Source organism: Xiphophorus hellerii, chromosome 22 (assembly GCF_003331165.1).
Source record: "Xiphophorus hellerii strain 12219 chromosome 22, Xiphophorus_hellerii-4.1, whole genome shotgun sequence".
Lineage (NCBI taxonomy): Eukaryota > Metazoa > Chordata > Actinopteri > Cyprinodontiformes > Poeciliidae > Xiphophorus > Xiphophorus hellerii.
The window spans coordinates 4,266,344-4,493,808 of NC_045693.1; the positions used below are offsets into that span (position 1 = coordinate 4,266,344).

Below are 227,465 nucleotides of genomic sequence, written 5' to 3' on the forward strand. Positions count from 1 at the left end.
TTTATTCTCACCTTCCCATACAAACCTAATACATAAGCAAAATCATTCATATAACAAAGTGCGTGAGTCCATTTGATACAAATCATTTTAAAATTATATCACTTAAAGGGGAACTAAGTTGCTAAATTCACATTTTGTACCTTTTTGCATTTTTATTTGGGTTTCCATTGTTTCTAAAACCAACTCAAACACTTAAAAGCACACATGTCCTTTTTTTAACATAGAAGGTTAGTGTTTTTTGGAGTCTGGAAAGTGAGCCCCTCTTGATTGCGCCGTTACCTAGCAACCCCAGCTGAGCCTAGCCTGTTACCTAGCAACCAAAGCTGAGCTCCAGGGCGTTTCTATTTCGATTTAAAGTGACAAGTGTCCCAAAAATATCTCATAGGCAGAATTTGAGCAGACTAAATTCTCATTGTCTAAGAATGATTTTGTAATAAACATGTTTTGTAAAACTTATAGTCTGAACCTGGTCAAGGAAGCTTGACAGGTCACATTTAAAAACACACAAAGTACAAAATGCTCCAAAGTTAAGAAAGCAAGCACTTGATTCACACTGGAAACTATCTGAAACTAATATCTCCACCAATCACGAATGGCTCCAGTAGCACAAAAAAGTCTCTTAAGTGCCTAAAAACATCTGTGATGAATTACTGCTAGAGGAATTTAATGAGTTTCACTTTTGTTTGGTGAGAAAATGTCTCGCAGCGAGAATCAGCTTGAACATTCAAGTCACAATAAACTGCCTGAGAACAAAATCTACAGCGTGGGCAATTATTCACAGGTTTAAAGATGAAAATAAATTAGAGTGAATCAAAGCCTTTCATATATCAAAGAATGAGAAATAATAAATTTAACACTATAGATATAATGAACCAGAGGCAAAGCTTTGAGGCAAATACCTTTAAAAAATACATTCATACACTGCAAAAACACAAAATCTTACCAAGTATTTAAGGTCTAGTTCAGAGGTGTCCAAAGTGCGGCCTGAGGGCCTTTTGCGGCCCCTAGACTGATTGTGTGGCCCTTGATTTCAGTACAAGAAAGATACAAATTTGGCCCCCAGTTCAAGTATTTAATGTAGATGAACACTTTCTATCTTTAATTAGAACAAAATTAAGAAAAACAAGTATTGTCTATAACTCCAAGGATTTGCTTTTTGCAATCTCCTCAAGAATTTTTACTCGAAAGCAAAAGTTGCTTCACCCAAATCTGCTTATATTAAATTGAATAAACTTTACAAAATAAAAGAATGACCTAAATCCTGATTTTATTTATCAGAATTGATTGGGTTCTATTTTTTTTCAATTGATACCTAGAAAGTTAGCAACATTATTTTAATAAGGCAAACCTGCAGAACACGTTTTAAGTTTTAGCTCCTTTTCCAGCAACAAATCACTTTGTAAGAAACATGTTTTGTATAACCTATAAATCTACTTCATTTGTTTAATTTAAGTATTGTGTGTTAGTTTCTTATTGACTTGGTACAAATATTTTATTTTTGGCCTTTGAGTCCCTTTGACTTGGCAATTTTAGCCAATTTAACAGTTTGGACACCCCAGGTCTTGTTTCTAGTATAAATATATTAGTACACTAGAAGTAAAACAGAACTAACTTACATGTAACTTCATGGAAAGACACAGGAGCTCGTTTTAATTAAATAATTCCTTATTATTGGTGAAAAAGTACAAGTTCCACTGGGAGATTATTTCATTTTGTGGGAAAAATGTTTTGTTTTGAGCGAAACAATCTGCCAGTAAAACTAGAACTCGGTTGCTAGGTAACGGGCTTGGCTTGGCTGGTGTTGCTAGGTAACGACTGTGAAATAACTGAAATAATCTGCCAGTGGATGTAATACTTTTTCATCAATATTAAGGAATTATTTTCTTAAACTAAACTAATTTATCTTTCTGAAAAGTTACTGGTAAGTTATTTTTGTCTTAAATTAGACAATTAGACCAAAACTACTCGGTAAGGTTTTATGTTTTTGCAGTGTATGTATTGTGTGCCACATTTATTCCAGGAAAATTGTTAAAAATAGAAAAAAAAACTAGAGGGCATTTTTCCAATTCACCTGGAAATAATACAACACATTTAACGATCTCTCATCAGCCTGCTGTGCGATAAGCTCGTTCAGACAAAAGCGCTCTGATGTCTTTCTTCGGGGGTTTCAGATTAACAGAGGTGCCACGAGTTCAGCGGAGCAGGTCAAACATTAACACAGCGGCGCACAGCAGCCTGCTGGACTAATTGACAGTTCAGGGAGGGAGCAGCGTTTTAAAGTGTCAAAGCTCCCGGCGTTAGCAGGTTGAAGGGAAAAACACCCGAGTGTGAAGAGAAGTATTTCTGAACTCTCCCAATTATCAGCTCTTGTGTTAATGTAGTCGCCTTGGCAGCGAGTCGACGCTGCAGCTGTTTAAAAAGGACTTTATGGATGTTACACAGGCAGCTGGTGAATGTAAATCAGAACAGAACAGCTTATTATAACTGAGGAGATAAATTGGGTGGAATGAATCAGACGGGTTTACAGTATAAAACATAATCTGAGTTATTTTCACATTGTCAAGAATAAAATAACACTGGTGATGTTAGAAAGTCCTTCCAACTTCAAATGATGAACCCAGATTATGTTGGAGCTTCAGGACCATACTAAGAAAAAATTTAAAAAATTTAATTAGGAGACTAAAGTCATTAGGAAAATAAAGTTACACAAGAATAACGTCAAAATATTAGTATAAAGTCATAATTTTACAACTTTATTCTGGTAATATTATGACTTTATTCTCATATAATTTTGACCTTATTCTTCTAATATTTTGAATTTATTCTTATATTATTATGACTTTATTCTTGTATAATTATGACTTTATTCTCCTTTTTTGATGTTATTTTTTTAATATATTTATTTTTGTATTATTTCGACTTTTTTTTCCAAAATATTTTGATTTTATTCTTTTTTCTTTATTCTCTTTATGAGATTATTTTTGTAATATTACAACTTTATTCTTATTTTTTTGTACTTTATTCTTGTAATTTTCTGACTTTATTCTCCTCCTTGTAATTTAATTTATTTTTATTTTGGCCCTGCTACTCCGTCGTGTTCAGATGGACAACCCTGTGCTTCATTTTTAAAGCACAAATCCTGCAGCTGTACTAGCGTGAAATTATCCTCGCTCCTCAGCAGTGATAGTGATTTTACTCAGAGTCCTTTCCAACTATTAAAATTCATTGACCTGCCGTTGAGCTTAGCCACAGGGCTCTTGAAAAATTCACTGAGCCGTTGATTACCTTTACATTGTGCAGGATATATACTGTGAGCCGAAATCCTCCTTTCATAAAACATAAGTATACACTCACTTTATGAGCTGGTGTTGTGAGGATAAAGTATGTCAGGTTATTATAAATTAGATCTTTTTTGACTTATTATGTATCCAACAACACAAAATGTCTCCAAATATCAACAAATTGTGTTAAATCAAAAATCTCTTCATCCAAATGTTCTTCCTGTATGTTTGTGTTCCTGAACCAAAACATAAGAAGAACAGTATTTGATTATATTCACTGTCTGACTGTATATAAATGATTTAACTTTCATCCACCCACTGCAACGTTCACTGCAAAAACCCAAAATCTTACCAACTATTTTTGGTCTAACTTCTAGTGAAAATATTTTAGTAAACTTGAAATAAGAGGAAACTGATTTAAAAGTAACTTTTCAGATTATTTCATTTATAACGAGATGATTTTCCCATGTTATAAGTTAATTTATTTGCCAATGGAACAAGTACTTTTTCATCAATATTAAGGAATTAGTTACTTAAACTGAAAAGTTACACTGTAAAACATTTGAGCCACATTTAGTTGTGCCTACTGTCTTCTACTCTTTAAGTCAAATAAATTCAACGAGTTTTAGACTTTGAACCTAAATGTGTGAAAGATAAACTTACGGTAGTAAGTTGTGTTAATTTTTAATTAGATGTATCAAACCTCCAAGAGTTTTTAGGATAGCACTTAAAAAAGAGTGGGAACTATTTCCCAGAATGCTTAGCGACGTGTTTTGTATCCTGAGTGCGTTACATTGTTCTACACACTTTTGAGTGTTATTAAGGCAAATGTTTATTTTAATGTCCTGTTCTCACTAAACGTTTTTGGGTAGAATTCATTGTGATGTTTAATAAAATTCATTATTAGATCAGACATCTTGTTCATGCAGTTTGGAACAAAAATTTTAATTATTCAGAAGTAAAATAAGTAATTATTTTATCTTGATATTGTGAGTGGAAATAATAGAGAAATGTGTGGATTTTCTTGAATGCAGCATTAAGTTAAAACTCAATTCAAGATTAATGAACTTAAAAAACCAAACAGTGTTTGGACAACTTATTTCTTGTTGTTAAATCAACTTCATGAACTTTAATTTCTGAGTTAAAACCAAAACAATTTCCTTGTTGACTTAAATAGCATTTTCAAGGCGGCAGGTGGACTTTCTTTTTCCAAGTTAAACCACCTTCAAATATTTTACAGTGTACTTTCTCTTCAAAGCAAATCATCACCTAAACCGTTACTAATTGGAGTTGGAGTCTTTATTTAATGTTTGATTTTTCTTCCTGAGGTTCCCATTGTTTTATCCATTGAATGCAGTGTTATAGTTGTAACATTGTCACTGTTTTGGATGTGTAGTTGGATAAATAACAGATTTAACTATTTCTAACGTGGAAAAAAGTCATGAACTAGAAGGTAAACCACAACAGATCCTCTTTTAAATAAATAAGCCGCCACATCAAGCTGCCCCAGTTAGCATTGAAACATGACACAATCCTGTCTGACTTGCTTGCAAATTTATAATTGCACCTATTAAATACTGCATTGTAAGCCTACATGGTGTTCTGGTTAATATTACAAGGTCATCAGTGTATCAGGTGACCCAGGAGGGTAAAGGTGTTTTTTCTTTACCTTATCAAACACTGAGCCCTGCAGTTCAGCTGAGTGGCTTTCATGAGGATCTTTAGACAGATTTAAAACATCCTGTCTGTCTTCTTTCCCATTTACCAAACAGATTTAAAATTGGATCTGTTTACTCCACACAACCTGCTCAGTTTTATCCTGTTGAGAAAGTCAAGCTTGGTTCGCCCATTTCATCAATCCAGACCAGTTTTCAACACCATTTAGACATCAGGAGACGAATTTATCTCTATTCAACCACTTTTAAAATTTAACAGAAAAGAAATAACCTTTATTGCCCCTCAGTGCACACTGAAAAAATGATTCTGTGGTGAAGTAAATTTAACATAACTGACTCTGTGAAATCAACAATAAAAATTCAAGTTAATATCTTTACGCAAATATATGAAGCATTGAGGTCAAAAGTATTTGTTCAAGATACAAAATATATTTTTCAGAAGATAAATTGTTTAAGTACCAAGAGCCTATGTTGTTAAGTTTATCCACAGAACAAAAAACAATCTTGTTATCTTTACTGTATTTAAAAACACCAAATATTACCCATAAGCCATCAGGGTTTCCAAGCAGCAATGGACCAGCCATGATTTTGAGATAGCTATTTAATTTATGACAGCCAAACAAAGGTTATCAAGTTATTTTAGGTTTGCAATACTTAAATCACACAACGTAACTTCAGTTGTTTTTATATGTTGTAATAATTGATTTTGTTTAGGACATTGGTTTACATGTGACAGTAGGGATTGGCCAGCAAGGTATCCCACAATGCATTGTGCCTCTAGCAGCAGCAGCAGCTAATTAAACCACTTTTTTATTTGTCCGAATAATTTTAAGATGCTTAAGGCGAAAACATCAGTTCATCAGGAATGAAGCAACATTCAGAGCAGTAGAGCAGTTTTTAGCATTTACATTTACACACATTTTAATGAAATGATTGTTTTACTGAAAAAAGTAAACAAACTATCACTGCTTTCCATATTTTTTGGAAAGCAGAAAATATGGCTCAAATGTTGACAAACTTTCTGTCAAAGTTTGAGCAAATAAACAAATAAAAACCAGGAGCCAGCAAATGTTTCAATCAAATATTTTCTTTTTAAGTAGTTTCTAGTTTAAAAGAAATTAGGCTTTGATTGTTAAACATACTAATGTTGATAAATTTGAGTATCAACATACTCAGATTTATTAAGCTAAATCAGACGTTTTACAGTGTACTTGCAAACTGAATTTAAAGCTGAATAATGTATATTATTGAGCTTGTTTTAATTTAGGCCTGACTGTACGGCTGAATCCTTTTTGTTATATAAAACTCTTATATTCCTTGGGGTGAAACGTGTTTTGCTCTTGTCACTTCATCTCAACAGGCTGACAGTGAAGAAGCATCTGTATCGATTTGACGGCGCCCTCGCCTGACACGCGAACAAATCCAAACACGCAGCATCAATTTCTTCTGATTCCCGACTCCTTCCACCTCAGCTTTAATTTGTAGGTCAGGGGTGTACAAACTTTTTGTCAGATGGGCCGAAATCATAGTCAAAAGGACTCAAGGGCCAAAAAAATACATTTTTACCCACTCAACAATAAACCAAACATGCAACACTTTAATTAAACAAATAAAGTAGTAAGGTTGTTGCTGGAAAAGGATGTGTAAATTATTCTAGATTAAAAACTTAAAATGTGTTCTGCAGATTTGCCTGATTAAAAATAATGTTACTAATTTTCTAGGTTTCAATTGGGAAAAAAAAGAACACAATTTAACCGATTCTGATGAATAAAATCCAGATTTATGTCACTCTTATGTATTTAGCCAAATTTCTTAAATTAATTAAAAGCAGATTTGGGTGTAAAAGTCTCTGTAAAAAGTTAATCTGTTGTGTTAAAGACAATATTTTACTTGTTTATGTTAATTAAAGATAAAAAGTATTGAACTGGAGTCCAAATGTGTATTGTTATTGAACTGAATTCGGACCGCACACAATTAGTTTAAGGACCGCAAATGGCCCCCGTGCCACACTTTGAGCACCCCTGTAGACAATTACAGCTGAATTGTAGCTTCCATTTCTGATGTAAACTGATTTGTTTTTAAAAACTATCTGACTTTCTGCTTCCAAATTTTTAATTCTGTTAAAAATGAAACATTCTGTTTCATGGATATTAAAATTTACTCATGTTGAACTTTTCATGTGCAGAAACCTGCGATAAGCAAACATAGAACAAACAAATCACTTTAGATAAGTACAAAATGAGCATGTGTGTGTGTGTGTGTGTGTGTGTGTGTGGGTGTGTGTGTGTGTGTACCAGGTTTTCATATCCTTATGGGAACCTATTTCTGTCTACAATGTCGGTTTATGGGGACCATTGCTCCTTGTGGGGACATTTTCTTGGTCCCCATGAGGAAATTTGTTGTTTTTGGGTTAGTAGTTAGGTATGTGATGGATAGGGTCAGGGTTAGGATTATGGTAAGTATTAGGCTGTAGAAATTAATGGAAGTCAATGTGAAGTCCCCACAAGTGATGAAAACACGATTGTGTGTGTGTGTGTGTGTCACAGCTCATTAGAAGTGTGAAGATGGCAGCTGCAGCAGGGAGCTGACTTTTATTCATCTCCTTTTCTTCCTCCAATGGAGGAGGAGGAGGATCTGAGGAGGAAGGGAAACCGAAACGCAGCGACAGGAACGGAGCAGGGAAACTACTGGATGCAGAATAATTTTAAGATTTATCGTGATGCCTCTGCTGTGAATGGAGATAAGTTATCAACATATTCAAGACTGGGGTTGTTTTCCACGTCCTCAGAGTGGGTTAGCAGTAAACTTGGAAACATTTGTTGACATTATTTAAATCTGCAGTGTGTAACTTTTATAAAAAAAATATTTTCCTACATATTTGTTAAAGTATTTTTACTGCACTGTAATTTTTACTTTTACTTGAGTAATTTTATTATGAAGTATTTCTACTCCTATTTGAGTTTCTGGATTTTCTACCTACTGAATGAAAAACAAACATATTTTAGCCAAAAATTCACCAGATGCAAACACACACCTACAGTTTTTGTTAAAGTTTATTAGTTTTATATTGAAAGAAACTGATTTGGAAACATTTTCTTTGTGTGTGATTTTGTTATTTTTTGTTATTTCTATGAATTATTGTCATTTTTGTCCTTAAAATGCCAAAATTTCCACTGACCTTTATGTTCTGTGTGATCATGTACTTTTAAATATTAAATGATTGATAATTTGATTAGTTACTCTGTACTTGAGTAGACTTTTTAACTGTTATATGAGTAATTTCTTGGATGACTACTTTTTACTTTTACTTCAGTAAAAATATGTTGAAGTAATGCTACTCTTATTTGAGTAATATTTTGGGGTATTTTACCCACCTCTGGGTAGATAATCTGTAAAAAAAAAAATCAAGCCCCTCCACCATCTCCCAGTGCTAGCTAGAAGCAACCAATCAAAGCCAGGAGGCGGGTCTTAGCGCTGACAATCACCCTCCGCGTAGCTCTCTGCTTCACTGAAGCTAGCAGAGCCTGTCATGAATGCTAAGGCTAGTTAGCATGGTGGTGGATAAATGATTTTCTTCATCTGCACATACATGAGTATGATTGACAGCTCTAAGCCCCGCCTCCTGGCTCTGATTGGTTGTTTTCAGTGCATTTCTTCAAACAGCAAGAGTAGCTCAGAGAGGACAGATTATCTGACATGGTGACAGTTTTAACAAATAAGTAAAAAACATATTTTTTGTTAAAGTTACTGCAGCTTTAATGCAGATACTGATTTTTAAAAACAGTGATTATCTCTTCTGTATGTTTGTTCTGCTCCGCCTCCCTTTGCTTCGTCTTCCTTTCTGACCTTGTCTCCAGGAAAGTATATTATCATCATTATAATCACCAGTTTCACACAGTTTATGGACAGCCTGCTGTTAAAGCCTGGGTGTGTGGATATGGAAAAAACGCTGCAGCGGTGACACACAGTTTCCAATTATCTCAGATCAACACTCTTTTTAAAACACAAACCTGTGATTTTTTTCCTACAGAGGCAGTGTGTGTGCACATAACTGACCCGCAGCATCTATTCAGAGATGATAGTGGATACCAACAGATGCTGCCTGCATTTTAAAGCTTTCAATAAGTAAATTGCTATTTACAGCTTCTGTAACGTGGTGCAGCATTTACACTACCAGCCACATTCACCCATTCATTGTTCGTCTTCTATAGATTATGTGACTGGAAATAGTAAAACCAGGAACAAGCAGATGACTATGTGAAGGAGCCATTCGCTGCATTTAGATTACAAATTTGAGCAAAACTTTGATTACTCACTAATGTTGAAAAAAAAGACACAATTTCACATTTACGGTGTTTCAATTGAATAAGAAACACAATTAAAATCACTTTTGAATAAGTGTATTCATGTGATAAGTTGTTAAAAAAAACATCCTGCGCCATCATCATAAAACTACTTCCTATCATCTTCTTTGTCGTTTCTGCCAGTAGTAACATCCTGATGTTGATCAGACCCATCCATTTCTTTGGCACAAAGAAAGTGTTTCCATCAGTTTTGTGATAAACACAAATTTTGGCACAGCTGAAAAATCACCTAATTCTAGCGCAAAAGCTCTTTATCAAAATTTCTTTCAAAATTGGCATGTTTCTGTTAAAGCTGCAGAAACTAGCAGTTTCTGCAATTTTATAAAAATTAATTTTTCTACATATTTGTTGAAACTGTCATTGTGTTGTAACAGTATGGCATGAGACTTCTCCCATTGAAAACTAGAAACAACCAATCAGAGCCAGGAGGCGGGTCTTAGCGCTGTCAATCACCTCTCCCTGTGGTTACACTGCAGTAGCCTCGCATTTTGTGAATGCTCAGTGTACTTAGCATAGCCACTGATGACGGCAGCCAAACAGCTTTCCTATAACGGTAAGTTGCTTCTCTGCAGTGAGTACATGAGGATGTTTGACAGCGCTAAGCCCCTCCTCCTGGCTCTGATTGGTGCATTTCTTCAGACGAGCTTTTCACAGATTATCTGTCCCACAGCCAACTGTCACAACATGGCGACAAGTTTAACAAATATGTAAAATAACATGCTCTTCATATCATTTACATACTGCAGCTTTACAAGAATTTATTTTATCTCATTTGTACAATAATGAGGTAAATGGAAACATAGCTGTAGTTCACAGTGAAACTGATATAGATGTGGGCTGAAAAGTCACCCAGAGAAGAAGAAGAAGCTATTTCCTCAACAGCAACTCTAAAACCAGATTACAGTTTGCAAACGCTTTCAGGGACACAAACTCTCACTTTTAGTTTCTGAGAAACATGTTGATGAAACTAAAATCAAGGCATAACACGAGGGAGCATGCAAGCCCCTTTTCAACTTCACTTCCTGGAAATCTTGATTGTCACTTCTCTCTATGGTTCATCTGCTTCTGCTCTGCCTGCGTAGTTTCTCCCCACTAATAAACCTGAGCGGTTCCTCTTCACCGTTGATTGCATTTCCATGTAAACCTCCCAGTGGATTTGACTCAAGCGCCTCACATTTGTTTAGTGTGAAGCAGCTGTGAGCGCAGGGAATTTCAGATTTGAAGACGTTTCTTCATAGAAGAATCTTTCAGGAATCAGCGAGTTTAACTGCAATGCTAAACGAGAGCAGAAAATAAAAACCCAGACATATTTAACCCGAAGCCGAACAGCCGATGTGGTTTCCTGGTGGTTTTTGTGAATGACATTACAAATTTCCATCCAGGATTTAGTAAATGTTTTTTAGTTTTATTATTATAGTAGTTATTTATCAAAGAACTGAACAAATGCGTCAGATAAATGTTCCTCACAACCGCACAATGGAAGTGAAATATCAACATTGCTGTTTCCGAGCACACTTTTAAGATATAAAAATAAAAATAAAAAAAGTGAATCTCCTCCCAAAAAACCCTAAAATTTTGAGATTAAGCTCCAACAGGCCCGTCGTTTGTAAAAGACTTTAAACGTTATTAAAACTTAAAGAAACCACCCTGATAATCTCTCCTATAATTATTTAATACGACACTGCAAAAGCACAAAATCTTCTCAAGTAAGACCAGTCTCTTGTGCTAATATCTTAATTCACTTGAATTAAGACAAAACTAATTTATAAGTAACTTTTGAGTAAGACATACGAGCTTGCTTTGAGTAAATAATTCTTTAACATTGGTGAAAAAGTTCAAGTTAAACTGGCAGATTATTTCAGTTACATAACCTCTAAAAATGTCTTGCCATAAGTGAAATAATCCGCCAATGGAACTAGAACTGGGTTGCTAGGTAATGAGCTGCTGGCGTTGCTAGGTAACAGCGCAGAGTTACATGATTGTGAAATAAGCTAGTTTTGTCTTATTAGAAGTGAACTAAGATATTTGCACAAGAAACTAGACCAAGGATACTTGGTAAGATTTTGTTAATTATTTTATTAAATTGTTAATTTGTTTTTATTTTTATCTGTATGACTGTATTCCTAAATTTATGATCAATTGATTTTATGCTTGGAATGTATTTTTTCTACACTATTTGTAAGTTGTTTCTTTTATATCTTTGATCTGTTTTGTAATTGTGGAAACTAAACAACATTTTGTGAGCTTCAAAGGTCAAAAAATTGCAAAAAAAAAAAAACCCTAAGAAATTGTAAGTTTTATCTCAGAAATTTTCAGGAAAAATCTTGGATGTTTCGGAGTTTTAAAAGTCGGCACTAATAAGACATCATACACTTCCTCATAAGGCACAGCAACAAACTTCTGACCAATCAGACGACACTTCACACAGACCGCTGCCGAAATAGTTCGACTCAGATTTTTTTGTGTGTCAGCTGTTATTTCCACAAAATTATAACCAAGCAGTTTGAATATCTTTAAATAAAAATACCGGAGTAAAAGCAACAGCTGAGTTTTGTTTAAACAAGGCCTGAAGCCCCAGATCCAGTCGGAGCGCATCATTATCACAGACTGCAGGGAAATGTTTTGGTGTTGTTGTGCAGAGATTCAGATGTAGGTGGAACATCACACATGGGCTTAATTTCATATTGAAAGTGTCACCTATTCTGCAGCCTACACATAAACTCATCAGATGGAAATGCATTTAACCTCCCACACAGGCCAAGGAGACATGATGGGAATGACAAGCACTGCAGTCACATGTAGGGAGCCAAACGCAGCGTTAGCATCAAAATGCTCATTTTTCTGAGCTGGAAAATCTCCAAATCTTGGTAATACCAACCTAAATAAATCACAGCTGCTCATTTTCATCTATGAAAAGGAGATGAGAAAAAAAAATTTCTGACGCAGAGAGCTTGATGTTGTGATTATGAGGGGAGTGCTAGAGAGAGATTATTGATCTAAGTGTTGAAATAAAGAAAAACAATTATTTAGTAGCTAATAAACCTTTTTCAGTTTTTCAGTAAATGTTGGTTCAGTCTTAGTGTTTCTTAAATTAACTCAATCTTTAATTTACTGCCCTAAACTCAAGACAAGTGTAAGCAGGGCATTCTGGGTAAATACAGCCAGAACAAACGCATTAGCCTAGCGCTAGCAGGCTAAATGGCTCGTGGTTTTTTACAAAATAGAACAGCTAAAATCTGACGCTAATCCATTTTTGTTTACATTTCATGATGAAGAAAGTTGAGCTCAGTGTCTTCTTAGGAGGTTTTGTGTTGTTTCCTTCAGTGGTTCTTGGTGCAGCGCCCCCACAGGCCAGGAGGGGAACAGGTTTTTAAATTAGTTTGAGAAAAAAAAAAATTGCAACATAACAAATGTTGCAATTTTGATCCCCAATCAAATTGAGTCTACCAGATTATCAGGTGTGAAAACAACCTTAGAAACGCTCTCCGATGAACATAACTGAACAAGTTAATGATCAAAAAACCTGAGAATTACAGCAATATCAGCAGTCTAACTAAAAACCACATAAATATCACACTTCTGAGGAAATCTTTAGTTTTTTCTTCATGTTTCTTGTTTAATTTTCAGACAGTTTTCTACTTTGTTAGGCGCCTGAATCTCCTGATGCAGTGAAGCGTTTGTCACTTTACGCCTGCTGACAGAACGTGACAGCAGGCAGCTGTCATGTGCTGAGGGTAATCAGCAGCATCCACCTCTAAGCTTTATGTTCTGCTAAAAGATTACTATCTCGCTCAACATTTATCTTTAACATGGACCTGTGTTACTCAGACAGGCAATTTCCTGCACAAAGCAGCTTCCCTTTTGCTTGAGCACATTATTCCTGCAAAGACTTTGCTTTGTTTGACTCAGAAGCTAAGCTGAAGTAAAAATTTTACCTTGCATGAACACACACCTGCTGTTAGAGAGAATGACTTCACTGGAAAGTGAATGATACCAACTATATAAGACCATTACCGAAAAGTTTCCATCTTTCCACCTTCCAGTTTTTCTGTATTGGTCACAAAGATCTACATCAGTATAAAAGCCAATAAAAGTTTATCTAACTCACCAAATGTATTGTAAAGTAACTTTTGAGTGCACAGCACCTGAAATCTAACAGCCTATGAAGTGTTGCAATTGTGATAATGTACACTTTGAAATTTCTATGATGATTGCACGTCTATATATAGTGCAGCTGTGATGAAAACGGTGCTTACAAAAGGGTTTTTACTTTGGCTGTGAATGTTCAGTTGGTAGCATTGCTTCCATTTTGTCATAATTAGTTTTGTTTTTAATTGGAATCTGTTGTTGATTAATTTCATTTATGGTGTTCCATACAAATTTATTCCTTGTTATTTTTGTACTTCTAGGTTTCAAATGTGACCAATGACCGGCTTTTTCATGGCAGTCTGAAAAACACAAAATCTGAATAAGATCGTTCTTCTTCTTCGCATGCAGGTCGCTTTCTGGGCATAAAGCGTTCACATAAGTCAGATTACTTCTTTGTTTAATTAATATGATAATTATAGCATCAAGACCTGCTGTGTGAACATTGCCGTAGATTCTTACTCTTCGGTTTTGTTTTCACTGGTAATGTCTGCTATTCATCTCCCATGTGTTTTATCATCAGAGTTGTATACAGGAGTGCATGTGCATGCGTGCGTGGACGTGCACACGCGCGGGTGTGCGTGTGTGTTTCTACCTTTCTTCTCTGCAGGTTGTGACTGGCAGGTGGGATCTTCACCATTACCATCTGCAGAGCTCACCTTGTCCCTAACAAACCAACGTGTGAGATTTTGATGAATTTGTTCTCACTGGTGACAGCTGGCAAAGTGAAGAAACAATGAAGAACTGTTTGAACATTGTTTTTTTTAAAGTAGCAGCAGGAGTTTGACATAACATACAGTCTGTGTTTTACACCTTTTTGTGTCAAAGTTTTCAAAAAGTTACACGCAAGAACGTTCACAGGTTTTCTGTTACAATTAAAAGTTGTATTTCTGACAGTTTTTGGCTGCCAACAATAGTACTTCCAGTTATTTAACTTTTTTGTAGTTCAAGTCCAACCAAGTACCACAAATTAGTTGTATTTTCCTTTTGACCTTGTGTATTTGAGAGCAATTCCCCCAAAATGTGAAAGCCATTTGCTAACAGCTGCGTTTCCATTACAAATTTGTGCAAAACTTTGTCAATATTCTGCTAATGTAAAACAAAAACAGTTTTGCAATTGTGGTGTTTTCATTAAAGAAGAAACACAATTAAAATCTCATGTGAATAACACTGTTCACATGATTAAGTCATTAAAAAACAAGCTTTGCCATCATTCTTCAAGTACTTCCTGTTGTCGTCTTCTTTGCAATTTCCGCCAGTAGCAACATCTGGTTGTTGATCATGTGATTCCATTGAAAATAAACCGATTTTGATACGGTCATAAAATAATAATAATAAACACCTCATCTTAGCATCAAAACTTATTTTTTTCTTTTCAAAACTGTTGTGTTTCCATTAAGCAGATTTATTTTCGGAATGTCAAATTGCTAATTAAACAGTCAACGGTTAACTAAAGTTTCTAACTGTTGGATCCATGTGATTTTTTTTGTCTTTTGGGCTTAAAAAACTTTTGACATAACACTTGTGTGCTTGTATATGTTGGTTAAAACACATTTTTCTGCGTGTTTAATGGAAGAACTCTTGCTTTATGCTGCTCTGTCTTGTGTTTCTGATGATGAAATTCCAGGAATAATGGATTTTCCTGCTGCCAAGCAGCTCATGTTCCCCAGAGAAAATGAGAAAACATCAAAAGATCATCCAAAGTTGCTGCTTTTGCATCTTGTTCTCCACGCAGACACTCCCAACTCAAGCTTTGATTCTCCATCATCTAACAAGTTCCTAACAAAGTTATGAGCTTCAAACGAGACTCTGACTCAGCGCTGCGTCCAGGAAGTCGAGGCATAATGCATTAAAGATGAGCCAATTGTCTCCAACCTGGCTTTCTGCTGCTTTGGCACTGAAACAAGTTCAGCTTTCCATTTTCTGACATTTGACTTGGATTTTTATTTGATTAAGCCTCCCTCTTACTTTGGTTAATATACAGATGAAGAGTAGGGGTCAAATGTCATCCATGCTAAAATGCTTCTGCAATGCCACCTGAATTAATCACACATGGTGAATCTTTGACCCTCTGCTCATACCATCATCACAGCTGCAAAACTTAAAGGTGACCTATTATGCTTCCTTGAACAAGTTATGATTCATGACATTTTTTGCACGTTTTAGCTGATTTAAGGCATCTTGTCACTTTAAATCCAAATAAGCTGCTGCTGGCCACGCCCCTCAACTCATCATTTACGCTCGCATGTGAAAATGGCTGCCAACAGATGCGCAATTATACAATTGCACACCTTTAAAAAGCAGAAGTGGAGGCTCTTGCACAACCGATAAGAATGCAACAAGGGGTTTCTGGATGGTGAGTCAACAACGAAACATTTGTCTTTTCCAGCAGCCATTGTACAGCAGACCAAATGTGCTGAAGTTGCACTAGGGTTGCTAGATAACGGCTGAGCTCGGCAGGAGTTGCTAGGTAACGGGCAGAACTCTGCTGGGGTTGCTAGGTAACGGGCAGTGCCTCCTGATTTGTGATGTTACATTCTGTAGGTTTTTGAAACAGCAAATTTTCCAGAAACCCTTAATTTATTGCTAAAAAATCGGCTGGGTGTTTTTTTAAATGCGTGGATTGTTTGTAGAAGCTGAAAAAACCCAACAGCACAAAAATGTGCAAAGTGTAACTTTTTTTCAGAATTTAGGAGCTAACGCAACTTAAAGTACATAATCCCTGAGGACCAGAATGGAAATAGTTTGGTTTTTTATTATAGTTCAGTTTTATTTCATTGTCACTTCTTGTTGGTCTAATTCAGTTGGTTTTAATTAATTTTTAGAGTGTGGTTGCTAGTTTGTATTAGTTAGCATTCATTAAATATTGTTTAGTTTTTAGTAGCTTTAGTTTTTTCATACATTAGTTAATTTTTAGGTGCAGAATTGAAAAAGGTGAAAGTGATTATGATTATATTTACATCAGTTGGGTCATGAATACTCAACAGAAAATAAAATTTTCAAAAATTGGATTAAATTATTGTTGAACAACCGATTGATTCTAAGCTAGCCCGCCATTTTTGTGGGCTAGCTTACGCATGAGGAGGAAGATGGGGCGCCATAATTTGCAGACAGCTGCCGATAACTGCTTGTGTTGGAGGAAAAAATCAATTTCACATCAGTTTGAAAGGCTATTAAAAAGATTCATAAAGCGGAAAACTTAGGATGTTAAATCTATAATTTCAGTGTAGTGTTGCAAACGCCCAATATAGGTCCAGTTAGCTAAAGGTTTTCCCCATTAATGACCAGTATTATTTATTTTAGCTAAGGAAAATGCTTTCTCAGTTCCAGTTTTTGTTGTTTTGTTAGTTTTATTATACTGTATTTTTCTATAATAACCATTCTGTGAACTACACTGAGGTTGGGTATGAATACTTTTGGAAAGGATTTCCCTTTGGTTACCTTTTTCTTCCAGAGTTTTCTAAAGGATAACCGGTTCTGTAGCAACAAACGGAGCGGATATAAGCGGTAGACGGACAGAAGAAGCAGCTGTAATTGTTTTTGGTTGCCACACCTCAAGGTCTGTATTTCCGTTCTGCCGACTGCAAATCAGTGACAGACATTTTCTCTGGCTTCAGAAGGTTGCTGATTCTGCTGAGGGATGCCCAGAGCGATTGATTGGTTTTGGACAGAATCGACAGCCATCTATCCACTCTCAGAGGGTGATGGAGCGGAGGTGACACTACAGGGGGACATGCAGGACGTCCATCTGGTGGCTCAGCAGCTAAAGAGGCTAAAAGCTAACAGTCAGACATCATATCTGAATTTAAACTCACCCTCTTGTCCAGGTTCTTAGCTGTTTTTGTGAATTAAAATATATCTTCAGAAAGTCCAAAAATGTTCAGCTTCCGACTCTGTTTGGAAAAGTTTTTATACCTCTTGAATTTTTTTGAATTTTAATGTGAAACAATAAAACAAAGTGAAGTAGAATGAGGATTAAAGATGATTCAAAAATGTTTTTATAAATAATCACACACAGTTGGACTGTAATTAGCTGTTAGCAGTCATCAGGCTACTCAGAGAAATGAATACTTTGCACACCACACTTTTCAATTTTTTATATATAAAAATATGGTTGTAAAGTGACAAAATATGGAAAAGTTCAGGAGGTCTTAGCGCTGTCAATCACCCTCCGTTCGATGCTGCTCATGCTGGAGCTAGCATTGCCTGCTGTGAATGCTAAGGCTAGTTATAGCGATTGATGACAGCAGATAAATGGTTGTCCTGTAATGGTAAGTTGCTTCACTAGCATTAGCACATTTAGTAGAAAGTACCTAAGGTTGATTGACAGCACTAAGACCCTCCTCCTGGCTCTGATTTGTTGTTTTTGGTCCATTTCTTCAAATTTCTTCCTCCACCTTCTTCAGCTAGAAGGTGGAGGAGTTTGATCTTTTCAACAATTATCTGTCTCATTAAAATGTCATGACAAAGTGACAGTTTTAATAAATATGTAAAATATAGGTATATATATTTTATAAAAGTTACAAAATGCAGCTTTACCAACAGTTTTTCTTTGACTGATCTAGAACTCTAGATCTCCAGAAAATTCCCACACAGAATTTGCTGATGCTCACATTGCATTGTGAAGCCAGTCAACATGACAGAACCACAAAAAGCATCTAAAATGGTTTCTGTTTGCCGATATCTGAGTAACTCGCTCCCACAGGTGAGCTGAAACACAATATTGATGGAAAAAAAAGAGGTGTAAGATTTTCCACTTGAAAACATTCCTCGACTCAGAAGACTTTTGAGTGGGAAGGTTTCACTCTGAAGCCAAGTCTGCAGCTGCTCTGCCTACATCCTGGTTCTGCTGTTAGGTAACACCTGCAAATGTTCAGCTAGGCAGAAATTAAAGTAAGAATAGCAATCAACATGTTTTTACTCAAATAAAGGTAAAATGTAGCCATCAAAGAAATTACTCAGGTAAAAAAGTACTGATCAAATGATCAATCATTTAATATTTAAAAATTACATCATCAGATGGACCAAAATGTAAAGTTAAGTGGAAATTTTGCTATTTAAACAATTAAAATGGTAATCATTCATATAGGTAATAAAAATTAAAAAATTCAGGCAAAATAAATGTTTAAAATAAAAAACTTCAGAAACTTTAACAGAAACTGCAGGTGTGTTTCTGTGTCTGGTGAATGTTTGGTTAAAACATGTTAGTTTTTCATTCAGTGGGTAGAAAATCCAGAGATTTTATTCAAGTAAGAGTAAAAATACTTCAAAATAATATTACTCAAGTAATAAGAACTAAAAAAAAATAAGTAAATATACTTTGTTCAAAGAAGTAACTCTAGTAAATGTAAGTTGTGTTAATTTGCAGTTAGGGGAGCTTGTTTAAAAAATGTCCGTCATTCTAATATCCAATAACACAGAGCTGTCTATTTTCACATATATTCAATCTTACCTTTTTTCATTTTCTGTATTTTTAGCCTGCTTGGGTTTCCATCAATATAAAAACTTTAATAAATGGAATTTTGCTCGTGCAGAATCTAAATTAGAGATTATCAAACCCAAGAAGGAATGATTTTGTTGTGTACAGCCTGCGGGTCTTTCTGTTGACACGTCACATGAAAACACCCAATTTTCATTCAAGAGATTAGATTCATCTTTGTCCCTCAGCTCTGTCTGCCGTACTATAAAGTAAAGGGAGCTTTTGAATAATTCAGCAGCAGCTGTTGTTAGAGTAGTATCTTATTTTTGTAGGTCAACACCCTTACAAAGAGAATGGGATATTTCTAAAGAAAAGCAAGAATCACACGCAATAATAAAACACAAGAAGACGTCTAAGTATCGCTATGTCAGCAATCTGTCCAGGTTCTGAGTGGAACAATCAAAATATCTTCTTCAAAACATGTTTCCAGATTAAATCACCTTTACTGCTGCACCATTATTATCCATGATTTGTCAGAGCAACTTAATTAAAAGTCATTGGTTGAAGACCACAAGCCGTTTCTCCTGCTAACACTGGACTCTCTTGTTTGTTTTGGTTGTATTTACCCAGAATGCCCTGCACTTATAATCCACTTCCTGCTTTTGGAGCTTTTCAGTCCGCTTGGCGTTCACATATGCCTCACCAGAGTTCATTTCAACCGAACCGAGACCAAAGTTTGTTGGCGGACTAAAGTTTGCTGTTTTGGTTTACCATATTTTTCTTCAGTGGTTCTTGATTCAGCGCCCCCAGAGGCGAGGAGTGGAACAGGTTTATCAAAGGGTTTGTTCACTTGACACAGTGCAGTGTGAAAGCCAATCGCAGCAGCTGAAAATGTAACAAATGTTGCAAATTTGGCCCCCAATCAAAACGAATCTACCAAACTATCAGCTGTCACCTTTGTACTTACTACTACTAGCTACCATAAAAAATGTTTTTAGAGAAAGAAATGCAGCATCTTCTTCCCCTGGGATTTCTAAAGTGGATAAAACGTTCAACTCCTGCAGCCAGCAAACCAAGCTATATGAATGCTTGACTAAAAACTGAGCCACGTAGCTTCCTGAAAGTGATTACAGCTCTATGCGATCCAACCACATTTGCACAGCAATCGGAGGCTGCTTATCAGGCTTCCACTCCCAGGAAGGCTGCAAGCCTGAATGGCATGCTCACTGGCACGCTCGCTAATCTGTCCAGAGAGGAAATTAACGAGGAGAAAGTCTTTCTTGCTGTTTTGTGTGTATACAGACACAAAGGGAGCTTGTCATTATGTTAAAAACCAGAGATAAATTAGACCCTCCCACCCTTGTGTCTCTTTAACCCTGCAGATTTATTATCGTCTGATTAATTGATTTATTGCAACAGCCCTGCCAGTGAGTAATTAGAGATAGAAATCACATATTTTTAGGCTGCATTCCTACTTAATCAAACTCTAGTTTGTTTGTCTAGAAAGTCCGGTTCATTTGAAGAGGTGTGAATGCTTAATCAACCAAAAAAGCAAACTCTGTAGCGTAAAGCTAGCAGGAGAAATGGCTCAAAATAAATCCTACAACCACTAACATCTGACACTACTCCATTTTTGTTTACAATTCGTGAAGACTGAAGTTGCACCCAGTGTCTTCTTCAGAGGTTTTTGTATTGTTTCCTTCAGTGGTTCTTAGTGCAGCGCCCCCACAGATGAGGAGGGAAATAGGTTTCTCAAAGGAGTTGGTTCATTTGATGGAGTGCAGTGTGAGAGAGAAGGAGAGCAGCTGAAAATGTAACAAATATTACAATTTTGATCCCAATTTAAACCAAATCTACCAGACTATCAGGTGTGAAAACAACCTTAGTGCTCATTCACACTAACCATCTTTATTTCTTTTTATCTCATAGATCAACATACAGTACGTTATATATTAATGGGAAAAGTCTCCAGATGTGCAAAGCTAATAGAGAGCACATAACTATGATTGTAGCAGTTGATGGATCTACAAATAAATATATATGCCTCAGTTTTCACATTTAAAACCGAAAACATGCACTGAGGTTTATGGATGCAACGTGACAAAATGGAAACAAGTTGAAGGTGTGTTAGTACTGCTGCAGTGTACTATAAACATGTTTTAGCTTAGCTGCAGGTCAGTTCTCACCCTGAGAAAACAGAGAATGACTCTGGGAGGATTGGATGGCCTATAAAACGGTCAGACCCCTCTGACTGCTCCAGTTTCACCCCCACCTGTCGACAGGTCTGCAGGGGGCAGAACGGCTGGAACTGGAAGTCTGAACCCTGAAGCCTTTTCATCATCTGTCCACAGCTTCGCCATGAAGCCGACGCTGCCAGATCAAATGACTGACTGGTTTCCATTTAGAGGTAACAGATCAGTGGCAACAGTTACCACACTGCAAAAAACACAAAATCTTTAATATTTTTAGTCTACTTTCTTGAGCAAATATTGTAATATTGAAATAAGAAAAAACTAACTTACAAGTAACGTCTCAGCAACAGAAAAGGAGCTTCTTTTAAGTCAATAACTCCTTAATATTGATGAAAAAACTTCTAGTTTTGCTACGAACTGTCGCTGTGCTGTTACCTAGCAACGCAGGCCCAGCCCAGCCCGTTACCTAGCAACCCAGTTCTCGATCCACTGGCAGGTTATTTCACTTATAACATGGGAAAATGTCTTGCTATAAGTGAAATAACCTGCCAAAGTAACAAATACGTTTTCATCAATATTAAAACATTATTGACTGTAGTGTTGGCATTTAAAATAAATTCAAGCAAATAGAGTTATCAGAATTTATTTTTCAAAATGGACACTTGTTGCAGATCCAGAACTTGAAAAGAGTAGTAGTGCCATTAAAAAATAAAAGATAAAGTACTAAATTTTCAGAAATTCAGATATATTCTGAGAAATTTCTGAGTTTGAAAATTTTAAGATTAGCTTGAAAATAATTCTGAAAAAAATGTCAAATTTCCATTTTTGGAATTTTTCTGCATTTCAAAAGTTGAAAGTTTCCATTTTTTGTAGAAAATTTCTGAGATTAATATAAAAAATTCTGATTTTTTGTGGGGAAAACATGCTCCTCCTTTTTTCCTTTTTTCTAAAATGCCATCGTAGATTTAACACATTTGCTATATTTGAAGAAAATCATTTCATTTTCAGTTTCTTTTGGGCTTGATTAAAAAATATATATTTTTAGTAACAAGAACAGGATTTGGGTCACTTTCTTTCAAAACATTTGCAGTATTTAATCAAGTTTAACAATTTAAATCAAAGCTGATTTGGGTGCGTTAAAGTCGCCTTTTCAGTAAAAATCTCTGGATAAATGTGTTTTTATCTTTTGTTAAAGCTTAGTTATAGAAACACAAACACTATGTGTTGTACTTTACATTTTGAATTGTGGCAAAATTATATCTGTAATCATTTTACTACTTTGAGTGAATACTGATTTATTTTCCTTGCATATGACACATCAAACATATTAAAATGAAAAATAGACTGTTTTGATACTAACAAAAGTAATGAAATATTTCCATTTGCAGTCGGTGAGTGAAATTTGTTTGGCTTTTTAAAACCTGGCTGCATCACTTTCTTTTTGATTTCCAATCCTCTGCCTCCTTCTCTCAGCAGCTCTGGTTGAAAATAAAGTCTATTATCTGGTAATGACGTATAATCCTGGATTTTGCAGTCTTGGTGCAGTGCTGTTCCTCTGCTGCTTATGACTCCTCAGTGCAGAGAAAATATGTACTGAAACATTTTTAACAGAAGCTAAATCATTTATATCAACGTTTCTCAGAAACTGCAGAATTCATTTATTAATTTTCATCCTAAAGATCATAAGTGTCAAGGTAAAGATGAGATTATTAAGATCTGCAGGTTGATTCACGTTGCAGAAAATAAAGATTATCTGGTGAAATGTGTCCATGAGTTACATATAAAACCATAAAATAGGCAAGAACATAAAATACTTCAAATACTCAAACATCAAGGCTCACATTGCTAAAGAAATAAAATGCGTAAAAACATTAAAAACATCCAGCATCTAAAAGAAAATTTAAATAGCGTCGCTATAAGATTTAGAAACTAGTGAGAATAAAAAAGGCATCTAAGAATAAAGCTGAAACAACATTTTGGTTTTGAAACTCAGGATTATTAATTTCATCCCAACTGAAGGAGTAAGAACTCACAAAACAAAGGATGTTCGTCGTTACAGCAGACATTAGGCCAACAGGTGCAAACACAAAACGACCAAACAAGCTGCAAACACATGAATGATACAAACTCCAAAAAACAAAAAACAAATGCAACAGGGAATGCTGCAAAAGAAAGATGCTGCGACCACAAAAAAAAGCCACAAAGAGCAAAAACAAAATGAAGTATGAAACGCTGAAACTCGCTCACCAGAACGGAAGTCCTCCACACCACTAGGGGGAGTCTAGAGTAAATTATATTACAACTTTTCTCTGGACATCCCATCTTTACTGAGAGTCTGGTACCATAAGATTTGTTGTTAGACTCCCCCTGGTGGTTTGGAGGACTTCCATTTTGGGATGTGAGTTCTTGGCAGAAATGCATTCAGTTCTTTTAAACTATAATGACACCAATATGCCATCCATCCATCCGTCCATCCATTTTCTTACACCCTTGTCCCTAGTGGGGTCGGGAGGTGCTGGTGCCTATCTCCAGCTAATGTACCAATATGCCATCTAGTCTTAAATATTGGCAACATTCCTAGCAAATTTTTGACTTTCCAAACTCAGAAATTTCCTTGTTTTTCTAGAAAATTTCTACAATTAGTCTCAAAATTATACAACTTTTGGTGGAAATGTACTAATTTGTTATCTACAATGGCCCTAATACACCGTTTAGTTTTAAGTATTTGCAACTTTTCCAGTTTTGCTGCTGTTTTCTGCGGTTGCTTCTGTTATGTTAGTTGTAGGTTTTTGGTTCTAAATTTTTGTTTTTGCAAAAACAAAAATCTGTTGCATTTCCTCTGGAGTTTACCTCATTCGTGTGTTTCGCCGTTTGCTGGCCACCTTAAGACGGAGACATTAAGTCGCTGCAACTCTTTGACGCAAAGCCTCATCTGCAACTCCCGTATCAGCCCGTTTGGGCAAAAGACAAGTAGGACTTACTTGAAGGAAAAGCTAGGATCTCCTCTATAAATAAAACTGAATGCATGAATTCAGTTTTTAATGTTATATCTAAAAAAATTCTGACTTCTGAACAGAAGAACCCAAAGGGATGATGTCTGAACTAAATACATGGCAATATCTTGGATGAAAACACAAACTATAAATACAAATAACTAACAGTGAGCACAGTTATGGTTTCAGCCATTTTTAAAATGAATCTTCCTCTGATTATAAAGTATCTTTGAGGTGAATAAAAACGACTCAAATCTGATGTTTGAGCTTCATTACCCTGAAAAATGTTTTCATACAGGAGGCTGATCAAAAGCAAATAGTACATGAAGATATTTAAATATATACAACTTTGAAAATAATCTGTCATGAACTTTGGGACTTTGGCTTTTATTTTAAGATTGATCATTCTTTTTGCTTTTAATGTTAAGTTAATTCCTAAGGTTTAAGATTCCTTGTAGCACCCTAAAGTTTAATTTAGTTCAGCTTTAAACAAACTCGTTTGTTTGTCTAGAAACTCACATGCTTTATATTTTATAGCAAATCTGTGAGCAGTGAGGATAAATATATATCTGAGAAAAAAGTGTGAGAATAAGTTAAACCACTGGACCTGTTAGGAGAGTCCAGGCGTAGAGGAGGAGATGAGGAAGGTGCAGACCTCCCCGGTCTTCTCTGGTTTGTCACACAGCCAACAACATTGGCAAAAGCTTGATCGGGCGGTGAAGCACAGGGAGAGGCTGCAGGGAACAGAACAGAACCAGTTGGAGAAAATTATTTTCACAAAACTCCTAAAACACCAGAATCAATAGACGGTCTGAGAAGCAGAACTAATTCTGACATTTGAAAATGTGACATTTGGCATCACAAAAACTACAAACCAAAAGTTGTGAAGATGATTTATCAAGGATTTATTGTTTGGTGTTTATTTTTTTAGGTTGACCTTTGTTAATAGAGCAGATTTTTAACTCCAAAAGGTATTCCTTGTTTTTATTTTTAAGGCTAGTTAATAGTTGCTAACTAATACAAACTTCTTGAAAAGGCATTTGCAGTTCAGTATTTGCAAATTCAGGATGATTGAACAGGCAATTCACCTAATAAGGAAGTAAGTCGAGTAAATCGGAGATAGGGAATTTTTACTCTATTTTTTTCTATCTACAAATGCCCTGACACTCTGTCGTAAAAATCCCCTTCAAGTTTTGGATTTACAATAAATATCGGGTTGCTGTATTTGCTTGTTTTTATTTATTTGAGTCTACAGTTTTGGTCAACGCGACAAAAAGTTTGTCCCCTGCTGACCTGGTGGGACCTGTCACTGTCAGTAATCTGTTTTCTGCTCATCCCTCTCAGCCGACGTCATCGTATTTAATGTCCTGCCAGTCAGACTCTGAGCTGCTCTGTTGCATCTCTGACTAACGTCTTTGCGCTACATGGACATCTACTGCACATCTCTACAAATGAAGCTGCATCATCATCTCACTTCGAAATGTGTAAAGCAAGCAACCCAAAGTGTCATCTTCAATGTCCTTCACCGTCAATTTGAGAAATAAGTCATCTGCAACCAGTGGATTCATGAAATTAACTGGAATCAGGCTCACGGCTCGCTCACATTACAGTGATAAGTATCCCATCAGCATCAGATTTATAAAAATGCACTGGAAAAGTCAAAAGAAGTGTTTGAGTGTGAAATGTGCTGGTTTAGACTGATTGGCAGCGATTATACCGCTCACACCCATTATTTATGCTCATCTGAAAAACACTCAAGCCTGAATATTAGGAAATCAAATTATGTGAAAGGTGTGTGCAATATTTCTTCAGCCAAGATTCATTTTGCATAAGGTGAAGCAATGAGCAGGAGTTATCAGCAGATAAAAACAAATTAAGATGAATCAGGAGGAGATATTACAAAGAAAGTAATTTTCTTTAAACCGCTGTACTGAGTAATTGCTTTAATTTGCTTCTAATCACAGAGGGACTCATTAAATAGCTGGTTTAGTGCTTTAATAACATCTTTGTTAAGGTGAAGGCACCAGCATTTAACAGGTTAATCCAATCTGTCTGTCTGGCTAGCTATAGAGCAATCTTATGAGGTCCTTATCTAGCTAGCTAGTAAGCCGTCCGTCCGTCCGTCCGGAATTTATGAGATTTTTTGGCAGAAATTTGCTTTTTCCTTTTTCTTCTACAATACGCCGTAGCAAATTTAGCATGTTTGCTGTATTTAGAGAAATACATCTAGTTTCAGTTTCTTTTGGGCCTGATTAAATAAATCTATCTTCAGTAATAAGAGCAGGATTTGGGTCATTTTGTTTCTAAATGTTTCTGAAGCTGATTTGGGTGGAACAAAGTTGACTTTTCAGTAAAAGTCTATGAATAAACTCGGTTTTAACTTTTATTAAAACTTGGTCACATAGTATTTTTAATGATCTGTACTTTTTACTTTTACTTGAGTAATTTTATTGTGAAGTATTTCTACTCTTACTTGAGTAAAATTTCTGGATTTTCTACACACTGAATGAAAAATAAACATGTTTTAACCAAAATTCACCTGACACAGACACACACCTGCAGTTTTTGTTAAAGTTTCTGAAGTTTTATATTGAAAGAAACTTTTTGATTTGCAGTCGGGGGCTGCACAAAATCAATCCAGGTGCTACAAATGGCCCCCGGTCCTCACTTTGGGCACCCCTGCACTAGATGACTGTGTGGTGAATTATTTTAATATCCATGTGAAAATAGGATATTAAAATAAAGATCGTCTTCAAAAACTCCTGAGAATTCAGTCACACAAAAAGGCAAAATGGAGAAATATACTGGAGAGGAAAAGGGCAGCATGAACAGCCGTCCAAAACAGAGACGAGAAAGCATCTCAGCGCAGTGAGGCGAATGTGGAAGCACAGCAGCTTTAAATAGATCCTTTTATCGAGCGGGGGAAGAAAAATGAGCAGAATATCTATTCTGGCATTGGGGAACACGGATGCGTTTCTGGGAAAGATGTAGCTGAGGTAATATTTACAGATACTGTGTCAACAACCTGAACATTTGTGATCAAACAAGTCTGGCATGCAGAACTGTGCAGAAATACAAAATGAGTATTACATGTGTGTTGTATCACATTTAAACATTGAACTGAATATAAAGAAAGGGCAAAATATTTAATTCCGCATGTTTGGTTTTTTTTGCATATTTTCTCAATGGTTGGCTTGAAGTTCAAGCAGAGTACAGAGCATTATCTCTCCTTACCAGAGGCACAACGCACAGAAAATTTACAAGAACAATAAAGTATGCCTGACAGAAAATGTAAATGTTCTGCAGATATAAATTACAGCAGTGAGCGAAGTATTTATGCTGTGGTTTGAGCAGATAACATCCAACATTCAGAGAGGTGAAACATTATATAAACATCCCCACTGCAAACTAACAGAAGCAGGAAGATTATTAAAACAAAACGCTTCCTTGAACTTAAAGAAAAGCAACTTCTATTTCTAAAGAAAAAACAAGTTTAATTAACATCTTTACAACATTTTAATATGTGACTTAATGTCAGTTTCTATACCAAGGTCAACTCTGACCCTATCTGCACTGAGAGAGAACAAGTCGACTAAAAGATGTTTTATTATAATTATTATTATAAAAACTAGTGGGCTGTCCTTAAAATATCAAAATGTCCACTTAACTTTATAATTTGGTCCATCTGATGATGTAATTTTTAAATATTAAATGACTGATAATTTGATTAGTTATTCTATACTTGAGTAGACTTTTTACTAAATACTTTTTTACTCTTACTTGAGTAACTTCTTGAATGGATACTTTTTACTTTTACTTGAGTAAAATTATGTTGAAGTAGTGCCACTCTTACTTGAGTATAATTTTTATGTACTTTATCCATCTGTGACGTTGAGCTATCTTTGTAGATATGCTGCAGTTTTTCAGCGACAAGTGGTTCTACACTGCAAAATCACAAAATCTTAAGTATTTTTGGTGTAGCTTCTAGTGCATATATCTTAAAAGATTATTAAACTCATAATGAGACATTTTTTGCCATGTCATAAATTAATTTATCTGCTAGTGGAACTAGTACTTTTTCATCAATTTTAAGGAATTATTTACTGAAAACAAGCCTCTGTATTTTGCTGAAAAGTTACCTTTACGTTAATTTGTCTTATTTCAAATGGACTAAGATATGTTCACTAGAAAATAGTTGGTAAAATGTTGTATTTTTGCAGTGTACTTCTACTTATTTCACCAGGATACCCAGGATTATTTTGCTCAATCAGGCACATGATCTGCGTCTGACAGCGAAACCATTTTTTTTACCCGCCCCGCCCAGGAGGTCGACCTCCCGGGTGAGAGGAACATTTCTCTGGGACTCGGACTCAGTGATATCCTTCGCCACGGTGCGCTCCGTGTTCGGTTTGAACCCCTCCAACGTTACGCTTCTTCACACACACACACACACACACACACACACACACACACAATCAACTGAATCTCATCCAATTACTGGGAGAACAAGACACGGTTTAGCATAATGAATTATTCATAACCCGACGGAGACACACCACAAAGGTTAGAGTGTAAATCCGGAGGCCTCTCGTCTGAATCCATTTGAAAGATTATTGCTCAACTTCAGCCGACATGCCATAATTAAGTTGCCTTTTTGCACGTGTGGAAGTGGGACTCCAATCTGCCTCTCAGTGATTAGTGTTTTAATTCTGGACGTCCTTGGTGCTAACTCCAACCCCGAGTTAAATTAAAGGAGTTTAACCAGTTTCAAGAGGATTTTCTGGCACAAAGCAAAGTTATTATAGTTAACTAAAACTAACAAAATAACAAAAACTAAACAGAGAAGACATCCGTTAACTGAAATAAATAAAAACGTAATTGATGGGGAAAAACTATAACTAACTTGAACTGTATCATGTGTTTATAATATTAACTAAAACATACTGAAATTATACACAATATCTTTTGTTTTTGTGTTTATAAATGTATTTATTAGCCTTTTGAACTGATGTGAAATTTATTTTATATTCCACTCACAAGCAGTTTACATCGGTTTATGTCAGTCCACAAAATTTGGGAGAAAACACCAGTCAGTTGGTTTTTCAACAATTGAATTCATTGTTTGAAAATGGTATCTTGTGATGAGTATTCATTACCCAATCGGTGCATACATAATCAAAATACTTTTACTTTTTGAATTTTGCACCTAAAAAAAGAATTAAAGTATGAAAAAACTAAAACTACTAATAGGCTACTATAAGTAATAAAAAAAACTACACTACACTAAACAATTTTAAACAAATAATAGCTAATAAAAACTGGCAAACACACTCAAACAAAAAAAATCACAATGAACTAAAACAAAACTAAATTGAAAAACCAAAAACTATTAAACCCTGGTGATGCTACATTAAGTATTCGTTTAACATTTTGTCACATATTGGGATTGTTTCTGACAGATCAATAAAAATAGGGCATAATTGCGAATTGGAAGGTAAAGACCAGACGGACCTAAGCTTTCTAGTCAAATGAACTAATTTGATTATAGCGTCATGTCCGCATGCGCAGTGGAAGGCGCAGTTACGTCACATATAGAGAGGGAGCTCGACCTTTTGCCAACCGCCATAAAAAAGAAGAAGAAGAAGAAGAAGTGCTCAGTGTTTACGGAAGTAAACATAGATGCTAATGGTGGAGCAAAGCTTACGGTTTTAAAGTTGTTGTCCGTCCGCAGCCAGCACATTAACAACTTAATCCTCTTTATCGTCCGCCATGGTTGTTGTTTTCCTTCCCGCTATCAGGACGCAGAATAGTGACGTCTGTCGAGTATCAATGACGTTCAGGTCGGATGGACGCGACCTGGCCGCACAGACTCCGATTACTTTTGAAAAGATCAGATAGTATCGGATTTAGAACCACATATCTAATAAACACAAATACGATTTGTTTTTTTCAGACTATCATGAAAAGATAAGATACAGGTACTCAAGTAAGAGTACTTCAACATATTTTTACTCAAGTAGTAGTAAAAAGTAGCCATCCAAGAAATGACTCAAGTAAAAAAGTCTACTCAAGTACTGAGTAACTGATCAAATTATTAAACATTTAAAAACAACATCAATAGATGGACCAAAATATTAAGTTAAGTGGAAATTTTAAGTACGAAAATGACAGCAATTCAGATAAATAACAAAGAATAAAAAAAAGAAATCAGGCAAAATAAATATTTTACCAAATCAGTTCCTTTCAATGAAATTTTAACAAAAACTGCAGGTGTGTGTCTGGTGGACTTTTGGTTAAAACGTGTTAGAGAATAGAGAATTCAGAAGTTTTACTCACGAGTAGAGATACTTAAAAATAAAATTACTCAAGTAAAAAGTACAGCGGAGTAAAAATACTCATAAAAGTAAATTTTTTCAAAAGGGTTACTCAAGTAAATGTAACTAGTTACTACCCAACTCAGGCATTACGGCAAAAAAAGGGATTTGAGTCACTTTGAGCTCTGCATGGATGAATGGAGAAAACTTCTCCAGCAGACACAGCAACTTGCTGAATCTTTTGCTCACATCTGGAATAACCTTGGCTGCAACTTTCACACGTCAACGACAGATGCAGCACAGATCAGGCACTGGGAAAGTTTTAATTCAGACTGACAGCTGAGCTCCTTCGGCTAATTCTCAAAGACACTCTGCAGTGACAGTGAAGAGGAGTGACAGTCTCATCGCAGCTAGAATCAGGATCAAATGTTTCCACAACAAACGCAGAACAAATTTACATTCTGCTCTCAATTAAAAAGGGATTAAAAAAATATTAGCTGCAATAAAATGGGGGAAATTTATGTATAAATCTGTATGTTTCAGCTTCATCCACTTCCAAAGTTTACATCATCTGCTCTGTTAATCCCATGCAGAGTGGCGCCGATGTGGCAGGCAGCCATTTAGAGGAGCTGGCACAATGTTTGTTTTTGTCATTTGGAGAACGGAGCAGCCGCCGGTTGTGACGGCCATGAATGTGGTCCAAATGTAATTCAAGAGGCTTTTACGCTAAGCTCTCACTGGGAAATCAGTTCACATGTTTGCTGTTGACGAGGGCCAGAATCATTACACGGATGATTTAAAGATGGACCTGGAAGAAAAAGAAACTTATTTCAAGACTGTTTAATCTTTTTAGAAATGTAGAAATTCATCTTTAAGAGAGTAAAATGAATTTGGAAGTATTTGGGGTCTAGTTCTATTAGATCACTTAAAATAAAACAAAATTAGCATGAAAGTAACCTTTTAGTAAGATATAGGAGCTTGTTTTAAGTAAATTATTCCTTAAAACTGAGAAAGAAGTTCCGGTTCCATTGGCAGATTATTTCACTTAAAATACGTTTTGCCTTCTTATAAGTGAAATAATAAGCCAATAGAATAAAATTTGTAAAAATCAATAATAAGAATTTTATACTTAAAACAAGATCATATCTGTAAAGTTACTTGTTAGTTAGTTTTGTTTTATAAGTGAACTAATAGAACTAGATGAAAAATACTTTGGTTAGATTTTACAAAGTGAAATAAGCACACAAACACACACACACGTGCGAGCGCACACTTGCGCCCACCCACCCACACACACACCCACAAACACACACCCACACACACACTCCTGTTTCCACTGTAAAGATCCTCATTAGTTATCTGTGAGTATGACGATATGCTGAGTTTTTGTCTTAAAAATGACATTTTAAGTGCCAACAGAGGGTTTTTTTTCTTTAGACCTTTTCTGCATTCAGAAATAAATAAATGTGAATGTATTCTGATTTAACCAGTCACGTTTAAAGTCCCACTCACACAGCTCACATTTCACTGCAAAGGAATGTTTCTCCTTCCAGCCTGTTTTTACTTGAGGAAACCTCTGTGGTTCGTTTTCTTTTGTTTCACATATCCCAGGTTGCCTGAACAGAATGGATGACCCGCTGCTTGAAAATGCTTGGCTCAGGGTTATAAAATGATAGCCAAATGAAATGTTTTTCACATGCCTGCACAATGTCCTGTCTGCCGAGCCACGGAGAAACGGGGTTGCTGGTTTGCTCTGGGCTGACGTAAACAAAAGTAACGTAACTGAATCATTACACGAATGATTTAAAGATGGACCTGGAATGTCAGCAGTTGTCAGCCTGCATGTTGTTGTTACTGATTCACTTCAGCCTTGGAAAATGAGAAACATTTCACTTTTTATTGTGAGAATGAATAAATCCACGTTTCTAATGTGTTAGCAGCACATTTAATACGGGTACCACAAAAAGGGAAATGTTCTCAGTGAAAAACTAAGGACACCCCGTTATTTAGTAGCTGGTAGAAAAGTTACACAATAAAAAAATTAAAAGAAATAATTTGGGTGTTCATTTTTCAAAGTCATAGTTTCATCATGTTATTCCTACATTTATAAACATCGCAGTTTCTAACAAAATATTTAATATATATTAATATATATAGCTTGTGAATATTTAATTCACAAGCTAAATATTTAGTTTACAAACAAAATATTTAGCTTGAAAATTAAATATTTAGTTAGGAAGCTAAATATTTTATTTGCAAACTATAAATCTGGTTTATAATCTAAATATTTAGCTACAAATTATATATTTAGTTTCCAAATGAAATAATTTTAAAACTAAATAGTTACCTTGCTAATATGTAGCTAGTAAGCTACATATCTAGTTAGCAACAAGCTAAATGTAAGTTGCTAGCCATATATTTTGCTTGCTAAACAAATATTTAGGTAGAAGCTAAATATTTAGCTACTATCCAAATTAGATTGCTGATAAGCGGAAGTGGACTATCAAAATAAAAGCGGTGTTTTGCACGCTTCTCTATAAACTCTTGGTGCTGTCGAGACAAGTAGCGTTTTGCCCTCTAAATGTTGCTGTTGATCCATGAGTAACTGTTAAAACAGGATGTCTTATGTTTTCAGCTTGCTAGATGAAAATAATCGAGAATTAAATTTTTTTGTTAATATTAATGTTGTTAGCATAATATTCTGTTAAAAGAAAATGGGTTTTATGACCTACTGCATGTTTTCTGTACTAAGAAATTAGTTAAGATACAAAAGCATCTAAATGTGATAACATTTGTTTTACTTCATTTGTAAAAAACAAAATAATTTAAATCACTCTGTTGGTCTCAAACTCCCTCACCCACATCTTTAACTGCTTGTTTATATTCACTCTGCCACAAACGCTTTTGACTTAAATTGCCTTCCAATTAGTATTTAAAAGCCATCTAGTCCATCTTATTTTGCCTGCAGCTGTGACACTATGTGTTTAACTAAGTGAGCTTTAATTTCACAGCCTGTTTGGAGCCCCACACCATTCATCTTACAAAGAGACAGGATGGTGTTTAACTGTGAATCCTCAGCAGAGAACCAGGAAACACATATCAGTGATGATAATTAGATGTCTGATGGCAGGGCTGGCTTATTAGAGGGCTGTCATGGCGGCGGTGCGGAGGTTTGTGACAGTGAAAAGCTACTTAAATATTCATTACACGGGCAACTCCCAGTACAGTGACTTTAATATAACAATAATTGCATCTCAGGGGGAGCCGGGTGCAGCAGCGGTGGGTTATTTGCATGCATGCTGAAGGGCTGTACGATACCAGGAAGTGACATTTGATTAGAAATTACAGGAAACAACAAGTGACCAACATTTAAAACTCAGAGGCTCAGAAAAAGCAACCATTTGAAAACTGAGCTGAAGAAGAAAAGCTCAGAGAGAAATCTGTCGATCAGATGGACTAGTTAAAAAAGAAAATGTTTGTTTTTAACACCAGTAATCACTTTGCTTTTTTCATATTATATGGAAAACTTTGTTCCAACTACCACAGGAGAAATATCTAAAGATAATCAGAATGTGACGCAGAGAAAGAGGATGGACGGAAAACAGAGAATAAAATTTATTAAAAGACGGACGGACGAACGGATGGCTAGTTGGTTGGTGGAATATATGGTTGGAGGAATGGTTGGTTGGATGTTTGGTTGGTTGGTTAGTTGGATGGTTGGTTGGATGTTTTTTTGGTTGGTTGGATGAACGGTTGGATGGTTGGTTAGTTGGATGTTTCTTTGGATGTTTGGTTGGATGTTTGGTTAGTTGGATGTTTGGTTGGATGTTTCTTTGGTTGGTTGGATGAACGTTGGATGCCTGCTCTAACTGCTGGTCTCCTGTCAGCTCCTCTCTGTGCTGCAGTGGCTCAGTTAAAGCCCGGTCCGTGTCAGAGCAGCGTAGTGCGGCGGCGGCGAATCGTTCTGAGCGCCCTTGGTGGAAAACGACGCGTCAGCAGAACGTAAATCTGTGCGGCGCCTCGTCTGAACCGTCAGCGAAAAGCCTTCAACGGAGAATGAGCCGCGCCAGAGTGAGTCAGAGCAGCATAATTAAAACATTTCCCACCTGCTCTTTATCTGCTGCCTCTGTGTGTGTGTGTGTGAGTGTGTGTGTGTGTGCGTGAGGAAGATTTGCTATTTCTAACCCACCTGTAGGCACAGAGAAATGGGGTCACACACCAACAATGTCGCTGTGACACGTTTCTCTCTGAACAACATGAGGCGACGGACGAACGGGGAAATGTCAGAAAATCAGGAGGGTTAAGTTGTTGTCAGCCCATGTAGAATATCAGAAAATGCAATATTTCAGCAAAATCTTTCACACAGACAGATGATCTCAGAGGCATTCTTCTTTGAAAAATTCAAGATGGCCGCCATTGTCATCAAGGAAAATGTTGTTTTGCACTAAAACTGCCAATATTTATTGTAGTTCACTGTAACATGTCCTGAACGTCACCATTAGTCGTAAGTATTTTACAGATAATCAAATATCACATAATTGGATCCATAGAAATCATATTTACTGATAATTATTTGGTTTTCCATCATGGCCACAATATACATCATGAAAAATTAATTTTTGCACTAAAGTCACCATTTAGATTAACATGTTTGGAGTCAAATCATAGTCTATGTACTTTGAACCATGTAGAACCGTGTTTTTAACGGGATCAAAAGTTTATACAAGTCATAAAAATAGGAAACATTTTATTGGTTTAAAAGGCTGAAGTTGGGCGTCCATTTTGAAATTCAAGTGACTAATGGAAAAAATGACAAACAACATGAGGGGTGAGAATGGATATTTTTATGCTTGTATCCATACTTGAAATATTTTTACAGTAAAGTAACTAATGTCATCACAGAGACACAGTTTCAACAGCCTCTTCCAGCTCTGAGTCCCCCATTATTCTTCCATAAGTTAATTACAGTAATTAAACTCCACGGCTAAACTCTTCCATGTAAGGTGAAGAAGCTCCAGGGAGATGATGAGTATGAAAAAAACACACATTGCACCTGGACTGGCTGTAAAACACAAGTCCAAACATCTGTGAAATGCGCTGAATGTTAATGAATTAACTTTTAATTGGATCTGAAGTGTCCCAGACGGTCCTGCAGTTAAAGTGGTACATGTAATTAAACGCTTAAAGCCCATTATGTGGGCTGTGATTACGTCTTTATTGGGAACAAAAGTAGAAAATGGAGCTACGGCCTGGAAAATGAAGACGCTTGAGTTGTCATCAGTTTCACGGTTTCAAGTCAGAAACGGAAGACGACCGATGCTGCCTGAATTTAAAGTAAAAATAAAAAATACTGAGGTGTAAACAGCATTTTATGCTAACTAATAAAATACATCGAGAGATTCATGAAACTGACACAACCAGTTAAATCTTGTCCACTGATTTGATTTGTCTGTTTGCAAATCAAATCAAATCAGAAATGCTTTGTTCATCCAAAAAGCTGTGGACTGTGATGGATCTCTGGTAGCAGTCAGTCTTACAACGACTCAGAAGACGCCTCTGACTGAAGACTGTTACTCCACGACAGTCACATGACTGTCCTGACATGCTAACGGTTCCATTTCCAGGTAGGAGAGGAAATATCTCCCAGCAACATGTCCTGAATGACACCATCATCAAACAATGCTAATCCACCTCATTTGCTTTTGCTGCTCCTTTCTAGGTCACTTCCTGGTCCAGTGGTTAGAAAGATGAGCAGAGAAACAGATTCTGGGACCCGATGATCCATGAAACCGGCTTTCACGCTCCTCTGGGATTTAGGGTTTGTAGTTAGACGTACTAGTCAGCTGCCCTGTTGTAAAAAAAAAAAAAAAAAAGCTATAATAAGTTGTTGCCATGCTTACACAACCTAACAATTATCCGAAAGTTAAAAAGTAGGAGCAAAACTTTTCCCTGGTGCACAGCATCCAAAACCGGAGGGAACAACGCTCCGACCAAAACAAATATGAAAAAAGGTACAAAACAAACAAATCAGAAGGTAACAGAGTCACTCCAGCATGATGCTGCCGCTCTTCATCTCTTAAATGGTTTATATAATTTCTGTAATAAAAAAAACTTTCTTCATATGTTCTCTAGTTTTCTCTGAAATATTTAGTTTAGAATTTAAAATTTAGTTTGCAAAATAAATATTTTGTTCATAAACTAAATATTTAGTTTGAAAGCTAAATATTTAGCTAGTTAGGAAACTAGAAAACTAAATATATGATTTCCTAACTAGATGTTTAGCTTCCTAACTAAATATGTAATTTGAAAGCTAAATATTTATTTTGTAAACTAAATATTTAGCCTTCAAATTAATCAATAGTTAAGAATCTAAATGTTTAGTGACTAAACTAAATATTTATTTAAGAACTACAGATTAATTTAAAAGCTAAAAATTTAGTTTACAAACTAAATACTTAGCTTACTAACTAAATATTTAACTTGAAAGCGAAATATTTATTTTGTAAACTAAATATTTAGCCTTCAAATTAATCATTATGAAGAATCTAAATGTTTAGTGACTAAACTAAATATTTATTTAAGAACTACAGATTAATTTAAAAGCTAAAAATTTAGTTTACAAACTAAATACTTAGCTTACTAATTAAATATTTAATTTGAAAGCTAAATCTTTAGTTTGTGAATTAAACATTTGTAAATGTTTGAATAACATGATAACTTTGAAAAATGAACACCAACAGTTTTTTCCCTTTATAACGGGCTAAAAAACCCAAAAATATTAGTTAACTTTTTATTGTGTAACTTCACAAACACTGATTTCTGCATCTTTGCAGGAAGATTTGAAACATTTAAGTTAAACTGTCAACACTGTAACACCTTTGTGACGTCACACAGCATGTGGGTCAAACGCTGCGCTTTAATTTGAAAGGTATCGCGGAAAGGAAACACTCACGCCTGGTCCACCTTGACTTCGTCACATTGACCCAGTTTCATTCAAGAGCGCTCGCGCTGCTTGTCCGTTTGAATGCGCGGCGCGCGCGCGGCTGCTCAGCGAGCGCACCTTGCCACTTGCCTCTCGTGCGCCTCACAATGCTGGAAACCAAGTTTGCGTCCCCGCGATGAATCCGGCCAACGAGACCGAGAGAAGCGCGGACAGATACCTGTTCGCGGCTGGAACCTACAAACTTCTGGCGGTCGCCATCGGAACCATCGGAGTGTTCGGGTTCTGCAACAACGTGGCGGTGATTTTGCTCTACTGCAGGTTCAAGAGGCTCCGCACGCCCACCAATCTGCTGCTGGTCAACATAAGTTTGAGTGATTTTCTGGTGTCGGTCATCGGGATAAACTTCACGTTTGCGTCGTGCGTCAAAGGCAGGTGGATCTGGAGCCAGGCGACATGCGTCTGGGACGGATTCAGCAACAGCCTGTTCGGTGAGAAAATACACCCCATCTGTGAAGAAATGTTTTCTTAAAAGAGGTTTTTATCATTTTTATTTTTCATTTATTTTTGCTTTAAAATGTCATTAAAACACAATTAATACCTTATAAACCATCGACCAGATATTGATTATACTCCTAATCGATAGATACTTTATTTAAGAGTCAACCACTAGATATACATACATCCACAACCATCCAAAATAGTACGAAATGCATAATATATTAAAGTTAATTTACTAAAATGTATTACAAGATATCGTCTTATATACAAAAGAATTTATTTGTTTGCAATTTTTTATGGATTTCTAATATTCTATAAAAAGGTCTGTAGAGCAATTTTTAAATTAAAACAGCTACATTTTATTATCACTATAGGGATCACTGCGTCATGCAGATGTAACCTTATTTAACAAGACATTGAATTGTTTGTTAGCATTTTTAATGTATTTCTACATAAAAGAGGCTGTGAATGCTTTTTAATTAAAACTGAGCATAGCATCATGTTAGTTGTTTTATTTAACAAAAAGTAGTTGAATTATTTGTTTATTTGTACTATAGAGGTCATTGCATCGTGCAGATGTAATGCTTACTGTCTTGACAAAAATGAATTGATTTATTTATTTATACTTTTTAATGTCTAATAATGTATAAAAAGGCTCAATAAAAGACCCTGAAAGCTTTTTTGATTAGAACTGAGCATCCAGCAACCTAAATGTTACCTTATCAGGAAGAGTTGCCTTTTTTGTGCATCTGACATCTCGTTGGGATGACACACGTTCCCACTCATTACCATAAGCAGAGCCGTATTTAATAATGAAGTGTGAACAGGCACTTTTTGGCTCCCACCACCGTTCGACCTCCAGCCCCAGAGGAAGGCTGAGTGATAACGAGCTCATTAGAAAAACCCTTCTAGCCTTTTTTTTTTGTTTTTTGTTGCATTTTCATTTTGGGAGTGCTGGACAGTTGCCCTCCACTCCTGTCATCCTGCCGTCCTTTAGCTGACATTGCATTGTGAGCCTGCAGGATGTGAGGAACACGTCTGCCTGCCTCTGTCAGCGCGCAGTACTGCAGCGACGTGTTTGTTTTTTGGTTTTTTTATCTTTCATGTTTGCATTTCAAACATGTCACAGGAGACATTGCGGATCAAACAGATGCAAAGTTGACGGTCACGTCGATTCTCGTACTGTACATCTTAATTCACCAGCAGGATATGGCAACCTGCTCTGGCCTACATTCACAAAATGAAGCAAACCTGGAAGATAATGAAAGTTTAAGCTAAATAAATGAGTGTTCACTCATAAATTAGCTGATAATCATCTATTCTTTTGTGTTACGATCCAAGGTCACACAGATTAAAGAGCTCCAAGAAAAGATGAGGTAGTGATGCTACATCTTAAAAAACTACGTTTGTAAAACTACAAAAGCTCTGAGAAATCTGATTTATTTATTTCTTGATGTTTTTCTGAATTCCTTGTCTTGTAATCTATATTTTTTCTTGACTTAAAGGTGTTGAATGATGTTTTTATAAAAAAAAGGAACTTGTATACTTTACAGAAGGACTGAAGTGATTAATCATGATTAATCGATTAGTGAAATAACCGTCAATGATGCTCGGAATGTATCACTCTGTGTGTAATGGGTTTCATTTGTTAAGTGTATTGGGATCCAGTAGATTTTTACTAAATCTGAGATATTTTAGTTAAAAAGCACAAAGATAAAAATAATCCAAGAGTTTTTCAGTCAGTTTTGAAACACTAACAGATAAACGACTATCTACAAGATGAAAATCTATTTTCAATTAGGGCTGAAACCATTAATTGTGAATAGTCACGATTAACCATTCCATAATCGTCAATTAGTTGACGATTATGTCAAAACTGTACAAAAAATTTACACATTTTTCATTTAAGATGAAGTTTTAGCTTCATCTCGTTCAGTTTCTGTTAAAAAAATCAGTTCCAGTTATTAATAGTTTCAGCCAAAATATGAATCAAAAGATTAGCTCTACACGCTATTGATGTTGAATTAAGCAGAAAGGGCTGAACTTGCCACATCCTAGAAGCTTTAATCAAGCGTTAACTAAAGCAATGTTGTCGTATTTTAGACAACGAAATGTTTATTTTCTTATTTAAAAATTATTTTTTATTTGCATCTTTCTAATATTCTACAAAAAATGCTGAAAAGCAAAATCTGCAGAATTGACCAATTCTTTTATCCGATTAATCATCAGTATATACGATTGATCGATTACTGAAATAATCGTTAGTTGCAGCCCTATTTTAAAGTTGCCCCACGGCTTGCAGATGTGCTTCTTTTAAAAGTTGGAACAATCTGATGACAATCAAATCCGCTGCACTGACAGAAACAAGCCCTCCGCTAACTGTTGCTCTATGTTACGCTTCAGCTAGCTCAGCCTGTGGTGAATGCTAATGCTAGTTAGCATTACCACAGATAACGTCAGACAAACAGTTTTACCTTTAACAGTAAGTTGTTTCTCTGCCATTAGCACATTGAGCAGTGAGTACATGAGGATGATTGACAGCATTAAGACCCACATGGACTCCTTTTGTCGCACAACCAGGTAATTGTTAACTTCAGTTGTTATAAAAATGCTATATAGATCAAATACGACTTAAAAGAAATTTGACTTTGATATTTAACACCTTGAAATTGGGCTTCTCTCTTTAAAACGCAGCCTTCTGGAAGTAATCACAACATGGCTCCTCTGTTAACCCTTTAACAACGTTTTTTATCAGAGTTTTTTGAGAAGTAGCTCCTATAATGAACTCAGCAGATGCACAGTTCTACCAGGTGTTTGCTAATCGCTGCTGGCTAGTCTGAAGGAGCTGAGTGGAGAAGTTGCAGAAGCTAATGAGCTTGGAAACTGCAGTTCAGAGGTGGAGCTGCACCCCAAGGCGGGGCTTCGTCCACCCGGCCGTTTTGGACAGCTGAGTGGTTTCTATGGAGATGAAAAGATTAATCAAACGTTCATGAAAAAAATCAAAGCAACACTCCAGGTATGTTTCTGATGAGAGAATGAAAAAGTAGATTTTACATCATGCTGCCCCTTTAAAAAAGCTTTAAGAGTTGCCCTGAAATGACTGCTCGGTATTCGGTTTACATCAGAAGTGTCAAAGTCATTTTCATTTTGGGCCAAATCAAAATCATGAATCCTCTTAAAGGGCCGGTTGTGCCAGATTGTGTTGTTAAAACCAGATTTGGCCCCCGGACCTTGAGTTTGATGACGACTGTGATGAAAGTCTGACCAAAGAGACGCTGAGTCGCCGCTCTTTCTCCTCCCAGGCATCGTCTCCATCATGACTCTGGCGGCTCTGGCTTATGAGCGCTACATCCGGGTGGTGCACGCCCAGGTGGTGAACTTTCCCTGGGCATGGCGGGCCATCGCCCACATCTGGCTGTACTCGCTGGCCTGGACGGGGGCGCCTCTGCTGGGCTGGAACCGCTACACGTTAGAGATCCACCAGCTGGGCTGCTCCCTGGACTGGGCGTCCAAAGACCCGAACGACGCCTCCTTCATCCTCTTCTTCCTCTTTGCGTGTTTCTTCGTGCCCGTTGGCATCATGGTCTACTGCTATGGCAACATCCTTTATACAGTGAGAATGGTAAGGCTGCGGACGATGTTTTTATTGTTTTACAAGAACGCACACCTTCTGCTCTGCTGGAATAAATTCTCCCTGCAGGTGACATTTCAACCATATTAAATTCCTAATTTTGATCCACCGTTGGTTCTCTAAAGCTGACATTTCAGAGCTTTTCTGGTTTTATGCTCTAATCCCAACAAATTGACAATAACGTCTGGCTCCTCAATACTCATTCTAGCACATAAAACACACTAAAAAAATAAAAAGCCTAAAGTTAGCCTAAATAAATAAATAAATCTATAATTCTGAGTAGCAAAGACCATTAAATACTTGAAATAGTTACATCCTCATTAATATAGAAACGGAAATAAATTTGTTTTTAATTAAATTTTAGAAACAGTGTTTTTGAAAAATATCTAAATTTTTCAAAAAAATTCAATCTTCAAAAACCAAAAAATTTGATTAATTGATGAAGTTAATCATTGCTCACTGCCAGTTTAAACGTTGTGATAAGGATTTCATCGTTATAGCAATGCTGGATGCAGTTTTGCATTAAAGCACAGGTTTCCTCCTGCCACTGTAACAACAATAACGGACCGAACTGGCAGAGCAGACAGCAGGAGAGATCCAAACTGAAATGGTCATTAAGCTCACAGTGAGCAGAAGCAGAAAGAAAAGAATCCCAAACAGGCAAAAATTGAAAATGATCCAAATTACATCCAGACAAAAAGCAGGTGTGAAGCTTTAAAATGTAACAGGAGGGAAATAATGTGAATGAACAGTTGCAAAATGGCAGGAAGGAACCAGAATGAAGCTTTGACCAAACAAAGTAATTACATAAAAACTCATCATTCATCTTTATATAAGTACAATTATACAGCAAAGTCTGCTCTTTCAAAACCAAACAAGAATCACTAAAAGCAGGGAGAAAATTTACCTTGGTAACAAGAACTCTTCTGTAAAAATAGCTTATTATTATGTAACTAAAATTATAGATTGATATTAAAATAAACATAAAACATGTGTATGTAACAAGTGTATGTTTTGCGCTTTGCATGCTTGCTTTAATCTAAAGCAGTACAAGAAAGCTTTGAAATTGTTCTCTATTTGTGTTTTCACAAATACATTAAAGGTTCATAAATTATTTGACAGAATCTCTGTTTGGCATAGAGTAATTCAGATGTGGTCTGAACAGTCTAAATATGTAAGTTTTGATTTATAAATGTGGTTGAAACTCCCTTAAAAAAATACTGAAATAGCTATTTAATTAATCACAGCAATAAGTAATCACAACATTTCCACTGGGCACACCACAGGGGAGTGCCAATTATGCAAAATTTAATTTTTTCTTGTTTTTGTACTTCCATTTGGGTCTCAACTACTTCTAAAAACAAACCAAGCATTTAAAAAAATACACGTCTGGAAAATGAGCCGTTTCAAAAACCTCCAGATCGCCAAGTCACAAATCAGCAGGCACCTCATTGTTACCTAGCAACCCTAGCAGAGTTCCGTCCGTTACCTAGCAATCCCAGCAGAGTTCCGTCTGTTATCTAGCAACCCAAACGGAACTCCAGCATGTTTGGTCAGCTGGTTTTACCTCTGTTTGCGCTGTACAATGGCTATCGGAAAAAGACAAGTGTTTTGTTGTTGACTTAAAATCCAGAAACCATTTACTGCATTCTTGTTGGTTGTACAGGAGGCTCCACTTCTGCTTTTCAAAGATGTATGGTTGTACAGCTGCGCATCTATTTGCAGCCATTTTCAGGTGCGAGTGTAAACGTTGAGTTGGGGGCTCGTGGCCGGCAGCAGCTTTCTAGGATTTAAAGTGACAAGAGACCCTAAAACGGCTCATTCTGACGAAAATCTTAGTATCTAAGAATGATTTTGTGGAAAAAAATATAATGAACATGTTTTGTTTAGGCCATTGAATTATCCTAACCTGTTCAAGGAAGCATAATAGGTCCCACTTACAATAAGCAACAGAAAAATCAAATTGGGGTGATATTTTCTGCCTTTTGCTGCCCTTCATGTCGTGCCGCCCAGGGCAGAGAGCCATTTCACCCAAAGATAAAATATACCCATCACCAGACATTTCACTTCCAGATCAGTTTGACTCAAACGTAAAGCTAAAAAACATAAATAACAAACCTTTAGTGCTCATAAGCTGTGGTCAGTTTCTAGACTCCTGAAGCACAAATACCACATCACTTCCTATCGCCCTGGTTTGTTTAACGATTTTAAATGTCACGTCTTCTAGGTCAGCTGCTCTAATTGTTTGCGCTCGGATAACATTTCCACTTCGTTGTGTTCATTTCATCACTTCTGCTTTAGTATCTCCCACAGTGAGCTCAGATTGAAAACGTTACCTGAAATAACCTCAAGTTTAGTTATTCCTTTGAAAACATGGACTCAGTTATGGATTTTCTTTATGCTGACTCTTTCTAACTCTTGTGGAGATTTTTTTCATTACATTAAATCTGCATGTAAAATATAAAGAAAACCAGTCTTAATTCAGTTCAAGTGACCCACATGTCTTTGTGAATCAGTTTCCTCCCTGAAATATTCACCATTTTGCTGGAAGTGTGAGCAGCTCCCTCCTCTGAGACCCCCGAATTCGAGCTGCAGAAAATTCCCAGAACGGCGCCGAAGCCTGAGAGGACTTCACGGCGATCCGGAAAAATCTTCAAAGAAGAAAAAAACCCAAAAAACACTCTGAACGCTGCAGAGATTTCACTCCAGAGCAGCTGGCCTGCTTTTCCTGACACAGAAAAATCCATCAGGCGTCTGAAGACCTGGAGAGAGCAGCAGATCACTAACATGGAACTGGAGAAAAGATTAAAAAATCTATGAATTAAACCACTAAAAATGATTATTAAATGATTGCAGAAGCTCACTTTTTAATTAAAATTGAAATAAAAAAGATTTAAATGTTGAACTCATGGAAAATTCTTCAAAGATCTCCTGTAGCAGTCTGTAATGCAGCAAATTTGAAGAAACCTCTGACTAAAGACAGTCTGTTTTTCTAAGACAGTCTTATTAATACACCTGTTACAATAATTAATAACAAAAAATAGTCTCAGAAGTTATTGCAATAAACAATAATATTGCTTTGAGACCATTTTCAAGTAATATGATGGTCTTGGGATTCTGGTAGTGGCAGAATCATGATGTGGAGTCGACAAGGAAACTGGTCATAGTTGATGCAAAGATGGAAGAAAACACATTGGAGGTGAAACCTTCCACCAGGACAGTGGTACAAACGACATAAACAGACTGAAACCGTGTTAGAAAAGCCCAGATGTTCAAAGGGGTGTCCAAACTTTTTGCCACTTTGGCCAAAAAAATAAAGTATATAAATAAAGGTATTTATTCTAGGTCTAAAACAAGTACATTTTTCCCAAGAACTCAAACATTTTCTGATTAAAATCAGAAATTTTCTAGAATAGCATTTGCATTTTAGAAATGTTTAAGTTTCTTTTAGAAAGTTTAATTAATGTCAAAACTTTTTTTAAAAAAATTTACTTGTACATCTTTTGAGCTCAGAAATGTCCTTTTTTCTAGAAAATTTCAGAGATTATGCTCAGAATTTCTGAGGTTTTTTTTTACTACTTCTTTAATTTTGCTGTATAAAAGAAATATCTAGTTTTCAGTTTCTTTGGGGTTTGATACATTTATTTTGAGTAATAAGAACGGGATTTGGGTCAACTTGTTTCAAAACATTTTCTATAGTTAGCCAAGTTAAAGAAAGAATAAAAGCTGATTTGTTTTTTTTCTGCCAAAAACTTAAATTTTGTGATTAATCTTAGAAATTTTCTAGAAAATTTTTCAAAATAAAATTTTTGACATTTGAATTCAGAAATGTTCATGTTTTTTTGTGGAAAATTTCTGAGATTAGTCAATTTTTTTTTCTAGCAAATTTCCTTCTGAGGCTACTCTCAAAATTGAATTTATTTTTTGTTATAAGAACAGGATTTGGGTGACTTTCTCTCCAAACATTTGTTGTATTTAGCCAAGTTTAAGAAAGAATAAAAGCTGATTTGGTTTCAGCAAAGTCGGCTGTTCAGTTAAAGTCCCTGGATAAACTCAGTTTTAACTTTTGTCAATGTTTTAACTTTTAAAACTTGTACTTTACATGTTTCTGTGTAAGAAAATTATGTTGGTAACATTTTTTTACTGTGATTGCAAATTAAAAGTCTACATCTACATCCACAGGCCGAAATTTGTGTCACGTTTGAATTGTAATTGGGTGCAGCACAAAATTAGTACAAGGGCCACAAATGGCCCCTGAACCACACTTTGATGTAAGTGATGATTTCCGTTGTCTGCAAACAAAAATAAATTAGATTTCCAAACTAGAGTTGAATTCAACACCTCATATTTCTGAAATGAAACATTCAGATTTGCAGCTGAAGATTTTAAAGTCTTAATTTTCTCTTTCTTTCCATTCCTGCAGCTGCGTTCCCTCCAAGACCTGCAGACGGTCCAGATCATAAAGATCCTGCGCTATGAGAAGAAGGTGGCGGCCATGTTCCTACTGATGATTTCCTGTTTCCTGGTGTGCTGGACGCCGTACGCCGTGGTTTCCATGATGGAGGCGTTCGGCAGGAAGGCCATGGTCTCTCCCACCGTGGCCATCATCCCGTCTTTCTTCGCCAAGTCCAGCACGGCGTACAACCCCCTCATCTACGTGTTCATGAGTAGAAAGGTTTGTAATCCTCTAAATCAGTCTCTTTCAAACCTCTGGCGGTCCGCGAGCGCCCCTAGTGGTTCGCAAGGTACTGCACGTAACAACCGTTAATGTACTGTGACGTCAGCTCAAAGTGCGACGCGTACAGCTAGCTGCAGCTAGCTTGAAATAATAATGGATAAATGGCTTAAAACTGGGTCACTCAAAAGAAAAACTGAAGATACCGATGGAAAGAAAACAGCAGGATTATTTATGTGATCAGAGGAAAATGTGTTGTTCAAGAACGATTCAATTCTTTTGAACGGCTCTCTACTGTAGGACTCAAGTTTCAGTTAATGAGAACTGTTCTGTCTTTGCTGTCACACGTTATGAACTATTGATATTTTTAACTACGGTAATTAAAAATGATTAAATTAGCTTAGTTAAATATAATAGATAAATACGACATAAAAATTGGTGAAAGATTTTGTATTTAAGAAGAGGATTTTACCATACCAATTTAGTTTTGTCTTATTTCAAGTGTACTAAGATATTTACACAAGAAATTAGACCAAACATACCTTGTAAGACTTTGTATTTTGTTAATTTTATTATGAAATGTTACTAATCTAATTGGAGTAAAATTTCTGGATTATCAGCTCACTGAATGAAAAATAAACATGTTTTTAACCAAAAATTCACCCAACACAGTAAACACACCTGCAGGTTTTGTTAATTTCATAATTTTTTTTATTGAAAGAAATTGATTTGGGAAAATTATTATTACTTTTTGTTACTTGTATGAATTATTGTCATTTTGAGCCGTAGAATGCTAACATTTCCACTCAACTTTATATTTTAATCTATCCGATGATGCAATTTTTAAATATGAAGTGATTGATAATTTGATGAGTCACTCAGTACATGAGTAGACTTTCTACCAAATACTCAAATACTTTTTTACCCCTACTTGAGTAATTTCTTGCAACTTTTTACTTGAGTAAAACTATGATGAAGTATTGCTATTCTTACTTGAGTGTAATTTTTGGATTCTCTACTCACCTCTGATCATCATCATCATCATCTGTTTTCCTCATCCTCTTCCTCCAGTTCCGGCGTTACTTCCTGCAGCTGCTCTGCTCCCGGCTCTTCCATAAGATCTCCTGGCTGCAGCAGAACCTCAAAGAGCGGCCGCTGACGCCCGCCGAGCGCCCCGTCCGCCCCATCGTCGTCTCCAGCGCCTGCGACTCCAAGGACCGCCCCAAGAAGAGGGTCACCTTCAACTCCTCCTCCATCGTCTTCATCATCACCAGCGACAACTTCCAGCAGTTCGATGTCACCTCCAAGGCCGGAGATTCCTCGCAGGTGAACGTCGTCCAAGTGAGGCCGCTGTGATCTTTGACCTCTGGATAATGCCTTATGATCAAACATGCCGTTCCAAGCCAAACTAATCCCGCCTGACCTCCACGGCTGTTTCTGTGTCTGAACGCAGCTCCAGACTTTTTACAACTGACCGTAAATACCCAGCAACACCTAAACGAGTCGTAAAGAGGGGGACATCCTCATTAGACATGGGCTTGGTGATATTAAGTAGGTAATTGCATAGTTGATTAACTAGTTTTATGTGATGCAGTGTGTGGCAGAGAAGCTGGGTTTCCGTTACAAATGAGCTCAAAACTTTGTCAACATTCAACACTAATGCCGGAAAAACACAATTTTAGTTAAACGGCATTAAAATCACACCTGAGTAAGTTTGTTCATGAGAAAAGTCACTAAAAAACATGCTGCATAGGCCTGTCGCAGTAAGTAATAATCAATTAATCCTTGATCATTTAAAACATCAAAAATTTCCATTTGCATGATTTATTGTTTTTTTATTTTCTCTCTCTTTTTTTTTTTTTTTTTACCAAAAACTGGATGATAAAAAATCTTCAGTTTGGTGTTTTGGTCTCAATTAGCCCTTCTTTTGAGGGATAATTTTGTTTTCAAAATTCTTTTTATTTGTTGTTTCTGGATATTTAAAATGTCTTCCAGTTCCAGTGTTAAATGTTCATTACAATTTAAAGCTTAATAATCTTTGATTACCATTGTATTACTTGAAAATGGTATCAAAACAACAATATTATCGTTTATCGCAATGACTTCTGGGATTATTTATCGTCCTCCAACCACTTCCTGTTGTCTCCTTAATTTCCTCCAGTAGTAACATCCGGTTGTTGAACACATGCGACAAAAGTTTTTCCATTACAGTTTTGTGAAATACACTAATTTCTAAACAGCCGAAAAAAATCCACTTCATCCTAAGCAAATTTATTTCCGTAATTCCAATTTGGGCAAATATTACCAACGGAAACACAGCTACTATGTTCAGTATTTACTCTGCCATAACACAAAATCTTACCAAGTATGTTTGGTCTAATTTCCACTGCAAATATCTTAGTACACTTGAAATAAGACAAAACTAAATTACAAGTAACTTTTGAGCAAAACATAGGAGCTTGTTTTAAGTAAATAATTCCTAAATTTTGACAAAAAAGTGCTAGTTCCATTGGCAGATTATTTCAAGTCAACTGTCCCTGCGCCGTTACCTAGCAACGCCAGCCAAGCTCAGCCAGTTACCTAGCAACCCAGTTCTAGTTCCACTGGCAGATTATTTCACGTATGACAAAACATTTTTCCAAGTACTGGTGGGCATTTATTATATTGTTTTATTTATTTATTGTGATAAATTTCTTATAATAATTTAGTTTCATAAATAAAATTAAATTTGAAAATATTATTAAATGGAGTTTAACTGTACTGTGTAAAAGTTTAGTGTATTACAAATGGAAATTTTTGAATGTTTTCAGGAGCATTATTTGTGTTTGCGAGGCTTTGATGCCGGGCTATGCAGTCATAGTTACCTAAAAAAATAAGTAACAAATAGTTCTTATTGTCACTTTTATTGGTGTAGCAATAGTATCACAAATATTCACTGCAAAAACAAAATTTTACCAAGTATTTTTGTCTAGTTTGTAGTGCAAATATCTTAGCACACTTGAAATAAGACGAAATTAACTTAAAAATAACTTTTCAGCAAGATTATTTACTTGCGTAAGGTAAATAATTCCTTAATACTGGTGAAAAAGTACCAGTTCCTTTGGCAGATAAATTAACGTATAACACGGGAAAAATGTTTGCCAACAGAACTAGCACTTTTTCATCAATATTAATGAATTATTTACTTAAAAAAAGCTCATACGTCCTGCTAAAAAGTTACTTTTAAGTTAGTTTTGTTTTATTTCAAGTGAACTGAGATATCTGCACTAGAAACTATACCAAAATACTTCGGAAGATATTCTGTTTTTCCAGTGTTGCGATAAAACTTTAAATCCGTGTTAGGTATCTCTAGTTATAAGTGAAATAATCTGCCAGTGAACCTAGTACTCTTTCATCAATATTAAGGATGGATTGAGTTAAAACAAGCCCCTTTATTTTGCTGAAAAGTTACTAGTAAGTTAGTTTTATCTTATTTAAAGTGTATTCAGATATTGGTAATACTTGGTAATATGTTGTGTTTTTGCAGGTTAAGAGGACAGTGAAGTTCGGGTCAGCTTGTGATTTATGGTGATACATTTTGGTTGGTACCCAACTACAAGTGTGTAAGGAAGATAAAAAATAAAGCTTATTTTTTTAACCATAAATACATATTACTGTATGGATTCAGGAAAGAGACTCTATTTTAAACTAGCAGGTTTGTGTACTTCATCTCATTATCCAGTGTGACGAGATCCGACACTGTGAAGTGGCATTTGGTGAGAATATGTGAGGATTGCAGGAGTGTAATTAGGCAAAAGGAGATGAGATCAGGGTGGGACGTCCTGGGTGTCAGCTATGAATAGACATAATTAATGGATCTCCATGTCTAATAAAATCCCTTTTCACTGTGGACCTGAATGACTGAGTGGCCTCTTTGTTTTTTAATGTTTGGGGGAAAAGGCACATGTGTGAAGTTTACTACAATAAAGTAGTAGTTTATCTACTTTATTGTATTTTATTTAATGTACAGGAGCAGAAGCTGCTGAACTGATGTTAACCACCAACTTTTGAGAAAAATTGTAATGTTACAAGAATAAAGTTGTCACAAAATCAAAATGCGGGAAAAAAGTTGGAATGACGTGAAAAAACAGTAATTATATTACTTGAATAAAGTAATAATAAGGGAAAAGGTTGCCATAATATAAGAAAAAATTCAAAATATTACAAGAATAAAGTAAAAATAATACAAGAAAACATTGTAATAAAGAATAAAATCATATCTTTATTCCTGAAACGACTTTTTTACATCTTTATTCAGGTTATGTAACTTACCTGATCAAAGGTGTAGTAATAGAAGAAAAAGCTGTGATAAAAGAAGAAAGTCGCAATAATATGAAAATAAAATTCGTATTACAATAATAAACTTGAAATAACACAATAAAGTTGTAATTATGTGAGAAAGATTCACAATAATACAAAAGTAAAGCCATAATAAAACAGGAACAGTCATAATATTCTAACCTAAATATGTTTGAGAAAAAAATTATAATGTGAGAAAAAAGTAACAATGTGACAATAAAGCCATAAAACTACTAGAATAAGGTCGTATTTTAATAAGGCAGTAGTTTTATGAGACTAGCTCAGTGAAAAATAAATAATTAAAACGAGGAATGTTCAGCATCTTTTGAAGTTATACATTGGCATCAGTTTTACAATTAAGGAATTGTTTCCATGGTTACTAATTAATTTATGCATATTATATGGCTGTTAGATCTACAAATAATTTAAAAGAAACATAAATCCACATCAATGTACAGGAATTTTATTGTGACAAATAAAAATAAGGACTTATTTTAATGTGAAAATGTTATATAAAGATGAAATCTGTTCATTTGCTTTAATTGAAACATCCTAATTAATCAAATCTGAAGTCCACTGCTGCTCCATTATAAGATTTAATAATTGGATTTGTTCGTTCCCATGTTCTGAGGCTCCTGTCTGTCAGATCTGACAGGCGGCGCCGACACGAGGCGGCGTCTTCAGGGCGGCCATCTTGTTCCAGATCTTCTCAGCTGTGATAACGAGCTTGTTGATCTCTGGAGGATTTTTAATGAGCAGATAGGAGCCGCCAACAGCAGCTCCCACAGCTCCTAGCAGCAGGCCACGGTTTATCACCTGCAGGGAAACAAACATGTTAATAATAATAATAAAAGCACCTAATTGGCTTTGATTTAGTCCTTAATATACTGGAAGTTTCTGCAAATATATAACATTTCCAGAGTGAGCTGTGTTTGATTTTCAACTGGACCGCTTTGTTCAACAAATACGCAGCAAAAACACAAAATCTTGCCAAGTATTTTTGTCTAGTGTCCAGTGCGAATATTTTAGTACACTTAAAATGAGACAAAATTTACTTAAAAGTAACTTTTCAGCAAGATGTAGGAGCTTGTTGTAAGAAAATTATTTATGAATATTTCTAAAAAGAACTAGTTCCACTGGCAGATTACTTTACTTATAACATGGAGGGAAAAAATCTTAGTGAAATAAACTATGAATAAAATTCAAACTTTTTAAATCAATATAAGGAATCATTGACTTAAAACCAGATATTGAGATATTTTTGTCTTATTTCATGCATGCAAAGATATTTGCACTAAAAACAAGACCAACATTACTAGGTAAGATTTTATGTTTTTGCAGTGCATCAACGTTTGTCTATTAATAATCCAGTTACTCTCACTGTAGAACATCAGCTGTGGAGAGACATTTCATTCAAAATTAAACAAATAAATGTAATAATCACATAGTTATTTGAAGAATTATGATAGCTATTCTGTCAAATAAATATTAAATAATTAAATGTTCCCATTAAATAAAACATTGTGTATTTTCCTCTCTCCAAATATTTCATATATATTTATTTCAAGATATCTTTACTTATTTTAATATTTCTTGATATTTATTTCATTTTGAATTAAATGGTTCTCCATAATCAGCATGCTGCCCTATTACTCACCAAATTTCTTTATTTTGTTTTCCTTACTAACACAAAAGGGATTTTAGATGTTAACCATGTAAAATCAACATATAATGACAAAAAATATATATATAAATTTTTGATGAGAGAAAAGTGCAACAGCAAAATTTCCAAGAGTAAAAATGCATCTTTTGTGCCAAATGGGGTATAAAATTATTTGGCAAATGGTGAACTAATAACTTTTCCTCATAATTTCTTTAATCTAAATAACTTTTTGAAATAATAAAATATTACTATATGTACTTAGGTTTTAATGATCATTGCATGTTGTTATACTTTAAAGGAAATATGCACTTAGAGACAAAAGATTTGCTCTTTTTGTGGAGCAACATTAAAATATTCAGAAAATTTTTTATTCTTTTCCAAAAATTGCTTCATTTAGCCGCTTTCATTGCTATACAGGTTAAGCTAATTCACCAGTAACACAGCATGATGTTGCCACCACTGTGTTTTCATAGTGGTTAATGTGTCATTAATCAGCAAAGATTAATGAGATTAATGAGAAAACTGAGATTAAATTATACACAGTTGAACTCTTTTCAAATTTTAAAAATTGATGGTTTGTTTTACAGATTTCAGAGTCAATGGTGTGGAATAGATGCACATTTTCATTCATATTAACAAAACTGACTACTTTTATTTTGTCCGTCACATAAAATCCCAATAACATTTTGGTTTTTGCAAAATGGGAAAAAAAATTCAAGCAGTATAAATCGATTTGCAAGGCAAGTATCCATGATTCATAGATTAACATTACTGAGACCTGGCCTTTAAACATAATGGACTTTACATTACAGTATTTCCAGGATGCTCTGTTTGAGCTCCATCTTCTTTCACGTGTCTGGCGGCTTCGTGAGGTCGTTTTAGTATTCCCCTTCATCACATCCATTTTAACCTTTGCCAACTCATTCACTTTGGGGTGGAAACGATTTATGAGGTTGGCTGTGGAATCCCTGATGTCTCTTTGACTACCAGCAGAGAAACCATTAGCACGAGTCAGACACTTCCTGGTTCAAATCAGAAACATTTCTGCTCCACACAGCAACATATTCCAGCTGGAGAATCGCATTTTGAATGCTGCGACTTCACAACAGTGATGGATTAGAGAGGAAAATTAAACAGAAGGAGGAAGAAACTCACTCTGTCCTGCCAATGCCAGCGCTCCACAGCGACATGGTATCTGGTCCTGGTGAAAGTCACCTGAAAAACCAGAAAGAAACTAAAACCTGTAAGTTAAAATGCATAAAAAGTCTCAACACACATCTACACCGCAAAAACACAAAATCTTACCAAGTATTTTTGGTCTAGTTTATTGTGTAAATATTCTAGTACACTTTAAGTAAGACAAAACTAACTTATAGATAACTTTTCAGCAAGATATAGGAGCTTGTTTTAAGTAAATAACTCCTTAAAGTTGATGAAAAAGTACTATTTCCATTGGCGATTTATTTCACAGTCAACTGTCCCTGCGCCGTCTACCTAGCAACGCCAGCCAAGCCCAGCCCGTCACCTAGCAACACACTTCTAGTTCCGCCATGTTATTAAAAAAAAAAGTACTTTATTGATCCCAAAGGAAGTTTAATGTTGTTGTAACTCATTAATTCAGATTGTAAGTACGGCATTTACTGTATAATTTATCATGATTAATTTCTTATGGTAAGAATTTTCATTTATCATTGTCATGATAAATTCCAACTAATGACTTTTTTAAATAATTTTTTTTTCAGTTTGTTGAATGAGAGTATTGATAAGTACAAATAAATGTGAAAATATTAAATACATTTACTGTACTGTGTGGAGTTTAGTATATTACAAATGGGAGTGTTTTTCAGAGGCAGTACTTGGTAAAATTTTACAACGTATGTCCACTAATAATCCAGTTGTTCTCACTGTAGGACATCAGCTATGGAGAGACATTTCATTCAAAATTAAATAAATAATGTTATTAAGCATGTTAGAAAGTATTCCATTAGATAAATAAACTAGAACTTTTTCATCAATATTAAGGAATTCTGCCAAACTGGTAGCTTTCCAAAGTTTCTCATTTTCTCCTTTTGTCATGAAATGGTGTGGTGAAGGTGGTGAGGCAGACGCAGCAGACCCAGGTAAGATGAGTAATGGAGGTTTTAATGTAAAACACACAGTCCAACCAACGGGCAGCACGGCCGAGCAGAAGCCAGGGCTCGACGCCGGTAGCAACCGTTAAACCAACGGACAACACGAAGGACTCGGAACACATTAGACGAGGACCCGACGAAGACACAGACACACAGGTGACACTAAATACACAGGAGGTAATTAGGGAACGAGAAACACCTGGGAGTAATCGAGGGGAGAACAGGACAACACGGAGACACAGAAAACTCGAAATAAACACACAGAAAAACACGGAACATGACACCTTTCACTCCAACCTAATCTTATTTTTTATGCTAAAGCAGTTTTAAGGCAGAGTGGCAAAACATGAAACTGCTACTTATTAGTTACTCTGCAGGTTGTTGCTAGGTAGCCAAAGAATGAGTGAGTTGCTAGGTAACCAGAGAGAGTAAGTGAGTTAGTTGATTCGACCAACCTTGCTAGCTAGCGGAGAAATTGAATTGCCCAGCCCTAACAGTAGCTACTATGCTGCAGTGACACATTGCGTGGCTTGGATAATTCATATTTTTTCAGGTCAACTGGTTGTTTCTTTCTGTTTATTGATTTAGATATGCTGGAGAGACGGAGTTAAAAAGAGACAATTTTGCACCATAAATCGAGTTTCTGTTCTTTTTCCTTACATCATCTGTTTGTTCTGTGTTCACGCTAATAAAACGAACAACTCTGCCTGAGGCAGCAGCTGCAACAAAAACCAATATGAAGGGTGCTTAATAATTTGTGTAAGATTTTTACGTGATTTTAAAAAATAAGAAATCACGTTATTGTTCTGTAAGTGTTGACAGCAGTGATCGAAGACACACTTACCATTGTGTAAAGAGGAATAATCGTCTTCGGCATGAGGAGGTGAAGTAGATTGTCTACATGTTTTCTGAAAATAAACCATTTGGAGTTGACGTGCGCCCGCATCTGGAAAGTTAAACAGCAAATGTGTTTGTGAGGTGAATCAATGATGCTGAACTCCATTTTCATGTAAAAAATTTAAATACATTTATTTCAAACTATCAAGCCAGTTTCTGCTTCAGATGATGAAATGGATCATTTTCATGTTTTGACTACTGATTATCTGATGCATTTAGAGCTGCAACTAACTATTACTTAACATATTTTTCAGCAATTATTCTTACAATCAATCGATTAATATTCCCTTCAATAAATAAACCGGAACTTTTTCATCAATATTAAGGAATAAATATAGCCAAAGTGGTGATTTTTCCGAAGTTTCTCATTTTCTCTTTTCACTGCACCTCGATCTCTCAATTTTAAAGCAATTTTGAGGCAAAACATGAAACTGCTACTTATTAGTTACTCCTCTGGTTGTTGCTACGTAACGAAAGAGTGAGTGAGTTGCTAGGTAACCAAAGAGTGAGTGAGTTTTGGCAGTTGGCTGATTTTCAAAAACGTGAGAGCCCACACAGGAGTTGATAAAAAAATCTTAGGTATAACGGTTGGATCGCACCGTGTGTGGTGTCCAGCCCCACGGAAGGAGCAACACGAACCGATTTCACTCATCGACATTCAGATTCCAGTCAGACAATCCCATAAAAATCCCTCTTTATCATACCCGAATTTAAAGTAAACAAAGACGACTGACAATGTAGAAGTAGTAGTGATAGTTTGTGAGCTTACTCTGAGCGATACGCCAAAAAGCGATACGCCAAAAAGAAAAGGCGATACGCCAAAAAGCGATACGCCAAAAAGAAAAGGCGTAAGATAAAAGAATGGAGATGGCGCGAGCAGCGGCTTTACTACATAAGGAGGTGAGTGGTTACGATTAGCAAGCGACAATCTTAAAACGAAGAATGTCCTAGAACTATCGTAAGGGGGAAATCGGGGCAAAAAATCATGACATGTGAAATGGGCTCGAATGTGATAAGAAAGATATCAAATATCGCACTAATGAGAAGGTACGCGTCCCATTAGTAACCATGGAGATAATGCCGTACCGTCATGTAGCCTAGCATGCATAGAAAAAACTGGTTAGCAGCTCGTCTTTGGTATGTTTTAAGGCTGCTCCGGTGAATGGGGAAACGCTCTTTATGACATAGTGATGTAAATGATGTGGTGTGAATTCAGGCAAAGTCGTAATTTGATCAACACAGGAGGGAGGAGGTGTGCGTCAGTTTAAAAACCCACGCACAGCTAAGCTAGCTATTTCCAACTTGCGTAAATATGGCTATGAACCCCAACCAGGCCTGCTACACTGACAGACGAATTAGCTTGATTTGAACAAGTAAAAGCCACGAATAAACTGGCAAAAACAACTTTGGAAAACAATTTCAGTCGCTCTGTTCAGTACTCCCGTCCCTCACTTCCAACGTTCGTCACGACGCCTCAAATGATTAAGTGACGTAGTTGCAAAGGGTTAATAGTATGCTGAGAACATGCTAGCTAATGTTAAAACAGCAAGATAAATGTGGGTAACCATGGCAACAAGGGAGCCTTTAACGGCTGGTCTGTCTGTAGTCAAGTTGCGCGCGCATCCACTGTGTTTGCAAATAATCCTCTATATATTATAATACATGTTATTATATACAAATGATGGTATACCACATATATTATTATATATAAAGTAATATAATAATAATACAATAACAGTATCATTATCTTATTGATATTAAATGTAGTAATAATAATAATGTAATATAATAATATTATAAAGAAATTTATAATTCATTTGTTTATTATTATAAACAAGTTTAAATTTTATTCCACCATCCATCCATTATCTAACACAAACAAAATCTTTTTGGACTGTGGGAGGAAGCCGGAGCGCCCGGAGAGAACCCATGCGTGACATTTTCAAGATTTTTATTAATTCTTGAAAATTGAAGAATTATAGTATTGGAATTATAGTGTCCAATACAAAACATATGCAACAAAAATTAAAATTTTACCTTATTACCATTGTACATAAAAAAAAATAGAATACTGCACAGAAATAACCGCTGAAAAAAGCGACAAGTATGGAAGTATCAGAAAAGGAAGTAAGCAAAGGAAAGCAAATACAAAAGAAAATAAGGACACTAACGGTTAGAATCAAACATTTACACCATAAATGTTCTGCATTTTGGTTGTGAATGTCTTCCTCCGTGAGAACTTTCCCGTCCGGGTCAGTTTTTACTTTGCCCACAGTGACAAAACTGTTCCCACGGATTGTGGCGTCATCCTGAGCACCATTCTGCGATGTTCTGTCTGTTAAATCAGTTGCTGTGCAAACTTTCAGGTCCAGGTCCATTTTTTCTTTGGCACCAGTGGATGATTGGTACCCAGGGACTGGGGTCGCATCTTGAGCTTCGTTTGGCAGTGTCTCGTTTTTCAAACTAATCGCTTCGACTGTAGAGAAAACCTTGTCTGTCTCTGGGCAAATTCTCAGTTTCAGGTAAAATTTTTGTTTGGCACCAGTGGGAGATTGGTACCCAAGGACTGGGGTTGGATCTTGAGCTCCGTTGTGCAATGTCTCTTTTTTCAAACTAAGGACAGTTTTTTCTTTGACTGGAGAGAAAACTGTCTCTTCCTCCGTGTGAACGTTCCCATCCGGGTCGGTTTTTACTTTAGGAACAAATTTTCCCGTGTTCCTAAAGGCTCTGGCCACATTTCGAGCACGGTTTTGAGACGTCGTGTTTCTCCAATCAATCGCATTGCAAACTTTCCCGTCCGGGTCAGTTTTTTCCTTGGGAACATCTTTCCCACTGTTGTCAGAGACCTGTCTCTTCTCCTGATCGCTGCCTTTTGACGTCGTGTTTGTCAAGCTGATCTCTGTGACTTCTGAGAAATCTTTCTCTCTTCTCTTGGGAAGAGTCGACTTATCCATCCCCTGGTCTTTGCTCTCAGGCTGAGAGCTGCCTTCATCCTGATCAGTCCCAGGAAAGTAATTGTCGTAGAGCTTCTTCATTCCTACTATCGCCAAGTATCCGAGTCCAAAAAGTACAGGAACTGGCACCTTTCCGAAAATATTCATGGTGAAATGCTGTGTTTACAATCAACCAACTGCTGGGATCCTAACTGCTGTTCTGAGAAACAAGCCTTCAGAGCCTCATAGATCTTCTTTGGTCTATGATGTCATCTGTGACCTCATCAATGAACTCACTGTTGTTCTGGGGCAAGGTCTTGCTTCTGGTCGTTGCTATGGAAACGATCAGATCAGTTCTGCATGAATTAAACTATTGACCCATTGCACGTGACGTCACGGTTTCCAGAGCTCCGCCCACTCCGCCTTGACGGACGTCAAAGCAACCAATGCGCTCCTTTAAAGCTGGTCTAAAAGCAGGACGTCTGGAGCTTCATATCGCTTCCATTTAGTTGATTCACCAACCTTGCTAGCTAGCAGAGAGGTTTAGCGACACTTGAAACGTTTTTGTAGAACATATTCACAGATAAAGGGCTTTCTCACATCTTAAATGGGAGATTTTCTGTTTTTTGCACAGTTTTGACTTAACTATTGCTCTGATTGTGTTGTTCTTTCAGCAATTGGCTTTTTTGAGTCTGTATGTTCAAGTTTGGAGTTTGGTAGTAACTAGCAGTGATGTCAATAACGCGTTACTTAGTAACGCGTTGCCATTTCATATCCAGTAGTCAGACTACAGTTACTTATCAAAATTATTTTGCGTTACTGTGCATTACTATTTTCATTTGGAATTTAATTTTATTTCCTCTACGCGTCTTGTTGAGGGATCGCCGTTTCCATGCGACAGTATCAGCAGCGACAGAAACGTAAACAATGGAGGGAAGCGGGAGATGCGCATTTTGTTGGTAGAAAAACAGGAACTATTTTGAGTTTTTGTCGCCAAGTCCAATTATTATAAGCGGCTGTGGACTTCTTTTTTTTTTAAAGTCGCTAGCAAATTTAATGAGTCGCGGGTTGCGCTTTTTGGGCTCGTTTTTGAACGTGAAGTTGCTCATTTGGGTTTTTAAATAAGCAGAGATAAACCCCAGAAAATGTCTGACCTCCAATTAGTTTTAGTCAGGTTCTCCCTGTCCATCATTTCCCGGATGATCCGTCCCGCTGTGTCTTTGTTAATGTCAAGTTAATATATTACCTGTCAATTACGTCGTTCTATCCAGAACATTGGAAACATCGAGACTAATTTGAACAGCGCAATAAACGTGAAAACAGCTACGAATGAACAAGTCCGTAAAGTTGTTCAACTAAACGGCATTATAATTATTAATATTAAGATAAGTGCCACAAATCTGTGCAGCAGCCATCTGGACTGTGGAGCCGCAGGAGGAGCGTTGCGCTCTGACACCAAACGCAGGGCCGTAACTCACAACCTGGAGGCTGGGGGGCACAGGGGGGTTTAAATCCTTAAAGTTTTCTAGACAATAGTGGACCACACAAAAACATGCACAAATTACTAACTTTTTTTTTGTACTGTAACCATTAAAAAATCTCCCCTTCAGTTCAACCTTATAAATGGAGACACATTGTTGATGTTACTATTATAAAATAGCTTACAATTAAGTTTTGGCAAAGCTCAATGTAATTTTCACAGCGTTGTTGTTAGCAGCTGCTGAAAGTAACTTTAAAAAAGTTACTTTTAATGTAACTGAGTTACTTTTTCAAGGAGTAATCAGTAATCCGATTAAAGTTACTTTGTCAAAGTAACTATGCCATCACTGGTAACTAGTTACTTTTACTTGAGTAACTTTTTTGAAAAAATTTACTTTTCTGAGTACCTTTTACTTTTACTCGAGTAAATTTTATTATGAAGTATTTCTGCTCTTACTTGAGTAAAATTTCTGGAGTCTCTGAATGAAAAACAAACATGTTTTAACCAAACATCCACCAGACACACACCTGCAGTTTATGTTTGTTATTGAAAGAAACTGATTTGGAAAATTTTTATTGTTAGTTTTTGTTACTTATATGAATTATTGTCATTTTTTATTGTCACTTTATATTTTGTTCCATCTGATTATGTAACTTTTAAATATTAAATGATTGATAAATTGATCAGTTACTCGGTACTTGAGTAGACTTTTTACCAAACACTTTTTTACTCCTATTTGAGTAATTTCCTGGATGAAAACGTTTTACTTTTACTTGATTAAAATTATGTGGAAGTAGCGCTACTCTTACTTGAGTATAATTTTTTTTATACTCTACCACCTCTGCTCAAGTTAACGATTAATCGGTTACTAAATTAGTTGATGATTATTTCAACAATCAATTAATCGTTTGCTCAATGTTTAGTTTTTGCTGGACACTTTGCACCTGTTTCCAGGTCGTCTCTCTGCTGGATGCCTTTTATAAATCCCTGCGTTTGATTTTAAAGCAGCTTGTTTTCCTGCAGAGGAACAAACTGCTTTTTTCTTTCCTGCTTCCAGCGACTGAATCACTAGCAGCCCTGAGCTCCAGAGCGCTGGACTGAAAACCGGCAGTCAGGGGCTTTTAGCTTTCATGTTCCGAGTCAGTGGAGCAACGGGAGGAAATCTTTAAACAGAAGTCTCTTTAGCTGGGTTGATGATTAGAACCGGTTCAGAGCAATGCTCGGTTTTGGATTTGTTTGAGCAAACCCAGAACAATGATGTAATATAAACTGCATTCTCTAAAGTAAGCAGAGATGCTCAGATCTGATATTAATATCTGCATCGGTACCTTCATTGTTCCCCATCCATAAGGGCAGATCTATTCGGTCTAGTTCTATGTTTTGTTTTTTATATTTGCATTTCCTAATTCCACTTTCCGAACCATTTGAAAGAAGGTTTATTGGAGTTTATTATTTATATGTTTGACCAATGTAGTCAACACATTGTTTTTGTCAGTTTCTTTATTATTTGTTCTACATTAGAATTTTACTGACGGAACAAATTAAATTGGTTTTCCACATTTAACCAAGATTGTGAAGTTATTGTTGTATTTAAATGTGCTGTGCTGGCGCAGAGTTATCAAATAGTTTTTCAACTAAATACATTTATGTCTGTATTTAAAAAAAACAACTACATTTTAAGTCAATTCAGCATCATTTTTCTGAATTAAATCGGTAATCGGCCGATAGGTGAGAAGAGTTGATCAGTGCAACCAATAAATGATAAAAGATCATTATCATCTTTTATAATGATCTTTTATAAAAGATCATTATAAAATCTGAAACTTTAGATTTCCTGAAACTAAAGTTTTACTGATTTTTTAAAAATCTGATTTTAGTTAGTTGCTCAAATCTACAGTACTTAAAAAATTATCATGTTTTGTACTTTGTTTTAGGAAAAAATGCACAAATTAATTTTATTTTTCTGTTTATCACATTAATATTTTATTAAAGTATTTTATAAACACATTTAAACTTTGTCCAGATTCTATTAAACTAATTGAAAGAAAAATTCACAAAAACTTCAAAAGATCAGAAGTTTGATAAACTTAAATCATAAATAGTATCGATATTGTATTGGTATTGACATCAATATCCATATGAATATCAGTGATTCTGGCCTTGTATTTACTTTTGTTTTGGATCAATAAAAATATCTCGAATAGTTCAGCTTGGGAATCAAATATCTACAAAAACATAATGTAAAAAAAGCTTTTTTAAAAAAATAAAATATCTGAAATAGTGTGGCTGGGGAACTAAATTTCTACAAAAACTCAGGGAAAATAAATATTTTTAAAAATATCTGGTGAAATTGTGTAGTTTGGAAAAAACAGAGGGGGAAAAAAGACATTTTCTGAAAAATATCTGAAATAGTGTGGATGGAGAATCAAATATTTGTATTGGAAAAGAACATCTGGAGTGAAAATTTCTAACTAAAACTAATGTAACTAAAAGTGCATGTGAAGTAGAAATTGAACTGAATTACTTCGACATAGTTGTACATGGCCAGATCTGCGATGGCGTGGTCGTCAGGAACCCGGACCCTGGAGTACTCTGGCAGCACGACACCTGTGCAGGTAAAACCCAGAATGACTCTGTTACCGACTCCGGACTCTTTCTGCACCAGTAGTTTTTATTTAAAAAACATGGCACTTACTGAAATCCTCATTGAACTGATTCATTATTTCATCAAAGACAATGCAGTCTTCAAAACCCTGAAAGCATAAAAGAAAGAAAGAATATGAGTGATTCTTTAGTACAGTTTTGAACAGATCTAAAGTGATTCTTTTCCAGAGTTAAGAACTAATCTGAAGTGATTCTTTGAGCTGAAAAGATCAAAGTGATTCTTTGGGGAGTTATGAACAGATCTAAAGTGATTCTTTAGGGCATTTTGAACAGACCTAAAATAATTCTTTGAATTGTCATGAACAGATCAAACCAATTCTTTTGGGCGTTATGAACAGATCTAAGTGATTCTTTAGGGCGTTTTGAACGGACCTAAAGTGATTCTTTGGATTGTTATGTACAGATCTAAAGTGATTCTTTGTTCACATTTTGAACAGATCTAAAGTGATTCTTTGTTCACGTTTTGATCGGATCTAAAGTGATTCTTTAGATTATTATGATTGGATCTAAAGTGATTCTTTGTTCACATTTTGAACAGATCTAAGTGATTCTTTAGGGCGTTTTGAACGGACCTAAAGTGATTCTTTGGATTGTTATGTACAGATCTAAAGTGATTCTTTGTTCACGTTTTGATCGGATCTAAAGTGATTCTCTGTCAGCCCGCCTCCCGTACTCGGCGGTACTCACGGCGTTCATCCCCTGGCCATAGAAAGGAACCACAGCGTGGGCCGCGTCCCCCATGAGGACACATTTGTCCCCGATGTGATACGGGGAGCACTTCACGGAGACCATGGCCTGAGCAGGCAGGCGGAAATAATCCCTCCTGAGGGCAGCACTGCAAAGGACAAAAGCAAACAAAACCATTACAAACTTGCTCAGGGTAGCTGATCTAATCTGATGTTTTCTTCCTAAACAACGGAGTCGCCCTGCTTGCAGTGAAAGCGTCTGTCACAGCTGGGTACTGCAGAGCGGCGCGATCTGTCCGCTGTGGTTTAATGAAAACGGGAGGAAAGCCCGCGCTGGGCTGCTCATGCCTGACCGCTCCGAATAAAAGTCTCAGACTTTATTAAGGCTACTTGCATCCTGCCGTCTATCCGTCACCCGCCGAAAATTAAAAGCCTTGCGGCGGCAGGAATCTGTGTGAGCGTTCAATTTCACAGTCCGCTGCTGATGCGCCCGCTTTGGGTGGGGTGACGGCGGCTGAAGGTGTTTCTGACGACAACCCAACAGGTCGGGATGAAGAGGCAGGAAGGAGGAAGAGGAGACGTTGCGTCAGACAGACGGAGAAAGGTCACTTACGCTCCAATTAGCGGGATGGCATCAGGGAAGTATTTTTGGAAAAACTCAATGACTTCGTCTCCTGTGGTGATTTTCTCAAACTCCTCAAAGGGCATGAAGAGGGTGCAGGTAAACGTCTTGTCCTAAATTAGAAAATAAACAAAAGATGCTTTAATATTATCCTTAAAACACATTAAATTTATGTGGGCCTGTAGACCAGAGGTGTCCAAACTTTTTGCCACATGGGACAGAAGAGGATTAGGCCACTGAAAAAAAAAATGCTGACTTTGATCTCAGAAAAAAATTAACTGATTAAAATTAAGAAATTAATTACAGACCAAAAAACCAAACAAACAAAACAACCTAAAACCAAGGGTCATTTTAAATCACTACTTAAAACTTATTTTATTTGTTAGCATTTAATTAAGTCTTGATACTGTAACTTTTCTGTTGTGATGTTTTATTTTTATTTTATTTATTTACTTTCTTAATTTTCATAAATTTATTCTCGTGTTATTGTTTTTGTACTAAACTTGGTGCAGTTTAAACCTGCTTCTAAAAGTCATACATCAATAAATTTGATATTGAAAGTAGACCGATATTTATTGTGGATCCAAAACCTGAATTTTTTTTTTTCATTAATCTCAACATTGTCAACATTTGAAATTCAGAATTTGTTTTTTGTAGAAATCTAAGAATTAAGTTGTTTTTTTTAGCAAATTTCCTTGTTTTTCTAGAAAGATTCTGAGATTACTCTCAAAATTTCTGAGATTTCCGGCAGAAATTCACAACATATTATTACTTTATTTTTGCAAGTTTTTTGTATTAAAAGAAATGCATCTAGTTTAACCTTTTATTTGCAAATTTTCCGCAAAAATTGTCAAAAACATTAGTTTAAGTGATGTTAACTCCCACCTGCAGATGGCAGTATTTCTTACTTTTACAACACTGCTGCCTGAAACTGATGAAATCTGTTCAATCGAGCGAATAAACTGTTCTTTGTTGCGTTTTTTCTCCTGTACACGTTCAAAAAAGTAAAAAAAAATGATAAAGAAATGCATTTCCCACTCACCAGGTTGGGGAGAGCGATCATCATGAAGGTGTTTCTGGGCCAGATGTGCAGGTAGTTTGGCTTCATAGCAAACTGCAGATGATGATGAAGGTGGAAATAAGCCAAGATGTGAAAAAGTAAAGTCTGATTGTGAATCTGAGCCTCAAGCCGAAGTAAAACCCGTCTGACCTCCCCGTTTCTCGGCGGCATGGTGAGCTCCATGTATCCGTGCGGGATGTACGTCTGGCTGTAGTTGAAGCGGCTGCGGCGCAGGAACTGCTTCCGGACGGCGGAGAACGCGCCGTCGCAACCGACGATCAGGTCCGCTTGAGTCTGCGTCTTGGATCCGTCCGGCCTGAGAATCAGATACTTACACTTAAATGTGATCAAAGTATGGCTGAGACATACGATTATTTTAATAATCAATTATTCTGTCGATTAATCGGATGAAAAGTTTCAACATTCTGTAACCACTGAAGCCTTGCTTTAAAGATGATTCTGACTTTAATATCAGAATTCAGACTTTTTTCCCTCAGAATCAGAATTATTTAAATTGTTTATGCAGAATCAGGCAAATCTATTCATAAGACGCAAATCACGGGTCCACTGGATCAATCATAGAACAAAGAAGAAATATTTATGTGATTATTTTTATATGCTAACAAAATAATTGACACAATACACCTAAGAATGTTTGGTTATTTATTTGAATTTTGACATAAAATTTAAATTTTGAGAAAAAAGTCAAAATTCTGAAAAAAAATTCAATTTCTTTTTGTTCAGTGTCCCTAATCCTCTCCCATAAAAAGCATATTTACTGACAAAGGTAGTTTTTTTTGTCATAAGTTGAAAATGCATATATTTTTGTACAGTTTGTCTTTATTGCTGCTCTGACTGTTATTTGAGTAAATGGCCTTTTTTGAGTCCAGTTAACGATTAATCGATTATCTCAATAATTAATCTGATTAATCGTTTCAGCCCTGAATTAAAGCAACTCTTCCACCTGAATTTAATCTAAATGTTTTAACAATCTGTTGTTTTTAGCCTGGGAGCTCATTAATCTACATTCTTATTCTTATTTCATTGTAATATTTTAAAATATTTATTGAGTTTTCACATGATTGACAAACACAATGTAGCTCATGTTCATGAGCAACACTTTACAGATTTTGTCTCTACCAGCTTTAAAGACTAAATTATTTCCAGTTTTTTCTTAGTAAAAAACCTCAGATTGAATGAGATGTGTTTTGGGTCACATTCTGTCTGTCTGTACTTTGACTGAGCCATTCTAACACACAGCTATTCTTTGACCTAAACCATAGATGTAGGACAGTTTACCGCTCACATTTGTGGCTGCAGTTTGAGGAAATGTAAAACTGTAAAGCACCACACTGTAAAAAGTCACCTTTAAAAAAAAAAAAGAAAAAGTATAAAAAATATGGTATATTTTACTTAAAATAAGAAAATATTTCTGGAAACAGAACAATAAAATGAGACTTGTAAAAACTTTCCAAAATAAGTAAAAATACCTTAAAATTAATGTAGTTTCACTTATAACATGACCACTTTTATTTATGCAAATAAGATTATTTTCAAAATATGTAAATATTCTTGAATTATGAAAATGGTACTTGACATTTAAGCATTATATTTCTTGAAACTGATACAAAGGATTAAATTGTTGTTTTTTTATTAGATATTTTACTTTCTTTCTTTGGTCATTTATTTATATTTAGACAATTTCTTTCTTTTACACCTTTTTCAGCTACATCAAGCCTCACAGTCACTTCAGGTGTGAAAATAAAAATAAAATGACTTTTATAGGTGGTAAATAGCAAGACAGATAGGAAATTGTATATAATAAATATTCTATTTCACAAAGTTTGCTACCTTCAGTACAGCAAAAAACATCACCTCTGTATCTGTCAGATGCTACAATACAGCAGAAACACAAAAAATCTGTCAAAATTGACTTTGCAAAACACAGAGGGTGTTCATACATCTGCCTACTTCTGCAGAAAACTCATTTCATTCCTACAGGGTTGAATAAAAGAGTAATTACAACGGTCAGTAGACATAACCCACAGTAGTAAATTTTTTTTTTAATGAGAAATCTTTTAAACAAATTAAACCTTTTCTGTGTTTTTCTCTAATTGCGCAGCCATTAGATTTAACCTCTCTGTTAGCTGGAGTCTGTCGAGTTTGAAATGAATTACTGGGCTTTGTTTCCTGAGGGCTGCATGCTCTCACCACAGGAGGAAGGAACTTTGGAAATCGTCTTGAACGGTTGTCACTGTTGCATTGTCGACTGGAGTTTGTTTTAAATCATCATTTTGACACCTTTTAGCACCAGTAAACAGGGATTTTTATTGCTAAAGCTGATCTTGAACATGTTATGATAGGTTTATGGACAATAAAAAACATGTTCATTTAATTTAAATAATGAGATACTATCTCATTATTTAGAATTACTTATTTTAGGGCGTCTGGTCACTTTAAATAAAAATAAATTGCTGCTGGCCACGCACCCCAACTCTAAATTTATGCAGCAAGTGAATTCTGGATGGCAGGTCAACAACAAAACACCAAGATCTCAGCTCGGGTTGCTAGGTAACGGGCTGAGCTTGGCTGGAGTTGCTAGGTAACGGGCAGTGCCTGCTGATTTGTGACGTTACATTCCGAAGGTTTTTAACGGGGCTCATTTTTCAGACTCCAAAAACCATAAACTTATTGCTAAAAAATGGCCGGTTGATTTTTTTTTTTTTTAAGTGCTTGAGCTGCTTTTAGGAGCAGCAGACACCCAAACGGAAGTACAAAAATTTTTAAAATATGAATTTGGCAAAAAAAGGTAACATTACAGCCCAACAGATAAAAAGTATACTTTAACCCACAACTTAATTTTTTTTTGCTCCCCTAATAAATAAAAATAAGTACACTCTGTACACGTTTTGTTGATGCAGACAACAATTTCCACTCAGTTAACAGTGTTGCCTATTACTAACTAAACACAACAAGAAATTTGGTTTAGAAAACCCAACGCGACTTACTTCACCTCCCAAACCAAAAGTAAGTTGAATAAATCTAATATTAATTCAGAATTTCTGGTAATATTAAAAATTATGTTAACCAAGTTACTCTATTTTTTTTTACATGTGCTCAAGAGTACAGATGTAATTTGGTTCCAAAGTTATTAAACTACCTTTTCAGACCACATAAAACCACGTTTTCCAACTGATTAAACAGTTTATTGGAAATGTTTTGTAATTTTCACAAGCATTGCTAATTATAGCAGGTATGTAACACAAGGAACGACAAAGCATCTGGTGTTGACTTGTTTGTATGGGGGGACGGGGTTCCAAATGAAAATCTGCTTAGGGCCCCTAAAAGGCTTTGGCCGGCCCTGTCAATGTAAATCAATGCCAAATATTTCAAGATATTCTAAGCTAGATTTTCCCTCCACTTTATATTGGTCTGTCTCAGAAAATCCCAGTAAAAAACAACAATGAAAAAAGTTAAAGGAGCGGGAAAACTTCTGCATGGAGCTGTGGGCGTTAAAATAAATGGATATTTTTTAATTTCCAGATAAGACTGCATTTAATTTGAGAATTTGTGTACAACAGTTTGTGCTTCCGCCTGGTGCTTTAATCATGAGATGAAGCGTGAATCCTCCCACCCGAAAAGAGCTGGAGGTGTTTCAGGGTTAATTGGATTGTAAATTGTGCGTCACATTTTCCTCGGGACACTCAGTTATGAAAAAAACTAATTAATTACTTACAGCCGTTAAAAACACAAGTCCATTACATTTCTAAACCCTCGTCAGCTAACACAGTGTTTTTCAAAGCGGTGCCTTTAGGGGGCGCTCAGAAAGTTGAAGGGAAGATGAGAAAAAAAACAACATAATTATCTGTCAGAGTTGGTTTACGGATCAACATTTTTATTTATTTTTTTTTTTGCTGAACCCAAACACACCAAATTCTGCAGCACATCTACATTTAAGGTTGTCAAAGTCAAGCTAGCATAACTGACCTACTTCACTCTCCCTCGCTGTTTATTTTATTTATTAATTTAACATTTTTCTGACATGGTTATCTAGTTGTTGAAGTGTTGACAATTAGTAGCAAAGTACTGTGATCCTTTTTCTTTTATATATCAGGCGGACATTTAAGATTTAGCGCATTATCTTGACAACCTGACAGCTCAAGCCAATGCTAGTCATCATAGGCAGCAGCAGTTTGTCGGGATCTGATACCCCTGATATCAGGGTGCAAATTATCAAGAGGGGATTGTAATGACAATTTGTACTGTCTGGTAATGAAGGAATAATGTATTATGTAATAATGAAAATTTCTGCCACAGAACTCATAGCCATTTAAAATCAGAAAGTATGAGATTAGCATTTATGCTAACTTAATGTAATAATTATTGAATAAAAAAACTCTGAAACTTTTTGTTTCTCTACATATTTTATAATTTTGTACGTTTGCAAAAAGAATCTTCTTTGGGGGGTGATGACCAGAATTGGGAAGTAACTAGTTACATTTACTCAATTACATTTAGTTGAGTAACTTTCTTTGAAAAATATATTTTCAGTGCGTTTTTGTATACTTTTAGTACATGTCTTCAAAAAACGTTACTCAAATAAATGTGTAACTTTCTCTGAAAGTTTACCTGGCAAACTCAAGCACAGTGTATTTTTAGTACGCTGTACTTTTTTACTCTTATTTGAGTAATTTTATTAAAAAGTATTTCTACTTTAACTCGAGTAAAATTTCTGGATTTTCTACCCACTGAATGAAAAACAAACATGTTTGAACCTAAAATTCACCAGACACAGACCTGCAGTTTTGGTTAAAGTTTTATACTGAAAGAAACTGATTTGGAAAAAAAATATGTTGCATGATTTTGTTATTTTTTGTAACTTATATGAATTATTGTCATTTTTATCCTTAAAATATTAAAATTTCCACTTAATTTTAGAGTTTGGTCCATCTGATATAATTTTTAAATATTAAATGATTGATAATTTGATCAGTTTCTCACTATTTGAGTAGACTTTTTACCAAATACTTTTTTACTCTTGAGTAATTTCTTAGATGGCTGCTTTTTACTTTTACATGAGTTAAATTTTTAGCTACTCTACCACCTCCTGCCATGGAAAGTGAACCTATAGGTCTCTGCATGTGGTCACTAACTGTTTACCTGGCGAAGGTCATTAGTCCGGTTTCAGCACGCCAGTCCTGCAGTTTGTGGTCGAAGTTCAGCTTTGTGTTTGGATACGTCTCTGCCTCTGTGAGAGTTACAAAAACAGCCTGTGATGCAACACCAGCTGCCATGTCTTCTTACAATATACCCAAAACTTTTACTCCGCTAACCAGAGGGTCAGCAAAAACTGAACGATCATCAGTGGAACCGCGGAGCTGCAGCTGGGATCTGTGCAAACTGATGGTTTTGGGTTTTCACACTGCGAAATCTCTTTATCTTCAGAGTTCAGAGCGGCAGCCGCCTGAATCAACCACGATAAGAGCAGCGACAATCTCTCCAGCGCATCCAGGCAATCTAATTAAAAACAGAGCCAAGCTGCCACACTTTATCTCTCAGAGGCTCCTCATTAAATATTAGGAAAAATCCTTACAGCTACAAAAAGAAAGGAAAACACATCCCCTTATGTCGCCTATTTAAGGAATGCCAGGAAACGTAAATGGAGAGAAAAGTGCCAAAATCTGGACAAACAATAAAAGAGCAAATACTTTATAAAGAGGTGTGATAATAAGTAATAAAAATATTGAACTTAAATGATGAACCAGGTTTTTCATTACTTTACTTTACAATTTTGATATTAGGTAACGTGAAGTTGTTCAGTTCAGCTCATTACAGTTCAGTTTGAATAAATTCAGTTTAAAATAATCGCTTCAGCTCAGCTTATCCAGTTCAGTTCAAATTCATTTTAGTTCAGTTTTCTTCACTTTATTTTAGTTCTGTTAAAAAATATATTTAGCTCAGATTAATTAAATTCAGTTCAGTTTGCATCAGTTCAATTCAGTGAGTTCAAGTGAATTAAATTCAGTTTAGTTTAACGAATTTCAGTAAAATACAGACAGATTTAGATGCAGCAGTTCAATCCCATCTAGTTATAAAACAATACATTCAGATGCAGTTAATCTAAAAGAAAAACAAATATGAACATTAAATATAATTCCTAACTGAGCAGCAATGTTACTTATAATTTTAAAAAATAATAAAATACACATTATTAAGTTGAAAGAATGAAAAGAAAAAACATTTGGCCTTTTAATGCAGAAAACTAGCATGTTTAACTAGTAGAAATGTGTCCAATATGACAATTTTATCAATATTCACCAATAATTTAACCTCTAGCCACATTCCCAGAGGGGTGATGCATCTGTAAACCGCTTTTACTCCGACTTCTTTCTGCAGCTGATGTAACAAAAAATACGTCACAACTCGATGTGTCTAATTCAGGCGTGATTCATCTATTTTCCATTCTTACCTGTTAGCAGCTCTTTGTTCAGATTGGCTCTGTCAACGGACAGGATGTACTGAAAAGAGAGCAATATTTAATGTAGTCCAATCAAACAGAACTGTGAACATGTCCCTTTAAAATGGGAACAGGAAGGCTCCAGGGTTTGTTTGCTTCCTGGTGTTCTGGAATATTTTTGTTTTATTTAACCATGAAGGTCCCTTAATGGGATTATGAGCCTCTGCCAAACTGGCAGCAGGAAAATCATTTCTATTTTCAGACGAGGCTCACATTTATAATTAGTAAAAATATGTGTTAAAAAACAACAACGCTAGGGCGTGCCGTGGCGGCGTAGGGGACAGCGTGACCCATGTTTGGAGGCCTTGAGTCCTCGACGCGGGTTCGACTCCCGGACCTGGCGACATTTGCCGCATGTCTTCCCCCTTTCCTGTTGGCCTACTTTCAAAAAATAAGGGACACTAGAGCCCACAATAAAAAACACAAAAACGCCTTTTTAGTTTTAATTTATCATACACTGCAAAAACACAAAATCTTACCGAGTAATTTTGGTCGAGTATCTGGTACGAATATCTTCTTACAGTTCAAATAAGACAAAACTAAATTACAAATAACTTCAGCAAGAGGTAGGAGCTTGTTTTAAATCAACAATTCCAATAACAAAATATTTTCCCATGCTAAGTTAAACAATCTGCCAGTGGAACTACAACTGGGTTGCTAAGCGACGAGTTGGCTTGGCTGATGTTGCTAGGCAACAATTGTGAAATACTCTGCCAGTGGAACTAGAACTTTTTTAAAATCAATATTAAGGAATTACCGACTTAAGCAGAAAGACATCAGCAATAACCTTTAAAAAGCTTCTGTGGTTTGTGAAAATTTTATCTAAGACGTCTGGAAGGCGTTCACTCCTGAATTAATTAAGTGAATCTAATTTGACTTTTACATTCACTTAAAGGTCAAACTGGGCAGTACTAAAAGAAATCCAACTCTAATAAGAACCTCTCCCCCCAAAAAAACAAAAGATCTTCTATAAGAATGGTATTTGGGGATGTAAAACCAATGTTACCTCTCAGATACAGTGGTGGTGGAGTGGTGATATGGGCTTGCGAACAGCAGCAAAATAACAAAGGTGTTACAACTGCCGAGTGTGATTGAACATCACTGATGGGACTTTAAGATGGCGTTGCAGAAACTAATATATCTCCTCCCCACAGCCTGATGCTGCCACCACCATGCCTGGGTGTTGGGTTGGTGTTTCCAGGGTGACTTATAGTGTTAGTTTTCCACCAAAAATCGGGTTTTTCCTTCTTTTTTTGCTTCATTTTTGTTGAGTGAAGAGTTACATCTTGTCTCATGTTTATGACATCCTGATTGATTAAACTTAATTTAAAAGACGCTGCAGGTTTTTTTTTCTTACCACAATATGCTCAATACTGACCTCAATGTTAGTCCAAACTCTGGAACGATTAATATTTTATCTGAAGGTAAATTTGTACTTCTGATGCAATTCTTACAAACCTTTTCCTAACAAGATGTTTGTTGCAAAGTAGAGAAATCGTCTTTCATTATGGGAAGCGCTCGCTAAAAATGTGAAGGTTTATTTTTTTGCATTTATTATTTACATGAATAACAGATTTCATTGCAACAGAAACATTTCTAAATCCTAAACTAAAAATCTACCAAAGCTTGGAAACGGCGGCTGTTCTGTAGATTTACCTGTCCTTTCTTCCCATACGGGATCGGAGATTGTTTCCCACTTAGCGAATGAATCATCCTGGCATTCATCGGGATTCCCTTAGAAACAATCTGGGGAAAGAAAATGGAATAATTAATAATAAAACTGAGGCGAAACTATTCAGGAAGGACATTATGCACCACTTTGTGCTGGACTGTTACCCAAAGAAAGTACTTTTAGAAGTAGCTTTACTGCACTTTTTACTTACTTGAGTGATTTTATTATAAAGTATTGCTGTGTTTACTTCAGTAAAATTTCTGGGTACTCTACCCCAGCTTAAGCTAAAGTAAGACCTCTTGTTTGTGCACAAAGTTTGTTTTCTAATGTATTTTTCTACCTGCTATCAGCTGATACAGAACAAAGATGGCGGCCGTAACAGAACGGGAAAGAGAAACGGTACAAACAGATTCAAAATGCATTTTATATGGTTCTTTTAAATATATATATATATATATATATATATATATATATATATATATATATATATATATATATATATATATATATATATAAACACTCAATAAGCTCCTTACGTTTATCTACGGCTACGTTCACAATGCAGCCTGAAGTGACCCAAATCCGATTTATTTTTTTATGCGACCTATAGCTGACATTTTCATCACAGTCTGAACAACACAGATCGGATTATCTCGGATCGGATGTGACCCAGGTCACCTGGATACTGTATGTGGTCCTAAACCCGATAGCATCATCCGACCTGAACGTTACTGATACTCGACAAACTCTGCGTCCTGATACGCGCAAACGGGAAGAAAAACAGCAACCATGGCGGACAATAATGAAGATTAAGTTGTTAATGTGCTGACTCCGGTTGGACAACAACTTTAAAATCGTAAGATGCTAGCTCCACCGCTAGCATCCACGTTTACTTCCGCAAACACAGAGCACGCTCTCTGTGTGACGTTGCGCCCTCTACTGCGCATGCGGGACACTTTCAGGTTGTTTCGGTTCACACTGGAGATCACAAACAAGTCGCATTTGGAAGTGTGAATGACCACGGCAAAAATAAATTTTAAAAAATCAGATTTGACAAAATACCGGGTCACTTCAGGCTGCAGTGTGAACGTAGCCCAGGTTTTTCTTTAAAACCCGGCATATGAAAAATGTTGCTGTTATGGAAAGGCGGTGGACCCTCTTCATACAAGAGAAAACTCAGGTTTTTAAGAAAATGGTTGCTTGTCAGTTAATTGTTAGTTGATTGATAAGATCGATCGTTAGATTAAGTCATTAATCGATAACTTGCATCTGTAAACATTTGTCATGTTTCGTAAAAGTGCTGCCTGAATTTGTAGTCTTGTAATCGAGTTATTTGTATTAATTTATGTTCATTTAGTCTTTCAAACACCAGAATTTGGACATAATTTTACATTTTAATCTGCTAACAGCTTATTTGAATATTAAGATGTTCTGATCGGTTATTCAGTACCACATACTTTTTCATTCTTGAGTACGTTCTTGGACAGTAACTTTTAGCTTTACTTGAGTAAATCTACATTGAAGTAGTTTAAGTTTTACTTGAGTACAATCTTTGGGTACTTTACCACCTCCTATCAAGCCTATGCTAATCTCTACAGCTGACCTTTTCTCCACTTGTGCATGAGTACCTTCCATCAGCATACCTTATCCTCCATTCCAACATGTTTCAGGGCTTGCCGGCCTCTGTGGGACAAAGCCAGGTTGATGCTTCTGCCTTTCACTACTTTGGCTTTCCGAATATCTGACCGAAAACACACAGAATAATTTGGTCATCAGTTGAGTTTTTTCTTTTTTCTTTTGTTTTGATTTGTAAATAAAAGCTACCTTCTCTTGTTTCAAAGACTTCCACCTCAAAGCCTCTTTTGGCGAAGAAGCAGGCGTTGAGTGCCCCCACCTCAAAGACGAAAAGAAGTGCTTTGATAATAATGTCAGCACAGTTCAAAATGCCTTTTCTGTACTTTCTGTTCATAGTTTCACACGATGAAAGAGTAATGCTTTGTAAAACCAAACAGATGTTTGCACCCAGATAGTGTAAAATAAATACTACATACACATTGAATTGGTATTTTCACTTTCATTTTCCCTTCTTACCAACCCACCGCCCACCACTGCCACCACTTTCTTGTCTCCTCGTCTGTGCGCTGATTCCTCCATGTCGCTCAGCAGAGTTCCCCGATGGTCTGACCCGGCTCTCTGTCTGGTTCAAAGAGCTTTGCAGAACTGCTGAGTTTTGATTTAAAAGAGGAGGGGCGTTGCATGTGCCACTACACTCTGATGAACTTCCCTGTAACTATCAGTTCCTGTTTCAATGCAAATAGAAACAGGAGATAGCAGGGCGCTCGCTGCAGTCAGGCGACAGATTTTAAGGGTAAAAGTCTCAACTTGTTAGCAAATAGGATTTAAATTACTTCTCAGAGTTTTGCTGGATGCTACTCTTATGGTTTCAAGAAATGTCTCACTTACACTGGAACAAATGAGAATCCAAATGAGACTGGAGTTTGATACCCTGCCTTAAATGAAAGGTGAAATGATGTAAAAAGGTTGAACAAATATAGGATTCTGACGCCATCTAGTGGAGAAGATTGGATCCTGCAGCCGCGAAAAGTTTCTCAGCTCATCTGAAAAACATTCAGTAACTTTGACCTAAAATAACAACAAAATCAGTCACCATTAAAGATTGATTCACTTGTTTTTTAATTCAACAGAAGGAAAACGTTTCTACAGTCACAAAAAATTGAGAATACAGAAGCATTAGCGCTTTGTGAAAATATTCTTTTATTGAGTGTTTGTATAATTGACACTGATACCCTAAATAAAATTTATTTCCTTCAGATGTAACGGGAATAGTAAATGGAGACCAGGTGGAAATTATTTAATCACAAAATAAATCCAGCAGTTCAAAAATTAGGAACTAAACAGCATCACAAAGACTTTTCCTTTCACTCAACTTTAAATCAAAATGCTAGGATGGATCGCTCTGTAAAGAGCCAGCTTTATTTATTTATTTATTTTTATCCTTGTAAATGTTTCACAAGCTATCTGTCAGGCTGCTGTCATATAAAATATGTATGAAAAATTATTTTTCATTGGTTTTGTGTTATATTTAAATCTTCTGATAGACTAAAACGTGTTTGATTATTAATAGTTGTTCCACATAGAAAGGAACTGAAATAAATGTTTAAAACTCTGTGTAACGACTAAATATATCAGGTCCACTTTTTAAAAATGTAATTAATTAAATAAAACAGCATTTCTATGATATTCTAACTGTCCTCAAAAAAATCTCTATAGAAAGAAACATAATAAACACAACACAAGTCATTAATAAACATTTACAGGAATGAACAGAAGCAAAGAGGCTTATTCACGTAAATACATTAAATGAGGTGTTTAAATACAGTGTTTTTGTTTAGAGAATAAATTAACATCACTAAACTTACATCTGTGTTTCTGTATTTCCAATAGAATATTATTAGAGACTAACAATATAGTTCTGTTTATTGCTTTTGGCTCCAAACAGCAGAGTCTAAATTATTTAGGAGCACCCAGCGCTGGATGCGCCAATAAAAGTCTAGCATGACGTTGCTTGCGACTTGACGTTAAAAGGAAATCTCCATGCAGACTGTTTAATCAATTTCCGAATCAATGACACAACACAATATTTAGATAAACTGCAGATTGCTTGCTTCTTGACAAATGTTTTAACTTAGCTATTTATGGCTGTTTGATCTCTGCTGTTGTGTCCGAGTGGACGATTTAAATAATTTACCGCTTAACCAGCGAGTTACGACACGAAATATCCGCTAGTTCTGCGCTCGACTAGTCGAGTCTGTTTAAAGATGGCGCTGTAAAGCCCATGATTTGTTTTCTATGGGTGCAAAGTGTGTTTAAGTGCATTAACCGAACGGCCCAGTTCACCAGATATCTCAAGTCAACAGGAAACAGCGTCTGTGTTAACCAAGGTTTTAGGTAAGACTCGCCGGATCATTTTTTAGGCTTGAAATAAAAATAAAAGTAACGCCGGCTTAAGCGCGACAAGACGGTGAGGCTACCGGAACAACGTTAGCTGGCTGACTCGCTCAATTTGGTTAGGTGATTCAGCTAACGGCTATTAGCCTCGTTGCTATATTAAGATGCAGCTTTAACAATTATCTAACATGATTGAATACGAAACTTTTTCCAATTTATTCAACAATCCCTCTAAACCCAGCGGCTGAAGTCGGCGGTGTCTCGGCGCGTGGTAACTTTTCTGGCATATACTAAACAGAACAAGCTAATGCTAGCCTTCCTATTGTGAGTCAGAGGGATTAAACATGTTCTCCCGATGTTTCATATCAGATAAATAAATAAAACAAAACCTCTGCTTTTAGCTATTTTAATCTGCTCCATTTGTTTGTTTTTAACCACACTAATATTTTTTATGTCAGTTCGATACATGTTGATATTTATACCCGTTCAGCGGATGACAAGTATGGCAAGCGGTTAGTATTTAAAAAAAATAATCCGTACGTTAAAGCCTTATTGTAATCCTTAAATCCATGTTTCCCAACGCACATTGCCCTGTATGTTTTAGGCGTTTCCCAGTTTCAGCACACCTGATTTAAACTGATGGTTGATTAACAGGTTTTTACTGAACTGCAGTCATCTGCATCAGGTGTTTAAGCTGTGAATCATCATGTTTTGAGAGCGAGATAATTTTCTGAACTGTAAACTTGTTGAAATAAGCAATTAATCGCAAGATAAATTAAAATGAGCTCGGTAAATTCAATTTTGGTCATTTTTGGTAGGTCAATTTTGTTTACAGAAATGTCATAATCCACATTATTTATAGTTTTTGTTGTAAGTGGAGCTTTTTTCAGGATTTATTTGTTGCGTTTTTTATGCGTTTTATTTTACTAACAGTGTTTAGTGTTCTTTATACAATTAAAGTTTATCAATCTTTGAGAAGGAGCAAACTTGCATTATGCCAATATCAATATATTACTTGAAAATGGTCTAAAAATTACAATATTATCAATATTATAAACTTGACCTCTTATGGTTTTATTTGTATTATTAATATTTAACTTCTTAGATGGAGTAGTTTATCAATGAATAAGCAAATTCTCCTGGGGGATCAATAAAGTATATTCTATTCTATTATAAATATTGCCAAACTAGTAATGTGACCTTTCCTCTGTTATCCAGTTTCGTTTCGAGTTCTTTTTAATTTTTATGCAATTATGATGCATAGTGGCAAAACCTGAAACTGCTGCTCGGCAAGTAACTCAACAGGTTGTTGCTTGGCAACCGAAGGATGAGTGAGTTGCTAGGTAACCAAAGTGTGACTGAGTTGATTCCACCAACTGTGCAGGTTGAGCAGCTGCAGCCGTTCCTCAAACTACATCCCCCAGAATGCAGTGCTGTTCTGAATCTCTGTTTTGTGAAATTATTGAAAATTATATCAGACATATTTTCTATTGTTATTGATCACATGTCTATTACGATATTTGGTTTGTTTAAAAAAAGTAAACAAACTATTTGGTTTGTTTAAAAATGAGGGAAAAAAGCTACAGTTTTTCAGGTAGATCGAACGTGGTTTTATCAGTTTTGCAGTTGATGCTAATGTTTCACTTAAATGAATAAAACGATTAAGGTGTAGATAATGGGTGTTGTTGTAACTCCACTGCACTGTAACAATAGAAAGGTCTTTGGAGTCGATGGTGCCGACTTATTGATTCCAACATCCACTTAAATGCGTCCTTCAAGCTGCTGCTATACTTAGCTCACCCCGCTGGGATTTATTACAACTTGAAATTGAACTGGAAGGATAATAACTCATTATAATCTAATGGCTGGTTAAGAGTTTCTGGATTGTACGGTTATTTTTGGGACACTCGCACACTAAAATGGATGCAAACATGCTCTAAATCAGGGCTGTCCAAAGTTTTTGCATCAAGGACCAGGATCCCATAGCTGAAAATATTCAGGGACAGTGGAATATTTATGGAGCTAAATTGTGGCCATAAAATTGTTCAAAAGAAAAAATAATTGAAACCAAAAATTTTGAAGCTGAAAAAAATGTTACAAGCTACTTTTCATATTCAGGTTTTCTTTTCAGAGACTAATTTATGTAGCAATCAAGTTTATTTGTATGGCACATTTCAAAGTGCTTTACATCATAAAAACACAAAAATACAAAGGCATAAAAGAAATACAGTCAACAATTGTTTCATTTATTATGGCTGAAAAGTAACTCTAAATAAGTAAACAATTTAATTCGTTTTTTACTGGGAAGTGTCGGGCACAGATAATTTTTCCTTTACTGGCCATGTTTTCTTTTAGTTTTAACTTAATAAACAGTAACTGTAAATATGTAGCAACTTTTTATTTAAAATAAGAAGACTTGAGCACATTCATTCTATTAATAACAAAAGTTTTTGGGTTTTTTTTTTTGAATAAAATTGCATTTTTGTTGCTTAGAATAGACTAAACAATTTTCTAGACCAAATAATCTGAAAAAAATACCCTAAAAGTTTGGAAACCTTTTATTGTGTCTTAACCTTTTATTAAGACAAAAGTTTCTGCTTTGTTTCATTAAAATATTGCATGTTTAATTTATTGATGACAAAATTCTTTTGCTTTTGAAGTCAGAAAAACAGTATGTATGGAGCAAAATTCAGGCCGTAAAGTTTGCTAAAAAAAAGAAACAAAAAAAAGTTTGAAACTGAAATTCTTGCTCTAAAGAAGTAAGTTCCCACTGTAGGACCAAATTTAGAGGATTCTTGAACTGCAGTCAGGGGGCCACACGACATCATTCCAATGGCCACAAATGGCGCATGGGCCACATGTTGAACAACCCCATGCTACATTTTTATTTGTCTCTCTTCCCTGCAGGCCGGTGTCATCCTTACCTCTCAGAATGACGGAACCGGCTGTGAGGAGGGTGGTCACCGATATAATTCGGTCTCCTGAAGACAGACGGGACTACCGGGGCCTGGAGTTCAAAAACGGACTCAAAGCGATGCTCATCAGCGACCCGACGACCGACAAATCATCAGCCGCACTGGACGTGCACATAGGTAAAGTCTTCACTCTTCCCGCTTCTTCACTGCAAAAACACAACATCTTACCAAGTATTTTTGCTCTAGTTTCTGGTGCAAATATCTTAGTACACTTGAAATAAGAAAAACAAACTTGCATGTAACTTTTCAGCAAGACATAGGGCTTGTTTTAACTCCATAATGTATTAATATAGATGAAAAATTACTAGCAGTGTTGGCAGATTACTTCACTTATAACATGTGGGAAAATCTTGTGTTATAAGTTTAGGTCTGTTATGATGGCACATATTACTGGATGATAAATTGTCCTAGAAATTATTGTAATAATTGATAATATTGTTGTTTTGAGACAATATATTTATAGTCATTGCAAAAACACAAATTCTTACCAAGTGTTTTTGGTCTAGTTTCTAGTGCAAATATCTTAGTTCACTTGAAATAAGACAAAACTAACTAAACTAACCTTCCAGCACAAAAATTAGCTTTTACTAATTACTGTTTTAAGACAGTAATTCATAACATTATGATTTATAACATAGGAAAAATGTCTTGTTATAAGTCAAATAATTTGCCAGTGTAACTAGAACTTGGTTGCCAGGTAACGGGCTGGGCTTGGCTGGCGTTGCTAGGTAACAATTATGAAATAACTGAAATAGTCTGCCAGTGGAACTCAAACATTTTCATCCATATTAAGGAATTATTTACTTGCACAAGTTTCTTTATCTTAATGAAAAGTTATTTCTAAGTTAGTTTGTCTTACTTGAGGTTTACTAAGATCTTCGCACTAGAAACTAGACCAAAAATACTCGGTAATATTCAGTGTTTTGCAGCGTTCATAATCCAACGTCCTGATTAATTTGGTGAATTAATAATTGTTTGTGGTTCTTTCCCAGGTTCCCTGTCTGACCCAGAGAACATCTCAGGCCTGGCCCATTTCTGTGAGCACATGCTGTTTCTGGGAACAGAAAAATACCCCAAGGAGAACGAATACAGCCAGTTCCTCAGCGAGCACGCAGGAAGCTCCAACGCCTTCACCAGCGGCGAGCACACCAACTATTACTTCGACGTTTCCCATGAGCACTTGCAAGGAGCGTTAGACAGGTAGCTGCCCTGTTTGCTCTGATCAGCCGGTTAGCATCCATGTTCAGCAGCCGGTTAGCATCCGTGTTCAGCAGCCGGTTAGCATCCGTGTTCAGCAGCCGGTTAGCATCCGTGTTCAGCAGCCGGTTAGCATCCGTGTTCAGCAGCCGGTTAGCAGCATCGTTTACAAGGGTTTTTTGTGCTGTATGGAGTTTTGACGCATCATGATGATGATGGTATCTGTTTGCATAAGTGTCGGCATTGATATCAAGTGTTTCACTTTTCATCTCATGAGATGGAATCCCAGTTCATTCTGGGAAAGTTTGATTTCAGTGTTTTTCATCTGATCAAGAGAAGTTTATGTCCTTCCTTCCTTGCTGGAAAATGACATAAACATGTACAAGGAAAAAAGTGCTTTAGTCTAAGTTTTATTAAAAGTTTAGATCTTTATACGTAAAGTTTTGTATTTTTATGCTTTCCGATTACCAACAAGCTGCGTTTCTCTGAGGCTTTCCATGACCTTAATCCGTAACTCTCACAGATTATTCAGAACATTAATCAGCAGATTAATCAGAAGGAAATATATTTTTAAAGTTCAAAGATTACTTCAAATCTCTGACAGCATTTTAGGGCCATTGTGGATAAAAAAGAAAAAAGGAGTAAAACAGTCAATGAAATTTTCCAGAAAAAACAAGAACATTTCTGAGTTTGAAAAGTTGAAAATCAGCTTGAAAAAACTCAAAAAATTTTAATTGATCTCAGAAGTTTCTAGAAAAAACAAGAAAACTGAGTTTGAATAATTGAAAATATTTGACTTTTGAAACTCAGAAATTTCGGAGTCATTTTTACTTATTTTTTCAAAAATGTCTGAGATTAATCTCAGAATTAATTTGTGAAAAATTCAGAAATTTTCTAGAAAAAAATATTTTTTCATCTCTTGAAACTCCAAAAAATGTGTTTTTTTCCCCACATATTTCTGACATAAATCTCAAAATTTCAGATTTTTTTTCTAGCAAATTTTCAACTACTCATTCTCAGAAATGCATTTGTTTCGTATAAAAATATTTCTGACTTTTTGGTGGAAATGTACTCCTTTTCTTCCTATGACGGCCTTATAGGCCTTCAAGTCTGCAGTAGTGGTGAACCATTTTTAGATAAGTACACTTTAAAACTGTTTTGGTTGTGAACACAGTAGAATAATCCTGTCTGAGTGAAGAGGATCACTTGTTGTATTTTCTGTTTCCTCATTTGCATGGCAGTTGCTCTGAGCTTGTCTTCATGGAAATGATTTATTATCACTTTGTTTAAATGCAGATGGCTCTGCTTTACACACTAATGATGCTGCTATGTATCTCCACTGCTTTGTTTACAAACTCTTAACAATGTGGAAAATGGAACGCAGGATCTGCTGCTTTATGCTCGGTCTGAATAGTGAATGATTTTTTCAGGTTTGCCCAGTTCTTCCTGTGCCCTTTGTTCGATGAGAGCTGTAAGGACCGGGAAGTGAATGCCGTCGACTCTGAACACGAGAAGAACCTGATGAATGACGCCTGGAGGCTGTTTCAGCTGGAGAAAGCCACCGGAAACCCAAACCACCCATTCAGTAAATTTGGAACAGGTAGAAAGCTGCGCCAAGCCCTTCCTGAAATGTTTTAACCATCAGTAGATTATCCATTTGGATTTGTTTTGTCACCATTACATTTACGGTAAATTAAACTACGATGGGTCCAGCTCAATAGAAGTTATTTTATTAGTTTGAAAAGTGAAACTCTTAAAACTGTGCAAATTGGAATTCTGAAAATAAATTAACTTAATGGAAACACGGCAATTTAGGAAAAAGTTAAGTTTTTGATAAATAGTTTTTGCGCTAGGATTAGGTGGTTCTTTAGCTATATTAAAATTAGTATATTTAACAGCAATGGAAACTTTTTTTTTTTTTTGCATCACATGAGTCACATGATCAATAACCAGATGTTACTACTGGCAGAAATGATGAAGACGACAGGAAGTGGTTGGAGGGTAACGGCGTATCACATTTTGTTTTTTTTTAACTTATGATTTTTATTTTTCTTTTGTTGCATATTACTTTATATAAGAAAAAAAGAAACATATTCTATTACAATTTTAGGTGAGCACGGCATGTTTTTTTTAATTGTGTGAACAAACTTATTTACGTGTGATTTTTAATTGTTTCCTTTTTAATGGAAACGGTAATTGCGGAATTATGTTTTTTAATTTTTAGCGGAATACCAACAAAGTTTTGCACACATTTGTAATGGAAACACAGCTAGCATAAAGAGCAGCTGGGGGTACAATTGTAGTTAAATATCATCACAAAGCTGCAATATATCATTTAGTGGTAAAGATAATTAGATAGTGGATTTCTTTTAATCTTTAGTTGAGATTAATTTATTCTTGTGGTGTTTTTATTGTTTTGCAGGCAACAAACTAACACTTGAAACCAGACCCTCTAAAGAAGGGGTCGATATTCGTCAGGAACTGCTGAAGTTTCACTCTACGTATTATTCTGCTAATCTGATGGGACTCTGCGTATTGGGAAGAGGTAAGGACTAACCAGGGAATAATTTTATTCAACCCATTCAATAAACCAATGGATTCAGCCATTTAATCCAGTCTGAGTTGATAAGTATTGTGTGCTCTATTCTATAATACAATAAAAAGGATTTTCTCCCATAAAGAAGCATAAAAATATTTTCTAAAAGGATTTATTTGAAGGGGATTAAGAGTTTTCCAATACAACCTGGAGTTATGGCAAAAAGCAATTCAGAAACAGGAAGACATTGACGGATATCGGTCTTAAAAGGGTTACAATTACATTTACCTTTTGGAAAAAAAATATTTTTAGGAGTATTTTTACTATGCTGTACTTTTTGCTTGAGTATTTTTATTATGAAGTATTTCTACTTTTACTTGAATGAAATTTCTGGATTTTCTACCCACCGGATGAAAAACAAACATGTTTTAACCAAACATTTTCCAGACACAGACACACACCTGCAGTTTTTCTAAAAGTTTCATAAAGTTTTTTATTGAAAGAAACTGATTTGGAAACATTTTCTTTTTGTTACTTATGTGAATTATTGTCATTTTCATTCTTAAAATACCAAAATTTTCACGTAACTTTATGTTTTGGTCAGTCTGATGTAACTTTTAAATATTAAGTGATTGATAATTTGATCAGTTAGTACTTGTGTAAACTTTTTATCAAATACTTTGTTTTACTCTTGAATAATTCTCTAGATGGCTCCTTTTACTCTTATTTAAGTAAAAATATGTCGCTACTTTTACTAGAGTAATATTTTTGTGTACTCTATTCACTGTAAATATCTAAATCTCTGCAAACCTTCATGGTTGAACAATAAGGAAGAAACTGGGGGAAATGTCTGACATGAGCAGTTTCCAAGGTAAAACCACACAATGGCCTGTCTCACCTTGTCATATGTGATGAAACTTTATCGTGATGAAACCATGAATGCTGCTGTTCCAGAAAATCCTGAAGGAGGAAAAATGTCCAGCTGAGGCAAAGTGCACATTGACTTTACAGCAATTAAATTACCTACAAAAAGATGGCTCAAAAAAGCTAAATTAGTTTTTTAATAGCCTAGTCAAAGTCTGGACTGAAATTTCAATTTAGGTCCAGAAATTCTTCAAATATTTGTAGAATAGGGCAGTTGGTGGAACAACCAGTTATTTGGGGTAAATACTTTCCACAGGTTGCCAGGTTGGTTTGAATCGTTGTTTCTCCTCTTAATAGATAAAATCAACCGAAGGCTGAGCTCCGTATTTACTCAGGTTCAATTCGTCTGGCATTAACATTTATTTGGGTGACACAAAAAGCAAAGCAGACAGTGAGAAATGTCCGTTAGGATAAGTTTTAGGGCCATACTAAGAAAAAAAATAAAAGAATAAAGTTCCGATTCTACGAGAATAAAGTCATGATATTTACTTTTCATACTTTGATTTTATTTATCTATCTATTACAGTAGATAGTCAATCGTAGTTTATAAAGCAAATAAGACAAAAATAAAGTCTGTTGAAATAATAATTATTTTACATGTGTTTTGATCTTTCCAGAGTCTCTTGATGAATTAACCACCATGATGGAAAACCTGTTTGGAGAAGTGGAAAACAAGAACGTTCCGGTTCCAGAATTCCCTGAGCATCCGTTTCAGGAAGAGCACCTTAAAGTGGGTCATTACATCTTTTAGAATATTTCCTGCAAATTTAAAACAGTTAAACTAATCTTCCCTTTTCCCCTGGTTTTTTGTGTTAAAGCAATTCTACAAAGTGGTTCCCATCAAAGACATTAGGAACCTGTATGTGACCTTCCCCATCCCAGACCTGCAGAAGTACTACAAGTCGAACCCAGGCCATTATCTGGGACACCTGATCGGCCACGAAGGACCCGGCAGTTTGTTATCCGAGCTCAAGACTAAAGGTACTGCGTCAAATTTTATCTTCTGTTAAAGTTTTAGATTTAAGTTAGCACTTTTATGCAATCCTATTCAGATGTTAATTTGATTTTTGGGCACCAGAAAGTTGGTTTGTCACATCTGGGAGCAGCAGATGGAAAAATCAGAATTATTTTCCAGTTCTTAATGAAGGAAGCTGAGAAGTTAAAACCTCTGACAGGGGTTGTTTCTAGTTCATCCCAAACAGGAAGTAGTTATCGACTCAAGTCAGTCAGGTTCAGATTAACTGAATCATGTTCATAGTTCACTTCTTAAAAGTTCTTTGTTCACAGCTTCTAGATGAACTAGTTCTCATTTATTTATCATTAATCTGAGATGAAGTTTGAAAACATTTTTTTTTTACTCCTATTCCTTTCATTCCTTCTTTTTGCTCTTTCCTTCCTTTATTATTCTTTTTACTCCTTCCTTTTTGCTCTTTCTTTCAATCTTTTTGCTCTTTCTTTTGCCCTCTTTCACTCCTGACATAAACTTTATTCTATAACTGTTGAATTTCCATAAAAGTTGCTCTCATTCATATATTTAATAATTAAAACTTTGAAAATCTATTTGTCACTTCAGTCACTTGTAGTTTTCTTATTACCATCAAATCCGTTCTCTCTCTTCTCCTCTTCCTCTGTTTCTGCAGCTCAAACACTGAGTAACTACCAAATAATGTAATCTGAAGTTGTGTTGGACTCAAGAAGACACTGATTTCACTTTTAAATATATTCCTACAACCATAAAATCTAAATGAATGCAGATCATCTTTATAAACAGCAACGTTCCTCTTTCATCCTGATTCAGTTTAAACACATTTAACTGATTAAAATCTTCAGTTTCTTACCTGCAGGATGGTTGGAGAGACGAATTCAAAGCTGCTGCTTCTCTGTGTCAATAAATAAAACTAAAAGTGATAAAACTCTCGGTGCAATCTGATAGGTTTAAGTGTTGGATCGTTTGGCTAATATCTTTATGTAGAAAGTGAAATCAAAAGCAGGAGCCCAGACATTCAGCTGACACAGAACCAAGTTTAAATCCAGAATAAATCTTTGGTTCGTCCCCAAACAGAAGGACGGTGAATGAGTTTCCTGTTTGACTCGAATGAAACGCATTTCCTGTTCCTGTCCAGGCTGGGTGAACACGCTGGTTGGAGGGCAGAAGGAAGGAGCCAAAGGATTCATGTTCTTCATCATCAACGTCGACCTGACGGAGGAGGGGCTCTGTGAGTTTTCCTTATAATACAAAATATTTTATTTAAAAAATATATTTTTATTTTATTTAAAAATACTAAAAATATTTGTAAAATAAAATCTAAAATTGTATTTAATTAAAAAAAAAAACAACAAAACTTTAGTTTTAATTTTAAAAATAAAATGTTGTATTTTTAGATAAATATTTTAAAATACAATATTTTATCATTTTTTATTGTACTTTTAAATATTCATTTAAATATAATTATTTAAAAATAAAGTATTATATTTTAAAAATAAAATTAAAATTTCTTTTTTCATTTTCAAATAAGCATTTTTTATATAACTTTTACATAAAATACTTTATTTATATATATATATATATATATATATATATATATATATTTAAAAGTAAAATAAAACCAAAGTGTTTTTTATTTTAGAATAAAATAAAACTTTGGTTCTTATGGCAGCAGTTCAAAATGTTTGCAGAGATTGTGTGAAGACTTGCTTACTAGACAATTAATTAATTTATTGAAATAATTGTCAACTAATTTAACAACCGGAGTAATCAGACTCTAAATCCTGCTGTTTGCTAAAATAACACACTGATAGAACTAATTAAGCCAAAACTGTGCAAGAAATATAAATATTTTTAATTTAAGATGAAAAAACTGTAAATATGTTTACCCAGAACTCCTGAAGTAGCAGTTTTATTTCCACCTAAAAAATAAACTATTTAAAAGTCTCCTATTAAACACCTGTTGCCGGTTTATGCACATCGACTCGTGAAAAAACCCCCGTAGATGTTTGCAGCGTGTCTGAAAGGAAGTGGGCTTGTTGACTGACTGTAGGGTGATTTGTCGCTGCAGTGCATGTTGAGGACATCATCTTCCACATGTTCCAGTACATCCAGAAGCTTCGCACCGAAGGTCCTCAGGAATGGGTGTTTGACGAATGCAAGGTCGGTTCTGATTCACTTCATTCATGGAGCAACAGTTCACAACAAACGACGCTTTGAGGCCGTTTGCAAAGAAATAGATATCATTCTACTGCTCTATATATCTAGCTCTATCTGTGTCTATAGCTCTCTAGGTCTAAAGCTCTCTAGCTCTAGGGCTCTAGCTCTGTGTCTGTAGCTCTATATCTATAGCTCTATTTAAACTATAGATAGCTTTCCAGATCTCTAGCTTTGGATCTATATCTATAGCTCCATATCTACAGATCTAGGTCTATAGCTCTATAGCCTTACACCTCTAGTTCTTTAGCTCTAGCTCTCTCCGTCTTCCTAATCTGCACATTTTTACCTTCCAGTTAACTTTCCATTCATATGCTTTGAGTTATTAGAGTCCTCTGTGAAGAGCAATGTTAGTTTGTAACGACCCTTTGAACTGGATAACTGTCAGCAGTTTTACACTTAAATTATTTTTACAATAACATTTATTAGTTAAAAATACAGTTCATGTAAAATTGTACTTTTTTAAAATTATGTCCACTGACATCTCTCTGTCTCTCTGTCTCTCTCTCTCGATCTCTCCCTCTCTCTGTCTCTCTCCTTCTCTCTCTGCCTCTCTCTCTGTCTCTCTCTCTCGTTCTCTCCCTCTCTCTGTCTTTCGCTCTCTCTGTCTCTCTCTCGTTCTCTCCCTCTCTCTGTCTCTCTCCTTCTCTCTCTGCCTCTCTCTCTGTCTCTCTCTCTCGTTCTCTCCCTCTCTCTGTCTTTCGCTCTCTCTGTCTCTCTCTCGTTCTCTCCCTCTCTCTCTGTCTCTCTCTCTGTTTCCCTCTCTGTCTCTCTCTCGTTCTCTCCCTCTCTCTCCCTCTCTCTGTTTCCCTCCCTCTCTGTCTCTCTCCCTCTCTCTCTCTCTCCCTCTCTCTCTCTGTCTCTCTCTCGTTCTCTCCCTCTCTCTGTTTCCCTCCCTCTCTGTCTCTCTCCCTCTCTGTCTCTCTGTCTCTCTCTCTCTCTCCCTCTCTCTCTCTGTCTCTCTCTCGTTCTCTCCCTCTCTCTCTCTCTCTCTGTCTCTCTCTCTCCCTCTCTCTCTCTGCCTGCAGGATCTCAGTAAAGTCGCCTTCAGGTTTAAGGACAAGGAGCGACCTCGCGGCTACACCTCCAAAGTGGCCGGTTTGCTGCATGTAGGTTCTCCTCCTCGTCTTGTTTCCATGGAAACTTCAGGTTGTTTTAAAAGATTAGTGTAAAGTCTGCAATGTGTATTTCTATGTAGCAATAGCTAGAAATGCTAAAGAATTGATTGATCCAACCACTGACCTACGATTACCTGGGATCGGGGAAATTATATTGATCGTTATTGGAAAAAGCAATAAAAGATATGAAAACTACTTTTTACAGGCATTGTATTCATAACATTTACACAAAAAATTATACTAATCATGCATAATGTTTTTCTTTTAATTTAAACGTTAGTTATTTGCTTATAAGTTGCAATCTTTGCCTTTCTTTGATGTCATTTTTATAAAAATGTAAATGACTCATTATGGAAAATGTATTGCATCTAAAAACTGATTTTTATTTTTAAAATCCAAACTTATTTTGTTTAATATGTATTATAAAATGAAGGTATTTTATTTCGAACAGCCATTTTGCATTTGTGGTTCTGAACAGATTTAGCTGGACTAAAGGTAAAAATGGATCTTGGCACAGTCAGAACGAGAAATGATTTTATGAACTTTATATCCTTTACATTTAAGCAAACCAGCATGTTGAAGTTATAAATCCTCCTTTAGTTTTCTGGTATTTTTCTGGTGTTTTTAGCTGAAAATGATGTCTTGGTGTTGCAGTATTATCCTCTGGAGGAAGTTCTTGCAGCTGAGTATCTTCTGGAGGATTTCAGGCCGGATCTGATTGAGATGGTTCTTGATAAACTGCGGCCGGAAAACGTCAGGTTAGTGTGACAAACCGGTTTTCTAACAAGACTTTATATTAAAGTATATTTATTTTATATTAATAAACATTAAAGAATTAATTACTTAAAACAAGTGTCTACGTCTTGCTGAAAAGTCACTTGTAAGTTAGTTTTGTGTTATTTCAAGTGTGCTAAGATATTCAAAGTTATTTAGTAAAATTTTGTGTTTTTGCAGTGTAAGCTCACAACTTTTATCTTATAGTTCAATGGATGTGGCCCTCATAAACGGTCATGACGGGCTGGATTTGGCCCGCGGGCCTTAAGTTTGACACCTGTGTTGAGTTGGTTACCATTTACAGCTTCAACACCAGGAGATGTTTTCCTACAGTGAAAGAAATTTTTCTTTTTTATAAAACCACTCAATCTCAGTCAGGTCACATGGAGAATTTATTTATTTATTTTTTGAATTTGGGACTTTGACTAGGCCATTCTAACACTTAAACCAGCTTTGATCCAATGCTGTAAGTTTAGGATCTTTTGTCCTGCTGATTTTTGAGTTTGATTATTTAAGTTGATCTCTGTCTCTGCTGAAGAAATGCACAGCCACAGCATGATGCTGCCACCTAGAGGCAATAGGTAGTAGGTGCAGTTAATTTTCCTCCAGTTGTGGTTGACTGGAACACATTCCTCCATATATTTATTGTTTCGTCATCCTGGTTTGTAGCAAACGGTGAGCAGAGCTTCTTATGGTTTTCTTTCTGCTTGCGTCAAAGAATATTTGTCAACAAATTTTGGACACCAGTCACATAAAAAAGTGTGATTTGTATCAGTAAACTGCTCACAGTAACTGCATTTAATTATATTTTCATATTTATCGATATTCTGAATAACTGCGGACAGTTTCAGGGGATTTTTAACATCATTATGGTAACAACGATAAATCAAAATTATCTTATAAGTTTCCATCTTTAGCGACTTTTCAGACAATAAAATTGGACTCCACACATCAGGCTTTTTAAAGATCAGTGATGGACCAGAAAACTACAATCAGTACAACGCTAATTAATTAATATTTTAAATTACTACAATCCTATAGGAGTGATTGGATGTTCTGTGTGTTGGGATAAAATATTTCATTTTATTTATAAATGTGGTCAATTGGATGGACTTCTCACATCTTTTATGCTCAGAAGATGAAGAAAAGCAGTGAGGAAAATGTGTCATTGCGATACTGGACATCATCACAGCAAGTTTTCCTAATGTTTTGCTGTTACTCTATTCTAACCTGATCTTTTTAATATATCTTAACTCTTTCCAGAGTTGCAGTGGTGTCGAAGTCCTTCGAAGGGCAGACGGACCGAACTGAGGAGTGGTACGGCACGCAGTACAAGCAGGAAGCCATCTCTGAAGAAAGCATCAAGGTGCACAGAGTCGGTCGAACTGAATCGGTTCCGGTTCTTCTGCCGGTTCAGGAATATCAGTATTATGTTTAAAGGATCCTGGTGGTCAATGTGTCGTCTATTTTTAAATTTTTTTAATTTGTAGAACTGGGCAAATGCAGACCTGAACGGCAAGTTCAAGTTGCCGATGAGAAACGAGTTCATCCCGACCAACTTTGAGATTTACCCGCTGGAGAAAGACTCTCCGTCGGTTCCGACTTTAATCAAGGTGAGGCACCGTCATCCAGGTGTTTTCAATATGCAAATTATTGATTAGTGAGTTAATCTAATGTTGATTGATGTAAGAATGAATTGGTAAGTGGCCATTTTCTTAAAAAAACCCGAGTTTGTTCTTGAATCAAGAAGGCCGACCGTCTTTGCTAAATTTTTTATACTATCTTGAATTTTTAAAAAGTAATTAAATGTTCACATTATTTTGTATCAGCTGTGTTAAATACTGACTGAATAAAAAGATAAAATGTGGTTTTATAAAACATATTTCTAAAGTATAACAAAACAGGAAACTCTTAGGTTTCTGAATTAAAAAAAATAATAAAATATGAAGATAATAAAATATGTGAAACACTTGATTCCCCCATAACAGAGATGTTCGTACAGTATCGATACTCTGGCAGAAAAGTTAAAACTCCACTTCAGGAAAGTCATCAATCAACCTTCCAGACTGGCATTAAACGTTTTCCATCATGTCACAATTTCTGTCGTTGTTAAATGCATAATTATTTATGTACCTTTGTAGCACATGAATAATTTTTAAATGGAAAATTGACGCCACCATTAGGGTGAAACTTATCAAAACAGAACAGAAAAAAGTGATTTTTTCATCCCACTCTGGACTCTCTTTTTCGTTCTGGTAAGGCCGCCATCTTTATTTCTGTATCAACTGGCTGCATTTTAAGATCGCCAGGGGCGCCCTCTGCTGGATGGAGGTCAAACTACAACACTAAAAGACGGGTCTTTTAGTCAATCGTCAAAACGTTTTGCCCTGAGCTCCAAAATCATTGAGTTGGATGCACTTTGGGACCAAAAAAAAGTATATTAAAACAAACATTTTGTGCCTTTTTTATTTTATCTGATAAAAAATAAAGATGCAAAACATAAATATTAGTATGATTGCTAATATTAAACTTTTTGGGGTTGATTATTTTCTTATTTGGTCTGAATGTTTGAGTATAAGTAGGCCGATGTTTGTGATTCTAGTACCTCCACAACTAAGTTTTTTTTTTTTTTTTTTTGTACTTTATTCTTTTTAAAAAGATGTCATTTATCTGTAAAATAAAAATAAAAACATCTTGCTCTACAGAATAAAAAAGTGTCCATCTGCATCAAACACATTAAGGTTGGGGGCCGCACAGAATTATTCAGAGGACCGCAAATGGCCCCTGGGCCACACTTTGGGCACCCCTAGTCTAAGTGGACGTATCAGTTAATCAATTTTAATCTTATAAATCTTTAATCGACAATTAATCATAAGTTAATTGTTTGCATCCATTCACAACCTGCATTGGATTAACTTTGATCATTTTGATGTTAAAAGTTTGCCTTTCATTGCAGATTTCTTTTATTTTTCTTTTAAAAAATCATCAGTTTGAGCTTTGAAGGTTTTATTTAGTTTAACAAAATGATAATTGAGTAAAAATAAAACTAATAATCATGTGTTTTGTGTGTGTGTGTTTTTTTTCAGGACACTGCAATGAGCAAGGTGTGGTTTAAACAAGATGACAAATTCTTCCTCCCAAAGGCCTGCCTGAACTTTGAGTTCTTCAGGTGTGTTTTTAATATTTTACAAGGATTTCAACTTTTAGAGCTGCTTTGGCTTCTTATTCTGTTTATAAAATCCAACTTTATGGTAATCTTAGCATCCTACAATGAAGATGTGACTAAATGAAACTACTTTATGTTAAAATTTCACTCAGTAACTAAGAAACTGAAGAAAAATGAACAGAGACATTATGGATTTAGAAGGTGTATACATCTGACCTTTGTGACATCATCCCAGCTTTAACTGGCATAAATCCTGTACAGTTCAACTGAAAACAAACTAATCTTCAGGGAGAAAATGTAGAACTAAAAACAGCTGAAATAACCTGAATACAGGAGAGTTTAACCAACACTTCGCTGGTTTAAAAGAGAAGAAAAATGTTCAAATCATCTCTTCCATCAGTTATAAAGGGAAAGGATAATGTCCCCTACTACAGCATCTCCATCCTCTCAGCTTTAAAACCAAATGGAGAATTAAAGAGAAGTGGCAAAAGCAAATGAGGTGGATTAGCAGAGCTTGCTAACGATTGATATCATCCAAGACATGTTGGTGTAAAATATCTAATTTGCTTGGATGTTGAGCTGTTGGCATGTCATCAGACACTTAAACAGGAATAGTCTTGAGTCAGAGGCCTCTTCACAGTTGATGGAAGACTGACTGCTACTGGAAAATCTTCCTGCCCACAACTTTTTAAAGATACTTGAATGATATGAGTTACAACATTTTGTTTCTCTTTGAGATAAATGAAGGATTTTTAAAAAAAATTGAATTGACTCTAAATTAAGTCCTTTTGAATCTAGACCAATAGGTCAGTATTGAATCTACTGATCTAGATTCAATACATCTGAGTCTGTTGAATCTATAGGATTTTTTTCCTTCTCCTGACTGATGCCTTTGAGATCTTTTGATCCCTTTAGCCAAACTATTGCCAAAGGATGCGAGTTATCACAGCACAGTTGTGTTTTATTTCAGTTTAATCAGATTCAGTATAACTGAGGGCAAATGTGAACTCAAGAACACTAAATATTTAAATACATTTTTATTTATTTTTATTTTCTGCATTTAAAGGAGTGCTCACATTTCTACTCTGTTTTTGCAGCTTCTTTATTTTATTTTTTTAAAATATATTTTTCTCCTTTTCAATCATTTTCTCAGTTGAATTGTACAGGAAATTAAAAGGTTACATTTTTTAACACCACAAAAGGACAAAATGTTCAGTTTTTTTAATTAGTTGGTTTTTGTAGCTGCTTTTTTTTTTTTTAAAGTTCTCAAGTTAAATAATTCCAGATTATTAGCTAAAACGCAGCATCCTAATGTTGGGGGGGAAAAGTAGGAATATCTTCCACCGGATTCAGGTTAGAAGAATCTGCTGACAGCCGTGATAATGGAGACAACAAACTGTCGCTTTACAGCAGGGGTGTCCAAAGTGTGGCCCGGGAGCCATTTGTGGCACTTTAACTGATTTTCTGCAATTAAAAAATTATACAAATTTGGCCTGTAGATACAGATGGAGACTTTTAATTTATAATCAAGTGAAAAAAAATGTAATTTCTTACACAGAAAAATGTAAAGTACAACACAAAGTATTTCTCTTTTTATAATTAATGTTATAATACTGAGTTGATCCTTTTAGTGAAAAGTCAACTTTGCTTCACCTAAATCAGTTTCTTTTCTTTTTTTAAGACTTGGATAAATATAGTAAACCTTTGAGATAGTGACCCAAATCCTGTTCTTATTACTGAAAATAAATTTATTCAATCAAGGCCAAAAGAAACAGAAACTAAATGTCTTTCTTTTAATACAGCAAACATGCATAATTAAAGTAGTTGTAAGCAGTAAATTTATGTCAGAAATACTTGAGAAAACTTGGACGTTTCTGAAATTAGAATGTCTCTTGTTGTCTTTTGAAAAATCTTTTAAGTAATGAAATTTTTTCAGAAAATTCCTGAGATTTCTAAAATCTCAGAAATCTAATAAATTTCTGAGATTAATCACAAAATTTTGGAGTTTATGGCAGAAATGTACTCCTTTTTTATTATTATTTAAAGAGGCCCTAACGTAAAAATCCCTTTCAGGTTTTGGATCTGCAGTAGATATCCGGCTACTTTATTTGCTTGACTTTAGGTTGTGTTTTTGAGTCTGTAACACACGTGGCAAAAAGTTTGGACACCCCTGCTGTAGTGAAATTGTCTGCATGTAATGTTTGATCGCTGTAATTTTTTCTGCAGCCCGTTTGCATACGTGGACCCATTGCATTGTAACATGGCGTATTTGTACCTGGAGCTCCTCAAGGACTCCCTCAACGAGTATGCATATGCAGCCGAGCTAGCAGGCTTGAACTATGACCTCCAAAATACCATCTATGGGATGTATGTAAGTATGCAGACCCCCCCCCTCCAACCTCCCGTCGCATCCTAGACTCCATGTTCCCGCCGCCACTCCCTTATTCACCGTTAGACTGGCTCAACCTGTCCTGGGTTCACAGGTGATGATGATGATGATTTGACCTTTTTTTTGTTCCTGTGAGGAAAAACGACGCAGCACCAGGACGACCCCCTGGTGTCATCATTTGAAACATTTTGTCTTCTTTAGCATAAAATTTAAGACTTTCACTGCAAGAAAAAAAAAAAATCTTGCCAAGCTTTTGGTGTCGTTTCTTCTGAAAATATCTTACTACACTTAAAATGAGACAAAACTAACTTACAAGTAACTTTTCAGCAACATATACTGTAAGAGTTGGTTTTAAGTCAATAATTCCTTAATATTGGTGAAAAAGTTCCAGTTCCTTTCAGTCAACTGTCACTGCGCCGTTGCCTAGCAACGCCCGCCAAGCCCAGCCCGTCGCCTAGCAACCCAGTTCTAGTTCCACTGGCAGGTCATTTCACTTATAATATGAGAAAAAATGTTTGGTACAAGAGAAATAATCTGCAAATGGACCTAGTGTTTTTTCTGCTATTTTAAGGAATTATTGACTTAAGACAAGCTGTTATTTCTTGCTGAAAAGTTATTTGTAAGTTAGTTTAGTCTTATTTTAAAGTGTACTAGAAACATGGACCAGAATTACTTGGTAAGATTTTGTGTTTTCGCAGCGTTCGTTTAGGATTCCTGACGCCTGAAAGCGATTTATTCACAATTCCAACCTTCCAACCCAGGCTTGGTCCGTCTCGCCTCTGTTTTCCTTCATCTGTGCTTTTGCATTGCTTCTCAACCACATCATTTTAAACACAATCTGATGAGACGAGTTTTCCGTTTTGCGACACAAAGCTGGTCATCCGGCTGCATATACATACTCAGTTCCTTTGTTTAAATCATTCTTCCCTTTTTTGTTTGTTTTGTTTGTTATATTTTTCGGTCCAATCTCTCTACCCCCCATTCCTCCCTAAACAAAAAAACTTCATTTTTTTACGTTTTCCCTTTTTGTTTTTTTCTCCTCTTCCATTAGTCGCTACCTTTATACAGATCCTGTGCACTGCAACATGACCTACTTGTTTCTGAGGTTACTGAAGGATAATTTAAGAGAGTATGCATATCCAGCCCGCCTGGCCGGGCTTGTCTATGACACATCCTCAGTGATGAATGCCCTCACAGTAAGTAAGATGTTTGGAGTGTATGGGCTGGTTCAAAGGTCGCCTCTGAGGGGTTTAACAAAACGCAAATGCCTTGGTTTTCTACGCAGGTTTTGATTGACATGTTCCTCGGCCTGCACATGATTTACAGCTGAACCTGGTACTTACAGACATCAGAGGTTTCTGCCGTTTTGGGGTCAGTTGGGATTACCCGGAATATAATTGGTCCAGAATAATTAACAAATTCAGAAGTTTACACTCATTCATGTTACTTTTTGGGAGGGCTGAGCTGATGTCATAGCTTCAAAAGAATCTAATTTGAGTTAAATGAAAGCAACATTTGTTTTTTTGTGTTTTAAGTTGACCAAATATAAATCCATGGATGAGTTTCTCTAGATTTTCGTGGGAAATGAGAAAATAAGAATAGGGGACGGGTTCCCTACTAGCAGCCACGGTAATGCCGCTCAGAGAGGAAGAAGCCATTGCTGCAAAAGCAACATCAGGGTTTCTGCGCATCCTTAAATTCCAGTTTCTAAAATCGAGGCCTTAAAATGTCTTAAATTCATTAGAAAATATCAAGATGGCCTTAAATACATTAAATAAGGTCTTGAATACGAATATATATTGTTGATTGTGGTATCATGATGTGGTGGCATTTCGCTACAGGAGGGACTGGTGCACTTCACAAGATGGGAAATCTAGAGATATCAGCTAGGCAATGCTACTAAATATGAACATAATGTCGGTAAACGAGTGAATTTGTTGAAAATAAGAAATTCTCTAAATTTTTAGGTAAATCTTTCTGACCCAGAACAGTGGAAATGATGGAGGGGAAAAACCAAAAATTTCTTTTAATACGGTGTTTGTAAATATCTGGTTTCAACTGTAAATGATTTGTTTTTCAATAACTAGTCTTTGATTTAAAATGCAGACAAGCATGGGGTGACAGTGGAGAGGAAACATCTGAGCTGCTGAGATCCGAAAACGACAAAATAATTCAGAAACAAACAAGAAAACCAAATAAACTGACGAGGGGGATGACTTTATGACGCAGCGAAACAGAACCATGGAAGCAAGATTATATTTAACAAACTGAGAATGTAAAATAATTAGTTCCTGCAGAGAAAAAAAAGAGAATGGATAAAGAAGAAAATTAAAGTCAATAACAAACATTTCTTCCTGTTGAGACTTTTAGAAACAGATTGAAACTATTTGAACTTAATGATTAGTCTAAGTTAAAATTTTAGCCTTCTTCTGATCGGAAATGTTTTTGCAAAAACATAAAACTTTAAAATTATAGAGAAATGTAATCAAAGCAGAGCTATTTTTATCTGTTAAAAGGACTTAAAGTCTTAACTTCCTCTAACATGCCAACATCTTGACTTACAAGAAATATTTTTTACTTATTTGAGAAACGTATGTGATGTAAAAACATAAGGAACTGTCACAATAAGAGGTGGACTGTCTTGGTAAAAATTAACTTTCTTTCAACTGGTTCAGAAAGTGCGATTATTAATTTTAAATCCATATTCACCCAGGGCGTCTTGGGATAAATCTCCGTTCTCCTGGGATTGGTATTGGGTTTCTTGGTGATGGATTATTGCTAAAACTTTGACTCTATTTTCTGGGCATTTTGCATGCGTGTTTGTGTGTTTTTATTTTTCTGCTCTCCACTTCCCTGCTTTCCTCACTAACATTCTGCTCCATCTTAACGAGTGTCCATCGGCTTCCTGTGAATTTATGACCGCTAATAAACGGGCTGAAAGCTTCAAGCTTTCCTGCTCTTGAGAACTGACAGATTGTCTTTCTGGACTTCCTGTTTCCTGCTGCCGTTCGCTGCAGCTTTCGGTCAAAGGTTACAACGACAAGCAGCACATCCTGCTGAAGAAGATCGTCGAGAAGATGGCGACCTTCGAGATCGACGAGAAGCGCTTTGACATCATCAAAGAGGCGGTAAGTCCAGACTTCCTGCCACGTTTTAGTACTCTGTTTATGAGACGTTTTGTTGGGGGTTTTTTGTTGTTTTTTTTTCTGTTTTGCCTCCATTTTGTGATTATTGTTTTTTTCCTCTCTTTCCAGTACATGAGATCTTTGAACAACTTCAGAGCCGAGCAGCCTCACCAGCACGCCATGTACTACCTCCGCCTGCTGATGACCGAGGTCGGCTGGACCAAAGATGAGCTCAGAGAGTCGCTCGATGGTGGGTCACTTCCTGTATTTCTGTTTAATCTCCTTTAAAGGGACAGTGTCACGTAAAATCGACTTTAGGAGCTTACCATCGTAACGTTATCCAATCATCAAAAACATACCTGGAGTGTTGCTTTGATTCTTTCACACATGTTTGAGAAATCATTTAATCTCCATGGCAACCATTAAGCTGAGCAAAACACTTGGGTGGATGTAGCTCCGCCTCCTGAGTGGGGTAAACTCCTCCCCCACAGAGCTCCTTCAGACTAGCCAGCAGCAATTAGCAAACACCTGGTGGAGCTGCTGAGCTCATTATAGGAGCTACTACTTTCTGTTTTTTTGTTTGTCTGTTTCTAGTAAAAACGTTGTTAAAGGGTTAATAGAGGAGCCATGTTATGATGACTTCCTGAAGGCGGAGTTTCAGAAAGAGCAGGTGCTTCTTAAAGAGACAGAGACCCAATTTCAAGCCGTTAAATTACTTGATTGTTATATAAAATATAATACTGCTCCTTTAAAAAATCTCAACCCTCGTTTTTTTTTAAATTTCAGGATTTGTATGGATGCCTAAAATTCTTAAACTCTTGAATTTCGTTTAGGTGTTTTCAAGGTTTGGAAAGTGCTTGTTTTCTGTATAAAGTCTTTGAAAGTGTTGGATTTTCAAACTGCGCAGTTTTGTAATAAAGTTCAATCTAACTTTTGTTTAAAAGCCTAAACTTGGAAAACATTATTTACAGTTGAAACCTGATATTTACATACACCTAATAAAAGAAACAAATTTTTTCTTGCTGTCTGAAGTTAAATTAGACAAAACTTCTATTTTTTTAGGTCAGAATATGCAAAGTTATTTCTCATTTTTTAAAATTAGTGAGAGATTTTTGTGACTTATTGGTTTATTGTGTTAAAGTATTTAAGAAGGTTTTTTAGCTTAACATATAATAAATATTTATTATTCCTAATGGATCAATGACTTATCGATCTGTGTAACTGTTGGTTAATATTTTAAACAAAGTTATTGAAATTGTTGTATTTTTTTTTTGTTAGTGCTTTGTTCTCAGATCAAAACATAAAATTTTGTTTTATTTTAATAGTGAAGTGAATTTGTTATTTATAGTTTATCATTTTTATTTCCTAAGTTTGGCTGGAAAAGTTTGAAAACTTACCTTGAAGATGGTTGAATTTAAATGTTTGATGGAGTTGCTCTGTGATCGATTACTAATGTCTGTGATCTGTGTTCCAGACGTAACTCTCCCCCGCCTCAGGGCGTTCATACCTCAGCTGTTGTCACGGTTACACATCGAGGCTCTGCTCCATGGCAACATCACCAAGGAGGTTTGTTCAGTTTTACTTTGGGAAAATTTATTTTGTTTCCTTAAAACTAGTTCTTGTTTCCTGACACACAGTTGATTAAGCAATGATAATTCTGTCAGTAATAATAGTGTGTACTTTTTATAGTATTATTGTATTATAGTAGTATTTGGTTTTATATCTTAAACAATAAAAAGGAAAATCAAAAAAAACTTTTGTTATTGTTAATCGGATCTAGATATTAATGATAAAAGTACAAAAATCAAGAAAATACTAAGTAATAATAATAACAATAATAATAATGAAATAAAATACTACTACTAATAAAAATAATAAACAAAATAAAATAATGGAAATCTGAAAATAAATGGAAATAAAAAACTACTACGACACACTACTACTAATAATAACAAAAAAATTAGAATAGAAGTACTTTATTCATCCCAGCAGGGAAATTACTTCGCAGTTACAGCATAGAGACAAGACACAATAACAACTACCACTGAGTAGTAGCTGTAGATAAAATAAAGAATAAAAATAAAGTATAAAATGCTGTTAATATAAAAGCAACTATATAGAAGTTAATATAATAACTTCTATTCTAAAAAGTAAAATATGAAAAATAAAATAATAATAATGGAAACAAAATACTACTACTAATAGTAATAATAATAATAGAAATATAATAATGAGGAAATAAAATAATAAATACAATTGAAAAATGATGATAAATAATGGGATAATGATAAAATAAAATAATAATGAAAATAATGATCAAAATAATAATAATTAAAATTATGAGGATCATCATGAAAATATTATTACTCTCAGTAGTAAATAGTTTTAATTGTATTTTTATTTCTTTTTTTTTTTTTTTTTTGCACTTTCCCATAAACCTTTTTAACTGTGACATTTTCCCAACTTTAAGCTTTTTACCTGAGAAAGCCATAAACAGTTATAAATAATCTAGAACAGTCACAAATCAAAAATAATGCCATGAAAGGACGGATAAATAACCGGGACTTAACATTAACAGAATATTTTTCCTCTGTTTATTTTTTTCCCAGTCTGCTCTCGGCATGATGCAGATGGTGGAGGACACGCTCATTGAGCACGCTCACACCAAGCCCCTCCTCCCGAGCCAGCTGATTCGCTACAGGGAGGTGCAGGTCCCGGACGGTAGGTCGACCTCCGCTCACCGTCGCCGTGGTGACCCAGCAAGACCCCGGCGCTGATGACGCCGTGGCGTGTTTAAAGATCTGATTAAACTCAGCGTTCGGCCCAGAGGAACATGAGAGGAAGTGAACCAGAAATTAGAGAAACATCACAGCCACAAACCTCCGTGAATTTTATCAGTTCAGTCTTTTAGTTAAGTAGAACTGAAACAATTAACCGGATTAATCAAGATCAATCAATTATCAAAATCCTTGTTATTTGGGGTACAAATTTGAAAAAGTTCAATGTTAAGTATTTTTGAAGTACATTGAATTATGCGCTAGTAACCAAGTAAGTTTTTGAGGAAATGTTTGGATCTCATATCCAATGAAAAGTGAGCAGAACTGTAAATATTAGCTTTATAAGTCCGCTTGTTACGTGTTTATAATATTTGTCTCAAAGTGAAACGTGTTTTCTCTCAGGTGGCTGGTATGTTTACCAGCAGAGAAACGAAGTTCACAACCACTGCGGCATCGAGATTTACTACCAGACGGACATGCAGACCACCAACGACAACATGCTGCTGGAGCTGTTCTGCCAGATCATCTCTGAGCCCTGCTTCAACACGCTGAGAACCAAAGAGCAGCTGGGTCAGTTCCCGTCACGTCAGTGGACACCAGAAAATTCACTTATTTACCACCTAATTCTAGATAAATACTCTGTTTTCATTCATGTGAGATTTATGCAACACTTTGGGAATAATAAAAAATATATTTTCTGTAATAATAGTGGGGCTGGAACGATTAATCGAATTAATCGTGATTAATCAATTATCAAAATAATGGTCAACTAATTTAGTAATCAATTAATCATGAACTGGAGCATACAAGCTTGAAAAATGCAGTTTGCTGAAAGAACAACTCACTCAGCACCATGATAATTAAGCCAAAACTGTAGAAATACATATATTTTACATTTAAGCTAAAAAAAAAACAACTCCTTTGTGAAAATATTCTACCTCAAGTGATAGTTTTAGCTTAAATCCTAATGAACATTTAATACTAAAACTGAAAAACTTTTTAAATATCCAAAATAAAGCAGAAACGACAAATAAAAGGAATTACGAAGTTTCTGTAAACAAAATTGTTGTAGCTGAGACTAAAACACTGCAAAAACACAACATCTTACAGAGTTAGTGTCTTAGTAAACTTGAAATAAGACAAATCTGATTTTTAAGTAACTTTTTGGCAACAAGCAGGAGCTTTTTATAAGTAAATAATTCCTTAATATTGATTTAAAAAGTATTGGTTCCATTGGCAGATTAGTTCACTTATCACAAGACATTTTTCTTTTTTTAAAGTGAAATAATTTGCCAATGGAACTAAAACTCGGTTGCTAAGCGATGGCCTGGTGTTGCTAGGTAACAGCGCAGGGACAGTTGACTGAACTTTTTCCTCAATATTAGTGGCATTATTGATTTGAAACAAGCTAATATTTCTTCCTATAAAGTTACTTATAAGTTAGTTTTGTCTTATTTCAAGATATTTTCTTTAGAAACTAGACCAAAAGTATTTCACAAATTAATGGCACAAGTGGAAATTATTGATCTTATTTTAAATCATAATCCAATTTATTAATTGATTTGTTGCTTGTACTCATAACTAATCCATGCAACTCCCAAAATAACCCACAAACTCCGGCTCCCCTTCCCCCTTTAAGGCTACATCGTGTTCAGTGGGCCCCGCCGAGCCAACGGGGTGCAGGGCCTGCGCTTCATCATCCAGTCGGAGAAGGCCCCCCACTACCTGGAGAGCCGGGTGGAGGCGTTCCTGCGCACCATGGAGAAGGCGCTGGAGGACATGAGCGAGGAGGCCTTCCAGAAGCACATCCAGGCCCTGGCCATCCGCCGCCTGGACAAACCCAAGAAGCTGTCCGCCGAGTGCGCCAAGTACTGGGGGGAGATCATCTCCCAGCAGTACAACTTCGACAGAGGTAACGCCGTTTACGCAGCAGGCCGACGCGGTCTGGTTCAGGGCTGTCCAAAGTGCGGCTCGGGGGCCATTTGTGGCCCAACGACTAATTTTCTGCAGTTAAAAAATTATACAAATTTGGCTAGTAGATGCAGATGGGGACTTTTAATTTGTAATCAGGGTAAAAATGGTTACCAACATAATTTGTGCAACACAAAGTAGTCATCTTTTTATAACGAAGTTTTCACAAAAGTAAAAACCGAGTTTCTCCAGAGACTTTTACTGACAAGCTGAACCCAATTCAGCTTTTATTCCTTCTGAAACTTGGCTAATTACAGCAAATGTTTTGAATCAAAGTGACCCAAATCCTGTTGTTACTGGAAATGAATTTATTCAGTCGAGCCCAAAGGAAATCCAAACTAGATGCAAAATTAAAGTAGTAGTAGGAAAAAACAATATAATTTTCTAGAAAATTTTATTTTTAGATTAATATTAATATTCTCTACAAAAAATGTGGAAATTTCTGAATTTCAAATGTATAAAATTTCTTTTGAAAATGTATCTTGAAAATTTTAGTTTTCTAGGAAACGGTGAGAATAGTTGCTAGAAAAAAATGTAAATTTTAGACTAATAAATTTTCCAGAAAAATCAGTGGAAAATTTCAAATGTCAAATTTTCTTCTGAATTTTTTCTCTACAAAATTTCAGAATTTTTGGTGGAAATTTTACTAGTTTTGTTTTCTATCTACAAAGTCCAGAATCAGGCTGAATGCAAATGAACGGCGCGCATCTCAGGTTCTTACTTTAGTTTAAAAATAAAAAAACATTTTGTGCTGTTTTTTCACTTGGACTGCAGTAGTTGTGTATCTATCACATAAAACCAAAAAACATCAAAGTTTTTGTTTTTAATGTGTTTTAACTCTGAGTTTTTATAACTTCCTGACTCGGATAAACGGCTTTTCTGCAGGTTTGTTGCTTTATGCAGTTTCTAAATGCTTCAAGCTAATTATGTTTAAACTTCTGTTTGCCTTTCAGATAACATTGAAGTTGCACATCTGAAGACGTTGACTAAAGAAAACATAATGCAGTTTTACAGAGTGAGTAGCATAATTGGTTAGAATTAAAACTTTTTAAATCGGAGAGTAAAATAAATTCTTCAAGCATTTTTTACACTTCTGTATTTACTCTAGTTTAGGTCTTTATTTACTGTTAGTAATTTGTTGATTTAAGGTGTTTTTTAAATATATCTATATTCATTTAAATGCTTAATTTATGTAAAAACTACTATTGTTGATCTACAACTTGTTCAGCAGAAATATCTGTCGCTTGAAAAACATTCAAAATAAATTATTTCTAAATGGTTAAACCTCACGCAGTGACAGCTCCGGAAAATTTAAATTACACCAATAAAGCATTAATCATTTTCTAATCAACAACTAAAACAGAGTAAAATCAGTAAAGATAATTTTAAAAAGAAAAAAATGAACTAAAACGAAATATTAGAAAAATATTGGATCCAACAGTTGAGCTGTAACAGAAAATTATTTGACAGTGGTTTCATTTTATGTTGACTTCATGCAGATGCAATCAGTTCAAACTGAATTTTCTGTAATCTTTTACATGCATTTAATGTTTTTTGTAATTAAAAAAAATATTTAAAAAATGTTTTATTTAAAAAAATAAAATAAAAAAAAAGTTCTGAATATTATAAATAGATCGGAGCCAGCAGTTATTTTAGTGGTTTCACTCTTTGGTAAATTTTCCACAAACTTGGTGCAAAAGTTCAAACTGAATTTTCTGTATTTCTTAAACTAATTTTTTAATTACATTTTTTATTTCATATGTATTTTAAATATTTGTTTATTTTTTAATAACTAATAAGCTGAGTTTTCAGAAAACAGACACTTAAAATATTCCACATTTAACCACAAATGTGGCAGAGAACACTGAATTAATTTTTAGAGGTTACACTGCAAAACAAAATTAAAATTTACCCAAATTCATCTAGTTTCCTTCAAATCTAAAATCTGTTAAATCTGCATTCAGCCTGGAGTTTGTTTTTAATTTTACGTTGGAGCATAAATCCTGGAAAACGAAACGTCAGTTTAGATATTTTTCTGACACTCAGTCATGAAAATACCTGAAATAAAACCAATTTCTGCCCCAAAGGCTGTATTGTATTAATATATTACTATTTTATATTATTTTGACCGTATTGCTTCAAGGTTGATGCTGACGGTGTTTCTGTTTGCAGGAGCGGCTCACAGTGGAAGCTGCAAAGAGACACAAAGTGTCCGTTCACGTTCTGTCCAGAGAGATGGACTCCTGTGAGTCTCTGAAGGATTTTCTGGTTTTCTTTTCGATCCCTGTCGGCTTCGGTCGTCTTGACGTTTCGTTTCTGTGCAACAGGTCCGATAGTCGGAGAGTTTCCTGCCCAGAACGACGTCAACCTGGCCCCCGCTCCGTCCCTGCCACAGGTAACAACACCTCTGGTTCTCAGAGAACGACTTTTATTTTTCCACTGAAAATAAAACAAACTAATCTTTTCTGGATCCAGGCTAATTAGAATTGCCAAAATTATTTCCATTTGCTAAATACCATAAAACTCTGACAACATTTTTAATTGTTTTTACGTGTAACTTTCTATATTAATCAAACTTCAGTCCGTTTGTCTGGAAAGTCTTTCGTTTGGGGCGGTATGAAAGCAGAAAGTGGACTACGACGCAGGGCATTCTGGGTAAATGCAACCAAAACAAACGCAAAAGTTAACAATGAATCGTTATATTTTACGGACGGCAAGAGAAATCCTACAACCGCTAAAATCTGACGCCGGTATATTTTTGTTCGCATTTTGTAAAGAATAAAGTTGCGCTCGGTGTCTTATTCAGAGGTTTTTATGTTGTTTCCTTCAGTGGTTTTTGATGTAGCGCCACCACAGGTGAGGAGGGGAACAGGTTTTTTCTAAAAATGCAACAAATGTTGCAACTTTCATCCCCAGTTGAATAAAATCTACCGGACTATCAGCTGTGAAAACAACCTTAAACTTTTTTTTTTTTATGTTCCCACATCAAACTTTATTTTTATTGTTGTTTTTCTTTTCAGCCGGCATTGATTCAGGACATGACGGAGTTCAAGAGGAGCCTGCCGCTGTTCCCGCTGGTGAAGCCTCACATCAACTTCATGGCCGCCAAACTGTGAGCGAGGCCGGAGAAGCTTCGCCTTCCTGAGGTTCCCCTGACCGTGTGTGTGTGGAATGTGTGTGCAGGCGACACGCCAATGCACCAGAAGAAGGAGAAGAAGAGATGCTCAGTAAGCGAAGAACCCCCAAAGTTAGCTGTGGTCATTTTTTAAACTAGCTGTGACAACCATAGCGGTCTCACCTCACTCTCACGCTGCAGCGCTGCGTAGGCGAAGTAGAACCACGTTAACCAGAAAACGTTATGCAGGAGCTTCACTTCACCAGTAGGGGGCGCCTCCCAGTCCAAGTCAGTAGCTCTACCAAGGCACTCCGACGTTTTATTCAAATGTACGCATTTTACGAAGCCTTATTCTGTAGTTTTTAAAGCTTGCTTGGTGAGGGGGTTTTATCTGTTGGCGCCCTCTGAGGAGACCTGAGTGAAGTCGGCACCGCGACTCAAATCAGACTAAATTGGCCTCAAACCTTTGTGCTGCTGTTGTTTTACAGATATTAGTAAATATTTACAGGCCAACGAGCCCCGACACACATTTACAAAATCTCTTCAACTGTAAGTTATAAAATTTGGACATCAGAGATCAGCTTGCTCCTCCCTACAGTTTAACAAAAATTATGTAAAATCTAATTTTTATGTTTCTGCTGCTAGACTTTTTTGTGCTGCTTTCATTTTAAAGATATTAATAAATGTTTCCAGAGGTCAAAGGTTAGTTAACACCACATTTACAGAAAACAAAATCTCTTTTCAGCTGTAATTTGTAAACATTTTTTAAGTCTCCAGACTCAACTGGCTCCTCTCTTCACATTAAAATTAAACAAAAATTTAAATAATTGTGCTTTTGTGCTTCTTTCATTTTGAAGATATTGTTTCTAGAGGTCAAGGGTCAATCCATATTTACAAAATTAAATGAAATGTGTGAATCGACTGTGCTACATTTATGCAGCAAAAGTTTTCAGAGATTTGTGGAGGTGTAATTTTTTAAAAAGTTTCCTGATGGCAGATCAACTTGCTCTTTCTCCCATTTTTACAACTCAAACAAAATTTATGTAATTTTAATGTTTGTGCCGTTATAATTTTTAAAATTTTAAATATCAAAAAAGTTTCCAGAGTAAATACTTTGCTCTCACCCCCCAAAACTGATGCATTTTTAAAAACATTTCATTGCTGGTTTGTGCAGCAATGTTTTTAAAGCTATTAATGACTCAGAGGTCAAAGGTTAGCCACAAAATTGTAGTTATTTTTTGCATTTGTGCTGCAGAAATTCTGCTGCTATAATTAAGATTTTTAAAAACGTTTCCAGAGAATGTGCGCCACTCCCCACATTTACAAAATATCAATTAATTGTGCTGCAAAATGTTTAATTTGTGCCGCTATAATTAAGATTGTGAAATAGGTTTCCAGAGACCAACCTGCCCTCCACTCCACATTAACAAAAAACAAAATTGATAATTTTTTTGTTTGTTTGTTTGATAGCAGCACGAACGTTTGGCACAAACTTCATTTGATTTTGTAAATGTGAGGAAAGGTGAGTTGGTTGACCTTTAACCTCTGGAAATTTCGTCTTTTAAAATGATAGCAGCACAAATTTTGTGCTGCCGAAACGTTTGACTCGAGCTTCATCTGATTTTATTTTCTTCTATTTATTTTTTTCTTTTATTTCCGTCGGCCGACTTTTCTCAGGTTTTGCGGAGACGTTTTTAGGGTTTTATGATAGAAACAGCTCAGGGGTAAATCCATGCTGTCTCTCTTTTTTTTTTTTTTTTTTTTTTTTAAACCCGTTCAGTCGCAAACCCCCGAGACGTTTCCATGGCGATCCCTACACTGTGCATCCGCTTGTGTGTGTGTGTGTGTGTGCCTTTACGTCGGTCAACTCGCGCATTTTTCTTTCCAAACGCGTCACTTTGATGTCAAACGGAGCTGAAAGTAACCGGCTCCGGTTTTAAGAAGTATTTCCTGAAAAATATGCACTTCTCTCACCAAGCAATAAACGTGATTGTTGAAGGTGAGAGCGGAGTCTCTCTCTCTCTCTCTCTCTCTCTTTCTCTCAGGTGCTTGCTGCACTTTGTCCCGACTTTTTTTTATTTTATTGGTTTCAGTCGGCGCCTCGTCCAGGATTAAATGAGCTTTGAATGTGTTTGACGGTTCTGCATCCAATCTTCTTCGACATTTCGCTTCGTCTCGGATTATTTTGTTCCTTCGTGGTCGAACCCAAAGATGGCGGCGGCAGCAGATTTTAGCGCAGCAGAGGAAAATATTAATGACATTACATATCAGGCTTGGGCAGCAGGGGCACATACGTTGTGAAGTACTTAGAGAGTGGTTTCTATTTAGATGTTTTTGAATGTCAACGCTCGGCTCTGATTGGCTGGTTGGGTTTCCGGGCGGATAATTTTAGGTTTGAAGTTTTTATGTTTTTTTTTTTTCTGTGTGTTTCTAAATAATTAATAAACAAGTGAATGGCAAAACCGCTGCACTCGATTTCCTCATTTGCAAAAATACATTTATTCACAGATATGATAGGTACAGTTCCACAGGTCAAAGTTCACAACGTTTTTTTGTTTTTGGCAGAGACTTCATGATAAATGTAGAGAAGCTGTAGTTCGCAGGCGGAGTTTGAGCTTTTTCCAGACATAATTATTTCAAAACCAGAAACTAATGGACGTGAAATATTTCAAGTTTCTGTGGAGTAAATGTTTTCCAGGTTGTGATAAAAGCTGGTGACTTTTGGGTGTAGCATCTGACCTTTTCCTTCCACTTAACTTTCCACTAATGTTTGGGTATCAGAATAGAAACAGCCAACTGCTTTAGCAATTACTTTCTTTTTTTATTGTTTGTATGCTGGATAAGTAAGTTTTCTTTATTAAAATCCACTTTTTCCAAACTTTAGAATGTAGGTTTAGAAGTAATTACTGAAAATGTAACAATTTTCATTTCAGATACACATGAAACTTTAGCAAAAAAATTCTTAGTTTTTCCTGAAGACGCATTAAAAACAGGTTTAAGATAATTCGTCTGTTTTTATTTAAATAAAAAAGCTTGCTTAATGGTTATTTTTACTACTACAGGGATTAAACAGTCCAGCTTTCACCCTCAGTTAATTTGCATTTATAACACTTGAAATTTTTCACATTTTATCACATTTCAACCACAAACTTTAATGTATTTTATTGCGACAGATTGTGGAAGGAAAATGATGTGAAGTTTTTAGGGAAGTGAATAAAAAACGAGACCCAAAATGAAACTTTTGTAATCTTTTACTCTTATTCTAAACTCCATAATTCTCACATTGAAACACAGTGGTGACAGAATAATACTGTGGGAATGGTAGAGTTGAATATGGAAAATGGATGAAGCCAGAGCTACAGTAGATTTAGATCAGGGGTGTCCAAAGTGTGGGGCATGGGCCATTTGTGGCCCTTGAAATGATTTTTAATTGGCCACAATTCAAGAATAGTAAAAATTTGGCCAATAAAATATAAAACATTTGACCCAAAACATTTTGATTATTATTTTTTTAACTAATGGCAATCTGAAGGTTCTTTATGTTTCGGATCTTTAATGTTTTAGAGATTTCATTAAAAACACTTCTGCAGATAAAACTAGAAAAACTGAAATTTGTGGCACACAATTTGGCAAAGTTTATATCAAAGCACGGCCTAGCCAAAGTCCAGAACTAAACCAGATTTTTTTTTTTTTTAATGCATCATTTTCAGCTTTCATCGGTTTGTCAAATAAAACGTATTGAAGTTTGTGGGAAAAGCTAAGAGTTTGTGAAGACTTCTGCCAACCCATCCCGACCTGAACCAGAACAGAACCGCCCCATGTCCCACTGGGTTCATCCCCTCTGGACCGGACCGGACCGGACCGGAGCGCCATGACGGGTGCCAACACTTTTACAGAGTTCAGAAGTAATCAAAGCTGCAGGCTGAATAAATAAACACTGGAACATCTCAAGCTAGAATATAGATTTCTATGTTACGCCTCTGGTAGCTTCTGCTTTGTGCTTCCAAACGTGATAAATTATTGATTAATTGATCATCTGATTGGACCCCGGCGAGGGCCGAAGGGATGTTAAACCAAAACAATCGTTTTATTTAAAAAAAAAAAAAAAGTTCTTCTTCACGCATGCCCTGCGTCTTTATTTCGGATAGCAGTGGGTGTGTTAGCCGTGTGGAGTTAGCGTAGCCACACACTGACTGCAAGCAGGCTCCAGTTCGCTTCCCGTACCGTCGCTCCCGGGGCGGGAAGCGGCAACGCAGTCAGTCTCCGTAGCAACCGCTGGGAGGGGGCGGGGCTTGTTGCAGTAAGGGTGAAGCTGAGTGTTGGGGGGGGGTTCATCCTCACCGACAGCAGAGTGCCGCCTCAGGCCTCTTCCGGCTCGGGGAAGTTGAGGATCTTGCGGTGGGCTTGGCGCAGGTATTGCTGCTGCTTGAAGTAGACCTTGAACGCCCCTTTGATGGCCACGAAGGCGATGCCGCCCTGGGGGGAGAGTCAGAAAGAAAGGAGGATTTAAAGGCAGCACTCAGCACGTCTTCAGTCAGAGGCTTCTTCAAAGCCGCTGTGACACGGACTGTTACAGGAGGACCTTCCTGCCCACAGCATCAACAACTCTGAAGAATCCTGAATAATTTGAGTTACAAAAAGAGATTTAACTTTCCAGGAGGAAGTCAAAAATATTTTTGAATTTGGAAAACTTAAAAGTTAATAAAAGTTAGCGTTACGACTGCAGCTAAGGAGACAAGAAAGAAAGGAATGAACATAGCATCAGACTTAGCATTAGTACTCTAGTTAGTATCGTGTCTGCTGTTAGCAATAGTAGCCCAATTTGCATCATAACGGGGCCCGTTAGCATCTGTGGCCCGGTTAGCACCAGCAGCCCCGTTAGCATCAGCGGCCTGGTTAGCATCAGTAGCAGCATTGGCATCAGTAGCAGCATTAGCATCAGCGGCCCCGTTAGCACCAGCGGCCCCGTTAGCATCAGTAGCAGCATTAGCACCAGTGGCCCCGTTAGCATCAGCGGCCCCGTTAGCATCAGTGGCCCCGTTAGCACCAGCGGCCCCGTTAGCACCCACCAGGATGGTTCTCTGCAGGTTGGAGTTGACGCTGCTGAACATGAGTTTCCCCACGATGGTGGCGATGGTGGGGAAAACCAGAGCGCCGCACAGGATCCGCGTGGCAGAGACGTGGTCGGCCAGAGGGCTGGCCTCGGCCGGGATCCGCGGCACCGGGCAGCCGATACCTGCGGTTCCGACATTCGGGCCGTCAGCAGATGAAAAACAACAACATGGATGATTTCTGACATCAGAAACCGAACGGCCGACCTGGGAAGATGCTGTTGAAGATCTGCAGCTTGTTGGAGTATTTCCTCCACAGCCGCAGGACGTAGTCCTCCCAGCGGATCATCTTCCCCAGGATCAGCATGACGGGGATGGTGGGCAGGCCGATGAGCAGGAAGAGCGGGTCGGCCCGCTCCATCACGTCCAGGCCCTCCTTGTGGCCCACCACCTGCACATCAAAAAGACATTAAAATCATCAAAGCAATACAGATTTTCTGAGAAATACCTTGTTTTAAAAGCCACGGATGGGCAGTAGCCCAGGGTGCCCAGCTTTGGGGGCCCCAAAAAATAAAACAGCTTTTCTTTTTTTGTTGCTTTTTACAATATGATCTAAAATCTATGCACTGCAAAAACAAAATCTCACCAAGTCTTTTTCTAGTTCTACTAAACCTCAGATATCGGAAGTGAAAAACAAATGGATATGATTTATATAACTAAACTACACATAGTAACTGAATTTAATATTTTATAGTGTATTGATATTTATTGATGCTTTTGTGAAACAAACTGCAGTGAAAATAACATTTTCCATCATACCGAGTTGTTTTTTTCTTCTTAATTTAACATCAATAATTTAAAGTTATCATAATAAATTAAACCAAAAATAATTTTTCCATGATAAATGAAGTTCAGCGATATTAGCTGGACTTGCTGGCGCACGGCGAACATCAGAGGACGTACCTGCATGACGGTGACAGCGCCGTATGTGACGGCGGTCCAGTAGATGGAGCCCACCATGATACCGGCTGCAGCGAAGGGGCCGGCTTTGGAGATGAGCCGGTCAGCCAGATCCAGAACATAAACGATCGGACCTGACGGAGACAGGAAACGGTTGCCTGGTTACAGGAAGTTGTTTTTTATTTCCACCCAGAATCATCTGAAACAACGAGAACCTCCAATTTTTATCTTTTCACTGCATTGTCATAGATTTGAAGAATCTTCAGTCAGAGGATTCTCCAAATGCACTGTGATACAGACAGCTACAGGATATCTGAAAAGATGGATCTTCTCCACCTCCTCCCACACAAATCAGCTTTTATTTAATGTATTAAACTTGACTAAATATACCAAACGTTTTGAAAGAAAGTGACATAAATCCTGTTCTTATCACTGAAAATAAATTTGTTCGACGGAGATGAAAACTGAAAACCACAGAAAACATGCAAATCTTACAAAGGAGTATTTTGATAGATAGAATAAAATAGTAAATTTCCATAATCAAACTCAGAAATTTTGAGAGTAATAATAGAGATTTTAATAAACTTGGAAATTTCTGTTTCAAGTGTTGAACATTTTGACTTCTCAAACTCAGAAAATTAAAAAAGTTTGACATTTTTTCTAGAACATTTCTGAGATGAGACTCAATTTCTGAATTTTTTTAGTGGAAATTTATTTTTATAATTTTTTCTTATCTACAAAGGCCCCAATAGCCCTGAAAATACAATAAATATTCTTTTTTTAAAAAAAAATAAAATCAGGCTACTTTATTTGCCTGATTTTGTTTTTATTTTGACTGTGACAAAAAGTTTAGACACCCTGTTGATGTTTCATTGCTTCTCTGATTAAAAACAACAGACATGAAACAAGGATCAACTTAAAGTCCAAACCTTTGCGACAATTAAAAAAAAAGAAGAAGTTTCTCTGCTGCTGCATCTTCCTCCCATCTGGCATTTCAAGCCGACTCTGGGGAAATCATGCAATATTTACAGGAAGCCAACCTGATTTCCTCACTCAGAGACTCGTCCACTTGCTATTAATAACCGGCCAGCTGCAGAGGCAACGCACCGCAGGGGACGACTGCGCACTTTCTGAGGTCTGCAGATACATTACAGCTCAAGACTAACTCAACATATTGTCACTGAAGTAAAAGTAAACAGCAGCCGTCCAGGAAATTACTCAAGAGTAAAAAATATTGCAGTTTTCTGGCTGATTGCCGAATTTTAAAAATGCAGATTTTGGCCGATACTGAAATGCAGATGTGGGCAGAGTATCCAAAAATTTTACTCAAGTAAGAGTAGCAGTACTCTAACATATTTTTACTCAAGTAAAAGAAATGTAGTCGTCCAGGAAATGACTCAAAAGTAAAAGAGTATTTGGAAAAAAGTCTACTCAAGTACTGAGTAACTGATCAAATTAATAGTTTAATATTTTAAAGTTACATCATCGAAAGGACCAAAATATAAAGTGGAAATTTTGGATAAAAATGATAATTACAGATAAAGAAGGTTTTATTTTAATCTAAAATGGAAAATGTATCTATAGTTTTTGGCTTGATTACTGCTCTGAATATGTTGCTCTGAATAAATTGACCTTTTATGACTGTATACTCTAGTTAATGTTTACTTCAGTTAACAATTAATCATTTACTAATTGATTAATCATTTCAGGCCCAATTGTTTTTGCCTATAAGACTTTTGTTGGTGAATATGTTGTTCTTCTAGGAAATGGCCTTTTTTGCATGTGTATGCTCCAGCTAATGTTTACTTCAGTTAATGATTAATCGTTTACTGATCGATTAATCGTTCTAGCCATTATTGTTTTTTTGCCTTTTTAGAGACTATTGGTGGTGGATGTGTTGCTCCTTCAGCAACTCACCGGTGCTACTGTGCTGCGTATCTAAATCCCAAACTCCCCCAACGTACCATGAGTCCTCCTAAACTTCAGAACGCTTCAGTGAAAGAAACTTTTATGACGCCAGCTAATTCGTCCCTGAAGCACGGGCTTTAACTGGGACAAAACTGACCAATGGTTGGAGCCAAACTGAACTTAACACACACACAACGTGTGCAGTCAGGTAAAAACTGGTCAAATTCCTCAAAGAAATAAAACAAAAAGTGTTTACATTGAACACTGATGTAAAAATGACAGCTCGCATCGTCATTTCCATCTTAAATCACCTGCCTGCCTGCTTCAGGACATGCAGAATATTTGTACAGGTGTTGTCCCAATAAAGCCACTTTCCATCAGTTGTTTGCACAATTTAGTCACAGCAGCTTTCACTTTGTCAAGCTGCGGCTTTTTAGGCAGGCCTCATTAAAGTTTATCACTTTGCGGCTTCTTAAACTCAGCTTTATAGTAATTATTGATGAAACTGCCGCCTGGATCGGCGCCAGGCTTTTGATCCCCTGCAGACTGCACCTGTGTTTGCTGACCGGACTCACCTCCCAGAGCCTGACTCCTTCACTTTGTTCCTGCCAAAGCGCTGCACCGTCACGGCTAGAGGGAACTGGGTCACCGCTAATGACCGCTGACAGGATGGAGAAAGGAGCAATTCATTTTAGCCACTGGCAGCAGATTCTATAATTAAGATAATTAAGCATGAGGGAGGGAGGGAGGAAGGAGTGCAGCTACAGTCTAAAGGTGGACCAAAGCGTTGGCAGCCTCTCTTCCCGAAGGTTTGTTTACTCTCTGAGTGTGAGCAAAGACGGAGCAGCAAGGACACACCGTCCTCAGAGCTGGACCTGTGTGAAAGGATGGAAGTGGCTCTGCAGCAGGTGCTGGTGGGAGGAGAGACCCAACAGAACACAGCGACCCGCTTGGAGGTTTTCTACCTGCTTCGTTTGGGGAGGAGTGAACGTGTAAACGAACTCTGATGCTAACTCTGCTTGGCCTAAAAGCTTTGGTCTCGGTTTGGTTGAAGTGAACGCTGGCGCAGTTTGAATGAGTGTGTGAACGCAAACAGGTAAAAATGCAGGAAGTGACCTGCAGCACAGGGCATGATGGGTAAATACAATAAGTTCTGTTTTACTGTATTGGATTGGTATTGGCCGATAATGAACCTCAAATATTAGGATCAGAAATGAAAAGAAGTGGATCGGTTCATCCCTACATATCCACTATTTCTGAACTTCAACAACCTTCATTTGACTTGTTAATAAACTAAAAGTGTATAAATTCAACTGACGATTATAAACTGAGTGTTTTCACTCCAGACGGTTTTAATGTGTTTAAAATAAACTCCGGTTTGTTTACCTTGGAGGTAAATCGCACTAAACTGGGACCAAACCAGAAAAACCAAAGTTTGAGTTTAATGGGCACCAACTTATTTTCCTGAATCACTGTTTGCTGTGAGTAGTGATGGATTTGTAATGACATGAACAGCCTCTTTCAGTTTAATGGCTGTGTGCTAAGGCTGAAAACCTTATTATAAGAGTTTATCAGTCAATATCAATAATTATTGATTAGGGTTTTTTTTGTTTGTTTTTCATATCTGAAGTATTGCCACACTATTGGCAGTATTACTCTTATTCACAGTTTTTATTTTTAAGCATTTATGAGGTGAAACCTTAAAGTGCTGCTGCGCCAGCAGGTTGTTGCTAAGTAACCAAAGAATGAGTGAGTTGCTAGGTAACCAAAGAATGAGTGAGTGAGTGAGTTAGTTGATTCCATCAACCTTAGATACCTTGAAAAAACTGTTGCGCGACTAAAGTCGTTGCTTTGTCTACATCTCCCTGGATCTTCTGGATCGGAGTTCAGTGAATATCAGATGTTTGCTCGATTGATATCGATCAGATTTTTTCGCCCCACATTTCTTCTTTTTGCATTTTGAAGCTCTACTTAGAACCTTCTCAAAGTAAAAATTTTAATTCTTGCCATTTTTCAATTTACCTTTTTTAGTCCATAATCTAAAAAAGAGGAACCATGATTAAACACTTTAACTGAAACATTTATCTCTGCATTGAGTGGCAGCAACGCCCTGGTTGCTATAAATATAGATGAACCTGTTTACCAGCTGGGCCCAACACTCCCCTGGCTTAACATTGTTTTTAGTCTGGCTTCAGTTTCAGATTGCAGCGTCCACTACCAATGTGCTGCTCCAAAGGCGTTGCCAACCCTACAACCAGCTGGAACGGGTTCTTAAGCCAACAAAAACCACCCAAAAACCAGGTGAGTGTTGGACCTGTTTGCTGTTCTGCTCTTTAGGGAGTTACACCAGTTTAACAAGCTGGGATTAGCTGGTTAAGTTGGTCAGAACATTTGACAAGTAGGCCGAGAGGTTGGGCGATTGGACGAATTTAATAGACCTCCAAACATAGACTGCGCCATTCGCTGGTTTCATTTTATGAGTTACTCTCTTAAGTACGGTAATAACAATGATTTATTGAAACCAAACGACGCAGTTCATGGAAAAAACAACTAATGCCATTCCTAATGGCGAACACAAAGTCCTTCCAGCTGCAAGCAAAGCTTTTATTTTTCCCAGAGCCTCAAAGTGCAGCAGCGGTTTATTTACTCAAACTTAAAACAGTGTCTTATGTTCAGAAAACATTTATTTAAATAATAACCGCAATGTTTGGGTGGGTAAACAAACCTCACCAAGTCTAATTGTGGCATTTATCTGTTTCAGTATGAAACAACAAATTCGAAATTAAACACAAACTAAAATAATAACGGTGTGCGCTTCTATAACAAAAATCTCAATCGCAGTTTTAGGTCGTAGATCTGTCATAAGAACAAATTTTAGACAATATGTGAATATAATGGCATAATAATGCAAATCCACCCTCTAGAACAGGGGTGGGCAATCCTGGTCCTCGAGGGCCGGTGTCCTGCAACTCTTAGATGTCTCCCTGGTCCAACACACCTGAATCCAACAGCTGAATCACCTCCTAAGTGCAGTCAAGTTCTCCAGAGTCCTGCTAACGACCTCATTATTTGACTCAGGTGTGTTGAAGTAGAGATGCATCTAAAAGTTGCAGGACACCGGCCCTCGAGGACCAGGAGTGCCCACCCCTGCTCTAGAAGATCAATACACTTTAATTTCTAATGAACATTTAGCACTGGAACTGGAAGACATTTTAAATATTCAAAACAAATAAATAAACACCGGAAACGACAAATAAAATGGACACTGAAGTCTTTGTAAGCAAAATTATTCTTTAAAAAAAAGTGTTAAATTGAGACCAAAACACCAGACTGTCTTTGGTAGAAAAACAAAAAACAATAAATTTACCAATTGATTGATTTATTGCAACAGATTTAGGAGTCAGTTGAGGAGGATCAGGCATCTGATAGGGCACCCCTGGATATTTTCTGAAGACCCAGAACTTGTTGGAGGTACTACATATCCCATCTGTTTTCGACAAGCTTTAAATATTTCAAACGAATAATTTTCCTTTATTTTAAAGGGGCAGAATTATATATTTCCCAGCCAAATAGTGTCATTTTATAATCAGTGGTTATAAAAATGCTGCATATGTCAAATATGACTTAAAAGAACTTTGACTTCACAATTTGCCACCTTAAAAATGGACCTCTGTCTCTTTAAGAAGCTCCTGCTCATCACAGCAACATTTACCAACGTTAAATAGGCAGATGTTGCTAAATCAATTAATTGTATGATGAATTAAAACAAGCTAAAAAATTTCTGTTTGCAGGATTTTATGTTTCTATTTCTATAAAAAACTGGATGATAAAAGTTTTTAGTCTGGTGTTTTGGTCTCAACTGTCTTTTTAATGGACGGTTGTGTTAATTATAGAGAGTTTACCATTCAATTTCTTTGTTGTTTTGTTTATTTATTTTGGATATTTAAAATGTCTTCCTGTTCCAGTGAATCAGCAGAATTTAAAGTTTATTTCTTGCATTATTATTGTGCTATAATCATTATAATAACTGAAAATGGTGACAGTTTCAACAAATATGTAAAAATATATATTTTTTTTTAAATAAAAGTTGCATACTGCAGCTTTAAGATACTTTAACCAGCTTTTACTGTAGGAATTGAACACAGATTCTCAAAGTGTTCAATTTATTTTCACACCTTCTTTTTCCATCTATACACGCTTCGGTGATGGTTTATTAATTGGACCGATTAGATAATTTATCATATTAATCTTTCTAATTTTGTGAATTAGGGTTGCATCTACGATTATTGATTATTCTAAAAGTTAATTTACCACTTAAATCATTTTATATATTAGAAATACCTTCAAGAAATAAAAACAAATTATTAAATTTTTTAAACAAGAAAATAAACATTTTATTGCCTAAAGTGCAACAACATAGCACTCCTTTAGTGAATGCTTAATGATGTGTAGCAGAAGATGCATCTGCAGCTAAAGAAATCCTTCTAAAATCAACAGATTTGCCTAAATTTGCCAGATTAGATAATTTATCGTCCAGTAAAATTTGGCCTAGTTTCACCCAGATGTTTTAAAAACCCAAATGGTTACCAGGGAAGATTTAAGGATTTCTTTAAAAATAAAACAGCAACGCATCACTCCATGTTTGCTTTTGAGGGAATAACATTATAATATTTTGTAAAAGCTCAAAAAAGTAGATTTTACATAAATAATATTTCTGTAAAATCCTCAGGAAGTAGAATGGGTGTGTGTATTTTTGCGTTGAATCATGCAGCCTCGACATTCCCGCCCATTAAAGTAGACAAAGCTTCACACCAGGTGTGTCCAACTCCTGTCCTTAGTGATCTGTTTGCAGCAAGTTTCACTCCTGCTTCAACATTTCTGACTCAAACAGTTGGATAACGTCCTCAGCATGTCGTCTAGTTCTGCACGGGCCTATTGATGAATCATTCTCCGCTTCAGGTGTGTCGAACCTAAACAGTCAAATGTTTTGGATCGTTTTTCTCATCTGCTCACCCAGTTTTGGGAAGACGATGAGATATTCTGCGTTGCACTGCGGACAGGCGACCCTCGCCGTGCTGTTGCCTCGCTGTTTCTCGTCCACCCAGCGCTGCAGGCAGGCCTGGTGGACCCACTTCGTTGAGCCCCGGCACCGGCACGGCCGCACCCACTCCGCCGTGCGGTCATCCTCATCTGTGGCGAAGCACACCCAGCAGCTCCTGAGGCGACAAGCGCACGTTTACAGTACGGCTGAATCGATTAGTTGCGAATAATCGATTTATTTGAATAATTGTCAACTAATCAACCAGTAATTGAGTCAAAATTTCACATAAAATATGTACATTTTTTACTTAAAATGAGAAAAAAAACCATTTGTCTGTAAAAATGTCCTAACCAGAACTCATCAAGTAGCAGCTTCAGCTTTACTTAGTTCAAATTATGCTATAAAAGTACACAATTAATCGATTTGTTTGAATATCGTCAACTCATTTAGTAATCAATTAATCATTAACTGGAGTGTAAAGACTCAAAAAAGGCATTTTGTTGAAAGAACAACACAGTCAGAGCAGAAACTAAACCAGAATTGTACAAAAATACATACATGTACCTCCATATGCATTTATAAGATATGAGCTAACATTTTGTCAAGACATCCTGTACTAATATAAGTATTTAAAACATACCGTGATATAAACGATACAGAACAGACAGTATTATCAATAAATAAATATAAACACACCATGCTGTGCTGATTTAATCTGACTCAGGCAGGGAATAAGACAGTTTGTGCTACACTGTGTTTCATAACTGATTATGCATTTTCAAATGTAAAATTATTATTATTAAGAGAAAAGTTAAGTTCATCGTCTTTGATTTAATAATTTTGTTGTATTTTAACAAAAACCTGTTATATTCTGTTTCAGAAGCTCTTGCTAAATGTATTTATTGCCCCACATATATGAACTTTACAGAACAAAATGGGTTCATTCACATTCAGTTACATGAAATCTAATCAAACAGTCCGATTTAGATTGAGACCTAACTAACAAGCAGTCCAAGTAATAAAGATAGATTCAGCTGGTAATAAGACGACACTTTGTCAAAAACCGTCCAAGAAAATCAGTCGATTGGTTTTCCTTCAACAGCCAAACTGAGAGGCATAAATTAGATGATTATTGTCCAACATGTCGATGGGATGAGCTCAGATTACTGCACAGAGACGAAAACTGATGAAGGTTGAAGAAAGGAGGTTAAAAACAGTTTTGGACAAATGTCCTGACAACAGAACCAAACCAACTACTATTGATTCAAAAGCATTCTTCCTGTAACCCAGTCGCAGAGAACGACATTAAAAACAGTGTTGAAATGCAATCCTGTATGGGAGAACTAAAACAGGTCGTTGATATAAATCTTATAAAATCTAAAAATTAAAACGGGTTTGCTCTTCAAACACGACAGCCAAACGACGTGTTTTTATAACACCAATCCAGCAAACCAGAACCAATTTATTGAGTTTTATTAAATGTTCAAAATTAAGGACGCAAACAATTATTTGACCAACGATTGTCGATTAATGGTTTATTAGATTAACATGAGTTCCAGTCAGTAACATCCGCTTAGACCTTCCTTTGGTGTTGCCATTTGGCCGCCATCCAACAGAGGGCGCCACTGCTCATCCTGAAGTGGAGCCAGTTGATTCGGAAATAAAGATGGCGGAGAAATCCCAGAACAGGAGACACAAATGGTACGGTCTGGGATGCAAAACGCTTTCTATGTGATTTTGTTTTGAAATATAAACACTCAACAAGCTCATTAAAGTTTCACCAATTTTTTTTTTATTTTTTAAATCCAGCATATTATGAAAAACTTTTCCCTATATGTAATGGAAAGACAATAAATCAACTGACTGTTTTTTTTTCCTTTTCTAAAATAATAATGGTTTTCTAATTGGAATAATAAACTGAACTTGATGCAATTTCTGATAACTAAGATTAATTGGACTGTAGACGTGATCGAATTTAATTTTTTTTGTTTTGTTTTGTAAAGTGAGACGATGTGTCGCAAGTTACCCAATTATGTGAATTTTAAAGAGGACCCATTAAGCAAAATTCGCATTTTGCATTTTTGTACTTTCATCTAAAAACAGCCCAAACACTTTAAAAAAAATTTAAAAATAAAAATCACTCAACCATTTTTTGGCAATAAGTTGATGTTTTCTGGTGTTTGCAAAATGGCCCATTTCAAAAATCTCTCACAAATCAGCAGACAGTGGCCCGTCGCCTAGCGACCCCAGCAAAGCACGGCCCGTTACCTAGCAACCCCAGCTAAGCCCAGCACATCTGGCCATTTGGTTTTACTGCTGCAAGTGCTGTAAAATGGCTGCTGGAAATTCAGATGTGTTGGGACATTGCTTCTTTAAGCAGATATTAAATATAGTTTCCATTAAGGATACATTTCTGTGCTAAAAATGCCTTCTTTTTATTGGCTTGATGTAATATTTTAATCTAAAATGTCATGTTTTCATTTGTTGCCAACAAAAAAAAAAACATTTAACAGAAATAAAGGCTTCAAACATCAGTCTGTGTGTCGTTAATCTACATTGTTTTTTTTTAGTGAATTGAGTTACTCAAATAAATGAGCATTTCAATAACATTCTAATTTATTGAGTGGGTGTGTATTGTGTCTGTTAAAAGCCATTATCTCTGGTGTTGAGGCACACATTTCTCCATCTAGAGCTCAGTTTGTGGTTTTAGGAAAGTCAAATCTGCTTGTTAAAGCACCTTGCATAAGAAGAGTAATTTGGCTTGAAGCTTTCCTTCAAGTTAATTCCAAACATTCCCAGTTATTTTTGCAAACTGGAGATTACAGAGGCCATTTGTGGACCAGCAACTGGTCTCAGTTTGCTAAACTGTGTTCCTAAATGTGCATGCATCTGAAATACTCTAGACAAAATATAAGTAAAAAAGATACAGAAAAACATGGACTGAGCCTGCCAAAAGTAATTAATGTCTCAAATATGGGATTCAAAAATTTTAAATTGACCTTACCTTACCTTTTTGATTTCTTTATATTACCTACAGTGTAACATCAATAAGAAAAATAATGACAGAAAAAAAGGAAACAAGTTTTGAAATAAAATGGAAAAAGTAAATAACATCGATAATGTTAAATGAATACCGTCAAAATGATAAATATTCATTAATGTTACACTGTACAATCAAATAAACTGGAAATATTTAATTATTGGATGCAACATTTGGCATATTAAATACTTTATCAAGTCATTTATTTATTTCTATATTTATTCACTATTTTTGACAGGGTTTACTCTCCATACAAAAATACTTGGCTATAGTTACATAAGCTATTTGGTGAAAATTATAAACTAATTGAGTAGATTATATGAGCTTGTTTTCCTTAAAACTACTCCTTTTCACTCAAAACTTGTTAAACTATAAAATAAAATAAACAAATAAATAAATATCATTACATTGAAAGTCCTAAAAATAAAGAAACTAAATGTGGAGGACAAAAAGTAACAAGTTTGGGTTTAAATCTGATATAAGAAAAGAAAAGATGGTGGATTGAAACATTTTCCTCACACCTATTTGTGAAACGCTGCACTGCGAAGGCAGCTGGCTGCTTGTGGTTGGTTCTGATAAGAACCTTTGGGCCTTATGTTTGTCAGCGATAGAGGCTTGGTACATAACCGTAGCAGCAACCGGACCTGGCATACATCTCACAGCTATCTGCTCCACAAACATCGTCAGGGTTACCGCCTCCGCCATACACAGCAGCACGTAGCTGGGGCACCTTTCACAAAACCCGCATGCCCGGCCTTTCTTTGGGAAATGGTTTCAAAGTTCAAAGATCAATATTGACAGAAAATGCAGTGTCAAACGCTTCCTTGTACACACACACACACACACACGCACACACACCCCCCCACACAGCAGATGTTATCAGCTGCTGGTCTTTGTTTAGGATGAAGCAGCACTGAAATGTTGCAGCATCTCCTCACTTCCATGTAAACTCTATTCACCTGATTAGCTGTAATCTGGAGCCAGTGTGGAGAATATAAAACAGAGAAAAAAAAACACTTCATAGATTGTGCAAGTAGTCACAGTGTGATCTGGAAAGCTTTGGGGTGTGAAAAATGTGATTTGTCTACTGTAGGTTTGTAAATAGAGAGGAAATTACATTAATTTTCTCCAATTCAGTACACCAGCGCTAAAAATGCTACATACTTTTAGCGCGTACATAAATGCTACGTTTTTCCAAGACAATGTTTCAATTCTACTGCCAGGAACCCATTATTAACAATTTACAAGAAAGTACAGCTCCTTTAAGATAGTTTGGTAATACAATAAATCCAAAAAAGGATTATGGTTCTCAAAATATAAAACTTTCTTTCAGTAAAGGATATTACCATTCTCTTCTAAAATTAAAAAATAAAGTTAAGGTCATAACGTTGGACAGGTGTAACTGCTGAATGTGAGAAATTGGATGCAGTTATGAGACAGTTTTACTTTCTAAATGCAGAGTTTCTCTTCTGCTCCACCTTCATGTTTGTTGTTTTTTGGTGAGAGATATGTACGGACTTAGCCTCAAGGTCTCTTCCTGTTTAAAAGAAAATGCTTTAAGGAAGTCCATACTTCAAATAAATTCCCAAGTACATTTTGACTAAATTTCAGAAATCTTGCAGCCTGATTTCCTGCTATGTTGCTATAAATGAATTTGACTCTGCAGGCTTTCAATCAGTCATAACATTTACTACTGTGTGCAATAACCTTAAAAACTAGCCATTTATTTACTAGCTTGGATTGCAGTTTTGATAATTATTAATATTGTAAGCATACCTGTAGTGTAATTTATTCTGCATTTTACTTTGGCAGCATAATAAGAGCTGGACCTGGAAATTCTTTAAGTGCTGGACCAACAAAAACATGTTTGATTTACCTGAAGATTGGATAAATTAATCTTCTGGTTAAAGTTTCCACGCCTATATGTTTGAAAAATCAACAACTTTAGTACATGAGTACATCCTTAATTACCCCAGAAATACAGAGATTCTATGAAAAATACAGTTAATTTCAAGATATAAAAATTAATTATGTTTATAAGGCAGAAAAAAAATCTCTATGATGAAAATATCACATTTTGTAATGAATGTGACCTTTCAGGTGAATAAGGAGCCTAATAAGAGTAAATTAACTGACATTTATTCTTCCAATTAAAAAGGCAGTACAGTCATTAAACAGTGTTTGGCGATTTAAAGTGTTGGAAGTTCAGAGAATGCTAAACTGCTAAAATTATCACATTTTTGTGATAATTGGGATCATAGCTTTTAGCACATTGCAAGCCTAGCATCTAATAATGCTATAGCGGTCTTCATTTTTAACCCAAACACATTTTATTTGTAACATTTAAAAGTTAATTCAATGTTTTTGTTAGATGAAACACATTAATACACAACCTTTAAACAGTTTACTAACATGTCTAGAGTAGGAGTGATATATTTTGTAGTATCATAATACCACAAATTGGGATTATAGCCCCACAAAAACAAATACTACCATTGAAAAACATTCATATGACTCTTTAGGATGCCAGTTACACAACGTGTGATTTGTACAACTAGAATGCACATAGTAACTACATTTAATGATATTAAATTATATTATTCAAATTTATTGAAACACGTTTATTTAACAAATAGTGAAGAAAAGATTTAAAAAAAATACAGACTGCTTTAGAGGTTTTTAAGCATCACTAATTGGAATTTATTGTGACAACGATAATCAAAATCTTATTACATGTATCGCATAAATGATGAGCCATACGATAAATGACCTAGAGTACAAGCTGCAGTTTACTGTTTTGAAAAGGTTTTAGTTCGTGTTTATAAATGTAACTTTTAAACTAGAGCGGCCCGTTTTAAACCAACATACACACGTAACAATGAATTAGAGGTTCAGATTAAGCCATCCATACTGGATGCCTCTGTATAACGTCAGGTGTTACCGGGTCATCGACCGCAGGTGGCATCAATCAGAGATCATTGTCAGAAGCAGATAGCTAAGGACGTCCCTTACCAGAGATACTCCAAAAACATGTTAAAAATACATCAAGAGGCGATGCAAAATCCACATTTCTGACTTAAGTGAACAAATTCTCAAATATTTAATGAATACACCCTGTATTTTTGACAAAAACGCTTTAATGTAAGTGAGCTACGTAGCTGCCATTAGCTTATCTGCTAAAACTTCAACTCACCTGTCCAAATTCTGCTGTGCCACCACCGGACCTGGATCCGCCATTGTTGTGGAGCGATACTGTCTTATTGAAAGCGAAGAATGAGAGGCGAAACGAAAATGAAATAAATAAATAAAAAAGTCCCACACCTGATAATCTGCTGAAGGAGGATTTAAAAAAAAAAATCACTAGCTAACAAATTAGCTAACTAGCCCCACATAGGCCGCTTTGTTGACACGGCCCGTCGGCTGCAGACGTGCCACGTATTTGGAGTAAAACTACGCCCTGACGGCCATGATTATCAAAATAGCATTTATCTCCTCCCGGTGGTTATTTAAAGAGAAAATACACTTTAAATCTGCTATGGCCTCGTTTCCTCTGACCGTTTGACTCCATTGACTGGCCGTGGCTACGTCATCAAAACAAGGACCACACAGTCAGCGCAACTTCCGGTAAAGATGGGAAATGTAGTTTTAAAACTTCTACATTTCAACTCTATTATATTATATTATATTATATTATATTATATTATATTATATTATATTATATTATATTATATTATATTATATTATATTATATTATATTATATTATATTATGTTATATTATGTTATATTATATTATATTATGTTATGTTATGTTATGTTATGTTATGTTATATTATATTATATTATATTATGTTATGTTATGTTATATTATATTATATTATATTATATTATATAGATAAAATAAGAAAATGTTGCAGCCATGTAAATTCAGTTCAATTCAAAAATAAGATTTTTTTTTGTTTGTTTGTTTTGTTTTTCTTTTATCCCCAAAGATAAATCTAATGCTGTCGCAACTCATAATGTCCAAATATTTTCAAATATTGTGGCAGTAAAGCTCTCCAGCAGTCAGTGTTGTGGTGACTCTGAAGAGGCTTCTGACTGAAGACTGTCCTGGTTGACATCATCAGTTGTTGGTAAGAAATGCTAACCTATCTCCTTTGTTTTTGCTGCTCCTCTTTAAATCTTTTTAAAGTATTCATTTAATTTCTGTTTCAGTCAAGGGTTTTCAGAAAATATAGAAGCAAATTGTCATATGCTTATAAGTTAGGTACAATTTATAACTAAAAACTTATTAGTTATTTTTAGGTAACTGTACAACTATGACTGTGTCACACCAATCATAGTCTCACAATCACAATTATTGGTCTTGAAAAAGATTCTTATTTGTAACAGGCTTCTTTAGGACACCAGTCACCAACTTCATTTTCTAATTTATTGGTATTTATTGATGTTTTTATTAAGCAAACAGTGGATAAAATATTAAAACAATCAATCCCACCTTTAAGGGCAGTTTTAATCATTGTTAATTAGAATTTATCATAGCAACAATAAATCAAAAATTCTCATCATGATAAGAAATGTATCATATAATAAACGATACGATAAATAAATAGTGAATCTTAAACCGTTAGTAAGTTTCCCTGTGTAAATTATTTCACTTCATTTCCATTTATTTATTTATTTATGACAGATTTTTAAAAACAAAAATAGTAATAATGGCAATTGTATTTAACAAACGGACATACAGCATCAGAATAACTACTAATAACTGCCAACGTACAAATTATAAATTCTTCTTAATTTGTGTTATATAACAACAAATAAAATAAAATAAAGCATATGCTTTTATTCGTGCAATAAAGCTTTATCTCAGACAACAGAAATTAAGGCTGCTTGGTAGAGTTGGGTAGTAACAAGTTAAATTTCTCAATTACATTAACTTGAGTAACTTTTTTATTTAAATGTACTTTTAGGTGTAATTTTACTACACTGTACTTTTTACGATTACCCTAAGTAATTTTATTATGAAGTATCTCTACTCTTGCTTTAGCAAAATGTCTATATTTTTCACCCACTGAATGAAAAACAAACATGTTTTCACCAACACAGAGACAAACCTACAGTTTTTGTTAAAGTTTCATAAGATTTTTGTTTTGAAAGAAAAGTCTTTTGCCTAATTTTATTTTTTGTTACTTATATAAATTATTGTCAATTTCCACTTAACATTTTATTTTGCTTCGTCTCATGATGTAATTTTTAATTGATCATTTGATCAATTATTCAGTACTTGAGTAGACATTTTACCAAATACTTTTTTACTCTTATTTGAGTACTGCAGTTACGTCTTACTTTTATTTAAGTAAGGATATGTTGAAGTAATGTAATGTAAACTTAATGTAAACCGTTTCCAATAGTTTATTTGGTAGTTTGGAAGCAGCTTTGGGTGACCAGCTACCGCACCGAGATAAAACTCCAACTCCCACAAGCCCTTTCGGCCATCACCCATGCGCCGCAGTCAATCAGCTGTTGAGGCAACTGCTGACCACCTCGGCACAAGCGTAGCTCGTTTGTCATATCCCTACCCAGGCGAGGCAAACAGAAATATCTATTCACAGTCTGAAAAAGGTGAACGATAAAAGGTAATAATTCCCGCTTCACTTCGAGCAGAGGCGCAAAGTGGGTGCATGTTGTTCTGCCGTGTGCAGTGGGACACATATGGATCTACAGAACCGATTTTCGTGGGGAAGTGAGCTTCATGACATGTATATATATATATATGTATATATATATTAACACCGGGATATCTCGGCCAACGCGACAGAAACCAAGGGTCGGGTTAGTGGTCAGTGTTTTTATGGGGTCCGTGGACTGAACCACTGCTGATTGTGGTCCTTTCATGACCTTGGAAGCGGTTCTGTTGGAGGAAAAAACACGGATTATAATCGGTGGGGCGTGCGGATCTCATACTACTGCGATTATATTTAAAGTCCGACTCATATCAGTGGTTATTATGCTGAGTGACGGGTCTGTGTCACGCCAGCTTTATAGTGTTATTATTATTATTATTATTATTATTCAGAGGCCACAGCTTGGCTTGTCAGCGTCACTATCGGTATGTATAAATGTAAATATTCAACCTCTGATGGTTTTATGCCATAAAACCATCGGCATTTACCTCGGTGTTTTAATGTTTAGCAATAACCAAACGCTTTCTATTTATTTTTCAGTTAATTTCTAAAGAACATTTGTTTTATGCAATGTGTTGCCAAGACAACCAAACAATTTCTAATATTTGTGCATTGTTCGCTTTAAAATGCGACGTATTCGTGTCAATGCGGAATTCTCCTTTTTTTTCTCTTTTCTTAAATGTCCCTCTTGTAAGTTGTGGGACCCAATTTAATATTTAGATATTTAATTTAAACATATAGATTAAATACATTAGCTTGTAACTGAAATATTTGTCTTTTTAATTAAATAATTGATTAAAAATGCAATTCTTTTTTTGCTTGTGTGACTTAATTTATTCGTGTAAAAGATGCTGGAAGTGTAGCTTGAAAAAAATGAAAGAAAGAAAGAGCTGACAAATGTTTTTTGGGTTTTTTTTTTTAGGGAGTCGTTAACAATAAACCAGAACTGTCAAGGTGTCTTTTCACCTTGCTGAAGGACAGCTGTATTTACTGACGTATGCAAATGAGTGTCAGGGGAGGTCCTTATGCGAGAAAAGGCACAGAATCAGTTTCACATTGCAGCTCTGGAGTTCCTGCGTGGAAGAAAAAAACGAGACGTGGCGAAATCTAGTGATTATCTACTGCCATATTCTTCGTGGAGATTTAAGAGTCATTTTGTTCTCCCTGGAAGGAAGGAAGTGTTTGTGTTTTATCTTTTGAGGGCGATCCAGTTTAATGTTTTATTCCCTTTCGGTTGCCGTAGGAGTTCTCTCTATGATCTCCCTAGAAATAGAAATCTTAATTTTGACTCAAAGTGTTTGTTTCCCCCCGTCGCAGCTCAGCAAACCATGCAGGATGATTTACTGATGGACAAAAACAAAGCCCAGCCTCAGCAGCAGCAGCAAGATCCGACACAAGTAGACCCTCCTCCCTCCACGCCGACCCCGTCATCGGAACCCACTTCATCTTCATCCGAGTCGGAGAGCCCGTCGACCGGCAGCAGCCAAGCGGCTTCCGCGCTGAGCAACAGCGGCAGTGGCGGCGGCAAGGACCGAGTCCCGATGGAGTCGCCGATCCTGCCCGGGCTGGGCTTCCACCAGCACCCGCTTCAGGAGCCCGGCGGACCCCTTGGTTCCCCTCCGTCGTCGTTCGGGAGCACTTGGTCCACGGGGACCACGAACGCCGTGGAGGACAGCTTTTTCCAGAGAGTACCGTCGGTGAATGGGACGATGCTTTTCCAGAACTTCCCGCACGTCAACCCGGTGTTTGGGGGGAATTTCTCCCCGCAGATCGGGCTTTCTCAGCAGCAGCAGCAGCAGCAGCAGCGGAGATCCCCGGTCAGTCCCAGCCAAGGCCCCTTTCCCCAGAGAAACGCTTACCAGACCATCATGAACAACAGCAAGGGGACCTCGTCGTCTTCCCCCGCTTCCTCCTCCGCCTGGAATAACCACCAGAACGCCGGGTGGAGCACCGCGTCCAACCCGTGGAGCGGGCTGCAGCCGGGCAGAGACCCGCGCCGAGCCGTGGGCGTCGGGGTCGGGGTCGGGGTCGGAGTGCCGTCTCCGCTCAACCCCATCTCCCCGATGAAGAAGCCTTACACCAGCAATGTCATAGCGCCCCCCAAATTCCCGAGACCCGGCGGTCCTCTGGCTCAAAAGCCCTGGATGGAGGACAGCGCGTTCAGGGCCGACAACAGCAACAACATACTGCCTTTCCAGGTAATAATATTTAAAATCAACCTCTAAATTAGGCTGTTTATTCTGTACAATGATCCCAAAAGGTGTTTAAAACCTTGTAGATTTCTTGTTTTTGTTCCCAATTCTCAAACAATTAGAGTTGGGTAGTAACTACTAACTTTGTTTTGAAAAAAGTTACTTTTAGGAGTATTCTTGCTTCGCTGTAGCTCTTGCTTTTCCTTGAGTAATTTTATTATGAAGTATCGCTGCTCTTACTTGAGTAAAATTTCTGGATTCTCTATTCTCTTAACATGTTTTAACCAAAAATTAAACACAGACACACATCTGCAGTTCTTGTTAAAGTTTCATATTTTTTTATTGAAAGAAACTGATTTAGAAGAAAAATCTTTATTTTTTGTTATTTAAATGAATTATTGTCATTTTGGTCCTGTTTAGGACCAAAATTTACATTTAACATTTTATTTTGATCCATCTGATTTTGTAGTTTTTAAATATTAATTGATAATTTGATCAGTTATCAGTACTTGAGTTGACTTTTTACCAAATACTTTTTTACTCTTAGTTGAATAATTTCCTGAATGGCTACGTCTTATTTTTACTTCAGTAAAAATATGTTAAAGTAGCTCTACTCTTACTTAAGTAAAATTTTTCAGCTCTGGTATTTTCACGCCTTTTCATACCGTCTGGTAGACTCGGTTTGTTTGGGAATCAAAGTTGCAACATTTGTTGTATGTCTTGCTGCTACCAAACTAGTTGAAAAACCTGTTCCCCTCCTCGCCTATGGGGGCACTGCACCAGAAAATACACAAGGAAAGGACACAAAAACCTCTGAAGAAGACACTGAGCGCAACTTCCTTCTTAAACAAAAATGGAGTAGCGCCAGATTTTAGTGGTTGTAGAATTTCTCTTTTGTTTGTTGGGCGTTTGTGTGGCTTGTATTTACCCAGAATGCCCTGCGCTGTAGTCCACTTCCTGCTTTTGGAGCCGTCTCTGGTCCGCCTGCCATTCGCATATGTATTCGAACTGCTCCAGCGTTCACTTCAACCAAATCGAAACTGAGGTTCATACGCGGACCAGAGTTTGCTTTTTTTTATCCGCATCAGAGTTTAATTACGGGTTCACACCTCCCCAAACGAACCGGACTTTCTAGACAAACAAACTCGTTTGATTAAAGCGGACTAAACACGGCTGGTTTCAATTCAATTAATGTCGGTGAAAGAATACCTGAGCAAATACAAAAAGCACTTTCCAAATTTCTTTGGTGGGAAATCTGTCCTAAGTAGATAATACATTTTGCTGTATGATAAATTGTCGCTGTGATTATTGCTATAAATGATAATATTGTCTTTTTGAGAACACTTTGAACAAATGTCACGGTTCCTCCCAGAAAACTTTCTATACCAGCTAGTAGGGGCGTTAGGGCAGTTTTTGAGTTAAAAATGTTTAATGTTAACAGAGAATTTGAAAATATCAGCAGGTAATCATGTGTTATTAGAAAACATGGTTAACAACATCTTAACACCAACTATAAAGTCTTAACATGAATTAATAGTGTGGACCAGGGCCGGATTTAAAAAAAATAAGGGCCTCTGAGCTGGAGGCAGTTTTGGTGCCCCATCCCAGAAAAAAAAAAAGCAAAATTTTACTCATTACTTGTTTTAATTTATCAATTAATTTATCTATAGCTTATTGTGACAGGGCTAGTTGCTATTGATAGAGTGCGTTGCAATTGTGATGTAGTTCACAATAAATCAATTAAACCCATGGTAAATTAAAATGAGCTCAATAGTTTCCATTTGCATTTTTTAAAATAAATTTTCTCTTTTTTTTATCAAAAGCTGGATAACAAAAGTCTTCAGTCTGGTGCTTTGGTCTCAACTGGCCCCTTTTTGAAGTATAATTTTGCTGTATAACTGATTTTATTTGTTGTTTTGTTTACTTATTTTGAATATTTAAAATGTCTTCCACTTCCAGTGTTAAACGTTCTGTAGAATTTAAAGTTTATTGATCCTTGTTTTGGCATCAGCATGTCGCTACAGTCACTAAGTGTCAGAGTAAAGACAAACATGTCATGCATGGAAAACTGTCTATTTTTCTTTAATTTCACAGATAATATAATACTGAACATTCGAAGATGTTCAGTATTATATTGGGAGGAACACAGAAGCCTTTGAGAACAATCTTATTTTCCTGGTGTGAGAAGTTTTTTTTTTCTGAGCGAATAAAAGGCGTTTTTATTCCGAGGTAAAACGTGTTGCTAGCTTATAAATTGTTTAAGGAAATAAACTGCCGGCTAACAAGGAAATTGGCATTTGAATTTGAATTGGTTCACTGGGACAGTACAAACATTGTGAAGTGCAACTGCATTTATAATGTAATTTCCTCAATATCCCGCACTGATATGCAAATAGTTCTTTAGACCTACGCTGTTTATTCATAGCAGGGACTCAGAGAAATGCCTTATAGCTGCCGGGATTCACTTTAGGAAGCCTTTCCAGCTCGACGGCGTGAACAAACATGAGCCCTCACAGCGTCTGGTCAGTCACGTGTGTGATCTATGTTTAGCTGACTGACAAACAGGCGTAAAGTAAACCAACAGAATACCCTCCCACCCCTTACAATGTCACCGACTTCTACAAAAACCAAGTCGCTGCTCCGTTGACAGGAGAGCACGAAGGTTGAGCCGAAATGTTGCAAAAACGCAGCTTTGCTCTGGTTGGGATTACAGCCGGAGTGAAACGTACCCGGCTGCTGGTTTGAGTCCATGTCAGTCGGTCTCTGTGACACATTTTCCTCTGTCTGTCTGTCGGTGCAGCCTCAGCCGGATTACAGCTCCAGTTATCTCTTGGAGACGAGGTCAGGAGGTCACATGTCACGCTTTATGAAGCGGAGAGGAACTGCAACGCTCTCCCACTCTCATCCAGTCCAGCTTTGCTAGATGAAACTCTAGGATTAAGAGGGACATGCAGTATCAAAGCAGATAAAACCAATTATTAAATTTAAAATATCTTCTGAGGACTAATTGGTGTTCATGCAATGTAGGGTTGTAACTTGACCCCTCCTGATTTATGTAAACGGGACATATTATGCAAAATTTCATATTTTGTTACATTGCTATACTTCAGTTTGTTTCTCAATTGCTTCTAAAAGCAACCATAAGTGCTTAAAAAATTGTCGTTTTTTGGTGTCTGGAAAATGAGTCGTTTCAAAAACATCTCGGCTGGGGTCACCGTTACCTACCAACCCAAGCGGAGCCCAGTCCGTCGCCTAGCAACCAAAGTTATGTCAGCTGGTTTTACCACTGAAGTGTTTTTTTCTTGTTGACTTACAATCCAGAAACCACTTCTTGCGTTCTTGTTGGTTGTGCAGGAGGCTTCACTTCTGCTTTTCAAAGATGTGCTGTTGTATAATTGTGGATCTGCAGCCATTTTCACGTGCGAGTGTAAATGTTGAGTTGGCCGGTGTGCCCAGCAGCAGTTTATTTGCTAAAACAGCTTACCATACAGGAAACAAGATGTTTTTCTCATGCTGGAAATGAAAATATAAATGGAACTAGTACTTTTTAATCAATATTCAAGAGTTAATAATTAAAACAATTAACTTTCTGAAAAGTTACTTGTAAGTTAGTTTTGTCTTATTTCAAGTGTAGAAAGATATTTCCACTTCAAACTAGAAGAAAATACTTGATACATTTTTTACAGTGTACAGCTTAAAATACACATGGAAAAATAAAATCTGACCTGGTATTTTTTGTCTAGTTTCTAGTGCAAATATCGTAGTTAGTTCAACGAAATAAAACAAAACTAACTTATTCAGCAAGATATAGAGGCTTGTTCAGAGTCAATAAATGCTTTATGTTGGTGAAAAAGTCCTAGTTCATGTCAGATTATTTCACTTTAATCATGGCAAAGTTTCTTGTAAAGGTGAAATAGTCTGCCAATGAAAAAAGCTCTTTTCCATCAAAATTAAGGAATCATTTACTTAAAACAAGCTCCTATATTTTACTGAAATGCTACTTGTAAGTTAGTTTTGCTTTATTTCAAGTGAACTAAGATATTTTCTCTAGAAATTATGCCAAAAATACTTGGTGAGATTTTGTGTTTTTGCAGTGCATGAATTTTCCACTTCTGAAATGGGTTTATTCACTTTAAAAATTGGACCATTTTTGGCAAATAACCAACTTCTAAGCTTATGTTCTGTTATTATTTGCTCAAATTGTACTTATAAACTCACATAGGCTATTCCAGTCGCATAGAGTTGTTTGTTTTTAAAGTTTACCTTTAAGAGATAAGTGGCACTCATATGCAAAGTCAGGGTTCTGGATGTCAGCTGTTGTTTATGTAAACAAAGCTCAGGCGCGTCACTGCCTGGCCTAAAAAACGCTGGTAGCTCCTTCTTTAAATCCGCCTGGGTTCGAATATCAACTTGTTATGTGCTTGTACCTGCCTGCTGCCTCCTCAGAGCCGGAGGAATGCGAGGAATTCAACCCAACGTGGCGGCGTCTCAGGAGATCTGATGATGCTGATGGAAATTATCGCGCGCGTCTTCTGATTGCAAGCGAGATGGCTGGCGAACAGGAATAGCCTCCTGCTTAAATTCTGCTTCACGGTCGTGCCGCCGCTTGACATCAGAAATCTCTTTTAGAAGAGAGACCTGGTCAAGAAAACACTCGGAAAGAGCTAAACTGTCTAAAACAAGTCGATAAAACTCAATAAATAAAGCAAATGTAGCGATTTGACCTCTTGGAGAAGGCAGTAACATTCCTTTTTTACTGCTTTTTTTAATGAAACTCATAAAATCTGAGTGTGTTTTGATTTTAAGAACTTTTTGTATATTATTCCAAAACCGGAACATGGCAGGAAAATGGTGTTTTGCTTGACTTTGGATATTTAAGAGCAGCCAGGAATGTAAGTTAGCAGTGTCCAAACTTTTTACTCAAAAGTAATCGCAGGCCAAACCCCCCCCCCCCCAAAAAGGGTTAGGGTTAAAAAAAAGTATTGTAGAAGATATCTGATATTAATTTAAAAGTTTTTTTTTAAAAATCCCTGTTTTTTCTAGAAAATTTCCGAGATTACTCAAAATTTCTGAGTTTGTTTGGGCAGAAATTTAGTACTTACTACTACTTTAGTTTAGCATGTTTCAGTTTCTTTAAGGCTCAATTGAATAAATTTATTTTCAGTAATAAGAACAGGATTTAGGTCACTTTCTGTCAAACGTCTGCTACATTTATCCAAGATTAATAAAAAATGAAAGCTGACTTGGGTATGGCAAAGTTGACTTTTCAGTAAGTCTCTTGTATAAACTCATTTTTACCTTTTGTTAAAACTTAGGTATAAAAGGATGAATGTTTTATGTTGTACTTTACATTTTCCTGTGTAAGAAAATTATGTTAGTAACAATTTTAATCTAATCAGAACTCTGCCCGCTTCGCCATGACGGACGTTAAAACAACCTACACGCTCCTTTAAAGCCTGTCAAAAAACATAGATCTGGTTACCTAATATTGCTTTTATTTAGTTGATTTTGCGTTAAAATGCTCAGAGGGTGCTGTGCAGAAAAAGACCAGGATGAAAACCAAACTTAATGAGGAAAAGATACAGGATGGCGGTCAGTACGCATCCGTACTTAATGCATGTTTGCTGCATTAAGTACTGTCTGTCATGCTGAACTGACAGATTTTATCCTCATAATTAACAGAATGTTAAATTATATCACTGTGTAATAAATTTGCAAGACTTTAATTATTTTTGATTAAGTTGCTGAATTTTTTTTACTTATTTTTTGGTCCATATGTAAACCATTTTCATCTGCTGTAAAGCATTTAATGAACTAATGTTTAAGTAATTTACCTACTAACCTGGGAAAGTAGCTAAATAGGTGCGTTAGAAATGAGCACACCAATCCATTAATTAAATTTTTACACAATTTACACATAATTAAAATGTGGTTTATTTAGAGCTACTTATTCCAATCTGAACAGAAATATCACACCGTTACCCGTTCCAGAACCATTTTTTTGTTTTTGCCTTTTTCTTTTTTGCCTTATTTTTTCTCATCTTGTTTTATTTATTTTTGTCTGAATTAAATTCTCCTTTGCTTGTTATAATGGGGAAAGTTGAGCTATTAAATTAGGTCAACTTTTGTTCCTCCAATAATGTGATGTGTTCAAACGCAGAGTCTAAACTCGTAAACGCCACCTCCAGCTGGGGCCCATCAGGGAAAAGAAAAACTGAACAGCTCAGCGGTTTAAGTGTTTACCATTTGCACCAAGTGGGCAGATTTTTATCTGTGTGGTGCTGTCGGGTCCTGAGTGGCAATGGGTGGGCAACACTTTTGAATGCTCAGCCGAACGGGGCAACAACAATAGCTGCGGTGTCCAAACAATGCGGCTTCCCGGCTCGCGTAGCGAACACAGGACACAGCTGCCAAGACCGCAGCCTTCCAGCTCTGGCTGGAGGTTTTTTCTCTCATGTTTCTCAGATGAAAGCGTCAACAAACGAGGGAAATTCAGTCAATCCTCCCCCAACGACAGACTCGGCGTTAACACTGTTGGAGTTCCCGTTATCAACTGGTGGAACTTGAACATTATTTTCACAGAATCCTCCTTTAAGGTGAACATTTTTAGAGGTTTTCTAAAATGCAGTGAATCCTGGGTACTGAATTGACTTAAAATGTTTCTTTCTTTTAAAAACACAGACATCAATATACTGAATTACAAATTTATTTGATAAGTCTAGTCTTGTCAAGTATCACATCCAATCTGTTGTGATATTGATTTATTGTATAGTGTCTTTGTTCATTTTCATGACTAACTTTGATAACTAATTCCAGACATCTGCATGTTTTTGCTGTTTTCCAGGACCGGAATCGGCCCTTTGATCCTTTTAACTTGAACTCTTTGGAGAATCCCTTAATGGATATGATAAAGACTGACCATGACAAAGGTAAACCACACCCGGCCGGCGGTCCACCAGTGACTATTGCCGATATTATATGGAGGAATCATTTTGCAGGTTAGGAATATTCACTCATCTATTGCTATCACATGTTTGTATCTGTTTGTTTGTTTGCTTCATGAGCTAAAATAACTTTTTAATCAGTTGAGACATGGAGCCTTCCCTGCAAAATTTAATAACATTTTTTTGGGACCTGTGTTGGCATGCTGTAGAACATTTTCAAGCCTTTTTGTCTTTCTACTGCAGGAGATAATTTAATATTTCTGCAAAGTCTTTCAAATGTGGATACAAAAACCTAACTTGGCACAGATGTTCCCAAAGGCTTGCTTTGAAAAATTTAAGATGGCCGCCATCATAGACTTCATATTTAGAACTATATGAATCAGATATACATTTCTTGTTCTTGTGTTTCCTGTTTCTGGTGGACATTTTCCAAGATGGCAGCCATGGTTGTCATTGAAAATAAACATTTGCACTAAAATTGATAGTAGTTATTATTGCCAGTGGTGGGCACAGCTAACCAAAAGTTAGGTTCACTAACCACTAATTCACTAAACAAGAATCTTGGCTCACATATAAATAAAAATTAGCAGCAGCTAATGCTAAACCGCTAAACACAAAAAAATAGCAGAAGCTACTGAATGCTAGACAAAAAGTAGAAAAAGCTCATGCTAAACTGCTAAACCCAAAATAGCAGTAGCTACTGAATGCTAGACAAAAAGTAGCAGAAGCTAATGCTAAACTGCTAAACACAAAAAAATAGCAGAAGCTACTGAATGCTAGACAAAAAGTAGCAGAAGCTAATGCTAAACTGCTAAACACAAAATAGCAGTAGCTACTGAATGCTAGACAAAAATTAGCAGCAGCTAATGCTAAACTGCTAACCACGAAACATGTTGTGTGAAGAAACAGCAAAGTCCTCAGTTTCTGATTTTGCTATATGTTATTGATTTGAAGTTGCATGAACATGATTAGCAAAGTAGAAAGTGACATAAAGTTCATACAAGTCATGGAAATGGGTCACATTTGTTTCAATAATTGTTTTAAACAACTCAAAAATGGCGGCCATCTTGAAATTTAAGTGGCTAATGTGAAAAACACAGGTCTGAACAGGCTGATTTTTATGATAGTTTCCACACTTGAACAATTTGTACAGTGATCTTCTGCACTCTTTTTGATTGTTCATAGAAATATATTGCTTATTTACAGCTTCAAAAATAATATTTGAACTGATTCATCATAAAAACAAGAATCCGTCTTCGGTCTTCTTCTTAGGGCGAACTCATTGTTTTTCCAGCTCTGTCGTCCATTGTACGAACCAGGATGAGGCCTTGTGAGGTTAGCTTTTTGCTCTCATCCTAACAATGGAAAAGTAAAGGTGGGAGGGGTGTGCCCGTGTTTTTCCCGTTTACAGACTGCGTTATTTCCAGTCCTGTACTGAGTGAACATTGTTGGGACAGAGTGATCTTCAGGGCCCCCGCTATCTGCTTCACGGGAACTGTGTCGTAACGTCCCGCAGGGCCGTGTTTGTCGTGTTTGTCGAAGCACGACAAACACAGAGGGAGATATGAGGAAAGCCAGGCAGGCTTGGCGTTTTACCATAAGCTGAGCGTTTCCCTGCATGCTTCGCTGTGTTGTCATAATGCAGAATGCAAGGTGCTGCAGAACGCTCCTCCACCCTGCTGGCAGAACCGCTCGCCTTTTGAGTCGGGCCCGGCTTCCACGCAGGAAACATCGTGGTTAATATGGAGAATTTAAACTGTTAAAGTAAAGCTGGTCGATTTTATAGAATAGGATTTAAGAAAATAATCACTTCACTGCCATTTGTTCCAAAAAGCAGCTGGATTTTTAGTGAGAAATAATCAGTAAACTAGTTACATTTACTTCAGTAACTTTTTTGAAAATATTTTTAGTTTTACTTGAGTAATTTTATTATGAAGTATTGCTACTCTTGAGTAAAATTTCTGGTTTCTGCCGTTTTTGTTAAAGTTTCATAAGTTTTTTTTATTGAAAGAAACAGATTTGGAAACCTTTTTTTGCCTGATTTTGAAACTGATAATCATCAATGTTGATTGGTATGAAACACTCATATCATGACAAAAGCATATCGTCCAGCCCCAATTTCAACAAATATTAGCGTTCTCTGTGAATCTTTTGACCATAAACCATAGAAAACAAATAATTTCAAACTTCAAACAGTGTTTGTGTAATCACACTACTCTGCAATTACGTAAATCCTTTCGTAAAGTTACCTTTGTTTATTGTAACTACCATTAACCATGTTTTTATTTTGGTAGGTTTCTTGTTGAGGTAACTATGGTAACAGAGTGCAGTTCTACCTGATAAAAAGAAATTAAATTTTAGCTTCAGTTGAGATGGGAACAAGGTTAGTAATGAAATGTTGATATAAGTGATTGCTGTATTAATGGAAAGAATTGTACTAAAGTAATTAGCTATGTATAGATTATGTATAGCTAATAGCTAATGTAGCTAAAAGCTAACGTTTGTTGACGTAAAGGTTTTGGCCTTTACATGCTGACATACATGCTCATCATGGTCTGAGTTGTAGCTAATAATGCCAGTAATAAAATCCTGGTAGTTTTCCAGAGACTTTCCTCCAACCTTCAGGGTTGAGTCTGCTGTTGCTGCAGAGAAACGGCTCACAGGCGGAAAACCGCCAGTCAAAACCAATTAATGCAATAGACCCGGTTTTGCATTCCTAACTGAACGGTTACCACCCACCTCCATCCCATCGCTGACATTTCTCACATACTTCTCATTGTGCCTGGAATAGCTGCTCTTCCTTTTGTGTTTTATGAGTCAGAGAGAGGGAGGGAGAGGGAGGCGGGTTTTAAAAGATGAAAACTCACCTGAGCTGTGATGTGGGTAGAAATCAGTCGGTCGGCTTCGTGTATGGAGAACAATCAATGGTAACACTTTATTTGAAGGGGTGTGAGTAATACTGACCACACTCTGTCATAATCATGATATAACACCTGTCTTTGTAAATATTTGACAGAAGTGTCAGACATTAAATAATACCACTTTTAGTGCAACGCTGAAACTTTTAATTGTCTTTTAATACTTTGCTTGAATAGTGTCATTATTTACCAAATAATGGAAAGTTGACACTTTTAATTGACTTTTAATGCAACTTTGAACTAAAAATGTCATTATTCACCAAATGACACTTCATGACAATCAGAATTGAGTAGTAACTAATTACATTTACTTAAGTATCTTTTTGAAAGAAGTACTTTTAGTATGCTGTACTTTTACTTTTATTTGAGTAATTTCATTACAAAGTACTTTTACTCTTACTTGAATAAAATTTCTGTATTTTCTACCCACTGAATGAAAAACATTTTTTAATCAGAAATCCACCAGACACAGACACACACTTGCAGTTTTATTAAAGTTTCATAAGTTTTTTTTTCATTGAGAAAAACTGATTTGGAAAAAAATTTTTTTTTAAAGTTTGCAAATTTTTGTTATTTATACGAATTACTGTCTCAAAATATAAAAATTTTCACTTAACTCTATAATTTGGTCCGTCTGGTGATGTAATTTTTAAATATCAAATGGTATTTTTGATAGACTTTTTACCAAACACCTTTTTACGCTTGAGTAATTTATTGAACGAATACTTTTTACTTTTACTTGATTAAAAAATATGTTGAAGTAGTGTTACTCTTACTTTACTGCAGTTTTTGTGTACTCTGGCCAGCTGTTGTGACAGCAGTCATAAACATTCATGAAGACTCGTTCATGTTTATGACGATGTCATGTTAATTTTATTCACACATCTTCACATAAAGTCTGAATCGACTTGTGTTGATTATGAGAGGCGCATTGTGTCGCATCTGATCTTTGAGACTTTCTGAAAGCTCCCGGTTTGGGTTTGGGTTATGGATATGTGAACAAACAACCCTTTTTAACTCCAGCACTACACACAAACACACACACCCTCTCACACACACTCCTCTTATCTCAGGCTGTCCAGTCAGCAGATGTGTGACGGTGCGTCTCTCAGCGCCTGCCGTCACGAACCACAGGAGGCAGGAGCGGTAGGTCTGCTCTGACTCAGCTGCTCTCACTCACACGTCATAAAAGAGGAGCTCAACATTAACCTTAAGTTTGCTGCAGATTATGTTTTTTTTTAACAAGGTAGTTTTTCAAAATTATTGGTTAAAGAGAGGATGTATTATGCAAAGTGTGAGTTTTGCATATTTTTGTACTTTAATTTGTGGCTCAACTGCTTCTAAAAACAACCCGATTGTTTAAAAAAGCCGTTTTTTAGCAATAAGTTTATGTTTTTTTTATGTTTGGAAAATGAGCCGTTTCAAAAACCTCTGCAATGTAACAGGGGCTGCCTGTTACCTAGCAACCCCAGCAAAGCCCAGCCCGTTACCTAGCAACCCAACTTAAGTTCCAGTATGTTTGGTCAGCTGGTTTTACTGTTGTGTGCGCTGTACAATGGCTACTGGAAAAGACAAGTGTTTTCTCCGGGATTTACCATCCAGAAACCACAGAAACGTTTTGGTTGTGCAGGAGTCTCTACTAATGCTTTTCAAAGATGTATGGTTGTATAATTGCACATCTGTTTGCGAGCATTTTCACGTGTGAGTGTAAACGTTGAATTGGGGCATCTTATTTGTATTTCAAGTGACAAAAAAACTCTAAAACATCTCAATCTGAAAGGAACTTAAAGTTGGCAGAACCAGGGAGACAAAAATTTTATTTAAGAAATATTTTGTAAAAAAAATCTCAGAAATCAAAATTTTCTAAAGGAAATTTTTGACATTTAAAATTCTTTAGTCAAATTTCAAATATCAATCTAAAAAATATTATTTATTTTTATTATAATTTTTTTGTGCAATTTAACTTTTTTTTCTAGAAAATTTTGAGATTTCTCTCAAAATTCCTGAGTTTTTTTTGGCAAAAATTTCCTACTATTTTAAATTTGCATGTTTGCTGTATTCAAAGAAATACACCTAGTTTTCAGTTTGTTTTGGGTTTGATTGAACACATTTGTTTTTAGTAAATTAGGGTTACTTTCTTTCAAAACATTTGCTATATTTAGTCAAATTTAAGACAGAATAAAAGCTGATTCGGGTGCAGCAAAGTTGGCTTTTCAGTAAAAGTCCCTGGATAAACTTGGTTATAAGAATACAAATACTTTGTGTTGTACTTTACATTTTTTTTGTGTAAGAAAATTATGCTGGTAATTTTCACCTTGATTACAAATTAATTAAATTAAATATCCATCTACATCAACGGGCCAAATTTTTAAAATCATTTTTGAACTGCAAAGAGTTTTGTGTTTTTGGGCCGGATGAACTGAGTCACAGCTTGGGGAAAAGCAAACAGTGACACTGGCTTGTTGTGGTTGCTGATGGGGCCACCGATCAATGGAAAACATGAATTTCATGCACAGCAGCGGCCGCATGAGTAACGATCTATTTAAGTAACAACTTGGTAACAACTGGATGTTCCACTACTGCGTCATTTTCAAGTAAATTCACTGCAGGGAAACAAGCGTCTCGATTCAGAAAATGGATCTTCGTTCCCAAGGGTCAATGTTCAATCGACAGGTTGGATTTGACCCCTTAAACTTTTCAGCTGATATAATTAACACAGTATGAAACAATTTCATGTACTTTAAACTGCCTGTAATGACTTCACAGAGATAAGATGATGCATTTATTGGTTGTGTTAAAGGTTGAAAGCAACAGCTTCATCTGAGTGAGTTGGCCGTAGCTGCTGTTAGCATGACTTAGCTTCTCCAGTTTAAAAACAAGTCTGGGCTTGTTTCTTATGTCTTTTTGAAATGATGTCTGCTGTTTATCCAGATTTCACACAACATAAATGCATTTAAAAGCTTATCTAAGGTTAAGCAGGATTCATGAAAGTCTTTCTTTTTATTTAGGAAATACATAAGGATGCTTTTAATGTGATAACTGGATATACAGTTGATCTGGCACAATTAGTTAATTTATTTAATTTTCTTTGCATTACTGTAATCTTTAAAAGACCTTTAAGTGTGCTTGTAATTATTTTGCGGTGACTTGTTGAGTTGATTTTGAGCTTTAATGATGCTTTTTACCCATTGATTGTCCTTGTGTGCCTCTTTGTGGTCGGTAGTCTTGTTTATTCAGATGGCTTGGCTGCACATTTCTGCGTTGACATAAGAGCATTGACAGGAGGTTTTTATTTTTGTCTCCTGCTAATCACAGCTATTATTTATTTCCACACCTTGCTCTCGACACACCCGTAACTGCAACTGGGATTTTCCTTCCGAGATGTTAATAGGGCGGTTTAATGGCGCAGAATGAAGTTGGATTTCAGAACGCCTTCACACCCAGCTTAACCTTCATCCAGGCTAACTATTATTAGCGACACTTGCTGATTACATTAACATTTGTCTGCATATTTTAGGCATTTGGACTCCAAACAAACATGAATATGAACATATATTGGACAGCTCTGTTTCCACTACTTTCACGCACATGGCAGCCATGTTTGTCTGATCTTTACTGAAACTACTGTATCATAAAAGTTTTTGGTCGGGTCCCCCTACAGGTCTGGAGAACTACGGGTTGATGGAGGGAGTTTGCAACATTTCATAGTTTCATAGTTATAAAGTACTTCACAACTATGAAACTATGAAGTAGTTCATAAAGCTAGTCACATGTGAAAATGGCTGCAAACAGATGTGCAATAATCCAACAGTACATCTTTGAAAAGCATCGGGGAAACCTCCTGGTCAACCAACACAAATGCATCAAGTGGTTTCTGAATGCTAAGTCAACAACAAAATGCTTGTATTCTCTAGAGTAAAAACAGCTGACCAAGCTGTTGGAACTCAAGTTGGGTTGCTAGGTAACGGGCAACCCCTGCTGATTTGTGATGTTACAATCCAGAGGTTTTTGAAACGACTCATTTTCCAGACACCAAAAAACATGAACTTAATGCCAAAGAACGAGGGGGTGGATCAGTAGAGATCCAAATGGTAGTACAAAACTGTAAATTTAGCATTATATGGCCCCGTTAAAAAGTAAAAAGAAAGAACCAGGACAGCCACCCTCAGATCCAACTGGGTGCCTGACGGGGAAGCTGTTGAGCCAACAGGGACATGGATGGCGTCTCTTGAGCCGCCGCTCCTGGAGATGTTGAGAATAGCTCACAGAGGAAATGTCACTGCAGCAGCAGCATCCCCCCACCCTGCCAATCAACTCCTCAGGGGAAGCAGATGGCACAAGCCCAGAGTTATTGTTAGGTAAATTGTATTTTTAGTAATTATCAAATATTTGTTGTATCATGTAGCCTTGTAGTTACATTTAGATAATGTTTCTGTGTGTTAAATAACTTTGATTCTATCCTGAGACTGCCCTGGGAAATAGGGGTGACAGCTACTCTCAGCAGCTGTTGCCCTGCAGGACTTCCTACAAGACAGAGGTGTTAATTGCTCTGTGCTGCTTTGTGATACAAAGCCGTTGCTTTGAAGCTATGCAATGTGTCTTGTTTCACACCGGGCCTGGAGCAAGAAAGATTTAGAGTATAGATAACATGTGTCTAGAAGTGAATATTATTTAGCGCTGCAACCATGTGATGAATGCTTTGACTCCACCCTTTTAGAGTTGCAGCGCCCCGTGTGGCAGGGTTTCCTAAAGATCAATAAAAGAGAGGAACAGACAGATGTGTTTCCAGAGTAGTCGGAGATTTGTAACTGGAAACATCTCTCTGTCTGCTCTCCTCGCGAGTATAAAAGAATCTAACTCTCTTGTCTTTCTTGTGTTTGTTAAATTGTCTCTAATAGGTATTTTAGACCTGACAGTTATTTAAAGCCTTCAGGAAGGCAACTGTCTCCCTGTGTCACCCAACATGACTAATGCAGACGGAAAGGCAATCCGTATGTTGTTGGGACAATTGCCACTTCACTGATCAAAGCAGTCCTCTGCTTTGAATGCAGTGGCGTTGGGCTAAAGTTCACAACCTGCGTTGATTCTCTCCAGCCGCTCAGATGTTTTGAGCTGAAACAAACAGACCACCCACACGTTTACCAATACGTGGTTCTGCTCTGCTGCTTTCCGGGGCTCTTGAACTTGGGCAGCAGCCCGGTGCGACCCGCAGACGTCGGGCCGGTGAAATGGGAAGGGATCGGCTGGTCGGAGAACCTTCTGGAGAGTTAAATAACACGCATCATGTGGTGTTTTCGTCATGCGGTGTTTACATCTTTCTGATTCAGAAAAAGTGTGACACAATCTGTTTCTGTGTGGAACACATCCATGCATTCATAGGAGCCGGTGGCTGCAGGTGGAGGCTTGTCTGCCTTCACTAGCCTGGATTATGGGGCTGGAAACAGGTGGAGCTGCAGGGAGCTCATCTGGTTTCAGACAGCTCTAACTGCAAGTTGGGTAGTAACTATTTACATTTACTCAATTACATTTACTTAAGTAACTTTTTTGAAAAAACATACTTTAATGAGTGCTTTTACTATGTTGTATAATTTACTTTTACTTGAGTATTTTTATTATAAAGTATTTCTACTCCTACTCGAGTAAAATGTCTGGATTTTCTACCCACTGAATGAAGAACACCCCGCCTCTCGCCCGGAACGTCAGCTGGAGTTAGGAACCATCTCCTCTGACCCCACTAGGGACAAGAGTGTAAGAAAATGGATGGATGGATGAAAAACAAACGTGTTTTAATAAAATATTCACCAGGCACAGACACACACCTGAAGTTTTTGTTAAAGTTTTTTTATTGAAAGAAACCAATTTGGAAACAGTCTTTTGACTGATTTTGTTATTTTTTGTTACTTGAATAAATTATTGTCATTTTGGTCCTTAAAGTACCAAAATTTCCACTTAACTTCATGTTTTGATCTTTCTGATTACGTAGTTTTTGAATATTAAGTGATTGAAAATTTGGTCTGTAGCTCACTACCCGAGTAGACTTTTTTTTTTTTACCAAATACGTTTTTACTCTTGAGTAATTTCTTGGACGGCTGCTTCTAACTTTTACTTGAGTAAAAATATGTTGAAGTAATTATACTCTTACTCGAGTACAATTTTTGGCTACTCTACCTCTGCATTATTACAAGAGGCTCATCTCAATGTTGTCATAATCCATCTTCTGTGAGGAAATCCTAAAGTTTTGTAATCACACTTTGAGAGTGTCCTTCGAAGGCTAATTATGTCACAGTGACGTGATGAAGACCCCCCAGACTAGCTTGGTGTCCTTCGCAGACCACCATATGCGGGTTGGAGGGCAGATTTTTGTTCTTGTAACAGTGGCGGACGAAGCCGGAGTGTAATATAGTTTTAAATGAAAGTATATTAAAATCTGGTATTATAAAAGTTAAAAACTTAAAGCAGTTGTGCTGTCTCAACTGATTCTAAAAACAGCCCAAGGGTTTTAAAAAACCACCCAGACGTTTTTTAGTTTGTGGTAATAGCTTAAGGTTTTCTGAAAAATGAGCTTCCTGAATGTTGAGTCACAATTGACCGGCACTCCGCCGTTACCTAGCAATCCAAGCAGAACTCCTGCACATTTGGCATCTGGTTTTACTGCTGTACAATGGCTGCTGGAAAAGACAAGCGTTTTGTTGCTGACTTTCCATCCAGAAACCACTTGCTGTATTATTGTTTGTTGTGCAGGAGGCGATGCTACTTTGCAAAGATGTATGGTTGTATAATTGCTCATCTGGTTGCAACTAATTTTATGTGTGAGTGTAAACATTGAGTTGGGAACCGGATCAAAAATACGTTGTAATATTTTATGCTTTTGCTGTGTAAACAGGCTGATTCTCTCCTAAACCAGGTTGCCAGGTGTATTTTTCTTTCCGTTTTCCAAATGTTACGTCAGAGACAGATAATCAGGAAGGTCTCCCATTTAGACATCTTACACCACCTGCTTTCCATGAAAGCACTGACAGATGTGTCCATGTGAGACGGGGACATTGTCCCTGGTGAGATCCTATCCCTTTACCTGCTTTTGTCTGGGTGAGCGTATCAGATATGGGACACCAGGGTTTCCTGTTTCTCTTGTCTGCGATTGGTTAATTTGCTCCATGTCGGTTCATTTCTGCACGTTTTTTGTAATTGAGGATCAAATAAAGATTGTAACAGTTTCTTATGTTTCTTTAACAGGGCGGATTGGACTCAACTTTCACCATCCTGGAGCAGAACACATATTGCCCCTGAATAGTAAGTCCTATTAGTTTTACTGGTAATTCTGAGTTAAAGTTAAATTGCGTAATGAGTAATGCGTTTTGGATTCCCTAACACCATAACTCAGGGGTGTCCAAAGTACGGCCCCGGGGGCCAAATGTGGCCCCTGGAAACATTTTGTGTGGCCCTGCTACCACAATTCAATAATTACCCAAGTCCAGGTGATTCATGCTGATGGAGATTTTTTGTTTTGTTACAAATAAATTAAAAATGTTTGTTGTTTTGCATTTTGTTTTTGCATATCTATGTAGTGACTTGTACTCAAAAGCAGACTTTGGTGTATGAAAATCTGCTTTTAATTTATTAAACCCGGCTAAATATATCAAAATTTCATACAAAAAGTGACAAGAATCCGCTTTTTATAGCTGAGAAGTTTTTATTTTTAGTATTTTTTCCCAAAAACAGACAATTTGGATGCCTTTCTTTTAATTTTTGGGGATACGTTGATTGATTTACACAACAATTTTAACAAAAGTCTTCTTTATTATTTTAATTATTGTAAGCTCAGTTTTTTGTTTAGCAGGTAAATTATGTATTTTTTGGCCCATCTGACAAAAAGTTTGGACACCCTGCCATAAACGTAGGAGGACAGACCTCGGGTCACTGTGGGAACCACACTTGACTCTGGGAATAGCTCCTCCAAAAATACCCCCACATGTAAAACTAGTTTGCCCCTCTGTGACCGAACCAGAGCCAGGAAGGAAACCCGGCTGGATCCAAACCGCAGCTGTAGCTGTCCAGGCCTTGGAGCTGCAGTATGTAACTTTTATAAAATAAAAATTTTGTTTTTCTACTCATTTGTTAAAATTGTCACTATTTTGTGATAGTATATGAGACAAATAATCTGTGAAAAGATCGATTTCCTCCACCTCCTCCCTGAGCTACTATTGCAAAAACAACCAATCAGAGCCAGGAGGCGGGGCTTAGTGGCTCGTTTTCTCATTTTAATTTATTGTGATTAATCGCTTATTGCGACATGTTTATTTGGGTTGATGACCTTCCACTTGAGGTGCACCTATGTTAGTAATGCTCTAGTTCAGGGATGCCCAAAGCGTGGCCCGGGGGCCATTTGTGGCCCTTGAAAGCATTTTGTTTGACCCCTGACCACAAGTCAAGAATGGTAAAAAATTTTGGCCAGCAAAGCAGAAAACAATTAGTGACGCCGAAATATTTGGAAATTGTTTTCCTTTTAATAAGATTTTCCACAAAAAAAAAAGCTTATTGTTGAGCAGAAAAAAACCCAAACTATTTTATTTTTCTAATTATTTTAATTCAATGACTTGTTGTCCACCAGTAATGTAAATTTTCCCATTGTGGCCCCTGGGGGAAAAAGTTTGGACAGCTTTGCTCTAGTTTCTACTTCGGGCTTGTCCAGTTGGGGTTTTGGTTTTCTGGGCCCCATTTTCTCTTTTATCCACTCAAGATCTTCTAAACGTGTCAGGGACGAACGTCAGCGTCAGCTTTTAGGAATTCCTGCTTCATTTCCTCCCGTTAGCGCCGAGGCGCCACGCTGTGCGAGAATCTCCGGGGACGGTGCGTTCGTTTCTTCCAAAGAGAAGAAGAAAGCATGCGGAGGTCCTCCTCTCTGAGGTTTTTTGTTGTTGCGGTTCGTCTCTGACTTCAGACCCGCGGCACCCAGGAGGGATCACCCAGATTTCCTTTCCCTCCCAGGCAGCACACAGTTTGGAGTTTGTGCTTATTCCTAACCCCTCTCCCTCGTGGCTTGCATTGTCTCCGCCGCGGAGGCATCTCATGCTTTCCCAGCCCGGAGCGCTCTCCGTTTCTGTCTGGTTGCTAGGCGACTTTGTTTATGCTGAGGCCAGGCGGTGAAAGGGCGATGCTGCAGAGAGACTTCCCAGGTTTCTCTAATGAAAACTTAGCCAGGCAGAAGAGACAATACAGTCAGATAGTGGTGGTCTGACAATGCCAAGCCGCCTATTGGTTTTTGAGGAGACAAGTCAGCTATTGTGGCCGATGAGTTAAGGGGTACAGGAGGATCTGCTCCCCCTGCTGTTTGTTGGCATTTAACTTCTTCTGTGCTTTAATGTTCAAACAGCAGGATTTCAGGTTTTATCTGTAAAGGTGACCTATTATTTCTTCTTGAACAGGTTAGGGTTGCTCTATGTTTGATACAGAACATGTTCGTTACATATTTTTGCACAAAATCAGTCTTTGATGATGAGATTTTAGTCTGGTCAATTCTGCCCATCATATGTTTTAGGGACTTCTGTCACGTTACATCCGAATAAGCTGCTGCTTTGCATTTTCAACTCAGTCTGAAAATGCGAACAGATGTGCAATTATACAACCGTATAGTGCTTTAATAAGACAAACAAAGACTCTTTCCATGAAATCAGTCAGTTCCATACACTCACACAAAAAAAAAACATTCCAGCAGCCGTTGTAAAGCACATCCAGCTGACCAAATGTGCTGGAGTTGCATTTGTGTTGCTAGGTGATGAGTGGAACTCTGCTGGGGTTGCTAGGTAACAGTGCCTGCTGATTTGTGACTTTACATTCTGTAGGTTTTTGAAACGGCTAATTTTCCAGACATTAAAAAAAAATAAATTAATTTATTCCCAAAAGCCATCTGAGTGGGGTTTTTTTAAATTTTATTTTTATAAGTGCTTGTGCTGATTTTAGAAGCAGTAGAAACCCAAATAAAAGTATAAAAATGTGCAAAATTGAAAATATTCTAAAAAATGTAACCATTCCTGTTATGTTTGTATTATGTTATGGCTGGTGCACATTAATTAATCGTCAGTTAATCGATAAGATCGATCAACTTTAGATTAACTCGTTACACTACAAAAACACAAAACCTTACCAAGTACTTTTTGTCTCATTTCTATTGGAAATATCTTAGTTTTGTCTTAAATCAAGTGTACCAACTTAAAAGTAACTTATCAGCAAAATGCAGAAACTTGTTTTAAGTAAATAATTCCTTGATATTGATGAAAAATTACTTATTCCATTGACTTCCCTTATTTCACAATTGTTACCTAGCAACGCCAGCGAAGCCCAGCCCGTTACCGAGCAACCCAGTTTTAGTTCCACTGGCAGATTATTTCACCTAAAACATGGGGAAATTGTCGTGTTACCAGTAAATTTATCTGCCAATTGATCTAGTAAATTTTTATTCATGTTAAGAAATTACTTACTTAAAACAGACTCTTCTAAGTTTTGTCTCATTTCAAGTGTAATTAGATATTTACAGTAGAAACTAGTCTTAAAATACTTGGTAAGATTTTGTTTTTAGTGTAATTGATCATTTGAATCCCCAGAGTGAGCTAGAAAACACAAATTTGCAGTTAGAATTGATATTCTTTTATTTCATTCATATTGCCAAGTCAAAGCAATGAAATCATCTCACATGTGACTGCTAAAGGTCATGATGGGGTCACATTTGGTCTCTGTCCAGTTCAAACTGTCCGCTTGTACCTTACCATCAGCCGGCCACATTCATACACCATCGGGAAGTTTCCATTCTCACCTGGCCTGCTCCATCTGACCCGTCGACCAGCTCTTAATATTTCACCGCAGCGATGGTAATGACTAAACCGGCCCAGCAGCAACGCCTCTTTATGGCCTCATTTGTGAATATTCACAGAAGATTAGCAGGAAGTGCAGCGATTGCAGGTTCATTAAACTCGGATCACAATCACCGGGGCTGCGCGGCCGTGCATAATGCTGCTGCGCCTCTGTTGCCAAGGCAGGTGCAGCAGGTTTACGGAGGACCGATCCTGCCATCTTTAATTCATTTAGAAATTTAGATTCTATAGAATTTGTTTGAAACTGTTGTAACTGGGGACGCAACGAGTCACTTTTGTCACTGCCGATATCTATATCTGAGGTTAATAACAGAATGTATACAGAAAAACAGTGCTCAACTAAAGTGTTTCTTAAAAAACCCCACAGAAATAAATGTACTGAATTACAATTTTATTTGCTACATTTAAATACACCAATAGCTTGACAAGCTATTGGTCAAACATGTAAAAGGAACTTTAATTTGTCCAATAAGTGCAATTAAGAGTATAACAGCTAATGCAAAATAAATAATAAAGAAACTGAAGCTGACAAAAACTACCTTGGTCAACCATGTAAAAAGTAAATTGCAACAAACCTTTCAAATAGTTCATAAAGTGCAATTAGGAATTCTAAATATAATGCAAAAATAAACATTAAACCATAGAACTAGACTGAATAGATCTACCATTATGGATTGGGCACATTGTCACTGATACCCGATCTAGGATTTATTTTCAATATAGGTACAGAAATTAATATCTGATTGGGGCATTTCTACCAAAAATGCAGATGGACATTAATATTCAGTCTTTTGGTCACATTAGCTCGAAGCTATTGACAAAAAATAAAATCCATAATATTCCGTAAAAATATTTAATAAATACAAAGATGTATATAACCGAAAATATATCAGTGTGTAAGACATAAAAAAAACAAAACCAGTTAAATAATTTGTTTTAAGTAAATTTGGTGATAATAAGTATGAAAGGAAGAGAGGGCTTGAAATAAATAAACAAAAGATAAATATATCAGTTTTGATTAAAAATATGCATTATAGCACAGAAATTTATCAAAGTACAAAAATTAAGACAGAAATACACGTTTACACACAATTATTTTATCAATTGTTAAATCTCTTAATATTTTGTTGCATTTAATGGCACACTAATTTATTTGAAATTATATTAATGAATCATTTCTTTACTGCCATATTATTCCTGACTACGGCAGGATTGGTCCTCCATATACGGAAGAGGACTAGAGCCACTGAAGAAAAATATTTTTTTGACTTTTCTCAGAATTCTGACTAAGTTTGGAATTTAGATTCTTTTCTGAGAATTTATCCTTTTTTTTAAAGAATTCTGACATTTTTTCTTTTTTTTCCAAATTTATATCAATAAATTTTGATATATTTCTCAAAATTTTGACTTGTTTTCTCAAAATGGACTTTTTTTTTACAGAACTGACTTTTTTCTCAAAATTTTTACTTTTCCTCAGATTTCTACCTTTAAACCCAGAATTCTGCCTATTTTCCCAATTATGAATTCTCAAAATTATGTCTTTTCTAAAATTCTAACTCAATCCTAACTTCAAACTCAGATTTCTGAATATTTTCTAAAAATTCTGACTCTTTCTCTCTAAATTGACTGTTTTTGCAGAATTTTGACCTTTTGTCAGTATTTCATGTCTGACGTTTTTCTCAGAAGTTTGACTTTTTATCTCATGGGATTTCTGAGAAATTTCTCAAAATTCTGAGAAAAGTCAGAATTTTTAAAAATTATTTTGTTCAGTGGCACTAACCCTCTTCCGTATCCTATTCCCCGTGGCTGTAATGATGCTCTCGTCCTGTTGCCGAGGTTTAGGCGCGGCCCCCACTGTTACCTTAGCGATGTTGCTAGTTTGGTTTAGTTGAAGAAAACCCATGTCTCTGTATTTTCTCCCTTCCCTTGTTCCCTCTCTCCCCTCCATGGCGCTGTCAAGCAGGCCGGAGCTATGGCCGCCGACGAGGTAACGTGTTCTGCTTCCCGAGCCGGCCATGTTTTTTCCTTTTCTTTTTTTTTTTTTGCAAAGAGGCTGATTTGTTTTTGGGGTGTCTAATTGTGGTGTCACTTCGTGGCTTTCATCTGTGCTGTGGTTGAATGGAATCATGCTAATTTTGACACTTTGTTTTCCATCTTGTGTCTTTAATCAGGGAGGGGGCGAAAGGTCATCGGTTCTGCTTGAATTAATCTTGTGTCGGGCGCTGAGTGGGGGGAACGAATCTGCTCTCTTTGAGTCGGCCTTAAATAAAAACAATGACAAACTAAACTCTTAATCTTGTAATCTTTTTGTTTGGACTGATTCCTAAAAATGTCAAAATAAGAAATGATCTTAAGGGATCTTCCAGTTTGGCTTGATGTGCTTTTTGTGTTTCTTCATTAAGAAGGAAAGCTGCTGTGTGACGCAACATTTCCATCCTGCAGGGATTCGAGCTTTGCAGCAAATAATCAAATCAAATTTTATTTGTATAGCACATTTCAGCAGCAAGGCATTTCAAAGTGCTTTACATCATATCAAACACAGAAACACAATGCAAGATAGAATCAATCAAAACCCGACATTAAGTCAGGTTCCATCAATAAATTTGTAATTGATTACATTTCAAATACAATCCTAAACAGGTGGGTTTTTAGTCGAGTTTGCATCCATAGAAGGTTTACTGCTTACACTCCTACTGTGTTATATGGAACAAAATACCTGTTGCTATTTTTATTCACGCTCACAGTCACACAGTTTAAAACGATGTAGATGCATTTTAATGGGCTTCTGGCACCAGGCTCCGTACGCCGGGCCGCATAATGATCTGATAATTAGAAATAAAGTTGTAGTTCAGGCATAAATCTGCAGTAAAAACTCACCGTCTCTTCACACTCTTACTTCACGCTCTCTTTACCTCCCCACTCCTCCTCCTCTCTGTCCATCTTTTCTGCTGTTCTTTTCACTTTTACGCCCCGTCCAGGTCGTTCCTGTCTTTTCCCCTTTGAGGATGGTTTCCTTGACGACGGCCACGGTGACCCCTCCCTGACCCCGGGCCTGAACTCGCCGACCCGCTGTCAGAACGGCGAGAGGATGGAGCGCTACTCCAGGAAAGTGTTTGTCGGAGGTCTTCCTCCCGACATAGATGAAGGTAAAAGATTTTTTTTTTCTTATTTTGTATTTTTTATTTTCATTTTTTGCAGCAAGTTTCACCCTGATGCATATTATGCTCCTTTTTCCCAGTTGGAAACTTCCCAGAACACGCTGTAGTTGTGACTTTTTGCCTGTTACAGTCACGCTGACATTTATCATCTCCATTTAGGGGCACATTGACACTACACTGCAAAAAAAATACCCTCCTAAAACAAGTTAAAAATACAAAAAAACAAAACATTTTTACATGTAACTAGTACATTTGGTCAATATTCAAGAATTATTGACCTAAAATATCTTGTTAAATTGTTTATTTGGTCTTTTTTCAAGTGTACTAAGATATTTGCACTAAAAACTAAATGAAAATACTTGGTAGGATGTTGTGTTTTTGCAGTGTAGCATTAGTTTTCTACACAAGAGCCACATCTCAAATTGGTTCATGCACTTTAAAACTTTGATCATTTTTGTCAAACAATCAACTTCTAATTTTTGGTCGTTACTAATTGTACTTATAGACCAATGGTACAACAGTCTGTTTTTATATTCAATATGGATGATGGTACATAATGTGAACAATCGGCGCTAAGTAACTTTTCAGCAAAATATTGGAGTTTGCTTTAAGTAAATAATTCCTTATAATTGATGAAAAATAACTACTTAAATTGGCAGATAAATTTAGAGATAATGTGGGGAAAATGTTTTGTTACAAGTGAAATAATCTGCAAGTGGAATTAGAACTGGGTTGCTAGGCAACGGGCTGGGCTTGGCTGGCGTTGCTAGGTAACGATTGTGAAATAGGTGAAATAATCTGCAAGTGGAATTAGAACTTTTTCTTCAATATTTAGGAATCATTTACTTAAAATAGGCCTCTATATTTTGCTGAAAAGTTACTTGTAAGTTAGTTTTGTTTTATTTAAAGTGTATTTAGATATTTGCAATAGAACCTATATTAAAATACTTTGTCTGATTTTGTGTTTTTGCAGTTCATCACCTTGTTTAACTTAAAAGAGGCCCGTTTACTTTCATATGTTTAAGAGCATGCTCTACTGAGTAAAGGCGCATTACGTGCTCCGTGGCGTTTCCACAGCCCGATTCAGCCCATTTCATGTTTAATGCAGCGGCTGCTTGCCTCTAGAACCGGGGCAAATAAAGAAAAACAACCCTCCTCAACGTGGCGTTTCGCTCCACATCGAGTTCTTGTTTTCAATGGCGTATGAGAAAACTCATCGCATTTCACATTTTCTTCTCTTTGTTTTTCCCCCACAGATGAAATCACCAACAGTTTCCGCCGCTACGGGCACCTGGTGGTGGATTGGCCCCACAAAGCTGAAAGCAAATCCTACTTCCCACCTAAAGGTAACAGCAGGTTGTCCCGCCTTGCGCTCATCATAGAGATGCGTATCAATAAATATCGCTGTGGGTGTATCGTTTGCAGAGACTCGTATTGCTCAGCGGTACGCCGCTCAAGCTGGGCGGCGATGCAGGTTTCAGTTTCCTACAGGAATCCCTCCTGTAGGATTTAACTTTCCAGCTGGAGTTTGGATTCAGGATCCGTTTCCTGAGAAGCTGGGAACAAAAATGTTTCTTTTACGTTGAGATTGTGTTTGTTTTTTGCTATGAAGGAGTATTGGGCCCATTGTAGATAAATTTAAAAAAAGGAGTAAATATCCACCAAAAAGACAGAAAATTTTCGATTAATCTGATAAATTTTCTAGAAAAAACAAAGTCAAAAATGTGGAAATTTATTCCTCCCTTTTGATTGTCAGAGATTTTCTAGAAAAAAATATGGTTTCAAGTTTAAATTATTTGACATTCGGAAATTTTCTGAGCTTCAAAACTTTTAGATGTTTGACCCGTTGAACTCAGAACGTTCCACTTTTTTCCAGAAAATTTGTGAAATCTCTAAATTTCTGAATTTTTTGGGCAATTTTTTAACCTTTCAAACTCATTTGCTGACATTTCCACATTTTCCTTTTTAGAAAATTTGTGAAATTAATCTCAACATTTCTGAACTTTCTTCTAGCAAATTTTCAACCTTTCAAATTTGGAAATTTCCACCTTTTTTCTAGAAAATTTCTCAGATTATTATAATTTCATAGATTTTTCCTGGAAAGTTTCTGAGACTAACCTCAGAATTTCAGATTTTTTTTTGTTTTGTGGTAAATTTTCAACTTTTGGATGCCAGAAATGTCTGTTTTCTAGAAAATTCCTGAGATTAATCTAAACATTTCTGAGTGTTTTGGTTGAAATTTGCCCATTTTTGTCCCATCTGCCATTGCCCTAATATGGTGTTATTATTATTGCTCTTTAAGCTTCTGTGCTGCTCCTTTTTGCTTTTATCTGTAGTTTGTCTCATATTATGAATCTACTCTGGAAACATTTGGCATTCCATCAGCAGATGGTAATACGCTGCGTCTGGAGGACCTGTGAATATCTCTGCCAGTTTTTCCTCTCCCCACTATTTTTACCTCCTTTTTTTTATTCTCAGAGGGATTATTTTGAATCGCCTCTTGTAATCCAAGAGGGGGGGAATGCGGCATCCTTTTAGGGGAATGAATGAGTTTATGGCAGCCAGAGGACGCCGCCATGTAGGGAAGGAGGCGGATGGGTCCGCTCATCTGTGCAGTGTTCATCTCTCGCTTCTGAAACTTCCCGTTTAGCGTCTCGCTCGCCGTTTTATCCGGCCAGCCATCTTGGAAAGGTGACAGAAGCCTTGCAGCTCATGGCTGTGGGATTTAGGGCAAAGTGCGTCCAACGCCTGTGGGACTGAGAAATACCGAGCTGTGAAAACATGTCTGACCCCTTAACTGATTTCATCTGTTTTCGCCGTGTTGTGACAAAATAAAAAAGAAGCCGTTTTTAAATAATGACCCATCCAAATCGATTTGTTTAAACTCCCGTCCAGCATTGGATCCAACAGAGTCGTTTACGTCGCTATAGAGGAATTTTGGCTCACTAGTCAGAGTTGGATCCGACTTTGATTAGGCCACTTTTTTGTTTGATCTTTATCTTAAGGTCTTAACGAAGCGAAGAAACCCCCATCAGAGATCAAGCTAAACTTCGTCGTTTGTCCGTCAATTTGAGCAACAGTGAAAAATTATTTATTTTAAAAATTTGACATTTCATTTTTATTCTGTTTAATTCAGATTTAACAAGCAGAACAGATAATCCACATCGTGTCATTATTAAGCTGAATTCATTCAACTTTTTCTCTGCAGTGACAAAGTTTTGAAATTGGGTAACATTTCACCAAATGAAGTGATCAGAAGTTGACAAGACTCTCTGAACATTGCCTGGTCCAGCAGACACTCCCCTTTATGGAAGAATAATCCTGCCATCCTCTCTCTGATGGGAATTTTTGTTATGTTGATTGATTTTAGTGAGCTCCGCAATGTTGTGTAAAGTTGAAACTGAATGACTGCACCGAATCGTCAGGTGTGTGTAATCTGCCAAAATGACAGATGGCTGTCGGATTTTTTCCATCACCGTTTAAAATCCCCCATCAAAGACAGATAGTATTTGATTTCAGTTATTTCGGCATTGTGTGGATACGGTAGTCGACAAGTGGGAAATGCAAAGCAAACCAACTCGTAACTCCGAAACAAACAAATTCGAAAATCAAATGCAACTGAAAATGCTGTGAACAAAAAAATAGACACAATAAGTGGAAACTCCACAAAAAGCAAAAACAACTGCAAACTTGCTCCAGAAAACTGAAATCCTCCAGACCACCAGGGGGAGTAACACCACCTATGTGAACATGCTGGTGTTCTGTAATGCATGCTTGAAAAAGTAAAACATGAAGTGTAACGTTCTTTTTCTTCCTGTACGTTAAATCTTGACATCCCGTCTTTACCGAGAGTCCCATTTGATTTGGTGGTCGACTCCCCCTAGTGGCCTGGAGGACTTCCGTTTTTGTTTGCAGAGTTTGTCTGTTGCATTTGTTTTTTGAGTTTTTTTGTATCGTTCATATGTTTGGAGCTCGTTTTCCCATTTGTTGCACCGTTGAATGTGTGATGACTGGGGCGTGCTGTGGTGGCGCAGGGGGTTAGCACGCCCCACGTTTGGAGGCCTTTGTCCTCGACGAGGACGTCGCGGGTTCGACTCCCGGTCCCGGCGACCTTTGCCTCATGTCTTCCCCCCTATCCTCGCCCGCTTTCCTGTCTGCCTACTGTTGCAAAACATACGAGCCACTAGCGCCGCAAAAACTCTTATGGAGAAAAAGAAAGAATGTGTGATGACTGTCAACGTAGCATCTTTTTCTGAACTGCTGATAGTTTTACTCCATATGTAGGTCTTGGAATATTTCACTAAAATATGTTGTGGAAACTGTGAGATGGGACTTCATGTTGTTTTTGGTTAGAGGTGGTTTTACCTCTCACACTGATGATTTTTTTTCCTGTTATTGTTGAATCATAAATGCTGATCCTCACTGAGGCCTGGAGTTCTTTAGTTCTTGTGATGGGTTACTAATTTCATTTTGCCTGCCGTTCCTTAAAAGGTTCACCACTGTTTCATGTTTTCTCCATTACTGGATAATGGCGCCTGCTGTGGTTCGCTGAAGCCTCTTAGAATTGGATTGGTAACCCTTTCCAGATGGGTCAGTGCATTACCACTTCTGGGTTGGGTCATCATCACAAGGTGGCCCAAAATGCAATTTGACATGTCAAAGCAAAGAAAAAATCTCAGGTTTTATTCAACCAGCAGGTCTTAATTCTCAATACTGGATATCATTTTTTTTGCTCGGTTGTTTATACTATGAGTTCAATTCAACTGTAGTCAAACTTTGCTCTGCGATGCGCAGAAGAAGAATGTAGATTTCACACTTCAGCGCTCTGTTTATGTAATAACGGCGCCACCTATGGATTGATTTTAACGTATTTCGGCCCACCTTATGATGGAGAAATATTGTTTAATTAAGATATTGATTTGAGAGTCTGGCAGTTATCAGGCCAGTGTGGTTAGTGACAATAAACCAAAAAATATGGATTATCACAGCTAATTTCTACAGAAGAGGATTAGAGCCAATAAAATAATAATAATAATAATTTTGACTTTAAACTTTCTAATTCTGTGCAAATTTATGTCAAAATTCAAATAAATGATCAAATATTCTACAATTATGTTGTTAATGTATGAAAATTATCACGTTTCTTCCTTAAATCTTAAAGGATTTATAAATGTGAACCTTATCCAGATTGAAAGACTGATTGAATTTGTTTGGTAGATTTGAACTTTAAGACTAGATTTGCCTGATGATGCATAAATATGCTAACCAATTTTGATTCTGAGGAAAAAGTCGAAATTTTGAGAAGAAAATTGAATTATGAGGGGAAAAAAATCTCGATTCTGAAAAATGAGAATTCTGAGAAAAAATTAATTATGAGAAAAAAAGGAGAATTCTGAAAAATGAGAATTCTGAGGGAAAAAGTCTGAATTTTCTGGAGAAAATCAATCCTGAATTCTGAGAATTTAAATTTTTTTTGTGTGTGGCTGTAATCCTCTTCTGTAAATTGCCATATTAAGATGGAAATTGCTTTTTAATCTATCGACAGGATCATTTGTCTTTTTCCTTTTAAACAATTTTTGCAAAAACAATAAATTAAATTAAAAAATCTCCACTCTTTGCCAAAAGATGATTTAGGCTAAAAATTTTACTGAAACATTTAAGTGTGACAAGAAGAGAAAACAGAAGAAACCCAAGAGGAGGGAAGCGTTTCGCTCTGCCAGTGATCTGCAGAATGTGGGATGTGAGTCTGCGGAGGATCCATCCAGGCTTGACCGAATGGAAGATAACTGTCACTTTCCACCCTGCTCCTCGTTAAACTGCCGGCAGCATGCGCCTGTGCCGTTATGAAAGTGTTTTTTGTTCAGCGGTGACTCATACTGTGGCTCAGTCAGGCTTCGGGGGCCGGGCCGGGCCTGGACTGTTTTGGTGCTTGGGATGAAGGTCAGGCAGAGACAGAAAGTTGATGCCAAGGCAGGATTGTTTCCCCTCAGCTTCGTCTCTCTGTGGATGTTGTCACAGCCTCCAGTAATGGATCAAAAGATGTAATAAAAAGTGTTGCTCTGATGTAGATCCATTTAATATAGAGCTAATTATATGTAAGAAAAGATTGTTTTGATGGTTGAACTGAGATGTGAACAGGAGATGAATGCAATGTCGTTTTGTTCAGATAGATTGAACAGATTTTTTAATTGCAGGAAGTTTAAATGCAGCGTTCTGTTCAGAAACCTAAAATCCTTTTTTATTTATCCAACTCAAAATGTCTGCAGGTTCGTGTTGTTGGCCCAGCCTCCCGTTCCCCGACATCCATCACTTCTGTTTACAGACACAACAAGCTGCCCTGGGGCATTAAAAAAAGCAACGTTAGAGGACTTCTGTTTGCTGGAGGCAACAACAAATTTAGCTGCTGGTTGGAGCAACAAGTAGCTCTTAAAAATACAGCAGTAGGTGGAGAACCAGATGGAACTTAAAATGAGAGTAAACATCAAGTTTCATTTCGTTTGCAGGTCAAGGCCGTGACTCCAAACCAAGCTAATATTGTGCTGTTTAGTTTATTAATGTAGCACCAACATGTTTGATTCATCCTACATTATATGCACAGTAGAATTCATAGCTGCTAAAAGCGCTAATCATAAATATTTGTTCTGCTAATGCTAATGCGCTAAATCAACATAGCATTTAGCAAAAGCTAATGCTAAATTGCTAATGCCCTCAATTTAACCATGTTGATACCCAAAATGCACCAAAAACAATAGAAAACATGAGAACAGGAAACAGAACTACTGCGTAAACGATTTTAAACCACTTCAAAATAAGAGCATGAACTTAAACATTTAGCCACCTAAAGAATTAACCGTTTATTCAGCTGAAAGTTTATTAAACAGCCACGTAGCTTAGCTTTAGAAGTTTATCTGGAAAAGTTGCTTCATCTGTGCCTCAATCCAGAATAGAGAGAGTGAGACATCAGACCAGGCGTACTCGCTATGAAATTTGCTTAATGGGAACAACCCAAATTGTTTTTCTGTAAGACTTTATTACCCTAGGTTGAGCTGATTTTGAAATAGATTTATTTTGCAAAAAAAAAACAAAAAAACACTTTTCGCATCACGAGTCACACGATCAACAGCCAGGTGTTACTACTGGCAGAAACGACAAACAAGAAGTGGTCAGAGGATGATGGTTTGTCTTTGTTCTTTTTTGTTGGACAATCTGCAGCTCACAGCATCTCGTAGTTCACCGAACGTTGCCATTTGAAAGTGTTAAATCTAAAGCTTTTTTTTACAGTTTCCCCAAAACGCCGCATGTCGTCGCTCTCAAGTATAACGTTTATCGCGCCAATGCCTGAATAAGACGACGACGTCTCCTCTGATGGCTGAATTATGAATACATCTCAAGTAACTGTGACATCCATCGCTACCGTGAACAACCTTATTCACCTGTGATTTTAATTTAATTTAAAATTTAATGGAAACACTGCAGTTGTGAAATTGTGGGTCCTCTCCCCCCCACAATGTTGGCAGAATATAAACAGAAATTTGTAATGGAAACAGAACTAATGACTCAATCTGGAAAAGAGACAGTGAAACACAGAATAACCAGATTGGGAATACTTTCTGTAAAGCAATGAGTTCATAAAGTTAAAAACCCATCAAAAGGAAAGACATTGGAAACCCACTGAAGCCGAGCCGTAGCTACTGATGCTCAGAACCGATTCCTTTAAAGTTCAAGTGAGACTCTGTAGTCGTCATGCCGCTGTCGCTCAAACAGCCTCCCATCATCCAAACACTCATTGCTATTGTTGGCGATGAGCTTCAGACGTGAGGGAGCTATTTTGGTCTGTGACTTGGGGCAAAAGGAGGAGGAGGGCTGAAGGTTTCGTTGTGTGTACAGCGTCGTTTGAACTGTGGAAGCTGTAAACTCCTGAAACGCGCTTGCGTCACACAGCAATAACCGTACTTTGAAAAGGTTACAACTGCAGTGTCCTTTGCCTGCACATGGTCATGATCAGCGTTTTATAATTTTGTTTTTATCACACCATGAGTCATTCAGCGCAGAGCTCTGTTCTGTGTACTGTTATGTCTCTTTGAATACAGAGAAGTGCCCCAGTTTCAGTGCTAAATCTTCCTCCATTACCCGGGCCTTGATTTATCTTTTTCCCCGTTGTGTTGGGATTACACTCTGACTGACTGCTTCAAATTGAGATGATTAGCAATGCTTGATTTCTCTGCTTTAAACTCAAGTACTCTCCAGTTTTTCTAAGCCTTTGAGGTTTTTCTCAACCTCTCTCCCCTTCTCTTTCTTTAAGGTTATTCTGTCTCCAGTAAAGTAAAACTTAAAAGTTAGAATAAGTCTATGGGCTATACAAAACATGTTCATCACATTTTTTGCACAAAATCCTTCTTAGATAATGAAATTTTAGTCCGGTTAGTTTCAGAATGAGCCGTTTTAGGACCTCTTGTCACTTTAAATCCAAATAATCTGCTGCTTTCCACGACCCCTGACTCAGCATTAGCCATTTACACTCGCACGTGAAAATGACGGATGCAGAAATATACAGCCATACATCTTTGAAAAGCAGAAGTAGAGCCTCCTGCACGACCAACATGAGTGGAACAAGTTGTTTCTGGATGTTAAGCCAATAACAAAACATTTGTCTTTTCCAGCAGCCATTATACAGTGGCAAAACCAGCTGACCAAACACACTGGAATTTCACTGGGGTTGCTAGGTAACCAGCTAGGCTGATTTGTGACTTTATGTTCGGAAGGTTTTTGAAACGACTCACTTTCCGGACACCAAAAAAAATGGCTGGGGGGTGTTGTTGTTTTTTCTTTTTAAGAATCATTAGAGGCGCAAATGGAAGTACAAAAACGTGGAAAATGTGAATTTTAAATAACGGGTCTCATTTTTTAAAAATCATAGCATGTAGAAGCGTGTTGTTCAGATGGCGTTATTTCTGATGGTTGGGCGCTTTCTGTGGGCCTTGGGCTCGTTGAGAACCAATCCGCAGACTCGTCTCAGCTGCTGAGATAACCCTGGACTTAAATGTCACCATTTAAGCCTGAGAAGCCAGCAGCATGACTCGGTCAGTCGCCGTATCTGGTCATCATTGGATTAGATTTCCGCAAAGTCAACATAACTTTCACTTGATGAGGTAGCGGGAAGACTTGGATTTCAATCTCGGGCTTTGATGTGCCAGTGGAAAGATGTTTGCGCTCTGCTAAGTGACTGACCCCTTGGTGACTTGGGTGTCGTTTGCACCGACTGAGCCATGTGCAGTAGGAGAGGAGCAGCAGAATAATCTACCTCAACTTAAAAACTTCATTAAAAAACACTTCATTAAAAAAATAAAAATGAACAACTTAATTTAACGCCAACTGGGGTGTGTGACCTAACTGCCTTGATGTGAAGTTTGAATACGCTCATTTAGAGTCTGAATCTTACATTAGTTTAAAGATTTTAGTGATTTATTTCAAATGTAAATTTTTCATGTAAGTTTGTTTAATTCTTCACTCATTCCCTCAGTCTCTCTTGGCAGGCAAAGTTTTTGTTGGTAAAATTCATTACTGTTGCTCTATTATTGTTGCGACATGGAAAGAAACAGTTAAATAATGAACATTAAGTTACTTCTGAACACAACAAGACTAATGAAGTGTCTGCTGAGAGTGACATCTTCCGGTAATCTGACAATATGTCAGATGAATCAGACATATTGAATCAGGACGGTATCCGTCCTGTTCGTTGCTGATTGCTCTTTCATGGTGTACACATTGCCTTACTTAGCAGACGGTGCTGAGAGCTCAGGAGGAAAGCTTTCTAACTCGCAGGCACGAGCCACTGCAGATCTCCGCTCTCCTCCCGTGGCATAAGCCTCCGCACTGCGCCAGGCTGACGGAGGCAGACACATCCTCCGCAGCGTCCGGACTGAATATCAGTTCATTCGCTCAGATTAAAGATGATGAAGTGGGTCACATCGATTTGGAGAAACGCTAATATTTACTATAAAAGAACCACACACACCATTACAGATCTATTCCTTCTGAAGTTTCTCACTTAGATGTTTTTAGATAAACAAAGTCATTGGAGAAATACCCAAAGCAAATACAAAATACATTTAAATGATTATTTTAAGTGCTTGGAAAAAAAACATTCAGCCAATAAGTTCATATCTTTTGGAGACTGGAAAATGAGCTGGTTCAAAAACCTCCTGATTAAGTCACACTCTGGGGGCACAGCACCGTTACCTAGCAACACCACCCAAGCCTAACCCATTACATAGCAACCCAAGCAGAGCTCCAGCATGTTTGGTCAGCTGGTTTTACCGCTGTATGTGCTGTACAATGGCTGCTGGAGAAGATACGTTTTTGTAGTTGACTTACCATCCAGAAACCACCTGCTGCAGGAGGCTTCACTTCTGCTTTTCAAAGATGAATGGTTGTCTATTTGTGCATTACATTATTTTGCACAAAATAATTCTAAGATAACGAGATTTCTGTTTCGATTTAGGTCTCTGTGTTTGTGTTCTAGTCAATTTAGTTTCTGTGTCGTCTTGTCTACCCCTTGGTTGATCCCAGCTGTGCCCTATTTCCTCGTCGGGTCCTTGTAAAAGTGTCAAGTTGGTGTTTATCTTCACTACTAGAGCTACCAGTGTTGAGTTCCTTGCTTCCTAGTTCACCTGTGCTGCTTGGATTTTCTGTTAATCTGTAAGAGCTTTAATTAAGTCATCCTTTTTCACACCACAACCTGGGTCCTCCGCAGCCTACCTCACCACCAATTACCGCATTTCATGATAAGGAGGTGTACGGAGCCCCGTGCCGGAATAAAAACGGCGAGTGGCTGAGGATCATTGCGCGTAATGGAAACCCTGTAAATTCTAGACACTAACAGGTACCATAGAATTGCACAAAAATCCTTGAGGGACGGCGGAGTCCCTGCTCGAAATTCTGTGAAAGGTGTACGGAGCCTTGTGCCAGAAGCCCATTAAAATGCTGTTTACATCGTTTTAAACTGTGTGATTGTGAGCGTGAGTGAGAATAAAAATAGCAGCAGGTATTTTGTTCCATATAACACAGTAGGAGTGTAACAGGTAAACCTTCTATGGATGCAAACTCGACTAAAAACCCACCTGTTTAGGATTGTATTTGAAACGTAATCAATTACAAATTTATTGATGGAACCTGATTTAACGTCGTGTTTTGATTGTTGATTCTATGTTGCATTGTGTTTCTGTGTTTGATATGATGTAAAGCACTTTGAAATGCCTTGCTGCTGAAATGTGCTATACAAATAAAATTTGATTGATTGATTGATCATTTCAGTAAACTCACTTCTGCCAGTTTTGAGCTCCTTTCAGAATGAGCTGTATTTTTCGGTGTCTTGCCTCTTTAAATCCAAATAAGTTGTAGTTGCCACGATGCCCAACTCAGCATTTACACTCACACATGAAAATGGCTGCAAATCGATGCGCAATTATGCAACCGCACATCTGTGAAAGGCAGAAGTGGAGAATTCTGCACGACCAACAAGAATGTAGCTGGTGGTTTTTGGATGTTAAGTCAACAACAAAAAACGTATCTTTCCTAGCAACTGTAAATCCAGCTGACCAAACGTGCTAGAGCTCCACTTGGGTTGCTAGGTGATGGGCTTGGCTTGGTTGGGGTTGCTAGGTGAGGTGCAGAGCCTGCTGATTTGTGATATTACATTCTGTTTTTTTATTTTCCCTACACCTAAAAACAGGAACTTATTCCCAAAAACGATTAGTTGTTTTTTTGGGGGGGGGTTTTAAAGCTCTTGGTCTGTTGGTCGAAGCAGTTGAGACCCAACTAGAAGCACAAAACCATTCAAAATGGGAATTTTTGAGTACCAAGTCTCGTTTCTAAGCCTAGAAAAGTGCAAATATTGTCACGCTAAAGTGGCTTGGTTTCAGTCGGTGGGTTAGTTTAGTTGAAATCAGGAGTTTGTTTCACTTTCAGCCTCTTTTCTCCACTTCCTGAAAGGCTCCTGCTCACCAGAGCCTATTTCTGAATGTTCAGCTTGTGAAGCCCTCATTCATTCTCTTCCCACCTTCCCTTTCCTTTCCTGTTTTACTCTCTTTTCCATCTGCCGCTCTTCCCTCCCCCTCCGGGTCACAGAACATGTTGTTCTCTCTCAGACTGGAAGAGCTGCTGGCTAGCTCTGCCTTTTCATGCCTTATTTTTACCCCGTTTAAGTTTTTCCCTTCCTCTCTCTCTCTCTCGCTCTCTGAGGGGCGATGATGTTGTCCTAAACCTCAGATTTATCCGAATGACATCCCGTCCTTACGTAAGCGTCAGCCGGCCGATGATGAGGCAGCTTTCCCGTGTGTGCACCCAATTAGCAGAGAGATTATTTGGACGTTTAAAGCAGCTGGTAGCGGTTTGTGTTTTAGCGCTGCTGTGTAAATAATAGTTTTAATTAATTAGATCTTTTTGGATTATTGTAAATGTTTAATAGAACTCAGGCTTGGCCTTAAAATTCTGGATATGTATAGAAATATTTCAGTTAAATATCAGATTTTCAGATTCTGTATCAGATGTAGACATTTGATTTCCTCTTTCTTCTTCTTCACCTCCTTCCTTTCTGCCATCTTTCCTTCTTTTATTCCTTCGTGTGCTGATGCTTCCTTCCTTCCTTTTATTCAAATCTGTCATTCATTCCTTAAATCCTTTTCGTGTCCTTTTGTGCTCCCTTCCTGCCTTCTTTCCTATCTTACTGTATCCTTTTGTATTTCCTTCCTTCCTGATGTGTCCTTACTTTCTTCCATTCTTTCCTTACCTTCTAATCTGTGCTTCTCTTCTTCCTTCCTTCTTGCTGTTCTTTTGTCCTTCTTTCCTTTCTTTCTTCCTTCCTTCCTGTATCTTTTTATCCTTTGTTCTTTCCTGTCCCATGTGTTCATTTGTTCTTTTTTCCATCCTTCCATTCCTTCTTCCTTCCTTCCTCCTTTCCTTGCTTCCTCCCAACCAACCAACAGATTCAGTTAGAATTTCATTCCAGATTTGGAAAATACATTTTAAAATGGAAAGTTGTCCATCTGTCCATCAGACCTTAAGGATGAACAATGTCTCCATATTTGATCATTAACATGCACTGTCGCTATGTTTCATCAAACATATAAAAACCTGAATCTGAAAGTTTTCTCTGCTCCGTTCCTTTGCTTTTCTCGCCTCACTTCATTTTTTTCTCGCACTTTGCTGAGTCAGCCATTTCTTTTTTATCGCTTTCTTTTCTCTTTTCGTCTCAACGTTAGCAGCTCCACTCACGAAGGAACAAAATCAAAAATAAATGATAAAAAAAGACAGCACCATTTTTTAAAAACTCCTCCATTTTTGCACGTTCTGTATGTGTGTGTGCGTGTGTGTGCGTGTGTGTGTGTGTGTGTTGTCCTGACGCTGCGTCCTCGGGCCGCCGGGCAGCGCGCGATACGCCGGGATGTTTCTGATCCTAATCAGCCAATCAGATTGCTTCTTATTCCCCTGACACACACACACACCAACGGGAGCGAACAGCTGTCGCACCAACAGCTGCTGCTCTTTAGATTAGTTTGATGGTTCATTTAAGTGCTTGAAATCCTTGAAAATAATTTTTTTTCAAGGTTTGGAAAGTGCTTGATATTCTAACTGCGTTTTGTAATAAAATTCAGTGTAACGTTTGATTAAAAGCCTAAATTTGGAAAACTTTTTCAGTAGAAACCAGATTATTTTCACACATACGATTACCGATTATTTTTGTTATCATTTATCTTGATAATTAATCGGTTAATCATCAGTATTTTTTTTGGTGCCTTTTTATGCAATATCAGAAATACATCTGCTGACTATTTTTGGATAAACTAATTAATAGTCTGTTGGTTAAAGGTGCTGAAAAGTAGATTTGAACCGGGTGCCATCTGAGGGGTTTTGGCTAAAACATATTTATAGACAAAGGTTTTTTTTATTATCTTAAATTCAAAATTTGTTTATTTTTTGCACAGTTATGGTTTAATTCCTGCTCTGATTGTGTTGTTCTTTCAGCAAACTGACATTTTTTGAGTCTCTATACTCCAGTTAACTATTAATCGATTACTTAATTAGTTGCCAATTATTTAATTAATCGATTAACCATGATTATTCAGATTAATCAGGATTATTCTGATTAATCATTACAATGTTGTTTTTTTCTTGCTGTCTAGAAGTTAAATCCGACGAAACTTTTCTTGCTTCAGGTTAGTTAGAATTAACGAAATAATTTCTATTTACTAAATGCCAGAAAACGTAGCAGGAACATTTTTTAGATTTAAAAAAAAAACTTTTAGCATTTAAGGAATAAAAACAATTCGTTTGGGTTGTTTCTATGTAGTAAATATTTATTATTCCTAATTTCTCGATAACTTATTGATCTGTGTTATTGAGATAAATGTTTGCTTATATTTGTTTACATTCAACAATATATATCATATATATTTCTTGTGTTAAAATTTGTGTTTTGTTCTCAAATCAGACAGGTTTATAGGATGTTTGAGACGTTTGAAAACATAAAATTTTGTTTTATACTGTTGAATGTAGAATAGAAACACTAAACATTAAATAATTAATAGATAGTATCATGTAATTGTGAATTTAAACTGGAAAATTTTGAAAACTTACTTTATAAATGTTGAAAAATTCTTGAATTTTACTGTGGATAAAGTACGAACCCTGTAATTTGCTGACAATTAAGAAATACAGTTTTTTCTAGTTCTGGATTAGGATAAAATTGAGAAAATAGACTCTAAACTAGACATGGGTCAGGAGTGAGATTAGATGGTAAGTTACCATTTTAATAAAGAGGAGCGAAATGACATTGTGAATAAAAGAAATGGAAGATATAAATGTTTTGTTTTATATCCTTTTCCGCTGATTGTTACGTCTCGGATGGATTTCTGGTTTTGTTGGTGCCTCTAATAGCTTTAGATGCTGAATCGTTTTTTGGCGCTCTGACCTTGAAGGAAGTCTCTGCTCTCAACATTAAATGATGCAGCAGCGCTCAGAGATGGTCTGAGAAAGTTTTCTCTTTTCTTTCCTGCACAAAACGCCGCCACTCAGCGCGTGTTAGACTGCTAAATATTGAATGGTACCTCAATGGTTGAATATTATGAGAATAAACTTGTAATAATAGGAGAAAAGTCGTATGACAGTCAAAATAATGTCAGAATAAAGCTGTAATATTAGCAGAAATAAGTAGTAATTTTATTATAACTTCTGCATGAAGAATACAAATTTAAAATGAGGAATGGCAGATTATTTATTTTATAACGAGACATTTTTCCAACGTTAAAAGTGAAATAATCTGCCAGTGGAGCTAAACTTTTTTATCAATATTAAGGAATTATTTACTTAAAACAAATTCAAAAGTTACTTCTAAATTAGTTTTGTCTTATTTCAGGTGTACTAAGATATTTGCTCTAGAAACTAGACTTTGTTTTGCCTGCATGTATTTGCTGAAACTGTTAAATTATTTGAATATATGATTATTTTTATTCCCTCTCAAGGTCATATTTCCTTAAAATCATTTTTTGGTCCCTTCCAGGTTACGCCTTCCTGCTTTTCCAGGAAGAGGCTTCAGTCCAGGCGTTGATCGACGCCTGCATTGAGGAGGACGGGAAGCTCTACCTGTGTGTGTCCAGTCCCACCATCAAGGACAAACCAGTAAGTGTTACTGGTCACCTGTTACTGGTTCCTCTGGCAGATTATTTCACCCTCCATGCCATCTTAGCTACTCCCCTGCAAACTTTTGATGCATCCAACCAATAGACCAGTGTTTACATTTGTAATAGTAGGAAAGACTTATTTCTGGTGTCCTCCCCAAATAACCAGTTGGCATATAAATGTTATCCAATACTTGTTATGGGACCTTGGGTCCCACTCTTTTCTGCGGTTCTCTGACAGAACCTTTTCTTTCCTTATGTCCTGCTCACTTTGCTTGGCAGTAGAGCAACTTGACAAGACACATCCTCCAGTTACATTTATTTGAAAAGGACTGAATGTTTTAATTTTGCATGGTGTAATGGGGAATATGTGTATACATAGGGTTGTTACTTAAAGAATATTAATATTAATAATATGTGTGGCATCGTAGATGAAAAGAGAAAAATGTGACATCACTCAACAATTGATTCTTCTGCTCCATTTTGTGTTGACCTAATGCTTGTTCAGTAATGTGCAGAATTTCAAGGCAAGCAGAGGAGGAAAAACTTACAAACGGAATAAGAATGTGCTTCTAAACACAGTTAAGGATAAATTATCCCAATTGCTTTTTCTTTCTTTTCTTTTCTTTGCAGTTTTTCTGTTTACTGTAACTTTTCAGTGCTTGATTGGATCTTTTATGCGTGTTATAAATGGGTATGAAGGAAAGCAGCAGCTCTCTTTAACTCTGGCACTCTGCAGGAGTTGCGCCAGTGTGAATTTATTTTTTCTTCGTTTTTATTTTTCTACATAACGTTGCACTTTGCACTGGTGCAGTAAGAGAAAGCTTCTGTTTGTCAGGACACAGTACGCCTACATTCCCTAGTTAGCTGCCTTCATTCCATTCAATGTTGACATATCCATTAGACTAGAGGCCAAAGCTTTGCAAATTATTCAGTTAGTCATACTTTCTGTCAGTATGACTTTCTGAACTGGGAGACCCTACAGTTGAGGTTGGCATTACAACGCCTACAGTTTTGTGAAAAAGGGCAAAATACTTGCTTTCACTTGATATTTTTATGTGTAGAGATACAAAGGAACATATGTGGTGTTCCCAACAATGTCTACAAATAAGGTTAATAAAATGTCAGCTTGAACAACAGATGACATTTGATGTGCAAGACCTTTAGATGGATGCAGACAAATTAAGTTTGCAAATCTTGATGGATAAAGTCAACTAAGTCATGGGGGAAAACTCAAGTTCACGCCAAGATTTGGTAGCTTGTAAAACCTGTTTTAGCCACAACAGTTATCACTTTCTGGACAAATTCTGGAGGATTTTTTTTTTCCTTTCAAGATTTAGTTCATTGAGGATTGCTGGCAAGGCCTCAAGTCACAGCCACCACAATATCTTATGAGGGAATACACTTTCTTCAAACAAGACATACGTATTTAGACTTTTCATTATTGTACATTAACCTTATGATTTAACATGCTAACTGATGGTTGTGGATTCTTGATATTGACTCAACTGCTTTTTTTGCTATTTCTATGAGCATTCCCCATCTTGATTTGGGTAACCCTATGTAACCAACAATTGCTTCTCTTAGATCTTTGTTGATGCATTTCCTCATTGCCATTGTGTTTCTATTCACCTGTAAACACCAAAGCAGCAAATTGTCAAAGCTCTGGCTCCTATAGAGGAGATCATACTGGTAATCATCAGTTAATCAAGTGCATTTTCTACTTTCCTTCCTAAATCCAATGTGAACAGTAAGGAAATTCTTAGGTTTTCTTTAATAGTTGTACTTTTCACTCCATCTGACTTAACATTATTCTTTAAGGTCATCTAAATACAAGATGTTGCTTTCATTTTGAGAAAAAGGAAAGGATATCCTTGAGCATTTCTAATTTTAGCAGAAGCCCTTTGACAGATTTGTGCCCTTCATCTTCACTGCAGGGTCTCTGGCGGTGTCGGTCACTGACATGACGGCTCCGGTGGTTGGATCGTCGGGAGGAGTGTACGCCCTTGTCTCGGCACATTTGGCCAATGTTGTAATGGTGAGCTTTTGTGTTTGCATGCATGGGTGTGTCTATGAAGATATCACTCATATTCCGTCTAATCCTGAGAGGAGCCTGTTTGAAACCCCAGCAGGTGCTTCTCCACCTCCAAATACCTTACATTCTTCACTGTCAGTTTTTCCCTGTTCTTCAAAGGTCACACAAGTGTGCCGGTGTGTGCACATGCTTATGTGACAGAGTGTGAATAAAATCCCATCAATGCACTCTCCTGTCCTTTATTGTAACTCCCACCCATCTAATATAGGTAATCAAACACACTATTGTTGTTCCTCAAGTGAACCTCTGTATCTTATTTTGCCCATCATGGATTCCAGCAGGTCACCTCTCATCATTTCAAGGTGAGGATGGAGGTATTTGTCTTTATTCTCCATTCTGAAATCATATTATCTCTTACAGCAAGACCACAGAGGGTCAGAGTGTCTTGAACATTTTCATAATTGACCTGAATTAAAACAAGGGCCACATACTAATGTTGTTTTGATGCCATGATGTGTATTTGTGAGCATGTGTGTGAATTCCAGAAGTGCCATCGGCACTTTATGTGTTTTTTTTCCCAATATTTGAATCCTCTCTTTCGTTCTGTTTTTCTAGAACTGGTCGGGAATGAAGTGTCAGTTTAAGTTATTCCGAATGGCCAGGCCCTGGTTTGCAGTAAGTTGGAAATAATCTGCTCTCCTCCATGCTCACCTCTGATATGCTATTTTTTTTTTTTACCACAGTTGTTCTTCTTCTTTGTTTCTGAGACCCATGCCTGCATATTGATACTGAAGGCAATACTGAACTGTTTTAACTACTGAATGACTAAATTGTGCTGTCTCTTCCAAACTTTATCATAATTTTTAAACGCTATAAATCTTAGAAGATTCAACTAAATGATCGGATTTCTATGCAGTCTGGAAAAGCATGGAGAAGTACAGAATTTATTTCAGTATTTTCTGCGTCTGGTAATTGTTAAAGTATGGAAAATCTTTCTGTTTCCTGAAATTATTCCTTTTAAGTGTCATTTTTAGTCCTTCCTTCCCTTTGTCTTTCTTCTCTTCCTATGTTTCCTTCATTCCTTACTTGTTCTTTCTTTTCTGTTTTGTGTCTACACTTCCTTGTGTTAACAAGGCCGGTATTTTTGAAACAAGGCCATCAATGTACCACATCTACCCATCCATCCATCCGTCCATCCAATCTGACTGAGATTGAACTTTATGCAAGAATATGTTTGTCTGCCATCTTTCCATACTTAAAAGTGATTCCTAAAGATGTAAAAGAGCCAGATTAATCACGGAGACTGCATTCTTCCATCTGATATTTAAGAGATATAGGGGAGACTCATTTAAAACATATTTTTTGTATTGTCACATGCTGACATCTTGTCTCTTTCTGTGTTCACAGTGAGCGTAGAGTTTGGTCGGGCTGTGTGGCTGCGGTTCTACCCTCCAGCTTTCCCTCCGTGCCCCAACCCCAGCTTTGTAGCTCACCTGGGGGGAGTCCTGGTGGGTCTCACCCTAGGCGTGGTGGTCCTGCAGAACTACGAGCAACGGCTTCAGGAGCAGTCGCTGTTTTGGATATTTTTTCTGCGTTTACACCTTGTTTGTGCTCTGTGCTGTGTTCTGGAACGTTTTTGCCTACAGCCTGCTCGATGTGCGAATACCCCCGGCACCATGAACCTGCTTCCAGGGGGCCAGCTGGCAGGATGTATCACCTCAGCATTCACGTTCAGAGTCTCACCTGTCGGTGATCTAAGACGTCCCACAGCCTACTAGTTTCACTAACCCTAGCCTTATCATTCAAGCCGAACTCCTCCTGCGCTTTGTCTGTGTCTGCTGGTGGCTTGTGGAACTCCATGATAAAACATCAGCAAAGAAGAAGCCTCGGATTTAACACTACAGCATTGCTTTTTACCTCTTCTGCCTATTTCTTCTCAATCCAACGGTGCCTTCTCATGAAGACATCACCTGCTGAAAGTATTTCTGCACATCTGCCTCTTGGTTGGAGTTAAAGCGACAACACCTTACAGTGTTACACCATTTTTGAGTCATAACAGTTTCTCGTAATCCTCTTTAAGTGAAAAAAATATGTTTACTCTTACAGAACGTTGGTGTTTCTCTGTCCATACAAGCATCAGGTGCATCACATAGCACAACAGTTAGCTTTTCAATGAAAACAGATTCTTTAAGCTACACATCAGTCACCTTTACAGGTTAAGAATTTAAGTTTTGAAGAGGGTGAGTTACTGTTAAGTATTGCCTTCAGAATCAATATATAGGCATGGGCCGACTAGGTATAATAAGGATCTCAAACTACTACATTTTTCCAACATGCCATGGTTTCAGTTTGAAGTCCATGAGGCCCCCTACTACTAACCAATAGATATTATTTTTTTTAAGAAACATTGTTTTCTTCTGTTTTTGCAAAAAATCTCCATCTTCACAGTTTGTGGGATTTCAGTTCAAACAGCTGCACTGGCTTTGCTGCGCCAGCAGTTGACAATAGTCTTGACATTAACAATGTTGAACTTTACAAGAAGAAAATCCTAAATATGGCTAAAACAGAGCTAAGCTAGTCAAATGACTAATAATCTCATAGTGATTAAAAAACTGGAATAAACAGAGATAAGCTGATACATTTTTGTTTTAAATCTTTGTGTAAATGTCATGATATCAGTTTGCAGACTTCAAACTGTCTTACCAGGAGAAACACTTACTGGCCCATGCCTATAAAAACAACCGTGTCGAGCGCTTTTAAAAACCTCAGTCTCGTCTCCTTTCTGTGTACAGGGACTGTGTTTGTACTTATAAAAAACAAACAGAAGTGCCATTCTGACTTGAATCTTTCTGATGCCAAAACATTGCTGCAAGCACTGGCGAGAAGTGTGTCCCTAATGAGTGTTGCTAGGTTTTGTGACTAAGGAGTTTGTCAAATGTAAGAGAAAAACCTTTAGTGAAGAACATCCTCCTGGTACAAATAAATGCAGTGAAATTCTTTATCTTTCCTAACAAAGTGCTTCATTTATAGTAATTGTTGCAAAAAGTATAAATAAAACACAAAAGATAACTTTATTCATTCATGGTTGAGCCTCAGTGAATCATTTTCTCGTGAACATACATCCTTGACCTCAAGTCATTCAAGTTTAGGTTGTTTCATTTTCAGTTCAGAAGCCAGCTGGACAAAAAAAATAAAATCAATATTTCCCTTTTAGTTCTTGTCTCAACTTGATTGGTTAATTGATTGGAGCTGAAATAGGAGGAAATCATCACCCAAAGCTTGAGGTCTCTAACTGTACTGTATTTTAAGACTCATGTTACACGCTTTAATGACTATTAATCTAATGAAGTCCAGATTAATGTTTTAACATGTTAGATTTTTTTATGTGGTGATACTGGTATGTTGGCGTAATTGTTTGGACATCATATATGTTCGATATATTCTGTATGTATCCTATTTAAATGAAGGTTAATGATGGCCTGGGATTGTACATAATAAGGGCTACTACACCAAACAGAGTGAGGAGTAAAACTGCAGATAGTATTTTGATGTTGTGCATATTTTGTAGATTTGATATGTGCATAAAAGGGGTCCAATAAAATGTTTTATACAAATCTAAATATGATTTTAGTGTTTTCTTTTAGACATTTGTTTACTGTTGCAGTTTTTCCTCTGTGTAATTATTTCAAACATTATTCAGTAGTTAAGTTAAACTTGTAGAAATGCTCTGGTGTTCTAGAAGGCTTTTGAAGTATGATGGAAGATGAATCCAAGTTGTGCAAGAATGCAGATTTGTATGAAGAACAGCACACTGCAGATACTGTGCAGATGCTTAAAATGTATATTTTTAAAAAATTGCTCTGTTATGTATAAAAAGCAAGGGGAAAGCTAATTTTATCCACAAAATCAAACTGCAGGAGTTGCTAAATTCAAATATGCATTTTGAATTACAAATAATGCTGAAAGAACACATATCACTCAACCTCAACTTTGTAACAGTCAAAACTGTATATAAACTTATGCAAAAATACAATTCAAAACATAAGCTTGTCAAGGGACTGGGGAGGGGTGAAGACTTTTAAGATAAATGAAGAAGGTTATGACGCCATCCGGTGGTGAAAACGTAGCACTGCTTCGGTTACAGTGAAATGACCAACACTTCCTGTCATAATTACTTTAAATAAAACTTCACCCATTACAACCCCATTAAAGAAAGAGAGAAAAAAATCAAATAACATTTGTAAGTTATTTGATTTGTATAAATATATTTTTAAATATTTCTACACCAGCCATCTGTAAACATTAAATTTAATTCCTTTATTCTCACTTCCCCCACTGTTATTGTTTGGGATTTTATGGAAAATATAGTTGATAGGGCTAACAATGAAACGTATTTTTGGTAAATTTCTAAGAGCTTTTCGATGGTTAACGTAACCAGAAAGCTTACAGAATAGACACAAAACAGAATTATAAATCTGAAACGCCTTTCTTGCACAGATATCTAACAAACGGATGCTTCTTTTTCTTATATTTATATTTTTGACGCTAAGTAGAAAATGTTATTAGTTACATTTGCTTATTTTCATCACTTGGGTTTTGTATTCATATTCTTGTTGTAGATATTTCCCTTGGCATTTTATTTTACCACCCTGGGTTTACACAACACTAATAACCATAATTTTCTATGGATTTCTTAATATTAAAGTAAACTAAACGCCCCTTTTTAAGCTGAGGGGGTCTCCACAGATGTGATAAATCTTCGTTACGTCTGTGGGCGTCTCCTTTACTGACGTCAGTTTTACGTTTACGTGAGACCGCTGAGCACAACGCTTCCTACATCGGACCTCCATTTTTGTTCTTGTCACGGGATTACAGCATGCTCTTATCAAAGAGATAATAACATCGATTTCAGTGTTTTGTGACGTGCGGTTCAGTATTTCTACATAATGGGGCGAAAGAAGAAGAAGCAAATGAAGCCGTGGTGCTGGTATCCTTCTTTAAAGTGCGAAAAAAACGCTGCGGTACGCGGGCAGGCCACAGGCTACTTGTTAGCCTGACAAAGGAAGGCCTAAGGTAGCTTCTGTTAGCACTGTCAGCTAATGTTAGCGGGGCTAAAGGCTCAAAATCAGACAAAATGTTGGATCTATTCTTTTAGATCTGTTTAATATGATTAGAAAACCAAGCTTTGAGTGTTTCTACCTCATAAAATGTTGTTTTTGCTTCATCTTTCATTGCTAATTTTGAAAACAAGCTAGCCACGGATTAACATCCCGTGTGTCTGAATCTTTATGTAATCTTGTTACCAAACAAGTGCTGCTGTTTCGCTCTCAAGTAACGTCATCGGTTTGTCTGTGATTCTCAGTCGGTGATTAACAAAACACGGAAAACTCCTCAACTCTTACTTTAAGGTACTGTAATCGAGACTTTGACGATGAGAAAATTCTCATTCAGCATCAAAAGGCAAAACATTTTAAATGCCACATTTGCCACAAGAAGCTATATACCGGTCCCGGCTTGGCTATTCACTGCATGCAGGTACGAGTCTCTAATCGCAATTTCTTTGAATAAGTTGAACTGAATTGGAGGGGGCGGGTAGTCGAGTGAATGTTTGTACTTGCATGCCTTGCGGGCTCACTTACTTTGCATGTATTTCAGGTACACAAAGAGACGATTGACAGTGTACCGAACGCAATTCCAGGAAGGACAGACATCGAGTTGGAAATCTATGGCATGGAGGGAATTCCAGAGAAAGACATGCAGGGAGAGAAGACGAACATTAGAACAGAAATCACAAGGTACCTTTTGCTGTTACAGATCAGAAGTGGAATTTGAAGAAATTGATAGGTTTTTTGTTTTTTTTACACTTGTTTATAACAAGGAAAGGTAAACAAGTGCAGCATTTTTCCTTCTTGACTGTATGTTTACAGTTTGAAATCAGAGGTTTACATACATCGAATAAAAAAAAAAAGTGCATGTATCTTTTCTTCTCACTGCCTGAACTTCTTTCACACAAAACCTCTTTTGTTTTAGGTTAATTAAAATTAATCGAAACTTTTCTTTTTCTGTTTTCAGAGAGTCAGAAGAAGAAGTCAAACAATCAGGATGACTCTGATGACGACGACGATGATGATGAGGCTGGACCGTCTGTCCAGCATGTAGCTGCTGTCCAGCCCCAGGCCGGGTACGTTGCACCAATGACCCAACCTGGAATGCCCCCTGTGGCTGGCGTACCTGGGATGCCTCCTGCAGGATATCAAGGCAAGGCAGAAAACGATATTCTCTGTTAATTTCAAGTGTGCATCTGTTAAATTTAACATGTTTTATGCTTTTGTCTTAAATCAGATGTTTAAAATCATGTGTTGAGTGATTACTTATGTTGAATTATTTTTAAAAGAAGTAAATCTTTTGTTTAGGAATGCCTCCGATGATGCCAGGTGTTCCTCCCATGATGCACGGCATGCCTCCTGCCATGCCTGGAATGCCACCAGCGTGAGCAATAACTCTGTGCTTTTTTTTTAGCTTTCTCTTTAACAGTTAGGTAAAGTAGTCTAGGCAATAATTTAGTATATAAGCTTATCCAACTTGTTTACAGCATGATGCAGATGGGAGGGATGATGCCTCCCATGATGCCAGGGATGCCTGGAATTCCTCCAGGTCAGTTGTGAAAGCGGTTTTATAAATACATGATGTAGCTTAAAGTTAAAATCTAGACCAGCGGCCTGCAACCTTTACAGCATAAAGAGTCATTTCTGCTCACAAACAGGCCAAGCCTTTTTTTCTGTAAGTTGTACTCCATCTTTATTTTGTTGTTGTTGTTGATGAAGTGATGTTTGTTATTTAGGAATCCCCCCTCACATGGCTCCAAGGCCGGGGATGCCCCACATCGCTCCGACCCCTGCAGCGGACCATCCCCCAGCCGACCTGCAGCACCAGTGGTGCAGCCTGCTGTCACAAAGCCCCTCTTCCCCAGCGCAGCGCAGGTTGGAATCCTTCAACTTCTGGGTGGGGGGTTTAAAACACCTTTCCTCTATTATCCCCCATTGCTCACCTTTCTAACACCTTTTGATCATGTTTAGCTCCCACCAAAGTTGTATTTGATTCTGGTTAGCTTTTGTTGACCTGCTACGTGCCAATCCTGTGATTTCCTTCCCACCACGCTGCAGATGGGGCTCTGGTGTAACAGCAGCACTACAGGGTCTCCTCTCCACCTGCAGACCATCAGTCTGCCTCCTCCCAGCCTCCCTTTTCTAACATGCCCCAAGTACGCTCACAGACTTTGACCAGGCCTGTGGCAGCTGCATGTTGCATAATCACGTTGCCTGCTGCGTGTCGAACGAGGCTGTTTACTAACAGCATTAGCTTGAAGGCTACTTTTAACACAAACTGTGACCTTTATCGCTGCATGTGCTTTAAATTAACATGGAAATGGCATAGACATTGACAAGTTATAGCTTTAACAGCATGGGCTATTAAAATAAGCATTATTGTGCTTTTAAGTTAGTTGTTTTGTCACAGTACAAGATTCAGAACTCTCATTCACTTAAACATTCTGGACTTTTTATATTATGTTTACAGTTGATGTGAAGGGACAGAGCTCATTCTAAGCTAAATTTCTAGCACTGTTTAAATGAACTACTCTAAATGCAGGGTTTATTCCATTAGGTTGAATTATTAGTTATCTTAGAACTGATCGATACGGCTTAAAAACAGATTTCTGATAATAATTTACATTTTTTTTGCATGCTTTTCTAAAAAAGAAATTATAAATGACTGAAAACATTTTCAAAAAGTGGAATTTATTGCAATCCTTTCTGTGAGTTGTATGGAGTATTAGCACCAGGCTACGATAATTTCTTAAGAGTCTTAAAATTACAAGAGACATTTTAGTAAGAAAAAAGTAATTTTTCTTAATTTTATAGTTGGAATTTTCATAAAATAACTAGATCTTTCTAACATTAACATTATAACTTTATTCTGATAACATTAAGACTTTATTCTTATTATTTCAAGTGTAATCTTGTAGCATTATGACTTAATTTTTGTTAAAACAAAATCAGCCTGACCCCTACATTTTCTCGTGGAATTGATCTGAACTCATTGTCAAGATAAACAGAACCTGTTAAACAAAATGCCGTTTTTGGCTGCACTTAAATCTCTCTGAACTACCGAAACCCAAGGAGTGCATTGGTGCAAAAAAATTTCTGATTTTTCCAAAAGTTAAATCTTCAAAAGCCAAAAATTTGTTACAATCGATTTATCGCCCAGCCCTAAGTTATCCAAAGGCTGGTGCTGAATCCAGAAAAAAACCCATCCTGTTCGTCTTTTAACATATTGAGTCATTTTGCATGGTAGACTGGTCAAGAAAGCATAATTTTAAAATAATTTCCCAGTAAAATGATTTGTGTTGTCTTGTTACAGGCCCAGCAGAACCCTTCAGTCGCTGCAGCGTCAAACTCACTCAGCACTGCCACGTCCTCTGAGCCTCCCAAAGCAACTTTCCCCGCCTACACCCAGCCCTCTGTCTCCTCTTCCACTTCTTCTTCTTCTAATCCCTCTAGCAGCACTGTGGCTAAACCCCCGGCCACAGTGACCAGTAAGCCTGCCACCCTCACCACCACGAGTGCAACTAGTAAGTTGATCCACCCTGATGAGGATATCTCACTGGTAAGTCGCTTCAGCTTTCCGTTTTGCTCTTTTTCACAGTAAGTAATGACTGGTTTATATAGTATGCTTAGTGATATTGACTAGTAGCTACGTTTGATCAGGATGAAAACGTCAATCAATTTGGCTTGGATGCATACTGACAGCATGTTTTTATTTATTTTTTTTATGTAAAAGTGGGCCTTTAGGTTGGGTGGTAGAACTGAGTAGTTTTCTTTTTGTGGTTATGTTGAAGGATGATTCTGAACTTGAATATCCTCAGTGTGAATTCAGGGCTCGCCAACATTGGTACCCAATTCCTCAACCTTTGTGTGAGTGTCTCTTTGAGCTGAGCTGAAAGAGGCGTGCCACGGTTCCTGCAGTCTGAATGTCTGTGTTGTGTGTTTTTCTCTGTAACCAGGAGGAGATGAAGGCTCAGTTGCCGCGTTACCAGCGTCTCATACCCAGGGCTGGTCAGGCCCACGCTGCTGCTGCCCCTCCGGTGGCAGCTGGCATAATGCCCCCTCAGCAGGGTTTGCCACCACAGCAGCCTGGCATGAGGCATCCCATGCATGGTAATTCAGAAACAAACCTTTATAAATGTTAAATTATCTTTTAGAAGTAAGCCTAAAAAAATTATAATTTAAAAATAGGTAGAATCACTGTGTTATAGTAGTAGAGTTAGGCAATACATGTATTTTATTGTTTGGTCTAATTTTTGGTTTTTGAAGAAAGTCAAGAAAGTTCATTTTTGGTAAGTCGGATTATTTATTTTTTTAAACCAGTGTATATCAGAGTGATTCAAACACAGCCAAAAGCTGCCATCTTGTTTGGCAAACATGTCTTACAGTTTGTAGTTATTTGGATTCAGATACATTTCATTACAAAATACAAGGGTCAGGCTAAGATTTTTTTTTTCTTTTGATTATGGGAATAGTCATGTGTGTAGAATAAAGTGTAATATTAGGAGAAAGGAGTGATAATTTCATGAAAACTACAAGAAAAATAAATTAAAATGAGGATGTTGAGTATCTTGTGAAGTTATGCTCTAGTATCAGTTTTATAAATAAGGAACTACTTATCTTTTAACACATCAGGTTACCAGTAGCAGGACGTTGAAATGATTGTGCAAACAGATGTCTATTTTGAAAGAGCCGCAGACTGATGTTGACTTATTTTAAGCTTGCTTTTTTCTCACTAAAACCTTTTTTTCTGGTACAATTGCACCTTTAATCTGCTGATATTGTAACTAGGGGTGGGATTCTATCGTATCATTGATAATTTATCTTGATAAATTATCAAAGGAATTATTATAAATTCCTATACTAAGATTTCTTAATATAGGAATTCTGATTTATCGTCGTCACGATAAATTCCAATTGATGTTTAAAACCCCCAAAACTGTCCATATTGTCAGGGGTATTTTATTATTTCTTTTTCCACTGTTGAATGATTAAATGCAGTTTAGTGACACAAATCACACTTCATTTTGTGACTGGTGTCCTATTCATATTACAAGAATGTTTTTTCCAAGTGTAGTATTAGTTTTTGTGTTGCAATGACTGCTGTGTCATGCACTCCCCCAGCCATACAGTTACCTTAATCAATCAATCAATCATCAAATTTTATTTGTATAGCACATTTCAGCAGCAAGACATTTCAAAGTGCTTTACATCATTACAGACACAGAATCACAATGCAATATAGAATCAATCAGTAAGTCAATTACATCAATAAATTTGTAATTGATTACATTTCAAATCAATTCTAAACAGGTGGGTTTTTAGTTGAGATTTAAAAGAAGTCAGTGTTTCAGCTGTTTTACAGTTTTCTGGAAGTTTGTTCCAAATTTGTGGTGCATAGATGCTGAAAGCTGCTTCTCCTCGTTTGGTTCTGGTTCTGGGGATCCAGAGCAGTACCAGAACCGGAAGACCTGAGAGGTCTGGAAGGTTGATACAACAACAGCAGATCTTTAATGTATTGTGGTGCTAAGCCGTTCAGTGATTTATAAACTAACAACAGTATTTTAAAGTCTATTCTTTGAGCTACAGGGAGCCAGTGGAGGGACTTTAAAATTGGTGTTATGTGCTCTATCTTCCTGGTTTTAGTGAGAACGCGAGCAGCAGCGTTCTGGATCAGCTGCAGCTGTTTGATTGATTTGTTGGACAGACCTGTGAAGACGCTGTTGCAATAATCAATACGACTGAAGATGAACGCATGGATGAGTTTCTCTAGATCTGGCTGAGACATTAGTCCTTTAATCCTGGAAATGTTCTTCAGGTGATAGAAGGCCGACTTTGTAACTGTCTTTATGTGGCTCTGGAGGTTCAGGTCAGAGTCCATCACTACTCCCAGGTTTCGGGCCTGATCGCTGGTTTTCAGTTGTAATAACTGAAGCTGTGCATTGACTCTAGATCGTTCCTCTTTAGGTCCAAAAATAATAACTTCAGTTTTGTTTCTGTTCAGCTGGAGAAAGTTTTGGCACATCCACACATTTATCTGTTCTAAGCATCTGTTCAGTGATTGGATGGGCTCTGAGTCACCTGGTGACATCGTAATGTAGAGCTGTGTGTCATCTGCATAGTTATGGTAGCTAATATTATTTCCTGTTATAACCTGAGCTAGTGGGAGCATATAAATATTGAATAAAAGGGGTCCTAGGATGGAACCTTGGGGTACCCCACATGTGACCTTTGACCTCTTTGATGAAAAGTTTTCAATTGAAACAAAGAAATCCCTGTTCTTTATGTAGGATTCAAACCAGTTAAGCACTGGACCGGAGAGTCCGACCCAACTCTCCAGTCGATTCAGTAATATGTCGTGGTCAACAGTGTCAAAAGCTGCACTGAGGTCCAACAGAACCAGCACTGTGGTTCTGCCACAGTCCGTATTTATATGGATGTCATTGAACACTTTTACAAGGGCGGTCTCCGTGCTGTGGTGAGCACGAAAACCAGACTGGAAGGAGTCAAAGAGGTTGGTTATAGTTAGGAAGCTAGTTAATTGTTTACACACAGCTTTTTCAATAACTTTGCTGATGAATGGGAGGTTGGAGATCGGCCTGTAATTCTGCATTAGCGATTTGTCCAGATTGTTCTTTTTTATAAGTGGTTTGATTACTGCTGTTTTCAAAGCCTGGGGGAAAACGCCTGATGAGAGCGATGAGTTTACTATCTGGATCAGATCAGCAGCAATAACAGGCAGGACTTTCTTAAAGAAATACTTAAGGAGAAGTAATAAATAGATCTTGTCACTTTTACAGTTATCACACTATTACTACAGCATAATGTGATCAAACTTTTAAGTCCATACTGCCTACCCTGTAATTATGACTACCTTCTCATAATTAGAACATTTTCGTAGCCTGGCCTTAATGCTCACCTGTACAAATCACAGAAGGGATGATTGAAATACAAAACCACTTTTTGAAAATAATTTGTCATTTGTAGTTCAATTTTAGAAAAGGAAGTGAAAAAGAAAAATATCTTAATGTATGGAAAAGAAATCTGATATTTTATTCTTAAACCGTATTACCCTGTCTTACCTTTATGACTCAATATAAACTGTTAATCTCTGACTGAGTTGGACCTAAATACCTACCACCTGTTGATTCTCTGAGGACTGAAGCTGTTGCTCTCCGTTGCAGGTCAGTACGGTGCTCCTCCTCAGGGCATGCCTGGCTACATGCCTGGAGGGATGCCTCCATATGGGCAAGGCCCTCCCATGGGTATGAGGCCGCCTGTCATGTCTCCAGCCGGACGCTACTAAAGCAAAGCACCCACCACATTAGGCTGCACTGTTAGGGTTAGTGTCACATCGGACGGTTTGGGTAATTGGCAGTAAAGTTCCGCCAGAAATGCACAATTTCACAACAAGTGGAAATTTGCACATCATTGTGCTCTCTCTATATAAATATTTATACTGTGTGTAAAGATGTATGCGACTGCTTATTTTGATCAAACTCTGCTTCCAGCTCTTTGTTTCATATAGTATTAATATTCTTAGGAGTTTGATAATTGCAGTTTCATTTAAACACACAGGAGGTAGAGCGAAATGTGTATTGATGTTACATAATTAGGCTGTTCTGTTCATGGCACCTCAGGAAGGTAGATGGAGTTTCAGTAAATTAGTGTAATGTTGACACATAACTTTGAATAAATGGAGGCTCTGAAAGGCAAGCAGGTAAAAAAGACTCTAATTTTTCTAAGTACTTCTTACACTTTTTTCTGACATTGGAGGATTTGTCTTCCCAAAAAGAAAAACAGAACAACAAAATTAAGTCACGAAAAACTTTTCTTGCTTCCCTCAAATTTTATTATAATTCATGTAATATTTTGTGACAGGAAAACTCAAAATAATGAATACTTGTGGTGTGAGAAGAGAAGACTAAATAGGTTTCAAAGGTTTTTGTTTTACAAATGAAAATCTGAACAGTGTGGTGTACCTTTGTAATTAAACCCCTTTTTCAATACAGAGTAAAACCATTCTTATCCTCTTGTTGTAGGTGTTTAATAGAAATATTTGCTTGTGGTCAGCCAGACTGGATGAAGAGCAATTTTTAGGTTTTGTCTCAGATTCTTAATTTGATTTACTATGACTAGGCCAGTCAAATTCATAAATATGCTTTTATCTAAGTCATTGCAGTATAGGTCTATGTTACGGCCCGGCTCGGATGGCCGCAACAAAAGTAGGGAGGACACGGCAAACCCAACGGTTTTTAACCTCTTGCGAGGCATTTATTAAAAAACACAAGGTGTCAGCGCCGCCTCTGAGTCCGGATCGTCTGCTTCTGTTGTCAGCCGGCCACACACACCGACTGATGGAACGGCGCTCCTTATATACCATCCAGGTCTGGGAGGCACCTCCCACAATCAAGGACCTAATGGAAAAGCAACCTGCACTATACAGCACCCACATAGGACAGCACCGCAGGGCCGTCACACCCCCGCCCATAAAAAAGCAGGTTCCTATATGGAACCCTGCGCCAACCTAAATTCACCACAAGTGCAACGCAAACCCAGTCACCATTAACATGTTGCTTTTTCCCACATATTATACTTAGCCAAGTTGATGTTAAATGTACAGGTTCTTTCCTCAGTTCACTCTCCAGACCAGCAACTGGTGCACTCAGAAGCTCTTTTAAGGAACAGAGAAAGGGAACAGGAAGAAAAACAGGCACAAAAAAAAACAAACATGCTACAAAAGTGGAGCGCGCGATAACGCATCGGCCATGACATTGTCTTTTCCTTTAATGTAATGAATATCCAGATTGTAGGACTGCAGGAACAATGACCAGCGAATCAAACGCTGATTTGGACATTTCAGTGACGACAGGAACGTCAGCGGATTATGATCTGTAAACACCACGATGTTAGCGCCACCACTTAAATAAACATCGAAATGTTTCAGAGCTAAGATCAAAGCAAACGTCTCCTTCTCAATCACAGAGTAGTTCAAACTGATGCTTATTGAACTTTTTTGAAAAAATAACTCCACCGTGCCTGCCAATACCCAGGTCATCAGTCTGTGCAAGGACAGCTCCAGCACCCCACGTGACTGGCGTCCACGTAGAGATGGAAAGGATGTTTAAGACGTGGTGCAGCCAATACAGGAGCAGCACAGAGGAGCCTTTTCACCTGCTCAAAAGCCTGTTGACAAAGGGTAGACCACTCAAACTTTACGTCTTTGCGCAGCAAATTTGTCAGCGGCACCACCACAGATGAGAAGTTTCGACAAAAAACATCTGTAATATCCCACCAGCCCAAGAAAACGCATTAGCTCCTTCTTTGTAGCAGGAACAGGAAACTGCTCTACCGCCTCTGAACCTTTGCTTGCAACAGGGCGGACCTCACCTTGGCCAACCACACGACCTAAATAGGTAACAGTCGCCCTTCCAAACTCGTCATTTGGCCAGGTTGACCGTTAACCTCGCCCCCGCCAAACGATGTGAAAGCTCCCGGATGCGGGTCCACGTGCTCTTCCCACGTGTTGGAGTACACCACCACGTCATCCCAAGTAAACCGCACAACCAGTCATGTCACCAACCACTCTGTTCATTAGTCTTTGAAACGTCGCCGGCGCATTTCTCAGACCAAACGGCATTACAGTATAAGAATACAAGCCTGTAGGGTTGTAACAAACGCCGACACTTCACGTGCGCGCCTTGTCAATGGCACCTGCCAGTAACCTTTTAAGAGATCAAATTTACTGACAAAAGTTAGCAGAACCCACCTGGTCGACACAATCATCCATTCTCGGTAACGGGAAACAATCTGGTTTTGTAACAGCGTTAAGCTTGCGAAAATCCGAGCAGAAACGCGGAGTGTTATCAGACTTGGGGACCAGAATACAAGGTGATGCCCAACTGGACATACTCGGTTCTGCAATCCCATTACGAAGCATGTAATCCACTTCAGCATCCCAAGCGTTCGCGCTTCTCCAGATTCACCCTGTTAAAAATCGTTGCTTTATGGGTTTAGAGTCTCCCACATCCACATCGTGTTCAATCAAATGTGTACGACCAGGCGTGTCCGAAAACAGGCATGGAAATTCTCTTATCAGCTCTGCTAACTGTATAGCACGACCCGCAGGTAAGTGAGCCAACAACGTGTCCAACTTACTCAAGGTTTCGGAGTTTTTAAGACGCCCATGAATCAGGGAGCTGTCCAACCCATCCGTGTCACCGTCATCCCCCACAGGTGACAGTGCGCTGTCCGTGGTGCTGAAAGTCTCACTCCTCCCAGCAAGGTTGTCTACGGCACACGCAGGCGTGGCAACATTACTCTGTGGCTGAAATAAATCAACATCACGAGCATAATACGGTTTCAATATGTTGACATGACACAACTGGGTTTTCTTTCTCCGCTCTGGCATAGATAGCAGATAGTTCTGATCGGAAACCCGCTCCAGAACTGTATACGGACCAGTGAACTTCGCCTGAAACGGAGAAGTCACGACTGGACACAAAGCCAACACTTGATCACCCGGCAGAAATGTGCGCGCCTCAGCACGCCGATCGAACAAGCTTTTCATTTTCTGCTGCGCCACAGTCAATTTCTCCGTAACGAGTTCCCGCGCCAAATACAATCGTCTTCTGAAACCATTAACATAATCCACCAGGTTTTTCGGTGGAGCAGGCTCCTTCAGCCCGTCCGCCACCACAGCCAACGGACCCTTCAAGGTGTGCGCAAAAAACCAATTCATTTGGGCTAAACCCCGGTGCTTTTCCTGGGTTACCTCCCTGGCGGCCCAGCATTAGCCAAGGCAATCCTTCCTCCCAGTCACCCGCCAGTTCTGTACAGTAAGCGCGCAGGAGAGACTTCAGAGACTGGTGGAAGCGCTCCAAGGCCCCCTGACTTTCTGGATGATACGCTGACGCTTTACTATGCCGCACCCGTAGCTGTTTCAGAACCTGACTGAACAAATGAGATGAAAAATTAGTTCCTTGGTCAGACTGTATTACTTTAGGGATGCCAAACACCGAAAAGAACTGAGTGAGCGCACGTACAACTGACCTAGCAGTAATTGTACGTAACGGATAAGCTGCTGGATAACGTGTAGTTTGACACATCACAGTGAGCAGATATGATGACCCAGCCTTTGAGCGGGGGGGTAACGGGCCCACGCAGTCGATTATCAAATGCTCAAATGGTTCAGATGCGGCAATAATTGGGCTTTAAAGGAAACGGTTTCAAAACCTGATTTAGGCTTGGCAATGAGCTGACAGAACATGACACATTTTAACATAAGACGAAACGTCCTTTTTAAGACGCGGCCAGAAAAAATGTCTCAGAACCCGGTCATACGTTTTGCGCACACCAGAATGGCCAGCCTCGTCATGAGCAACTTTTAACACTGCGGAGCGGAGTTTACTGGGAACCACTACCTGAAACACCGGCTCACCCACAATGTCAGCATGTGGTGACCATTTCCTCACCAACAACGCGTCCTGCAGGAAGTATCCACATGCACAGTCCGTTATATCACTCAGCGGGCGCACCAGATCGAAAAGAGTCTTCAAAGAAACATCGGCTTGCTGCTCCGCCGTGAACTCACTGCAAGACAGAGACATAGGAAAACTGGACAAAGGCAAATTAATTTCAGTCGCACATTTCTCCTCTTTCCCGCTCCGCGCGCGCGCCATGGCCCGAGTAACTGCGCATGCGGTAAATACATCCGAGAATTCCCTGTGATTCTCATCAATCTGAGAAACGACCCGCTCAACTGGCACCGAGGTAACCAGCCCATCCCACGGCACAGTGTCCGCCCACAAACGCGTTCCAGCTAAACCGTTACCCAAAATCACAGAGACTCCGTCAATTGGCAAAGCAGGGCGCACAGCTAATTGTGCGACACCAGTAAATAGTTCGCACTCGAGAGACACCTCATGTAACGGAACAAACATTACGTTTAATCCCATTCCCCGAATCGGAACACAGGCACCTGTCTCAGACTCTGCCGAGAATGGCAACACGTCAGCTCTAATGAAAGAGTCAAACGCCCCAGTGTCTCTCAGAATCTTAACTGGAACCCTTTCCCCGCCGTTTGGCAGTAACACAAACCCCTCACGAATGAAAGGCAGATATGAGTCACCTACTTCAGAAGAGCGAGAGCTCCTGGTGGTCATCGAAGGACTCCGCACCGGCGCAGCCAAGCCAACTCCTTTAGGAGCAGTGTGAAACTTTTTCGTTTCAATCTTGAGCTGATGACAAGTCGCTTTAATGTGTCCACGTCTGTGACAGTAGTGACAAACCCGACTATCTTGGACCGGACCTTTAAACTGACTCGCCTCAAGTTGCCCAGCAACACCAACCCGATCAACGCGGTTCACGTTACGCCCAACAAATTGTCTGAAACCCACATGATCTGAAAAATCCTTATGAGTCAGCACGTAATCGTCTGCCAACACTGCAGCCTCTGACACGTTCTTAACTTTCTGTTCATTAACGTAAGTGGCGATGTTTTCCGGTAAGCCATTTTTAAATTCCTCCAACAAAATCAGGTCGCGGAGCTGATCAAAGTTCCTAACGTCCTGTGCAGCGCACCACCGATCAAACAAGGCAGTTTTAACACGCCCAAATTCAGTGTAACTTTGAATGTCGGCTTTCCTATAGTGGCGAAATTTTTGTCTATACGCCTCAGGCACGAGTTCATAGGCTTTTTCCACTGCACTCTTCACTTTATTATAATTTAAACTGTCACCAGCTGACAGCGAGGCATAGGCTTCCTGTGCTTTACCGGTAAAAACGCACTGCAAAAGCAACGGCCAAACCTCCTGAGGCCACTTCAGTGTCTTTGCCACACGTTCAAACAAGACGAAATATTTATCCACATCCAACTCTGTAAACGGTGGAATCAAGCGAATGCATTTGCTTACGTCAAACTCGGCCCGCGCAGAACTACCATCCTGATCAACAAAAATGCGCGCAGACTCGCGTTTCGCAGCTGCCTCCAATTCCAATCTGCGCATCTCCACTTGATGGTGCAGCTCTCTCTCACGGAGCTCCAAACGACGCATTTCCAACTCCAACTCCATTTTACGTACCTCAGCGTTAGACGCCCCAACGTCACCCAGGGTGGTGGGTTCGGGAGTTGGCAAAATGTGTTGCTCAACCAACGCGGCATACAGTTGCCTTTTAATAACCCCCTTTTTCTCCTGTTTAACCACAGGTACTTCAAACTGAGCAGCAATAGCTATGAGATCGTTTTTAGTAGCAACACCAAACTTCTCCAAAGAAGGCTCAGCTACAAAATCGTCCAGATCAAACTCCATCCTTAAGCAAAACTGTAATCGCACACCACAGGAAGAGAAAAAACAAGCGAAACCGCAAATACAGTGAAAAGTGAAAGGAAATTGAAACCAGTGCACAACGGGCCCAAAGTAATCATGTCCCCACTATACTTAACCTGCCTGCCACGACTCACCTGCCTAACTAATACCTGGCACTTCACGTGGATCGGCGGCGGGTTTATTAAGCACTAACCCAGTAAGAAATTAATCTTACGGAATGCCCCCGAGATCACTGCTTGCACAGTGAACGCTAACCGCAAACCCCCACGACACTACCAAAAAAACAAACAGGTGAAGTCTAAAGCGACAGCACCTCTTAGCCTAGCAGGAGACACAATCACTAGAGCAGAACCAACATTGATGCACAAGGCCCAAAACATTTCACTCACCTGTATACCGGACCAATCTACCAAACAGGCCACAGCCGCCCACAACAAACAAACCGGGTAAGAAAGCCGCGTCCCACCTACAACGATGATGTCACTGCGTACTCCTACAAATAGGAAAAAGATCAATTAAACATGTCATGCACGCAAACCAACAAATTTCCAAACGGTAGAAATTTTGCTTTTGACGAGCCCCCATTTGTTACGGCCCGGCTCGGATGGCCGCAACAAAAGTAGGGAGGACACGGCAAACCCAACGGTTTTTAACCTCTTGCGAGGCATTTATTAAAAAACACAAGGTGTCAGCGCCGCCTCTGAGTCCGGATCGTCTGCTTCTGTTGTCAGCCGGCCACACACACCGACTGATGGAACGGCGCTCCTTATATACCATCCAGGTCTGGGAGGCACCTCCCACAATCAAGGACCTAATGGAAAAGCAGCCTGCACTATACAGCACACACATAGGACAGCACCGCAGGGCCGTCACAGTCTAACTTTAGTTTTTCAATTGTGGTCCTGCTAGAAGATGAACTTCCATCCCGTCTCACATGCTTTTCAGCCTTTTTTACTTCCTTTTCTTATTTTATAACCTAACTTTAAGGTTAACCTTGTTCCTGACCCGTTTGGTCTGTTCCTTTGTCTTCATGATGGTGTTTATTCTTTTGTGTTCTCTAAAAAATACCTCTGAGATATTTGAGATTTAATTACACAACAAATATATAACTTCTGAAGACATTGCTTGCTCTGGATTTTATTTAGCGGTATCATATTAAAGGAAGCTGAGATGAAATACATGCCACTTTTTTTTTAGATTATTATTTGTAAAACAACATAAACATGCACAACCATACACTAGTTTGTGTCTGCCAAACAAATAAAATACCATAAAATGACATATAAAAATAAATTGAATGGGTGTTAATTATTTCTTATATGACAGAGATCGTCATTGTAACTTTGCTGATTCATTTGTTTCATTTTTCAACTTCATAAAATATATTTGCTTCATTGTTAAACTTATGAAAGCCATTATTTTAAACTATAAACTGTTTATCTGTAAATAAAGCAAAGTAGTTTAGCCTCAATCCATTTGTAAACAAAATTGGGCTCAGCTGGTACCTACAAGAGGTCAAAGTTTGGTTCAGAGATCAAGTAATGATCTAGAGAAAGGTCACTGACCTTTTACACACAATTCACACTCTGACATCATCCTGGAAGTAGTAGACATTAATATAAAATCTCAATATGTTCTCTTTGGGACTGCTGGTGTGAACACAGCTGCCTGTCCGTGTGATAATGTATTCACACAAAGCCAAAGAGTCAGCTACTGTGGGCACTGAGGAGGCTCTGATGAAGGCTGGATTTGTAAAACTCTGACTGAATAAAACCTAGCAGTGGATTTTGATCACTAGGAGTACTGCTGTACAATTTATTTAGAGAGAAACGCAGTGGTGGATTTAAATAATGTTAATATCAACTTCTTTTTGATATCTTTTAAAATAATGTAGACGATATATACGGTATATACTGTATATATACTGTATATATATATATATATATAAAATATATATATATATATATACAGTACAGACCAAAACTTTGGACACAACTGTGTGTCCAAACTTTTGGTCTGTATTGAGTGCAGACCAAAAGTTTGGACACACAGTTGTGTCCAAACTTTTGGTCTGCACTGTATATATATAAAAAAACTTGGAGCATCCCTAATTGTAATCCATAGGGGGGGCCAGAAAATCTTTGGGAACCACTGGCTTAATTACTCAAACATCACATTAGCTTAACATACAGTATCCTGGCTCATCTGGAAGTTAGCCAAAGTCTCAAGACACAAATAAAAAGGGGTAAAATATGAAACTTACACTAATTACCTATTTGAAGTCATTGAAAGGAGGAGGTCAGGTAACATTGACCTATGAAATATAAACTCCAACTTCCTGCTTCTGGAGCTGCTTGCTCAGTGAAAAACTAAATAGGCAAGCAATATTTTGTGCTCGTCTTCTTAAAAACAAGGGAACACAGCAGGAAATGTGGCCAAAAGGTGCAATACAATGAATGATGCAGCTAAATGTTGTTACACACAGAGCTGGACAGATTTATTGACAGTCTGTGATAAAAATGCCGTGTTATGAGACACTGTGTAAAAAGGGCTTAATTTAATCTGTCTTTGCAGCAGCATAATCTCACAATGATTTTTTTTTTAGGAAAGTCAAGCTTCAATTTGAGGACATTTATTCAGTGGGGGAAGAAAATCCCATTTTATAAAATAGCTGTTTTTAACAAAATATCCCTTTCCTCTTTTATTATTATTATTCCTGTTTTTTTCTTGGGTTGGGGCTAGAGAGACATTTCTGACCATTCCTGTTTGCACAATTTCAGGAGTCTCTCACACACCTTCTCATTGAATTCAATGAGAAAGTGTGTCCAAACTTTTGGTCTGTACTGTATGTCATTTGGACAGAATGTTTTTCTTAACAGTTTATGAAAATGTATTATGTTCATCTCCTTGTGGAGGGGATCCTACAGTGGTTGATTACAAATGGATGCCACAAAACAAATTTAAAGACCACAGATCACATTATTCCACTTCAAAAGTTCATATTTTATGTGTGGCAGTACTTTTCCAAGGTAGTGTTTATTAACAACAAAAGTTATTGTGAGCTGTGTGGACAGATACTGGCTCTGCAGTTTTTGAATTTAACTTAACATCTTAGGGATAGTGACTCAACAAGCAAAAGTTTAATTTTAACTCACTGCAAAAAATGTACATTTTAAGCTTGTATCATAGTTTGAGTGTAGATAGAGCTGTTTCTGTAAAGCCGTTTGTAAAGAGGGCCATTTCATCATCCACTTAGTGGACTGCAACATCCGTAGCCATACGGATGTTGCAGTTTCATACGGATGCACATTTGAACTTGTCAAAGTTCAAATGTTCTCAGCTCTGAAAGTTCCAGGCCTGTTTTCTTCTTGGTCTTAAATGATAATTTAGATTTTTCTCAAGATAACTGTCTCTAATAAGGTCACAAATGTTAGGGCACACCAAAAAGTGAAGAAATAATATTTTTAAAAGCAAAATGCAGGGGCATCATGTATTTTGTTGCACATTCTAATACTGTATGTCATGACACTCTCCTGTCCTTCTCTCTGAGCTCTGGGTGGGAGAACTTTATTACCGCATTTTAAATTAAGTACTATATGTTGAGGATAGTGGGTTGTGATTCCTTTCTGTACATTTTCTTGTCTGTAAATATTATTACTGATTCTTTGTGATTATGTGTTGACATAAAAACATCTACAAGTAACTACAAGCTGTGGCGCAATCCACACCCACTTTTTACACTAGTGGTGTCTCCCAACTATACACCCCCTTTGCTTCCGGCTTCTTTGCAACCTGTTTCTGAATAGAATTCTACTCTGAGCAATTTTGCAGTAAGTTGTCGTTACTATTTTCATCTTAACTGTGTTTATTGAAAAATAACTGCATTGTTTTGTGCCTATGCTGCAGCTTGATAGGTAAATGTGTGATATTAACCATACGGTTTCTGCGCCTTCCTCACTCTTATTTTTCTGTATTTTTCAGCTGCTACTCGGCAGTTTGACCCAAAGCTGACTGACAAGGACTACAGCCAAACAGTCATGAAGTGGCTACATTACACACCAGAGCAGGAGTCAGACATAAAGGAACCAACATGACGCCAACCAGAGTGAAACTTGGGTTACCCCAACGCATACTGTTTCCCTGGTTCATACAGTGCAAGGTTTAACCTCCTGGATGCTGTTCTTCCATGGACAATAGACTGTTGTTCTGAAAGTCAAAAAGGAGTCAAATATGTTTACAGGTCTATGCCTCTTTTCTTAAATAAAATATTATATTAATGCCACATTGTAATTTCTAAGCTGGTGTAAACAAATATTTGGAAATATGTTAATGTACGATAATTATGAATGACATAATACCCATCATCTGCCAACAAAATTGTGTGTTTAACATCAGTGAAGAAACTTTTAATGGTATGTTATGATGTAGACCAAAAAGTGTACATGAATCAATAGTTATTCCTTAACTTTGATTCAATATAAAATCAACACATGTGGATCCAAATTTAGATGATGGTTGAATCAACATTGATATGGTGTCAGTTATTGTTGAAACCCTGATGTTGATTCAACATGTAAGTCACTTTCAATATCATTTCAAAGCCAGGCTTCAATGTGGATTCAATGTTTCTGCCTAACATTATGTCAGCGTTGTCACCCATATTTTTCTATCTGGGAACTGAGCCAATGTGCATAAACAATATGCTTAACTTAAAATGTACTCATTTTTAAAGAAAAACTAATCATTTTTATTTTATTGTCAGCGAATAATTTACACTGACTGTGCTGCTATCTTTGCCTTTGTTGTATTGGTATGTCATATCTGTTCTTCAATGCACTATTCTTACAGTTCATAATGGTTGCAGGAGTTTGGTGGACAGTGGTGGCTCCAAAAATATTTTCTGCGAGTGTTGAGGTGGGGCAAATCATTTTACTGAGAGTTCTCTGAGGGATTATTTGTTCCTACAGTTTTCAACACACAAATGAAAACAGAGGCGCACTCAGAACTCAGATATCTACCACAGTCACCAATAAAGTGGATAGTGAATGTGGTATTCCTTTACTCAACTAAAGCATATACTATGGGGGAATTTTTCTGCAATATTTTTTTCCAAGAGCTCTTGGAAAAAAGAGCTCTTGGATGCTGCTTCAGTCTGAAGCAGCATTTCATGTCTTTTGTTCTCAAAACTTTTAATACTTTTGCTTACATATTTTGAAATCTGTACTTCACGTGTTTCTTCTCAAAACGTGTAATGATTGTACTCAAGCCTGGATTTTAGCATGAGCTCACTGGGGCTTCAGGCCCCCAAAACGCCTCCTTTGGGGGCCTTTATATATATATAAAAAATTCCCTTCTCACCCACCGCGGGTGGTTCTTATCCTCTGAGCTCGGGTCCTCTACCAGAGGCCTGGGAGCTTGAGGGTTCTGCGCAGTATCTTGGCTGTGCCAAGGATTGCACATTTCTGGACTGAGATGTCTGATGTTGTTCCTGGGATCTGTTGTAGCCATAGGTCCAGTTTGGGGGTGACTGCCCCGAGGGCCCCGATGACCACAGGCACCACTGTGGTCTTCACCTTCCAGGCCCTCTCCAGTTCCTCCCTGAGGCCCTGGTATTTCTCTAGTTTCTCGTGCTCCTTTTTCCTGATGTTGTAGTCGCTTGGTATTGCTACATCTATCACAACGGCTTTTCCTCTGTTGTTCCTCTGTATATATATATATATATATATATATATATATATATATATATATATATATATATATATATATATATACTACAGACCAAAAGTTTGGACACACCTTTCTAATTCAATGGGTTTTCTTTATTTTCATGACTATTTATAAGGCAAGAAATCCCACTTATTAACCTGACAGGGCACACCTATGAAGTGAAAACCATTTCAGGTGACTACCTGTTGAAGCTCATCAAGAAAATGCAGAGTGTGTGCAAAGCAGTAATCACAGCAAAAGGTTGCTACTTTGAAGAAACTAGAATATAAGGGGTATTTTCAGTTGTTTTACACTTTTTTGTTTAGTGCATATTTCCACATGTGTTATTCATAGTTTTGATGCCTTCAGTGTGAATCTACAATGTCAATAGTCATGAAAATAAAGGAAACTCATTGAATTAAAAGGTGTGTCCAAACTTTTGGTCTGTACTGTATATCAGAGGTAGCGTTAACTGAATACTTTCCATATTTGACCGGTTATTTTTTTAAACGACCGTGAAATTTAAAGTTAAAACCCGTCGGTCATTTGACAGGTTATAATTCACACCCTTGTCTGGTGCACATGGGCAGACAATATAGACTTTACGAAAAGATTTCATGGCAGAGGCAACTAAAATAAATTGTTTTAAAAATCCTTTCTGCATATCATGTCAACATTAGATTATTTTTCTTCTTTTGCTCTTTCCTTTGGTTTGTTATTCTGTTTGTATGTCCTTTACATTCCTGTAAAGCACGTTGTATTGCCTTTTTGTTGCATAAATAAAATTACCTTTACCATTAGTAAGAATAATAATTCAAGATATCTTCAATTACATTTTGATGAGTCAAAATTCCTTTCAAGATATCTCAAATGACGTCATTAGATCTGTCATTTGATGGGACACATATCCGTAATTAGTCTTATTCGTAACTTAAGATATCTTGAATTATGACTAGTCAAAATTACAATTTTAGATATCTGAATTGGGGCTGCCCAGTGGCGCAGTTGGTAGAGCTGTTGTCTTGCAGCAAGAAGGTCCTGGGTTCCTGGCCCGGGGTCTTTCTGCATGGAGTTGTGTGTCCTGTCTGTTTCTGTGTTGCCCTGTGACAGACTGGAGACCTGTCCAGGGTGTACCCCACCTCTCGCCCGGAACGTTTGCTGGAGGTAGGCACCAGGACCCCTGCTTACCCCTCTAAGGGACAAGGGTGTACAGAAAATGGATGGATGGATATCTGAATTAAGAATTGTGGGGAAGCCCCTTTGTGATGTCCAAACAGTGCCTGCAGAATTTTATGTTTCCTGCTCAAAAATGTCAGTAAATGCCACAATGTCGAAAGAGCTCGGCAATGTTGGATATGCGGAAATACTGTAGTTTCATTCATTTCTGACAAACCGAATGCACTTTAAAGCAGCTTTGAAAAGCAAAAATTGCTATTGTCAAACCACTTTCAACATGAAAGTAGTGCATTTTTAAACATCTTTTTTTTTGTTTTTTCTATTTTTCATTGTTTTATTAAACTTTCAAATTGCTGCAAAGCAATTATGTTTTGACTATACAGAATACATATTCAAGTTATCAGTAATGTCATTCTGACTACTGAGGATGTTAATTTAATATATCTTAAATAGAAAAGCTGTGTTATTCAAGATATCTCTAATTAATTTTCAGATATGAAAAGGAAGTTTGACTAGTCAAAATTACAGTTAAAGATATCTCTAATCCCCGTATAGAGGGTAAAAGTTATGACAATTCTAAGGGCCCATGACCGACAGGGGGCCCTCCAAAATTTTTTTTATTTTTATTTTTTTATAAAAAAATAGGGCCCTGTCAATTACAAAATTAATCATATTGTATTTTCTAAAATAGTTTATAGCAGTAAAAATCAAATGTTGCCTCTCCCAGAAAAAAAAAGCAGACATCCATATTTCCCCTGAACCCCCTGGATCTGCATGAAATGGTTTGTTCCTGCTTGGAGAGCTTAATAGTAACGGTGTTTAGCAGCAGTCAGTAGAAGACAAGAACGACTGTGGCGGTTACTATGCTGTTAAGAAAAATAATAAAGTTAGGTTTTCAAAAAATAAATCAACCATTTAGCATAATTAGCCTACTGTTTGCCTGCATTTCATTAGCATTCTATGAACAATGAAAAAAATTACCAACATATTCATATACTGAACTTGTACCTGTACCTTTTACCACTTAACAACAGGTCAGCAGCAGCTCTATCCCACGTCCCTCCTGACGTGGGATAGAGCTGCTTTACTTTCCTCTCCTAACGGAAATTAAAGCTGCAGTATGTAACTTTTATAAAATATATTTTTTACATATTTGTTAAAACTGTCATTATGTTTTAATAACATACCATCTATACCATTATTTCTATGGTATAGAAATAATCTGTGAAAATTTTATTTCATCTGCTTTCTCTCAGTACTATCTAGAAACAACCAATCAAAGGCAGGAGAGTTTTAGTGCTGTCAATCACAATCTCATGTGGCTGCTCCCTCCGTACCCTTGCTCTGTTCTATGCTGTAGCTAGCAATAACAATAAGTTGTTTCTCCACCATTAACACATTTAGCAGTGAGTGAATGAGGTTGATTGACAGCACTAAGATCCTCCTACTGGTTCTGATTGGTTGTTTTGGCAGGAACGTTGCATTACTTTTGCCAGTAATAGCAGCTTAAGGAGCAGGTGGAGGAGATTGATCTTTTCAGATTATCTGTCTCATAACAAACTGTCACTAAATGGTGTCAGCTTTAACAAATATGGAGAAAACATTTTTTATTAAAGTTATATACTGCAGCTTGAATAAAATGCAACAACATAGCATTTTTTGAGAAGTCTGGATTGTTTCATGTATATTTTGCACGTTGCCTATGACTGTTGCTCGTGGGGAGAGACATTTCAGTAATCTAACACTAATAGAAAAAATTTAAGCAACCTACTTGCAACTGTATGTGGACTGTTTCATGTAAAATTCACGAGCAGTAAATATTGTGCTTGTTATCAGTATTGGACCAAAGAAAGCAAGACAGCTGCAAGCCTTTAAAATTGTGACGCTTTGATAGGTCAGACAAACTCAAAAAATTGTAACAGGAGCTGCGCAAGGGGGGGCCCAATTAAATTTTTTGTCATGGGGCCCAAGATTCCTGACGGCGCCCCTGATTGTAGATATCTGAAATCTGTATTTCAGATAGTTAGTAATTCATTGTAGATGTCTTGAATTGAAATCTCTTCACAAGTCAATGGTAAATCTGATGGCGATGGTGGACAAAAAGTATGACAACGGAGCGCAGGAAAGAAAGAAAAAAAAGAGCCCGACAGTGAGGTGATGAAGAAAATATCCAAGCTAACAGTATTTTTTAAAACTCATATTGAACATAGAATAGAACCATCATCCCTCTCCGCTTCTCAAAATGTTAGCCTTGCTAACAGAGGCTCTACGGTCCCACCAGAACCTGGATCTCTGTCTGATCTGGCACCGCGGAGTCACAGGCAGCGGAAGTGTGATCTTCTATGCCAGGTGGAACGATGACCATAGATGATGCGTACAGTACAGATCCTGCGCTGGGTAAAACCTGATGAGTACTTGTGGGTTTACTTGGATTAACAAGAAGCAGGGAGATGTCAAAATATGGATGTTAATTTTAAAGCATCGGAACAAATTTACAAACATCAGAAACTATTCTTCTCCAGATCGTGCTTTGAAAGCCAGCTCCAAGTGATGAGTACATCCAGACACAGGCTGATTTATCCTCCATGCACTACAGCTGTGTTTTATATTTTCAACAATGCTAAAAGTCAGTGATACTTTGAAACGGGTTTCTGTGACTGGAAAAACGCAACAGAACGCTATAAAGCGCAAGAAAACAGCGAAAGTCAGAAAAATAATGCGACTGCTCTGCTCATGCATGTACAATGCGAAATTAAAAAAGTGGAACTAGCTTTAGCCTCAAGCTAGCAGCAGCGGGATGAACTCTCCTATTTGTATGACTAAGGCCCAAGTATACAAAATAGCTCAGGTGCATCATGCCCTGCCCTTTCACGCAGCTAAAATCCAGCCGTCACCGAAGAAACGTTTGGACCAGGTTTGGCTCTCAGAGGGTAAATACTCATCCTGACTATCTGAGCTTGGCAAGGAAATAAACCTGATACTTAGCGAGAAAGATACAGTAGATAAAAAATTGAAAGAGGGAGGGAGACAGATAAAGATAGGAATGAAGAAGGATAAATAAATACAGTACATAAAGGATGAATAGAGAACATTGTCAAGTTTTTCTTCCTAAGGAGTGCTCTGTTGAATAGACATACTCAAGATGTTCAAATATTTCTTTAATAACTACTAAATGTATTTTGTTTGTAGTAATGGTTGTTACATAGATAACAGTAATCAACCATTCTACAAACAGACCGCAATTTTAAAAAGAAAGCAGCTGTGCACTGATTCTGGCTGATCACAGATCTTTAAAAACCCTGACTTGCTGAAGTTTTTTTTATGTGTGTGTGTGTAAATAGAAAAGTCACTAAGTTGGCAACCATGGGGTGACTGCTGTCAAACTTGCATGGGTAAATGACCTGGTGGCTGGGACTGTCAGCCCTCTGTCATGGTGGACAGTGGCTGATTTTTGTGTCCTTGTAGGTAGATAAGGTTGGGTAGCTTTCATGCATTTGTTTGTTTTAACTTGAATTCAGCCCATGCCTCCATTAACAATGTATGGAAAATTTCCACCTTTAGTCTAAATAAAGTTTTATCTATCAATTTACTGGAAGGGAAAATAGGCATACAAGTTTATTTCCTGTTTTGAGATGGGATTTTTCTTTACTCAAAATATAATTATGTCGAAATTAGTTGTGTTTTGTGAGGAAAATATTGCAATAACCAAATATTAAAGAATATTAATATAATTAAGGTCAAGGGTTAAGGTTAAACTTTATTAATCCCATAGGGAAATTGAGGTTATCTGTTGCTCACACATTAATTCACATCCACACAGCATTAAAATCGTACAGCTGGAGACATCCATAAAAGGTACAAGAATATAATAAATAAATACATTACCACTAAAAAGAGGTCTAGTGAAAGTGCTTAAATATGTTAAAATACTAGTTACCCCATCTCCCTCCCTTTGCCCTCCCACAGATAGCAGCATTATTGTCATGAAGTGTGGTGCGGGTTGGTGGTGAGGCAGACGCAGCGGACCCAGGAATGATGAATATGATGATTTTAATTATAAATAAACCCAGCAACAGGTAGTACACACACTGACAACGGATAGACTAGACATTGACGAGGACCCGACGAGGAACAAGGAACACAGGTGGAGTTAAATACACGGGAGGGTAATCACAGAGACGAGACACACCTGGGAACAATCAAGGGGAGGACAGGACAACGAAGAGACTTAAGGACACAAAAAACTCTAAATGAACACAGAAAACACAGATCCTGACAGTACCCCCCCCTCAAGGGCGGCTACCAGACGCCCAAAAAAAAAAACACAACAAGGGTGGGCGGAGGGGCGCCGGATGGGGGGCCAGAGTCCAGAAAAAACAAAAACACAACAAGGGTGGGCGGAGGGGCGCTGGACGGGGGGCCAGAGTCCAGAAAAACAAAAAACAACCCACCATCGTGGGCGGAAACACAAGAAGGGCCAAGAGTCCAAAAACAAACAAAAAACTACCCACAGGGTGGGCGGAGGCAAAGGAGGCAGGAACCACGGAGGTGGTCCGGCGGTCGTCCGCGGCGGCGGGAACCACGGAGGCGGTCCGGCGGCCGTCCGCGGCGCTGGAGGCGGGAACCACGGAGGCGGTCCGGCGGCCGTCCGCGGCGCTGGAGGCGGGAACCACGGAGGCGGTCCGGCGGCCGTCCGCGGCGCTGGAGGCGGGAACCACGGAGGCGGTCCGGCGGCCATCCGCGGCGCTGGAGGCGGGAACCACGGAGGCGGTCCGGCGGCCGTCCGCGGCGCTGGAGGCGGCGATGATGAGTCCCGGGGGCCGCCCACAGACGGCGACGACGAGCCCCCCGAGGCAGGGTCTCGGTCGGAGCACAGGGGGTCTCGGTCTCAGGTGGAACACTGGGGGTCTCGGTCTCGGGTGGAACACTGGGGGTCTCGGTCTCGGGTGGAACACTGGGGGTCTCGGTCAGAACGGATAGGGACTGGGTCTCGGTCGGAACACTGGGGGTCTCGGTCTCTGGAGGAACGCTGGGGGTCAGAGTCTCTGGAGGAACACTGGGGGTCTCTGGAGGAACGCAGAAGGTCAGGGTCTCTGGAGGAACGCAGGAGGTCAGGGTCTCTGGAGGAACGCAGGAGGTCAGGGTCTCAGGAGGAACGCAGGAGGTCAGGGTCTCAGGAGGAACGCAGGAGGTCAGGGTCTCAGGAGGAACGCAGAGGGTCTCGGGAGTCGGGGTCTCGGAGGGAACGTAGAGGGTCTCGGGAGTCGGGGTCTCGGAAGGAACGTAGAGGGTCTGGGTCTCGGTAGGAACACAGGGAGTCTCTGGAGGAACACAGGGAGTCTGAGTCGGAGCGCTGGGGGTCTGGGTCTCGGAAGGAACACTGGGAGTCTCGGAAGGAACACTGGGAGTCTCGGAAGGAACGCCGGCTGGAACGCCGGCTGATTCGGCCTCGGGTGCGCCGGCTGGAACGCCGGCTGATTCGGCCTCGGGTGCGCCGGCTGGAACGCCGGCTGATTCGGCCTCGGGTGCGCCGGAGCGAAGCCTTGGAACCGGCCGCGGAGGCGAGCCGCAGCGAAGCCTTGGAACCGGCCGCGGAGGCGAGCCGCAGCGAAGCCTTGGAACCGGCCGCGGAGGCGAGCCGCAGCGAAGCCTTGGAACCGGCCGCGGGGGCGAGCCGCAGCGAAGCCTTGGAACCGGCCGCGGGGGCGAGCCGCAGCGAAGCCTTGGAACCGGCCGCGGGGGCGAGCCGCAGCGAAGCCTTGGAACCGGCCGCGGGGGCGAGCCGCAGCGAAGCCTTGGAACCGGCCGCGGGGGCGAGCCGCAGCGAAGCCTTGGAACCGGCTGCGGGGCCGAGCCGCAGCGAAGCCTTGGAAACGGCTGCGGGGGCGAGCCGCAGCGAAGCCTTGGAAACGGCTGCGGAGGTGACAGCTCCGGAAGGCGACGAGGGGCCGGGTCCACCGGCGGCTCACGTCGCTGTCTCCGAGCGGGCAGCGGAGGTAGCGGCTCCGGAAAGCGACGAGGGGCCGGGTCTGCCGGCGGCTCACGTCGCCGTCTCCGGGCTGACAGCGGAGGTGACGGATCCGGAAGGCGACGAGGGGCCGGGTCCACCGGCGGCTCACGTCGCTGTCTCCGGGCTGACCGTGGGGGTGGCGGCTCCGGAAAGCGACGAGGGGCCGGGTCTGCCGGCGGCTCACGTCGCCGTCTCCGGGCTGACAGCGGAGGTGACGGATCCGGAAGGCGACGAGGGGCCGGGTCCACCGGCGGCTCACGTCGCTGTCTCCGGGCTGACCGTGGGGGTGGCGGCTCCGGAAAGCGATGAGGGGCCGGGTCTGCCGGCGGCTCACGTCGCTGTCTCCGGGCAGACAGCGGAGGAAGTGGCTCCGGAAAGCGACGAGGGGCCGGCTCCACCGGCGGCTCAGGTCGCTGGCTTCCCGGACGGAGGTATCGACGGGGGCCGTATCCGGGGGGTGCCAACACCAGTCTTGTCCCCCGGAATAGCTCCCGCTGCAGGTCGGCGAGGGCTTCAGCTAGCTCCCTCTCCTCCCTGCCAGATCTCCGCCGCCCTCCGCTCTGCCTTTTTGGAGGGAACCTCGCTCCAGCTGGGTCCATTTCTTTTAGCAGCCTCACCGTTCAGTCTGGTCGGGTCCTACTGTCATGAAGTGTGGTGCGGGTTGGTGGTGAGGCAGACGCAGCGGACCCAGGAATGATGAATATGATGATTTTAATTATAAATAAACCCAGCAACAGGTAGTACACACACTGACAACGGATAGACTAGACATTGACGAGGACCCGACGAGGAACAAGGAACACAGGTGGAGTTAAATACACGGGAGGGTAATCACAGAGACGAGACACACCTGGGAACAATCAAGGGGAGGACAGGACAACGAAGAGACTTAAGGACACAAAAAACTCTAAATGAACACAGAAAACACAGATCCTGACAATTATAAAGCCTTATGGCCCGTGGGACAAAGGAGTTTTTAATCCTCTCAGTTGAACAACCCAGTGAGAGGAGCCTGTCACTGAAGGAGCTCCTCTGGTTGGAGAAAACAGTGTACAGAGGATGGCTGGTGTTCTCCAGGACTAGACTGAGTTTAGACAGTGTCCTCTGTTCCACCACCGTCTCCACAGACTCCAGGCTCACACCGACCACAGAGCCAGCTCTGCAGAGGACGCGTTTCAGTCTCTGTGTGTCTCTCTTCCTTGCATTGCCCCCCAACAAACGATTGCATAGAATATAACAGTAGACACAATGGACTTATAAACATGTACAGGAGCTTAGAGCACACATTGAAGGAGGCCAATCTCCTCAAAAAGTACATTCTACTCTGTGCTTTCTTGTACACATTATCTATATTGGAGAACCAGTTCAGCTTATTGTCTAGTTGTAGGCCCAAGTATTTGTATGTGCTGACCACCTCCACCTCTATACCATCGATGTTAATAGGCTGAGGAAAGAGGGGCACCCTACGGAAGTCAAGAACCATCTCTTTTGTTTTAGAGAGATTAGAGAGATTGGGAGCTGTGGCAGCTGAAGGAGCAACAGCTTGTCCTGCTCTCTCCCGTTTTTACTGATAACTCTGCCTGAGCTATTTTTAAAGTGACAGTTTTTATAGTTATATTCACATTTTCAACATCTTAACTGGATTACTACAAACCTAAAGACTGGGGGATTTTCTTACTTTTATTTTTACCTTACTTTTCTTCATCTCCAAGTTGAACTGGGACAAAATGCCTCCGGCCGACCCCAAGGACATTAGCAGTATTATACAACGACTTCAGTCTATAGAAATGAAGATCAAACAGCTGGAGGTGAACTTTGAAATCAACGCTAACTATGGAAATCAGACAACTCTTCCTCAAATCAACGGAGAGGTTGTACGCCTCGCATCAAGCAGCTCACCCTGGAACGCTCTGGGTGCCAAGCCGAAGCAAAAGTCTCACACCGCAGATCCGATGAGGCGACTGACAGGGAGAACCCCTCACCTGGACGAATCAGCGTGGCCGGCTCTGAGCCGAAACCCACCTTCAACCTCAACACCTGCTCCACCAAAGAAAAACAAACAAGCAGCAGCAACCAAAATGGTTCCACCGACCCCGCTCCCAAGGACAGAGCGACCAGCCCGGGCCTCAAAACATTCTGACTCTGTGGGAATCCCACTGAAAAACAGATTTTCTGCACTCCAGCCTGAGCCTCTGAGTGAAACCTCGCCTTCAAACATCAACAATGAGGCAAGACCATCACATCCACCCCCTAAAGACAAAGCGGCTACCAGGAAAACGAAAGGTATGCCAAAAGTGCTTATTGTTGGAGATGAGGCAGTAAATGGAATCAGTCACGTTTGCAATCCCAAGAAAACGAGAGTGATTTCTTTTCCTGGTGACACTGTATCTGATTTAACTCGTAAAGTTCTTTCGCTAACCACTGATCAGCCAGATATTGAGTCCTTAGTTGTGCATGTTGGAGCCAACGATGTGGCAAAGCAGAAATCTGAGATTCTGAAAAAGGACTTTAATATTCTACTGAACACTATGGGAAAGCTAAAAATGAAGTTATTTCTCAGTGGTCCAATTCCATCACCTCAATGGGGAGACGAAAAACACTCCAGGCTGGACATGATAAACAAATGGCTGATTAAAAGCTGCTCTGCCAGCTCAGTGACCTTCATCGATAACCTCTGGATCTATTGGCAGCGCTTTCACCTTTTTGGAACAGGCGGATGCAATCTTAATAAACATGGGATAAAGCTACTCACTGCAAATCTTTTTCATTTTATCAACAAGGACAGCAACGTGATCATCGCTTCAAAACAACAGGCTCAAGGATTTCTGACTAGGAAGGAACCGTCGGCTTATCAGGAACAAACAGTTTCAAAAGCAGCTGATACATCGACTGGAGGCGGAGCGACTGGTTCCCTTCCTCCTTCTCCCCTCCCTCTCTGCTCACCCACTCATTCACAGGATTCACAAGATACACATGGAGAAATGTCTTCTGGACCGGAGTTTCTTAAATTTACAGATGGAATGAATCAACAGGTTGTACTTGGGACGTCTCTCCTTAGCGCTCACGTAGCAGACCTCACTTCATTTAAGCCACCTGACTCTAACGTCCCAGAGGATCCATCACTCTGCGTTTCTGAGGTCTGAGGCCGGGGTCCAGACTTTATCTTTACACCCTTCTTACTCCAGAATGTGTCTGGCCCCCCGGCACTGCAGAACAGGACATTACCTGTCCGGATAACTACAAGAAAATTTACAAGAAACGGAAACATAAAATACAGGGGACCTAATTCAAACATCAGACTGATCCCCTGCCTAAAGGAACCTCAGACTGAAGATTTCTTGACCTCCAGGTCACTTAAACTAGCTCTTTTAAATACCAGATCTCTCTGTGCTAAAGCTCTATTAATTAATGATTTCATCACTGAGCATAATATCGATGTTATGTTTCTGACAGAAACATGGTTGAATGATAATAATGAATCGATCGTACTAATTGAATCTGCGCCTCCTAACTACAATTTCTTCAATGAGAATAGAAAACACAAAAAAGGAGGAGGCGTGGCTTCAATATTTAAGAATACCATAAATTGTAGTAAAATCTCTTTGGGTCATTTCACCTCTTTTGAGTATCTTGGAATTGAGGTTAAAGGCCGCAAACGAACTTTGACTGTAACTTTATACAAAACTCCAACTTTTGTGGAAAATTTCTTTACTGACTTGAATGAACTTCTATCTCTTATATGCATTGATTATGATTGTTTAATAATTGTCGGTGATTTCAACATTCATGTTGACGACCCCCAAGACAGAGGGGCAAAAAAGCTCGCTAATATTTTAGAGACTTTTGGTCTAACACAACATGTCAAACAAGCAATACACACTCAAGGACACACACTGGACCTGGTTATCAGTAAGAGTGTGAATATTTCCAATGTCTCTGTAACTGATGTCGCCCTGTCGGATCACTTCGCTGTTATCTTTGAAAGTTCTTTATCTTTTAACCCACTTGGACAAACAGCAACCATCACAAAACGTTCTCTCACTGAAAACACAGCAGAAACTTTTAATCAAATCTACTCTTCTTCCTCACCCGTAAGCTGTAATGATGTAGATAAGTTGGTAAATGATTTTCAGTCTAAAGTTTCAGATATTATTGATTCCATTGCCCCAATTAAAATGCAGGTTGTGTCTGGTAAAAAGAAATCTCCATGGAGAAATGCACAAACAGTTAGATCTGCAAGACAACTCTGCTGCAGGGCAGAACGAAAATGGCGTAAAACTCAACTCCACGTTCATTGTGATATATATAAGGAAAGACTACGTAACTATCATTTAACACTAAAACATGCAAGAGAGGCTTTCTTTGCGGATGTCATAAACAAAAACATTAATAATGCTCGAGCTTTATTTGCAACAGTTGACAGAATCACAAACCCTCCTGTGACGTTACCGCCTGAATTCCAATGTATTGCCGCCTGCAACCAGTTTTCTAGGTTCTTTTCAGAGAAAATTCAAAAAATCAGAGGATTAATCTGTACATCCACTATAAAGTCAGTACCAATGCTGTGCCCAAACAAAACAAATACAGGAAAAATGACCCAATTTCAACTACTTAATTATAAAACCCTACAGGAAATTATAAGTCAACTAAGCTCCAGTTCCTGCTGTCTGGATGTTTTACCCACACATTTCTTTAAGAAAGTCCTGCCTGTTATTGCTGCTGATCTGATCCAAATAGTAAACTCATCGCTCTCGTCAGGCGTTTTCCCCCAGGCTTTAAAAACAGCAGTAATCAAACCACTGATAAAAAAGAACAATCTGGACAAATCACTAATGCAGAATTACAGGCCGATCTCCAACCTCCCATTCATAAGCAAAGTTATTGAAAAAGCTGTGTGTAAACAATTAACTAGCTTCCTAACTATAACCAACCTCTTTGACTCCTTCCAGTCTGGTTTTCATGCTCACCACAGCACAGAGACCGCCCTCGTAAAAGTGTTCAATGACATCCATATAAATATGGACTGTGGCAGAGCCACAGTGCTGGTTCTGTTGGACCTCAGTGCAGCTTTTGACACTGTTGACCATGACATATTACTGAATCGACTGGAGAGTTGGGTCGGACTCTCCGGTCCAGTGCTTAACTGGTTTGAATCCTACATAAAGAACAGGGATTTCTTTGTTTCAATTGAAAACTTTTCATCAAAGAGGTCAAAGGTCACATGTGGGGTACCCCAAGGTTCAATCCTAGGACCCCTTTTATTCAATATTTATATGCTCCCACTAGCTCAGGTTATAACAGGAAATAATATTAGCTACCATAACTATGCAGATGACACACAGCTCTACATTATGATGTCACCAGGTGACTCAGAGCCCATCCAATCACTGAACAGATGCTTAGAACAGATAAATGTGTGGATGTGCCAAAACTTTCTCCAGCTGAACAGAAACAAAACTGAAGTTATTATTTTTGGACCTAAAGAGGAACGATCTAGAGTCAACGCACAGCTTCAGTTATTACAACTGAAAACCAGCGATCAGGCCCGAAACCTGGGAGTAGTGATGGACTCTGACCTGAACCTCCAGAGCCACATAAAGACAGTTACAAAGTCGGCCTTCTATCACCTGAAGAACATTTCCAGGATTAAAGGACTAATGTCTCAACCAGATCTAGAGAAACTCATCCATGCGTTCATCTTCAGTCGTATTGATTATTGCAACAGCGTCTTCACAGGTCTGTCCAACAAATCAATCAAACAGCTGCAGCTGATCCAGAATGCTGCTGCTCGTGTTCTCACTAAAACCAGGAAGATAGAGCACATAACACCAGTTTTAAAGTCCCTCCACTGGCTCCCTGTAGCTCAAAGAATAGACTTTAAAATACTGTTGTTAGTTTATAAATCACTGAACGGCTTAGCACCACAATACATTAAAGATCTGCTTTTATTGTATCAACCTTCCAGACCTCTCAGGTCTTCCGGTTCTGGTCTGCTCTGCATCCCCAGAACCAGAACCAAACGAGGAGAAGCAGCTTTCAGCATCTATGCACCACAAATTTGGAACAAACTTCCAGAAAACTGTAAAACAGCTGAAACACTGACTTCTTTTAAATCTCAACTAAAAACCCACCTGTTTAGAATTGTATTTAAAATGTAATCACTTACAAATTTATTGATGGAACTTGACTTAATGCTTTGTTTTTGATTCTATGTTGCATTGTGTTTCTGTGTTTGTAATGATGTAAAGCACTTTGAAATGCCTTGCTGCTGAAATGTGCTATACAAATAAAATTTGATTGATTGATTGATTGATAGAGATGTTCAGTTCAAGTTTATTCCTGTGGCACCATGCCCCAAAATCCTTCACCAGGCTCCTGTACTCCCCCCTCCTTTATACACGCCACAATGGCAGTATCGTCCGAAAATTTCTGCATGTGGCATGTAACTGAGTTGTATTTAAAGTCGGAGGTATAGAGGGTGAAGAGGAGGGGCGAAAGAACCGTGCTCTGTGGAGCACCTGTGTTGCTGGTCAGAGTGGTGGACCTACAGCTCGCCATCCTGACAAACTGTGGTCTGTTGGTCAAGTAATCTGTTATCCAGCACACCAGATGGGGGTCCACAGCCATGATGTTCAATTTCTCCTGTAGTAGATGGGGCTGGATAGTATTGAAGGCGCTAGGGAAGTCGAAAAAAAGCATCCTTACAAAGCAGCCCCCTCCATCCAGGTAGGAGAGGGAACAATGAAGCAGGAAGAGAACAGCATCCTCAACACCCACCCTCTCTCGGTAGGCGAACTGAAGAGGGTCCCGTACGTTCTGCACCTGGGGTTGCATCATGTTCAAGACCAGTCGCTCTAATGTTTTCATGACGTGGGACATCAGAGCAACTGGCCTGTAGTCATTTGGCTCACTTGGGCGACCCTTTTTTGGAACAGGGACTATGCAGGATGTTTCCATAGTGTGGGAACCACACCCAGTCGCAGACTCAGGTTAAAGGCCTGCTGTAGAGGTTCTTCCAATTTCTTCAGCACAGACCTTTAGAACCCTCGGACACACCCGGTCTGGTCCTGCAGCCTTCCTAGGATGAAGTAGTCTCAGCTCAGTCCGCACCTGGTCAGCAGTGATGGAAGGAGGATGAGTGGTAGGAGCGAATAGAGAAGGTGAGAAGCAAATAGAGGCAGAAAGAGGAGAGATAGAGGTGGAAGGATGATGGATAGGAGGGCTGGAGGAGGATTGTGGGAGGGAGGAGGTGGCATGGGGGGAACTGAACCGATTGAAAAAAGAGTTAAGTTCATTGGCTCTCTCAGGGTCCCCATCCACTGCGCTGCCACTCTTACTACTACATCCTGTTATTGTCTTCATACTGTTCCAAACCTCCCGCATGTTGTTATCACTCAAGTTTTTTTCCAGCTTCCTCCTGTATGCCTCTTTAGCCTCCTTCAGGCAGAGTTTAAGTTCCCTCTGTATCCTCCTCATCTCTTCACGGTTTTTGTTCCTCCTGAACGCTCTCTTTTCTCTTCAGAATAGCCTTTACTTCACTGGTGACCCAGGGTTTGTTGTTAGAAAAACATGTAACTGTTTTGACAGGGGCAACCATGTCAACACAAAAGTTCAAATAGTCTGTCATACACTCCACAGCCCCCTCAATGTCCTCCCCATGAGACCCCACTACAACACTCCAATCTGTGATCGCAAGACAGTCTTTAAGAGCGTCCTCTGCTTCAGCGGACCACTTCCTGACTTGCACCATTTTGACTTCTTGTCTCTTCACAAGCGGGGTGTATGTAGGCTGCAGGTGTACAAGATTATGGTCCAATTTACCAAGAGGAGGAAGAGGAGTAGCTGAGTAGGCATCCTTAGTGTTTGCATACAACAGATCAACTGTTCTATTTCTACTTGTAGTCTACAACCTGGTGAAAGGTAGTGAGGGTACTTACCAGATTAATGTGGTTAAAATCACCAGAGATAATGATAAAAGTCTCTGGATGCTGAGTTTGCAGTGTTGTAGTGACTTTACAAATAGAATCACACGCTGCATCTGTGTTTGCTCTTGGCGGAATGTAGACACACAAAGCTATGACGTGTGGAAACTCACGTGATATGCAATAGGGTCTGATGCTAACTGCTAATAGCTCCAAGTTAGCGCTGCATAATACAGTGTTAACTGTCAAGTGATTTGGATGGCACCATTCTCTGTTAGCGTACAGTATTAGGCCTCCGCCCTTACTTTTCCCGCTGGCTTTAGGGTCCCGGTCCGCTCTCACAGTGGTAAAACCAGGCAGATCCACATTACCGTCCGGTATGTGGCTAGTTATCCATGACTCCGAACAGATAAGCAGACTGCTTTCCCTGTAGCACTGTTAGTTCCTAACAAGCGCTGTCAGTTTGTCCATCTTATTAGATAAGGCATTCACATTCCCCATCACAACTGAGGGAATTGGTGGCTTTAAACGCTGTCGAGTCCTTGATTTAGCCTTTAGCCTAGCCTTGTGTTTACAGCTGGCTCTGCATCCCCGGTACTTCCGCCTTAGCTCCGGTGGAATAGGATGGTGAAGACCAGCCACGGCATTGTTCGTAAGTGCCAATAGTTCATCCCGCGAATACACGAATCTATTAATGCTGACTTGCATTAGCAGATTTAGGCTTAAAAAAAAATCGTCCACACAAGAACGAACTTATCAAAAACTTAAACAGGAGTTATAAGTAATGCAAAGTTGTCTGTTATTATTAAATCTTAAAACAAGTTAATTTTGCTCTTGTCATTTACAATATCTTTCAGAAAGTAATAGTTTGTGTCACATCTACAGGTTCATAACATCAACAGTAATAACCAAATCTTACTCAAGAGTTTAATAAAAATAAGTGCCATAAATCCAAGTGCATAAATGTTCTTTTGGCTCTTCACTGTTGATAGTGACAGATGTTATCGTTCAAAATACTCAATTTCATGTCCTCAACTCTCCGTGCCACACTGTTACGTGCCAGGCAAACATTCACAAATTCTTGCTTCTTCTCAGGGCAAATGTTCTCCACCATTTTCATAACACAGTCTTTGATAAAAGTATCTTCAGTAAAAGGTTTGCCATGTTTAGCTATTAACATGGCCACTTCGTAGCTTGCTTTGGTGGTATTTTCTTTTGACTCAGGCCTGCGTGAAGAATTGCTGTTGTGATGCCAGTGCAGCTTGGAGCTGCTTCACTTTTTCAGCACGGTCACTCCCTGTTAGCTTGTTGTATGCGTTAGCATGTTTAGTCTGGTAGTGTCTCTTTACGTTGAAATCCTTAAACAAGGCAACCGTCTCACAAATTAGACAAGCACAATTGCCTTGATTTTCAGTGAAGAAGTATTGTAATTCCCATCTCTCTTGAAAGCGGCGGCCCTCACTGTTAACTTGTTTTCTTTGCAGTGGCCATGGCAGAAATGAGTGGAGAGGGGTTCGCTGCACGAAGGCAGACTGATAGTATTAAAGTGGTACTGCCACCATTTGGTGAAAGGAGGAATTACAGTTTCAAGTTTTATGATTTATTTATTCTGTTTGACAGTGCAGGCGGGCCATAAATAATACATTATAAGACTGAAGCTGCGGGCCGTATGAAATCTGACCGTGGGCCGTGATTGGCCCCCGGGCCGGACTTTGGACATGCCTGCCCTAGGACTTCTTGGCACCGCCACTGGTGACGAATCAGGGGTGCAATGCTCGTGTGTTGTCTTCAATCCCCCCATTTCAGCTCATCTGATTGTTGTCAGCATTGTGGCTTAATAGCTGGACACCAAAGGTTTTTTTACACCATAATAGTTCACTGCTACACCTTACTGTTGTGCTTGATGCTATTTCTGACAGTTTAAATTTATATGGTCTCAGAGAGAGTTTATTATGAAAATGTAACATTACAGTCAGTTTACAGTCAGTTCCTTTTCATCTCCGTATCTAGTGTTGTCCTCCACTCAGTCCTTTTCCTCCTCCAGTAGAGAGAGGGGGGTTCCAGAGGCCAGGTGCTGCTGAGTGTTGATTCTTAGTGTCTATAAGCACAGTTGGGGGACAAAGACAGTATTGAGGTAGGAGGCATGGTGCAGGGAGCAGAGGATACTCTTACAGACTGACCAGTGTTTGTGCCAAGTCCTCCCTTCATACACACAAAAGACACTGTGTTCTGTTTCTCCCCACTCCCCAGATTTGTCCTGTCTGCCTCTTTTTCTCCATCTCCCCTTCCTTCTACCTCTTTTCCCTCTTTTTTATTTTGTGCAGGTAGGCTTGCATTAGAGTCAGTAACTAGAGTAGAGATCAGATAGCAGATGCTCTAAGACCAGTTTTGAGACTGTCTACCCAACACGTAGAATGCAAAGCAAAGACGGTGGAAGGAAAGTGGATAGGATTCAGAGGCTAACATTAGCCATTAAGTAAAGAGAAGATGTAAAACTCATGAATATTCTTCATGCTTAGTTTGAATTTTTTTTCTAAGGGTCCTTTTTTCTTTTCTGTAGATCTTGTATCATATATTCATGCAGACAAAAGCTTCAAATTGGTGCTAATAGAAAAATTGGCAGCACGCACTTCAATACTCAGATTGTTACAGGGGTGAAATAATAACCTGCAACCATTAAAGGATATTTGCACAAAAGACCTGAAAGCAGGAAGCTTTGTGCTGCCATGGCAACGCATTCCCTACAAGAACTTAGCGGTTGTGCTCTTAATGGCTTGCACTATCCTAATAATCTGTATGAATTACCATTTTGGCACTCTACCTTTCAGGGTGACATGGCCTCTTGCTAGCTTGATCAGCCCACTTTCTTTATCACAAGTGTATCAGCATGCCCATGGAATGGCCAGGAGCGTCATGTTAATTTCTGACCCATTTTTTTCCAGAACTGAATGAAGAAGCAACCAACAAGGTTGCTTACTTTTTTAAAAACAAAAAATATGACTATTTCTCATACTTCCAATGATATTTGATGAAACGTCCCTTTGCATGTCTCAGAGAAGATCGTTTTCTTCATTGAACAACTCTTGTTGTTCGATACCAGCAGAATTCTGACTGCATACTGAACCAAGTTTCTTTTCAGAATCAGTGGTTTATTAAAATCTTATAATGGAGACAGAGACAGTTTCAGAGGTGAGGTAGATGCAGTGGACCCAGCTTGAAGTGAGAGAATTGAAGATTTAATGATAAGTGACAAAATACACAATCCAGGTAGCACAGGCAAGGAGCTCAGATGCTGGTAGCAACTGGTTAACCTTTCCCAGGCAGAACAGGCAAGCAACGCCAATGAACTCTCACCCTGGTAGCAACAGGCCGAAGACAACTGACAATAGACAAGGACCCGACAGGGAAACACAAACACAGGTGGGACTAAATACGCAAGGGAGTAATCAAGCGGAAACAAGAGACAGCTGGAGACAATCAAGGGGTAGGTGGGACAACTGGGAGACTCAACTTAACATAGAAACCTAAATTAACACACAGAACAACCAAATCCTCACGGCACCCCCCCAATCAATGGCGGCTCCATGACACCCAAAAACAAACCAATCAGGGTGGTCAGAGAGGCGCTGGATCGAGGAGCCAGATGAAATTTCCTCATCTGATCATAGTCAGATTCCAGTCCCATTTCCTGCAGCAGCAGTGGAGAAAGCAGAATCTCAACATCCTTGTATAAGTCCTTCTGGGCCAACTCCAACTGCTGCTGGGTGACCTCCCTATGTGACCTCCTTAACCCTCTGATGCGTGAGTTACTGACTGCAGTCTTCCATTGATTTTGACCCATGTTAAAATCAATGTGTTTTTATGCTCCTTTTATCATTTTTGATTCAAAATAATGTTTTGTAAAATACTTTATGCTGTGTTTCATATTACTACACCAGCTACTCTTTTTGTTGCAAAACAAGGAACTCCTCTTCTTGGCCGAGTCTTGTTGGAAGAACTGCACATTTGCATCACTGGAAATGCTGTTCTCCCACCATTGACTGCTCCTGCTGCTCCCGTGATGACAACAAACACATCACCTGCATCACTTACCTCTGCTGCTGCTCATATAGGTTGTGTGAAATCATTCATTCATAAAGTCAGACTGGATCCTACAGTTAAACCTGTATGACAAAAGCTTAGATGCAAAGGGAAGCCTTTGCAGTGAGAGCTCCAATTTCAGCCAAACTGAACCGCCTCCTGAAAGCTGGAGTCATTGAACGCATCGATGCATCGCCATGGGTTTCACCAATCGTAGTAACAGGACGCAAAACAGGAGAAATACGATTGTGTGCAGACCTCCGTGAACCAAACAGAGCTGTTATTACAGACTGCTATCCCCTACCACACGTGGACGAGTTGTCAGTTTACAAGGCGCAACACTGTTTTCTACAATCACCCTAGCCAATGCATACTACCAGTTACCCTGCATGGAAGATAGCAGAGATTTAACTGCATTTATCACACCTGAAGGTCTTTTCAGATTTGCAAAGTTCCTTATGGCCTTGCCTCCGCTCCCTCAGCATTTCAAAAGATGATGGCTGAGATTCATCCACGATCTTCCAGGTTTCCAGATTACCTGGATGACCTCATCATCTATGGTAAAACTCCTGCTGGCATGACAGCAACTGCTGGTCTTGTGCTAAATGAAAACAAATGTCATTTCAGAAAGACATCTTTACATTTTTTGGGTCATGTCATAACTGCAGATGGCATTCTCCCAGACAAAGAACACGTTGACACTGTTTTAAATGCTCCTCCACCCACTGATCCTGCTGCATTGAGATCCTTCCTTGGGTTGGTATCTTGGTACTCAAAGTTCTTGCCCAATTTCACAACCATAGCGGCACCTATGCATTTTTGTGGGACAAGTAACTATGTATGGACTGCAGAAGCACAGACAAGCTTTGAAGAAATTAAGCAGCTTCTGGTGAACAGCCCTGCTCTTGCACTGTTTAATCCTTCTCTACATATTGTGATATCTACTGCTGCCAGTGATTAAGGACTAGGAGCTGTCTTTTCCCACGTTCAGCCTGATGGAACAGAGAAGCCTGTGGCCTTCGCTTCTCGCACATTGTCTACAACCAAACAAAAGTACTCTATTGTCGAGAAGGAAGCACTTGCATGTGTGTTGGCTACAGAGTAATGGAGAACATATTTGTGGGGTCGACGCTTCACCCTTCGAACAGACCATCAAGCTCTAACCACATTTCTGCCCACAAAAGGAATGAATCGAGCTGGACTGCACATTGAACGATGGTCAGCTCACCTGCTGTATTTTGATAAATACAGCTGTGCAGCTCGATTCATTCCTTTTGTGGGCAGAAATGTGGTTAGAGCTTGACGATGTCATTTAACCACTTTGTTCTCAAAACTACACAGCAGATTGCCTGACACGCCTGCCTCTGCCTGCGATATCAGATCCTGTACTAGACGTGGATCCAGAAATGGTGTCACAGATATCTGCTACTCTCTCTGCTCTTTCTGTTACTAACTTTGATTCAGCTTGCTTCTCCTGCCCTGAACTGACAGATATGCATGCACAAATGGAAAACAGCTGGCCTGCCTCCATTAAATCAGTCAGTGATACACTTGCTCCGTACTACAAAATCAGAAATGAACTCCCCACTTACTGTAAGAGGTGGGGAGTTTCACACCTCTGGAGTTTCACACCAGAGGTGTGAAACTCGTCGCACCACTTTCTGTCAGACATTCTCTGATTACACTTGCACATGAAAGTCATCAAGGAATAGTGCACACAAAACAGTGCTTGAGAAACCTCTACTGGCGGCCGAAAATGGACTCACAAATTCAGGATGCCATAAAGTGATGTGTCATATGCCAGTCAAAACTGCCCAAACATGCCCTGCTCCTCTTCTGCCTGTACCACTGCCAGATGTGCCATGGAAAAAACTTGGACTTGACATTGTAGGTCCATTTGACACAGTTATTCCTTCTTGCAGATTTGCCATTACATTGACTGATTAATGGCCTGAACTTGCTTTCTCACATACTGTCACTACGAATTGTGTTATTTAATTCTTATCAACTGTTTTCAATTGTCATGGCAACCCTGAGAACATTGTTACAGATAATGGCACTCAGTTTACATCTGGAGCCTTCTCATCATTCCTCCAGAATAGAGGAATATCTCACACCAGAACATCTGTCTACTATCCAGCTGCCAACGGTGCCATTGAAAGACTTCATGGTGCCCTCCGCACCTGCATTCAAACTGCAATTCAACAGTCTACGCCGTGGAAAGACATTGTCTCAGAATGGCTTCAAGTAAGCTGTGCAACACCTCATGCAACTACATCCACCTCTCCATATGAACTTCTCTTTGGGAGGAAAATGTGTACTAAACCGGACATACACCCATTGCCTCCTGCTACATCTCCACTGCACGACAGGGCATAACATGAAGTCATGAAACATCAAACCAAAATGAAACGTTACACTGATGCCAAGCATGGTGCAAGGGTACCATCATTCCAGATAGGAGAGAGGATGAGGATACAGAATCCATTACACGTTCCAAAAGGTCACCCTGCAACCATCAAAAAGATTAAAGGTAAACACACCTTCATGCTGAGTGACGGAAGGAATTGGAATGCATTCCACCTTGCACACTGCACTCCAGTTTCTGGACAAGACTCTACTGCGACAGGACTGGAAAAGGCAGATTCACGTGCAAAATATAAACCCGGTTAGCACAGAGACTTTGTTATGTTTGTGATAATTGGCTAGTTTTAGGGGAAGTTTTTCTATGTTATATTTAGACTTAAGTAAAAATGAAAGGTCACCAAGTTTGGAGAAAATATAATTAGGGATAAAATTCCACAAAGAGTCAGGGTTCAATAAAAAAATTCTGATCCAATTGATTTTAAATGTGTAATTTAAAGATGAGAAATCTAAAACATGTAGACCACCTCAGTCTACAGAGTTTAGGAGCATAGAGTCTTTGATGTAATATGTTTTATTTCTCCAGATAAAATTGTAGAGCATTTTATCAAGTTTTACAGGTAGCAGTATCGACATTTAATGCTAGTGCAGCACAAATTAACCTGGATATCCCTTCAGCTTTAGATAACAGTATTCTTCCTCGTAAAGATAGATCTCTTTGAAGCCAGTGGTTTAATTCTCTTTGGTTTTATCCATTGTAGGGTCAAAGTTAAGCTTGCATCTTTCTTTGGCATCTTTTGATAATTACACCAAGATATGAAACTTGTGTTTTAACAGGAATGTTGTAAAGATGGGATTTGCTACAGGATGATTTGGGAAGCAATTCACATTTGTTTAAATTAAATTTGAGGACTGAAGCATCAGAGCAAGCATCATGAGCTTAACAGGAATTTGGTCAGCATCTCTCAGAAACAGTGTCGTGCCATCAACAACTTGACTAATACAAATTTCTCTATCAAAAACTGAGATACCACGGATATTGTTTTCCAGAGTAAATGTTTCAAGACGTTGGGCTGCGATCAGGAATAAATAAGGGGAAACATTGCAGCCCTGTCTTACTCCTAATACAAATTTCTAATTTCTAAAGACTAATACAAATTTCTAAAGACTAATACAAATTTCTCTATCAAAAACTGAGATACCACGGATATTGTTTTCCAGAGTAAATGTTTCAAGACGTTGGGCTGCGATCAGGAATAAATAAGGGGAAACATTGCAGCCCTGTCTTACTCCTAATACAAATTTCTAATTTCTAAAGACTAATACAAATTTCTAAAGACTAATACAAATTTCTCTATCAAAAACTGAGATACCACGGATATTGTTTTCCAGAGTAAATGTTTCAAGACGTTGGGCTGCGATCAGGAATAAATAAGGGGAAACATTGCAGCCCTGTCTTACTCCTTTGGATACAGAAATTCTGGGACAGGTGCCATGCTTCAGTTTAATACAGCAGTTAATTTTCTTGTAAAGAGTCTGAATAGATTTTATAAAATATTGCCAACCATCCATTTTCTTCCGCTTTATCCAGGGTTGGGTCGCGGGGGGTAGCAGCTTCAGAAGGGAGGCCCAGACTTCTCTTTCCCCAGCCACTTTTTCCAGCTCCTCCGGGGAATTCCCAAAGCATTCCCAGGCCAGCCGAGAGACGTAGTCCCTCTAGCGCAGGGGTCTCAAACTCAATTTACCCGGGGGCTGCTGGAGGTAGAGTCTGGGTGAGGCTGGGCCGCATTCACACACACGGTCTCCTCAGCCGAACCTTTCTGATTGCCTATTACCATATTTGGCCGTAGTCAGGCGCTGTAACAGCCGTAATTGTGTAGTGTCTCTTTAAGATACTCTAGTATTGCTAATGATGTCAGAAGTATGCGCCACGGCTTCTCTGTAGAGAGCGTGGGAGAAACGTGCTAGACGGACATGTTAGCTCCCTAACTTTTTAGTAATGTTACGGGTTGTTTGGACGCTGCTCAATTTTCATGTCTGATAATATAGCAGCCGTTCAACCGGGCTTTGTAAGGTTGGTGAAGAGAGTATTTATTAAAGGACAACACTGTGGAATTCCCAGTACCAGTGTGGTTGTGAGTTTTTGACCGTCCTGACAAATCTGCCGCCTCCTCTCCTCCCTTAAACACAACCCAAGCATTACAGTGCCTAACCATTGATGAGGGTGGGAACGTAGATCGACTGGTAAATCGAGAGCTTCACTTTTTGACTCAGCTCTCTCTTCACCGTGACAGATCGGTACAGCGCCCACTTCACAGCAGACGCTGCGCCAATCCGCCTGTTGATCTCCCGCTCCCTTCTTCCCTCATTCGTGAACAAGATCCCGAGATACTTGAACCCCTCTACTTGGGGCAGTACACCTCCCCCCACCCCCGCCCCGGAGAAGGTACTCTACCTTTTTCCAGCTTAAGACCATGGCCTCAGATTCGGAGGCACTGATCCTCATCCTGGCCGCTTCACACTTGGCTGCGAACCGCTCCAGCAAGAGCTGCAGATCACGACATGATCTGCAAAAAGCAGAGATGCGATTATAGGCCACCAAAACGGATCCCCTCAACACCTTGGCTGCACCTAAAAATTCTGTCGAATCAACAGAATCGGTGACAATGGGCAGCCCTGGCAGAGTCCAACTCTCACGGGAAGAGAGCCCGACTTACTGCAGGCAATGCGGACCAGACTCTGACACCGGTCATACAGGGACCTGACAGCCCATATCAAAGGGCCCGGTACCCCAGACTCCCGGAGAACCCCCAACAGAGCTCCCAGAGTTACACGGTCAAACACCTTCTCCAAGTCCACCAAACACATGTAGACCGGTTGGGCGAACTCCCATGCACCCTCCAGGACCCTGCTGAGAGTGTAGAGCTGGTCCAGTGTTCCACAACCAGGACAAAAACCACACTGCTCTTCCTGAATCAGAGGTTTGAATATCCAGGGCCCCTGAATAGACCTTGCTAGGGAGGCTTAAGAGTGTGACTCCCCTATAATTGGAGCACACCCTCCGGTCCACCGAGGAGCTTTTTAACCACGTCGGCGACCTCGTCCCTAGAGATTGGAGAGCCCAACCCAGAGTCCCCAGGCTCAGCTTCCTCAATGGAAGGCATGTTGGTGGGATTGAGTAGGTCTTCGAAGTATTCTGCCCACCAGCTCACAACATCCCGAGTTGAGGTCAGCAGCACACCATCACCACTATAAACAGTGTTGGTGCTGTACTGCATCCCCCTCCTGAGAGGCCAGATAGTGGACCAGAATCGCCTCGAAGCCATGCGGAAGTCTTTCTCCATGGCCTCTCCAAACTCCTCCCACACCTGAGTTTTTGCCTCAGCAACCACCCGAGCCGCATGCCGCTTTGCCTACCGGTACCCATCAGCTGCTTCTGGAGTACCATAGGCCAATAAGGCCCGGTAGGACTCCTTCTTCAACCTGATAGCATCCCTCATCAAAGGTGTCCACCGACGGGTTTGAGGGATGCCGCCGTGACAGGCACCGACAACCTTGCGGCCACAGCTCAGATAAGCTGCCTCGACAATGGAGGCACAGAACATGGTCCACTCAGACTCAATGTCCCTCACCCCCGCCAGAACATGTTAAAAGTTCTGCTGGAGATGGGAGTTAAAGCTCCATCTCACAGGGGATTCTGCCAGACATTCCCAGCAGACCCTCACAACATGTTTGGGCCTGCCAGGTCTGACCGGCATCCTCCCCCCCACCGGAGCCAACTCACCACCAGGTAGTTGTTAGTGGACAGCTCCGCACCTCTCTTTACCCAAGTGTCCAAGACATACGGCCGCAGATCCGATGAAACGATGACAAAATCACTCATCGAACTGCGGCCTACTGTGTCCTGGTGCCAAGTGCACATATGGACACCCTTATGCCTGAACATGGTGTTCGTTATGGACAATCCGTGACGAGCACAGAAGTCCAGCAACAAAACACCACTCGAGTTCAGATCGGGGGCGCTGTTGCTCCCAACCACACCCCTCCAGGTCTCACTGTCATTGCTCACGTGAGCATAGAAGTCCCCCAGCAGAACAAGGGAGTCCCCAGGAGGGGCACTGGAGAGTGCTTAGATTTTCTCTAAGGACGCCAAAAAGGGTGGGTAATCTGAACTGTCATTAGGCCCATAAGCACAAACAGTCAGGACCTGTTCCTCCACCCGTATGCGGAGGGAGGCTACCCTCTCATTCACCGGGGTAAACCCCAACGTACAGGCATCAAGATGGGGAGCAACAAGTATGCCCACTCCTTCCCCTACACCTCTCACCGTGGAAGTATGTCCAGCCCCTCTCAAGGAGACTGGTTCCAGAACCAGAGCCATGCATCGAGGTGAGACCGACTACTTCTAGCCGGAACCTCTCAACCTCACACACTAGCTCTGGCTCCTTCCGCACCAGAGGTGACATTCCACGTCCCAAGAGTCAGCTTCTGCAACCGAGGATCGGACCGCCAGGGCCCCCTCCCTCGGCTGCCACCTATCACACATTGCACCCGACCCCTTTGGGCACTACCTATTTTTACTACCTCTACAATATTTTTACTACCAACACAAAATCAAGCAACAACCTCTTTTGGGGGAGCGGTGAATTCCAGGGGTGCACTGATTTATTGGCCAGGTGATTTATCAGCAGATTTCCTTAATTTTGGGAGATCGGTGATCGGCCAATACTTACAAGTGAAGCCAATTTTTCTACCTCAGCAAAGGTCTGAAAATCAGCCACTGTCCTCTTCTGCTCTGCTGTGAGAGAGGTCTGACTGATAAGACTGGCCCACCAGGTCAAGTCTGCATGGTTGCAGTTAACAGTCCCCCACTGTTACCAAAAGCAATTTTTTATTGACATTGTCAGGGTTCCTGTGTGCGTGTGTGTGAGTGCGAGTAATGCATCTTTTCCAGCAAGGATTTTGGTGGAGAGCCTGGGTGGGCCTGATGAGCTCCACCTACACAGGTGGCCTACACAGGTGGAGCTCATCAGCCTCATCAGAGAGCTGGGGATAAAGGAGCAGCAGAGCCTTCACCTCAGTGCTGGATAATTAATGTTTACTGGTAGTCTCTCTGGCCTCCTCTTGTAGTGAGCTGTCTCAAGCTTTTGATCCATCTCTTGAGCATTTACCAGAAGTTTCATAGTCCTTGTGTTTGCTGCCTCTAGGTTTGTCACTGGATTTTCCAAGAAGGATCAGTTCAACTGTTTTCTCCTCCTGTGGATCCTACCTTCAAGTTACCTGCCTGCCTGCTCTGCCGTTCCCCCTTCTCCACTCCGCTCCATCAGACCTCTGGCTCTCTGTCACCACCTTCCTCTCACTCGTCTCAGGAATCACCATCAACCATTCTCCACACAGGACTCTGGGCGCCTTTCTCCCACGCTTCACCAGAACCATTCTAAAGTAAGCTGTGTCATATCGCATCTGATCAACTCATGTCAGGCCACCAGTAACCCTACTCTCGTTCCAGGCGCCACCGATCGCATGACACTAACCACTGCCCAGAAAGATCAAGAAGATCAGTCAATTGTTGCTTATTCTTTTGAAAATAAAACCAATTCCTTAACGTGGACTTTGTTGATTCTGCAAGTGGGTCAGAAGGTTAGATCCGAACATGTCAGACATATCAGACAAAAAAATGAGGAGCAAAATCGGAATCGGCAGGTCCGGGTTTCTAAAAATCGGTGATCAGCCAGAAAACTGTGGTCGGTGCACCACTAGTGAATTCACAGCACTGACCCATGTAACATGATGGCCCAGGTAAGACAAAAGATTATCCCACTTACTGGGGGATAAAGGTGTAACTGTGACTTTATCTTGCTAATACATTTTTTAACTTATTTAACTACAGTTCTAGCCCTTCCTCCCATTACCTCACATTCAACACATGCGCAGTATGCTACTTACAACTTAGCATGGTTTGATCACAGTCACGAGGTCATATTTATATTAAGTCCTGAATACTTTACAAAGCGCTTCTCTGGTCATCCAGCCAAAGTCATAAAAACTTTGGCTTTTTCACTCTAAAGCCAAGAGAGACCTGGGAAAGAAGAGGCTTCCTTGGAAATCACCATATTTTCTGATGGTGAGGCGCAAAATGACTCACTAGTCTCAACACTTTAGAGCAGTGGTCCCCAACCCCCCAGCCGCGGACCGGTACCGGTCCGTAAGCCATTTGGTACCGGGCCGCGTAAGAAGTAATTAAATATTTCCGTTTCATTTATTATTTGAGTCTGGGTGATCTTTTATTTTGACAATCCTTTAACCGGATTCTCTCGGTTACGTCTTGTGCGCCAACATTGAGCCCACAAGCAGCAAAATGAGTAAGAAACAGATCAGATATCTTTGGAAAGTTTTGCTGTGAAGGGGAAAAGGCCCAGAGAAGAGACAGGAGAATGGATTTATCCCTGTAGGTGATTCCCACATTCCAAGCTCTGCATGATATGATGACCGGCTCGTTAATGAGGCAATGAAGCTTCAAACTGCTTCGCCACGTAGAGACCAAGCACCCTGTGCATAAGTAACACTTCGGATGTCATTGTCCCTTCATCACTCCCAGATGAGCCCGTCTAATTGCAGAGAAACAAGCTCAGGGCTCCCATTAGTCCTTATCGTGAGTTAAAATTTTCACGAAAGTAAAATATTCATTTTTGTGGCGCATCTGTATCTTATTTTGAAGGGATATGTAAACCTTACCATAGCGACCAGAGTCAGAGCGTTAGGGCAGTGGTCTTGAGGAGAAGAGTAGAGCTTGTGAGTTTTAGGTCTGGTTCACACGGCACGATTTAAGGATTGTCGGCCAATTTTCCAAACCTCTGTGACCACACACGACACAAGCTGATAAAAGTACAGCAGGTTCAATCGGTTCGTGTGTCCAGCCACACGTCAGGAGCAACTCACTACACACGAACCGATTCCACTCACGAACCTCCCGATTCCAAAAGAAAATCCAGTAAAACCACCAACATACCATACGTAGAATAATCAAACACGGACGACGATGTAGAAGCAGTAGTGATAGTTTGTGGACTCATTTTAAGCAACAAAACACGTAACAAATTTTAGTTCGGGCGTATTCAACACACCACCAAGTAACACACCACACACTGCAGGAATTTGTAAGATTGTCGTATAGGGAAAATTTTCTTTCTACGGTTTACAAATCATGTTTCACAGATACAGTACAACTATCCAAAGTTACACACAAAGATGCTTACACAAGTTACAAATCCAGTATGACACACGCACAGGTGTTTTGAGACTATTTTCACTCCATACTTAGTCCACCGGCTACTAACTCTGCCACCAGCAGACTCTCACTGTTAGAAGCAAGGTGGGGTTTTGGAGAGGAATTCCTTGTCATTTTCAAATTTTTTCTTGTAGATATTCCCCGCCGCTTTGTGCCCTCAGATTTCATGCTGCAACATTAACACGAGCTGACACAGTGGATTAAAAGCAGACAGCTGGAATGCCCAGACCCTTTGTGCAGAGTGGACCTCAGCCAACAACCTTCGCTCTAAAGCCAAGAAAGACCTGGGAAAGAAGAGGCTTCTTTGGAAATAAACACAAAACTGGCCAAGAGGGTTGGAATGTACCTGATGAAGTAAATCTATTTTGAGCAGCCTGGCCTGGGCTGTTGGAGCTTAGTCAGGTGTATCAGAGAGAGACCACCAGTCTGGAAAAGGAGCAAGAAGTTAAGAGGGGAGGAAGGAAACTTAAAAATCAAAAGTTTTATCCCATTTTCACTGAAAAGCTGCCTTCTTTCAGAGAATGACGGCTAGTTTTCCTGCAAATGAAGAGCTGTACGCTGAATATACATTAGTAGTAAAGGCTCACCAGTTACTTTCTTAGGCACAGAAGTCAATCAGTCTAGCACAGGGGTCTCAAACTCCAGTCCTTGAGGGCCGCCCTTACAAAAAAATCCCATGAAAATCACATGTGATCACATGTGATTTTCATGTGATCACATAATTCACAAAAAAAATCACATGTTATCACATGTGATTTTCATGTGATCACATGTGATCACATAATCCACAAAAAAAAATCACATGTGATTCCCATTTCCCACATGTGGGTCATATTTTCCACATGTGGTCAAGTATTTTGTTCATGTGTTCAATGTTCCTTGCATCTTGTGATCACATAATTTTTTTCACATGTCAATATCATTAAATTGCCTGTCATACCCACATTTCTCAATATTTTTAAGTACTTGGATGTATTATAGTTATACATTTAAGATATATTTAATGAATGTACAACATATATATTCACATTTAATATTTTTGAAATGTTATATGTCAACAATGGAATAAATCTGATAAGTAAACACTCACACCCATCTGTAATGTAATTCAATTTTTATTTTTTTAACATTGAAATATTTTTTTTTTGTTTATTAAAAATTGAATAATGCATATTAAGCAACATGTCAGAAAGAAAAATCTATGTAAATATGACAGAGTTGGCACATAATGTGTTTGTTGTGAGTTTTGCTGTTAACCAATGTAATATGGTCAGTACCGCTTCCAATGGTATTTACCTTATACTTATCTGCATACAATTAATCTGTGATTGGATGAGCTGAAATGCCCATCCAATCATGTTTCATTTTACTGACGTCTCGAATTCCTCATTGTAAATCTCGCGCAAGTTTACGTAGAAAAGAAATCGTACCTGAGGCTGCAGCTTTTTTTGTGGTAGCAGAACTAAAAAGAAAATATGTATGTTTTAATCAGGTGGGTTAAAGAAAATAAGGTCAGTGTGAGCAGTGACACATTTGTGAAAAACAAAAAAATGCTTTTTGACCCGAAGAGGATCGGCTGGGTGGAACATGGGGTCATTGGGAAGAAACCACCGAAGGATGGGAAAGCCTTTCCGGCTCAGATTCTCAAAGTAAATGGTAAGAACATATCCTCCTGAGACCCAGCCCATTCATTTGTGTCCTTTATAGTGGACATTTTGTTCACCTGTATTTTCTTTTACTATTTTGAGTTACCCTATCAAGCCCTGCAATACTCTTTAGAGGACATCCTGGGCTTTCCAGTGATGTGTCATGTGATAGGTTTGCATGCTGGGAACTCACTTTTTCTTTTCAATCAAAATGGCTGCCATACCAACAACCACATTTTATGGAAAGAGGAAAGGTAAGCAAATTATTCTTTATCTATTGCTATTTTTACCATGATAATTATATATAGTCTTGTTTATTAACATGTCAATAATAATATTTTTATCTCAGAAAACAGTTTAATTATTTCTGTTTTGAAATATCAGTCCTTTTATGAATGTCAATTGTAGTGGACACCAGGACCATTTTAATGTATCTAATGAGTCAACATTGTTGTAGGAGAAAGAAGTGAAGCAGAGAGGATTTTATACCGAATAGTAGAGGGAGATTCAGATTTGGAGCTGTCAGATGAGGATGAGGATGAGTATCAGCCTGGGACAGGAGAAGATGGTGAAGAAGAAGTAGGTGAAGAAGGAGAGGAAGAAGATGCAGGAGTATCTGATGAGGAGACAGACTCAGAGCCAGAAAGGGAGCAGGAAAGTCGTCGTGCTTTGTGGGCCAGGACTACCTTGTATGTTTTATTTAGTTCTAGGCTAATGTATCCAATTCTATTATCATATTAGATTATTGCTGTATTAGTATTTAGTATTTTAGTACTTATTTGTGTTTTTTTTCCATCCATCATAATAGATTCACACCTGTGCTACCTGGGCTTCCTGTCTGTCAAGATGACCCTAAAATCCGAGAACACTGGAGTCCAATCCAATACTTTTCGCAGTACATCGACGACAAAATCTTTGAAGATTTGGCAGCTTTTACAAATCAAAGACAGCTGCAAACTACAGGAGTGTCATTAAATACTACTGCTCAAGAAATCAAGATTTTCTTTGGCATATCAGTACACATGGCCTGCCTTGGCTATCCCAGAGTTAAAATGTTTTGGGCTAAAAAAACTAAAGTGCCAGTTATTAGCAGGAAAATGACAAGGGATAGGTTCTACAAGCTGAGAAGCTCACTCAAGATTGTTGATGATCTGGATGTAACAGAAGAGACAAAGGAGTCAGACATTCTTTGGAGAGTCAGACCATTGCTTGACCGTGTGAGGCAAGGTTGTCTCAGACTTCCAAGGTGTAAGAAGGTCTGCATTGATGAGCAAATCATCCCTTTCACAGGCCGCTGTCCAGTCAGGCAATATGTCCCAGGCAAGCCAAACCCTACTG

General features: G+C 38.1%; 5 protein-coding genes and 1 pseudogene across 6 annotated transcripts; 4 read left to right on the forward strand and 2 right to left on the reverse strand.

Annotated features, from left to right (window-relative positions):
• Positions 1-37,347: 37,347 nt before the first annotated feature.
• Positions 37,348-47,958, forward strand: LOC116712724 (opsin-3-like). The gene is made up of 4 exons (XM_032552545.1): positions 37,348-37,816; positions 41,129-41,448; positions 45,881-46,132; positions 47,204-47,958. Exons 1-4 carry the CDS (start codon positions 37,504-37,506, stop codon positions 47,486-47,488), a joined length of 1,170 nt encoding a protein of 389 aa, XP_032408436.1. The 5' UTR covers positions 37,348-37,503; the 3' UTR covers positions 47,489-47,958.
• Positions 47,959-50,373: 2,415 nt separating this feature from the next.
• On the reverse strand, positions 50,374-75,010 carry kmo (kynurenine 3-monooxygenase). Its single transcript, XM_032552356.1, has 15 exons — positions 74,888-75,010; positions 74,621-74,690; positions 74,440-74,537; positions 72,781-72,870; positions 71,077-71,125; positions 69,768-69,855; positions 64,758-64,923; positions 64,590-64,661; positions 63,539-63,660; positions 62,927-63,074; positions 62,271-62,328; positions 62,100-62,182; positions 55,110-55,211; positions 53,289-53,348; positions 50,374-51,286 (listed from the first exon to the last, which is right to left on the reverse strand). Exons 1-15 carry the CDS (start codon positions 74,948-74,950, stop codon positions 51,113-51,115), a joined length of 1,443 nt encoding a protein of 480 aa, XP_032408247.1. The 5' UTR covers positions 74,951-75,010; the 3' UTR covers positions 50,374-51,112.
• Positions 75,011-76,636: 1,626 nt separating this feature from the next.
• Positions 76,637-108,213, forward strand: LOC116713150 (insulin-degrading enzyme). 2 transcript variants are annotated; one of them, XM_032553156.1, is made up of 25 exons: positions 76,637-76,765; positions 79,673-79,857; positions 80,733-80,940; positions 82,368-82,537; positions 83,360-83,482; positions 85,015-85,127; positions 85,216-85,378; positions 86,521-86,613; positions 87,454-87,545; positions 88,628-88,708; positions 89,372-89,475; positions 90,755-90,857; positions 90,982-91,104; positions 92,578-92,660; positions 96,098-96,242; positions 98,064-98,174; positions 98,301-98,421; positions 99,646-99,737; positions 100,781-100,892; positions 101,351-101,518; positions 102,588-102,860; positions 103,873-103,934; positions 105,092-105,164; positions 105,247-105,314; positions 105,940-108,213. In XM_032553156.1, exons 1-25 carry the CDS (start codon positions 76,653-76,655, stop codon positions 106,033-106,035), a joined length of 3,075 nt encoding a protein of 1,024 aa, XP_032409047.1. In that variant the 5' UTR covers positions 76,637-76,652; the 3' UTR covers positions 106,036-108,213. The 2 variants fall into 2 exon arrangements, with proteins under 2 accessions (XP_032409047.1, XP_032409046.1); XM_032553155.1 differs by lacking the exon at positions 96,098-96,242 and adding an exon at positions 94,884-95,028 and having other exon boundaries at positions 76,638-76,765.
• A 301-nt stretch (positions 108,214-108,514) lies between these two features.
• On the reverse strand, positions 108,515-125,633 carry LOC116713151 (E3 ubiquitin-protein ligase MARCH5). The gene is made up of 6 exons (XM_032553157.1): positions 125,228-125,633; positions 118,967-119,169; positions 112,049-112,179; positions 111,353-111,536; positions 111,104-111,270; positions 108,515-110,510 (listed from the first exon to the last, which is right to left on the reverse strand). The coding sequence occupies exons 1-6, from the start codon at positions 125,269-125,271 to the stop codon at positions 110,394-110,396; spliced, it is 846 nt and encodes a 281-aa protein (XP_032409048.1). The 5' UTR covers positions 125,272-125,633; the 3' UTR covers positions 108,515-110,393.
• Positions 125,634-128,774: 3,141 nt separating this feature from the next.
• Positions 128,775-174,696, forward strand: cpeb3 (cytoplasmic polyadenylation element binding protein 3). The gene is given in 12 exon segments (XM_032553533.1): positions 128,775-129,917; positions 136,756-136,909; positions 147,007-147,063; positions 152,602-152,625; positions 153,617-153,784; positions 155,053-155,142; positions 169,353-169,471; positions 171,365-171,508; positions 172,121-172,163; positions 172,166-172,180; positions 172,913-173,088; positions 173,090-174,696. Coding segments are annotated over 12 exon segments (1,956 nt in total). The 5' UTR covers positions 128,775-129,047; the 3' UTR covers positions 173,186-174,696.
• A 1,605-nt stretch (positions 174,697-176,301) lies between these two features.
• Positions 176,302-184,178, forward strand: LOC116713742 (BUB3-interacting and GLEBS motif-containing protein ZNF207-like; annotated as a pseudogene).
• Positions 184,179-227,465: the final 43,287 nt, after the last annotated feature.

Coding starts and splice junctions, on each gene's coding strand:
- LOC116712724 (XM_032552545.1), top strand. CDS start 37,504: ATGAATCCGGCCAACGAGACCGAGAGAAGCGCGGACAGATACCTGTTC. Junction 41,449..45,880: donor TCCTTTATACAGTGAGAATG/GTAAGGCTGCGG, acceptor CCATTCCTGCAG/CTGCGTTCCCTCCAAGACCT. Junction 46,133..47,203: donor ACGTGTTCATGAGTAGAAAG/GTTTGTAATCCT, acceptor CTCTTCCTCCAG/TTCCGGCGTTACTTCCTGCA.
- kmo (XM_032552356.1), bottom strand. CDS start 74,950: ATGGAGGAATCAGCGCACAGACGAGGAGACAAGAAAGTGGTGGCAGTG. Junction 64,662..64,757: donor TGCCGCCGAGAAACGGGGAG/GTCAGACGGGTT, acceptor CATCATCTGCAG/TTTGCTATGAAGCCAAACTA. Junction 53,349..55,109: donor TTATTCCTCTTTACACAATG/GTAAGTGTGTCT, acceptor CTGGTTTTTCAG/GTGACTTTCACCAGGACCAG.
- LOC116713150 (XM_032553156.1), top strand. CDS start 76,653: ATGATTTGTTTTCTATGGGTGCAAAGTGTGTTTAAGTGCATTAACCGA. Junction 76,766..79,672: donor TGTGTTAACCAAGGTTTTAG/GTAAGACTCGCC, acceptor TCTTCCCTGCAG/GCCGGTGTCATCCTTACCTC. Junction 98,422..99,645: donor GCTCAGAGAGTCGCTCGATG/GTGGGTCACTTC, acceptor TCTGTGTTCCAG/ACGTAACTCTCCCCCGCCTC.
- LOC116713151 (XM_032553157.1), bottom strand. CDS start 125,271: ATGGCGGATCCAGGTCCGGTGGTGGCACAGCAGAATTTGGACAG. Junction 111,537..112,048: donor GCGCTGTCACCGTCATGCAG/GTACGTCCTCTG, acceptor TTTGATGTGCAG/GTGGTGGGCCACAAGGAGGG. Junction 110,511..111,103: donor ACCTGCAGAGAACCATCCTG/GTGGGTGCTAAC, acceptor CTCTCCCCCCAG/GGCGGCATCGCCTTCGTGGC.